This window comes from Lissotriton helveticus, chromosome 1_1 (genome assembly GCF_964261635.1).
Source record: "Lissotriton helveticus chromosome 1_1, aLisHel1.1, whole genome shotgun sequence".
Lineage (NCBI taxonomy): Eukaryota > Metazoa > Chordata > Amphibia > Caudata > Salamandridae > Lissotriton > Lissotriton helveticus.
Window position 1 is genome coordinate 909,017,016 of NC_136057.1, and position 288,358 is coordinate 909,305,373.

Below are 288,358 nucleotides of genomic sequence, written 5' to 3' on the forward strand. Positions count from 1 at the left end.
TATCTCTTCAAATGAGACCTACATCAAGTGCCTGGATACCCTTGCGGGTGACAAGCAGTGCTCTACAAATAAAGTTTGATTGATTGATTGATGTGAGCCTCTATGTACCAATGGTCTTTCCCAGGATCTGTATTAATATTAGCACATATATATTTAGCCATGTTGTGTGTGCTTGTTTTCCTGAACATATACACTTTTATACCTGTGTGAGAGTTTACTACAGTTGTGGCTTCTTCATCAGTGGTGAGTGGGTTTTTGAACATCCGAGAAACTAAGCCAGAGACCTACAGTGTTTCTTCTCTCTCACCTCACTATCCCTCATTTCCCTTCATGGGATCCCATTTTTTTGGGTTTGCTCATTTCTCAAACTACAGATCTCTTTTGGTGGACCTTCACCAGGGCCCGTACTCAAAACCTAAGTGACGACTCAAGGCCCCAGAAAGAATATGGACTCAGATGCTAATCTTCTCCACGGTATTAATGAGGTACTTTGGGGGGGCGATTTTATATAAAGCGAATTCGACCCAAAGGTATCAGAGCGCTTTACATAAGCACAAATTGCATTACGGACAGTCAAATTGATTTTGTTAGGCACAGGGAGATTAAGTGATTTCCCCAGAATCACAGGATGTTGGTTGTCTCTGCCAAGACTCGAACCTGGTTCCCCAGCCTTGAGGTTGACCGCTCCAACCGTTAGGCCACATCCTCTCTCAATCAGATCAAAAACATTTTAGGGTATTTACACACGGGCAAACTTTTTTGTTGCCCAAAATAAACAAATTGAATAAAGGTCAAGATAATTCTGGAATGGCAGTCCCTGGTACCGCTCAGTTAGGAAGTACTACAGGAATCAGAGAGATAACAGCAGCCATTAATACAGGGCTTAGAGTATATAATTAGGCTATCCTATTTTGTTTTAGGTTTGAACCTACAGTAACTGACAAAAACACACCTAAAGGGAAAACAAACTCATCCGTGTAAACATATAAACCCTGATAAACACCAGCATAACAACAAACTAAAATAGCATTCAAAGAAAGTAAAGTGAGAGCGATATTTGTTTCTTCCTCAAGGGGCCAATATAATGTCACTTGGTTATACATACTAGGTAGCAGCCAGAAAAAAACTGGTCTAAGATTATGCTGCTTGATTATTGTTGTTTAGGGATGTCACCAATGTTTCCTCTAATTATTTTTTGTGCTGTGTGCAATAGAGTGTCTATGTGCACACTTTTCTGAGCTGTGTGGGAAACTGAGTCATAACAGGAGTGACCGTTCTACCTCTAAAAAAGGTGAAAGGCAACGCCTCTCTTTCATTTTTGGATAACATGGGAGGAGGGGTGCAGGGCCTAAAGTTTGCTTTTTAAATATGTGCTATGATGCGGCCATCATTGGCAGCATCATAGCTCGCTTTTTTTTGTTGATATGGCAAGTGCAGGGGCAACATGGACAGCAAGAGGAAAGGGGGAGGGAGCAAGCAAGAATACAGAGAGTGGTAAGGGACCGGCAAGATCACAGACAGCATTTGGGGACAAGCATGTAACAGCATGACGAGTGGGAGGTAGCAAGCAACAACACAGAGAGGTGGAGGAAAGTGGGAGGGAACCAGCTACAACACGGATAACAGTGGGAAGAGAAAGCAATTAGACAGACAGCAAAAAGGGGAAAAGTACATGAGGGAGCCAGATGTAAAAGACCCACTCTGGTAGAGTGCTTAAACCTATTAAAAAAGGTAGCACTGAATAAAATGAGCAGTGGAAGGATGCAAGTATTGCATCAATACTCCAGGGGAGAGACAAACAAACGAAGAGGAAGGAAACTTATGGCAGCCAACCAATAAGATTCAAGCAAAGTTGAGTGACAACGAAGCCAACCAATGGTAAGTAATATGTGGCCTCCAAGCCACTGTATAAAAAACAAGAGATCTTGTATACGCTGTCATAGGCAAAGCCTAAATAACGGGTAACATTTTGTAGTGCACATTTAAAGCCGGCCAAGGTTCTTGGACCTGGGTTGCACTATATAAAATTGTAGGAAGTAAATTGTTTCCTGGTGTGTTAGCTAAAATGGATCAACCCATATAAACCGAGAGCACAACTCCTAGACTGCACATGGCTGTTAAATGAAAATCCAACTTTCAGCATATTAATGGGATTGAAAACGGTGGACATTTAAGAAAGGGCTAACAAGAACAAGGGCCAGATATACAAAGGCATTTTGTGTTCACAAAAGGGCTGATTTGCAATATCAGACTGTTTGGACCTTCAAAAATACTTTTTGGTATGTAGCAAATCCAAATTTCAATACAGTTGTGGAAATGTAAAACCTAATTCTTTAGTTTTTTAATTAAGCTGTGCCTCATCCATTTTCACCCCTGCTCTGTTTTCAGCCTGGCTCTATCCTTGACAACACACCTGCATAAATATTAGGTAACAAATCTTAATTAAGACATTGTAGGCTGCATAAACATGCAAAGTCAGCACAAAAGAACATCTGATGCCTGCACTGGGTTCTTTAAACAATGGTAAAGCCTTAGATAAAGTTAGTACAGATAGCCTACCTTGTTGTGCAGCCTCGGGACGCGACAGGTACACAAGGCACCAAGGTTGCTGATTCTTACAGTTTGTCTCATTTGTGTGTTCTTCCCAGGGCTCTATTTACTACTGGGCGTCTGTTGCTTGTGATCTTTGCTATAAAAACCCATGTAACCATCGTTCAGTGTGCTTCTCTCCTTGAGTATCTCTATGGTGTTCGTCGGATGGAGACCCCTTCATGAATGCTTAATAAATGACCTATGGTTTGAACTTCGCTCCAGTGTCGAATCCTCCTTACTTGTTCAGAACCTGTGGCTTAGTGGTGACCGTGCACCAGCAGATTAATAATAATCTGCTCCACAAATTGGCGCCCAGCGAGGGGGCCCCATCAAAGGCTTGCAGTCGGACCAGGGGAGGAGGTTGGGTCGGTAATATGAACTTCACTGAGGGGCACCCCACCTGAAGAGACTAGTGTTTCTCATGGACCAAGGTGATTTTTCAGCTCTCTGACTCTGATCTGCCTGGCAGCTGCTGGCCTTGACTGGGGCCTTCGGCTGGTGATTTCTTTGGATCAGGGAGGACCGACAGGTGGGAGTCGAAGACGACGCATAAGTAAATCTGTAATGAACCGGTTCATTTGGTTAGGATTTGTTTTCCTTGGCATTTGTTTGGTATCTGTTGAAATCTGGCTCTGTTTTGGGACTTGCTATTTGTTTTGACTTTCTTACAGGTAATGTGAGAATTTTTTTCTCTCTCTTTTTACAAGTTTTCTTTATCTTATATAACATCCCTGTGTTTAGCACTCTTTTGAAGTTTTGTTGTTGCTGCTGTGATAAGCAGAGCATTTTGGAAGCAAGTCAGCCTGCGCCACCAGAAGTTACGACGAATTTTGAGATGTACATCAAATATGGTACTTGTCCCATCATGTATAGTACATTATGGACCAAATAGACAAAAGGGTATCCCCCGTTGAGACGGCCACTAGAGGGAACCATGGACCCTCACAAACTCAAGTATTTAGAGAAACAATTGTTTTTAAAGGAAGATAGGCCATCTATGTTTGACAGTTTGCATATGTGGAGGAAAGAAGTGAAGGAGCGGCAGCTCAAGGCAGAGAAGGTACAAAGGAAACCGGAAAGGAAGATAGAGTATCAGAAGTATAAGGAATTGAAGGTTAAGGAAGTTCAGGAGAAAAAGGAATATTTAGACAGAAAGCATAGATTATCAACATCTAAGGAATATATGGTTAGACCAACAGTAGCAGTTCAGGTCCACCATAATAAGACCAAATCCGGCTCCCCCCTGGATACCTGCCCACTGAAAATCATCAAGCAGTGACCCTTCTACCTCCTCTGCTACAAATAATGAATCTAGCTATGAGAGACTGTATCTTCCCCTCGGAGTGGAAGAGTGCAGTTGTGAAACCTCTGCTAAAGAAGGCCTCTCTTGATCCGGAGGTCCTAAAAAACTTCCGTCCAATCTCGCTGCTTCCAGCCCCTGCGAAGATGCTTGAGGCACATCTAAACAAGCATCTCGCTGCCTTTGTGGAAGGCTCGGGCTGTCTGGACTTTTCCCAGCACGGATTCAGGAGGGAACATAGCACCGAGTCGGCCCTCACCATCGTGCTCGATAAGATCCGCACGACAGTGGATGGGGGCCAGACCACCCTCCTGGTCCTATTAGACCTAACTGCGGCCTTTGATACCCTCTCCCCCGCAGTACTTACATCTCGTCTGAGGGAAGTGGGGGTGAGGGACGCAGCTCTAGATCTACTGACCTCCTTCCTTGACGGAAGGGAACAAAGAGTCAAGCTGGGGGAGTTCCTATCTCCATCCCGACCTGTGCGGTGTGGGGTCCCACAAGGGTCGGCTCTCAGTCCGACCCTATTCAACATCTACGTGACCCCACTAGCCAGACTAATAAGATCTTTCGGGATGGAGGTAGTCTCTTACGCGGATGACACCCAAATCCTCGTCTCTCTTCCCCATTCAGATGTACAAACTGCCTCCAAGTTTAGATCTTGCATGGAGGCGGTTGGTCAGTGGATGATCAAGAATTCACTCAAGCTGAATGGGGAGAAGACTGAGGTGATGGTGTTTGGAGGGAAAGAGAACATCTGGTCAGCCAGCTGGTGGCCTGACTCGCTAGGAGTGTGTCCTTCCCCCACAACATCTGCTAAGAACCTTGGGGTGATGATAGACCCTGCCCTGGATATGGGCAGACAGGTGAGTAGAACCATCTCCACCTGCTGGGGCCTAATTCACACCCTACGAAGGATTAGGAAATACCTCTCTTTGCAGTCCAGAAAGCAAATAGCTGTCGCACTCATTGGCTCACGTCTGGACTACTGTAATGCGCTGTATGCGGGGCTAAACAGGAGCCTCCTGCAGCGCTTACAGGTAGTTCAGAATGCCACAGCCAGATTTGTTCTGGATGTTCCCAGACGCTCCGCGGCCACGTCGGCCAGGAAAGCGCTGCACTGGCTACCGGTAGAACACCGAGTACGGTTTAAGGCTTTATGCATGATCTATAGAGCCATTGCAAAAAAGAGTGACACGGGAGTTGGCTCCATCATTTCCCACTACATTCCTGGAAGGAACTTGCGTTCCTCCGGGAAATTGCTCCTGACAGTCCCCCGCATTCGAAGAGCCAAGTGGGGTGTCAGGGCCTTCTCCTCCCTGGCCCCCAAATGGTGGAACGATCTTCCTCTGGATCTCAGGTCTCTACCTTCCCTTCAGAAATTCCGAAGTGCCCTTAAAACTCGCCTCTTCCTGCAAGCCTATGTGTAAGGATGTATGTTTCAATTCTGATGGTATTGTTAGGCGCCTTGATACCTGCGGGTTATTGTTTTGCGCGTTATAAATTTTTATCAATCAATCAATCAATCAATCACCAAGAAGATGTGGATTCAGACATTGATGGATTACTAATCGAACGACCACCGCCCCCATGTGTACCTTTACCAGCTCTTCCCCATAGACCACCAAATGTCGTTCCCCCTATACCCCTGGCTCCCCATCCTTTGCCTGCGGTTGTCCAGCTCCCTATTTTCCAACCAGTACGGTACATTCCTTACCCTCTCTAATCCAGGCCACTGCGCCCCCAACCCAGGCCTCCGCGCCTCACCTCTGACCACTGCCCCTGAAATGACTGATGATTCTGCACCTCCTGTATCTGTCCTGACCCCTCGGGTTCTTCGTTCTACTGTACCCCGGTTTCGTCAGGATGTAATGAGATTGATGGTATTAAATTGGTTGAGTGATCTAGAAATGGAAGCAGAGGAAATGATAGATCAGATACAGGATTTCTCTGAGGGTGAGCTTCTTTGTCTCATAAATAAGCTTTCTCATCAACTTATGGTTCAATGAGAGATGATTACAGGACACAATGGCCCAGATGATGTTAGAGCTATTAATCAACAATGTCAGATAGGGACATTCCCTGTCAATAGAATTAATACTGCCATAGCAACGATAATTGGATACCAAAATGAACTCTCTTCCTCTCCCCGAATAAGACCTATGAGGGAAGCTGAGCCACGGTTCATTCCTGGAAGAGGGAATGCAGATAATGATGACCCAAATAGTGCTGATGCTAGAGCCCATTTTTTGTATAATTGGATATATACGCCCTGGAAAAGGACGGATGTACTTACTTTGAAAAGCTTCCTTACCAGACATACGTGAAAATTCCTAGAGGATTTTATGATGATGTACAGGCAGCCATTGATTCTTGTATCACGACTTTACCAGATATTGATATGTTTTTGGTATGATCTTGCCACCAGATATGTGGCGACTTACCCGGAAACAGGATCATGTTGTTGATTTGGGAGGAGATTGGGCTGCCATAATAGTAGCTGATAAGGATAGGAAACCTGGTCAGAATCCTAGTCAGCTCATACTGGATCTGCCTGGTAACATACTTACTTACTTCCGGCCAGGAAAATAGATTGGGCACTCCTTACTGCTTGTAAACAAAAACAGGGAGAGGCCGTCCTTGATTTCTTTACTCGCTTTGAGGAAGTATTCCTTGATTTTAGTGGGCAAGATACATCTACACCTACGGGTGCACATTTATTTTTGGAACGATTTGTGGGAAATTTACTTCCTGAGATATAGGTTCGCTTAAAGAATTCTGAGAGTACATGGGCTTCAGTGTCTCCGAAGGCTATATTAAATATGGCAATGTATTATCAGAATCAGGTGACCACTGAGCAAGAACAAAAAGAAGTAAAATTAAAATAATTAAAAACTAAGGTAATGATGGTTCAGGCCTATGGACCTCAAGGTCGAGGCTGTGGTCAAAATTATGGTCAACATTACAGACAAGCACCTCCAGTAGGGCCACCGCATAGACAAACTCCACTATGACTGGATCAATATGCTTTTTGCAAGGAGAAAGGACATCAGCGTTCTGAATGTCCTGTTTTAGCTGCTGGTGGGAGAGGAAGGGGACAAGTGATTAGTAATTGGGGGGCTTCAGCCCCCCGACAGCAGCCACAGCTGGTTCAAGCTCCAGAGAGAAATAGGTCAGGCAATTATTTTGATCAACAAAATAATCAATATTCTATGGAGGACTGGGAATCAGAGGAAACTGTGGGAACACATTTTGCCTAGGACAGCGTAGGACACGGAGGACCAGTTGAGATACCAGTAGATCAGTCAGGGCCCTATATAACAGCAACCCTACTTGGGCAGGATCAGAAATTTGTTGTGGTTACAGGGGCAACACGTAGTGTGATTTCTCAGAAACTGGTTCCTGGGACACCCTTGTCTGGCCAAATGATCACATCGATAGGGTTTGATGGAACACCAACTCCTAGCCCTGTGTCCCAAAAACTACCTTTACAGGTTGAGAATTTCACCATACAGCCCCCTTTTTACTTCCCCCACATGCTCCAGATAATCTGATGGGACTTGATCTTTTGAAATATTTCCATGCTACTATACATTGTTCCCCATCTGGAGTACGTGTCATTTTTGGGGAAAAGACATTGCCCACACAATACAATTTTTTTTTCATGTTCCAATCTTGATTCTGTCCCTTCATGTGTTTGGGCTACTGCTGACACAGATGTGGGAAGAATGGACATTTCCCCAGTACATATACAGGTCCGAGAGGATGCTTCCTTACCAAGGGTCCTGCAATATAAATATCAAAAGAAGGTGAGGATGCATTGATATCTATCATTGACGACATGATACGTACAGGAGTTGTTGAGGAAGTGTCCTTTAATGTATGCAATAGCCCAATTTTCCCCATTCTAAAACGGGGCGATAGAACAGGGGATAAGATTTACAGATTTGTGATTGATTTGAGAGAAGTTAACAAAATAGTGATTCCTCAATATCCTGTTGTCTCTGATATCACGACTTTGTTGACATTAATCCCACATACAGACATTGTACTTTCCATTATTGTCCTAAAAAATGCCTTTTTCTCTATTCCTATACATGAAGACAGTAGATATCTTGTTTGATTTTCATTACGGGGCCGCTCATCTAGATTTTGTAGGGCTCCACAAGGCCCTAGCATTTACAATCGGGCAACTAAGCGACAGTTGGATGAACTTCTTTTGCCACCAGGAGTTACACTTGTGCAATATGTCGATGACATTTTGTTAGCCGCAGACACAGTTGAGCATTGTAAAGAGGCCACTTTCTCTCTGTTGCATCACGTTGCTGTTAAGGGACATAAAGTCTCTAAGAATAAGCTGCAATATTGTCAGTCTGAGGTCACTTATTTAGGTCACCTTTTGTATAAGGAAAGCCGCGCTTTGATTAAAGACAGGATTCAAACTATCCTAAACATTCCTATTCCAAGTACTCAAAAAGAAGTCAGGGCACTTATTGGTATTATTTCCTACTGTAGACAGAGGACCCCAAACGTCTCACTTATTATCAAACCTCTTTTGTCCCTTGTTACTAAAGACATTCCCTCTCCTCTACCATGGACATCTGAATGTCAGGAAGAATGTCCGCAGCTTTGTGCATCCCTTTGTTCTGCTCCAGTGTTAGGCACTCCAGACTATGCAAAACCTTTCATATTATATGTACACGAGAGAGAAGGATGTGCATTGTCAGTTTTGACACAGCCATATGGTACTAAATATCATCCCTGTGCCTATTTCTCTGCTGTATTAGAACCAGTCGCCCGAGGAATTCCAGGTTGTCTAAGAGTGGTTGCCGCCACAGTGATTTCTATACGCCAATCTGAGGGAATAGTGTTGAGTAACAAGCTTATGGTCATGGTACCACATTCTGTGGATGCACTACTGTATCAAACTTGACTAGCGCTATGTTCACAGGCTACGAACTTACGCCTTTGGCACCTCATATCACACTTCAGAGATGTTTGACATTGAACCCAGCCACATTGTTACCTTTGCCAGCTGAACAAGCTCATGATTTGCACAACTGTATTTTTCTCACAGAAGAACAGACTAAGGGAAGAATAGATCTAAAGGATACACCTTTATTAGACCATGAGGGAGAACTATGGGTGGAAGGTTCTTATTTAAGATTACCTGATGGCACCACCTCTACAACCTATGCCATAACTACATTACAGACTGTGGTAGAAACAGGCCGTATGCCACAAAAATCTGCCCAGGCAGCTAAACTTATTGCACTTTTAAAGGCTTGTGAACTCAGTCAGGGATTAAGAGTGAATATTTATATGGACAGCCAGTATGCATTTGGTGTGGCACACAACTTTGGCAAGCTCGGGAAGAAATGGGGATTCCTAACCTCCCATGGTTCTAAAATACAAAATGGCGAATTGGTAAATAGTCTTCTTACTGCCTTGACATTGTTATTGTTAAAGAGTGTAGCCATTATCAACTGTAGTGCCCACAAGAAAGTTACAGATAAGGTGGGACAAGGAAATGCTTTTGCGGACAAAGTTGCACGAGAAACTGCATGTGCATTCATGAGTACAATGTATGTGTTACGATCCCAAGCTGAAAGATGGGAAAACATGTATACAGAGATTAAGGACATACAGCAGTCAGCCACTGAACAAGAAAGGACAGAATGGCAAAAGGAAGGAGAGTTAGATGATGAGGGATGTTGGAGGTCAAAAGATATGTCAAAATGGAAATTGCCCTATGACTATGTATTGCCTTTTCTGACTATGGCTCATGGGCCTGCTCACGTTAGTTGCAAAAACATAATTTCCCAATTAGATCCAGTCTGGGATAGTCCACTCATTTGGAAAATGGCTGAGCATTTGGTCAAAAATTGTATGATCTGTTTACAGCACAATCCTGGGAAAGGAGTTTCAACCCCTACTGGTGGATTTTCTCCACCTCAGGTTCCTTTTGAGCACTCCAAATGGACTACATACAATTAGAGCACTGTAACAACTTAAAGTATTTACTAGTTGTGGTTTGTTCCTTCAGTAACTGGGTAGAAGCCTATCCCACTAAAGACAACACAGCCTTGGCAACAGCCAAAATCTTGTTAAAGGAGTTTTTCACCCGTTTTGGGGTTTGTAGAGTCCTATCGAGCGATAATGGCCCCCACTTTACTGGCCAGATAATAGAGTACCTAATGAAGGGTTTAGGGGTAAAGCAGAAGTTTCATGCTGCTAATTATCCTCATGAATACCAATGAAGGGTCTGGCTCTTAAGCAGCAAGGCTGAGCACTCGTAAACAAAACCCCAAAAACAACTGCCAATACTGCTATTGTTTGCTGCACTAAATTATAAATGATGTAAGAACTGGCCATCAATACATCATAAAGCTCATTAATCACTTTTTATTTACTGTAATCTTATTTCATTTTTTAGAAAAGGACTTTGACAATTTTTAACTATATACACAATACATATTACAAAACCCCACAAATTTACTGTAAACAATCCCACATTATACGACACAATCACATCAGACTCTCTTCTTCAAACATACTTCATTCATACACATGCACTATGATACATCAGTGTACAATAAACCAAACAAAAAATTAGCATGAAAGAAAAACTTCTTCCTAAAATATACAGTTATATGCACTTATCACATTCAATGGACTTGTCAAATTGCACAAATCCTTTTGCTACATATGATAGCCCTTAATGAGCAGAGAATTGTTTGGTTTATCCTAAGGTCAAACCCCTCTGCTTCACGGGGCTCTCATCAGGACCAAACTTCACTCTTCGTGATGTATATTGAAAGATGCCACCTAATGGCACAAGTGGAAAATGATGGATGTGAGCCACTTCTTTTTGGCGAATATCCTAATGGTTAGAAGTGTGGCCAAATCGTGCTGTGATTGTGGAAATGCTTCCTGGTTCCCTCTGGAGACAGATAGCAATCAAGAAACAGGAGACAGCGATTGTTGAACAACAGATTTTTTTCAATCCACGAGCGAACAACCCACAATTCTAACCATTAGGATATTCGCCAAAAAGAAGTAGCTCACATCCATCATTTTCCACTTGAATGTGATAAGTGCATATAACTGTGAAGTAAACAATAGCAGTATTGGCAATTGTTTTTGGGTTTTTGCTAATTATCCTCAGGCAGTGGGTTTGGTAGAAATTTACAATGCCACGTTGAAACTAAAATTAGCAAAAATACAAGCAACAACTGCCCTTAATTGGAAAGATGCCCTACCCTTAGCCTTGTTATCTGTTCGTTTCATCCCACATAGTAAGATTGGACTTTCTCCCTACGAGATTGTCTTTGGTAGACCTATGAATGTTTGGGAACCCCCAAGGCCAAATACGATTAAAATGAAATACAGTGGAGTGGTGTGGCTCACTGGTTAGAGGCGGCAGACCCGGAAGCAGAGAACAGCCCGGGACCAGGGTTCAATTCCCGACGCGGCAGGGTCGTGGCAGGGTCAGCGGACTCGATAATTCTCGCCTCGGTGCCTACTCTAACCAGGGATCACACTCGGCAACTCTGGGCATTAGCTTGCCTCATCTCTACAACGGCCCCCCACATTCGCCGGGGATGCCTGGTTTCACCTTGGAGATACCCAGTAGGGACCATCTCACAGGGATAGCCAGGACAGGTTCCCCAGCGGTCTACAGCGCCACGACGCCTCAGGGCAGCTGTGCGCTTTACAAGACACATACATACATACATACCCTGTTTTGAGTGATTATCTTAAAAACTTGACTAAAAAACTGTCTCGGATTCATCAGCAGGTGCGTAAAGCTATTCCAGACAAATCAGAGGGTCTGGCCCATGGTCTTCAACCTGGAGAGTATGAGCTTATAAAGAACTTTCAGCGTTCTAAGAATTTGGAGCCTCGCTGGAAGAATCCGGAGCAGGTACTACTTACGACTCAACCTGCTGTCCGTGTCACCAACAGACGCCACTGGATCAATGCAGGGCACTGCAAGCGAATCCCAGTAAATGTTCTACTGCCAGAAGGCAGAAACGATCTGAAAGATATCTTACAGACTCAGAAAAGTCTTGCTCCTCTGAATGAAGATACTTTGTTTCCTGATCAAACTACACCTTCAGCAACATGGTACGATTTATGACCAAGGAACGTGAAGGAGCAGATAGAGATACCGGTGGACCGGGTTCAATTAGTGGAACAGTTCTGCTGTGACACGGTAGGATCACAGAATCGCCTGTTTAGAAGGGGTTGTGATATGTGATCAGTGTTGCCTGGATCTCTCTCCAACCTGTGGTTGTATTGATACCGGGAAAGAGAGATGCAGAAATTGGGATCTAAGTTGCAGTTGTGAAACAAAGACAAGATTCTGTGTATGGTGACTCTGATCATACTATTGAAAATGTTGGCAGCAGTTTTTTGGACAATGGAAAAAGTGATTCTGGCTCAAACCCTATTGCTCGCTACTACTCTTGTCCCCACAGAACATTTTTACAATACTCTTCCCTACCATGAGAAAAAACATTGAATGTCCTACCTCAATAACACTTTCATACAAATGCTACATCATACCAACAACGCTACAAACACTGCCAACTGCTGGGTATGTGGAATGATGCCAGCTCATCAGAACAAGGGAGGAACGCCTTTTATTCCCTTGCCATTCTCACATAATGCTCCTGTAGAGCCTGGTTTGCATTGTTGTGGGCTTCTGAAATTAGTCAAAAGGTTTCTGCTGATGTAGGAATACTCAAAGCCCAATTAAAGAGGGTCTGTTACCCTGATGAAGAAGGAGATCCCCAAGCCAAAGGAACTGTATAGGAAATGGAGGAGTATAGCAGAGGGAATTCCTCCACCAGATATGCTTTCCCCAACATCCGAACAGCCAAGGGTAATGGGCCTCCTATTCTCGCTGTAACCAGAGCCCGAGCAGAACTTTGTGTGAGCAGTATTGGCAGTATTCCTGTGGGAAAAAGTGACTGTACCACTGTTTTGAAATTACTGTAATGAACAATAGCACTTTCCTATCTTCTCATAACACTTACTTCATTTGTGGAAACAAGGGTTACTATCATCTACCAGTCAGTTGGTCTGGCATCTGTTGTGTGTCCTTTTTGCTTCCTCCTGTGTTCCTAGCACCTGCCTCCTATCATAAAGACCAGAAATGGTGTAATGACATTTTTTAAATAGATTCAAAAGGACAATAAATAGTGATGAAGTAGATCAGACTGATACAGCCTTGCAGCAGTACGTTGATTGTAATTTGGGACTCTTTTTCTTTGCTGGTGCAGCCCTAAACAGTAGAACGATTAGACTCCTGACCCGAGTGGTAGACAGCAATTTCTCTAGGAAATATTATAGAGGAGCTCCAAATTAGAAGGATTGTAACTCTTCAAAATAGAATGGTGCTTGATGTAGTGCTCGCCGACCATGGTGGAGCATGTCGCATCATCGGTAATAGCTGCTGTGTGTTCATACCTGACCCCTTCTGTCTATAACGCCATTTCCAAATTACATAAAATAGCCGCAGAAATACACCAAGACCAAGGAACATGGTCTTGGTCCGAGTGGTTACAGAGACTTATTTTCACGTGGGGTTGGAAATTATTAATGGGAATATTACTTATAGGAGCCATTAAACCTTAAACCTTCCACAGTCAATGTCCATGAATTAAATAGAGAAATGATGATGCATACTGAAATTCATGAACTGATGAATATTAACCCCTTCCATGCTGCCGCGATTCTGCTCCTGTGCTGAAGATTTCAGCGCGGGTACGGTCATGACGGCCCAGAGCCGTCATCAGCACAAGAGCACTGTAGTGCATGACGGTTGGGGGCCGTTATCAGCATGCAAGGGGTTAATGTACACGATTAATACGTGTACCTCTTAGAATGGATTCAGCACCGCTGAAAAGGAAGGAATATGGAAATGTAAAGTCTAATTCTTTTGTTTTTTAATTAAGCTGTGCCTCATCCATTTTCACCCCTACCCTGTTTTCAGCCTGGCTCTATCCTTGACACCATTCGTGCATAACATGGGGTATGCGGGAATGGTTCTTACTAGTCCCAATAAAAAACCCGTGTTGGTAAGATACGATGTTTAAGCGGTATATCTTGGTTCTCCGCTATCCCTCACACGTGTTCGCATAATATTTCAAAGTGAACCGCTAAGAAAACAGACTATGACTACGAGTCTGTCTACAGCCCTTCCGCTAACAACATATACTGGATCCCGGAAGAACAACCTGCTTCCGGGACCAGAATCGACAGAGTCAGAACAAGCAGTCTGATGGAGTGACACAGGTAGCAGGGGAAACTTCGAAAACCGTAACGTACCTTTTATTTTCCAAAAACGTCATCTGAATTACGGCTTGTTGTTGTAGTGTGCCTCCCTGACCCGGCTGGTTCCCGTTGAGGTTTAATATAACCACAAGATAAGGTACGTACAAGCTATGAATGTTTGTGTGAAAATGAATACTACCGTTTGTATGAGAACAATATCACTTTACAATGTTGGTTAATATTCGGCCACTTAGTGAGTTAATTATTGATAAATCGAGAGCTCGAGAGAACCGAATGGCTCAAAAACAAATTACCAGTGCCGCAGCCTGATTATCTCCAAGATAACAAATGAAAAATTAATTTAAGGGTCGTATCAACTACTGAATTTGGCCCTCAATGTAAAACACGCCAACCATGAGAGAGTCGATCCAGTCTGGATCTAGGACAGTCAGTTTCAAAGTATTGCCATTTTTTAGTTGCAAAGCCATTGTGCAATTTATGAGTTCCTGGTTATTTTAAAACCAGTTATCTAGTCTTAAGTGTATTTCCCATACCCTTCCCTTTGTCTAGTATGTCTTTTTGATTTTACAGGTACTTTTTGACCTCGTCAAGGAACAGCGCAACGACATGTTCTTCTGAGTGTATTTATTTTTTCACTTATAGAGACGTGAGAGGTCTCTATTCACTTAAGCACTGTGGTCCTGATGAAAGCCCCATCGACCTTTTGGCAACTTCAGGGCTGAAACATGTCGACCTACACCACGTAATTAATGTGAAAGAGTCATAATCGCGCTTATTCACTCACCTTGATTTTAAATTGGCCTCTAGTGACTAGAATCATTAAAACATTTGTCTGGCATAGAGAGCTATTTTTATTACCATTTCCCCACATCACATCACAATCACGATTTCTGATCACTACTGTTTTAACAAGGGTATTGCCTCCCGGTTGCAGGTTGCATAAACCACTAAACCCCATGATTATGCGAACACGTGTGAGGGATAGCGGAGAACCAAGATATACCGCTTAAACATCGTATCTTACCAACACATGTATGAGGGTTTTTTATTGGGACTAGTAAGAACCATTCCCGCCTACCCCATGTTATGCAGGACAAGTGATCCTTTCTTCTTGATCAGAAGCATTATCATTATAGGGAACTGATTGGATCACGTAACCCTATCCTCCCCCACCATTGATTTCGACCATTCGTGCATAAACATTAGGTAACTAATCTAAATTGAGACATTGTAGGCTGTGTAAACATGCAAAGTCAGCACAAAAGAACAGCTGATGCCAGCACTGGGTTCTTTAAACAATTTTTTTTTTTTTTTTAGAGAGTTTTATATAGCGCGAACTTGAACCGAACCGAATCAGTTATCAGAGCGCTTTACATAGCACCAGTTACGTTACATGAGGACACACTTTCATTTTTTTTTTTAGGCACGGGGAGATTAAGTGCTTTGCCCAGAATCACAGGGTGTTTTTGGCGTCGTTACCGAGACTCGAACCAAGTTCCCCAGGTCCGAGGTCGAGCGCCTTAGCCGTTAGGCCAACCCCTCTCCCAACCCCTCTCCCAAACAATGGTAATGTAATGTAATGGGGTTTTATAGAGCGCACTTCTGCCCCGAGGCCTCGTAGCGCTTAGGACGGGTGGGTGAAGCAACTGTGATGCACGTTAATGGAAAAGAAGGGTCTTCAGCTGTTTGCGGAACTTGAGTAGATCTGGTTCACTGCGTAGGGTGAGGGGCAAGGAGTTCCAGCGGGAGGCGGCATTCCAAGAAAACGAGTGCCCCCACCTCGCTCGTTTGATTTTGCGAGTTACTGCCAGGCAGGTACCTCCAGATCGTAAGGTTCTTTGCGGATGGTAAGGAGAGACTAGGGAACAGACTAGTGCTGGACCAGTGCGCCACATAGCTTTGTGGGCTAAGCACATTGCCTTAAATTCGATCCTGGCCTGTATTGGCAGCCAGTGGTGTGTTTTCAGGGCGGCTGACCCTGAATGTCTGCGGGAAAGTCCAAGCAAAAGGCGAGCTGCAGAATTCTAAGTGACCTGCAGTTTTTTAATGGTACTTTCCAGGGTGCCTAGGTACAAGGAGCTTCCATAATCAAGGCGGGACAAGATGATAGCCTGCACCATGATCCTCCGGGCCTGAAAAGGGAGGAGCGGCAGGATTTTCCTCAGCATCCTCATCAGCCCGAAGCATGTTGCCGAGAGCTTGGTGGCTTGATGGTTGAACCCTAGGGTGTTATCAAGCCATACTCCAAGGCTTTTAGTCTGATTTTTGGGTTCTGGCATGGTGCCCAAACAGGTTGGCCAGTCGACAACTGATCCGGGAGAAGGGGACTTCCCCAGGAACATCAGTTCCGTTTTCTCCCCATTCAGTTTCAGATGGGAAAGTGCCATCCAATTGGCTACAGCTTCTAAGCAGCTGCCCAGAGTGCTCGACGAGCCCTTGGGAGGGTTAAGGCCAACCACCAGTTGGGTGTCGTCTGCGTAGGTGACAATTTCAATGCCAAACGGGTGCACAATATCTGCGAGGGGTTCCATATAGACATTAAAAAGAATTGGACTTAAAGAGGAGCCCTGCGGGACCCCGCAGTTGAGGGGCCATGGCTTAGATTGAATGGCACCCTCCAAGACCTGAAACACCTGGTGTTCTAGGTAGGATTGCACCCAGGAGAGGGCTAGCCTCGTTATTCCCAGCCGCCAGACACAAGCTAGCAAGATGTTGTGATCCACTGTGTCAAAGGTGGCACTCAGGTCTAGCAAAATAATTGCTGTGGTGCCGCTTTGATCCATGTCTCTCCAGGCTGATTCTGTCACTGCCAGAAGGGCAACTTCCATTCCGAGCTTCGGACGAAAGCCTGTTTGAGAATCATGGAGTAAATTGTGAGACTCCAGATGGTTGACCAGAGAGAGATTGATGTGCTTCTCTAACAGTTTGCCCAGCCACGGCAGGAGGGAGATCGGGCGGTAGTTAGCCATAGTTGCAGGGTCTAGAGTGGGTTTTTTCAATAGGGCTCTAACCTGTGCACACTTCCATGCCAATGGCACTGATCCTGAGGCAATGGAAGCATTTAGTAAACTCTGAATCGCAGGTCTAATTATATCAGCGACTGGTAGCAGATGACGGGGAGGGGCTGGGTCAGTGGGAGAGCCAGATGACACTTTTAACATTAAGGTATGCAATGACTCCTCGTCAAGCAAAGGGAATTTCGTAAGAGGGCAGTGAGTGGTTACAGTGATGTCCTCGGCCTGCGGAGGATTAGATACACTCTTAGAGGGGTCGAAGGAGAGAGAGAAATAAGCTCAATTTTTTGATGGAAGTACTCCGCCTGTTTATCACAGCGGTTTTGGGCCTCTTTGGGGTCGGGGAAATTTTGAGGGATCTTAACAAGTGTTTTCGCAATCTGGAAGATTTCCCTTGGGGAATTGGCTGCAGTCCTTATCTTCTGCTCATAAAAGGAGGATTGCGCCGTTTTCATTTCCACCTTATACCTCCTGATCGCTTCACTATAGTTTGTTCGACTTTATACTTCTGGAGCCTTTCTCCATTCCCTCTCTAATTTCCTGCATTTTTGTTTCAGCTCTCATAATTTAGGGGTGAACCATGGTGCTTTTTTAGCCTTGATTTTTTTATGTGAGATTTTTAGAGGGGCTACCGAATCCAGCGAGGTCTGGATCCAAAAGTTGAAGTTCCTATTGGAAATCTCTGGGTCTTTGCCCAGCACCGGGAGTGCGGCGGACAGGGAGCGGGCCCATTGGTTGGTGGGGAGATTCGACCAATTCCTCCCCATCAGCGGAGCTACGGTAGGAGCCGGAGAAGGAGTCACAGTTTCCCAGGTAAGAGGCACAAGCAGATGATCGGTCCAAGGGAGGGAAGTTGGAGAGCCCACATGGAGCTTGTGAGTGTTGCTAAGTACCGCATCTAGCAGATGACCCCTCACATGTGTGGATTCGGAGCTCTTCAGTGTGAATTGGAGGGCTTCTAGATTGAACAGTAGCGCCGTCGCTTGGTGGCCGTCCGGATCATCGAGGTGAATTTTGAGGTCACCAAGCACTGTAAAATTTATTTTCCGGGTATAAAGCTAACTCAGCCACGTAGGCGGGGAGGAAATCAAGAAATTGTCCCATCTGTGCGGGAGGCCGATAGAGTAGTAAACCAGAGAAGGTTTGTGTAGATGAAAACTCCAGTGCGAAACTCATACTTTCACAGTTGGGCACCTCGGCAGAGCGGGAGCGACATTTGAAGCAGTCCCTGAAGATTATCCCTAGTCCCCCACCTCTTCCTGACTTCCTGTCAACTCTACGTAGTAAGTATCCAGGCTGTAAGAGCTGGGTGATGGCAGGATCTGCCTCATCTCATAGCCAGGTTTCGGTTAGGAAGATGGCGTCGGGGTTCAAACTTTCAAGTAGCAGAGACATTTCTATTGAATGCTTTGTCAGGGAGCGACAATTTGGAAGGAACATTTTTATAGGTGGCCGGGGGTCGGGACTCGTTAAAGTAAAATCACAATGCGAGCAATGTGTGACCTCGTTGTCTAGGCACATAGCATGAAGGCACGGAGCATTGGTGAATACTTTTAGGTTCCGCAAAGTCTGTGAGTCATTTTTCAGATGGGTGCTCTCATTTTTGTTAAAACGAGCGTGGGCAATTGAGTAATATTTACAAATACAGTTTTAAAAATCTTACATCATTCTTAAAATCAGTGCAAATCTTGCCGCTTTTCAACACACACACAGCTAACAGTGTTCTCAGCCGAGATACACCAAGTCCGATGTGCGCGCGCGAGGGGCTCAGTTTAAATGCAGTGGGGAGCTCCAGAACTAGAGCGCTACCCCGAGCGGAAGTGAGGATCTGCTCCCGGAGGCTCTCTGCACAAACGGCAGCTGCCGCGACGGACCGGGGCCTGGGAGGGTGAGGGAGCAACCAGTAGCAAGTCAGCAAGTGAGTAATATTTACAAATACAGTTTTAAAAATCTTACATCATTTTTAAAATCAGTGCAAATCTTGCTGCGTTTACACACACACACACAGCTAACAGTGTTCTCAGCCGAGATACACCGCGTCCGATGTGCGCGCGCGAGGGGCTCAGTTTAAATGCAGTGGGGAGCTCCAGAACTAGAGCGCTACCCCGAGCGGAAGTGAGGATCTGCTCCCGGAGGCCCTCCGCACAAACGGCAGCTTCTGCGACGGACCGGGGCCTGGGAGGGTGAGGCAGCAACCAGTAGCAAGTCAGCAAGTGAGTAATATTTACAAATACAGTTTTAAAAATCTTACATAATTTTTAAAATCAGTGCAAATCTTGCAGCGTTTCCACACACACACAGCTAACAGTGTTCTCAGCCGAGATACACCGCCTTAGATAAAGTTTTTTTCAGATAGCCTATCTTGTTGTGCAGCCTCAGGACGCGACAGTTAAACAAGGCACCAAGGTTGTTGATTCTTACCGATTGTCTCATTTGTGTTCTTCCCAGAGCTCTAGTTACCACGGGGCGTCTCTTGCTTGTGATCTTTGCTATACAAAACCCATGTAACCATCGTTCAGTGTGCTCTCTCCTTGAGTATCTCTATGGTGCTCGTCGGATGGAGACCAATTCATGAATGCTTAATAAATGACCTATGGTTTGAACTTCGCTCCAGTGTCGAATCCTCCTTACTTGTTCAGAACCCATGGCAAAGTGGTGACCCTGCACCAGCAGATTAATAATAGTCTGCTCCACACAGTAACACGTTATCAAATCGCAATTTGGGTTTGCCAATAAATACCAAATCAGTATTAGTAAATGGTATATTTAGGGCGTCCCTTTTAAATACCAATTTCGAATAAGATGAAATATTTATGCGGCCAAAATCAGGTTCAAAACATTAATATTTTACTGACTACGCAAATGTCACGGTAACCTTTTGTTAATGTTGAGAAAAACATTTCTAAGAGTATGTGGTGGTCCCCTCCCTACTCTTTAAAAAATATGTTCTTTTAACTTGGGGCTGCATTTATTTAAAAGCAATCACAGTCATGGTGATCTGCTGACCCAAGCAGGCCACTCTCCCTGCGATGGCTGTGAATCATAGTTGGTCTCATTTTGACCTACTTTATTAGTATTCATGAGGTAGGATGAATTGTGACCCACTGCAATTTGGCATTTTGTGAAACAACCTATTAATACATAGGTCGGTTCGCAAAATGTCACAATGGTTGCAAAAATACTGGTTGCAAAGTGCGACCAGTATTTTTTGACCAGTGCTTCATACATGTGGACCAGGATATTTAGTAAAAGTACTTTCTTGGTGTAAATTAACTGCCACCACTTGTGCTTAGTGCAGCGCTTCACAAACCTTTTAGAACCACAGCCCACTTTTTAGCACAACAAACTCTCGCAGCGCACCTAGCTTTAATGGATATGAGGCGAGCGATTTTTTTAATGTAACTAAAGGATGGTGTGTTAGCGCATTTTCATTTACATTGAAATGCTCACTAAATTTACACAGACATACAGTTTTAAACTGTTTTGCACATACATGATAATATGTGTAAATTGGGGATCAGTGAATATTTATTATTTGAGGGTCTTGATTTGTTACGGTTCTATTAAAATCGGTTTCAGTCACACTTCAGAATTATTCAGAAATGTGCTTTATTTTTGTTTTCATAGATGCTGAATGTATACAGTTTATTTACAGGTATTCACATGCTTGCTTTGTTCTACAAAAAAAACCATCCTAAAGCCTTCTCATTTTTCACACTTCACCCCATTAAGATTGGCGCATAATTCACTTTGCTATTCTTTCTCCTCACTGTATAGTGAGAGGAGATTAAGAACACCTGTTCTGTGTATAAAAATAAAATAAGCAGCAAACATAACCGGACACTTGACCTATGTGTTCGTAGCGTGCAGCAACCTTGACAAAATAAACACAGAATTCAAAGGCATCTTTATACAGCCTGTACGTATCACCATAAATCAAGTTTCAGGAAACACTGGGCTAGAGCTAAAATTAAAATAGTGCCTGTAAACTGTATGTAGAAAGGTAGAAACTGAGTATAGTCTCTGCCAAATAAGTAACTCTTTGTAATGTGTCAATACCTTTGATTTACTGTGTTTTCCCTAAATAAATTCCAGTCTTTTATGTAGCACAACAGAAAAAGGTCACAACATTTGGAGGCAGACCACAGTAGTCAACCTCCAAAGGTATCAAATATAGTCCATTCTGCTGTGCTTTAACTCAAGCCAGCCAGTTTCCCCTGCCAGGAGTTGTCCTGCTTATTGCGGGTGCCCATATCTTTGTTAGTTTTCAGACGCCGATAAGAGCTCTCCTTCTGATCAGCAGAAGACCCTTTGTAATGCGCGCTCTGAAGGGTCCCCTGCGCTGCAATAAATGACAATGTGCGCGACCGCCCAGGCGCACACTCTAGAGGAAACAGTGGATGTCATAAAAATATTGTTTCCTCTAGTTTTGTGTGCTTGGATTAAAGGTGTAGGGTTTAGAAGAATGTTTTAGGTCTGATCTAATTATTTTATACAATGTAAATAATCTGGGAATATTACATTCATATTTGATCTTTTGGTAGTGTTAAATTCTTTCACTAATAGGAGACATGTTTGGCTCAAAAGAATCCTGGCCAATATGTACTATCTTCTTAAACACAAGCCCCCGGTAATATCGAGGGGAGATGGAGCGGACAGACCTCGACCAGACCTCGAACACATCCCCCACCCGGCCTAAATGGCAGCCCCAGCTCCTTCTCTGGTTTGTTTTTTTACTCCCCCCGCCCCTTCTTTTACCTCTATCCACTAGTTGGGACATGCTCTTCCACTACTTGACTATGTTACTGTAGCCTATGTATCTATTCAAAACAGTTTTTCCTGTACGCTGAGACCTGAGCAACATGGCTGATGCCTGGTGGAGCTTCTAGACAGCTATTGAGGAGATTTGCCTTGGTTTTCACCCTCTACCGTCACCCACGTAGCCAGAGATTGGGCACAGTTTTTCCTCTTCTTCCTGCGATGGCTCCTTTGTCCCCTCCTTTCCTACAAATTCTCTCCACTTCGTTGTTTATTTACTGTACCTTACTACGCTATTGCAACTGATGTAACTTGTAACGCAATGTTCCTCTGGTAAAGTGCTCCGATACCTCCGGGTCTAGCCAGCGCTATATAAAACTTTTTAGACGTGTTTCGAAATGCAACGATCATCTAGTAAAGCGCTCTGATACCTCCGGGTCTAGCCAGTCCTATTTAAACTTCTCACATCAAATAAACTCAAAACTGGTTTTCTTGAACACTGAGACCTGATCAATATGGCTGATGCCCGGTGAAGCTGCTAGACACCTACTGAGGAGATTGGCCCTGGTTTCCCCCTCGACCGTCACCTACTAGCCGGACATTGGGAACAGTTCCTCCTCGTCTCCCCGCTTTGACGCCTTCCTCCCCTCCCTCCTACTAATTCTCGCAACATTGTGTTTTTGTACTGTACCTTACTATGCTCTTTTAACTGATGTAACTTTTTAAGCAATGATCCTAAATGTAAAGCGCTCTGATACTCTCTTGGGTCACGTTCGCGCTATATAAAACTTTATAACTAAAAATAAATCAATAAATTAGGTGTACGGCGAGATACGCACCTTGAGGCAAGTGTGACTACAGGGGTCCCTGAACCCTCCGCCTATGGGGCATTAAAGATCCTACGTTGGGGTATTTCAGACCTACAATGTTAGGTTAGAGGCAGACAGAGGTCACCCTAACAAAGAAACAATATCTTCTTTCATATTATAAAACCAGGAGCCCTACTTTTGTCCTGAAGAAAGCAGCAGACTCATCAAAGCCGGAGGCAGAAACATGTTGACGACGATAACTGTGGTGATGGGGTAATAGCTCCCATAATCCCTATATTCCAGTATTTTAATACCAAGTAATACACCCTACAATTACATGTGATTTGGGGTACTACATTGTTTTTTAATTCACTATTCTTGTGGGCCCCACTTTAACAATTAGAAGTGCCTCCCTGTCTTCAGGTGTAGGCCCGCTCTCTATCAAACCGGGTTTTTAGAGAGAGAGGGCTGCCTATGATGAAGCATGACACCTGATGGTGTGTGAGGACAGCCCCTCACAATTTTTGAAATGCCCAACACTGCTACAATAGAGTGCTTATAGGGACACGGTAATGCAATATAAGTGACTACAACTTTGGGGTAGCTTCTACAGTGTGTACACAATATGTACCATCACCTTTATCCACAGAGACAAAATGGGTAAAATACTTTTATACATCAGCCCCCTTTTCTAAGATGTCAGTATTGATAGCTAGGTCAACTGACAAACACCCAGGCTTTATATAAACAATGCAAAGTGTAGTGATATGTACCGGTGAAAAGAGTGCTGTCACCATGCACCTGGGATAGGGGTGAACACATGACAAGACTTTCCACATTTCAACTAAATTCAGACCTTCAAGGTGCCCCATTGCTATATGTGATACCTTCAGCGAATCCTGCTTTTTACCTACTTTACTTCTGGGATTTTGGGCCCATAGTTACAATGTTTTTCCCAGTAGATCTGCATTCATTTTCTATTTACAACCTACATCTAATGTTCATAATTATCACCTTGTTTACATCCAATGTAATACAATAGAGCAATCTTGGATCAACAGGTGCAATACAAGTTCAATAATATTGTGTACCAAAACACTAGGGAATGCATGAGTCAGATTAGCGCCTTGCAGGATCTTGGTTTCATGACAGACAAGCTTAACAAGTGGCATGCCCACTTCCTGTAAAAGACCACAGAAAAGACAATGTGAAATAAAGGAAAATAAATACAATTATTTCCATGTCACTCCTAGGCACATTGCCCCACATACAGATTTTGTTTGGGTACCCAGGAATCCTGATTCCCAAAAATAATGTTAGCCCTAGCTATCGGAGTTTTCCTCCATGTTTTCCAAAGAACTACCCCACATTGTGTATTGTGTGCCTCTCTCATCTGTGTTGTAGGAGCCAGAGAGTGTATCACTTTCTGCATATGCCCATTTTCAAAACTCCCCTACTCAATGCCGGATAAATGGGGCAAACGCTGTATTCCAGGACATGGCATGCACCTCATCACCAACACCAGGGCCAAAACTATAAATTTACACCTATGTTTAGTTTTCATTGAGCCAACCGTCAACCCCAAAAGGCACAATGTTATCTCTTTCTGTGTTAATCTCCCCGTTAATTCAATTAATCATTTGAATACTTCATCTAAACACTGCAATATCACAGGACAATACCATACCATATATATAAAATCTGCATCTTCTTCCCCAAATGTGGACATACAGTTGACAATCCCAGATTAATACAGCTTATGCATTTTGGAGTCAGCTTGTGTATGTAATTAAACTGGGTGTATTTTAGCCCGGAGTTTTGGGAAATCAAATTCACACTACTTAAACATGTTCCCTTAGTTACAATGTTAACAGCAACATATCAAGCCCCAGAATAAAACATGACATCTGTTAAGAGGTCAAGACGGACTTAAAATGAGAAATTTGCCATTGGGACATGTGACAGCTATGAATGTCCACACAACAGCAGCACCATCTTAGTGTAGCCAGACAGAGAGTGCGGAAAGACAGTGGCGAGCATGCTTAATGCAAGACTACAAATTGATCTGATGTAATTCAACATTTTAAAGCTTTCACAGGTTACAATGTCATTTGACACGCTCACTAATTACAGACTGCTTGGGCTTAGATAGATGGAATAAAATACCCTGGCTAACATATATTAGCAATTTCTTCAGAGACTTGGACTGTTCTTCCTACTTTCAAGATCCCTCCTGTTTAGTCGACATCAGTAGGAAAGATTTAAAAAAGTTATGCTTAACTCACTTGAGAGAACTACGTCTATCTCAGGAAATTAATAAGCCCTCCAACGTCCAAATTTTGACAGTACAGACCGCCCCGGGTATCCAACCATACCTAACCTACCATCTCACCTCATATGAAAAGTACCTATTAACGAGGTTCCGTTTTGATTCTTTTTTTCGCATTGTTACATTTCCTAAAAAACATGACTGGTCTCTCATTATTATAAAGTGCCCGTGTGACGGAATATCCCCACAATCAACAATGCACGTCACTCTCTTTTGCAGATATTATGTCTTTGCCCGTAAGCGTTGGATTGTGCCGCTCTTATGCACATTAGGTATGAGATCCTGTCGTCCGGCCTATTTGGCTTTGAAATGTTTGGACTCAGAATATGCCGCAAAATGTGTAGCCTGTTTTTTAAAATCCTGTTTAAAATATCGTTCTAATCTTGATTGATTAATTATATTACATTAATTTCTTTTTTCCAAACTGACTTGTTATCTACACGTACTAACCATGGAAATGTTAATTTTAATCAGCTGTTTTATTTTTCCGTCTTTGTTTACTTTTTAATTAATAATATTGAGATGTTTTATATGTTCTGTTTTTGCACTTTTTATGGTTTCCAAAGTTTTGTAACCGAATAAAAGTTTTATGACTGACTGACACAGGTTACGATGCTTTTGGCAGGGTTGACCACCCCTACAATGTCATAATATTCAGTAAGGAGTCAGTAAATAACCCCAGCTGTGTCCAGGAATTTGTTTATCAAAACATTTAAATATCACAACCGTAATGTTTTAGAATCCACTAATAGTCCTGTAAACCAAACAGAGTACTGATAGAATGAGATAATGAGAGGAGAGGGTAATGGGATTTGAGTGTGAGTAAGAGTGCAATGCACAGACTTTCTATGCTTAAAACAATCTAATATAAGTCCTTTGGATACACTGCCAATGGTATACTACATACCCTGCATTACTTCTCCTTTAAATTAAATATGTGTTTTATAACAATCACTGCAAAAACAAAATGTTTTGAAAACTCTGAAAAAAACATTTCAGGATTTAGGTAGCTGACTAAACACTAATAAGCACCGATTTCAAACGGTATGGAAAACACTGAGAAAACACCATTGAAATCAGCAAAAAATAAGCACTGAAAATAGGACAGCCTAGAGATAATCCAGCACCTGGAAAGAGTACTCTGGAGAAATATCCCAGATATCCACAGCTTTTCCAAGCTTTTATGGCTGAGTGCTGTCTCCATTTTTCAAATAGACATCAAGCCTTCCCTAAAGATATGGCAAAAGTGACATTTGTTTTATCATATTTAAGTAAAGAAGGCCTTATTTGGGGGATGCCCATGATTAACAAGGACAGTCCCGTGCTATGCAATTTCCAAACCTTTGTGAATAGCTTCACCAAGATGTTTGATGGATGCCAACCCTCAAAATAAAATAGTTACATAAATCAATCTCTTCCAGCAGTTTAAAGCAAAAGCCAGTTGGATCAATGAGGCAGCAGCTGCTGCATTTTACAATGGCTTGCAAGAGGAATTGAAAAATGCTTTGCCACTAGTTGTGAATCATACTACAGATTGTGATGCGTTAATTTATTTAACACTACTGGTTAAGAATCAGTAGCGATCCTGAAGAATAGAAAGGAAGGTTGTACGATTCAAACACACTGGAAAGAACATAGATGGGAAGAGCCAGAGAACAACCAATGCAGACCTGCTCAGTACTTGGAACTTTGGCACCACAGGAGAGGGAACTAAAAGAAAAAGAAAGACTCTACTTTGTGGCAATGGCAGTCACTTTATATTAAACTGATCTTTGTTGCTTCTAAAGGCCAAACGCCATACAAGCCTTTCTACTCTTAATTATTTGCTGTAAAGGGAACTCATTTCATCTTCCACTTACAATCAGAACTCATTGGGGGTGCGTTGAAGATAACAACATCTGCATATTTTATTGACAAGGTTGTTTGAATAAAAAGGAGAGCCACTTCTTAAAAACACCTTAGCAAAAGCTATTATTGGGATTGATTGAACCATTTGTATCTGTAGATGTACTGTGGGAAACAAACCCTTTAGTAATTGCTATGGAAAATGGTCATGTTGAATCATTAACATTTGATGTAATCACTCTATAGATTTTCCTGTAGTACTTGGAACTATATAGTTATAAAACACACAATTCTGAAATCAACTGGCAAGAAGAATACACCGTCATGGGATCAGAATATTGCAAACAACGTTGTAGGTTACAAACTGAAGTACACTTTAAATCAACCCTTGACACGATTTGCTATTCAAGAACTATCAGAGGATCAAATCTACCAATTGCATATCAGGATTTTCAATATGTGTTTAGCAAGAAGGGCACAAATGAATCGCCCCCTCATTGCATATAGGGCTGTGCTAATGATCTCTAAACAAGGTCTGAAATTCTGTATGGATGAATTTAACCTTTATTATTATTATTATTATTAAGAGTTCTTATATAGCGCTCGATTACCCGTAGGCATCTCGGCGCTTGCCTTGGGAACCCGTCCTGGCTTTTTCCTGTGAGATACCCGTACTGGGCATCCCCAAGGTGAAAGCCAGGCATCCCGCCGCGGGGGGCCGTAGTGGAGATTAAGCAAGTTAATGCCCAGAGCTGCAGAGTGTGAACCCGTGACTCGAGTAGGCACCGAAACGAGAATTATCAAGTCCGTGGATATTTGGGCTCAAGACCCTGCCGCGTCGGGAATTGAACCCTGGTCCCGGGTCTGACCTCTGCTTCAGGGTCTGCCTCCTCTAACCAGTGAGCCACACTTCTCCACAACCTCCAAGGAAGATCTGGTGTAAAAGCAATGTCTTTAACAAAATGTATCAATCAAAATGAAAGGCCACTGTTCCTGAGAGAAGACAGAGAGAGTAATTTTAAAGAGATAAGAGGGGAAGTCAAGGTGACTTTTACTTGGTACCCTCACACATCCCAAAGGATGTCATGATATCATAGGGCGGTACTCCTCATTCAGCCGGCCGGCCCACTTTGGCGGAGATCTTTTTGTTATTATGCCATATGATGAGTGCGAGGTAGTGCTTGTGAAGTAATGAGTGAGTTAAAAGTGGCTAGAGGGTACCTGTTGAGATCAGATGCGAGTGTGTAGGTGAGGTATACCAGGTCGACATGCTTCGGGCTTATAATGGTCTCAGGAGATGATCCCTAGCGCTTCATCAAGACCAAAGAAAAGGGAGGATAGAGTGTTTACATATTGGAGATTGCCTCTTCAAATGAAGGAGTGCCACCAGTGGGATCCTGGAGGTGGTCCAACCTAAAACTACAAAAGGGAGAGGGGAAGGGGGAGCAAACAGACAGTATATAAATTAGTTAGTCATGTCTTTGGTGTATAAGTCATGGTACACCAAGATGGTCCCTGCAGGGTGGACTATATTAATATCACTGGCCTTAACGAAATGTAGCCAAAGGATTTTTTTTCACCATATGGTTTATCTCGCAGTGGCTCCTATATATTTGTACCAAAACCGAAAAATGAATATAAATCGTGCATAGACTAGAGCAGCAGTTCTTAACCTGCGGTCCGGTGAAACCTTGGGGTCCACAACGCCTACTCAGAGGGAACGCACCTGCTTAGAAAGTTAACTATAATTAAAAGATTAAAACATGTATATAAATAAAGAAGTAAAATATAAAATGTAAAATGTTCTGTAAATGTGAAATTTGAAATTGAGGGATTAAAATTAAGTTGGTATCCTCAGATTGATTTGTGGGAGCATTACAACTGCATCTAACAAAATATAGTATTGACGATCAGTGGCCTCAATTGAACTTAGAAAAGTGCCAACCTTCCCATTAAAATAAAAATGATGATTTTCTATATTTGTTTGTGAATTAAATGAATTATTTCATTATTGGTGTATTTGTTTGATGAATGCTTATTTCCATGCAACTGTGTATTTTGCAGTTCAAATCATCTCAATTGCTTAGGCCAGGATCCATGGATTTCAGTAATGACTCATTGGGGGTCCATGGATCCCAAAAATGATTCACTGGGGGTCCTTGGATTTCAGTAATGATTAAGTGGGAGTCTACAGAAGTCAAAAGGTTAAGAACCACTGGACGAGAGTTAAATGTGATTACCACCTTTAACCAATATCCCTGCCTCTCATTGTGGTCTTACTAGATCAAGTAAATACTGCCAAAGTATTTTCCACTTTAGACTTCTGGCAGGCCTACAACTTGGCCCATAGCAAAGAGGGGAATGAGTGGAAGACAGCATTCAACACCAAATAAGGGTATTATTAAGCCCTTGTGATGTTGTTTGGCCTCTGCAAAGCCTCTGTTGCCTTTCAGCATTTCGTGAACGATATATTTAAAGACATTTTGGAGACCTTTGTAGTAATTTATCTCAGCTACATTCTGGGCTTGTAACAGAACTTACAAGATCACAGACAAGATATTCGAGAAGAATGTCTGCCATTAAGAGAAAACTCTAGTAACACACTATATGGGTTTGCCCAAAGGACCCCAATATACCTGGGCAAAAAATAATGTAAACAGAAAGGTTGTAAACTTTAGAAACAGATTAAAGAGCAAGTGATTTTCACAGTGAGTACTCCAATTATTCACTGGTATGTTTGTCTGTTTATCACAGACCATGATTTATTCATTTACTTATAAACAAGCTTAATAATCCTCACTCTTGATACTCAACCCTGGAATGTACATATAAATTGACATATTGCAGTACACATACATGAGAATAACAAATATTGTAACCAAAATCATAGAAAGAGGACAATCAATTGCCTTATTAGTACATACAACAAAATACTTGAGATAAGAAAATGACAACTAGAATCTTTCTTCAGTCTTCCAGTTGCTTTAAACATGCACAGCTGACTCCCTAATTAAGTGCAAATCCCACATAGGAGGTAGTCCTTAAGTGAGTTGACACACGGAGGACGAGCTTGACCTCCATTTCTTTGACTCCTCCAAAGGATAGTGTTGACGAGTTTAGGCCATTTTAAATGTGGGCCTCTTCAGGACATTGGAAGACCAGTAGTACTGGATGCCTGCAGCGGAAACTGCAAGAAAACTTGTGTTGGTGCTGGCTTTGCTGAACCCGGATAGAAACACCTCTTGGTTACTTTAAGGGGTGGGGATGGGAGTGGGAATGCTCAGAACACTACGACATACGTCTATGCTTGGAGGCTAAATTAATGTCTGCCATGAGGAGCAGTAGGGCACCGTCACCCTGAAGTAGAGTAATCCAGAGGCTAGAATTTGAAACTGTGTGTACTAATATACAGGTCACTGGGGAGAACATCATGTGAAGGGCGCTGTGCGCGTACCGTGGGGACGTTTTTGGATATGCTCTGGATCTATGTGCTGAGTTACCGGTCAGGTCCGCATCTGCTGAGACGGCCAGGTCGCATCAGGAAGGCAGTCTTTCCCCACAAAATCTTTCTGTACAATCGCTACGCTTCATGGTTGGTATTAATAACTTTGAAAATTAGGTCACTCAGACATCTTGAAGCATTGAAACGTACAGACCATATTTGAGCTTTTCCTCTTTAATGTCTATCTCCTATATTTTAGTAAGGCATCATAAGGCAGTGAGGTGGGTGATCCCTGTAGTTACCCTATTGTAAAGGGACATTGTCCTTCCTTTCACCTGCTTGGCTCCCCACACTACTGCCTTATGACCTTATTTTTTTAAGTTGGCATTACCAACCTCATATAATAGGGATTCTATAGAAACTTTTGGTCTGGAGGAAAGCCTGCTGGCACTTGGTGGCACTAGAATGAGGCTGAAACAAACCCACTAAACATCCCACGGTTTTTATCCTCATCACAGGACCTTGATAGTAAAAATGATTAATTAGGATCCTGAAGGTGATTTTAATTTTCAATTGTTATCCGTTAACAAAAGAGCTCCCTTTACAAACTGCGTTGAGCCCATCCACTCACACTAGGTGTAGTGGGAGAGGTTCTTATGAAGAAGCATGCCACTGGTGGTACCTGTGGGTGAAGATCCTACTAATATATCCAAGAGATGCCAGGATCGCACTAATTTATTTGGGTGTGGACCCTCCACCATCTTGAGGTATATTGAGACCAGGCCACTGACCTCTTAGACTCTAAGAGATCACGATTTGAAAGGTTAACCCTCGCTTGTGCAATTATTTGCTACTATAAGTAAGTAATTTTACCGGACATTGAATTCCAAGCTTTACTAGTTTGCTAGGAAGAATAATTTCTTCATTGCCACATTTTCCTATTGTTAGAGAGTTTAAGGTAGCATGAAGAAACTGAATGTAGAGCACAAGCAGGGTGGTAATAGGAAAAGAAACCATGGATAAAGGCAGACCCTTTGGTATGAAAGACTTTGTGGCAAACTTGAAATTGGATCGTTTGGCTTTTGGTAGCTAATGCATTTTTCGTAGATAGTGTGACATAGGAATGTATCGTGGAAGATTAAATAACAGGCAAATGGTCATGTTCTCAATCAGCTGGAGTCTGTGGCTCTGATATAGTAATAGACAAAGTTTCAGAGATTTGCAGTAGTCAAGTGTGAGACCACCACTGTTTGAGTAATCAAAAAATTAGCGCAGGGAGGAAAAACTGAAAGATCTTAAAGTAATAAAAACAGATAGCAGATTCTGTGTAAACTTGTGAAAGGAAGAGCTGTACTTTTTAAATGGCGCATTCAAGTTTTGCATGATGTAATAGGGCAAAGGACCAGATGATGAATGAGCCACTTTCATTTGATGCCGTTCATCCAGTCTCAAAAAACCAAACAAGCTGCCAGTACTGATGGAGATTTCAAACCACTGAATGGATGGTGCAAGGATATTCAAACCAAGCACCCATATGCTTATTAATAGCCTTTATTTTCAGTATTCAAAACTTTTCATAAAACATATAGGGGATATATACATACATATGATACAAAACAAATAAATACATAGTACACACTACTCTTTTCAATCACTAACAATCCTGTTATTCACCACACCACACCACACCACACATCACACACCACAAAGTCCTTACTTTGTGGTGTGTGGTGATTGTTTGACTGGAGTTGGAATGTTTGTGGCTGTATGTTTGAATAACAGGATTGTTAGTGATTGAAAAGAGTAGAGTGTACTATGTATTTATTTGTTTTGTATCATATGTATGTATATATCACCTATAAGTTTTATAAATTAAAAGTTTTGAATACTGAAAATAAAGGCTATTTATAAGCATATGGGTGCTTGGTTTGAATATCCTTACACCATCCATTCAGTGGTTTGAAATGTTCATCAGTACTGACAGCTTGTTTGTTTTTTTGGTTTAGTGGACTCTGCCTTGCTGATTAGAGTCAGGCCCTTTTTTGTTATATAGTTCATCCAGTCTCAGCTGCCAGCATGGAAGGTCTAATTTGAAATTCAGATGGAGAATAACTTTGGCATGAGAGACCGAGGAATCCAATTGGCCTAGCCAAGGGCAACATAAACGACTAAGGGTAGAACACTGGGGAGCCTGGCAATTAAGAGTCTTAGAGGAGGACTTAAAGGAATCAGCAGGTGCCTGAGAATAGCAATCTAAAAAACATATAAGCCAAGACAAGGATCTCACTCATGAAGCCTGGGAATCAGTACAACGTGAGACCTGTTATTAAAGGTAGCTGCAGACTCAGGAGTATTAGTCCAGCAGAAACTCCCTGATGTAAAGTCATTCTCAGTTCTTTCTGGACAGGCATGTGATGCCCTGCAACCCAAGTGAGATGGGTCTAAAACCAGTCGGGCATAAAATTGGAGATTTGCATTTTTAGTCCCAACACAACCTTTGCTGCGTAGAGGAGAAGGATTGGGGTAAGTGCTTGGCAGAGGAAGTATTTTCGGAAGAGGTACTTCTCCCTTTTACATATAGAGTTAATAAGGCATAGTTCGGGATGACACATGATGCTGCCAGAAGCATGATAGAGGCACTACATGGATCAGGCGGAGAGCAAAATGTACCTACTAACATAATTTTATTAAGGTTGAAGAATTAGACAGTTACTGGCCAGTTCTACAATAGAGTTTTAGGTGGTCAGAGTTAGACTTTCAGTACCAAATGAAGTCAATAATCAGAATTTTATTGATGAAAATTAAGCAAAGGGATCACAGGGTTCTAATAATGAACTAAACAATTTTGCTGCAAGCGGTAGGGTGGAAACATTTCGTCCCATTTCTAAGATTTGCTTTGGGGGATGATTAGCTGTATTAAGAGGAGTGGATTTCTTCTGTACTGTTCCTATTTGACTCCAGTTTTAAATCCCTTAATAGCAGATAAATACCATGGTTGAACACCTAGTGAGTACCCTGCAGATTCTGCACTTTCCTTTGGAGGTGGTAAGTGCCTCAGTGTATCATGTCCAGATGGTCTGGATCAGTGTGCAGTATAAAGTATGAGAGCAGCAAATCAATCGAGTATAGATTTGATCCAATTATAAAAATTGTCAGCACTAGTATTAGAGGTCAAGGGCAGGAACATGTTACTAATTAAGAAACCAAGAAATGCATATTATGCTTGGACATTTTACACTTCAAACGAACTCTGGGGGAGTTAGCATGCATATTTACATGCAAAATACAAATAAAATATGATATCCCTCTGTTCTGGCAATCAGACTGTTAAATAGCCCAGTCGTGCAATGAAGTCAAATGATGATAATACATGATCTACCGTATGTCCTGCGGCGTGTAAGGGATTAGTAATATTCTGGGTTAGGGCATGAGCATAAATGTTGCCAAATACTTTTAGGCAAAGCAAAATTTGCCCAAGCCAGGTAAATTTTCCGTGGCCATCAAAACGGTGTACATAGCCTGTGGACCTGCAGAGCGGCAAAATACACATGAGTCACACTAGCCCACCCCTCAGCTATTTCACAGGAAGGGTAAGCATGCAGACTCCTCCACACTTTCTGGAGACTCTAGCAGAGGGGGTTTTAGGAGTAGACCCCAACATGGGTCTACACCTTTGAGAAACGTAAATACAACAATGGTGTAGTAATACATCTTTACTATCCACTCACTAGCTTATTTAATAAGAACTACATAGCAATGACAGTTTTAATAATTAGCACAGGTGAATATTACAAGACTAAATGCAAATAAACACCTAACAATCTTACAACGTACCTGCTGCTGGTCTTAAGAAATGTACTCTTACCACAAAATACATGCATCTGCTTTCTCTCCCTAATCTGTTAAGAACCTGGAGTTGTCTGGCATCCAAGTCCATAGGCATATCGCTCAGGTATCTTTCAGCGTGCCTCCTGGTATGGAGCAATTCTCTCTAGCATATAGCTAAAGAACAAGAGCTTCCAAGGCATGCATGGAAACACAAGTGAAAAATGCAGATGTCTAACAGTGAGTTTATATTTGTGTGAATTACACACATATAAAGCCCAATGCAGGCCTACAAATAGTATTACTAAATAAAAGCATCACTGATATTAACTCACATATATGTATCATCTATGTAAAGTGATACAGGGACGTATCATGAATCTAAACCCTTTCATAATCATAAAGACACAATGATAAAACCCATGTCATGGTATCCTACAGGGAGCAAGGGCCACACATCATAAACCATCACTTAAGGGCACAATCCGAAAAAGATTATCACCAGATGCTCCTCAGTAGAGTACACACCGGCCCAATGCCATTTGTATCCGTCCTCTTGCACACATTAGTACGCCATCATGGTTAGCGCACCAGCTTTCTCCAATATGACCAGCTATATTAAATAGCATGAAGATTGGCCGTAGGCCATTCCGAGCTACCTGCAACCTGCACTTTATTTGTTGTCGTATCGCTTCTTAATGGATGTTAGCAGTTCGATTATTATTACCTGTTGTACGTGACATGCTTCTCTCGGTGGACGCCAATTGTATCCTTCCTCTTGCACACATTAGTATGCTACCTTGGTTAGGTCCAGCTTTCTCCCATACGACAGGTGTATAAACTGACTGGGAAGCTGCATGGCTGTGCAGTAGACATAAGCAGCATAGGAGCCAGCATAGGAGCCAGCAGGCGAGGCATAGGCAAGCCCAACTGTGCCTACTGCTCGCCCGGCAGGTTGGCCCCAGGTGTTCTCTCATACACTTGATAGGGGCTCCTTGCCTATAGACCTCAGGGTAAGTTTAAGACTCTAGTAGACCCTATGATGTCCAATAAACAATGCACCTGTCCCATTTGTTTTATGACTTGTAACCATACCTCTTTATATGTTAAGTAATCTGTATCCTCCTTAGCCTTAACGGACACCAAGAGCCAAAAGCCACTAAACATGTTCTTAATCAATGCCAGATCCATTCCAAAACATAACTTGTAAATACATGACTGTATCCCTGATAATATATGCCTGATGCCATCTTTCTGACAGAAACCTGGTTAAGAGACAGTTCGGCCCCTGACTTCGCAGAGAACACATCGGCCGGCTCCTGCATAGTTCACTTTAATCGGAAAGAATGTGAAGTTGCCATTATTTTTCAAACAAACTTACACTTGCATGAGCATTACCTTTACCAATAGCAACAAGCATAGGCATAACCAATGGGCCTCACTTTTGGGACCTTCTAAGTGTTAAGCCAGAGCTACTGGCATTGCCAATGTCTTTAAGCTATGTTGTAGAGCAGTGTGGTGCTGTGCAGCATGTTTGCCTGTGCTCTACTTTGCCACCTAAAGAAGTTTTCTTGGGCAACTGCGAGAAGTAGTCGTTTGTATTCCTGTCCACTATGGAAAAAAGGCCATTGCCTGGGACGTCACACATTATAAGCTGTGATCTCAAGTGTCCCAGTTCACTTTTGTTGGTTTGCATTGTGGGACTTGTATTCGATTTTTGTCTTCAAGGTCTGGAATTAGCCAGGACTTTATGATTTTACTAAAATTATACGTAGAATATACCTATGGGGGTATTTAGCCAGCTTTCTTCATCTACTAGTCTGTTATTGTGTTTCTCACATTTTGCTCCTGCGCACTACAGCATACAGCATGGAGCACTGGTTCAGCCATTGGCTAATGTCGTTGTGAGTGATGGCATTCTGTCTTTTCACATGGTGCACATCCACACAAAGTAGTGTCCTGAAGTGCCACAGACCATTATGGAAATGTGTGCTTTTTGTGAACAAAAACGTTTTTGCTTTTAACCTACTTCCCTAAAAATGTTTTGCAGCTTCAACCACAGTTTAGCAAAAACTATGATAAAACAAGCACTGACAAAGCCAAAAGACTAGTGGCCAATTCCAAACACACGGTTTTACCATGCTTGTTTTTTTTTATGCGGACTGCAAGTCCAGAAGGCAAACTCAAAACCTGGGCTGAATGGGCTATCCACGGATGGAGCTGGAGAACAGTTGATCTATGCAGAGTACAGGGCAAGAGACATGACTGAGTAGGCAATAGCAGAAGCAGGACAAATAAAACAGAATGGACTTGATGCCTAGACATTATGACATTTTCACAGGCAACCTTCGGGTTTGGACGGCAATACTGAGCAATCTAATAGAATCCTTAGTCACAGGCAGCAATAAACAATCTATGGTCTTAGTGTTGCAGGTAAACAATTGAAACCGCAAGGCAGGCCAGACTAAAACACAAACTATAACCAGTGAAATAAACCCAGATCCTTGTAACAGGGGTGAATGTTTGCATTGTTCAGCATCCGTCTATTATTTGTTTCTTTTTGCATTTGTCGCCCTAAGTGGGAAGGGTATGCCCAGACGTGTATCCGATGTTTACTTCACCACTGGATTCAAGCCAGCCTAGGTGATGCCCCGAAACCGGTCCTATGATGCTTGCTTCCAGTCCAGGGAGGACCTGGCTTGGCAGTTCGGGTTGGACCGTTCCCATGAGGAACAGGGTCAAGACTGATTTGCGTATGGCTGGGTCCTAACTGGGGGTGGCATGGTGAGCAAAAGAATGATGGATTAAACCCAGATCCTTGTGACTCAGGGTGAATGTTTGCACTGTTCAGCATTAGGTCCGTCGTTTGTTTCTTTTGCATCCAGATGTTGGATGGCATGTGTACTGTCTGAATGTTGGGATTCAATTGGTCAAATAATAAATACAGCTATTAAAAAAGCATGCATTGGAGGATAATACAGACATAAAGACAGGCCTTTGGAAAATGTATGTGACTGTAAAAGGTCCAGTTATCTCATCGTCAGCAAGGAATAGGAAATATCAGACTGGAAAAATCATCAAGGAAAGCTTGGGCAGTTTTCTGTAATTTCGAGTATATACAGTAAAATCTGACCCAAAAAAAGTCAGTACTTATGGTGGATTTTCCCTCAAATGCCAGGTGTCCCAAGTGTATACCTACTGAGATGGATATTGTAAGAGACATAGGGCCAGATGTAGGAAGCGTAATTCCGGTCGGTAACGGCCGAAATTACCGAATTTCGGCTGTTACCGACCGGAATTAGGCTACTGAGATGTAGGTGCCCATATTGCTAATTCGGTCATTTACCGATTCGGTATTTTAAGGAATCGGTAAATTACCGAATTAGCAATGTAGGAAGCACTCAAATGAGTGCTTTCCCCTTTTCGGGATTCGTTATTTACCACCAACTACAAGTTGGTGGTAAATAAAGAAAAAAAAACAAAAAGCAATTTTATGCAAATTGCTTCAGTGCCATGTTGCAGACATACATGCCCTTAGGGCATGTATGTCTGCAACATATGCACCCATACACAATTGAGGGGTGCAACAGGGTGTCAAAGTGACACCCTGCCACCCTTCAATGTTTCCCCCATTACCGAATCGGTATTTACCGATTCGGTAATTGACTTTCATTCCTATGGGCCTCCAGGCCCATAGGAATGAATGGCAATTACCGAATTGGTAAATACCGATTCGGTAATTACCGAAACTTATCGATTCGGTAATTTTTTCGGTAAAATTACCTACATCCCATTTGCCTGTTCTTAAATACCGAATCGGTATGATTCGGTATTTAAGAATCGGTAAACTGGGATTACCTACATCTGGCTCCTAATGTGGTAAGAGCTCCTACTACACACAAAATGAGTTTACTGAGGGAGGCACTACAACAGTGTCAGGGAGCATTTTCATTTGTTCTTTTGCAGTTTTTATTTTTTTTTGGCAGTTTTATATAGCGCGAACTAGAACCGAACCGAATCAGTTATCAGAGCGCTTTACATAGCACCAGTTACGTTACATGAGGACACATTTTCATTTTAGGATTTTAGGCACGGGGAGATTAAGTGATTTGCCCAGAATCACAGTTTTGTTGAAAAACATCTTTGTGTCTGCAACCATTCCCTCGGGGTTCCTTTGTTAAAGCAGCAAAGCTGTGAACTTTGGCAATGTGAGACATTCACAGTTTTGCGAAAGGGACACACCTGCACGGTAATATTCCAGTAATACGGCTTACTGACCAGCACTTAGACCCCTATGCCAACTGCAGCTGCGCACAGGTAGTGGTAGTGGCATGTAGAAGTGGGCGACTCAAACAATTAACGGGGCAAGCCGAGCCAGGGATCTGACATGGTTCTTAAAGCCCGTACCCGCACAGAGCTCGTAAAATGGTCTGCCATCTAAATCACACAACAAACATCATCAATAAAAGTCTCTTCAAAATTCAGAAAACTGCATTCTTTTAACACGTGGAAGCTTTGTAATGATTATAAAGTTGAAAATGTGGGTAGTGCGTGGTCTTTGATTAATGTCCCTTATCCCTGAAAGTGTATGAAATTCCCACCCAACAATTAAAGCTTCAACATGCCCTTGCACCACTTAGTCCAGAAGTTGCACTTTGTATTATCACACTCTTGGGCTGTGCTTGGTTACCCCGAGTTTTCAATGCATTTGAAGCAATGGTGCAGTATTGGAGAGGCTGCCCCTCATACACCCTCCCACCCCCACCATGTGTTCCTGCACGACGTTCTTTGCTGCTGGCAGGCGGGCTGTGTATGAGAGAAATGCAACATTCTTTGAGCGGTAGGAGGGGGGCTTCAGACATTTGGCTTGCTGGGTACTCATCCTGTTAGTCAGTGGGTTTTAAGTGCACCAGATATGAGTCACCCAAGCTAGAAAGTGTGAGGGGGAAAGCAGCTGAGCCATGGTACCGAGCAGTGAGTGCCGCGCACAGCTGCAGACATGTTGATCTGAGCAAAAAGGACAAAACAAAGAGCAACTGATAAGGGATAGGTTTACTTCACAAGTTAGTGATGTGGCGTAACATGAATAGCTGCCGACTTTAGGACTGGAAAACCGGGTTCAAGCCTCGGCATTGGCAAAAAACATGCAGATCGAAACAAATAAAATGAACACCTTCGCTGAGGCGGCTATTCCGCCGCAGCGCTAACGGTCGCGGGGGGGGGGGGCGCGGCTCACCTGCGCGGGTGATAGAACCGTTCCGTCACGGCTCGCGGGTGAGCTGTGCTTGTGACGGAACGGTTCCGTCACGGCCCGCCCGCTTAATGAAACGCACCGCGCAGGCGTGAAATCAGCGCCGCGCAGGCGCGGCGAGCGGGCCGTGACGGAACTATTCCGTCATGAGCACAGCCCACCCGAGGGGCGTGACGGAACGGTTCCGTCAATAGCGTCGTAGTGGTTAAACTCATAACAAATAAAATTAACCTGTTGCATGCTCGTGTCAGCCATTGGCCGACGCGAGCATTACTTCCTGGGTGCTGCGCACGACCAACGACCGACGCAGCCCAGCCCACTGTGTCGAACGCACGCACCGTGGCAGAATTTCCGCCGTGGTAAACGGGTTAAACAATGGCGAATCTAAACCAAGTAGGAACAGAAACACAATTACAAATGCTGATCCTATGACAAATGCCGATCCTACTACAGCAATGATTGAACTCCCTTCTGAACTTGTACAGAATTGGATGAACAAACAGAGCGGGAGCAATTCAAAGAAAACAAGCGGAGCACAAAGTAAACAAAACACTTAACACGAGAAGAGGCAGGCCAACAAAATGCGGATGTATGACATTACAACGCATGCTTTTACATCGCATGCCTTTACAACGCGGTTTTTACAACGCAACCCTTTACAACGCATAGCGCTTTGGGGTGCTGGATAGTGAATAGTTTAATTTACTATTCCAACTCCAGTCCCCGTGGACACTAGGGAAGGTGTTGGATAGTAAACCCTATCCTAGAGCGCCCCCCAGCGCAATGCGTTATAATGATTTGCGTTGTAAAAGTTGCGTCGTAAAGGCACTGCGTGGTAAAAGTTGCGTTGTAAAGGATCTTTCCCAAAAAATGTAGCCAAAATAACATGAAGAGTTAGAGCGCATGTAATAGGGGTCGCCCTCATGGGAAGATACAAAAGTCCAAAAGGAGGGACTGCTGAGCGTATACACCAAACAAAAGCTGGTATTTACGAAGGACAGTAAGAGGAACCAATGAAAAATATGGGCAGTGGTTGAACCCCATATTGCAGATACAGCATGTCTTGAAGAGAAGGCACAGGCGCAGTCTAGGCAAGACCTAAAAAAAAACAGGGCATGTTTTTTTAAGCTGAAAGTAACACCATGTTTTTTAAGCTAAAATTGATGGTAAACAACATAATTTCAAGGTCGCTGATACATAGAACCCCGGGATATACCAATGACCTCGCAAAAGACTTGCAGGATTGCTCACTCCTTACCTTATAAATGCTTCCAACTTCACAATACTTGGAGACTTTTGCCACATTGATGTAGCTGCTGCCGCACCAGCAAAGCAATTTTTGGAAGATTTTTCTTTCCTAAATCTTATGCATGTGGTAATTCAGCCTACCCATCTGGCTGGTCATGTACTGGATCTTACCTCCTCAAATACAGAGAATTTTTCATGTGAAACCCCATTGCCTATAGCATGGTCAGGTTACTTGGCAGTCCAGTTTTTCCACACAAATATATAGGCATACTAGGATACAGTCAATAAACCGCTCCGTATTATGAATAGTTCTTGCCATCAGATCAAGGACTGAGTTAATTGAGCAATTAGCAGATAGAGGCCCCATTCTGTCAGCCGGTGTGGAGGTAGATAACGAATTCCATCAGAATTTAATATCTTCAACCTTAGATTTCTAACTTCCCATCAAAAATTCTAAAAACATCTCTAGTAAACCTCGAGCCCCATGGTTCACTCTGGATTTAATAACCCTAAAAAAGGCAATATCGCAAACTTGAAAGAAAGTGGTGTAATACACAGGATGAATTTGATAAAAAACATTATTAAATCTCTACAAAGTTACCATAATGCAATTAAGATAGTAATGTTATTCTATCAAGATCGCAAAACACACTAAAAAGGAGTTATTTGCTATAGTAAAAACCATGAAACATCCATTTGCGATGACTCAGAGGACTGAATATTCTGAAACTCGCCACATCAATGACCCTTTTAATGCTTCTAGCAAACCCTACATTGGCCGCTCCTTGGACAAAGTCCAGCGACGTCTTGGAGAGCTTTCCACGATCTCAGAGGCAGACATAGTTACCCTCCTAACCAAGTGTAATTCAGACTCGCCCAATGATTCTTGTCCACCATCTATTCTTACACTAGCCGCTCTGATACTTATACCCACTCACAGCACATTGCATAATTCTTCCGTTCTGGCTGCCATTCTTCCTAACTCTTGAAAATTTGCAGTGGTGTCTCCAATTTTGAAGAAGCCCAATGCAGATCTCAGCCACTGTGCAAACTACAGACCCATTTCCTTACTCCATCCTCCTACTAAGATGTGAGAAGCACACCTTAATTTTCAGCTCCCAGTTTTTTTTTTAAGTGTAACAAAATCTTACATTAGACCGATCTTGGATGCGGGGGCACAGCCCATCTCATTCTACTACATCTATCTGTAGCCTTCTACCCATATCCCACACTATTCTTAACTTATCAAGTGTTTAGTGGAGATTGGATTTGAGGGAGCAAACACGTTTCCCTGCCCACTGTAAAGCATACAGGAAACTACTGTGTTCCAGTGTTGAGCTCCCTAGGACACTGTAAGTGATCTGGCACTGGGGCTGGGGTCCCCTGGGCCGCTTTAATGCCTGGGGAGGGGTGTTGTGCGGCCTCCTCCCCTTTTTTTAATACATTTCATCCTGAAGGATGTGGTGGGATTCTTAAGCTCAGGGATGGGGGCCACGGCTGTGCGCGTCATGGGGTTGGCAGCCTGTTGAGGTTTGACCACATGGCCTCGTGACAGGCCAAGACGTGTGGCCAACTCCCAACTGCGTACAGCCAAAGGGATGTGTGCAGCATGGGGTTGACTGCCTGCTGGGGATTTGGCCACAGGGCCTGGTGGCAGGTCAAGCCCTGTGGTCAACCCCCCCCGCTGCGCACAGTGAAGGGCGTGTGCAGCGTGGGGCTGGCTGCCTGCTGTGGGTATGGTTACAAGGCCCGGTGGCAGGCCAAGACTTGTAGCTAACCCCACCGCTGTGCCTGGCCAAAGGAAGTGTGCAGTGTGGGGTTGGCTGTCTGTTGTGGGTTGGCGACAGGGCCTGGTGGCAGGCCAAGGCCTGGGACCAACCGACTGCTGCGCACGGCCGAAGGATGGGTGCAGCATGGAGTTAGCTGGCTGCTGGGGGTTGGCCACAATGCCTGGCAGCAGGCCAAGCCCAGTGGTCAATCCCCTGTTGTGCACAGTCAAAGGCCAGGTGAGGTTGGCTTTATTTATGGTGATAAAATGTTACTTTATGTTTCTAAAAAAAAACTAGAAACTCACTGAAATAACAAAGGTCAAAGTGACGTTATTGTTAGGTGAATATCTCAGTGACAACATTAAAGTTTTGAACTAAAATAAAACACAGAAATTCACCAGTTATAATTAGAAGAGCTAACTATAACCTTCGCCCCCGCCATGCACTGCTTATGACCTCACATATTACATTACTCATGACATGTTCTATGACATCATTTATGAAATCACTGATGACATCTCAAATCAAAACGATCTGTTCTTCGGATGGATCTTACCTTCAGTGGTGGCTGGCATCTACGGGGAGGAAGGGGGCGGACACACGCAAGCAAATATATATATTTTTAAAAACACTTACCTTAACTGACATCCTCCGACTTCATCAGCTCCGGACCTCTTCTCAAACGGATGCTGCAGTGCAGGCACCAATCCTGGTGCTGCTCTCACTTCTCTCTTCTATCCCAGGTTTTTTCTGAGCAATATATTTCTGGTGCAAAAGAAGGACAAGCAATTTTGGCACATGAATTCAACTTTTGGCATGTATATCTCCATTTAACAGTGAAGGGAATCTATGTCAGTCCACGGAGGCTCAAATTATGCTTCTCTATTCTTTACTGAACAAACAGCAGCAAAGGGTTAAACTTTAAGCAGCATAACCTGGAAGTACAGGTCTGCACCAATCATATTACAGTAGTGTGAATAAATGTCCACAATGACGTAGTTACTTCCTCTTTCTTTGCTGCTGCAGCAGCGAGATACGTGTTTCTTTATTTCTTGTTTATTATTGTGCTTTATTAACGGTTTAATTGACTGTTTTTCATATATAATTATAGCGCGCTTTGTATCTTCTGAATACTGACATTCTATTTTTAGTGAGGTTTGGGGCTTTCATGCCTTTTAGCCAGCGCGTTCGTTTTTTCTTTCCTTTTGAAGTTCTTTGAGGTCGCGCTGCACTTTTACTCATTCTCTCGGCAAGCGCGACCTCTTCTACGGAGTCTGAGGCTTCGGTGCCCCTCCGTACATTGTTAAAGTTGTGGGCTGTGGCGAGGGAGCAGAGCTGCGCACTTCGGTGCGCGAGGGAATCAGGCTCGTGCAGACCCACATTCTAGACATTCTTGACAGTCTACGCATCTGCACCTGTGTTGCCTGACTGATATTCCCTGCTCTGAGAACGCTTGAAATTTATTAAGACCCAGGTATTTTTTCTCAGTAAAACCTTCAGGAGGTCTTATTTGCCCTTGGGTTACTCCCCCCTCTGAATCTCCTTCACACCACTTGTAGATTATTATGGCGTATTATGCCGAAGAGGAAGACAAGTGGGTTGAATACAACGAATATGAGGAATATCAGGAGCCTTATGAACATCATTTGGAGGACCACCCTGTTGAAGCCCAGGATTCCCACGTCCAGGGTTTGTTGAGTAAGGCGCTTATTCAGGCCTTAACGCCCCTATCGAAACCCCAGAAGTCCTCTGGCAAACGAAAGTCTAAGTCCTCTAGTAAACAATCTTCATCCACGTAGGCTTCGGCTGAAGCTCTGCTTAATGTGGCGAAAAGTGTTTTAATGGACCATGGTTCCTTAGCGAGCAGGGATACGCAAGGAGAGTCTTCTCCTGCTACCAAGGATTCAACAGATTACGATGAATCAGTGCAGCCCAAGAAGAAGGTCAAAAAGATTTATTTTATGATGCACAGGAAGAGGTGACACCCAAGAATTTACTTTTTCATCCTCAGAATTTAATCCATCCTAGGTTTACTGAGTGGGTTCCCTGTATGGAAGTGGCGCACTATGTTCAATCTCATTTAAGACAAAGTTTTGAGAGTCAGGTCAGGGCCACCTTGTGCTCTGAATGTCCCCGACCGTCGTTGTTGGGTAAGGTGGCGGATACGCCAGATTTGGATCCTAATATGGCCACCTTTATGCGCAAATTTTGCAAAGATCCCAAGAAAGGACTAGATCGGGCCTGGAAAGGGTGCCAAGACAAATTATTAGATGTCTCGGGTCCGCTGACTAAAATATTAGATGCCGCAGTTACTGCGAAGGATAAAGGTGTTCCCCTGGAGTATTCTAAGATATTGGAATGGGCGCAACGCGCCATGTGTTTTCTTGGCAATGCCAATGTGGCGTTATATACAGAGAGACGAAGATCCTTTCTCATGCGGATAGACCCCCAACTGGCTGAGATTGCTACTACCGAACCGGGTTCCTTAGGCAATGGTATGCTGTCTGGCGATGACTTCGTCAAAAAGATGGGAAAATATGTGGCAACTTTTTCAGCCTTGGATAAGGCGCAGGCCAATATCAAGCGTGTTTTCCACTCAGGTGTTTTTAACAGGGCCAGCCGCTCTAGAGGTGCAGACCAACGGGGCAGAGGAGGTTCCCAAAGGTCGAAATTCTATCCAACCCGTAACAGAGGTGAGAGAGGTCGTTGACAACGTGGAAACTACAGAGGCCAGCAGTTCCAGTCTGGAGATTCCTCTTATTCAGGTACCCATTTTACATTGCAGGGATCATATGGTGGGAGGTCGTATTGCACAGTTCCTTCCCAGGTGGGAGGCCCTGTCTCCCGACCCATGGATAGGTCAGACCGTTCGAGGTTTTCATCTCGAATTTTATGCGACCCCCACGCAATTGGTGGCTCCCAGACCTTTAAGTTTTTCCCCCCATAGAGATGAGTTTCATCGATGAGGAAGTTCAGTCTTTGTGAGTACAATCTTCTTAGTGCCCAAGAAAGATCTTGGGTTTCGTCTGGTTCTGAACTTGAAAGAGTTCAATGTGGGAGTAGTATACCGTCATTTCAAGATGGAAGGTATTCATCTCTTGAGGGACATGTTGTTAAGCCAGGATTGGATGGTTCGACTGGATCTAAAAGATGCCTATCTGGCGGTCGCCATTTTTCCGCCTCACAGGCGCTTCCTCCAATTCCAATGGCGCAGTCAGGGGTTTGAGTTTTCGGCCATGCCCTTCGGTCTCTCGTCCGCTCCATGGTGTTTCACGAAACTCATGGGACCGGTTGTTCAATGGTTACGGGAGAGAGGAGTCAGACTCATAATTTATCTGGACGATATTATGATCATGGGTCAGTCGGTAGAGGTGGTGCACCTCCATCTGTCTTGGACTATCCAACTCCTCCAAGAGTTGGGATTTCTCCTCAATGTTCCCAAATCTCTTCTCATTCCTTCGCAAGTGATCAAATTTTTAGGTTTTCAAGTAAATTCCTTGACATCTCAACTGCTTTTGCCTCTCAAGAAGAGAACAGCGATCAAGAAAGAGTTGAGGAGAGCGCTTGCCTCTCAGACTATATCATTGAGGGCGTTAGCCCGCCTTGTGGGATTGTTGGTGGCGTCCATTCAGGCGATTTTTCCCGGTCCCTTGCATTACAGGGCCTTACAGAGGTTAAAGATTCTGCATCTCTGCAGAGGCTTACATTATGCAGAGCAAATTACAATCTCACGGGAGGCTCGTCTGGAAATGAATTGGTGGTTAGAGCACATGGACGCTTGGAATGGCAAGGCCATCTTTGCGGCGACTCCGGATGCCATCATAGAGTCCGACGCCAGCCGGTGGGGCTGGGGTGCTCGTTGTGGGACACTGGAGACGGGGGGTCAGTGGTCCCAGGAGGAGTTGCGACTCCATATCTATTGCCTAGAACTATTGGCAGGGTCCTTTGCGATTCGAACTCTGTCTCCTCAGAGAGCAAGTTGTTGTATTCTTCTGCGTCTGGACAATGTGTCCGCAGTACGTTATATCAATCGCCTGGGCGGTACCAGATCCCGACTTCTAGCGCAAATTGTCAAGGATTTCTGGCACTACTGCCTGGATCACCACATTTCAGTGACGGTGGAATACATTCCAGGTTTGTCGAATGTGGTGGCAGACTGGAATTCCAGATTTCTGAGGGACTCCAGCGATTGGAGACTTCACCCCAGTGTGTTTCAAGCATTGAATTCCAAATGGGGTCCGTGTGTTCTGGATCTTTTTGCGTCCAGACTCAACAGACAACTTCCCCTGTTTTACAGTTGGCGTCCGGATCCATTAGCGATCAGCTAGGACGCCTTCCTTCAATCGTGGACGACGGGCATTCTATATGCCTTTCCACCCTTCGTCATGCTTCCGAGGTTGTTAGCTCAGACATGCAGGCAGGGGGCGGAAATACTCTTGGTATCCCCATGTTGGAAAGCACAAGCGTGGTTTCCGGTGGCAATGAGCTTATCGTGCGCCCCTCCGGTTCGGATCCGGTCATTCCCAGACTTGTTGACGGATCCAGTGGGCCTTCGAAATCCTGCAAGGTCAGTTATCCCTCATGGCGTGGAAACTTTCCGGCGACGTTGGCAAGTGCCGGGAGTTTCGCAAGACACTCTTTTTCCTCTCCCAGTCTTGGGCACCTTCAACGCACAAACATTATGAATCCGCTTGGCGACGATGGGTGCGTTGGTGTGGTGAACGGCAGAGTGATCCCTTGGGATCTAGTATCTCTGTGATTGTAAATTTTTTATCCGATTTGGCAAAATCAGGCATGGCCTATAGGACAGTAAACAATTTTAGATCAGCCATTTCGGCAGGACATCCTCACGTGGATGGTAGACCAGTAGGGGAACATCCCTTGGTTTGTAAAGTAGTACGCGGTATTAGGTTGGTAAATCCTCCTCAACCTAGATATCAGTCGTTATGGGGTGTTTCCATAGTTCTGCAATACTTGAAAACATGGCCAGCTAATGACGGGCTGTCCCGTAAACAATTGTCTGCCAAGCTGACGCTTTTATTATGCCTTATTTCTTGCAGACGTGTGTCGGACGTACGTGCTCTGGATTTAACAGGTAGAGTGTTTACTCCGTCTGGAGTTTCTTTCACACTTTCCCGTCGTACTAAGACTAATTCTAAATGTATTACTTATCCTGCCTTTCCTCACCATAGCAAACTCTGTGTTGTGCAATGTTTAAAGGTCTATCAAGATTGTACCAGAGAGTTCAGAAATGATGTGGTGATGGAGCAAGGATTCGCACGTACAGCGCCTTGCTTGAACTCATGAACCTCGAATAACGTTAATAATGTAACCAACATGTTTGTTTCACAAAATTGGCATATTTTCACTTTACACGGGGTGTCCCAGTGACGCTTGCCTATGTGTTTTCTAATCGTAATACGCTTGCTACTAAGATGGCTGCTGCTACGCAGGAATTTCTTCTGCGCATGCGTCGGTCATACCCATGTGACATGACGTACTCGCAGTCTTGGTGGGAAACGCTTTGCACTTGCGCATTAGAGCTAATATGGCTGCTTTGTGTTCTCACATGCCTGAAGCTTGCATCGCTGCTTTTGCTATGCTGTTTGTCTGCCTTAATTCCTAAAGCTATAGTTATTATGAAGTAATGGGAATATTATAGGGATTCATGGTATACAGTGTATTAATTTTTTCTGTGTTCTAAAACTGTTTCTTTTCTATTTCATGGTACATTACAAAATCTGGCCTGTTTCCCTTTGCCGCGCTCCATCTTGCTTGAAACTGAGTCTGCGCGAGATCTGCGAGTCTCTACAGCAGTGACCTTTGAATCCGTGCCAGATGGGTATTCCAGCCAAGATGTGCATGGGAAGACGGCCTCTTACCTAGCCGAAATTACTGGACTGTACCATTTTTTTTTAACATTGTATACAAATCTAAATTCACCATTGTTAGGTGTAAGGAATAGGTCATGTGAACCAGAAGTTCGGTAGGCTGAGGTTCTGTAATTCTCGAGACTGACTTCATTTCATATTGTGCCACCATTTTGTGTTGCCCTCACGTAGGCCTGTGAAGGTAGCCTGGCGAACAAAGTGGCCTGGCCTTCTTAGTCCATGTATACATTAACCAGGGTTCTTTCTGACTCTGGAATGAACTGTAAGAAACTGACCTCTTCACCTGAAACTGACCTCGCAAAGCCAATTTCCCTGATCGATCTTTGTCTGAGATTGCCATTCAATGTTCAGGACATCGTTAACTTTTAGTTTCCTTGCACATGTTTTATCTTGTTCAGCATCTATTACTGTTTCCTTTATGTTCTGACATTACATGGGTTATGCTTTCAATTATAGGTTTGTCCGGCTTTTGGAGATTGAATTTGGGACATTCCTAATGAGTAACTTTTGGGTTGGGATACTGTACATGTAATCGTGCCATGCCCTACAGTGCCATCTAAATCAGATTAACCTTTGTGAACTATGTAATTATAATGTTTTGCTCATATCCTGCTAAAACCCCAAAGGCTACTCACCTGCTGACTCTCCAGATTTTCCATTTGTTTAGGAATGTAATTGGTACAACTCCCTTACATGCCTGGGGCAGGATAAACAGTATATAAGACGTGAAGTAAGACCATTCTAGCAGACTGCCTCATTCAGTTGCTAAGGCTTCTGTGTGACGTAGTCTCACTCATTTGAGTTTAATAAAAATGTTCTCTTTATATTCCAGCTTCTGTGTCAGATTCTACTTTTCTATTAGTGAGACCCCTGAGAATGAAGATTTGAGTTTCTTCAAGGCGTGCCCAGAAAATGTAAATTATGGGCTTGAGAAAGTCAAATCCTAGATGGTGTGATGACCTGTCCTCTCTTTGTCCAATCGAAATTGGGGATCCTTACACTTGCAACATGTGGGGGGTGGAACACTGACCCGAAAACAGTATAACTAGCCTAGGTTTAGCTAGAGAAATTGTCCGACTTGTCCGAATAGCTGACCTGTCACTGACCCAACGCACTCAATAGCTGATCGAGAAACAGAGGTGCTGCGGAGCACTCTGTCAGACAGACTCACAGACCCATTCGGGGTTTTGAGAACCTTAAAGTGCTGGCGAAGCACTTTGCTGGGGAAATCAAGAACCCAATCGGGGTTTTGACTGATAGCTGCAGAGAAGGTGTAGCGCAGGCGTTGCAACTGAACTGCGGGTGCTGGTCTCAACTTTGGTGGTCCTGTCCCGATCCTAATCTGGTTTACCTGTCCTGGGTTTCCATTCTGCACCTGCTGGCCTACTGGCGACTGCATTCCTTGGGGTTTCTTCTGTCCTTGACTGACCCGTGGCCAGGGTTGGTCTCCACACTGTTCTAGGTAAATATAAATCTGTGAGGGAAACACACTTGCGTCCTCTCTCTCTTACCCTTTACTGAAATCTTGCTAAAAACGTAATTGTATATGTTCCCTTTCTTTACCCTTCCCTTGTGACAAATTACTGAAGTCGTGAAAGTACCTTTATTAGCATGTTCCATTTTCCCTTACCTTATAGGTTGGATACAAAAGTGCTGTCTCTGAATAAATAGATGTTCCTTCTCTTTACCTTCCCTTTACTGAACCAAAGAAGTCATTCCTAAATTATTAGTGTGTTCCAATTTTTACCTTTCCCTTAGTTGTATGGATAGTCCAATTATCGTCAATTCACATTGAGTTCCTTTTTCTCTTATCTACTCATCAACAGTGATAACATTGACATTCTAGCATGCTCCTTATGTTCTATCCTTTAGAAAAACCTTTCTAAATAAAGATTCTGTGATTTCATTATAGTACGTTCCCTGTTTCACCTTCCCTTTAGACTTCTAAATGGTAGGCCTTCTTTTAGTCTTACATGGATATACACTTTTTATGATCTTGGTTATTGATAGTTTACTCACTGTGAATTTTCTGCTTTCTGAAATGTTATAGTATTTTTGACTGCTTATCTTTTTCAGCTAGCTCCCTGATCCATTGTGATCATAGGTGCCCGTGACGAGGATTGGTAAGTCGGGTACATTGGAAAGAAATAGGAAAGAACTGGGTTACTGGTAGTAGTGTGTAGGTTACCCGATTAATGAATATGGCAAATTGAATCTATGGGCCCAAATGTGCATATGATAAAAAATATTATAGTTGAGTAACCTGCGCGCTCTATCAGTGGCAGGTCAATTGTTGATATCGCTTCAGAGACCTTTCCGCCCAGTCTCTTCCGCTACTCTAACCAGGTGGATTACTTGGTTATTGACCCAAGCGGGAATGGATTCTTCCGTTTTTGGTGCTCATTCTGTGAGGAGGTCCATGGCCTCCAAAGCCCTAGTTACAGGGTCCAGGTTACAAGATATTATGACTGCGGCGGACTGGACCTCCGAGTCCACTTTTAAGACCTTTTACCACAAACCTATTGTGTAGTGGAGCAACTTTAAACTAGCATCATTTGAGCCTCCGTGGACTGACATACAATGAAAATTTTTCTAGCTAACGCGACAAATAATTTTCAATTCTATTAAGGACACGGAGGCGAGAATTATTTGATATTTGATATTTATGGTATTTATAGAGCGCAAACAATCATCCCCAGAGGGATATCACGGCGCTATACTGACAGTAGTGAATAGGTGACGGCTAACAGAGTGGGGATTGTCTTTAGTCAAATTTTGGGAAGAGAAAAGTTTTTAGTTGATTCCTGAAGGACAAATAGCATTCTATTAGTCTGAGTTCCTGCGGCAGTTTGTTCCAATTATTTGCCGCCAGGTGGGAGAACGCCCGTCCACCCATCCTAGCTGTTTTCACACGAGTGTTGTTTGCTCTCGCAGCCGTGCAGGAACGCAGGTTCCTCGTTGGAGCATAGAATCTGATTTTATTCTTTAGGATACTAGGGCCCGTATTGTGCAGTGCTTTATGCGTTATGCACATTAACTTGAAGATAGCTCTCTGTCTCATTGGTAGCCAGTGAAGCTCACGCAGGCAGCTTTTAGCTGAATCGTACTTCCTTTTTTTACAGATTGCCTTTGCTGCAGCGTTCTGTACAACTTGAAGTTTCGTAAACAGATAGTCCGCCATTCCCATAAACAGGGAGTTGCCATAGTCCAGCCTACTCATTAATAAAGACTGGACAAGTATCTTCCTGCATTCTATGGGGACCCATGTGAAAACTCGCCGGAGCATCTTGAGTATTGCAAAGCCCTTACCGCAAATTATGGATACATGGGTTTTCATACTCAACATATGATCTAGAGTCACACCTAAATTTTTGGCCGTTGGTGCTGGGATAGGGGCGGTGCCCAGAGTTGTGGGCCACCAGCTGTTGTCACATAGGTGTGTCTGTCTACCGAACAGCAGAATCTCAGATTTTTCAGCGTTTAGTTTGAGACAATGGCTATGCATCCAGTAGGCTAGATCAGTCAGACAGTTCAGTAGCCTATTTTTAGGGTCGTTTTCTTCATCTAGTGATATCATTAGTTGGGTGTCGTCTGCATAGGAGCAAATCCCAACACCCCACTTTCTCCCGATATCAGCTAGTGAGGAGACAAATATATTGAATAAAGTTGGGCTCATTGAGGCCCCTTGTGGGACCCCATACTTAATGTCCAGGGGAGGAGAAACAAAATCACCCATTCGTACTGATTGTGTTCTATCTTGTATGAAAGACTGCAAACACCCTAGTGCCTTATCCCGGATACCCTTGGCTGCTAGGATCTCCAGGAGTCGGTGGTGTGGGACGGTGTCAAACGCCGCCGAGAGGTCTAGCAGAATCAAGGCGACTGTCTTTCCCTGATCTACCTTTGTTCTGATGTTGTCTGACACTGCCAGGAGTGTTGTCTCAGTACAATTGTTAGCCCGGAATCCTGTCTGGGAACTATCCTATAGATCATGCGTCTCTAAGAATTTGGAGAGCTGTCGATTGACCAATTTCTCCATCACTTTAGACAGGTAGGGAAGTTGGGAGATGGGCCGATAGCTTGCTAGGTTATGAATATCAGAGCCAGCTTTTTTCAGTAGGGGAGTAACCATGGCGTTTTTCCAATGCTTCGGGAATTCGGCAGAGTTCAGAGATAAGTTAAAAACTTTGGTTACAACTGGGCAAATAATTGATGTTAATTGGGAGAAAATATGAGGCGGGCATGGGTCCAGTGGGGAGCCTGATTTTACTTCCAGCATAGCTTTGCCCACTTCCTCCTCTGAAAAAGGGCTGAATCTAGAACAGCTAGCCAGACCTGGAGATGTTACACAAGGTTGTGATTGCTTTGATTCGAATTTGGAAAAAGAAGCATAAATCGTCTCAATTTTTCCACAGAAGTAATCATTGATTTTGTTGCAGCCTTCCTGTGAGGGGGTAAGATCCACAGGATGGATTATTTTATATGTTACATATCTTCATAATGGTTATAATGCTATTTGCTTGCATATTTCACTGCTAATGTTTGACTTCTTATTTTTTCCCACCCGAATTGTTCATTTATGACTGTTATGTTCAATCTGACGTGGGTATTATGGCTATGTTTCTTGTTTCAGGCGACCAAGGAAAACAATCCTGAAGTGTGCGTTGTTCTGAAGAAGTTTTGGATCGGCCTTCTATGTTGAAGAAGATGGGTCGCTGACGTGGTTCGACGTCACGTTTGGGTTCAGTCCTTTTCAGTTTATAGACATTTGCAAAGAAAGAGGAATTAACTACGTCATTGTGGACATTGATTCACACTACTGTAATATGATTGGTGCAGACCTGGAGCGGGTTGTACTTCCAGGTTATGCTGTTTAAAGTTTAACCCTTTGCTGCTGTTTGTCTAGTAAAGAATAGAGAAGCATAATTCTCGCCTCCCTGTCCTGAATAGAATTGAAAATTCTTTGTCGCGTTAGCTAGAAAAATTTTCAGCCATCTCCTGAGAGATAACCTTTTTCCAGGAGAATTGATAGTTCGAACTCAAGGACACCTATCTAATATTTTATTAGTCCCCATTTTTTTGTCCCCACAGAAGATTCCTTCAGTTTCTCTGAAAGGAACAGAGTTTGCTACACTACCATCGGCTAGTCATCGGCTCTGTGGTGCTTTACAAAACTCCATTGCCCAGTTGTTAAATACCAGCGGATGAAAGACATTAGACTTGTAATATATCCAGACAGTATATTACTGATGGATCACTCTGGGGTCATCTGCATCATCATTTGACCACAACTATTTACTACTACAGGATTTGGGTTTTGTAATAAACCAAAGCAAATCAGAACCGACCCAAAGCCAATCCCTGGATGTTCTGGTTTTATCATAGATTTGCTGTATGTCATGCTAAGCCTACCAGAGAAAAAGTTGATGAGAATAAAGAAGGAGCTTTGGATGGTCTTGATTATAGACAGGCTCTCTAGCAAACTTCTGGAGAGACTAGTGGGACTCTTATCGTTGTTGATCCAGGTGATCTTCCCAGGCCAACTTCACTATAAGGTCCTTCAAAGACTCAAAGTGATTAATCTCAGGAAATTAATGACTTACTCTCAAAGGATTTCATTGTCGCAAGAAGCCAGAAAAGAAACTGAACTGTGGTTGAATCACATGGACACATGAAACGGGAGAGCAATCTTCATTCCCTCTCCAGGTCTGATCAGAGAATTTCATGCTATCCAGTGGGGCTGATGCAGAAACATCTCGCTGGGTGGCAGACAGTCTAAAGTAGTATTCCGAACGAATATAAACTGTTTGGAACTCTTTACAGGTTAATTTGCTATCACATCTATGGAAAAAAGCAGTGTCCTGCTGCATACTTCTGAAGAATGACAATATGTCTCCAGTGAGATACATCAATTGCTTGGGAGGCACCAAGTCACAAAACCTCTTGGAGTTGGTGAATTATTTTTGGCCCTTAACGCCTCGAGAAACTGATTTAGGAGACAACAGAGTACCTATCAGGCAGACAGAATCACATTGCAAGAGGGCTTTGAGTGGGCCGGGTCCCTCTGGTTCCCAAATCTAGGAGTAATTTAAAACTGACATTGAAAAGGGTCCCTTTTGGGCCCTATATTTACGTCCTTACCTTTTCATGCAAAAACACTGCTGGATTTCTGAACAATGAGTGTGAAAAACGTTAAAGTAATCCATGTCTTCGCTACTCATATTTAACATGCTTTACTTTATCCTGCATCGCTATGAGTGTTTGCTTTTCTGGAATGTTGTCTTGGGATCTACCAATAGCCTTATCTATATTTCCGGGAATGCTGGACAAGTTGATCAATGATACTTCTGGAAGCTCATAGAATGAAGGATTTCAGGGGGAAACATCCTTTACAACGCAACTTTTACCACGCAGTGCTTTTACATCGCAATTTTTACAACGCAAACCATTACAACGCATTGCGCTGGGGGGCGCTCTAGGATAGGGAATAGATTTAATTTACTATCCAACACCTTCCCTAGTGTCCACGGGGACTGGAGTTGGAATAGTAAATTAAACTATTCACTATCCAGCACCCCAAAGCGCTACGCGTTGTAAAGGTTTGCGTTGTAATACTTGTAACGTCATACATCCATTTCAGGAGATGATGGAAGAACAATGGACTTTTAGAAGACACTGCAGAGTTCAGGTGTGCACCACTGCGGAGAGCACCATGAACAGTGGGGTGAAAATGGTCATGTTGGTGTTCGGAGAAACACTTGGATATATTTAGGGGCTAGATTTATCCACATCCTTCATTTTCTCTCGGACAGGACCAATTCTGGATTGGCTTATACAACAATCAATACCTCCAGATCTGCTATATCAGCAGGACATGTCCAGGTCATCAATGCAGCAGTAAGAACATCTCTGAGTGTATAAAGCAATGAAAGGCATTAGGCTCTCAAAACCCCACAACCTAAGTATTCTACCTTGTGGGGTGTGAAGGAAGTTCAGAAAACGCTCCTCTTCTGGCAAGACAACAAATTCCTCTACAGGAAAGAATTATAAGCAAAACTAGCTATGCTATTGTGGAAGATTACGTGAGAAAGGGCATCAGACATCAGGGCTCTGAATTTTTCCAGTAGGATGTTCATCCTGGATGGCGTAATCTTCACTTTAACCAGGACGATAAAAACCAACACCAGGTTCGTATGTTACCCGGTCTTTCCGGAAAAGCCTTAAATATGCATGGTCAGATGCAGTAAGGCACATGAGGAGGACATGACAGCAGAGGTAATACTACTGGGAGAAAACAATTGCTTGTTGCATTAAAGAAACCATTCAAGGAAGTGAGATCTCCATCGATTGGCATGTGGATAAAATGAATTATGCGAGAGGCAGAAATGGACACAATATGGATCGGAGCGTATTCAACCAGAGGGGCTTTGGCTTCCAAATCGATTGCAGTTGGAGGGAGATTAGAGGATAGCATGAACGCAGCTGACTGGAAGTCTGACTCTACCTTTAAGTACTCTACTCTAAACTCATTTAGGAAGCAGCATCTTTGGTGGTAAACTAGCTTTAAACATGTATAATCCTCGCCTCCAGGACAGACATAGAATATAAAATGCCCTAGCTATCAAGAAGTAAAGTTTCTATTAAGGACAAAGAGGGCAGGATTAGCCAACCTAGTAGCATTTCAGAGAAAATCCTCTTCTCATAAAACGTTTACAGTAAGTAAACATTCTCAATTAGTTAAACAAATTATAATGCCTCTTTAAATTACACGTTGGTTAAGAAATAGTGAATATACAGTTTATCTATTACAATACGATGTATAAATTCTTAAAAGTGTGTCAAGTCCAAGTAGTTTACTAAGTAATTAGCGATGGGATAATGGCGGTTTCGCACTCTGTTGCTTCAATCCCAAAGTTTTCTAACACACTTAGCTTTTCACATTCATTAAAAGAATGAACTGTGAAATGATTTATAATCCTCACCTCTATGTCCTTAACCCCTTCGACGCTCATGACGAGCTGGGCTCGTCATGGCGTAGCCTCCTCGCACGCTCATGACGAGCCCAGCTCGTCATGTAAAGTGCGAATCCCTAAAACCCAGCGTACGGGCGGAATTCCGCCCGCACGCATGCGGTTAACAGAAGTGAACCTTTCCTTCTCAATAACTAGGACATTTTATATTTAAAAGTGCTCAGTTTACTGACCTTGGACGGATGGGAGGGATTTAATCAATCCATTCAATTTGATGATTGTAACACATTACTTAGAAAGGTACATCGGGCTTTATAAGCGACCCTTGACCCTACCTGGTAGGTAGCGCCCCCTCTGCACAGCACTGCATGTGTGTCCCTGCCCCAGTTGCTGCTACTGAGGAAGTTCGAGGCCCTCCTCCACCCGCAGGCTACCACCTGAGCCTCATCCCTGGTGGCCAGTGGTAGGCCGTTGTTCATTTTTCCCCCAGTTATTGTATTGTAGTGTAGTGTATTGTTTTTATTGTTGTCACTGCATTTTCTGTATTGTCGTTGTCTTCATTGCTGTGCCTGTGATTGCTGTTCCCCGTCTTTCCCCGCTGCCTGTACTTGATCTGTGCTGTTTTTTTCCCTCTGTTCCCCTCGGCCCGTTTTTGCCTTCTGTTTCCTAGCAGCCCTGTAGTTCTGTGCCCTCTTGCCTTCTGTTCCACTCGTGTCCCCCTCGTTTTTTTTTAGCCTTTTTGCCTTCTGTAACACCTGCTTTTGAGCCCTTTGCCTTCTGTGCCACTCACTTCCCCGTTTCCTTTGCCTTCTGTAACACCCGTTTTCCCACTCAATCTTGTGCCCTTCCCTCGGTTCCCTTCGTCATCCCTCTCCTCCGCTGCCGCTGTGTCCCCTGCGGCCCGTCCCCTGACTGCCCATTCGCTGCACCCGCCTCCCGCCTCCCAGCTACTCCTCTCTCCCAACTCCCCAAATATGCTGGCCCCTGCAATGCCGAACACATGCACTTCTAGATCCACACAGACCCCAATTCCACCCTCCGAAGCACCCTCGTCTACCAACCCCCCGGACCCTGCCCCCAGTTCAGCGGCTCCATCGCCGACTTCATCAGCACACACGCCCTGACCTCCACCGACTACCTCCTCCTCGGAGACCTGAACTTCCAACTTGAGAACAACAATGACAACAACTCCACAACCCTAATCGATAAGCTCACCAACCTCGGACTGGAGCAACTCGTCACAACGCCCACCCACTCCGCCGGCCACACACGAGACCCCGTCTTCTCCTCAAGCCTGCATGTCTCCGTCAGCCACACCACCGAACTCCTCTGGACCGACCACTGATGCATCCATTTCACCTTCCAGAAACCCAACACACACCACCGCACCCAACAGATCCCCCGCGCTGCTGGAGCAAAATCACCGAAGACTAACTACATGCAAACCTCGCCCTCAGCCCACCCACCGAACCCTCCAACACCAACGACGCTGCCCACAGCCTCAAACGCTGGATCGAGGACTGCGCCAACATCCTCGCCCCGCTGAAGAAACCCCCCCACAGAGACACCAGCAAGAAGGCCAGTGGTTCACCCAGAAACCCTAGCCTCCAAGCAACCCTGCCGGAAACTAGAGAAGAAATGGCACAGCAAACAAACTCTGGACAACCGCGCAGCACACAAGAACACCATCGGCAACCACCACCACCTCATCAGGACTGCCAAGAGAACCTCGTTCAAAGACCGCCTCGACAACAACGCACACAATAGCAAGGAGCTCTTCAACATCGTGAAGGAACTCTCCAACCCCAGCTCCAACACCAATGACATCCCAAGCCCCGTGCGACTTCCTCGCCACCTTCTTCCACCGCAAGATAGCAGACATACCTGACAACTTCAATACCCAGACAGCCCCAACAGACAGCAACACAACAGACCGCCGCACACCATCGACCACGACCCCCTGCTAGCCTGGGCCAGCGTGAGCACTGATGACATCATCAAGACCATGAGTACAATCCACTCCGGCTCCCCGTCAAATGCCTTCCTCGCACCACTTCAACAAAGCGAGCAGCTCCATCGCACCCCACCTGCGCAACGCCATTAATCTCTCACTCGAGACCGTGACCTTCCCAGAGAGCTGGAAACACGCCGAGATCAACGCCCTACTGAAAAAGAGACCTCAAGAACTTCCGGCCCATCTCTCTGCTCCCCTTCCCGGCCAAGGTCATTGAGACAATCGTCAACAGACAGCTAACACGATACCTCGAAGAAAACAGAATCCTGGACCCTTCCGAGTCAGGGTTCCGCAGCAACCACAGCACCGAGACTGCCCTCATCGCTGCCACGACGACCTCATTGTGATTTATTCCTATAGGTTCTGAATCGATCCCCCTATTCCTGACCCTATTCTGGTTAAACAAACCAACAAGTTAACTAGCAGTCAGCCCATGAGGCAGAAAACCCCCATGATGCAGATACCGTTATCTGACGCAGTCACACTACGGCACAGGAACGTGTTATCTGATTAGGTCATAACGCTTGCGATCTAATTAGACAAGCGATATTCCTCCAGCCCCTGATAAGGCATACGGAGTTCTCATAACAAATCAAACCTATGACAACCTGGGCAAAACCCTGCGGCCATTGTTTTGATTTCACCGAGAACTTCAGCAAAAGAATGTGCTAACGAGCAAGTCGTATGACATCCTTATTGACATATCTATGTCCATCCTTACGTCAATCTCGGCACCTTAAAGGTATAAATATTACTGATATTGCCCTATGCAACACACGCGGTGGTGACGAGACGGAGCAGCCATACTTGCCGAAGCCCAGAGCAGAGCAGACCCCGCTGGCGCAGCCCCGCCTTCCTGACGCGCTGAAATCGAGCAGCTGCCCATTTCTCCTGCCGAGAAATCCAGCACCGGCGCTTCCGTGTAGCCCTCGCAGGCAGCCTGGAATATCGAGACCAGAGAGAGAGATACCATCCCTCATTCATCCTAACTTCCAGGTACAGAACTGAATAACCCCTCACAGAGAATTCTTTAGTTATTCACTTGGCAAAAACAAACTTAACTTAAACTGTAACTTTCTATTCCCGCCCACGTATTAGGCTTAGGTCAGGTACACGGGGTAGGCATATTTAGAAACACCAGTTGAGTACGTTTAGTCAAATGTATATGTGTATGTAATATATTTTATTCATTTTAAACCTTCATATGGCTTAGAAACCATATCAATGTTTTTACAGTATTATTTCATACTATTGCTTTTAATGTATGCACTTTACTTAACTATAAGTATTGCAATAATATCGATCCATTTCTCTTGTACGAGAAAAGAGACTGATCAATAAATAACACCTTTTATTGAACACGCCCGTCTCTTCCTTTTCTCTACATTCTGATGAGACTAAGAATGCACGTACTGACTGAGTAAAATAAATTGCCTTTTGTTCACACGACTCTCGAGATACACTCTTGATTAGGGGAGAGCAAAGTTGTCATGTTCTATGGTTGTCAGAAACTAAATCCCTTCTTGTCTAATCAGGGAAGTTAATTCCTTCCTGAACATTCGAGAAAGTTTCTAGTGAACTCTGAGCTAGCTGGCAAACCCAAAACTTTAAGTCTAATATCGACAGTAGTAGACCTAGTTAACGTCTGGTCTAGGCCTTACTATTGAAGGTATTATTCCAATGCGCAGAGCCTATTGGGATAATAGGAACTACACTACATGGCGCCCAACGCGTTTGGAAAGGGCGATAAAACTAACGTAAGACATTTAAAGTAACTCAGTCGTGCTTTCTCAATCAGACCCCTTTTTTCCCATTATACTCCAAAGACGTCTGGAGTGGGTAAAAGGTTATATCCGCCAGACCTCGCAGGAGGGAACTCCTATGTATGGTTCTTGGTATAGTCAACGTTGAAGGATACACTGTTCCAAAATATTGTAAATCTAATCTTTGTTTCCATAAGAAACCTGATCTGCAAACAAAAGAAATAACCATCCTGTCGGTAAAATGGTAGACAGTGATGAAGAAAGAGAGGCAGTTAGATTAGCAACTGAACTCGCAGCAGCTGATGCTACCATGCAAGACGCAGACCCGGATATAATACTCATCCCGGTCATTAAAAGGAAATCTATAACGTTAAAACTTATAGAAAATGGACTGACACCTAGAGGTGGTACAGTCATATTTGTAATTGAGGCACACGAATATCGGCAGACAGAGGTATACTATTCATGGATAAACTTTCCAGCAGCAAATCCTGTAACAAAGTACTTCCACTATTACAAAATAGAGGAACCTCCTGAAACGTACACTCCTTTCGAGGAGGTGGAAGTACCACTCAAATTTCAAGAGCATTTGCTCTTATTTGATGGCGCCCTAAAACATAATAATCACATCACCAGGCTCGGTCCTTTAGGTAGACCAGGAGCAACGTGGCCGGTCCTAGCCGGATACACACCACATCTAGACTTCGACGGGATGTCTGCAGCTAACCTGTTAACACATCTAAAACAATTAATAAAAATACATAGACAATTAGTCCAGTATGTGATGCGGACTTCTACAATTCAGCCAGCAATTAAAATTCCACAGCTGACCCCTCACCAGGGGAACACAAATAAAATTACACCACAGAACATCCAGTCCTGCCTAGGTAAAGTACCGGCTAAACGGGAACAAATACCATTCTGGTTAGCACAGAAAATCACCCAAATAGAGGCGGTGTTTCCTGACACCACCCCATTAGAAAAACACAGGATTCTGACTATCTGTCTTCCAATGGGAATCGCACCACACATTGAGGACTGTGACACTTGGGGTACAGTCTTTGCTTCCATCTACACAAAAACGCACGGTGTTCCATCCATTTCGGTAATACCAGATGTGCTAAAACAAATTCAAGATGAATATGGTCCAGAACCCGCTTTAACTCTTGGTATGAAATTACTAAAAGACTTCAAGCAGGTCTCAGCTATATTATTAGCCAACATAAAGGGAGAAGCAGCAAACGTGGCGATCCGCCAGAGGTTAAAGGAGACAGATATAGCAGACCAACCAGCTGAAATTGCCAGAATCATAGAAAAATCCTATGAGGAACTAGGTAGAGATAGTTTAGGTGGAATACCAGTAAAACCACAACTGATTGAAAGTCCTGAAAAAATATTTTTTAATAATAATTCAACATCACAGAAAAAGAGCTGGGATGGAAACAAACAATCCAATCCCAAAGAAAAGAAATTCCAGTCCAGAGGAAGGTCTCCTAGGCAAAGAGAGAAATCTCCGAACCAAAGACACAGGTCACCCCAGAGTGACCCCTCTGGGAAAAGATATAACCTTAGAAACAGGGATAATATAAAAAAGCCTGATAGATATCAAGACATTGATACACGTCCCTCTCAATCTTTTCAGACTTCCTCGCAGAAATCGGAAAGAAGAGGACGATCAGAACAAAGAGAAGAGCACGCCAAGTCCAAAGACAAGGAACCTGCTCAGCTAAAAAAGAAATTACAATTTCCAAAGAAGAAGGTAGCCAGCATTAAAATAGTTAACAATGCCGAGAATTCTGAGGACACAACTGAAAAACGGGGAATGGGCTCAGACAATGCTAGACAGCGCAGCAGAAGTGAGCATAGCTCGCAAAGTCCTTATGAATCATCTGGAGACAGTGGACACGAATGAATATCTTCAAGTGGAAACTGCAGACACCAGAGTTAGCAAACCTCACAAAATATACGAAATAACATTGCGTATAGAGGGGGATAAGACTAGAAAAATAAGGGGACTATTTTGGGATAATCTCTCCAAGGGCTATGATATCCTTCTAGCTGAAAAAGACTGGCCACCAGAGTTTGTCAGGGATTGCCCTCATGGCGAAGAAGTAATTATGCCTGCCTTCTCAAATCATATCCCAATTCATAAAAAATACACACTTGCTAGAAAGTGGGCAGTGGCTCTAGCTCCTGCTTTATATAAAAATCACGTGGGATGGGATGAGGACTCTCCTCCTCACAAAATCCAGTTAAAATCACAACCTACTGCACAAAGGCAGTATCCAATTAAGCAAGAAGCTAAAAAACAGGTAAAAGAAATACTAGATCAGCTAGAATACCAGGGGGTGATTGAAACTTGCACCTCACAAATGAACAACCCTTTGTTTCCGGTCTCCAAACCAGACAATTCATATCGTCTAGTTTTGGATTACCGACACCTTAACACATGTTGCAAAACTTTTGCAGTGCAAAATTCGCATAGTGCTGCACTAATGAATAACATAGTGCGCAAAAAATACAAAACAACCTTAGACATCTCTAATGGATTCTTTTGTCAAAACATAGCACCAGAGAGCAGATATTTGTCTGCGTTCTCAAGAAATGGCACTCAAAAACAATTCTGTCGGTTAGCCCAGGGGTACAAGAACAGCCCGGGAGTATTCTCAGCGAGAGTAACAGAATTACTACAAATATATGATGATGAAGCATTATCTTATGTCGACGACATTTACTTAACAGATGATGACTTGGAGACTCACTTGAAGAGAGTGAACACCATAATACTTGGGTTCGCAGCAGAGGGTTACAAATTCAACTTTAAAAAATCCAGAATTGCCCATCTGACAGTCCTGTTCTTAGGATATGAATTATCAAGTGAAGGAAAAAGCCTGGCCGACAATTTCCTAGAGAAATGTGCCGTAATCCAAGCACCTAGAACACTAAAAAACCTACAGTCGATTCTAGGCTTCCTAAATTTCGGAAGAACATACATTGCAAATTACGCAGAAAGGGTCAAACCCCTATATGATCTGATAAAACCAGATTTTAAAAGATCCAATTGGACTCAAATACACACAGAAATTTTGAGATCCTTACAAACAGACAAGCTAATTAAAACAAAATTAGAAACACGTGATAACACACGCAATCTTGTGATTCGAGTCATCCCAGGGAGATGCGGATTCACATACCTGACCTCTAATGAGGGAGAAAAGGTACCAATTGCATTCAAATCACACTTGTACACAGAAGCTGAAAAGAAGTTCAGCATTAAAGAAAAAATTGTTCTTGCTGTTCAAACCGCAATAGCTAGAGAAAAAGATCAAGCTGACGGTAGACATGTCACAGTCAGAACAGCAGAATCAGCCTTTGAGGCACTAACAACACCGTGTAATTTACCAACAACAACACTGAATCCGGAATGGATACAATGGGTGAACTCAATTACAACGGACAAAGTATACTACTACTTTGATCCAGAACTAGAAGAATTAAAAAATCTAGAATATGAAGAAACATACCCTCTGCCAATCGACATTCTGCCTTTACGACATTACGCCTGTGTAATTTATACAGACGGACATGCTCAACCCCCCGTTTGGGGAGAACAGGCATACAACCCCACATGTGGGATTACAAAAGAAGTGTGGCGCGGAGGTAAACTAAAACCTCTATTAACAAAAACACACTCAGTAGAAACTAATTCAGAACAACAAACTGAAATACTAGCATTAAAAATGGCGCTAGATAATGCGGATCGCGAATTCCCGACACTTATAGTGTCAGATTCATATTACTGCGTCAAATCATATAACAAGGATTTGCAGACATGGATTCAAAACGGTTACAAAGATGACACAGATGCACCAATAAAGCAGAAACTGCTCTGGGAACAAATAGCTCTTTTACAAAAAGAGCTACCAAAGACTCACGTGACACACTCACTGAGTCATCAGCGTGATGGCGTTCACGTTGCAGGGAATTCATTGGCTGAGACAGCCAGAGCGGCAGCCACTAAATCGGCTCCCGTAGTTCGAAAAAAGCGTACATTAAAATACATTGACGGTGAAACAGTGCTGGCGGTGAAAACGTCATCAAAAGGCGACTGCTCAGCGCTACCGATCAACTATCCACTCAATTATACATACATAATCGATGCAAACTCCGTCCCTTTTGCTCGAATCCCTGGAGTGGGGGATAGAGTGATTCCAAACATGGACAGGAGAAACTTGTTAATCGCAGACGCACATAGGGGCGAGGGTCTCAGACACCTCAAACTAAAAGATTCTCTGGAAGAATTACAATCACGGTACTGGTGGCCAGGCATGAGCCTGCGTCACACCATGTTTGTAAAAAACTGCCCAAACTGCAACAGAGATCGCAGTGGGGAGAGAAACAGTTTAATACCTCGTCGTTTTACTCCAGAAAAAATCAAGAGTAAAAAGGAAGGCTTGCGATTAACATATACAGGCTAGTTTCCACTTATAATGTAGACCACCAGCACTCGGCTGACGTCTGGACTGTTATACAAAGATTTGCGAGTCTAAATGGCATATACGCTAAGAGCATGCTACGTTTGACCATTGTTTTCACTCTAGCCCTCCAGCCTGATGGGAAACATGGCCAAATGAGCATAGCACAGCGGGAATCTTCTCACTTCCTTCCTGAGGGATACGGGATGGTGTAAAGAAAAAACCAAGGCATAAAGCAATCTATAACGGAAAGGATATTAGGTTCGGGAGCTGGGTGGGTCAAACATCTAATAAGTGTCCAACGTAGTCTAAATAACTTGCCAAGAAATTCTCTGAAGGGATTCAGTGCGTACGAATTATTATTTGGAACTAGGATGTTGATCTCTGACATTGATAGTCAGACTTCAGTGGTGAAAGAAAAAAGCTTTGATATCAAAGACCGTTTGGCTATTTTGCAGGACTTAAACAAAACAAGAAAAGACCTGAGCAACATAAAGTTGAAACAACAGCCAACAACCACTGAAGAACCACCACCTGTCCCAGCAAGACCTGTTTGGATTCCAAAAGTCGGGGATCTAGTCAGGGAAAAGATCGCGGTAAAGAAGGAATTTGGGCCTTCTTACAGAAAAGCAGTTCCTGTCTTGTCTATCAACGGGACAAGATCAGTTGTACTACCGCCACTTGCTGGTAAAAAGGAGAACCGAGTTGTATCCATCGACCTGGTAAAACCACAATCATGTGGCCGATAACAAACAGTAGGCCAAGTGGACTCCCAATAAGTAGCCGAACACCAAGGTTTGCTACCAGTACAGAGGTCCTAACGAAGAGGCTCATCACATTCGAAACGCCTACAGAAGAACAACAAGGACTATGCAACAATGCAATAGAACTCAGACCTCTGAAAACCCAAATAAAAACATTTAGCAGAGACACACCAATCTATAATGAAGTACCAAGCGAAAATGCAAGAAACAGTAATCCTGAAGCAATTGGAACAATTGACAGAACTGCATCCGGCTACTTCATAAACTTCGATGATTCCTCTGAGGGCTTCAGTGAATCAAAGACACAGCCATCATCAAAAACCTTTAAAGATAAAGCAAAAGAACTTTTGAAACTACTAAAAGAAACATATCTGATTTCTCCATGGATCGAATTTTGGGTGGGTTTTGGTGCATTTATCCTCATACTTTGGCTCATCATGGTACTTACTTTGGGACGCTTCATTGAGGGAAAATATGCTAAAATGGACACAGCAAGTCAGAAAATCAACTTGATCCTCAAACCACACACATCTTCACACGTCGAGAAAAGAGAACTTTCTTCAGTCAACTTCACAGCCAATCCGATACCGGGTGGGGTAGCCTGGGACAACACTGACTATGAAATTTATGGTCCGGTCGAAATCCTGAAATATCCACACCAAATTAAGATCTCATTGAGTGACTTTGCAAAACCAAGCTCATTTGCTGATGATTGGGACTTCGAAAGCATTAATAATATGATGTCTGACTTAGTAATGTCTGCTAAATTTACCAAACATGATTATTTGCAGGGTTCTACAAATTATGATAGTATGTACTGTTATAACCACTATGGTAACCATTTTTTACATAGATCTGCACAACCTAGAAATGTTTTAAATTATAATCAATGGGAACATTGTGCAACCCCTCCAAAAGGAAGCTCAAGAACCTTCTATGACAAATATTCATACTTTTCAGGTTTTAACACAAGTAATGCTGAAGCATTTTATTTCAAATTTTCAAACAAGACAGGAACTAAGACCATGATAACAAACACAAAATTGATATATTCAGACTCATTCTTTGAACAAATGAATACTTTTGGTTTTGATTATTGGGACAAAAATGTTGAATTGAAAAGTGTTTGGGGCACAAAAGAATGGCAAGTACAGGGTATAGAATCTTTGTTTAGAGCCTGCATGATCCCAGAACAAATGATATTTTTAAACGACACTGTTCAACAAACTACCTGTCTTGGCCTAGCCAAAATCAAAGACTTAAATAAACTGTCTATTCCAAAACCAACAATGTACAGCAATACCTCTACAGATGAGGAGAGAGACGTAAATTATGTATTAAACCAAAACAAAACACATCCTGATTGGAAACAGTGGTTGATCTGGCCCACAGATACTAATAACTGTCAAGACAGATTCCTGAACAAAACACAGGGGTTCAAAATGACCAGGCCAGACCCTAGATATCCTCAAAGACATCACCCAGGGATAATAACCACCTACAGTGTGGGCAAATTATGCCTTCAATGGCTACAAACTTCCACACTGACAGAAATAAAGCAACACCTAACTTTACTTACTGATGGTGCTGACTTGCGTGATTTCATTATGGGACCGCGCAAACAGCGTCAAAAACGTTTCATAGCAGCCTCTGTATATGCAGCATACAATGAGGCCTGGAAGGTTACTCAAATTGAAACAGCAGAGAGAATACGGGAAATTGACCGTATTAATTTGGAAAAATCACTTTCTGTAGTGGACAATGGGTTAATGACTGTCCTCCAGAATTTTATCTTTGGACAGCATTGTGTCTTCAGCAATCGACATATTATCGCAAGACTTACTGTTATTACAACACGGTCAGTCTCAATTGCGTTCTATTGTACAGCTTGGCTGGACGTTACAAAATCTGCGTTCAGGCTATGTGCCTTGGCGTTTAATCAACACAACGTCACTATTCCAAATCTTTAACCTTACTGATAGACAAGTCAGTATGGCACAAAAGGGTGCTGATTATACAATCTTGAGCATTGAAAAACTCGAAAGATTACCAGTGACAATGTCAGAACGACCTGTCAGTGAATGGATAATACATGGGATAATAAATATTCCAATCTCAACCTTCAGGTTTCAATACTGCCAAAAATATATACAGGCTGGCATGTACGAGAAATTGGGAAAGGGTTACATTAAAACAACATGGAACCTGCCCTATTCACATGCATGTGTCAGTAATAAAGGACAGAAAGTGTTTCTTAGTGGCAATAATTGTGCGATGTCACTAAGCGGCACGCTTCTGTGTAACGGAATTAGTTTGCATGGAGCCTGTGAAGGGAATTCATACAACCTTTCATGTCACCAGCAAGGCGCACCTGCAACAGAGATAGAACCATTCTTTCAAAGACTCTACAATGGGAGTTACATTCTAATTGTAGATCGCAGATGTTGTAGTCTTATGCCCGGGACTCCTTATCTCGTAACTACGACTGCGAAGGTCAAGTGCTGTGGACGCTCATTGTTCCCCAGCTCCTTTCCAGACAGGGAGGCAAGGGCATGGCCCAATTTGAAAATTACTTCTATTCGAATAGATACTTTAAGCAGAATGAAAACAGTGCTTCTTCAGACGCCTACAAGGCTCACGTCATCAAAAGAAACCTATGATCTACAAGTCGCAAGGACGACTGCAGAGATACATTCATTGTTATCAACTAATTCCCCCATACATTTCGCAGAAATCCTGAATGAAATCTTAAATATTTCTGATACCAATGGGGTCTCAAAGGTATTTAAGACAGTATTTTCGATGGCATTAACACCATTCAAAGCCATACTGGGTATTTTTCCAGATTTCGTCCATTCGATTTTTGGCGGACTTCCCCTGATCTTGGGACTAATTGGAGGAATCCTATTCTTAGTCCTTATTTTTCGTTATGGCAACCCATGTCACAGACAAAACTCTTGCGACAAGGGAAGAAACAATCCTAGCCATTGGATACCGGGACCGGATATCAAAAATCCTGCGACTCTCCCGGCTTAGAGACCTGAACATGACTTGGTTTCTATCATTTCGACCAATGTGGCAAAGGTGTGTTTTACCTGTATTAAGGTGTCTGCTATGCGGAGAAGAATGCGTGTTAGACACCTGTCTGACGCTACAATCGGATGCGCCAATGGATGCAGAAACATTGTTGAGCCCGATCAAGGTTCACGCTTTGTGCTGCCCTCAAAGGCTACCAATCCTGATGACGGCATTCGTGGAAGCTTCACCACTACGATTGAGGGGTAGTGAAGTTCAAGATGAAAGCAGCATCGAACAGGTACGACCTTCTGTCAGCAATGCGAATCAGAATGTCAATGGAGACAATCATGCGCACGAATACATGGTTACACCTTTTTCCGAGTTAGTGGAACTTTCCCAGGAAGCTGTTGACAGCTTTTTCGAAAGCCTAAATGATATGATGTTCTCACCAGAGCAGAAATAGAGACTTTTGAGCAAGTTCGCACACGGCGTTCCCTGAATTCGGCCTTCAACTTTAAAAATAAAGTCACATGAACAATTTCACCTCCAGTTCACGGACAGCAATTTTCAACAGCCCCAAAATATTTTTGCATATTTTTCGGGACACTATCTTCTGCTTAAAGTTAGAACTATTCTTAGAGAACTAAGGTTTCTAAATTTTAGATAGCTTATAGACATTAGCTGCCCGCTGGTATGTTCATAAATATTTTATTCTGTGATGGAATGGTCTCGAACTTTTTTTCTGTATTAAGAGCCATTTCATGTGTAAATTATCATATACCAAATAGCAATAATGTATACAAATGCGTGATTACTTTGGCATTGTTCTACAGCTTGAGTGCATACAATACATATGATTGCAATTCTTCCGTATATTTGAAAAATTTCAAAATGCATTTATGTATTTTGGGGTGGTAAGGTATACACTATACTCTATAGTATGTTTTACTATGCATAGATTAGTAAATATGTCCATAGTTAGCGTGGAGTGGGTGTGATGTATTCCTATAGGTTCTGAATCGATCGCCCTATTCCTGACCCTATTCTGGTTAAACAAACCAACAAGTTAACTAGCAGTCAGCCCATGAGGCAGAAAACCCCCATGATGCAGATACCGTTATCTGACGCAGTCACACTACGGCACAGGAACGTGTTATCTGATTAGGTCATAACGCTTGCGATCTAATTAGACAAGCGATATTCCTCCAGCCCCTGATAAGGCATACGGAGTTCTCATATCAAATCAAACCTATGACAACCTGGGCAAAACCCTGCGGCCATTGTTTTGATTTCACCGAGAACTTCAGCAAAAGAATGTGCTAACGAGCAAGTCGTATGACATCCTTATTGACGTATCTATGTCCATCCTTACGTCAATCTCGGCACCTTAAAGGTATAAATATTACCGATATTGCCCTATGCAACACACGCGGTGGTGACGAGACGGAGCAGCCATACTTGCCGAAGCCCAGAGCAGAGCAGACCCCGCTGGCGCAGCCCCGCCTTCCTGACGCGCTGAAATCGAGCAGCTGCCCATTTCTCCTGCCGAGAAATCCAGCACCGGCGCTTCCGGGTAGCCCTCGCAGGCAGCCTGGAATATCGAGACCAGAGAGAGAGATACCATCCCTCATTCATCCTAACTTCCAGGTACAGAACTGAATAACCCCTCACAGAGAATTCTTTAGTTATTCACTTGGCAAAAACAAACTTAACTTAAACTGTAACTTTCTATTCCCGCCCACGTATTAGGCTTAGGTCAGGTACACGGGGTAGGCATATTTAGAAACACCAGTTGAGTACGTTTAGTCAAATGTATATGTGTATGTAATATATTTTATTCATTTTAAACCTTCATATGGCTTAGAAACCATATCAATGTTTTTACAGTATTATTTCATACTATTGCTTTTAATGTATGCACTTTACTTAACTATAAGTATTGCAATAATATCGATCCATTTCTCTTGTACGAGAAAAGAGACTGATCAATAAATAACACCTTTTATTGAACACGCCCGTCTCTTCCTTTTCTCTACATTCTGATGAGACTAAGAATGCACGTACTGACTGAGTAAAATAAATTGCCTTTTGTTCACATGACTCTCGAGATACACTCTTGATTAGGGGAGAGCAAAGTTGTTATGTTCTATGGTTGTCAGAAACTAAATCCCTTCTTGTCTAATCAGGGAAGTTAATTCCTTCCTGAACATTCGAGAAAGTTTCTAGTGAACTCTGAGCTAGCTGGCAAACCCAAAACTTTAAGTCTAATATCGACAGTAGTAGACCTAGTTAACGTCTGGTCTAGGCCTTACTATTGAAGGTATTATTCCAATGCGCAGAGCCTATTGGGATAATAGGAACTACACTACATCATGACCCTGCTTGACAACGCCGAGACCGCAGCACTCAACTTCCTAGACCTCTCCGCGGCCTTTGACACTGTCTGCCACCGCACACTACGCACATGCCTCCACGCCGCAGGGATCCGAGCCAAGGCTCTGGAATGGACCACCTCCTTCCTCTCCGGCAGAACCCAGAGCGTCAGCCTTCCCCCTTTCCAGTCCAAAGCCTCCGAGATAATCTGCGGCGTACCCAAAGGATCCTCCCTCAGCCCGACACTGTTCAACATTTACATGGCCCCGCTCGCAAACGTCGCCGGACAGCACAAACTCAACATAATCTCCTATGCTGACGACACTCAACTGATCCTCTCCCTCACCAAGGATCCAATCACCGCCAAAGCCTACCTCCACAAAGGAATGAAGGCCGTCACTGACAGGATGAAGACCAGCCGTCTGAAGCTGAACTCTGACAAAACGGAGGTTCTCATCCTTGGCACCAACCCTTCAGCCTGGGACGACTCCAGGTGGCCGACGGCACTGGGAGCAGCCCCGACACCCACCGACACTGCACGCAACCTGGGAATCATCCTCGACTCAACGCTCTCAGTGACCAAGCAGGTCAACGCCGTATCCTCCTCCTTTTTCAACACCCTCCGCATACTACGCAAGATCTACAGATGGATCCCAACAGACACAAGAAAGACAGTCACTCAGGCCCTTGTCAGCAGCAGACTCGACTACGGAAACGCTCTCTACGCAGGAGCCCCGACCAAGCTCATCAAACGACTACAACGCATCCAAAACAACTCGGCACGACTGATCCTCGACGTACCACGCCACGGACACATCACCCCCCACCTGAGGGACCTGTACTGGCTCCCCGTCAGCAAGAGGATATCCTTCAAGCTCCTCATCCACGCACACAAGGCACTCCACAAGACCGGCCCAGCCTACCTCAACAGACTGCTCTCCTTCTACATCCCCAACCGCTGAATATTCACCAGTCCACGCCAACAACAGATGCACATGTATTTAGAGCAGTACGCGAAAACCTGGTTAGCATGACTTTTTAAAATATGAAATTTTAAAAATTAGAGAGATATTCGAATGATTGACGATTAAACATATTAACGTGGTTGCGAATGTACAACGAGAAGAACGGTTATGGCATTTCACATTAATATTAAACAGGCCCCTCGGGTTGGCATCTAGATTATTTGCTGTGCTGTCCTCGGGCGGAAGGAAATCTAAATAATAGTTCCACACGATTGAGCTTGAGAAACAAAATGGATTATGTGCTAGATATTAGGGCATTTGGCTCCCTCTAGTGATTATTTCCGGAATGGCACATGGAAGTACAGTAAAACAACCTGAAACGGCACTGTGAGCATCGAATGTCCGAATGGGCTGGAGCGGACATTGTGGATATTTATGAACAAATGACAAGAATGGTGTAAACTTAAAACAAGTTCGGCCCGATCATTATATCTAAACCCAACAACAATACAAGAGATTTGTAGTGGGAATGATGGGTAATTCATCGATGTTTTTCCATAATGTATATACAATAATGTATTCCGTAGGTACCATCATTTAGTGGAAACATTCAGTAGATGCTTCGTTTTGAACTAGACTGAAACATTCAACAAAAAAATGACAATCCTATCTAAACAATTAGATCATTCACCACCATGGTGTTTTCTGAACAAACATGGTGCGCGTGCGAGTCCAGGGCGATTTAATTCTCTGACTCAGTAAAACCTCTACTCAATTGCCCCCAAAAAATAAAAATTCTCAGCAGACCAAAACGCCCGCCCTTGAAAAGGTTCAGGAGATAACCATGCTCCTGATGGTGAAGGACGCCGTGAAAGTCTTTCAATTGCGTGGTTCCGGTCTGGTGTGACTGTGAATGTGAGAGTGAGTGTGAAGTGAGTGTGAGAGAAAGCAGTGGCAGGTCACTTTTCAATTGCCTATTGTTGTATTTGGGTGTTTACACAGGCGAAAAGGTTTGTCCTCATGAGTACCAGTTTAACGTATGAAAAGAACAAAACTATCGGAAAAACTATCGGAGACTTTCTGATGTCTGTGAGTAAACTGTAGTGAGCTAACAACGATTTCAATAAACACAAGCACATACCTGAGCCCATGTGAAAGTACCTTGTTAAGGTCAAAGAGACAGAAAAGCTTTCCGTCAAGTTGCTTGTGTTTATCCTCTGGGTATGTCTTGCACTTTCTTTTAATAATATTTCATACACAAATACACAGGATATTACCCCTACCATCGATAGGTGGCGGAAATCGTAGCCGAAAATATGAACTTCCTACAAATAAAGCAAATCAATTTCTTTATCTAACTGAAGACATGCTGCTTTGAATACATATTCTTTTTTCAAACGTGTAACTTACTTCAATTGTGTAAAGATTAAAAGCAGACTAAGAAAAATTGGAGACTATTTATTACAGACAAGCAACTGATTGCAAATGATTTATTCCAATTTTCAAAGCATGTAACAAAGCTCTTTACATGTAGAGAAATTAGCAGCAGTTGCCCAGCACATTTTAGCCTTTCGATCCAGGCTTAAGAGTTGCAAAGGCTTTGGCATTCTTAAGGGAATGTGATATTTCGTTGAGAAATGAAATGAAATGAGAGTCTCTCTCAGACTTCTTGGACTCGAAAATCACCACAATAGTAAAATGTGGCTCCGGCCGGGTTAGAAAGTAAGTGCTTTGTACTTTATCATCGTAAAAATGCACGACCTTATCCAACGTGTTGAGGTCCGCGCTTCTATCAGTCATGATCATGATCACATTCGGCCAGTGCATCACTGGCCGGTCACCAGGCAGGGACACCACCGCTGGGTACTGGTCCACCCCCTTGGGAGCTTCCCTGTAGGAATCCGGATGGTGGTAGCCATGCCCCTGGAAGTTCACCGAGCCACGGTTGTCAAAGATGAGGGAAACATTGATGGCATCGTACTTCCTGATGAAACTCGAGATTTTTCCAAAGTAGTCTGGGTTGGTTTTGGCAGTCAGAGTTTTCATTTCTGTTGTCTGCCGGCTGAGCGCGTCGTGGAAGTAGAAACTGAACTTGGCCAGGAGGTTATTTTTGAGCTTCATCAGCCAGAGGAAAAGATGTGGAGGCTGGACAGCCTTCTGGGACTGCCCCCCAAACAAGTGCTTCTTGGTCTCCCTTTGTTTCTCAAAGATTTGGCCCCAGGTCTGCAGTTTGGAGTGAGCGCTGTGCAAATTGACGAGGGACGGAAGAAATTTCCACTCTGAGATCTGAGCTTGGGCCTTCAAGAGGTGTGTTAGAACATCTACCTCGAGCTGAAAACTGCTCTCCAGAGGGGAGAGGATGGGATGATGGAATCTAGGAAGTAAAAACAAAGCATCAGTCAAATAGATGGATCATGCATCAGTGCTACAGCTCAGCAAGAACTTTACCACAAGCATCACAAAACAACCTGAATCTGGTCAAACTTAAGAACAGTTAAGAAAGGTATCAGCAATGCAATGTTTGTACAACCTTTTTTTGACTTATCCAGGCTGTATGCTACTATTTGAAAACAGTAAATGTATTGTACAGGATTAGGAGGGGAGCAGAGCATCGGGTAGAGAAGTCTTTATAATAGGCCACAGTAGAGATAGATTTTAACTCCTTTTTAGGTCTCGACTATTCTATCCCGCAGGGACAAATAGACGAGAGTATAGTAGGCAAAACAAGCTCTGAAACCATTGCGGATTTAGTACAGTTCATGTGGTGCACTCGTGTGAAACGCGCGTCCACATCAAACCCATCAGCCTCGCTCCCACAGGCATCTGAAGCTTCCCCAGCGTGCGCTCGGCCTCAGGCATTCACCCCAGCGTGCGCTCGGCCTCACTTCTCCTCCCCCCTAATTCACCCCTGCTGTTTCACTTTCACGGCCGCAAGGCCGTGCTCTAGCTCATTATGCCGAGAGCTTCACTTCAAAGGGATCCGCTCCCCCGCCCCCTGCTTCATACTTCAAAGGAATGCGCCCCCTCCCCCTGGCCGCTTTTAATTTCATTTCGCGGCCCCTTTTCATTTCATTTCGCGGCCGCGGTTTAATCGTTTTTTCCCCATTTCGTTTCTTATTTTCTCCAATTCCTCAGTTTGGCCCATTTCCTCAAGTTAATAATATTTATCGCTGTCCTGCGAGCCCATTCCCCAGTCGATACAATGTATCACTGTGCTATGTAGTTCTTGCACATTTTTATTCTCGCTGTACACATTATTGTTGGCAGGCAGTGGACACCCCTTTCCACGCTAGTTTATTGATACTAGTGAGCTGATTTTGGTTCATGCAATAGGTGTCATTACAATGGCACGTCACGCCCCTTCGTTGGGCTCCATAGAGCTTTCACCCATTGTATCAGGATCCACAGTGACCTGCGCTGCCACACGCATCTTCCTTGATAAGATTAATGACAGTTCCTGTATTTACAAAATCAGACTAGCACACTGGGGGGAAGAGCAAACCCTACCCAGCCCATTCACATCTCTGCCTCGCTCACAGGTACAGGATGTGTTCACGGGGCGCAGCATGTCAAACACCGAAGTAAACTTCAGCCTTGAACACCACGCAGCACCGATACTTCAAGCGCCTGGAGAGAACTCTCCGTGGGGTGTGCGCTATAAAAGCTGATATTCGTTATTTTGTAACCCTTTTTGTGTTTTTTTTAATTTACTTTTCCACACAGGGAATGCTAAATAAAAGCAAACAACAAAATGGTACCAAATTGCGAGGCATATGGGTGCATGTGACGTTGCAGCAGTTGTAGTGTTATGATGTATGTGGGCATGTATCTGATTAGGCAAGGAAGCACGTTCACAGAATTTTGCTTTTTTCCGATGCTAATTAACACTGGCAAAAAAGCACTGGCAAAACCAACAGGTGAGAGAAGAGACCTATAGGATTTTCCAATGGTGGTTTTAAATTGGGGCCTACATCATCTGTAAGTGTCATTGCAGTTTGACTTTTATCAACTTCACGCAATTATGAAGATTATTTCTATTATTGTGTGATTTGAATACTTCTGTCCATTTTTGGAGACGTGTATCTCATCGTTAAACATATCCGCCGCCTGTTCCCTTTCTCGTAGCACGTCGGCTGCCATTTTCAATTTGTGAGCTGTGTGTAAATTGTGCAATTTAGTCAACTGGGGAATGCGCGTTACAAACCAGTGCCCACTAATTCCTCTTCGTTGACAGCAGTACCACCACAGCATCACTCCGCACCACAACAGCACCACTCAGCACCACCAAAGCACCACCACAGCATCACTCAGCGCCACCACAGCATCACTCAGCACCACCACAGCATCACTCAGCACCACCACAGCACCACTCAGCACCACCACAGCATCACTCAGCGCCACCCCAGCATCAGTCAGCGCCACCCCAGCATCACTCAGCACCACCACATTATCACTCAGCACCACCACATTATCACTCAGCACCACCACATTATCACTCAGCACCACCACATTATCACTCAGCACCACCACAGCACCACTCAGCACCACCACAGCACCACCAAGCACCACCACATTATCACTCAGCACCACCACATTATCACTAAGCACCACCACATTATCACTCAGCACCACCACAGCACCCCTCAGCACCACCACAGCACCCCTCAGCACCACCACAGCATCACTCAGCACCACCACATTATCACTCAGCACCACCACATTATCACTCAGCACCACCACATTATCACTCAGCACCACCACAGCACCACTCAGCACCACCACATCACTCAGCACCACAGCACCACTCAGCACCACTCAGCACCACCACATTATCACTCAGCACCACCACATTATCACTCAGCACCACCACATTATCACTCAGCACCACCACATTATCACTCAGCACCACAACAGCACCACCATAGCATCACTCAGCAGTACCACAGCACCACTTAGCATCACTACAGCACCACTCAGCACCACCACAGCATCACTCAGCACCACCACAGCATCACTCAGCACCACCACAGCATCACTCAGCACCACCACAGCATCACTCAGCACCACCACAGCATCACTCAGCACCACCACAGCATCACTCAGCACCACCACAGCATCACTCAGCACCACCACAGCACCACCCAGCACCACCACAGCACCACCACAGCACTACCCATCACTCAGCACCACCCCAGTATCACTCAGCACCACCACAGCATCACTCAGCACCACCACAGCACCCCTCAGCACCACCACAGCACCCCTCAGCACCACCACAGCATCACTCAGCACCACCACATTATCACTCAGCACCACCACATTATCACTCAGCACCACCACATTATCACTCAGCACCACCACAGCACCACTCAGCACCACCACATCACTCAGCACCACAGCACCACTCAGCACCACTCAGCACCACCACATTATCACTCAGCACCACCACATTATCACTCAGCACCACCACATTATCACTCAGCACCACCACATTATCACTCAGCACCACAACAGCACCACCATAGCATCACTCAGCAGTACCACAGCACCACTTAGCATCACTACAGCACCACTCAGCACCACCACAGCATCACTCAGCACCACCACAGCATCACTCAGCACCACCACAGCATCACTCAGCACCACCACAGCATCACTCAGCACCACCACAGCATCACTCAGCACCACCACAGCATCACTCAGCACCACCACAGCATCACTCAGCACCACCACAGCACCACCCAGCACCACCACAGCACCACCACAGCACTACCCATCACTCAGCACCACCCCAGTATCACTCAGCACCACCCCAGTATCACTCAGCACCACCACTCAGCACCACCACAGCATCACTCAGCAGCATCACTCAGCACCACAGCAGCATCACTCAGCACCACCACAGCATCACTCAGCACCACCACAGCATCACTCAGCACCACCACAGCATCACTCAGCACCACCACAGCATCACTCAGCACCACCACAGCATCACTCAGCACCACCACAGCATCACTCAGCACCACCACAGCATCACTCAGCACCACCACAGCATCACTCAGCATCACTCAGCACCACCACAGCACCACCACAGCACCACCACAGCACCACCACAGCACCACTCAGCACCACTCAGCACCACCACAGCATCACTCAGCACCACCACAGCATCACTCAGCACCACCACAGCATCACTCAGCACCAGCATCACTCAGCGCCACTCCAGTATCACTCAGCACTACCCCAGTATCACTCAGCACCACCACAGCACCACTCAGCACCAGCATCACTCAGCGCCACCCCAGTATCACTCAGCACCACCACAGCACCACTCAGCACCACCACAGCATCACTCAGCACCACCACAGCACTACTCAGCACCACCACAGCATCCCTCAGCACCACCACAGCATCACGCAGCACCACCACAGCACCACTCAGCACCACCACAGCACCACTCAGCACCACCACAGCACCACCACAGCACCACCACATTATCACTCAGCACCACCACATTATCACTCAGCACCACCACATTATCACTCAGCACCACCACAGCACCACTCAGCACCACAACAGCACCACTCAGCACCACCACATTATCACTCAGCACCACCACATTATCACTCAGCACCACCACAGCGCCACCCCAGTATCACTCAGCACCACCACAGCACCACTCAGCACCACCACAGCATCACTCAGCACCACCACAGCATCACTCAGCACCACCACAGCATCCCTCAGCACCACCACAGCATCACGCAGCACCACCACAGCACCACTCAGCACCACCACAGCACCACTCAGCACCACCACAGCACCACTAAGCACCACCACAGCACCACTCAGCACCACTCAGCACCACCACAGCACCACCACATTATCACTCAGCACCACCACATTATCACTCAGCACCACCACATTATCACTCAGCACCACCACATTATCACTCAGCACCACCACATTATCACTCAGCACCACCACAGCACCACTCAGCAGCACCACAGCACCACTCAGCAGCACCACATTATCACTCAGCACCACCACATTATCACTCAGCACCACCACATTATCACTCAGCACCACCCCAGCACCACTCAGCATCACTCAGCACCACCACAGCATCACTCAGCACCACCACAGCATCACCACATTATCACTCAGCACCACCATAGCACCACTCAGCACCACCACAGCATCACTCAGCACCACCACAGCATCACTCAGCACCACCACATTATCACTCAGCACCACCACATTATCACTCAGCACCACCACAGCACCACTCAGCACCACCACAGCACCACTCAGCATCACTCAGCACCACTCAGCACCACCACAGCATCACTCAGCACCACCACAGCACCACCATAGCATCACTCAGCACCACCATAGCATCACTCAACACCAACACAGCATCACTCGGGGCCTTCACAGCATCACTCAGGGCCTTCACAGCATCACTCAGGGCCTTCACAGCATCACTCAGGGCCTTCACAGCATCACCCAGGGCCTTCACAGCATCACCCAGGGCCTTCACAGCATCACTCAGGGCCTTCACAGCATCACTTAGGGCCTTCACAGCATCACTCAGGGCCTCCACAGCATCACTCAGGGGCACCACAACATCACTATGCGCTACCACAGCATCACTGAACGCCATAGCATCACTCGTCGCCACCACAACATCACTCCGTGCCATCACAGCATCAATCTGTGCAACAATTCAACAACAACTAGGTCAAATATGTTCTCTCAATGTTTCAAGCTTTATTACAAATGTCACAAAAAGATGTTAATATTTCACTTCTGTTCTTGGATTTTTGTCACAATAAAATACACTAAACATAATCTTCACAAAAGTTATTTACAAAAGTTTAAGCTATTGCCATTATAAATAACAATCACTTTCATTTAAGTATTAATTATTTAAAAATATTAAAAGCCATTGTTATTTGTAATATCAATACATCTAAGTCACGTAAATACAAAACATGTTGCATTACAAATGCTATAGGTGTCACATTTGCGAAAGTTATAACTATTGGCATTGTAAATGACAAAGCTATTAATTTAGCTATTTTCAAAACCAACACATAAATAAAAATATTTTCATTCACAAGACCAATCGCTCAAACTTTCCTAATGCGAGCCCTATTCCATTGCAAATGCTTGTTATATGCATATGACTACTCTATTCATGAACGGACCTTGGGTCTAGAAATTCTTAATTCATGCGAGTGAGCAAACGAGTTTAGGGAGAGTAAACCGCCAAAGAAGTTCCCCACCATGAGAGGCGACAGTGCAGTTGGCACTCATGCGCCCCTATATCAGCAAGGATTAAACAGAGAGGGAAATATACATGTCATCTGCTTCTCTAAGAGACAGAGAAATAGAGCTCTTTAGGGCCAGCCCTCCTAGGCCGAGTCGCCACTCCGACTAAGCCCTGGTGACACATAGAATGAGTCCAGCCAGAATGCTGTAGTATTGGACTTGACCTTCCTGATTTAAGGCTCCAGTTGGTTCCAAAGTTCTATATGTAAAACCAAAGGGGATGATGGACGGAGTGTTGAACATTGCAAGCACTCATCACAAGTAAACTGATCTGGCTGTAATCCATCATCATTCTTTAGCTCACTCCGCCACCCCAGTTCAGACACGGCCATATGCAAATAAGTCTGACCCTGAGCCTCATGCGAACAGTCCAGCCCGAACTGCCAAGCCATGTCTTCCCTGGACTGGAAACAAGCATCTTGGGACCGGTTTCTGGCTAATCAGCCAGGCTAGCTTGAATCCAGTGGCAAAGTGAGCAAGGGACCCACGTCTGGTGCCTTTTTTTTTTTTTTTACAGGCATCCATTAAAATTGTGTTTAAATGTAAGTGGAAACATACTGATGAAGTCGATGTGCTCACTAAACCTTTTTATGACTGCTACTAGGCGAAGTAACAATTTGTTTATAAGGAACTGGTGCACGTGCTCCTACTTTTTTGGGGTTTGTAAAGGTGTGATCTGTTCCCAGTTACTCCCTCCACAAACATTGGTCTGCCTTGCCTTTATACTCTTTAAACGACAGACTGCGAAGTCTTGGAAGCGCCTGCAGGCCATGCCGTTCATTGTTGACAATCTGCTTTACTGAAATGGGCACACGTGGAGAGAGACGTCCTCGCACTGATGCGCACCAGGAAGTGGGAGCCTACAGATGGAGGGTGCTGGAAAACCTACATCCAGACTATAGAGGCGAAGAATGACACCCGTTCACCCTAACCTCTACCCTAATTCTTAATGATCTCCCCAAAGGCATATTGGACAAGCACCTATGATATGAGAGGGGCGGTTCGTGTCCCTCCCTAGGTTCCACATCTTAGATAGGTACCAAGCTCCATTAACTGCTTCCCCTGTCGTTCCTGCATTGTTCCCACACGGAGCCTGCCTTTCCCAGACGATAGCAACAAGTCTCACTAAACCGATGATGGCCCTCCATTTTGTGAGCTCCCCTCCCAGTTCACCTGACTCCTCGTAAGATGACGGTCCCCCTACCAACTGAAAGAATTAAAGTATTGATCGTTTACTTGGCTCATCGACAGAAATGATGGTCTCTCTATAGGCAGTGTAAATGATAACAAGGAAGGATTCCCTGCCTCCTTACCGGTTAGGAACCCTGGATACTAATAGAGTGGCCATCTTTCAGTGGTTATGTTGAGACCTGTAGACAGTAACTGAAAGCAAGGAAGGACTCCCCGACGCCTAACCCGATAGGAACCCTGGATACTAATAGATTGGCCACACACAATCTGTCCCCAACAGACATTTCCAATTTATTGGCCAGCTACAATACTTCTAACCCCCACCTTCTCTTCTCCAGCCAACACTAATCATTGCACTATACCAGCCAGCTGGCTCATACCAAACACTAGCCATTTTCAGGACAGGCACCAACATACAGGAAAATCACCCCTATTGCTTCCAAAAGCCCCAACACCCCCTTCACCAAAAAAGTTCTATCAGAGCTGCACAGTTTACTTCACAACTGTAGAACTGCAACTAAAAGCAAGCTGGAAATGTCAGACACCATCAATCAATTCAATCTTGATATACTTTTCCTCACTAAGACATGGTTCAATGACACCTCCCATACTACTTTCGATCTTCTGCTCCCCACAGATTATTCCATAATCAGAAATGATAGAGAAGGTAAAGTTGGGGGAGGCATCGCAGTTGTCTTCAGAAACGCCCATCAATTCACAGAATTTTCCAGCAGCTCTTTACGCACCTTCGAATGCCTTTCTCTGGAACTTAAAAGTACAGCACAGCTCCTCTTTCAGGTTTCATGTCATTTATCACCAGCCAGGTGACTGCTCTGCCTTTACGGAGGAAATCACTGACTTTGCTAGTGACCAATACTCACAAAGCGACAAATTGATCTTTCTTGCAGAATCTAAATCTTCACTGGGGCATTTTGGAAGATTCAGGTGCCAACCAGCTTGCCACATTTTTCACAGGAAATGATCTTTTACAACATAGCACAAAACCAACACACTCGAAGGACTCCACGCGTAAACTTATTATTTCCAAAGAAGCTATGCGAACACCTGTTGATCCTGACCACTTCCTCCCCCCCTTTTTACTGCACCTCATTCTGTAGGGACTACTACCTGGTTCTGCAACACCAAAAACATGGACCTTGACACACACTGCAACACAGCTAGGAGGGCACTTCCAGTCTTTGGCCCAAACTCGGACGTCATTGATTTGACCACCCAATGGCTCACCAGTCTTTCAGTCGTGATTGACAAAGTAGCTCCACTACAATGCAAAAAGAAAAGGCTCACTCCTTCTGCACCTTGGTTCAATAAATCCCGCTATGAAGGAAGAAAGAACTTGAGGTACCTGGAGAAGCAATGGAGACAATCCCCTTCCACCATTAATCCCTCTAATATACGTTGCGCAAGATCGTGCTATCACAAACACATCTTTAGTGAAAATGCAAATCACTTCAAAACCTTCCTCGCCTCCGCCAAGAACAGATTTAAAAAGCTATTTGAACTTATCAAAACTACCAGCAATTCCTCTTCAACCAACAAATTTGACGACCCTCCCAAGAAAGCAGCAGAATTTGCCCCATTCTTCGATGAAAAAGTGAAATCGCTTGTTGACCGTGTCATTCACCCCCCCCCCCCCCCCCCCCAGAGGACTGCAAATCCAAAGTCTCCTGGCAGAGCTTTGATGTCTACACCTTAGATGCCCTCCTCACGAGCATTCTGAAAACAAAACCTTCAAACCATTCTATCAACAGCATCCCTAGCAACATTGCCTCAGACTTCTACACCTTCACGCTCCCCTACTAGACCAATCTGGTTAACCTCTTCCTCAACTAAGGCTCTCTTTCTGTTGCCCTCAAACAGGGCAGGTTACCTCACTTCTAAAGAAACCCTCTGCTGATGTGAGTGACTGTAACAATTTCCACCCCATCATCAACCGTCCTTTTTCTTACTAAAATTAGCAAAAGATGTGTAGCGAAGCAACTTTCCCATAAAGGACAACAACCTTCTTGACAAATTTCAATCTCGCTTCACTCACGGATGCAGCACTGAAACAGCCCTGCTACAAGTTATCGACGATGCCCTGCGTGTACTTGACTTAGGCAAGCTACGTCTCCTGATCCTTCTGGACCTAACCGCAGCCTTTGACATGGTTCGGCACAACACTCCTTTGAACACATTAAATTAAAGAATGGGTTTTGAAGGCACAGTGCTCAAATGGTTTGAATCATACCTCACGGGCAAATCACAGATGATCAAAATAGCAAACAGTCTCTTTACATCAAAGGCTGTGGAACAAGGCGTCCCTTTAGGCTCGATCCTTGCGCCCACCCTGTTCAATCTTTACATGGAACCACTGGGAAATCCGGAATCCATCATCACCTCTATGCTGATGACACACAAATCTGACTAAAGGTGTCCTCTGCACACAACATTTCAATCCTCAACACCACCTTCAACTCCATCCAAGAGTGGATGTCAACTCATCATCTAATTCTGAATCCCCCAGAATGTGGGGGGCGCTAGAGAGTGGATGCAGCGGGCGACCCCTAATTTGAAGCAGTGAGCCAATGCTGATAACTTACGGTGCTGCCACAAAAAATAACATGACGGCCGCTGTTCGTGGTTGAGAGCCGCGCTCGCTTGCCGCTGCGGGCCCTGTGTGGCTGGACGGGGTTGCGCGAGCCCTGGAGGGGCTGTCTGCTCAAGAACTGACCGTGGGGGAGGCGGAGGAGCAGTGGCTGTCTGTGTGATCATGCGAGAGATTGCTGCTTTGAGGCCTATCGGGACGTGCTGACGCCGCCGGACCGAAGGGACGCTGGGCCTGTGATGGCGCTGCTCACCTGGACGCTGGGGCCGCAGTGAGCAATATTGTTGTGGCTGAGCAAGCAGGCCCTTGATGTTTCGGATCAGCAGTGAGTTCTTCTTCGGCTATTGTGGCTGTGATACCGGGCCTAGGTGCTGCTCCAAATTTACCCTGTCGCTGTGGCCTGGGATGGCGGGCCTCCCCTTACGAACTGGCTCACCTTATTGGATTGGCGCTGTAGTTGCGCTGAATTTCGACAGGCGCCTGGCTGCATGACTTGCGAGCTCTCGGCTCACAGGGCCTGATTGCTCCCCACTGTGTGGTGACTCCCTGGATGACATCTCGCTGCTGACTGGCACGCAGTGAGAGTGGGGGGTGATCTGTGTACCGGCCATCTGGTCATCTGGGCTGCTGTTGCTGCCGGGGAGGCTGGACAAGTGCATCTGGGTTGCAGCGGATTTCATTTCTAAAACTGGTGTATATTAGCGGACTGCTCTGGAGGCGGCGAGTCCTGTGGTTGCGCCATTTATTGTAGCGGCCTGGGGCTGTGGATGCCTGTGAAGATATAGCGACGTATCCGTAGTCTGTGTGGTGGAGCAGTTTGTATCTGTATCCTATAGGCACCAGTGCAAATAAGAGGCTAACTCCACTGTGTGGTGTCTTATACCTGACTGGGTGGTTGAGAGTGGCAACTGCTATTGCTAGAAGTGAGCTGGGCACAATGGGAAAACCGATAAGACACAATCCCGCCTCACATTTGAAATGCGCAAACCAGAGAGATCGCAGACCACACACACTTTGGACTCCGAGGCTCCATCAGACAATGCCCGGACTCTGGAATCTACACTCCTTGCAATGCAGCATAGCCAACAGTCAATTGATGGAAAGATTGATGCATTAAAGTTACATATGGATCATATGGCTGCAAAGCTTGACAAGCAAGGCACCAGGTTGGGCGACGTTGAGAAGCGTGTTTCTACGCTGAAGACGACCTGCACACTGTCTCCAACAAAACCTTGAATATGGAAAAAGTGCTGGCAGCTATGCAAGCGAAGAAGGAAGACTTGGAGGCAAGATCCAGGAGAAACAACCTGAGAATCACAGGTCTGCCGGAGTCGACCAATACTAGGAAGATGGAGGTCTACGTGGAAGGGATGCTCAAAGATATTTTTGCTGTGGACAATTTGTTGCATATGCTGATCGTAGAGCGTGCACACCGATCTCTGGCAGCTCACACAATCCCTGGAGCCCGCCGGGACCTATAATTGTGCGGCTGCTAAACTACAGAGATCGGAACACTATCCTCAGATTGGCATGAGAAAAAGGTACAATTAACTTTCAGAGGAATGTGTTGGCTTTGTTCCTGGATTTTACCACGGCTGTTCAGGCAGCGAGAAGGGAGTTTGCGCAGTCAAAAAGTTGCTGTTGGCGGAAGGAATCCGGTATGCTATGCTCTATCCTGCATGCCTGAGGATTGGACAGGAGGGGACTTTCAAGATTTTCAACAACCCGAATGCCGCCATGGAACATGCTAAATCACAGAAAAAGCGTTGCCGTGAAACCGTTAGTGATCTAGATGAGGAGGAACAGTGAGTTTCTAGATGGACCTGCAAAACTGTGAATGTATGGTTGCAGCCTGAAGGTCGCCACCGGACTGCTTTGGTGGTCGTTGTGAGGTGGGATGTTCGCTGAAGCCGGTCAACACCATGTGAAATATTTTTCCTGTGAGGGCTTCATCCTGGTCACACGATTTGTTGATCATGTGAGCACTGTAAAAAAAGGTGGAGATGACCGAAGCCTCACAGGCACTGAACATTGACTGAGCTGACACGTTCGGCCACCTCCCCAAGCACTGGGGGGCTGTATGCACTCTAGTGATCCCTAATAGGTGTACCCCGACTATTTCTCTGGGTTATGTTTTTGTTGTGGGGCTTGTTTGTATTTCATTGGGATGCCTTTAGCAAGTTGGGGGTGTTGAAGTGGGTGAGGGGACCGGGAGGAAGCAGTGCAACTTGGCAGACACGGTGTAGTGTAGATGCAGTTTATTTGGTAGCCTCATGGTCCTTTCTAGGATGTATACAAAGTGGGATCTTGCAAGGTATGATGGTTCAATGCATGTCCGGGTGGTAATATTAAGTTAATAACATGGAATGTACGTGGGCTTAACAACTACAAAAAGATTCGTAATCTGTTAGCATTTCTAAATAGGCAGGATGTGCAGGTTGTGTTTCTTCAGGAGACGCATCTCACTAAACATACGGAACAAAATATGGGGGGAGTCGTTGGGCTGTGTTGCAGCATCGTATTCCTCCTATTCTAGAGGAGTGTTGGTTCTAGTCAAGAAAGGTACTCCTTTCACTTTAATTAAGTCTGAAGTCGATTAGCAGGGGAGGGTGCTTCTGGGCAAAATGGGTGGCACGGCTGTGCTATTTGTTAATACCTATGGTCCTCACATCGAAGATCCGGCATTTTTCCAATGACGTCTGGAGGTGCATCTCCTCCTTCCCTCCCTCTGTAGTAATATGGGGCAGTAACCTAAATGTGTGCCTGGATCCTAGGCTCAACTGCTCTGTGGATGTGGTGGGCCGGGGGAAACAGGCTGCTCCTGTGCTGGTTGAGCTGATGGAGGCCGAGGATCCCGAAATCTGGCTAGGAGAGAGAGTACATTTGTGTCCACGGTACATGGTTCCTGGTCCAGGTTGGACTATTGGTTGGTCTCCAAAGAGGTGTGCCCCTGGACTGTCTCTCGCAAACACTTGGCAAAAACGCTCTCCGATCATTACCCTGTACTGTTAGAGCTCAGTGTCCCTGTTTGTGTTAGGCTGCCGTTTTAGTGGCGGTTACGGCAATCTTACCTACTAGACCCAGTGTTCAGAGTCACAATTGGAGCTGCTATCTCTAACTTTTTCACGGAGAATGAAGGCTCGGTTGATAGTGCTGGCCCTCTTTGGGAGACCGTTAAAGTTACACTTAGAGGGGAATGTATTGGGGCACAGGCTGGTGTATTGAAGGCTCTTCGGAATAGAATAAGTGGCCTAGCTGCGAAGATTAGTGCGATGGAGCGTAAATATGAACAATGTCCTCTGCCCGCTATTCTGGCTCAAATTAGGGAATTGGTAACTGAACAGAATCAGATAGCAGACCAGGAGGTACTACACAGGTCTAGGAGATGTAAGGCGTGCTACTATGGAGAGGGTGTTAGACCTAGTCGATCATTAGCCATTAATGTTCGCTTCCTAAAGGACAGGAACATATCGTTGAGATGGTGGATGAGGACTCCATTGCTCGTCACTCCATCACAGAGATTAGTACCGTGTTTATCGACTTTTACACCAATTTGTATGGGAACAAGCCATCACCTAGCGAGGAAGAAGTCTCCAGCTATCTGCAAGATATTGCACTAGGGTGGCTCTCTAATGGCCAGCGTGAATAATTAACTCAGCCCTTCAATGTAGAGGATGTCAAAGAAGCTATAATGGCCCTCCCGACCTGTAAGGCGTCGGGTCTAGATGGGCTGCCTAGTGAATTCTACAAGACATATATTGAGGTACTGGCATGCTCTTTCTGGAGGTCTTTGCTGAGGCCTATGAATCTGGTATGCTACCCCCCACCCAAAGGGAAGCTCTGATTGTCACACTTCTAAAGCCGGACAAAGTTGCAAATAAGTGTGAGTCGTGTAGGCCACTGTCCCTAATAAATACTGACACCAACATTTTGGCAAAAATAATTGCTAATAGACTACAACCCCCGATCCCAAATTTGATCCTCCCGGACCAGTCGGAATTTGTTCCCAAGCGACCGACCGTACATAACTTAAGGACCATCCTCGCTGTGATGCACCACTTGGACCCCGAGCTCCCAGCTGTGGCAGTGCTTTTGGATGCGGCGAAAGCCTTCAATTCGTTTCAATGGGGATACTTATTTGTTGTCCTGCAGAGAATGGGAATGCCACCAGGCAGGGCTGTCCCCTCTCCCCAATGCTCTTTTCATTGGTGCTTGAGCCGTAAGCATGTAAGATCTGACAAAAGCAATCCGAGGCTGCTCTGGGTTTCCGGCAGCGTCCGCTGGCCATTTCGCTTTATGAGGATGATATGATGTTATATGTCCATGAGCCAGCCACGCATCTGGCATCCATACTATACGAGTATGTTCTGTTTGAGAGACACTCTGGGTTGGGAATAAACTGGGCAAAGTCTACTGTCTTCCCACTGACGGACTGCACCCAGGAGACGGTCCTGGAGTATCTTCTCACCTGGTCAGCGGATCCTGTGAAGTACTTTGGGATCTGGGTGCACAGGGACCCTGACACGGTGCTCAGAATGAACGATGGACGGGTCATTACCAACATTACAGAACAAGTCTCCTGGTGGACTTGCCTACCACTGCAATCGGCTGGTAGAATTGCTGTACTGAAGATGACTATTCTTCCCAAACTCCTCTATTTATTTGTGAATATTCCAATAACACTGAATGTAGCATTTTTCAAAACCTTGCAGTCTTGCCTGCTGGCATTGGTGTGGGCTGGCAAGCAGCTTAGATGCAGCTGGAACACTCTGGCGCTGCCGTTTGAGCGTGGGGTGTTTGAACCCCCTGATTTGCGTTTATATTTCCTGTGCGTGAAGGCGCAATTCACATATTATTGGCATTATCTACAACGATACCTGCCGCATTTGGCGGTGGAGGTGGACACTGCATTTGCAACTCCGTTAGCCGCTATGGTCCTGCATGGAGTCGAAGGTGGCACCAGGAAGGAGCTTAATCCTTTCAGGTGTACTGTCTGGGGTAGAGGGCCCTTGCTGTTCATACAGGGAGGGAATATCTGTATGTGCCATACATGCCGATTGCTGCGCACCGGGGCATTTCTGCGGCACACGAGCGAGGGGCCTTCAGTGCATACTCTAGACCCCGAGTTTCCGCAGGAGCAGAGAGTGCTGAAAGTGCTGCAAGTGTTCTTATTGGGGGGGGGGGATAGTAAGGATTGATTAACAGATTATATAATGCTTCTCAAAGCAACAAGGAACTTGATGTCCCCATGTCCTGGGAAAACTGGGAATCTTGCTGTAAGCTGACAGGGCGCCTGCCTGCCAATTGTAATCTCCATTTTAAGTACCTGCATCAGATGTATTACACCCATGCGCAACTGTTGAAATTTGAATTGCTGGAGGATGCGAGATGTACTAGATTTGGGCAGGATGGGGCCAATTTTATGCACCTGGTGTGGGGTTGTGTTGCCATACACAGCTTTTGGCAGCATGTTGTGAAAGTACTCTCTGACATGACACTGGATAGGACTAAATGTACGCCAGAACTATCTCTTCTAGGGCAGTTGAAGAAGGCTGAAGTGGGCTCCCTAGCACACTGCTTGATGTATCTTGCAGTATAATAAATACAGTTAAAAAAATAATAATTCTGAATCCCTCCAAAACAGAATTTTTTTCTTCTCGCTAGCTTAAACTCTCCTCCTCCTGTTCAGTTATGGATGGACAATATAAACATACTTAACAACAAACCTACCATCATTGACAGCGCCAAATCCCTAGGCGTCATCCTAAACAATAGACATAACCTACATTCCCAGATTAACACCATTGCCAAGAACGCACGCTACCACTGCGCCTTTCTCTTGGGGGTGGGAGGACAGGGGGGTGGGGTGGCATTTAATTCCTGAGCAAGACCTGAAAACTCTGGTCCAATCATTGGTTCTCCCCAGATTGGACTACTGCAAGTCTCTCCTTGCTGGCCTCCCCAAAACCCACCTTTCCATCCTCAATTCAGCAACACGTTTCGTCTATGGGGTCTAAGAAAATGATAATGTTACACCTATACTGGCTTCCCACTGAACCTAGGTCAATTTATAAGACTGCCTGCATCACCCATAAAGCCATACACACTTCCACCTCTTGGTTCCTGGCGAACAAACTCAAAATATCAGGAGGCTCCAGACCTTCACGCAATGCTTAAAACATACTGCTCGAACCTTCTACTTTCAAGAGGGATTGATTTATCACACAATCTTGCTCAGGTAATGAGACTAAAATTTGGAACTTGCTACCTCCAATCCTTCGGACCACCGCCTCTTTCCGGACTTTCAGAACAGGCCTTAAAACTCTTCTCTTCTAAAGACACTTCTAGGAGTATCTGTGGGCACCACTACCGTGGGATTGATGTCATGGCTCCTTCGAGTTACGACTGTACCAATGCCCGCAACTCCACCTATCATATACTCGATTATGCTCTTGGGGGAAACAAGACACTTACATCTTATGATAACTCCACTGTTTATGTTAAAGTTTGACAATTTTGTCAGTACCTGGGACCGAGCCCCTGGTGGTGCAGCCTCTCAAAACATTGGGGTCGGAGTTGCTGGAGTTACTAAGACCGCAGGAACCTCCTCCCCTTGGTGGGTGGCCAGGGAAGCCCATAGCGGTCCTGAACAGACCCTGCACAGCAAGCCAGAAGGATTCGACCTGCGTGGTGCTCAGGCAATTAACCTGAAAATTCCAGTCAATACAAATGAGAAACCAGTGACATCTTCAAGGGTAGTATCAAAAGAGTATAAATCTTTGTACCAAGAAGACAAGGAAATAATCATTAACACTTGTGTTACCGGACCCCAAACTTGCACAGCCCAGATTCCAGCCAAGCTCTTTTCATCAAAGTGACTTGGTTCATGACCGGTGAAGCGGTTTCCTCGGCACAAGGAGGTTTTTTTCTGGTGGATTATTGCTGCTTAAATCATCCATAAGCTAAGAGACCCAAATGTAATACCGTTTACTTTTAATCCAATAAGACCCACTACACTTTTCCATACAAAAATGCATATCATTCTTCCGCACACAAAAATACCTACTGACATAACTAACCATGCACAGCTTATAATTATTTGATACCCTTGCAAACCCACCAGAAATCATACAGCAGGGAGGACCAATACATTCTTCCTGGAAGACATTGTTATTAGGTCTACATGAGAGAATATAGTTCAAAAAAAAGTTTTGAATCACCCGATTCCTGTAGCCTTAGAATCACAGAAGTAAGTTTTTGATGCTGTAACATGTTCTCTCCACGGCTACAAAATATACTTATCAGTCAGCAGACTTGTGTCATAGGCCTAGCCCATGCTTTTGCTGCAAGCCTCAACCAAATAAATGTTTCACAAGCCTAAGTTTCTAATGGTTAAAAAAATATCTAACTAGTCACCCTTTAAAGTATAGTTGCTAAAGTTACAGACCCGTCGCCAACAATAAGGGCTGGACGGCCAGATGTACGGCGTTTTTTGCTGTCGCAGAGGGGCATTTTGCCCTTTTGCGGCTGCAAAAAACAGTAGCACAATATACCAACCTTATTTTGCGGGTCACTAATGTAATAGCGACTCGCAAAATAGGGTTAGAGACTTGCTATTAGGAAGGAGCGTTTCAAGGGCGTCGCTTCCTAATAGCGATTCTAAACCGTATGCAAGAATGTTTTGCAATCGCATTTGCGGTCGCAATACACTTGCAGTTTACCACCCTCTTTAAGAGGGTGGTAAACCATTCGCAAACGGGAAGGGGTCCCCAGGGGACCCTTTCTCTTTGTGAATGGTTACGCAAACATTTTTTAAGGACAGGCAGTGGTCCAAGGTACCATTACCTGCCCTTAAAAAATTAATCAAAAAGTTTCATTTTTTTTTATGCAGCCTGTTTTCCTTTAAGGAAAACGAGCTGCATTAAAAAAAACTGGTCCAAGGTACCATTACCTGCCCTTAAAAAATGAATCAAAAAGTTTCATTTTTTTTTTATGCAGCCTGTTTTCCTTTAAGGAAAACGAGCTGCTTAAAAAAAAAAACTTCTTTATTGACAAAGCAGTCCCACCAGACATGGTGGTCTGCATGCCACCATCCCTGGAAGAGCCAGCCATTCCCAATGGGGTCGCAAATTGCGACAGCCTCATTACTATGCATGAGGCATGCGATTTGCGACCCCATTGGGAATCGCAAACAGTGTCTCGGACACTGTTGTACATTGATGTTTACGACTCGCAAATTGCAACTCGCAATTTAATGCAATTTGCGAGTCGCAAACATCAATGGTCGGACATCTGACCCATAGTTAGAGTTTATAGTGCAACAATATACATTTCCCTACCCAATGCTCACCTTCTTTCTATTCCCTGTTTTGTGTGAAAAGTACACACAACGCATCCTTTTTTGTTTTGCACTGCAAATAAGCATTTTATTGTATATTTCTATGTTAAAATACCAACATCAAAACTACGGGCTTTGCCAAATGCTTATTGAAATATGGCATCCTCCCCTCCCCCCCACTTGCCCACCCCCCCTGCACCCCTTCAATCTTCAGGATATGCCACAAGGCTACTTCAGTTTTTGAACTGTTGATTTTATACCATAGATTGTGCCAAGTGTTTTAATAGTCCGAATGACTTCGGATTCAGCAGTCTTAGCTCAGATCAAAAGCAATCAGCATATTGTTGCACGTTAGCAGTTAATGGTCAAACTCAAAACATGGCCTTTCTGTGTCTCGTTTTAAAAATTTAGTGCTTAAAACAAATAGTAATGGAGACGGAAGGTCATCTTTCTTTATACCACACTTTAGACAAAATTAACAAGTTGTTCTTTTAAAATCACAGAACTTTTAGGATTAACATTAAAGCTTTTATTGATATTAATCCTAGTATTAGGAAAACCAAATCTATAAAAGACTGCCCAAAGGAATTCCTTTTGGAATGGATGTGAGGCATTTTCTGGAAAAGTATGAGGACATGTCAATAGAAGCCAGAATGGCAGTAAAATTGTGACTAAATGACAAATTAAGATGTAAACGTTGCTGGTCTATGCGTATTCGATTTCCTATCACATGGGTAACTATTAAATACAATTCCAATATGGTAATCTACATTCATAATTCCAGTACTTTGCTCTGTTTACAAACACGAGTGATATTAGCTTCTTGCCAGAATATTGGGAAGTGCCCACCTAGAAGAAGTGAAGTGCTTCAGAATCTGAAGAGTCACCATTATTAAACAAGTCCCCGCCGGGCCGCCGCGCTGCCTGCGACGACCCGGAAGCGGTTGGGCAGCCGGCGAATCCCATCGCGGCCCCAACCGGAAGTCCCGCCCCATCGCGGAGAGAGCGAGAGAGAGCCACGAAGTCTCCGGAGTCAGTCCCGGTCCCGAGATGGGGGACCGGGTGAAGAGCGGCCGGGCGCATGGGGAAGGCGGGGCTCTCATGTGGTGAGAGAGCCCCGCAAAGCGCTACCGCCGCCCGAGAGGCAGAACCGCCGCCGAGCACCGCCAGACCAGGTGAGTGTGTTGAGGGAGAGGAGGGGTGAGTGGGGGTGGGGTGTACGCGTGTGTGTCTGTTTGAGTGTGTCTGTGCGTGCGTCTGTCTGTCTGTGTGCGCGTGTGTCTGTTTAAGGGAGGGTGCGTGTGTGTATGCAGTGTGTGTATGTGCGCATGCGTGAGTGTAGAGTGTTTGCGCAAGGGAATGAGGCAGGAGAGGGGCACGGCGCCGTGCGCGCTCACGAGGTCAAAACTGAGCAGATCTGCGCTCGTGCACCCTCTCCTGTCCACATTCCCAAAAACGGGTAGCAATAGTTGTCGAAGCACACTGCAATCAATGCTTACGCATTGAAGCAGGTCGTGCTTCGACCTAAAAAATGCACCGCTAGCCTTATAGGGCCTGGAGCTTTACGACGTTTCAGCTGCTGTAAAGCTCGAATGATTATGGGTCTGATAAAACAGAGGTATGTTAGACCCAGACTCCAATACCCGGAAGATCGCCTTCCTTTCTGCCTATTATGTCAAAGACCATTAGCATTCTCTAATTTATTATACGTTTCTTAATCATTATTTAAGATCTGATTCCAACTTTAATTTGCTCTATTCGGTCTCTTTGTATGCCCTTTACATACAGAAGTAATATGAGGACTTTTTACCTCTTGCGACAGGCATCAACCCCAATCGACACCGTCCCCTGGAAGCTTCTTTTCCCCATACTATTCAAGGGAATATTGGAACCATTTGCTAACTATTTTTATAGTGATATTTGGGGATTTTAATTCAGACTTTATTATTGTGCTCCTAATCAATCCAGTACTTGACCACACACCAGAATGATTACATAACTGGCAGCAGCTAGACAGGATTTTGACGCAAGGTGATATCTCTGTAGGTCTCGAGGACTGTAATTAATTCATCATAAAAGGTAGAAGGGAGACCAGGCAAGTTGCGCTATAAAAAAAGAATGCATCACCAGTTTCACAGAACAAGCACATATGACATTATTTGATGAAAATAAATAGTTTACCAAAATGTATTATTATAAGCATGTGTTGCTAAAAATATACTTTGGCACAATGCATTTAATACTTGATGTGATGACGTTCAGGGTACTTTTTACGTATTGTATTACACAGGTAGACATAAATGGAGTTAAATCTCCATTTTAAAATCGAGACTTTAGGACAGGGCATAATAGAAGCTCGAGTAAAGGCAGAAAACTGTTGTATTCCAGTAAATCATTTATTTAATGTATTAATAAACCGGACACTGTTTATTGGATGGAAAGAATATTCTTTTATAATAGAGAAAGGGGGATTGCAAATATGGGAGTATGAATAAGTGATTTTCCGAAGCTCTAGCCACATTCTTTAACTAGTTTATTTTTACTTTTGAGGTTTTACTTTTAATAGATCCAAATAAATATATAAATTAAAAACTCCATAAATAATTTACCGCGAGCTGTACTTTTGCAGGATGGTTTCCAAAATGTTCACCAGTTCCTCGGAGTTAATAAACTTTTGGCTGCTGACAGCGTACATTTTCTCATAGAAATCTGCAATTTCCATTCGGGCTTGGATGAAAAAGCAGAGCTGTTCAGCCAAGTGAGAAAGTAGCTCTTCAAAGTGGGGTGCTGTTCCTCCAACTGCATTACGACCAGTCACCACCACCTTCTTCAGCTCATTGTACAGCGATGTGTAGATTGTCCGGATTGAATCCTTTCGGCTGAAGAATGACTGACCACCTACAAATGCAGAGAAACAGGCTTAAGAAACTAAAAAATCTGAACAAAGACAAGATGGTAACGTATAGACTCTCAAAATGTTGTTTCAAACGTTTTTTTCTTGCCGACTTAAATAGACAGTACAATAATTTCCATTTGTATTTTCCAGTAAAACATTTTTTTGCATTTTCCTACAATATGTTTTATGAAGGTGAGAAAACCAGTGTAGAATTCTCATTAACAACTCACATTCCCTAATAGAAGTACGCACATTTCCCTTTGTGTATTAGGGAGGATAGTGTAATGTACCAAACACAAAATCCAGGTGATTGTAACACTCGAACATCAAATCCGCATACATACACATTTATAGATAAGGTTAATAGGGTTATTATAAATAAAGTCTATCCTCAATCCCTCCCCACCCTCCAATAAGAATACACATATGTACATGTATATTAATTGAACGCTAGATGGACAGAAAGAAAGAAAATAGGCGCTCTACGCTTCAAGTACAAAAAAAGAGCAATAAAGAAAGGGGCAACAGTTTTTACAAATTTAAAATTAAAATAAACTTTGCATAATCTATTTTCGTTGAAAAAAAATAAAGATTAAAGTGACATTATAGTTAGGTGTTGAAATGATTTTACAAAGTAACGTTTATACACAAACAAAGAAGAAAAAAAACCTGGATTTCACCAGTTGTATTGTTAGACCTGTCAGCCTTAGGGTGGTCTTCCCCATTTTGTTTCGCTTTTGCCTCATTTTCCCACCTACTTTTTGTTGGCCTTAAGCAATGGGAAGGTGCCCAGAGACCTATCAATGCTAAGGTGCAGGTGCTATCTTCCCCCAACATGGGTGCCACTGACCCCTGCTACTGCAGCGTGGTCGTTATAGGCGCACTCTAGTAGCCAGGAGCTGGCTGGAACCCTTAAACATTGTTGCAGTACCAGCCTGCCAGCCTGCCCATAGCTAGAGTGAGGAAGCTCCTGGAACCTTCCAGAATAGGGGAGTGGACACCAACTGCCACTGCCAACTGCCAACTGACGCTATAAAAGGAAAGGGAGGGAAACTTTCTAGTCAGTTGGGGCATCACTGACCTGGGGGACCCCACGCAGGAGACTTGGGTGGTAGGGCCTAGTCAGGAACCTATGCCACTGGGGATGACAGGGTTTAGGCGCTGCCCACCAAGCTGTGTGAGGAACACTGAACTAGCCCACAGATCTGGCCCAGCGGGAGGGGAACCCAGGGACCACCTGAAGTGATCTGCTGAGGAAACTTGACAAGCCTTCAACTCAAACCCCCCCCCCCTCTCTTCAAGTAACTTCTAACAAGGGCGTAGGAACCAGCTAGCGCCAAGAAGACCTTCTGACTGCCCACAGGACTGGTGGGGAATCAACCAGGTATTGGCGCTGTGTCACCCCCTGCGCTCCCTGACTTCACCTGGGTCACCTCTGCTGTTTTGCCACTGTCGTGTGGCCTGTCCTGGGCTATCTGACCTGCAACTCTGTCTGATTCCCCTATCCAGCGCTTTCCTACAGTCCCCCTGAGGAGCGCTGTGAACTGTTGACTGGCAAGCGCTGTGCCCCCTGAGAATGCGCTACTGCGTGGAGACCCTCTGTGGGCCCAAAGAGAGCTGCCCGAGGCGCGATCGTGAATTGCCCCCAAAGCGCTACGAGGACCAAGCACTTTAGCTACAAGGCGCTTCTCAGCTGTGCCCCCCCCTCTTTTCGCGCTTTCCACCGAGTGCGCCCCTGAACTTACTGCTTCAGCCCAGGGGCCCCCTGAGCCTCACCGACATTGCCGCGGCCCGGCGCGTTCCCCGAGACGCCAACGCCGCCTTCTGCATCCCCTCGGCGGCCCCCGGGCCAGGAGAGGGCCGCCGTGAAATCTGGTCAGGCCGCAGTAGGCCTCGCTAGGCCTGAAGCCTGGATCTGGCATCACGTGACGGGGCGCCCGTGTTGATTCCACCCCGCCGTGTGCTGATGGACTCCCTGTGCTGTGCCCCGCGAGCCGCTCTGGTATTGGCGGTCGATGGGCGCCTGGGCCGCCCATTGGTTCCCAGTCCCTGCAAGCACTGAGGGAGGACCGGGACCGGCTCTGACACCTGCGCCGGGGGCTCGCGAAGAGTACCGGAGCCCCCGCCTGTCCCCGAATTCACCGGAGAGCGCAGTAGTGAGAGCGCGCCTCCGGGTATCAACCCCAGCGTGCTGAACCTCCGCAAGGGCACGAGAAGGGGCCGAAGAAGAAAGGTATACCCCCGGGAAAGCTCCAAGACCGCCCTGCCCGTGGGAGACTGCAGTCGGGCCCCGTTGGCCCCGATAAGTACTGTGGACTGGGCAGGAGCCCTGTGTCGTTTGAGGAGCCCTCCAGGGGGCTTTTGTGACTATCCCTAGGGAAAAGTTAACCCCTTAGTAGGGGAAAGGTTATTCTGTTATAGTGGCCTGATTGTTATTGGAATTGTCATGCTTAGCTCCTGAGAGTAATGTCCTGCCTATTCTGACCAGAAGAAACGCTAATTTTGCCGGCAGGAAAGGTTATTAGTGCCTGTTGTCCATCCAATGAACTGTTGGAGTTTACCTAAAAGAAACGCTTATTTCTAATTATTGAACTGCTTTATTCCAGCCTTGTGAGATGCACTACATTTGCTGATAACTGGCTTATCTTTGCAGCTAGGAAATGTTTACCCCCCCATTCATTGACACGCCGATTCCTGCAGCGACGAAGTGACTGTTGCTGAGTAATGACTAGGAGCAAGGCTGTTACCAGGCCTACCGTTATTTAATATTTAATATTTATTTATTTAAGTATTCATGGCCAAGAAATGGAAAGCATGTGTTTTTAAGGGAAAGCAATGAGTTAATGCTGCGGTGATTTTTGACTGACCTGATTTTGAACCCAGATAAAACTTATTTATTTGAAACACGCATTCTGGTGTGGACTCAGTCTTTGCGTGCACTTATTGTCTCAGTTGATGTGCGTGTTCTATAGTCACTTAACACCTAAGCTTCGGGTGCCTGCCTGCTCGGTCCATGCTACCCCCCGGGGACCTGGCGAACCCAGTTCCTACATGTATAACACATATTTAATTACTTCTGTGGTAAAGTGCCTCTTTTTGCGTAGTTACCGTCACAATGTTTGTGGACTGATGCTGCTGGTTTTTGATCTGTTAACTGGGGCACTGCTGTCCAGTCCCCCGTTTATGTACTCTGACCCCTAAAACATGGTAAAATTGGCTAATTTCTAATTGCTATACTTAACTTCCAAGTATAGCCATCGAATATGGTGCAGGAAATAAACAATTGGACTGTAAAATTTAAGTGTCCCCCGTGGACTTTAACACATATTGTCCCATGCACTTGGCTGATCTAGGAAATATGGCTTCAGGCTTACCTGTGTAGGCTTAGCCTTGCTTAGCCTTACAGCTATAAATAAACCTTTTTCACAAGAAAGCCTACTTTGAAACATTAAACAGGTCACCCCGAAGTGGGCCTCATAGCCCACAAGGCAGGGTGCTTAGTATTTAAACAGGAATTTAATGTTGCATGTATTTGTAGTGACAAGTCCTCCATAAGCTAGTTTCATTGTGAAGTACTTTAACTGTCCCATGTGTAAAACTCAAGTTCAGAATAAAATCATAACTCTGCTATTTCTGGTTTGAAACAAGCTACTAGAATAATTTGCACACTATTTTTAATGTTTATTAAAAATCCACATTAGTGGTGAAGTTGGATTTTTAATAGGTATTTAGGAAAAGTGGCTTTTATAAAGTTAAGCTTCATCTGTCTGAACCTGTAACAGGTTAATTAGCATTATCTTGTTGGTAGATGGCCCTGCAGGTGCTTCCCCTTGTTCAAGTGTAAACTCCTCCCAGAGCAGAAATCATGGCTAAGGAATTTGACAGGAATACCTGGGTGTGAGGTGTGTGACACATGAGCTCAGGAAGGGAAGTTGGGGAGAGTTCAGGAAATTCATTAACCTGAAAGGGATCAAGATACGGCCTGCCCGTTCATAGTTAAGAGTAAAGGCAGTTCTAGAGAAGAGAGGCCTTTTGTTTCCTGAGCTCTGTGGAGCCAGCTTGACACCAGTTCAGCTGAAAGGCGAGCAGGTCACAAAACCAATTTGGTGTAGCTTAGGAAGAAGGGAGGCTGCTCATTTCCCTAAACACAGCCCAGCTGGCACCCCAGCCACCTCCAAGGGCAGAAAGGTTGCACCATCTTGGATTTTAATTAGAATTGTACAACAGTGCGAACGTTTTGCAGTAGGGCAAACAGGATGTACTGTAAAAGTAGGAATATTTGAACTTGTGAACTTTTTCCTCATTGGTTAGGGAGTGTCCATGAGACACCCCCACCCACTTGATAGTGAATCCTATTAAAGGTGGCACCTCACCCACTCCTTAAGAGAACACCCTCTGAAGTTGTGGATGAACAGACAACTAGACTTGCTCATAGGAGCGGTCTGTGGAGACATGAAGGGCTGGACCTGCTCCCACTTGTACCCATGACTAAGTAGTGGACTCTAAGGGTTGTGTGGCTAGAGGGACACAACAAGCTATAATAGGCCTTTTTTCCTGAAGTGCCCAGACGGCGTCTGCTGGAGTGAGTCCTGGCCCCCAAGTGCCGACAATGAGGTCCTGGTAGGCTTAGACATGACCAAAAAGGAAGTGCTCCAGAAAGTCTGAAAAGGGCACACTTTTGGACTTCTGTTCTTGAACAGACTTCATCGGATACAGCCACAAGCTTGCCCTACTGGAGGATTTCAAGCTCCATTAAAAGAAAAAGGCTAAAGTCTGAAGGTCGTAATCTTGACCAGGCAAAGGTGCGAAAAGTATTTGCTTGATGCAAGGACTTTGGTGACTCCAAAATTTGATTTTCTACCAATAAGAGCTTTTATTGCCGAAACCAACTGCTCCAGTGGGACTGAGGTCCAACAGCTATGTCTGATACAGCCTGCAACCTTGCACCACTAGAGGATTTCAGAGTTTACGTCAGATGGTAAAATCTTTGACTGGGATGGCCCATGTAATGTCTCTCATCCATGCTCCATAGTGGTCAGTCTGAAACCACGAGCAGGTCCCAGTCAACAGTGACTACTGATTGGTCTCTACTTCTCTGAGCACTTTTGCCCTTAAATCTTTGGTTCCTGTGTCTGGATTTTTATTGTACAAGTATATTTTTGTTCTTTAAAAATTTCTATTTTTAGAAACTGCTTGTGGGATTGTTAGTACTCTAGGTTTTGACACTCTCTTGTTACCACTAAATACTGTACACATTTGTATCTGCTCTGTGCCATAGCTATCAGGGGGTTTACATTATTGAAACTGTGTATTACTTTATATGTTTGTTTCCTGTTCCTTATGGTGGACTCAGACCCATCTCAATTAATAAGCAGTTGTATTGTATTACATTTCCAGATATTAAAAAAGGTACCAAATTAATAAATAGTTAAAATTAAATAGTTGTAATGATAATACTAATAAAGGATGGAGACAATATAGTTGTGTTAGAAGGTGGTTCTGACACTAGGGTCCGCCCGGATTTTTCGCTTTTTTGAGCACCTAATTGTTGAACTTTTACTGTCAGGGAGCCTCATAATCTGGAACTCATCCACAGTGAACTCATAATGAAGGAGACTGCATGGAGATTTTACTGGTGTCCCCCTGGCTTGACTAGGCCGCTGTGCAGCAGCTGGAGTATAGGGCATCGGGCTGGTTACATGTGTACATGCGTGTGCACACGCGTAGGGGCTGCACAGGGGAGATTCCTAGCGTGCATAGTCTAGGAGCAGGTACAAACTGAAGGGTGTGGCAGGACTTATGCAGAATTGGGTGGCGACATGGAATAGGTTTTATACACTGGAAAGAAACATGCCAGGGCAAGTCAGTGTGTTTTACTGTGTTTTCACTTCCTTATTCCCCTATGGGGATGTGGGGTCCATGGCTAGAATGACTTCCACAAGGCCTACAGATTTCAGACACGCACTAAAGTCCATTGTAGTGTAGGTGAAAATAAGTATTCTGCACAGTCCAAAGTCAAATTTGTACTGCTTTTGGGTCGTCAAGAAATGTCATATTTCTCCGAGTCCCTGGCTGGGGTCTGGCCCTGGCAGGTTAGATTAATGCGCTTTCTTCTCTGAGCGAAGATCTGCCCTCCAAGGAAGGGAGATAGGTGGAGTTCCAAGCCAATCCATCAACCGCTGTCGCTGGGTGCCAGGCACCCAGCAGAACTACAGTAAATGCAGTGAAGGGAGTAGGAGTTGGGTTTCAGAGGCCACGTGGCCAGAGACACTGGACGACGCCATGTTTGAACAACCCAGAGGCTGGACAAGAAGGAGGGAGCAGGGGCAGGGAAGTGATGTGTCGCTGTTTGATAGGACACATAGAGACTTCCTGCCAGCCCCCTACTCAACTTTTAAAAAGTACTTGCACAGGAAGAGAAGCTCTCTCTGGGGTGTGGTCTGCGTAGGCGAAAGGTGCTGGAGCCTGGCAATGGGCAGTTGGAAGGAGGTACCCCCTGACTGTCACCCAGGGCCCTAACAGCGTCAGAAGAAGATCCCAGGACCGGTGCGCAGAAGCAGGGGCCTCTGCGCAGGGAGAAGAGAGGCGCATGGAGCCAGTGAAGACCGCTCCCTGCAGAATGCCCGCTCTTGGAGACCCGGAGGGCGAAGCAGAGTGTTCCCAGTGGCTGGGGGATGCCACCAGGAGCAAGAAGAGCCGAAAATGGGACCCCCAGGGGCTGAGATATGGCCCCCGGAAGGTAGGCGACCTTTGACCCCTAAAGCCCGACGATGAAGCGCGTAGGGCTTTGCCGCCGGTCTTTGAGATGACCCCGGGGTGGGTCAGGTCCCGGGGCTGCCCCAAGGAGAAGTTAAGCTGGGGAGCGCCGTTGCGCTCCTCGTGAAGGTGCCCTGCATGGGGGCCAGAAGCCCACCCTGGCCCCCACCGTCGCGCCCCCCCCGCGAGGAGGATGGCCGGGGAGGGCCGTCGCGCTCCCCGTGACAATGCCCCACAGGGTGCCAGGAGCTCACCCTGGCCCCCCGACGAAAATGGCGATGGGGCGCGCCGTCGCAGAACTTCATTGAGATGAGGAGGGGCCCAGGACCCCATCCCCCGAGGTGCCAGGATGCGGGGGAGCACCGTCGCGCCCCCCTCCCCCCGAATATGTCCGGGGGCCTGGGACCCCATCTTTGGGCCTCGAAGTAATGGAGGGGGCCCGGGACCCCATCCCCGGGCCCAGAGGCTGGAGGGAGGCGGGGGGAGTGCCATCGCACTCCCCCGAAGACTTGCCAGTCCGGCGGCAGCCACCGCATCTGCCCGCCGGAGCGGGCGGACTCGAAGAGCAGCTCTGGCTCCCGGGGCTGCACACAAGAGTGCCGTCCGTGCGGGAGCCAGCCAAGTGCCAAGGTTGCGGAGGGCGAAGGAGGAGGAGGAGGAGGAGGAGGAGGAGAAGCGGTGCCTGGGGCCCGGTTGGGACCGGGCCCAGAAGACTGCATAAGCGGCCGGGGGTGGGCTCCCCGAGCCGTCTTACTCACCTGAGGGTCCGGGTGGGATAGGGCCCTCCAACAGGCAGCCAAAGTGGCCGGAGGCACAGATCGAGGCTCTCCCCGTCTCAGCGGGAGAGCTGCTGCTATAATATTCACAAATAGGAGCACAGCCTACCCATAATGCCTTGCAGGCCAGATCAAAACAGCGTCTTCTTTGCTTGTGGTGGCACCAGGAGGACGGGGTCACCACCACATGAAGGTGCAGGTGCTGGGGGAGCTGCTGGAGAAGCGCAGTCTCCCCACTGCACAAAGAGAAAAGGCTCACCATAAGTGTCTTAGGGATTGGAAAGAACAACCCCTCAAAGGCTCAGCCTGCATTGATCACCTTCTGGGCTGGAACTTTTGTTCTTAAGCTGAGGGTGAATTGAAAAGTGCTTAATGGAGTGAAGGGCTGAAGTGGTGGATATCTGGAAGAAGGCATCCCTGGAGGTGAAGAGGTGTAATTGCACCACAAATGCTTTTACTCATGTTATTCTTTATAGAGGGACTGAAGGTCATGTGTCTAATGTGAAGTACATGGTGAAGGTGGAGTCATAAGCAAAGTGGATTTAAGTGGCTAGACATTCCTGCTAGGGTGTCTGACTGTATTTACTTAAACCTGTGATTTTATCTGTGATGCCTTTAGGGGTTGTAATTGCAATGCATTCTAATGATATCGAAATGTTATGAGTACTGTCACTCTAAAGGGATGCTTAAACATGTATTCTTGCTGCTTCGCTTAGGTGAAGAACCCAGACTGTTAGCCCTAAAGATATAGAGGTGCATACCTTATGGTCAGTAGGAAATGCTCGGTCAGGGTTGTGTGTGTCAGGGTTACCTATTTTAAATACTGGTTGAAGTACTGGGGTGGGTCGCTACTGGAATGGTGCCAATGCGCAGGGCCCTTGCTCCAGGTTAAGATCCACTAACTGCATTGGGGGCAAGATGATGTGCATACATGGGAGTGGTGGTACTAGATCCCACCCCCCCCTTGCGGGAGGGGTGGAGATGTTATGCAATGTCACAAAGTAATTCCAACAGCTTATGTATATTTGTAAATTGGTGCTTAGTATTGAGTAGTGTGTGTGTTTAATAAATGTACTCTTACTTTTATAAAGCAAAGTACAGACTGGACAATCAATTATTGAGTGTTATTTCTGCGCACTTGCAAATGGCGATTACTAGCCGACACCACCTCCCTTGAGTAAGCCTCAGACTGCTCTGCAACGTTACCCTCTGAGAGTCAGGCGCTACAATTGGGTGTTTGGTTCCCAGTGAAGGACAAATGTAGTCATGTTATTTGTGCAGACCTCACAGATGCTGCCTCGTTTTCCAACAAGTTGTAAAAACAATATTATACTTACTTACCTAGTGAGGTAGTCCAACATGCTCTGTTGCTCTGTCCTCCTCCTACGAGCCCTTGCAAAACCCTGCTCCTACGTGCGGGCCGCGACTCTGATTTGGCTAATCTGGATCTTGAGCAGCGACAGCGGCTTCTAAGGTTCCAGCGCCTAGCACCCAGGCAGGGTCAGATACCGATACGAAGACGTGGTGCTGGAGACGGGGAGGGAAAGGATTCTCTGACCACTACGGGTGGCGGTAGTGCTTCGGTGACAGCAATAAGCCGCGGGCCCCTTGTGCTGCACGGAGGCAGGTCAGTGTTAGGCCGGCACCGCTTGTGCTCGCTCTGGTGCCCACTTGCCCACCGCCTCTCGATTGAAACTCACTGAGCTCGGGAATGTGAACACACTCTCCTACCTCCCCCAACTGCCTCCCCTTGCGTTCCTTACTGATTGCGGTCCCCTTGCACTTTTGGCCCCCGTATATTAAAAGAGATTTGTTGCCGCCTTCGCTGACTTTCTCCAGCCAGTCATCCAAGACAAGACAATTACACACAGCTTTTCCCTCAGGCAAGTGGGCTCAGAGGGTGTGCATCAAACACCCCTGGAAGAGGTAAGTGAGGAGGGTGAAAGCAACCACACACATCCATACGGGCATTCATATGGGCTCCACACATGGTGCTTTTGAGGAACTCACAATTGCAGCCAGCACTCCTATCTGCCTAATGAGCCCAGTTGACTGCCCCTTTAGTAGCTTATGGTAAATACAGGGCAGAGCGCCAAAAAACAAACTATGTGGTGGAAGCAAGACACAACATTATCTTAAACTCAACAAAGGCACCACATTTCAACACTCTTCGGCATACCGCTCCCATCAGGGGATCTATTGCCCTCTTCATGGAATTCCTTGGGAAAACTCTGCGTTATCCTCACTTCAGAACTACAAATTATTCACAATACAGAGCTTCACAATTTTACCACCACTATAAAGCAATGATGTCAAAATGAGAAAGATCAGGCTTTAGAGATGGGAAAGGAAGCACATAAAAGATGGTCTCCCACCAAACAGGCAGCTCACCTTATGTCGAAGAATTAAGACAAAAATACCTCACAATGCGTCAGCACAGCAACACTACTCTGACTGTACTCCGCTTCTCATCAGGTCAACCGCGTATTCTCGCTCTGTGTCATCACAGCCGCTCTTTCTGCCATCTAACAACCACACTGACTAACAACCACTAACAACGGACGCCTTCCTAAGTCCAGGATACTCAAACCCATCTAGCAAAATCGGCGGAGCCTCAGAGCCTGAGGCAAGGAGAACCTACTATGTCAGAGAAACAGAGTTTACAGATTGTGGTAACGAAGACAGGAAACAGCTGAGTTTAGGTCATGTTTATTCAATCTTCAGCTGAACACCCAAGCAGAGACACGGATACAGTCCCAGTCAGACCTCTAGTCAACTGTCGCTTGTGGAACATTCATGAAGTCAGCTAGTCCACATAGAACACCAGGGATCTAGAACTCCAATAAGACACTTAACAATAAGCAGAGGTAAATACAACTGAGAATACTACATAGGTTTTCCTTTTAGAAAGAAAAAGAACAAAACGTAAGGGGAAAGAAAAGAAGAAAAGGGAATATTGAGGAGGAGGGAAAAAGCTAAAAGAAAAGAAGAAAAAAAGAAATATTGAGGAGAAGAGAAAAGGCACAGGAAAAAAACATTGATTAAAAAACATTATACTCTAAATCAACATTAGACTCTATATCTATAAGGAATTTGTTTTACACGTGAACTGCGCCTTAAGACCAATTGTCCCGTACAATCTTCACCACCTTCACCAACTGAACTGTTGCATAGATTGTCAGACAAAGAACTTTTCACTAGGCGATTCTTATTCCACCAATGCCCATTAATGAGTTTCACAGCGTTTCCTCTAACCTCACTCACTTCAACAGGAGAACTGAATTTTGAATGACCCTTTTTAACATGTGTGGGTTTCTTGATAGAAACAAAATCTCCAGGACGTATATCAACAACTTTAACATTTTTGCTTTTATCAAAATATATTTTTTGTTTACTCTGCACAGATTCTACTTGAGATCTAACATCTTCCTCATTCCACTGTTTCCCTTTTATCCATTTACTCATCCACCCAGGACAAGACAAAGTGGAAGCTCTTCGTCCACGCAACAATTCAAAGGGTGAAACACCCGTGGTAGAATGGGGTGTAGTCCGATAGAACCAAAGCATGCTCCTAACAGAACTGCTAACTACACATTTATTCTTGAGAGCCCATTGAATACATTCCCCCAAGACCCTGTTCATCCGCTCAACAAGACCATTTGTTTGCGGATGATACAAAGAACTTTTCAAATGTTTAATACTGCATTTGTTCAAATAATCCTCAAGCTCAGAGGAAACAAATTGTGTCCCAATGTCGGTGACCAAAAACTCTGGGAACCCTTCCTTTAAAAACACATGACACAGGATATCAACCACAGTTTTTGAACTCACCTCTCTTACAAATTTTATTTCTGGCCATTTAGAATAATAATCCATAAGGACCAAGGCAAATTTAGAGGAAGAATCAAGTGCATGAAAGGGCCCAACAATGTCCAAACCTATCTTAATCTAAGGAGCAGGAGGGGCAATTCTATGGGTGACAAAAGGTGGAGTACGCACCTTTACAATTTTATCACAACTTGAGCAGATAACACAATACTTTACAAAATCATCAATCTCTTTGTCCATATTAGGCCACCAAAATGTGAGGCGCACCCTTCTTTTTGTTAAAGTGGCCCCTAAATGTCCTTCATGTGCACATTTTATTAACCTCTCTCTTAAAGCAAGTGGAGGGACCAACTTATCACTTCTTAACACTAATCCACTCTCAATCGTAAGCTCATCCGCTACCTGAAGAAAAGTCTTGAATTCAAAGTCAAGATTTCTTTCCTTAGGCCAACCATTTTTGATAAAAGAAATAACTTTCTGCAAGGACGCATCGACAAGTAAAGCTTGCTGCCACTCATTTTCAGACAGCACACAACTGGGGAAGATCTATGGCGGTTACGAGATATTCATCCTTATCTTCTTCATCCATATCAGTACACTTATCAATCACATCCGAAGAACGAGAAAGAAAGTCAGCACACCCATTTTTGCTGCCTGGAATGGATGCTTGTTTCCAGTCCAGGGAAGACATGGCTTGGCAGTTCGGGCTGGACTGTTCCCATGAGGCACAGGGTCAGACTGATTTGCTCAAACGCTCCGTCCATCATCCCCTTTTGTATCGCTTTGTTCGCCCTAAGTGTGGCAGGGGATGCTCAGACGTGAGTCCCTTGCTCACTTGGCCACTGGATTCAAGATAGCCTGGCTGATGAGGATTATGAATCCGAAACCGGTCCCAGGATGCTTGTTTCCGGTCCAAGGAAGACATGGCTTGGCAGTTCGGGCTGGACTGTTCCCATGAGGCACAGGGTCAGACTGATTTGCATATAGCCATGTCTGAGCTGGGGTGGCCGAGTGAGCTAAAGAATGGTGATGGATTAAACCCAGATCAGTTGACTGGGGGTGAGTGTTTGATTTGCTCAAACGCTCCGTCCATCATCCCCTTTTGTATCGCTTTGTTCGCCCTAAGTGTGGCAGGGTATGCTTAGACGTGAGTCCCTTGCTCACTTGGCCACTGGATTCAAGATAGCCTGGCTGATGAGGATTATGAATCCGAAACCGGTCCCAGGATGCTTGTTTCCGGTCCAGGGAAGACATGGCTTGGCAGTTCGGGCTGGACTGTTCCCATGAGCCACAGGGTCAGACTTATTTGCATATAGCCATGTCTGAACTGGGGTGGCCGAGTGAGCTAAAGAATGGTGATGGATTAAACCCAGATCAGTTGACTAGGGGTGAGTGTTTGATTTGCTCAAACGCTCCGTCCATCATCCCCTTTTGTATCGCTTTGGAATGTATTCAGCAACAAAATCAAATTGTAGCAACTTTGAAGATAACCGTGCAATTCTGGGCGTAAACCCCCTCACATTTTTCCCACTAAGGATAAAAACCAAAAGCTTATGATCAGTTTTAAGACAATTTCCTTCCCCAAAGAAAATGTCAAAACTTCATTATAGCCCACCAGCAAGCCAGCAATTCTTTTTCGATGACTGAATATTTCATCTCAGTAGATGACAAGACTCCTGAGGCAAAACCTATTGTGTTTAACTGTCCATCTTTATTTTGGCAGAGAACAGCCCCCAACCCAACATTACTTGCGTCTACTGTAAGAGTGCACATTAGTGAGGCATCAAAATGTTTTAAAATAGAAGGAGAGCTAAGTTGCAGTTTCACCCACTCAAAGACGTCTTGACATTCCTTGTTCCAATCAAATGCAATACCTCTCATCAACATTCGTGTTAGTGGTCTGAGTCTGGTTGCAAAATCTTGTATAAACCTCGAGTAGAATTCACATAATCCTAAAAACGATTTCAAACTACTCTTATCTGAAGGAGCTTTAGCTTTGACAATAGATTCCACCAAACTGGTTTTCGAAGAATCCCTTTTTGGTTGACTAAGTGTCCTAAATAGTCAACTTCATTTGTTGCAAATACACACTTGTCTCTACGCAACACAACCCCCATGTTTTGGAACCTAGATAGAACTTATTTAAGTATGACGTCATGAGAGCTTCTGTCAGGGGCATGTATAAGTACATCGTCTTGGAAAATAGACAGACCATCAATGCCCTTCAACATGTTCATCATTACTCGTTGGAAAACGGATGCCGCAGAGGCGAGTCCAAACGGCATACGCACATACTGGAAGGTGCCAGATGGAGATACAAAAGCGGTGAGAGATCTGGATTCAGGTGTTAACTCAATTTGGTGATACGCAGATGCCAATTCTAATTTAGAAAACACTTTAGCATCTTTCAAACTGGACAACAACTCATTTATGTTGGGTAGGGGAAATGAATCGACCCATATCTCTTTATTGAGACAACGAAGGTCCACGCAGACACTAAGCACACCGTTCTGTTTCCTAGCAACAACCAATGGAGACAACCACAAGGACGACTCCACTGGTTCAATGATACCCTTATCACGCAACATTTCAAGTTCCTTTTCTAGATCTTGCCTAATACTAAAAGGAACGTTTGAGTTTGTGCTTCACTGGACAGGCATCCTGCTTTAAAATAATTTTATGTTGGAAATAATTTATTCCTCCCAACTCCCCAGAGAACACATGTGGGTAATCATTGATTAAGTTTTCCAATTCAGGACTGTCTCTTACTGCAACTACTTGGTTTTTTTTGTGCCCGGTCTGAGTACCATTCCAAACAATCCTTGGTGAAACCACCCTAAGATGTTCAACCCATTATGTGCCATATAAATCTTCCCAAATATTTTCCTACCCATAAACTCCCAAATTTCTTCTATGTAACCAGAAAGACTTATTTCACGTCCCTCATATGAAACTGGTTTACGATCTGGGGAAAGGAGGACCCTATTAGGCCATGTGGCATGATAGAGATCAAGAGTGATCATGGTAATACGTGCACCAGAATTCACCAACAGATTAAGTACACGATCACCAACTTGTATATTATCATAAGGATCAACGCACAAGTCTGGATCACCAGTAATAACACCATCATCTTTGACAACTACAACCATATTGCTCAGATTTGTAGTCACAAATTCCTCCTCACCCCGTAATGTATCCTCATCAACCACACATTTTACAGGAGTAGATTTTTGGATGAATTTGTTTTTACCTGTTTGACAGACCTTGGCAAAATGCCCTATCCTGTTACAGTTTTTGCATGTTACAAATTTTGCAGGACATTTCCCATTTGGACCATGTGGTTTGTAACCACATCTAAAACAAATATTTGTTCTCGAGAAAAATGAGATCTGTTTGTCATATGACTGTTGTCCCTCAGGTGCTCTGTTGTATGTACCTCTAGTTTCTTTTACTTTAACTGTCGTAATCGTCTCATTTTTCTTTTCTTCCAATTCTTTTACAGAGATCTGTGATGTTTCTATACTTTTTGATACCCTTATCGTTTCTTCTAGAGTAGGGTTGCCCAACGTCAATAGTTTTTGTTTAATGGATTTATCCATACATTTAGTAATGAATTGATCTCGGACAAGCTGGTCCGCAAAATTTTCAAATTGACAGTCTGAAGCGAGACTCCTCAAAGCCGTTATAAAATTGTCCACATCCTCTCCAGTGTTCTGTGTGCGAAGAAAAAACTTATGTCGAAGCACCACAAGACTAGGCTGAACATCAAATCTTGTTTGTAGTTTTTTTATCGTTTCCCGATATTCATCAAGTACCTCACCTTCAGTAAGCACAGGATCTGGAAGGTGTTTAAATATCTCTCTTCCCTCAAAACCTAGTGAATGTAATAAAATGTACTTCTTGCGTTCAGCACGAAATCTCATGGCACCAATTGCGCCAATGTACGTTTCGAAACCATCAAACCACTTCCGCCACTTTATTGGTGGGTCTCCTGGCGTTTCCAAAAATGGTGCAGGAGGTGAAACCGCTTGCATTACCATAATGCCAAAAACTTAAGTAAAATAAGATTATTTTTTTTAAGAGAAAAATTGAAACAAAAAAAAATAAAGAAAAATAAAATCCAATCATGAAGTGTACATATTAACATATACCATCCATTAAAATAGCAGACAAAAGTATTCCAATGAGTGTCCACTAGGTGGCAGTATTTCCCTAGTCTTAAGCTTGAAAAATGGCTAAATAGAAAATAAGTGTTGAAAAAGTACTTGGAAGTGTGGAAATAGATGTCTCTTATGACATTACACAGTAAATGTTCTTTCCATTCAGAGGAAAATATGTATGACGACCACAAGGCCTTTGTGACGTTTCAATGCGCTCCTTAACGTTCTCTTCGTGTGGAAGGAACCCTTTATGACGTATCTTTAGCTTTCCTTTTGTGCGTTTCAAGGGTGGAACGCAGACGTGCTTGGGTTCACAAACGTAGGCGTGCTGAGGAAAAACGTCACACGCACGCTTTTCGCGGTTTTTTTCAGTTGCTGGAACGCATGTCTGAGCTATGCGTTCCAGCGCCGATGACTGGATGCACCGATGATTGTGCAAAGATAATTCCCCGTGCTCCGCTCACAACTCGTAAAAAAAAAATAGAGGTAAGTTAAATCAAACCCCAACAGCATGCGCGGCTTACCGCTAGTGTGGGAGAGTCTTTGCTTCTTCAAGCGCTGAGAATTTTCCGTTTGACACCCGATGTGACTTTCGTGTTTATATGTCCGTTCACAGCTTTGCTGACACAACTTTAAAAGCCGATTTTTCACACCAAGCTGCTTGTTCTCAAAGTTGTATCGACGAGTGTAGAGTTGTTCATTTCCGAATTTCTTATGATAAGTTTGTGGGTTCTTGTGGGTTGTTCAGCATCGTCGCCAAAAAGATGTGGTAACGAAGACAGGAAACGGCTGAGTTTAGTTCATGTTTATTCAATCTTCAGCTGAACACCCAAGCAGAGACACGGATACAGTCCCAGTCAGATCTCTAGTCAACTGTCGCTTGTGGAACATTCATGAAGTCAGCTAGTCCACATAGAACACCAGGGATCTAGAACTCCAATAAGACACTTAACAATAAGCAGAGGTAAATACAACTGAGAATACTACACAGATTTACGCACTAAAGAGCCATGGATTGATCATTCTTGAAATGAGACGGAAATTAACAGATCGTTGGATACAAAAAACATTCTTCTAATTGGTACGAGCTTACGGCAGCACTAAATGGAATGATCTCAGCCTTCACCAGACAAAGCCTGATAATGGAAAAGCAGTTAACTGACACACTGGCCTTGAGCTCTTACGTGAAAAGGATAGATGGAAAACTCCAGGGTCTGAATGCATTAATAAGTAAAGCCCATGCAACTGTATCCCCTCCATAACCAATATTATGTTTGAACTGGTTCCAAGAAATCACATCTAAAGTGGAAAATGCCCCTGCCAGCAATCGCATCTAAAGTGGAAAAGGTCCCTGCCATCTTGATGTCTATAAGTAACATTCTTAAAGCAATGAAGCCTATTTTGGCACCTAATCAGTCGTATAGCTACTAGAGTAAAAACAACACAGGCACTCAAACCAATATAGTCATTACCATGATTGATGTGCATAGCAAGCCTTCAGAGGCACTCATCCATGCTGCCAGGAATGTACAGGCAGGAAAAGAAGGCCCATTTGGCAAACCGACTGGAGAACAAAAAAAATCCACAACCTTGCTCTCCCTTACTCCAGATGCACATCAATACAGATCCTAGTTCTGATAACGTGCAATCCAGCAACAGTTTCTCAGCAATGTGAGTCCACTCATGTACAACAAACAAAGAAGCAGAGCAAGCCTTTTTTGGAGGATGCAGAGTCAATCCTAAATCTCAGTTCTTCGCAATCAATTTCTAGTTCTGGTCCTAACATTAAAGACGTCTTTACATCAGGGCTGTCCAAACAGAATCGTCAAAGATTAAGGGCACTGAATACAAAGAATAATAGCATGGTCTAGCCCATCGGAATTGAGAAGAAATTATATCATTTGTTAATGAAAAAACAAGTTGTAGTTACAACACATACCAGACCATCTCCTTTGAATAATAAAATCTTTGGCCAGTCGACATCAGCTGTTATCCATCATACCAACTGGGCTGGGCTCCAACAAGATTGCCACCATGGCAGCTCAAGAAATGCGTTACTTACCTGTAACAGCAGTTATCCAGTATTGGTGTCTTTCATGGATTCACATGCCTGAATCATTCCCCGTCGTCGAGACGGGAGCCTCCGGTACATAAAAAAGTAATGTCCTATAGACATACATAGAGAAAATAGGCCTAAGGGCCTCCCCTTAGTAGCCTTTCTTAGTCCTTATGTAAAAAGGACCATACTCTCCTAGTCAGCCAATCAGCTCCGACCTCCCTCTAGAACCTTCCTGGGAGGAGCCTCAGTCCCTCAGATTTTCGTACGCACCCAGCTAGGTAGGCGTAATGTTGTCAGAGAGGGATGTGAGTCCTTCCCGGGGAGGCGGGAGGGTTGCATGTGAATCCATGAAAGACACCAATACTGGATAACTGCTGTTACAGGTAAGTAACGCATTTCTTATCCAGTATTAGGGGTGTCTTTCATGGATTCACATGCCTGAATCAGAATAGTTAGCAATCAGATATGCACATTTGTGATGTAAATCAGTTCTGCAGTCATGTTAGACAATGCATATATCATCACATATAGTATCACAAGAGCAAGGAATGTGCATACCTGGATGGCGGGACGTAGGAAGGCTCACCTCACTGAAAGAGATGGCGAAGCACCGCTTGACCCACTGCCATATCCTTCTGAAGTTCGATATCCAGGCAGTAGTGGCTGGAGAAAGTGTGCGGTGACTTCCAGGTCGCCGCTCTGCCAATGTCCAAGATTGGCACCCCCGCGAAGAGTGCTGCTGACGTGGACATCGCCCTGGTGGAATGTGCAGTGACCTGATCAGTCAAAGGCCGTCCGGCCTGGTCATGGCAGAATGCAATCGTTGATGAGATCCATCTTGAGATGCTTTGTTTCGTGAGGGACAGGCCCATTCTTGGTCTGCTGTATGCCACGAACAGTTGTGAAGAGTTTCTGAAAGTCTTAGACTTATCTAGGTAGAACCTGAGACATCTTTGAGATCTAAAGAATGTAGAGCCCTTCCTGCTGCGGTTGAAGGGTTCGCAAAGAAAGTTTGAAGGATTATTGGCTCATTGAGATGAAAGTCTGAAGGCACCTTTGGAATGAATTTTGGGTTCGGTGTCAGCACCATGCTAGCATTCCTGAACTGCATGTATGGTTCCTGAATGGACAGAGCTTGGAGCTCGCTCACTCTTCTGGATAGAAAACCGCCTGTAGCCCACTGACTCTTAGTGGAGATTTTTCACGAGACATACTTTGGGTCAGCTCCGTGTACTGGTTGAACGGATGTTTCATGAGCTTGGTAAAAACCACATTGAGATGCCAGGAGGTGGCAACATCCTTACTGGCGGGAAAGATCTATATAAACGTTTCAGAACTTGCTTAATCAACCCGCTTGACCAGAGCGATGGGCTCGTTTGAATTCTTTTATAACGAGATAGCACTGTTAAGTGTACTGTAATGGATAGATAAGGCAATATTTGCACCAGTGATGTGGAGAAAAGCATATTTCCGCGGTCGACACCGCAGACACAAAGCGCTTCCCTTTCCGGGAATATGTTCATGTGCTATCCGCACTTGCTCTGGCAAGAATGTCTACAGTCCTGTGGATTATTCCGATTGTGGAACCCTGAACTCAGGGGTCAGGCGACCAACCAGAGAGACTTCAGACCCTGATGTCGAACTGCATTATCGATCATAGTAAGCAGAGATAGATACTGCCGCCGGTGGATCGCGGCTACAGGGATAGGTGGTGGAGTTCTGTGAACCAATGTCGCCTCGGCCCAATTGGGTCTATTAAAATCAGAATACAAGGCTCCACCAACCTTGTCTTGAGGACAATGGGAGCATCGGGAATGGTGGAAAGGCCTACGCAAAGACATTGCGCCATGCGGTTGGAGATGCATTCCCTAGCCAATTACCGAAGTGTGGGCATTCGGCTTTCATTCACGTCGCAATTAGATCCATTTGCGGCGTGTTTTATCTGGAGAAGATGTGGCCAATGATTTGTTGGTCCAGCTCCCTGTTACAATGGTTTCTGCCTGCTGAACGCATCGGTGAGCCCATTGTTCGTCTTATTCTTGGTAGGCAAGCTTAAAGGCCCAGGAAGACCGTCAGCAGTTCAGGCAGATTGATATGTAGTGTCTTCTCCATAGGAGACTACCTTCTGCATTTTGTGACGACGTGAGGAACCGCCGGAAGTAGGAGTGACAAGCCTTGAGACAGTTTTTGAGAGGATATTCCTCATTGTAGGACTCCGGCCATGTGAGGATTCCCTTTTATGTGGCAAGATGACCCTGTAGATTGTAACCACTGCTTCGATAGCGCCTCTTGTAGAGGTCTCGTTCGTAGTTGAGAGCGAGGAATCAGGAGGATACACTATCACTCTCTGATGGGAAAACCTTTGCTGACCGTGTGGCCAGGGTTATACCTAGGAAACTGATGTACCTAGGAAACTGATGTAGTGAGAAGGTTTCAGGACCGATTTTTCCTGATTGAGGATGAGATCCAAGCATCGAAAACTGAAAGCAGGCGTTGGGAGACCTGGACACGTCTTTTAAGGATGAAGCCTTGAGCAGGTAGTCCTTCAGAAACCGAAAGACTTGGTGTCCTAGTTATGTCGCTCCCAGGGAACTGTATTTCGTGAATATGTGTGGTGCAGACTTGAGCTCGAAAGGCAGAACGCGAAACCGTAAATGTCTGCCCACTACTGCAAATCGTAAGTACTTTTAGCGATTCCTGTGAAGTGGGATATGGAAGTAAACGTCCTGTTTGCTGGACCTCATGGATTACCATGCGAAACAACTGCCTCTTTTAGGAGGGTGTTGAAGTCTCTGAAGCCCAAGGTTGGTCTCCTCCTCTTATCTTTTTTCTGGATTTAAAAAGGAAGCGGGAACAAAAAACCCCTTTTCCCTTATGAGGAGGAGGTACTCTCGCTATAGCTCCTTTGAGGAGGAGGAACTCTCGCTATAGCTCCTTTCTACAGCATAATCCAGACGTAGATGCAGCTGTATATCTTGATATCTCCGCTGCCCGTTCCATGAGAAGACAATTTCTCAGAAGATGGGTGCTTGTTTTGCTATTGTCGGCGACTGAAGGCATTGTGGTCTACTCTGGCCTGAAGAGCAGGAAGATTGGAATTGATAATTAAGACAATTTCTCAGAAGATGGGTGCTTGTTTTGCTATTGTCGGCGACTGAAGGCATTGTGGTCTACTCTGGCCTGAAGAGCAGGAAGATTGGAATTGATAATTTCCTTTGAGGGAAGACCTTCTTCTTCCTCCATTTGTACTAAAGGACAGGTTCATATACCGAGGAGTGTCCAAAGCTCTCGCATTGTCTGTTTCGTTAACTTTTCGTGCCAATAGTGACTGGCCTTCATCTGGCCTGTCCAGAAACGTTGTTTGCACCTCAGGACGGAAAGGGCCCTCCTTGGATCCGCAAGACTGCTGGTCCAGCCACTTGCGGAACCCTGTCATAGCGATATTCCTCGCGCAGTCTATGGTTTAACGCCAATGCACCGCCTCTAGCGGAATCCACCTAACTTCCTCTTCGGATGAGTCTGGTAATTCCGGCTGGTATGGGGCCAGTGTGCCCACAATTTTTCCATGCTAGCGTACCAAGAGCGCTAGAACGTTCACAGAGGAAAACCTGTTCGTAAGGTTGTCCACTCTTAGACCTTCCTTATCAGGAGGAGGTGACAACGGGGCCGAAGGATCCCCGGAGTTTTTCTAGGCCGCCTGTGGCACTACGGAGTCCGGCTTAGAAAGTTCCTGTTAAGCACGCCGGTGCTGTATCTGGCGCCTTATACTTCTTCTCCAACGGAGGGATCACCAGTGATAAAGAGGAGGGGTACTACCGGACCCTTACCTCTTCTGACTATAGGTAATGGATAACCCGTATTGACCTTACTGCCTTCTTGTAGGGTTCTTTGAAGACGTACAAGAAGCAGGCCTGTTCTTGAGAGGTCATGGAGATCTTAAAACGTTGAGCAGCTCTCCATACCACCTTAGAAGAGATTCCAGAAGTGGTGGAGTTCCTTCTTCGTCGATGAATCCGTCGACGAGGTTGCCGTCATAGACTATGCCATCGTAGACGCGCAGTCATAGATGACCATACCCCCTTAAAAGAGATTACAGACTTGGTGGATTTCCTCCTTCGTTGACGAGTTCGTTGACAAGATCTCCGTCAGAGAGTATGCCGTCGTAGACGAGCAGTCATAGATGAGGCCGTCGTAGACTACTCGTAGACAAGGCCGTCGACGTCGTCGTAGACTAGCCTCCGTAGCTGAGTCCGTCGTAGATGAGGTCATCCTAGACTAGACCATCCTAGACGAGGTTATCGTAGACGAGTCCCTCGTAGACTAGGCCATCGTAGAAGAGGCCCACGTAGACGAGGCCCGCGTAAAGGAGGCCATCTTAGGCTAGGCCATCTTAGAGAAGGCCCTGGTCGACCAGACAGGCTGTCATAGACGATGTCGTCAATGACTATGCCGCCGTAGACGAGTCCTCGAAGATAGCCTACGTAGATGAGGCTATCGTCGATACCGTAGACAGGGCGTCGTAGGCGAGCAGTCGACTCCTTAGACTAGCCCTTGTAGACGAGGCCGTCATAGACTAGGCCGTCGTAGACTAGGACATCGTGGACTAGGCCATCGAGCACTAGGCCTTCGTAGACGACTAGGCCATCGATCATTAGGCCTCCATAGAGTAGGCCAGTAGACTAGGCCATCGTAGACTATAGATTAGGCCATTGTAGACTAGGTCCTCGTAGACTAGGCCCTGTAGACTAGGCCCTGTAGACGCTGTAGACAGGCCGCCGTAGACAGGCTGCCGTAGACAGGCTGTCATAGACGCGCCCACGAAAATGCGCCTTTGTAGATGAGGCCATCATCGTAGATGAGGCCATCATCGAAACCGTAGACAGGCCGTAGATATGCCGAGTAGTCTTCGTAGATGAAGCCATCATTGATACCGTAGACAGGCCTTCGTTCCGAGAGGCTGTCGTCGATGGTTGCGTCGCCGACGTCGATGGTCTCGTCGTCGACGGTCTCGTCGTCGTCGGCGACGGTCTTGACGTCGACGGTCTTGACGTCGACGGTCTTGACGTCGACTGCCTCGTCGTCGACGGTCCTCGTCGTCGACGGTCCTCGTCGTCGACGGTCCTCGTCTTCGACGGTCCTCGTCTTCGACGGTCCTCGTCTTCGACGGTCCTCGTCTTCGACGGTCCTCGCCGTCTTCGACGGTCCTCGCCGTCTTCGACGGTCCTCGTCTTCGACGGTCCTCGTCTTCGACGGTCCTCGTCTTCGACGGTCCTCGTCTTCGACGGTCCTCGTCTTCGACGGTCCTCGCCGTCGACGGTCCTCGCCATCGTCGACGGTCCTCGCCATCGTCGACGGTCCTCGTCGTCGACGGTCCTCGCCGTCGTCGACGGTCCTCGCCGTCGTCGACGTCGACGGTGTCAAAGTCGACGTCCATGGTGTCGTCGACGGTCTCGTCGTCGACGTCGATGTCCTCGTCGTCGACGCTCTCGGCGCTCCAATCGTCGACGTCTATGGTCTCGTCGTCGACGACGCTGTCGTCGTCGTCGACGCTCTCATTGTAATGATGATGGTTTTGACATCGATGGCTTCTTAGGCTGTACCTCAGGAGGTATAGACGACGCCTTTCTGAACGATCCTATGACCAGAGGAGGGGATATAGACGGCTCATACGTCGTCTATTTTGTCCGATATTTCTCCAAAGCAAGTCCTTTACTCTCCTTTCCCACAGAGTGGGGAGATCCTTGAAGGACTGCGCCCGGAAGACCCCTGAGCGGTCTTTTTTGGGGCCTTCTCAGGATGGTACCCTGAGGAATGAGTCTGAGGAGATTCTCTATTGAGGTCTCCTGGACTTTGAGGGCAACACCTCATCGCAGTAACTGGAGAAAATAAATAACCTCCTTTCTGGCCTTAACCATATTAACAGCCTCTGTTCACGACCCTTCAAAAGTCACTTGAAAAAGTAACATACCTTGTAGCCTTTGGTCTGTGAGTGTGAGGAACCGAGCAGAGCCACCTCTTGGAACAAGAAGTGCAGGCTCCAAACAGAATTCTTCCGTTCTTTCCCTTGTTAGACCTTCTTTAAAGAAAGTATTTGAAGATAAAGAATGTATTTGAAGATATCCATAGTAGAAAAGCCAAATTAAGTGAAAAAAACACAGAATCTGAGCAGAGCTCAGAGGAGACTCCCTTAGCACAACGTGCGGTAGAAAATATGAGGGACTGAGGCTCCTCCCAGGAAGGTTCTAGAGGGAGGTCGGAGCTGATTGGCTGACTAGGAGAGTTTGGTCCTTTTTACATAAGGACTAAGAAAGGCTACTAAGGGGAGGCCCTTAGGCCTATTTTCTCTATGTATGTCTATAGGACATTACTTTTTTATGTACCGGAGGCTCCCGTCTCGACGACGGGGAATGATTCAGGCATGTGAATCCATGAAAGACACCCCTAATACTGGATAACATTCTTTACATCAGTCACAACACCTGCCAACAGGCAATAATCCAGGACCAACTCTGCCATTGGCCAGATCAACATTAGGCAACCACAGGAAGACACACAAAACTAGAACTGCAGGTAGCCAGGCCCTTCCAACCAATTTCCCATTTTGCGCTCAGATGATCATTGCTGGCCTGTACAGCACTAACGCAGACACCATATAAGTGGTACCAGCTTATCCTAAGCATGCAAACACCTGACAAAGTTAACCATTGCCAGTAATGGGGGATAGCCCTGTTTGGTCTAATCCTGCGTTTATTGAAAAGATCACCACCAGGGGAAGAAGTAACAATGCCCCAGGACCAAACAGTTTAAGCCCCAGGACCAAACGGTTTGCCCAAAGGAATCTTCAACACAAATCCTCAATTCTGGAGAGGCGGAATGAACAGTGTTTTTGACATTGTTTTGCTAACCAAGCTGATCCCCCCTGTCCTGGCAGGGCTCTTATATGGTCCCTATCCATAAAAAAGGGGAGCTGGGATGATCCAGCGAACTATCGATTGATAGACCTGCTCAATGTAGACGCTAAGACTTTTGTCTTATTAGTCCTTCCAGATCTCCGGGATCGGGCTTCTCAAGCAAACATAATTCCATGGTTCCAGACAGGATTCTGCAAAAACACAGTGACCACGGATAACTTCCCAGCACTGGCCTTCCAAAACCACTCAAAACTAACCAATAAGCATGCTCTACATGCCTGCTTTATAGAAAATAAAAAAGCTTTTGATAGCATTGATTGGTCAAGGCTGTGGCAGAAACTAAGGTTCCCGTGTCTCCTGACAAAAATACTTAATGCCATTATTGCACTTTACTCGAAAAATTGGGTGCAAGTTTAACTAAGTGAGGAAGGCACCTTATCTAGCGGAATTCCTATTAAAGGGCTAAAACAAGAATGTGTTTCATCACCTATCCTCTTCTGACATATCACCCACTCTCACAAATCCAAAATCGTGCCTCCGAGACTTAACAATCAACCGTTATCGGTCATATATTATGCAGATGATACAGTTCTGTTAAACTTTTCGGCAAGCCTCACTTAATATCCTGGTTGTATACTGCACCAAAGGGTAGAAATAAACCTAGAAAAATCTAAAACAGTTACCTTTAGAAGGCTACCTAGTAGCCCTCTTGATCGTGGAAATTTGGAACCACATCATCAAGACAAATGCATATAAAGATCTTGAAATTGAGTTTCAGGCCTCAGGCATCTCCCGTCATCACAAGGAAACCCTGCAAAAACGAGCAGCAGGGATTGCCACCAGGCTGTTAAAAGCTGCGTCGACTCTCACTGGCCCTTCATTACTGCCTTTATTGCAAGTTATAAAAGCCAAGTTCCTGCCCTCGCTCGTACATGGCCTGGAAGCTTTTCCTGACAAATTTGGGCACTGGCTAAATCAGCAGCAATCAAAGTTATTCCAACAAATCTTCTGGCTGCTTAATTCCTCCAGGGAATGTCAGATTCTATTACCAAATATCGGCACAGGGGGTCACTCTATTAAAACTGTGGTTCAAACTAAAATAAGCAAATGCTGGCACTTTCAAATTTATCTAAGCCAACTAATATTCAAATTATCTTCATCACCTTCGCATAAGGCAACTTGGACAATTCTGACCGAACTACAAGTGACATCGCCTTGGTCACTGAAGATCTCATATCATTCATTTAGAAGCCTTCTACTCAAGACCATAACATTTTTTTTTTTTTAATCAGTAAAAAAATAATGACTTTTCCATTCTAAAATGGAAGTCTCACAACCGGTTTGTAGTAGTCACCTATGATGAGTGGACTCCGCAACTTTGTCTGTAACACCCTTTATAAAAATCCTATAAATTAAGGTTTTTGAGATTGAGAATGAGTATATTTGATGTAGGGGGAGTAGCCCAAAGATTGAAATTTACTTGGATGTGGGAAATGCTGCTGCTTCTGCCCTTACCCGAAGGACCCACTGGCCCACGAATTGTGAGGGAAAAGCAATTTGGACTTAAGCCATTATTTTGAGAACTGAACACTTGCTCATGTCAGGATACAATCGATCGCTGTTTTCAGGGGCAGGGACTGCAGGCTTATAGCACATTTTGTGAAATTTATGGACACGGAGGCCATAATAAGCACTTTACTATCGAACCAGGTAATCACTGAAACATAGCATATCTTGGGCTTCTGATAAAACATATTTGGTCATATCCTCATGCTAATATTTTTAGAACCTGCGTCTAAGTTTACAACTCCGACTTATGCTTGGCGTATCTGAAATGTCTGTTTTAGATGCTCGACCTCTATGTGCTTTAAAGATTTGAATGGTTTCAATCAGCTATCAAATAAAGATATTTATTATTATTAACTGGACGATGTAGGGGTGGCAATGTAGTGATATGTAAATGTAAAGATGTACAGTTTATGGATTAATTTATTTGTATTTTTTGTAAAGTGCCGCAAGCGACCTCTAGAAAGTCACAGATCGCTTAAGGAAGGGATGCAAGGAAGATGAAAACTGGGCCACTCCAGATGAATATGACACTCAAAAGAGCAAACGAGAGTAACAGCTCAACTCCTCGTAAGCTGATCAGCAATGCTTTAGCCTTGAGAGCGCCAAGTTGTAGAGTTTCTCTTAAGAGGTGGCACCTAACTGGTCTTAGGCATCCAATTATGATTTAGCGGCATACAAGTGATTCTACAATTGCAGCTAAGAATGATAGTGCTCAGAAGGTACAATTAAGTAGCGAAAAAAATCACATTGGGAAGTGCCCGTTCTGGGGGTGCAGCTGTTAAGATACTCAGACAGTAGATGTCACAGATCAGGTCCGGGTCCTGGAATCATATGAGGGGATGCCTTAAGAAGGAGTGGGACTATGTCCCGACCATGTGACTGAAAAATGAAGATTGCAAAAAGAACAATTGATGGACAGAATGCAGAACAATGTCATACATTTACCCCAGTACAGAGATCTGGGCCTAAATCCATCGTTTGTTTGCTTGCCATGCCATTCCAGTTTGAACCCAGCCATATCCAAATCTGTCTTGACTCTGTGCCCCAAAGGGAACAGTCCAGCCCGAACTGCAAGGGCAGGTCCTCCCTAGACTGGAAACAAGCATCCTTGGACCGGTTTCGGGGTTTCACCCCTCATCAGCCAGGATAGCTTGACTCTAGTGGCATGGAGAGCAAGGCATGTCACTTAGAACTATAACTAAATACAAATACACTGGTCTACTGTAAAGAACAGAAAGGGCATTCACTTATGACACATCCTAAAAAGGGAAATGTATAGCATCAAGATTTCAGCATTTATTATCAGTTTTGGCAACAATGACCGATTTTTGTGCAAAGAATCAACATATATAATAAGCATCAATAACATATTTATGCAGCACACAAAATATTAACTGTTCCTCTGTGCTACCTGTACACAGATGAATAAAAGGTAGGTGGAAATAGTAGTTTGCCCACAACTGCATGACGTACAAAGTGACTATATGCCATTACTCGCACTTTCTGAATGCTGAAGCGGTCAACAATAACGAGTGAACTGTGTTTTGTGACTAAAAACAAGATGAGCTGTTCTAAAGGTCAAAGAAGCTTTTAGATATACATTAAAACAGTGCTGTGAAGGAAACAAACCGTTTGTTCTTGAAGTTTCAGTTTTAGGGACACCCACTTATAAGACACTAATAGGTCATACTGATTTATTTATGGAATTCTGGTTTCTGACTTCTTTCCCTAAATGGAACATGAATCTGGAGAGTGAACATATAATTCTCAGTGGAGGTTTATTCAATGTGTTGTAGGAGTATATCCACCACAGGGGTTGTTTATGTCAAAATATCTGTGCTTTACGACCATAAAAGAAACAAAATATATTTAAAAAACCTGTACATAAGTGATGAAATGAAATACCGTATTTAATAGAGCGCACAACTACTTAAACTAGAGTGTCCTGGCGCATAGACAGCAAAGGGAGAGAAAGTGGAAGGAACCAGTTATTGATTAAAGAGCCACGTTTTTAGATTTTTTTCTAAATGAAAGTAGGTCAATGTTTAGCCTCAAAGACTCTGGGAGGCTATTCCACCGTTTTGCGCCCAGGAAGCAAAAAGATCTACCTCCAGTGCATATTTTGGGCACAATGGCCAGGTTTGCATTGGAAGAGCGTAGGGGTCTAGATGTGGAATAATGGTTTGCTCGTTTGATTAAGTAGCCAGCTCCATCCTTGTGGTACACGTTAAAGAAGATGGTCATAGGTGTCCCCATCGAGCTTTACAAGTTGCGGCCTGACAAAATGGCGCCGTATCTTCGTGATATGTTACTGGAATCGCGAGACATCGGCTCCCTCCCCCGTGATCAGCGACTTGCGACCATTGTGGTGATTCAAAAGGAAGGGAAGCCGCGGGATCGCTGTGCATCTTATAGGCCTATTTCGCTTCTAAATGTGGAGCCCAAGATCCTCGCAAAGTTGCTGGCAAACCGCTTGATAAAAGTAATCAGTGACCTGATCCATCCGGATCAATCTGGTTTCATTCCACATCGTAATACAGCATTGAACTTGCGGCGCTTGCATGGCGTTCTCGCGAGAGCAGCGTCACTGCGTGAACCGGCCATCTTGGCTTCCTTGGACGCTACGATGGCCTTTGATACAGTGGAATGGCCGTATCTTTGGGCTGCCCTTGCAAAGTTTGGTTTTGGTCCTGGTTTCATTGGCTGGGTGAAACTTTTGTATGAGGAACCATTGGCTCAGATTGTGGTGAATGGTTGGGTTTCTAAGTCCTTTGTTCTTGGGAGGGGCACGCGGCAGGGATGTCCGTTGTCCCCGCTTCTTTTTGCCTTCGCCTTGGAACCTCTGGCTGCCTGGCTGCGGTGGGAGCCATCGATGAGGGGTATTCAGTGGGCCCCAGACTTTGAGGATTGAATATCACTCTATGCAGACGACATCTTGTTGTATCTCACGTCGCCTCGAAAGTCGTTGATTGTACTGTTTGATGTGCTGAACTCGTTCGGGAGGAACTCCGGCCTTGTGATTAATTGGACCAAGTCCTGTGTCTACGTACTCTCGGGTGACACTCCCTCTTTGCCACGCGGTTGCCCCATACAGGTGACGCAGATGGGATTGAAGTATCTGGGGGTCTATTACATGAGACCCCGGGGTCCGTTACGATCGTAATCTGCTTCCTCCGCTCCAACGGTTAAAATCTGACGTTGTGGCCTGACGCAGACTGCCACTATCCCCCCTCGGGCGTGCAGCTCTTTTCAAAATGATATCCTTGCTGCGGTTTTTATACGCGCTTCAGAACACGTTTGATGTCATTCCGGTGAGCTATTTCCGTGAGGTGGAGAGTTTGCAGAGGCGTTTGATATGGGATGGGCGTTCGCGTATCGCCCTCGCCAAGCTGACGCTTCCCTGGTATGACGGCGGTATCGCACTTCCGGATATTAGGCGATACTATTGGGCCTCTCAGCTGGGAGCGATTAATCATGGGATGTACGGTCCTGCGTTAAATCCTGCGTTTGAGATGGATAAGTGGCTGCTACCGGGTGGAGATTATAACAGGGCGCTTTATTCCAAATCTGCTGGAGGGAAACTTTCGGGACCCACTAAGATAGCGGTGCGAGTGTGGCAATGTGCGAATGCGGCAATGGGATGGAGGGATCGACTGACCCGGGCGACTCCGCTCCATGCGTCTGAAAGACTGGGCAGCCTGTGGAAGACGAAAGGTTTTGAGAAGTGGGATATGATCGGTATTTGCAGGGGGAGTGATCTCTGGGCCAAGGGTAGGATTAAGACCTTTGAGGAGTTGAAGGTAGAATATGAGCTGAGTGACAAGGAGTTCTTTCGTTATGTACAGATTCGCCACGCGTTGAGTTCGGTTTTTCCTGAAGGTATTGTTATCCCGGAATCGTCCCCACTCGAAGATCAGGTGCTTGACGGATATGTTCCCGACAGCACTATTTCTTTGATATATAAGAAATTGATTAACGATCGAGTTGACCTGTTGGCGCAACTCAGAGAGGTCTGGACCAGTGACGGTCTAAAGTTGGATGACGAGGACTGGCAATCTGTGATATCCTCACCTAAGGAGGTCGTGATTCCGGCCCTGCATCGGATTTATGTGACCGGCCCTCGCCTGATTCGTATGGGTTATTCTGTGGATGGGTTGTGTAAGCGTGGATGCGGTTTAATTGGTACTTTCCTCCACATAAGTTGGGAGTGTCCAGAAGTGGTAGTGTTTTGGAATCGAGTGCATGCTGTGATGGAGGAGGTCACGGGTGTAGCGCTATTGCCTGAAGCCAGGCGTTGTTTGTTGAATGTTTGGGAACTGACTGATTATGATGTGGCGCAGACTCAGTGGGCGACCCTTGGGAATATGGTTGCCAAGAGAGATATTGCGCAGTTGTGGGGTTCCCAGAGACCGCCCACGGTCTCGGCATGGAAGAAGAACATGGACTGGTGTATGTTTAGGGAGAAGACGGTGTATGTGGCACGCGGCAGACCTAAGAAGTGGAGTAAAATCTGGGGCCATATGTACACCTCCCCTCGCTGATATTCTAGATGTTCCTCTCTCCCCCTGACCCGACATTGCTAGTGTTGTTGAAGCCTCAATGTATCATGACTCTGATTTCCCCCCTGTCCCCCCTCACACTGATTTGTATTAAATTGTAATGCACTTTCCTTCCTCCTTGAACACATATCCAGCTGTAATGCCTTTAATTGCCTTGTTTGTTTATTTTTTATCAATAATAAAAAGAGTTAATAAAAAAAAAAAAGAAGATGGTCATAGCTTTTAAGTTTATTTGCTCTTTTATGAGGAGCCAATGTAGAAATTTGAGAATTGGAGTCATGCTAGATCTGGGTTTTGATCTTAGGATGGCTCTGGCTGCCGCGTTTTGCACAACTTGCAGGCGCTGGGTCTAGGATTTGGGGAGACCGAGGTACAGGCAGTTGACATAGTCAAGTTTAGATGTCACTAAAGCCTGCATCACAATCCTTCTACTCTCCAGTGATAGTAGTGGCAGAAATGTATTTCGCATTCGGAGTGTATCGAAGCATGCACCAGTGAGATTTAAGATCTCAAAGCGCATCGAGAGTGTGTGGTCAATGACAATTCCTAAATTTTTTGCTTTCTCTTTTTCTGTGGGCAGGGACGGCAGATCCTTGGGCCACCAGGAGCTCCAATCGAGCGTTTCCGGTTTTCCAAAGAAAGCAACTTCCTTTTTGTCCGGCTTACACTTAAACTGATTGACCTTAAGCCAACTGAAGACCTTCGTGAGGCAGGACTTAATCTTAGGGCCATCAAAGTCGAAGCCTTCATCACAAGAGAAGATAAGCTGGGTGTCATCAGAGTAAGAAACTATTTTGGCGCCCTCATCCTCTACCAAGGATGCCAGGGGAGAAAGATAAATATTAGAGAGGATAGGGCTGAGAATGAAACCCCTGAGGGACGCCAATATTGATGGCCGGAACCGAAGAAGAGAACGGTGAGAGCCAGATGTCCTGGTATCTATTCCCCAAATAAGAGGACAGCCAGGTGAGGGGAGTCCCACCCAGGCCGAAGTTTTAAAGTCTGTTTTATAGCCTCTCATGTGGGACCGTATCGAAGGCCGCTGACAGATCAAGCAGGATCAGAACGGCCTTGCTTCTCTCGTCTAACTTGCCCCTAATGAACTGTCACTTCCAGCAGAGCGGATTCCATGCTAAAAGTTGCCCTAAAGCCGGACTGAGATTCACGAAGAAGCTTCCCCTCTTCAATATGTTTTTGCAGGGCTTCATTTACATGCTTCTCTAAAATTTTGGAGAGGCCCGGAAGAAGGGAAATCGTCCTATAATTGGCAGGATCCATTGGATCTGCGTAGTCTTTTTTTTACCAATGAAAGAATCTTTGCGTGCTTCCATAGTTTGGGCATAGTGCCTATAGAAAGAGAGGTATTAAAGAGCTGGTGTACAGTCGGGTTAATCGCGGAGGCTACTAGGAACAGAATGTTAGCTGGACAGGGATCTGTAGGGGAACCCGACTTAATACTTTGGAGGAGGGCTAATCAGTCTTCCAACTGAAGCTCCGGAAAAGCATGTAAGGGGGGGCTCGAAGATGAGGAATTTACTGTTTACCCTATGGTAGAGGTTAAGCTCTGCCTCTGAGATGTTAGAGAAAGCTTGTTGGATCAAACAAGATTTTTTTCATGAAAAAAATTGAGCAATCTGCTTAGACCATTCTTCTGTAAGTGGCCCTACATTGGAGCTGGCTATCGGCGAGATGAAGGATTTAGCTATCATAAAAATGCCCTAACTCTTATTTTGGGGGCTTTCAATCTTGGTTTGGAAGAAGTTTATTTTTGCTCTTTTCACTAAAGTATGTGGTAAGTTTTTAAGTAGTCTTTATAAACCTTCCTGTCCTCAGGGTGGTAGGAGGTAGGATGCCTCAGACTCTGCTGAAGTGCCTTCTGAAACTTTGTTAATCTACATAATCAAAATCCCACAACAACGTGAAAATAAAGGTCAATGTATAGCTGCTATTTGAATTGTGCAGATTACCTAATGGCAACCCTCAAACATCAGTACTGGGGGTGGCTAAGCGCCCAACGAGTATGGCGGCGTTTGTGTGAGACTCCAGGGACCGGTGAAGGAGAGACGCGCTTCCAGATACGCTAGCGCGACAACGAATGAAGAAATTAGTTTGTGATGTGTTGCTCGCTCCCAGGCGGACTTTGTTTGCCGACTTTACCAACAGTAAAGAGGCTTAGTTTTGTGATAAACATCTTGCCGCTAAACTGTTTTGACAGCAGACGCCATTTTGTAAGAGCCCACTGCGCTGCAGATAATCTCCTTCGTACCACAGAGGCAAAAAAGGTACTTTTGTTATTTGTGCAACACTACAAGGTATCTGCGAGCTCCTCAACACCTACTACAAGCAAAGACTGAAGGTGGTGAAGCACCCTCATTTTACCTTACCCCAATGGCATTCTATGGTAATAAGGGTGTAGCCGCCATTTTGTTATAACATATTGCGCGGCAGACAATCTCCTGCTTACTACCGAGACAAAAAAGGTACTTTTATTATTTGAGCAACTCTACAAGGCATCTACGAGCTCCTCAACAACTATTATTAGAAAAGATTGAAGGTCATGGGGGCGCTAGAGGGCGCACGGCAAGATGGCTGCTCTGCCTGACTGAGCCACTATCCGCCTAATATCCGCTGCATCTCATGGTCTATATGCCTGCTGTGGGACGGAGAGGTCATCTGAATGCCTGCTGACCGAGCGAGTGCTGTCTGCGCCCTTCTGGATGCCCTACTCTGTATGCCCTGCTCTGTGGCACTCTATTGCTCTGCCCATGAGGCTCCTGGTAATGGCGGCTGCGGGTCTGTAATGGTGTTCCTTGGCGCTGGAGGCTGGATGTGTGGCAACCTACAGTGACTGCCCTTCACCCGGGGGCTTTGCTCGTACCGTCGGAGGCATTTGCGGCTGGGCGGTGGGTATCCCGCCGGGAGAGAGATATTGGAGTGACGTCTTGCCTGGGCGCGCTGCCGAGCACCGATCCGCTGGGTGAGCGGAGGCGGAGGACGGTGCTCGGGTGAAATTGGTCCGGCGTCTGCGGAGTCTGCAGCGATGTCTGCAGCGACATCCTGGTTCGGACTGGTGCGCACGCCTGGGACCCGGAGCGCTCACTGGCGCTGGTGGCGGTGAGTGGGGACGGGGCCTGGTGTCGGCCGGGGCCTGTGCTGGGCTGTCCCTGCGAGCTGCGGCCGGTGCTGGCTCACGGAGAGCGGCTCCTGCGGTGCACTATAAGCTGCCGGGGATATCTGCTGGCTGTTTCCCACGTAGTGCTGGACTCGTGAGGCCTGATCCAACTTTCACGCCATATCTGCGTAGGACCCGGGTTGGGCCGCAAATCCCGTGTCTCATTTTTATTTATTTTTTTAAACAAATTTTTTTGGGTTTTGTTCCACACATCATACAAAATCAAGTACATTTCCCATGTTTTCCTAAGCTCACAATATAAACTCCCCTAGCTACTTTTCCGGTAGTGGGCTAGGATGTGATCCAGTCAATGTATATAATACCCCATTAAAGGCTAAGCCCCGACGTGCTCTGTCCTACTCTACTAACAACCTCCCCTATATTCCCTCCCACCTCCCTGGATCCCCATCATCGATGTCTGCATTTGGTTCTAGTCGTATTAATCTGTGTGCACAGGAATGATCAGGTGTTGTTCTGTGTAATGTGCCTGTCATGTCTCGGGGGATAGTCTCCAATCATTTTGCTATTCCTCTCCTTCTTCTTGTGTCCCATAGTCACGCAGTGCTTGCACTAATGCATCCCACGCCTGAGCTGTTTCTAGCGCCTTTTCATTACGTTGCCTACGCTGCTGGCCCATTTGAGAAACTCGTTCTTCCATCTAGTACCATTGGGCCCCACTGTCGCCTTCCAGTGTTTTGTGATTTCTCGTTTTGCCAGTATGAGCCCCAGGTCTATAAATTTACTTGTGATCTTGTTCCTGGGGGTACGGGTGAACCAGTGTAGGACACCCACGGCTATATCAAATTCCAAGCCCCGTTCTGTTATCACATTCAGAGTGTCTCCCACTTCCTTCCAGTAAAGCTCTAATCTTGGGCATGTCCATAGCATATGATCCAATTCTACCCCGATCTTCGTACACCTGGGACATGCTGCATCATCTACTTCAAAATATTTCTTGATCTTTCCTGCTGTCAGATATGCTCGGTGGAGGATATAGAAATGCACTAGCTGGAATCTTGCATTCCGTGTGCTCTTCCAGGCCCTCCGCATTATCTGCGCCCACACCGTCTCGGGGATGTCTTTCCCTATGTCTGTTTCCCATTTTCCCTTCAGCGCCTCTAGAGGCGGTAGCCCTTCATTGAGCATTCTGGAGTAGAGGCACGCGACTGCCTTGAAAGCTCCCGCTGCCATCATAGTATATTGACAAGCCGTTGTTCTTGGTTCTATCAGCCCCTCCCTCCAATGTGTCTGTATCGCTCATGTCAATGCTGCATGCAGCAGGAAACCCCCTCTTGGCAAGTCAAACCTTTCTAGGAGTGTTGGGTACGGCAATAGTGCTCTGTCTTCGTATAAGTCCCCCAGCATCTGGACTCCCGCTTCCTCCCAGTCCTATAGCTGCGACCAGTCGCCACCGTGTGGTAGCGCCGTTAGCATCCCTATTGGGATCTCGGGGGCATACGGGTGTAGTACGCCTGCCCTACGTTGTGAACGGTTCCAATACAATCTGATAATTTTTTCCTCCTGCGTTAGATCCCTGAGAACCAGTTTCTGCTGCAGCACTATGAAAGAAAAGACATGGCGAGGTATACCTCGGCCCCTTTTATGCTCCGGTCCTCTAAATTTTCGTGCAATTTCCTGTGTGTAGATCTGCAGTTGAGCTGCCAAGGAGTACAGCTCAAAGTCTGGGACCGCCAGTCCACCCTCCGTTTTAGGTCTTATTAACGCCGTTTGTGCTACCCTTCGCTGTCCCGCCCCCCAAAGAAAGGACACTATCATGGACTTTAGAAGTTTAAAGGTAGTGGCAGACATCCATACTGGCAGTGTCCTAAAGTAATACAGGAGCCTTGGAAGCGCAACTATTTTTAGTAGTGCTATCCGGCCTGCCAGCGACAGTGGGAGAGTAGCCCAAAAGGCCATACTACCTCAAAGCCCTTATCCCACGGCCAATATTACCCTTGAACAAGTCAGCTGTCGTGTGGTAAATGTACACGCCTAAGTATTTCATGCAGTTGGGCTCCCATCGCACCACTCGGGTCGTTGAGGGTCGGGTTTCCCCCCCGTCGCACCGGGAACAAGCATGTCTTGGACCGGTTCACTTTCAAGCCGGATATTTCACCGAAGCTCGTTAGTAATTTTCCGGCTCCCATCAGTGCCTCGTCAGCATCTTCGAGAAAGAGCAGGAGGTCATCTGCATGGGAAACAACCCTTACAACGCAACTATTACAACGCACACCGTTACAACGCACACCATTACAACGCAGGATCCATTACAACGCATGCCTTTACAACGCATGACATTACATAGCAGATGCTATTACAACGCATGCCATTACAACGTAAGTATTGGTAAGTATGTTATTTTTTTAAATCATTTTTTTTAATGTAAATTAAATAAATTAATTTAAGTAATAGTATAGATTTAGTTTTGGGTTATGGGGTACAGGGGTATTTTTAGGTTTCAGGGCTAGGTTTGGGTTTTGGGGTACAGGGGTATTTTTAGGTTTCAAGGCTAGGTTTGGGTTTTGGGGTACAGGGGTATTTTTAGGTTTCAGGGCTAGGTTTGGGTTTTGGGGTACAGGGGTATTTTTAGGTTTCAGGGCTAGGTTTGGGGGTACAGGGGTATTTTTAGGTTTCAGGGCTAGGTTTGGGGGTACAGGGGTATTTTTAGGTTTCAGGGCTAGGTTTGGGTTTTGGGGTACAGGGGTATTTAGGTTTCAGGGCTAGGTTTGGGTTTTGGGGTACATGGGTATTTTTAGGTTTCAGGGCTAGGTTTGGGTTTTGGGGTACAGGGGTATTTTTAGGTTTCAGGGCTAGGTATGAGTTTTGGGGTACAGGGGTATTTTTAGGTTTCAGGGTTAGGTTTGGGTTTTGGGGTACAGGGGTATTTTTAGGTTTCAGGGCTAGGTTTGGGTTTTGGGGTACAGGGGTATTTTTAGGTTTCAGGGCTAGGTTTGGGTTTTGGGATACAGGGGTATTTTTAGGTTTCAGGGCTAGGTTTGGGTTTTGGGGTACAGGGGTATTTTTAGGTTTCAGGGCTAGGTTTGGGTTTTGGGGTACAGGGGTATTTTTAGGTTTCAGGGCTAGGTTTGGGTTTTGGGGTACAGGGGTATTTTTAGGTTTCAGGGCTAGGTTTGGGTTTTGGGGTAAATGGGTATTTTTAGGTTTCAGGGCTAGGTTTGGGTTTTGGGGTACAGGGGTATTTTTAGGTTTCAGGGCTAGGTATGAGTTTTGGGGTACAGGGGTATTTTTAGGTTTCAGGGTTAGGTTTGGGTTTTGGGGTACAGGGGTATTTTTAGGTTTCAGGGCTAGGTTTGGGTTTTGGGGTACAGGGGTATTTTTAGGTTTCAGGGCTAGGTTTGGGTTTTGGGATACAGGGGTATTTTTAGGTTTCAGGGCTAGGTTTGGGTTTTGGGGTACAGGGGTATTTTTAGGTTTCAGGGCTAGGTTTGGGTTTTAGGGTACATGGGTATTTTTAGGTTTCAGGGCAAGGTGTGGGTTTTAGGGTACATGGGTATTTTTAGGTTTCAGGGCTAGATATGGTTTATGGGGTACATGGGTATTTTAAGGGTTCAGGGTAACGGTTATTTTTAGGGTTCAGTTTTTAAATAAATAATTTTAAATATTTAAATAATTAATTTTAATAATTTTATTATTTTTTAATATTAGTTCTTTAATAATAATTGTTCTTTTTAAAATAAACTATTTTTTAAAGTATATAAATTTACAAATTAATTATTAAAAAATAATTTAATTTATTAAATTAATTAAATTTTAATAAATTACATTTTTTTTAAAATAATATACTTACCTATACTTACGTTGTAATGGCATGCGTTGTAATAGCATCTGCTATGTAATGTCATGCGTTGTAAAAGCATTCGTTGTAAATGTATCTGCGTTGTAAAAATTGCGTTGTAACGGTGTGCGTTGTAAAAGTTCGCGATGTAACGTCATACATCCCATCTGCATATAGCGATATATATTGTCGCCCAACCCTGCTTTGCAGTCCCCCATATTGATATCCCGTCCGGATTGATAACGCGAGGGGTTCCACTGCTAAAGCAAACAACAACGGAGACAGTGAGCATTCCTACCTCGTACCTCTTTCCACCGGGTACTGAGACGATATCAGCGTGCCCGTTCTCACTCTGGCTACCGCTGAAGTATATAGCACTGCCGTCCATCTCAGGTAATCCTCTCCCACTCCAAAGCGTCTCAGTACCTTATAAAGATATTCCCATTCAAGGCTGTCGAACGCTTTCTCTATGTCTACCGACAATACCATTGGATGTCGAGCCTCTAAGTGGTCTCCCTCTAGCAATCGCATCAATCGGCGTATATTCACGGTCGTATTTCGCGCTGGTATAAAACCAGCTTGGTCCTCATGAACTAGTGTAGACATGTGTTGTAATAGAGGAGATGCTAGGATGCTGCTTAGTATTTTGTAATCAGTGGTTAGCATCGATAGTGGTCTATACGATGCCGTGTCCCCGCTCTCTCTCCCTGGTTTCAGTAAGGGTATTACCAACGCTTCCCACATAGATTGTGGTAACCGCCCCAATTGTTTTGCTTCCTTATAGACCTCTAATAGTCTAGGTGCTAGAAGGTCAGTGTATGTTCCATAAAATTCTATGGGTAGCCCATCCAGACCCGGGGTTTTGTTGTGTGCCATATTAATTAATTAATTGTGGGTTTCTAAAGCGCTAGAATCGACTCCCGAAGGAGTATCTCTGCGCTATAGACCGCTGGGGAACCCGTCCTGGCTTTCCCTGTGAGATGGTCCCTACTGGGTATCTACAAGGTGAAACCAGGCATCCCCGGCGTTTGTGGGGGGCCGTTGTGGAGATGAGGCAAGCTAATGCCCAGAGTTGCCGAGTGTGATCCCTGGTTAGAGTAGGCACCGAGGCGAGAATTATCAAGTCCGCTGACCCTGGTCCACGACCCTGCCGCGTCGGGAATTGAACCCTGGTCCCGGGCCGTCCTTTGCTTCCGGGTCTGCCGCCTCTAACCAGTGAGCCACACCACTCGCTTCGTATTTCTCCTATCTCTATATCCTTGCCTAGTTCCTTAGCCTGTTCGAGATCCATTTCTGGGAAACAAAGCCCTTCCAGGAAGACATCCATGGCTGGGGTACCGGTCACTAGTTTGCTTTTGTATAAATTTTCATAATAACTCGTAAAGCAATGTAAAATCTCATTCTGGGTGTAAACCTCTTCTCCTTCCGCTGTGTGCATGGTCACTATGGGGAGCCTCTTTTCGTGGGACTAGCAAGCCAAGCCAACATGGTCCCTGCTTTGTTGCCCTCTGCGTGGGACCTCACTGTATATGTTTTATAGTCGAAGCTACACAAGCGCTCTGTTTCCGCTGCTACCGCTTCTTTCAACTCACTAACCCTACCTTGTAGCTCAGGGTGACCAGGTCTTAAGAGTTCTACTTCACAGAGTTTCTTGTCAGCCCTATCCAGGTCATCTAGAAGTACCTTCCGCACCCCTACATGTTTCCCTATACAAAACCCTCTCATGACTACTTGGAAGGCATCCCATTCCGTTTCCCTCGCTGCAGTCGTGCCAGCATTTTCCTCATAGTACTGTGCAATTCCCTCCTCCAGCGCATCATGAAAAAGAGGGTCCTCCAGTGTCTCTGGGCGCAGCCTCCAAGTGGGGACACATGAGGCACCAGGGAGCCACTGCATAGCAATCAATAGAGGATTATGATCCGACACTGTTCTTGATAGGTACTCAGTTCTCACAATCGCTGGCATTAGGACCGGGGAGCACAGCACTGCATCTAACCTCACATGGAGCTCATGCATATGTGAGAAGTAGGAGTAATCTCGATCTTGTGGATGTTGCGTTCGCCAAGCGTCTACCAGGCCCCACCTCGTTTGCCATTCCAATCTGCCTTTGGCAGTGCGGTGTGTCGGAGAGTCTGCCAAGGGGGGGTGTGACCTATGAAGGGAGATGTCCAGCACAGAATTAAAGTCCCCGCCCATAAGTAATGGTCCTACGAGGAAGTGTGCTAGGGACCCGGATAATTTCGTGAGAAAGGTCAACTGATCAACGTTGGGTGCATATACACTGCAGAAGGCAATGTCCTTACCTCGTAACCTTCCCTCTATTGCTACAAACCTCCCCTCTGGGTCTATGACCTGTGTGGATACCTGAAATGAGACCCTGGCTCTAACCCAAATTAGCGCGCCCCTAGCAAACGCAGAATATGTAGTGTTATATACTTGACTCCTCCATCGCCGCTGTAATGCTAGCCCTTCAGCCTTCGTTAAATGTGTTTCCTGAAGTAATGCAACCTGCACTCCTCTACGTACCAGGTAGGCGTGAATCTTGTGGCGTCGCGTCATGGTATGAAGCCCCCTCACATTCCAGGATATACATCTCAAATTAGCTCACTCACCCATTGTCCCACAGTGTCCTGTGCATTCCACACCAACCACTCCCTAGACGCCCTAAGCTTGGCAACACGTCAGCATCGATGATGGACCCTCCCTTCAACACCCCAAAACATCCCCAAACTCCCTTTCCCCCCAGAACAGGACCTCGTAACCTCCATCTAGCTCCCATCCAAACACTCCTGAATACTAACATTTGACTAATCCCACAGTAGTCACTGTGGGTGTGCCTTAAGGGCACCGAGGGAGGGTTGATCACCAACGGGCAGTCGCCCAATCCCTAAACTCTCCGCTGATCCATCGAGCCCCATATGATAAACATCTCAATGACCTCCCATCTCCCATCCACAATCAGCAGCTCCCTCCCAAAGTTCGCAGCAAGCAGTACGCCATGTCCTGTACAACGAGCTCGTACATCTCACCGGGTGCTTCAATCCTTCGTCCAGCATTCCCTCTGCTGTCGCTGGGGTAACCGCAGGCAAGGGCACACTGTCCGTTTCTGAGCGCTCAGTGTCTGAATGGTCATTATCTTTTTCGGACTCCACCTTATCCTGCGATGGGGAGTCCTGTGTTCCTGATAGTGTGGATACCACCTCCAGGACCCCTCGTCGTTCTGCTGTTGTCTCCGACAGTGATGGCCTCCTCAGTCCCCTCTGTCTATTGTGGATCCGTCGCGATTTCCGCGGTGGCAATCCTTCTGAGCCCATTCTTGGTCTTTGTTCATGGACATCCTTACCGGATTTGAATAATTCTAGCCAAGCACAGGAATCGTCTGGAGTATCGAAGAACCTCGTTTTATCATCTACAATTACTCGTAGCCTAGCTGGGAAGAGAAGGGAGTATTGTAGACCCTCAGTTCTTAGTTCTCTCTTAACAGCCAGGAAAGAGGTCCGCCGGCGCTGCGTTTCATATGTGTAATCAGGGAAGATATTAATTTTGCTGTTTTCCATCTGATAGGGACCGTTCATTCGCGCCTTCTGGAGCAGCAGATCTCTGTCCCGGTAATGTAGCAGTCGGGCTACCACCGGGCGCGGGGGACGGCCCTGTTGTGGCGGCTTGGCTGGAAGTCTATGTGCTTGCTCCAGTGTGTAGAAAGTGGATAGACCCTCCGGCGCTACCACCGTCTTGAGCCAGTCTTCGAGATAACGTACCATGTCCTGCCCTTCCACTTTCTCCGGAAGTCCCACTATCCGGATGTTGTTCCGGCGATTGCGTCCTTCGGCATCCTCCGCTCTTCTCTCCAGCGCATCTATGCGGTCTAATACATTGGTCATAGGGGCTTTGAGGTCTTTTTGTGCCAGTTCAAGGGTATGGATCTTGTCCTCTATTATTTTAACCCTGTCGGTCAGTTTGCCATGATCGGCCCTCAGTAGACCCAGTCCTGTGGCCACTTGTGCGATATCTTGCTGCAGCGCCATGCGGGAGTCTGCTATCGCGGTCAGGATTTTGTCCAATTGAAGCTGTGATTGGGGGTCTCGCAGTTGTCCGGGGTCTGATTGCTCCCGCTTATCAGGTGCTTCAGTATCAGGAACTCTGCACAATCTAGCGTCCTCAAGTCTTCACCTTATTGGTTATCCAAGTTGCAATCCAAGTATATCGAGCGCAGGGACCATCAGGATCAACACAGGTGGGCGGCCCCAGGTGGCGATCGTCAAGGCCACAATCACACGGTCATCAACTCCAGCAGTTCAGAGTAGAGCAATCCGTTCTTTGTCGGTACCCTGATTTACAGAGATCAGGACAGCTTTAGCGTCATGTGGCAAGTGCACCGGTTCCCTCCTTGGGCACAGCCGACGGCTGGGCACCAGCACAGAGCCCGCCCTGGACCAAGTGTATTCTAGTTCGTACGCTGTGTGGCCCGTAGCTGCAGCCCAGCAGTCCGCTATCTTTTCCTTCACGTGCCTACAGGTCTACGCCCCTCAGTCGTGCCCCGCTCGCTTATCTCCTGGCCCCCAGGTGTATCCCAGAGATCAGGGGCCCAGGAGGGGGGGGGAGGAAGGGAGCGCTCGTGTGTGTTCTGGAGCATCAATAACACTGTTAGTCTCCTCTCATCCACTCTCTTCTTTTGTTACATCCACTGTCTAGCCCCACTCTGCTCTCTTATGCAGGAGTGATCTCATTAGTGCACTCGCCAGCCTTCACCCCAGCATATTGTTCCTTGCCACCAGGGCCCTCCGAGGCAGTTCTCACCCACCTTCTTTTAGGGGCCGGCCCGCTTCAGGAGCACCTTCATGGGTCCTCGCAGATTCCCCTTCGGATATCCCAGTTGCGGAGTTGCGCCGCTCTGGTATGCTTCCGCTCCTCAGTGCCCCTTCCGCGGCTCCCAATGCCGCTCCTCTGGCCACAATCTGCTCCTTCCGAAATGTGCTTTCCCTTCCCCACCGCCGCAGCTCCGGGGGGATCCAGTGGAGTCGCCGTCTAACGCCCGGTCCTCAGTGTTCCGGGCGCCGTCTCGGCCACTGCCAGCACACGCCTACAACCCGGTATCCTGAGTCTTCCAGCAATGGGCCCCCCCCGGTGCAACGGAGCCCCACCGGGTCCGCCCCCTCAGCAGGTCAATAATGTCTAGTAGGGGTCTGGGGGGGGTCCAGGGAGGCCCCGCACGGCGCCCCACGTTGTCCTCACCTCAAATAGTGCGCCCCAGCTGTGGCCGTACCAGAGAACAGTCTCCGATTCCTCGCGGGGGGGGTCCCGAGGTTCTTTCTTCTCGCACTCAGGGCAGTCCGGGAGGGGGTCCTCAGCTCCCGCCGCCGACGCGCACAGCAGGGCTTAGTGCCCTCGAGACCCGATCTGGGGGACCCCGCCGTCAGCGTGGTATGTTCCAAATGTCCCCCGTGAGCAGCACCGCAGCCTCAGATGAATCTTGGGGGGGGGGGAAGGGTCCGACCGCCCAACCCCCACAGCAACAGTCGGTTCGGCCCCTCAGAAACGGGCCGATTGATCCCATCTTCCGGATGTTATACGCAGCTCCTCCGATCATCAGCCGCCTCGCATATGATGCCCCTCAGCTCCGGCGCTGGAGTCGGGAAGCCCAAGTGCCCACAGGCCTTCCCGCAATCGCGGTCGTTCGGGGTTTCAGCGCGCCGGCTATCCTCGTCGGGTCCCCAGGGTCATTTGAGTGGCACTCTGTGGTTCCGATGTAGGGGAGCCCCTTCCCCCCGCTTTCAAGGGGAAATGGGGGTCTTCAGAGGCAGTATGACAGGATTAATAGGGGCTCGAACACGGAGCCCAGCGCTCAGGCGACCTCTTTCATCGGCGCCAAGCCACGCTGCGCTGCTACACGTGGTGTTTGGGTGGTGGGCAGGTGGGCATATATAACTGAGGTGAAGTCTCCCCATCTTGCACTTTTGCTGCCTAGGGTGCTTTGCGGCAATATAACTCTGTGCTTGAGGACTGTGGTGGCAGTGCGAAGTAACAGGAGAACTGTGGCAATTGCGCTTACCATCATGGGGAGAAATGATAAATCCCAATCGCGCTTGAACTTTGAGCAGCGCAGGGCTCCCAAGACTCAGAAGGCGGCCTCAGACTCTGAGGCTGATGTGCAGGAGGACAGTCATCCCACCTTGGAGAACACGCTGCTGGCCATGCAGCGTACTTTGCAATCTATAGAAGGTGCAATGACCGCGGTGAATCATCGGTTAGACCATATGTTCTCCCAATTGGAGAAGCAGGCCGCGCGGGTGGGTGAGGCTGAGCAGAGGGTCTCTGCGGCTGAAGATGGCCTGGGCACAGTCACGGACAACACACTCAATATGGAAAAGGTACTGGCTCTGATCCAAGCTAAGAATGAGGACTTGGAGGCGCGCTCCCGGCGCAATAATCTACGCATCACTGGCCTGCCAGTATCAACAAACGTTGGGAAAATGGAGACGTATGTTGAGCGCCTTGTCTCGGACATCTTTGGCACAGAACATCTGTCGCCCATGTTTATTGTGGAACCGGCACATTGTGACATAGCTGCTCTGTCCGACATTTGCCCTGCGAATTAGTTATTTATTGCTATGATAGGTAAAGTCTGTTTATGTATATGGACACCGAAAATTTATTCAGTTATGTTTTTTGTGTCTAATATTATCTCAGTTATTTAGGGACTACACTGCACCGTGATAACTTACTACTGGGCAAGCCATCTGTTTGAATGGTGTAGCTTCGAACTGCTATGTACTGGGTTATGTGCACTCATTTCCTCATTGATGGCTTTTAGCATTCTCTCCTTGGTCAAGGGGGGGCTCTACGTCATTTACACTGAACTTCTGGATTAGTGTCCTGCACAAGGTGGATGGCTCCCACGGTTGATGGACATTTAAGGTTGTAGCGTGCTCTGTAGTATGCCCTGTCTATTGTTAGCACTAGGATGCACACGCTATTGGTTCAAATTTCCGGACCCTGCAGCATACTGGGGCTGTGCAGACTCTAGTTCTAAATGCATTGCACTGTACTGAATATTCCTGAGTCCTGGTGGGCATCGTGTTTTGTCGGTTAAGATGGGTTTTTTTTTCACAACAAAGTTTATTGTTATATTATAGAAGATTGCAAAATATTCCACGGTACTCCGAACACCGGAGGAGCCATGAGTATAAAATCAAAATACAGAGATAAGCAATCAATGTAGATATCAACACTAATCAGTTTTGTCGAACAATCCCCCATTCCCCCCACCCCATATAAACTACCCCCCACCCGGGTCCCCCCCTAACCCCGTACACGATGTCAGTCCACATCTGATAAAGTAGTCCGTATGAAAAAGGCAATACACTCCTACCCACGCCCCGGCTCATCGAGCAGCTGTTCACTGATAGCATCCTGGTGCGCCGGCGGCTCCAGCCACAGCCCCCTATAGTCCGCCCACCTCTTCCAAATTTTGAAATGCTTTTTAGGGCAGCCGCGGGCCTCGAACACTAGACGTTCTAGACCCATATAGTAGTCCAAGCCCTGTTTCCAAGCCACTATCGGGGGAGCCCGAGGGTTTTTCCAGGCACGGGCCACATCCCTTTTAGCCACTACTAGGCCCAGGAGTAATAAGTGTCTTTTATAGATGTTGCCTCCTAACCGCTCCAGAACATGTAAGAGACCCAGCTGTGATGTACGGGGGAGTGTCCAACCCAGCACCTCATCCAGACAATCCCAAACTCGCTGCCAGTATCTTTCCAATGCCCCGCAGGACCACACCGTGTGTACAAACGTGCCCACCTCAGACAGTCAGGGGAGGCAATCAGACCAGCCCTATGCAATCGTTCTCTTGTGTAATAGGCCCTGTGCAGGTATTTAAACTGGATGAATCGCAATCGCACTGCGATGGCTGTCTCCCTCGGGGCCGCCAGGGCCTCCCTCCAGCTCTCCTCATCTAACTCTCCTACGTCTCTCTCCCATGCAGACCGCAAGTTATCTAGGGAGGAGGAGCAGTGGGTAACAAGTGATTGATAGATGCAGGATATTTTCCTATCCTCTAGTTCCCCCATGAACAGCTTGGCTTCCAGGGGGCTGAACTCTGGCAGGGACTCCAGTCCCTCCAAGGCAGGGGAGACAACGTGTCTAAACTGCAGGTATTGAAAGAATTGGGTGTTCGGCATATCATATTCGTCCCTCAGAGCCTGGAACGATTTAAGGGTCGTTCCTTTCATGACATGACCCAGAGTCGAGATCCCTATTGCGTCCCAGCCGCGGAACCCCCGCAAGGCCGCCAGAGCCGGCAAACGGCCATTGTGCCACAGCGGAGTCTCCTGCGTCAGGGTATTCCACCATCCCATGCGGCTTAAGGCTCGACGCCACACCTGGAACACCACCTCCGTAACCATCGGAAGCCTCTTCCTCTTTGCCGCTGAGTACAGCAGCTCATGAAGGGTATCGGGGTCCATCAAATACCGTTCCAGGGCGTAGGCCGGGTCGCTGCGGTCACCATACCACCATTCGTTTAACACCAACAAATGGGATGCTTGGTAGTAAGATAGGATATCGGACGATGCCAGGCCGCCACAGTACGTGGACAAGAAGCAGGTGCGAAGAGCCACCCGGACAGCGCCCCCAGCCCAGAGAAAGCGGCCCAGCGCCGAGTTGACCTGGCGAAACCACTGCGGCAAGACAGGGTAAGGGTGGTTTTGTAACTGATAAAGCAGACGAGGGAGGGCCACCATCTTAAATATGGCGGAGCGGCCATAGAGATTGAGGGGCATGCGGGACCATGTCTTCATGTCAGATCGAACCTTGTCCCATACCGGAACGATGTTACGTTCCCACGAGACTCCCGGTATATCCGACAGGAATACCCAGAGGTATTTAAGGCCCCCCCACCGCCTCCTGTAGGGCCGACGCCCAGTCACCCAGTACTGCACCACCTCCCAGGGTCCATAAAGTAGATTTCTGTTCGTTAAGACGAAGCCCCGAGACCTCACCGAATATTCTCATAATTTCAAGAACTCTTGGGCCCGACCTATTAAGGTCAGTGAGAAAAAACAGTACGTCGTCTGCATAAAGAGCGATCCTATCGGATGGCCCAGAGTCCCACTCAAATCCCTTCATCTGCGCATCAATGCGGACCCACGCCGCTAGCGGTTCCATGGCAAGAGCAAATAAATATGGCGAGAGAGGGCAGCCTGGCGGGTACCCCGTCCAATAGGGAAGGCCTCCGAGACCGCACCCGCCACCCTAACCGAAGCCGTTAAGTCAGTATACAACAGCCAAATGTAGGAAAGAAAATGGGGTCCAAGATTTAGCCGTGACAGGAGCGCCTGCAGGTAGACCCAGCTCAGGGAGTCGAACGCTCGATCTATATCCGCTAGCAGTAGCGCCGCTTGGGCTCCGGTAGCTTTCATCATTTCCAGTGCAGCCTGGGCTCGCCTGATATTATGCCTGGTAGCTCTGTGTGGCATAAAGCCAGCCTGGTCTGGGTGGACCATGGTGGTAATGAATGGGAGGAGACGGTTGGCGAGGGCCTTAGCGAGTATCTTTGCCTCGGTATTCAATAACGAGATAGGGCGATAGGATTCGTGGCGGTCTGGGGGTCTCCCCGGTTTGCAAAAGACCACTATCTCAGCGTGCCTCCAGTCCCCCGGCAGGCGGCCAGACTCCCTAGCAGCATCCAGTGCCCTCTTATAGTGAGCCCCTAATTGAGTATGGTATTTCCGGAAGAACTCACACGGGAACCCATTGGGACCGGGGGCCTTCCCTGCGTTCAACTCTCCAAGGGCCGTCCCCAGCTCCTTCGCAGATAGAGGGAGCTCAAGGCTATCACGCTCATCATCGGAGACCCCCCGCGGTGGGAGATCCGCCAGAAACTTGTCAACCTCCTCCGCCGGAAGGGATTCCCTAGGGGAGTATTGAGCTGCATAATAGCGCGCGAAGCTGTCAGCGATCGCCTCAGGGTCCGAAAGGGAGCCACCGGCTCCATCCCGCAGCGCCGGCAGTGTCGGCGCCTGGACTGTGGCACAGTCTATATAGCATTGTGCCCGATTTGTCCCCCCACTGGTAGATTCTGCTCTGTGTCGCTAGCCACACTTGGCGTGATTCCTCAAGTTGCCGGCCGGACACTGCGGATTTTGCTGCACGAGCCTGAACGCCAAAATTCACCGTTCGGGGGCCACTCCATTGATTGAACTGTGGCTACCATTCGTGGACCGAGTGACTATGTCCTTTGATTTACTCGTCCTAATGACGAAATGTTGGGAACTTTGACCTTAGATTTTAAACCTCTTGCTGTCTGCATACAGTGATTTTGATCCACAGCAATTTAACTAAAGCTGTAATTGGATTCTCTAAAAAGCTCAGTTAACATTTTGTCCTGAGGATGACCATGTATTCATACAACGGTCGAAACGCCGTCGACGCTATTGTGGCCACTAATTAAGGAGGACACATTGTTTTGTGTACTGGAGTTCTTATATGTTTCTTTGAACTCTTTTGTTTATGTAACCTCTGTGTGTCTGCCACTTGTTTGGTTTTATATATGTCTTCCTAATGTTTTTTTGCCGTACCAACAACAAATCTGAGCTTTACATATTTTTAAATTTCAATAAATTTTGTATTTTTCTATAATCACTTGTACACTCTTCCACTTTCTGTTCATGGGTCGAATTAATTCTTTTACTGTTGTTAATGTTAGTGTATTCATTTGAACCTTTGTTTGCAGAAATCAAGTTGCAGGGAAGCAGCATCTCGCTGCGCCTGCAGCAACCGTCTAACGTCCTCCTCCTCTCGTGTTTCGGTACAGGTGCTCTCGAGGGTACGCACACGGTCCGCAGCCCTCTCCAGCTCCGCTCCGCGCAACCTACAAGCCCCAGCACACCAGGCTATGTCTACCCCCCGGAGTGTGGGTTTCAAGGCCTCCCAGAGGGTTACGTCATCCACCCCTGACCCTTCATTATCAGACCAATAGTGGGCTATCGCTTCTCGCATCTGGGATTGATACTCGCCCTGCTGAAGGTGCCAGGTGGAGAGGCGCCATCGAAACGGCTGCCGTCTCCTGTCTAGGCGGATGTCTATTACTACGGGAGAGTGATCAGAAAGCCCACGCGGCAATATGGCCGTCGATTCCACTCGTCCCATCATGGTGCAAGGAACAAACAGGTAGTCCAATCGAGAGAAGGAGCCATGGACCGCCGAGACATAGGTATATTCCCTACTATGAGTATGTTGATAGCGCCAAGCATCCGTCCAACCCAAGCTCCGCACCATATCATGCAACCTCGTGGGGGTGGCCAATGGCTGCCCTCCACTCGGTCTATAGCGGTCCACCGCACCATCCATCACATCATTCCAGTCCCCTCCAACTGTCGCCAGGGCATCCGGGATCTCAGACCAGACAGCGAATATCTTCTCCACCAGGGACCACTGCAGCGTGGGGGGAGCATACACACTGCCAAAGACAACCGGTTCACCATCAATCGTTCCCCTAACAAACACGTATCTGCCCGGGGCATCAACCCACTGCGTAGTGTGAATATAGGACACTCTCCGGTGAATCAACACCGCAACACCCCGGGACCCTCTGACAAACCCTGCGTGGTACACCTGTTGATAACCATAGCGCTGCAGGCTGAGGGTCTTGGTACCCAGGAGATGGGTTTCTTGCAATAATAGGACATCTGCCTTCTCCCTCTTCCCCTGCCTCAGCACAGCACCTCTCTTAATTTTATCAAGCATGCCCCGAACATTCCAGCTCACTATCCGCAGTGCCACCTTGGGGAGCTCGGGAGCAGGGCCTCCAGCCGCCATCAATTGAGTACGTGTACAAGCGCCGGGACGTGTGGGAGTGAATCCGCCTATACCACATCAGTCGAACCAGATGGACCATCGTGTAACAATGAACTATCCCCAAGTACCCCAAACACCCGCTTTCCCCTAAAGCCCCACCCCAAACCTGGGCCCAACTCAACTTCTCAAACCCCCACCACCCCCACCCCCTATACCTCAGCAACATTGAAGTATCTGTCGCGGCGTGGGTGAGCCCCAACCCCCAACGGGAGGTCAGTGGCGACCCGCTCCAATGGATCCCCATAGGCCAACCCCACAACCCCAAACTAGCCCCTTAAGGGGGCGATCAACACCCGTGTAAGACCGGACTGCTGGTACCCCGAGGCAAATGTCCGCCCTGCAGTCCCCCCCCCCATCCAACATCCCATATCTGAAGTCAATATCTGTATCCAAGGATGTCGGTGTGACTTAATTACGCCAGTCACCCCGGCCGGACGGCTCAGGGCCACCCGCCGATCTCACCTCACAGCGCCGTGGAATGTCTCTTCTCCATTCACGAGTCCACAGTCTGTGTATCTGGGGGAGCGGTTCCCTCAGCAGCAACCTTCTTGGCAGGAGATCTTTTAGTGGAGCGGGACCTCCAATTGCTTCTGCTACGAGAGCGTCTATGCGTTTGCTTCGGCGCCGTTGAGGAGGACGAGTCGGAATCCCGAGCCGGCGGGGTGTGCGGCCGGACTCGAACCGTCTCATCCGTCCAGTGGAAGACTTCCTCCGGAGAGTTGAAAAACAGAGTGCGGGACTGAAAGATCACCCGCAGACGGGCCGGATAGAGTAGGGCATACTGGATTTTGAGGCCTCTCAGGCGAGCCTTGGCATCCGCGAAGGATTGTCTTTGCCGCTGCACTAGCTTTGTGTAGTCCGGGAATATTAGGATCCGTTGGTTATCACACATGAGGGGTTCTTTCAATCGGGCTTGTTTCAGGATAGTGTCCCGATCATGATAATTAAGCAACTTGGCAATCACCGGTCGTGGTCGCTCCCCGACTGGCGGTTTAGGAGCCAGCGCCCTGTGGGCCCTCTCGATGACGAAACAGCGGGAGAGGGACTCCGGGGTAGCCAGCCCTCCAACCAGCGAGTGAGAAATGCCTCTATGTCCCCTTTTTCGCAATCTTCCGGAAAGCCAACAAAGCGTAGGTTGTTGCGCCGAGCCCGTCCCTGCGCATCCTCCACTCGGCGCGCCAGGCCCTTCTGGATTCCCTCCATGGCAGCAACCCTCTTTTTTAATGTCACAACATCATCCTCCACTCCGGTGATCCGTGTTTCAGCCTCTGTAATACGGGCCACTGCGTTGCGTAAGTCTTGGCGCAATAGAGTTACATCCGCCCCAACTGCCCCTATCTTGGCATGGAGAGTGTCCCTGGACTGGGTGGTGGCCGCCAGAAGCGTTGCATTATCTGGCCCCTGGGATGGGGGGCCCCCGGAGGCTCCGGCTGATCCCCCGGCGCCGGTGAATTTGTCGAGAGTAGCCTGCTTCGAGGTTCCTCTGGTCATGATTGGCGATCGGTGGGGTCGATGTCGCGAAGAAACCACCTCGTGGACCTCACGGCGACACCCCCACCACTAAGGGGGCCCCCTCTCCGTCACTCGTCGTTCCTAGGCCCCAACCTTCACTCCACCGTACACCAGATTCAGGGAAGCCGGTTGCAGACAGGCACTCCGCCAACGCGAGCCACCATCAGCTGTGTCTCTTGATCCCGTAAGGCCCCACAGCACCCCCAGGTCTGATCCGTGGCTTCACTCCAAGCTGTGTGGGGGAAGGCCGGGGCGGCGCACGAGCCCAGAGCCCCCCCTGTCCCTCAGTGTAGTCTGTACAGGGTCGACGAGGCTTCACGCCTTTTCCGCAGCACAGGCAGGGGGGCCCCAGCAGGGCACACCGTGGCCCGATCTGACCACCGAGTCCCAGCAAGTATCAACAGCCCAGCACAGGTTATGTCAGGGACAAGCCACGTGTGTCGCAGAGGCCCAGTCCGCCGCCGCCCGATCGGACCTCTGAGCCCCCAGTATCGGCTCCTCGACTCCAATGGCACCGACTCCCAGCCGCGCACTCACCGCATGGGCCACCCCGTTCCAGGGTGATGCGATGTACAGGCCCTCAGCCCAGTCCAGGCCTAGCCAGTCTCAGCCTCCAGACCTCGGCTCTGGCCTCTAGTACAGCGTCAGGGCCGACGAGGCACACCACGGGCTCCGGAGCTCCATTTGAACCCCCGAGGCAGAGGCGGGCCGCACCAAAGCTCAACTCGGCCAGCTGCCGATGTTCGTCGCGCCCCCGGGGCGCCTCAAAAATCGAGGTCCCGGCTTCTGTGGACGGCGTAGGCCTCTCCGCCTCCGGGGCCAGCTGCTCAGCAATGCCACTTCCGACACGGCCCAAAACTTTCCAGAGCCCGTCGGATACCTTCCGCCACACCTTCCTACCGTTGGAGAAGGTCGGGCGAGGGGGAAAGGCAGGATAAATCAGTCAGGAAAGTGGCGGCGGGACGGAGCTCCGCTATGCCGCGTCCGCCATGTCGGCTGTCGTAGCCACGCCCCTGGTTAAGATGTTTTTGACTTTGAGATGCATTCTAGTCATATGAGCGCTCGGTCACCTCCTATTACATAGGAGTGTACTGGCACGGCGTTCCCCACATATGGGTATTCCCCACTTGTTGGCTACTGTTTTGGGATGGTTAGGGTGGGTTCTCTGGGTGTTGGGATGGCTTTGGCATGGTTGGGGTACTGAAGTGGGTGGTGGGATGGGGCTGGTTGGAGTGGGGTGGGGGGATGGGCAAAGGGATCTGTTGGGGCGGGCACTTCTCCTGATTGGCAGCGAGAATAGTTCATTTGGCTGTGGGTCTTGTTCTACAATGGGCCTCTACAGAGCGTTTGGAAGCAAGGGGTTGGTGAGGGGTTTTGGGGTTGTTCTTGACACAATGATGAAGTTGGTGCGTGAGGGGGGGTTGTTTGTCATATTGGTTTTCGGTGCGGCTATATGGCTTATGTGGATGGTAGATTCTATGGTGCATCTAATGGAGTGACTGCTGATCCGTTTCATGGGATGATGTGTAGGTTTGCAAGTTAATGGAGGGAGTTGGTAAACTTACTTGGATTACATGGAATATCAGGGGGTTAAACAATCAAAAAAAGATTTGACAGGTGCTGGCATATCTGGACCATCACAATGTCCATGTGGCACTCCTCCAGGAGACACATCTCGCTGAACATATGGCACTTTCAGTGGCCAAGAAATGGGCTGGTGCACGTTTTGCATCCTCTTGTTCGTCGTACGCAAGGGGTGTGATGGTGATGGTGTTAATAAAAAAGAATGTTCCATTTGTTGTTACACATGAAGAGACCGATAAAGATGGCCGATATATCATTGTGCAAGGGAAGCTGTGTGGCACTTTGATTACAATTGTGAATGTCTATGGTCCGAATGTCGATGATCCGGAATTTTATAAAATACTTTGGAACAAGGTTTACAAATTGCCGGCATCTGCGATCCTGTGGAGGTGGGGGGATTTTAATGTGGTGCTGGATAAGGACATGGATCGGCATTCAACAAGCAGCCCTTCTGCTAAAAGGGCTGCAGGCGGTACGAGATGGAATGTGTGATCTGGGCCTTACGGATGTTTGGTGGTTGAGGCACCCTGGAATGCGGGAAGGGACTTGCTATTCTTACACACATAACACCTGGTCCCGGCTTGATTTTTGGTTAGCGACTCATGACGTTACTGCCTGGGTCTCTCGGGTATCTCACTTGCTCCGTACTTTGTCTGACCATGCACCTGTTTTACTTGATTTGCAACTGCCTACTTATGCCCGAGCGCCCTTTAGATGGAGACTGCAGCCATCAGCCTTTCTCCACCCCGTTTTTAAAGAAGGTGTACGGACGGCTATTGAGACTTACTTTGATACCAATGTAGGTTCGGTGCAGAGTGCAGGTACGCTTTGGGAGGCGTTTAACGTGACTATTAGAGGGGCTTGTATAGGCCTACAGGCGGGTGTGCTCAAATCTTTGCGAGGTTCCATAGGGAAATTAGAACGTGAGCTGCTGGCTTTGAAGAAGCAATATGCGGAGACACAGGATGCGACCACTTTATCGGCTATACGCTCGCGGGTAACTGAATATAATGACTTGGCTGACCAAGAAGTGAGGCATTTGGCGCGGCGCTGTAAAGCCCGATACTATGGGGAAAGGGGGGAGACCGGGTCGTACGCTAGCCGAGAGGATAACTGAACCCTGGGCCAAATATTGTAATGTGCAGGGAATTCAAGCGGGGGATATGTTAGTATCGGACTCCGCTGGCATTGTTGAGCAATTTGTCACCCATTATAAATAGATGTATGACGATCGGCGGACAGCCACTGAGGGTGAAGTTGCAGAGGATTTAGACGATGTGGCGTTGGTCTGGCTGTCTAAGGGGCAACAGGACTTTTTGGTGCATACGTTGACTGCTGAGGAAATAACGGAGGCCATTTCTGCCTTACCTAATGGTAAGGCTGCGGGAACTGACAGGCTTCCACCTGAATTCTATAAAGAATATGCAGATGTTCTACTCCCGCATCTGGCGGTAATGTATTCTGAGGCGTTCGACCAACAGCGTCTACCTGACTCTCTTAGATAAGCATTGATAGTTGCGTTACTGAAACCGGGCAAACAACTGGATCGGTGCGAGTCATACAGGCCGTTATCACTCCTGAACAAGGACGTCAACATTTTGGCTAAAGTGTTGGCGACACGGTTGCGGTTGTTGTTAAATGTATTGGTTCTTCCGGACCAGTCGGGGTTTGTCCCCACTCACTCCACAGCGCACAATCTGCGGGCACTTTTTGCTGTCATGCATTTGCTGAAACCTGATCTGCCGGCCGCTGCGGTACTATTAGACGCCGCAAAGGCATTCGATTCCATCGCCTGGCCCTATATATTTGCGGTATTACATCGGATAGGGATGCCCTTTTTCTTTACAAATTGGATAAAATTACTTTACACTGATCCAGTAGCCAGGGTGCATGTCAATGGGCATGTCTCGGAGGTGTTCCCGATCCGGAGGGGCACAAGACAGGGCTGTCCCTTATCGCCCCTGATATTTGCCCTTGTATTGGAGCCGCTTGCGTGCGTGCTACGGCAGAGACATGCTGCGTCAGCTTTAAGGTTTTATCAAAGGCCCTTGGCAGTCTCCATGTTAATGTTATGTTAATGTTAGGGAATCTTGTATAGCGCATGGCTACCCCAGCAACGGGGCGTCCCAGCGCTTGCAGACATGCCTGAAACTAGTGCGACAGAGGATGTGCTAGATGGATGCAAACAACCAAGTTTTTATGAGTTTTCGGAATAGCAGATGGTTTCAAGTGGCTCGAGCTTTTAGGGGGATGGATGTATGTCGATGACATGGTCCTGTATGTAAGAGAACCGGCAAAATATTTGGAGCAGGTCATTAGGGAATACATCTGATTTGAATGGTACTCGGGGCTGGCTATCAATTGGGGGAAGTCCATAATCTTTTCGCTTACCCAGTGTACAGTTCCGTTTGTCTTGAATTACCCCTTGGAGTGGGCTACAGATCCAGTGCGATATCTTGGCGTATGGATCATAGTGATCCGCAGGAGGTTATCAGAGCCAACTATGGGGTGGCGGGCTCGAAGATCAGGTAGCTTGATGGATTCATTTACCATTGACATTTGCAGATCGGGTTGCGCTACTTAAAATGGTGGTACTCCCCAAATTTTTATATTTATTTACGAATGTGCCTCTCCATCTTACGAAGAATGTTTTTGGTACACTTCTATCACTGCTGATTACGCTTGTATGGAAACCCCGTGTAAGTTGGGAAACTTTTACTAAACCGTATGCCATGGGTGACTTCTCGGTGCCGGACATGCACTTATACTATCTTTGTGCACAAGCGCAGTTTGCCTATTATTGGCACAGTGCACCGCCATTCACGCCGCACGTGGCGGTTGAGGCAGGCGCAGTGCACCCCTTACCCTTGAAGGCCATGATAGCAAATGCACATAAAGTCTTTGAGCGGGGCGAAGTAGATACCGTTAAATGTACGACTCGGATTTGGGAGGAGCTGGGGAGGCGGGCGCAACGTTTACCTTTGTATGCTTTAGCCATGCCATTGCTACATCACGATGTGATATCGGTCTCAGGTGAGGCTGGTGCACTAAAGGTACTGCAAGCAGATGGGATACATACCATGGGTGATGCCTTTGTGGGTGGGACATTTCTATCGTTGCAGGATTTCTTACAAAAAGCGAGGAATGCGGTTATGTCCACATTCATATATGCTAGACTGAGATCCGCCGTGCGTAGTCTGTATTCTGATTTTCCTAATGAGCCTCCCTTGTTGGGGGCTCTACAGTTGGTATATACGGCGCAAACCACAACCACAAGCGGCTCTATAGTGCGTCCCAACTGGATGAGGGTGTGGCCCTGAACAACTCCAGGGCAAAATGGGACGGATGCCTACCGCAACCACTGACTGATGAGGAGTGGGAAGAGAGCTGTCGCATGACTGGTAGTTTGGCTATAAATGGGAATTTCAAACTTCTTCACTATAAGTATGTACACCAAATGTACTATTTTGCAAATATTCCGTCCTATGTCCCTACCCGGGTGTTTCGAGACCTTGAGGTCCTGCTACGTGACCTGATCTGGAATAAGGGCCGACCGCGAGTTGCATTGACGAAGCTTTATATGACCACTGAAGCGGGAGGACTAGCTGTTCCCAACATGGAGTTATATTACCTAGCGGCGCAAATGCAGTGGGTATCGGGATGGCTAGGTGGTAAAAGCCTGGGAGACACAGCCACGGACACCGTTGTCTGGTCCCAGCTGCAAGTCCACATGCTGTTTCATCCGCTAACCCGGACTCCCCGTCCACCGCAACTACTGCTCGCAGTGGCGCGCAGATGCTTCCTCCGCTGTCTGCGTCTGACCCGAGCGACAATACCATATGCCCCGATACTCCCACTGTTGGGCACCCCGACTACGGCGGGGACCTTGACAGCTGTAAAGCTGGACAATTGGACCACTGTGGGGGTGGAAACACTGGGGGATCTATACTCTGATGGCACCCTTCTCCCCTTCGCCGATCTCGTGGAAAACGCATCTCTTCCTGCTGGCCAGTTCCTATTACACGCCTCCCTCATCCATACGCTGACTGCCGCTTGGGGAGACATATCTGGCGAGTTGCCCACACATCACTTCATACAGTACCTTCACGTCATGAGTAATGGCACACACATAATTCATTGGATAGCACAAGCTCTCCTTCATACGCATCCCACAACCGTGCAACTGAGAGAGAAGTGGGCGACAGACAGAGGAAGGGACTGGACGGACAAAGAGTGGGCTGTGATCCTGGCTGGCCCAGTGAACATCCCCCGCAACCCTCGCTTCAAAATTATACAGCTATACATACTACATCGCGCATATCTCACCCCGGACAAGATAAACAGATATTTTTCAGTCACTGATGCTGCCTGCAGTCGCTGCTCCTTACTAGGAGCGGACCTCCTCCACATGCTCTGGCTCTGTCCTGCCCTCCAACAGTACTGGGAAGGGGTGACCACGCTGCTCAAACATTGCACCAAGGAACAAGTGCCGGAAACGTGGGAGGCCTGTATACTGGGACTGTACAAACGCACACGGCTGAACAAGGTCCAGGCCCGTTATTGGGACCTCGGGCTGATCACGGCCAAGAGACTGCTTACCAAGCGGTGGAAGGCCGATACACCCCCACACATCCGACACTGGAGCCTGTCGCTAGTGAACTGGGCACGAGCGGAGAGCACTGTCCTGCGACGAGAAGAGACAGCGGGGCTTAGGAAATTTCCGATCGCTCAACACTGGGATGACATCCTACAATCCTTCCAGCAGAAATGCGTGGAACAGGGGATCACGTGAAGAGATATAGGCTGCCCCCCCTCCCCTCCCTGTAATGGTCAATACGAAGCACACATACTGCTCCGATCGCTGCCCCCACAGCCACCATACCCTGCCCAACACGAACGGTATAACTAGCTGTTCCGCGATAGCGGGTGGTTTGCCCCTCCCACGCCTACATCCCCGCACACACCACCGTAGCAAGGGGTTCTACCACCGACTACCACACACAAGGCATTACATTATTACATTCGGCGCGCCCTCCTAGTGGTGATCCCTCCTTGTGCACTTGACGTACAGGCAAATTGCCCCCCTACAGTCTCCTACCTACCCACCCGCTGGACCAGCATCGGCACACTGGCACCGCACTTCCCTCCTCGAACACATGGCTAACTCTACCCCCATTCCCCCTCCTCCCTCTATTTTGTATTTCTTGTGTTATTGTTTTGTAGTTTCTTGACATACTGGTCCTATCTCCCTTTGGACCGAGCCCTTGCAAATTGCTCGTTGCACTCACTACACCATGAGGCCTTCGGAAATAGCTGCCATGGCCTGGGTGTTTTTCACCTGAGTGCCAACACAGATATCAGACACTCTCATCAAAGTAGATGAGCTACGTGGATACACGCTTACCAACGCACTTGAACGCTGAGCAGCCTCATTCCTCACTTATATAGCACCACACCCGTTTGACAGACGAACTCAACCGACATTCTTTCTTGCGATTCGCACGTGTCATAGTGGGCTCTGCCTCAACTGCAGACACTGATGAGAGCCAGCTTACCAATGTAGCTTTGAGTTCACATACAAAATGAGAAACACCCCTTAGACCCGTACTTTTAAAACTCCGAATGATTGTATGATTGAGAAGTATTGTAGCACATTGATATACGCTGCCGAACCCCAGGGTTGTCGGCCTTAAAGCTGTGTTCCTCTGATCCGCTTGATGCAATACTCGTTACTCGCAGCTGGCCCAGCTGGGTTGTAAGCTGAATGCTGTGTAACATACATGTTGACTAATAAAGGTCTTTAAAAAACAAAAAAAAACAAAAAAAAGTATGTACACCAAATGTATTACACCCCACCCAACTACATAAATATGGGTTGCGAGAATTGCATAATTGCAGGAGATGCGCGATGGACCATGCAGATTTTATACATTTAGCGTGGGTGTGTCCGACGGTGCAGGCCTTCTGGGTAGCAGTGCTGACAGTGTTGACTGAAATGACCGGGGCCCGAAGTACCGTGTGATGTGAGGGTTTGTTTACTGGGTGTTGGGTCTGTGGTACCGGCTGGAGTCTGGAAATTAGTGGTATTATCTCTGCAGCTAACTAAGCGCAGGGTTGTTATGTGTTAGGATGGCCGGCCTGCACCAACGCTGAAACAATGGTTACAGGATCTTGCGTACTGTCATGATCAATTAACTTGTTACGCAGAGGGGTTGCCGAGTGCGTCCAGGCCTAGGGATGTATGGGGTCCGTATACTGCTTATATGCTGTCGCACCAGATAACTGACTGACCATATGGTATATGATGGGCTGATGCCCTTTATTATGATACCCTGTAATGATGTAACCTCCTGACCTTTACTCTCCCTGATATGTGTTTTTATAATTGATAAAATTGATTCCAATTGTGATGCACTTCATATTGAAGTATTGTGTACGATGTGATCTCTGTCCACATGCAGCTGCTGCACTATGTATTTGTTTACTTTTTGTAAAATTGATAAATAAATATTTAAAAAAGGGAAAAAAAAAAAAAAAGAAGAAGATTGAAGGTCATGAAGCACCCTCATTTTACCTTACCCCGATGGCAGTCTATGGTAATATGGGTGTAACCGTCATTCTGTGGAGCGTTTTTCATGTCTAAAATGAAAACTATTTCACACATGGTATGGAATATTTCTGCCTGTTTGACATTATTCTATGCATTAGCGTTACTTAAAAGCAACCTTTCATATAACTAACAACCTATTTATCTACTTTGATGTTTATACCAATTCCAAGGAAAAAGATTACTCTGTTCTACTTGGGAAACACGTTGCAAAAGATAACTATGAGGATCCTTGTAGATATAAGCTTTTAATCATCTTGAGGAACGAAATGTATTGAATTTCTCTTTATGGTTGCGTAATTCTATTTGAAAGGCTTACCCTTATCTTGAGATTTTTCTTATTTGCTATTTTTCTCAACAACGCCTGCTTTGTTCTGGACAATCTGATTTCGTATCCTGCCTATTCCATAAGTTGATCGGTAGGACGAAGAGAACTCTCTGTATTACCTCAAAGCCCAAACACTCTTTTGTTAAAAACTCTAAACTATTTTCAGAACTTTCCAGATTGGAGGATTCAGGTTTGTTCGAGACAGAAGATGCCAACACAATAATGGATTCCACACCAGCAACGTCAGGAAAATCAAACGTAAAACGTTTGAAGAAGGATCCCCACCTCACCACCTAAACCATCATCTCCAGTTTCAATGGAACTGTTATTACAGGAGATAAGAGCCCTTAGACCTTTCGTTGAGGAAACCAATTCTAAACTACAAATTCTTCCTGACAATATGTCTCTACTCGACACAAGACTCACAACAATGGAACACAATGTTTCCTCCCTTACTGAATCTTCCAAGTGTGTTACTTTCATGCAGACCCAAATATCATCACTTCAAAAGCAGGTTGAGGACCTTGAGAATCGCAACAGAAGAAATAATCTACGCATATATGGTCTGGTGGAAGGAGCCGAGGGTGCGGACCCTATCTGTTTCTTCAATTACCTGAGGATGTTGTGTTAAATATACAACGCGCCCATAGATTAGGTCGAGCTTCCATCAACAACTCCTCCTCACAACGACCAAGAGGAGTCATCCTGTATTTTCTTGAGTACACAGATTTATTGAAAGTACTGTCTGCTGCTAAAGCTATCCAACGTATTTCATGGTCTGGCTCTACGTTGTTTTTTGCACAAGATTACTCTAAAGCCACAGCTGCCAGACAAAGCTTTCCTAAATATGAGGCCTGACCTTCGTTCTATGGATGCAAGATATGGTCTCTATCACCCATGTCTATTCAAAGTTACAACATCTTATGAGGATCCAATTAGTTTACAAAGCTTTATTAATTCGCATAAGACGGTTCATATGGTTTCTTCTGGTTCTCCCTCTTCAAGCATTACATGACTTTCATGAAAAGTACTCTTGACATGTCACTGTTCCTTACACTGCAGGTTTTATGCTGTTATTCGCTTTCTATTGACATATTGGAAGCTTAACTTTGTTCAGTTTTATAGTTTATGGTTGTTTTTGTTAATCTGAATACATGTTGTTTGGGTTACATTATTACATGTTCTTCGTTCTTTATTTATTACAACATTAAATATGATACTTTTTCTTCTCACAGTCATGTTTACGGTATGGCCTGGTTCTCCCCCGGTTCTGTCCAGTCTCCCTAGACAGTTTGTCTGCTCCATTTGGTGCCACCCACCCCTACATCCATATTCCCTTTGTGTAGGTATGATATTTGTTTTGTCTTTGGTTCTCAGTTTTGTACTTCATTTCCCTATTTTTTTCTCCTTGGATGTCTGTATTCTCTCAACTTCTTTCTCCATCCATATACTTAAAATTGTATCTATCATCAAATTCCTGAACTTTCCTTTATTTTTGTCTTTTCACCACTTCTGTACAAATGTTCTCTTTCTTTGCATTGCTCTACCGGTGTCTCTTCTATGGTTCCACTTATCTGTTTTTCCTAATCTTTTTTGGTTTGAGATTTATTCACCCACTCACTTCTTTCTTTTTTATCTCTGCATTCTTACTTATGACTTTATTGAATTGGACTCTTATTTTACCTTTCTCTATCAATCCATTGTTGATACTCCAGGTCACTAAAATTAATCTCTTGGAACGTGAGGGGATAACATTCTTAACTCATATTGCTAGGTGCTGATATTGTTTTCCTGCAAGAAACACATCTTGTGGAGGCTGAATCCTTGAAATTAAAAAAAGGTTGGATAGGGGAAATTGTATTTTCTCAAGGAGATGGTAAACGTAATTGAGTTATGATATTGTGTCGTAAATCTCTTCCAGTTACATTTATTTCGCAAGACACAGACGCGGATGGCAGATGGTGGCTTGTTAAAATGTTGCGGAGGGGTGTTACAGTTTCTTTCCTTAATGTCTATGCCCCTACTGGAGGAGATGTCTGTTTTTGGCCCACAGTAGCTAAACACATTTCCCAATCCAATGAGGACAATTTTGTACTAGCAGAGGACTGTAATGTTAGACCCATTTATAGATAGCAACTCCAAAGTGTCGCTTATCCCTCACAAGCCCCACAAATCCTTTGTTCACATAAACTTCTGGATGCTTGGCGTCTTTGTAATCCGGGTACTAGAGAATACACCTTTTACTCCTCAATGCATTAAACTCAATCAAGGATTGATTATATTTTTGTTTCTCACAATATCTCACAGTCCCTTTCTTACGCTGATATTGATCCTATTCTCTAATCGGATCATGCCCCTGTTTCACTTGGCCTAGATAGATTACCAAAGGTTAATGCTCCTAGAAGGTGGCGATTTAACAATGCGCGCTTCTCTTAGACCCCAAGTTTACTGCCTCCTTCACTGCCTTTTTAACGATTACTTTGCGATAAATCAAAATGAGTCCTTGCCTTTTTCCACTATATGGGAAGCTTTCAAAACCTCAGCCAGGGACTTCATCATTAGCTTTGTTGCAAAGAAACGAAAAATGGCACATAAACTCACCAATGATCTCCTTAACGACATTAAGAAACTGGAGCACTCCTATTATGTTTCTCACTCGCAGGAAAGTCGAACAGCTCTTATAAAGGCCAAACTACAATTTAATAAAAACTCAACGGACGACGCCTCTTTATATCTTTTAAAATCCAGTGCAAAATTCGATGGCGGCGAAAACAAGGCAGGGAAAATATTAGCTAACTATTTAAAAGTTCGGCAGAACAAATTAAATATTGATTCTGTATATGATGATCATTCTGTTTTAAAATTTAGGGACACTGAAATTTTGAACCAGTTTTCTCTCTTTTACCAGTCACTATATACTTCTGAAACACAGCCTTCTGATCACTCACTGTCACAGTTCTTCTCAAATATCCAAAAGCCTCTCCAGGACCCACCGGATTTATCTTCCTTAGAAGCAGAATTAACACAACAAGAACTCCTAAAGGCTCTCCAACAACTTAAAAAAGAAAAGGCACCTGGCCCAGATGGCTTTACTGTTGAGTTCTATATTCATTTCTCTAAACTTCTACTACCCAAATTGCATACCCTACTACACTCTTTTTAGCTCTGCGAACAGTTCCACAGGCTGCTTCTCAGAAGCACACATATGTCTCATTCCCAAAGAAGGTAAAGGCTCTAAATATTGTAAAAAATTACAGACCCATCTCCCTGGTAACATTTGTGAATAGTTGGCCTGGTATATGATGTTCACTATTCTAGTGAGCACCTTGCACCAGTCCAAACAACCCTTATGGTGATGGTTGTAAAGTCAACCTTATAGACCAGCTATCCTAGTGGTAGCATGGACAAAAGCAGTCTTAGGCTAAACTCAAGAGGGCATGTGAAGCCAGCTGTTTTACCATATGTAACCCTTTAAATACCAAATGAAAGGACACCACACAGGTTATATATTCTTAATATATATGTATTTATTTCTAAATCAATCCCCTGAACTCTTTATGAGGACAGAAGCACAAGCGCATAACAAGTAACTTAATATAACATACAATAAGTTGCACAATATGAATAGGCCCTGGTGGCCCGCTAAACCATATACTAAAATAGGGGTATAAGAACCACGTCACGAACAATGGAAAGGCCTAGGGCCTTGGGAATCGCTGGGACTACACTGGACTAACAGTTGTTAGGAAGCAGGAGGCCCACGGGATGCGGGTGCAGTGTCTAAATGCACACGCGTGCACACATAGAAGTCAATGGGTGCGTAAAGTTAGAAAGTTAAAGGTTTGGGAGTCTTCCGACTGGACTAGAAGCTAACCACTTGAAACTAGGACACTAGGAGAGTTAATCTTCACAGGAGCACCGCAGTACTCGTGTTACCTCACCCACAGGAAGCGGGTGCATAGGTCCCAAAATGTGTTGGGTTTCGTCGTGGAGTTCTATGGAGCCTTGGAGAAAAGATGCTGCAGGCGACCAGGAGAGAAGAGTCCGTTTGGATCCAAGGGTGGATCGAGGATGAAGAGTACCTGAAAGCAGAGGGGACAGAGTGTGGGTCACTAGCCAATGACCAGGAAGGAACCAGGCGATGTCGCGAAGCAATCAGGTGATGTAGAGGAGCTTGTCTCCGCTGCCACGTGGACCAGGAGGTGTCGACGACGACCAGGAGCTGGGCACGGGCTGTCCCACGAAGGCTCTCGCTGTTGGTGGTGTCGGTTCTCGATTCGGAGTCAACAGGCCTTGGCAAATGCAACCCACGCAGGAATCGAAGATGGCTTCTGGGTCAGACCAGCAAGGTCTGATGGGCTTCTCCTTTTCAGGGAAGCAAGGGCCAGTCTGGAGCAACCAGACCAGCAGTGTAGATTCAAGGTTTCGTCGTCACAGAGGCCACTAGCCAACGGGCAAGTGACCGGACAGACGCGTCGAGCAGGAAAATGCAGAAGGGCCCCACGCAGAACTCGTGGAGTGTGGAGGGCTGATCTTCGGTGCAGTTGGTGCTCGGGGCTGGGGCTTCTCAATCCCCAATGCACAACTTCGAGGGTGCCTCAGAAGTTGCACGGGAAGCAATTTGCTGGCTTTCCAAGATGGCCGGTCCCACGTCTCTCGTCGCCTCCACGGGTCTCAGCTCTGATGTGACTGTGGATCGGGCTGTTGGAAGTCCGGGTCTTGCAAAGCTCTGTGTTCGGGCTCCGGCGGGAGCGTCGACAAAGCAAACCGTTGATCGCTTGATGGTGCCTGCTTGTGCAGGGTGGTCACTCCTGGACCACAAGGGAGATTCTTCAGTCTTCTATGTCGAGTAGAATGTCGAAGGTCCAGAGTTTCGTTTCAAGTTTCAGTCAGGATAAATCTAAAGTCTTGGGACTCAGCTCCTACCTATATACCAAATTTAGTGGCTGGATTACCTGCTAGGTCCCTCCTATGGGTGGGACCCAGAAAGGGGGTGGTTACACCCCTTTCCCTTTGTCCAGTTTCGCGCCAGAGCTGGGGCTGGATTGCCCCAGCACCGGTTTGAACTGAAATATGCATGGGACACCTTGTGTGCCCCAGGCAGTGTCTCATTTCATTCAGCCCTCCCTGCCCCAATACCATAGCCTGTCTGGGGTGGTGCTCGCACCGCCCTGTGACAGGAAACCTATTGTCCAAGCCTCCCTCGCTGGAAGGACTCCCAGCAGCAGGAGGTCAGACTTGTGTCTGTGGCAGCAGCATCCATTTTGTGATGCTGAGGCTCTGGTTAACTTTAACCGGGATTAATGGAAGTAACATGTCTTCTCCCTCTAGAAGGGTGGAATGCTACCCCCGTCGCCAGAACTGGCGAGGGGGTAGTATTCCAGAGCGTATAACACCTTACACGACATGTTTTGATAAAGCCAAACCAAAGATCGCATTTAACCGCGAGGTTCATAATGCACTTAAGAGTATATGGTATGGCATTGTCCTAGAACAGCTATAAGGACATGGTTCCAAAAGCTGCAGACAGGCTCAGCTCATGCTAGAGCCTCATCTCACATAAAACCAACCACTCTGCCTTCAGGATGGTTAAGGCCTGCCATGACTTATAGGTGCCTATGTGTCTATATATAATAGTAGGTATAGGAATACTACACCTAAGCAAGGGGTGATTACACGACCTTGCCCCAGCTGAGTGATCAGCCAGTGGTGTCAGTTTGGATGGCCAGCCAGGGGTGGCAAAAGATATGCTGCAGCCCCTGGTAGGCCTTGGATGCACCTATGCCCTGGGTACCCAAGGTACACTGTACAGGGACTCACAAGAGTGACCCAATCCCCAATTGGTGATGTACCTAAAGTACATGGTGTGAATTTAGAGAGAGAACAGCGGGGCCAGTGACGCAAAAAGCAAAAAGTGGGGTGACCATAGGAAAGCAGACCCTACTCTCCTACAACACCCATCAAGTTAGTTCGAGATGTGAACAGCTGCGCTTTGTTTGGCTTTCGTCAACAATAGTAGAATCTGATCCTTACTGGTTTGGTTACCGACAGAGGTCACTCATGCTGTGAAATGGATAGTCCGCTAACTAGCATGGAGAATCAAGAAGAACGGTCACTGGCCCTCAGTATCTTCCGCTTTTGTCTCTTTCCAGTGCTCAAATAAGACAAATGATGGGTTACCATGTTCTTGTTGCTGCTGTTTTTCTCACAATGCCAGTGTGTTTCTTCACCCCCCCCCCCTCAGCGAAGAGTCACTTAATATATGGTCTGTTTCGTGGGATCCAGTGGTTTATGCATGGAGTGTGTCTTTGTATTTATATATAGCAGTCTTCACAGGAGAGTGATTGGCTGCTATCCGTTGCGAGATCTGCTTAGCAATTCAAGATTGTTTAGATTGACAGTGGTGAAAGGCCAATGAAGTAATCACTTCTGTGATTGGCAGGGTACTCGCTCAAACTTGGGCGTTGGGAGTCTTTTTTTGTGATGAGCCGGGTGGACACTCAGAGTTGGGTGGAGGACTCTCTTTTGTGGCTGGCCAATATGAGAGCAGTAGGCATTGGATGTGGGCATCACATCTGTTGTTGTTTCAGATGAGTGGTGAGAGCTGGAGAAGTCAATTATTTTTTGAGAAGTCAATTTTTCTTTTTTTTTATGGTTGACTGGCTGGACGGTGTTTGTTAATTGTATTTGTCTCTTCTGTAGTTGACCTTGCTGGGTAGTGGAAATTGATAAAAGGAATAATTTAGTTAGCTGTGCAGACTCGTTTCTTCTGACGTTTGCCTGTTGGGATAGTGAGAATAGACTGGATGCTTCTCCTTTGTGGTTAGCCCGGGTTTCCAGTGAGCTTTGGTTGGAGCTGTATCTTCTGAAATCATCCATGTAGATGGTGGGAATTGATCTGGTGTTGGATGGAGGAGTCTGGTCTGTAGCTGGCCTGGAAAGGAGGTTATCGTTGGTTGATGAAGTCTCCTCTGTAGTTGACCTTAGTTAGTGATCAGAGTTGGTTAAATGAGTCTCTTATGTAGTTGGCTTGGGGTTGGATGAAAGTGTCTTCTGTAGCAGGCATGGATGGAAAGTCGGAGTTGCATGTTAAAGTTTGCTCCATAATTGGCCCGAGTGAGCAGTCAGAGTTGAAAGGAGGAGTCACTTTTGCAGTTGGCCTGCGGTTGGCCATTGGAATTAGATGGAGGCATCGTTTTTGTGGTTCATCGGGGAGATGGGTCGAATTTCTTTTTTTGCTTAGCCTCTCTGGCTGGTGGGATTTGAATGGTGGCATCTAGTCTGTGGTGGGCACAGGTCTGCTGCAGGAATGGAGTCCAGAGCTCTATTAGTCATTTTCTACAGATAATCTTGGAATCGGAGGTAAATTATGTAAATTGCTATAACTCTTCTACTCATTTTCAAATGTTTACTTATTCAGCTATGGATTTTCTACGTTTTAATAGCACAACCATATCTCCAGTTAGAGTATATTCTATTCTCCAAAAATTTTAAATCAAGTTAGTGTAATGAAGATCCAAACATGTAAACCAATAGAGAATAAGTCCAAAAGGTGCACAATGGAAATGTTGTAAATAAACTTGACAATCGAAATCTTGATTGTCACCTGTAATTGAAGATTTCTAAGTAAACTTTTAGCTCCTCATGGCATTAGAGTAAAAAATATGGATTACACCGATGCAACCTCTGCACAATTATTTCAAATATTATCAAGTAGTACAAAATATTGTTGTTTAAATCATTGAAATTATGTGATTTTTGTTTTACAAAAATACGTGGTCTGACCTAAATTCCTGTTCGCTCTCACGCTGGCGATCTTGTTAAATGCATATGCTGTGGTTGGGAGAGGCTCCCAAAACAGTAATTGAGACAGTGTTGCCAGGTAGGAAAAGCCAGGAATGGCTACTTTGTGATTACCGAATTGCTTGTTGCTCATTTTCCTGGAAGCTAAACTTTTTAACCCCTGCATCCTATCACATGATCTGTCTAAATGAATCCTAGCGCCAGAATGTCCTCCCTTCCTCCAGCACCAGTGTGTGGGAAGAGGCTCAGCAGAGCTGCCAAGTTTTCAGTTTGCATATGCACGACATTCCCATATTTTCAGTATATATTTATGTGTGACATTTCAGAGATTTATGTGTGACAGTTAATTAATTGCGAGTAGAAACAGGCATTGGCATAGCCAACAGGTCTCGCCTTTGTGTTTGGTCATCAAGCACAATATCCTTGGTGCAACAACATAAAGTGTTGCATGGCTAAACACTTATAAGGTCCCAAAGGCAAGACCTATTGGCTATGCCAATGCTGGTTTCAATTGGGATTTTTTCTTTTTATGAGAGGGTCAACATCAGACTGAAGCAATCACCGTTTTTTATTGACAGGTGTTCGTACCATCATGTCATCTAGATACACATTTGTGTATTCAAATCTTTTTCCTTACCTCCTCTTTTCCCTTTCTTATCATCGTTCCCATATACCCTTCTTTTTTTCAGACTCACACACGAAATCTAGGCAAGTTTTTAACCTCTTTACACTTCCATCTTTTATGTTTACTTACTGCTGTTCATACAAGATTAAAATGAAAACCTAAGACAGAATGACTATTTATGTTATATTGCTGCCTAGATAAAGTCTGTCCAGAAGTACCTGGTCCGTGGCTACTTGAAAATTACCTTAAAAGTTCTCTTACACTAGGTTGTTCATTAAGTATCTGCAACAAGTTCTTGGAAGACGGCTCAATTTGGTTTATGGACTTTCATCTCTAGTCTGGGATTGCCCGTTGATTATATTGCTATTCAAGTATCATGGGCACCAAGCCTTCTATATCCTGCCATTTTGAAACTTGGATTATAGTAAAGCAAAGAGGAAGTGCGGCAAAAGGAGGTGGGGTGTTACACGAAAATAGTTTGTACTGGGTGGTAGATTTTCTCCAGTCACTTGCTTGTTAACAGGATAAATCTGGCATCTCATCCATCATCTCCTCTGAATATTCCTGGCCTTGGAACATTGCATCTGAAGAAGAAGGCCCTGCTGGAAAAATAATTCAGACTTCGGACTGTTGCTGGAAGAAGAGGACTCACAATGACAAAACCCTTTTGGCACCCAATGACTAGAACTTTTCTCCAATGTCAAGTGTTTGACCTTTAGGTTACCTGCTTCAAGGACACAGGCTGTGCCATAGCTACCATGGATTCAGCAAAAATTATCTCAGAACCGTATTCTGACCTAACCAAAATGGTTGGCAGGTGTGCCCAATACAAAATAAACAACCCCATTTCTGGCAGTATGATTAGCCAGCTAAAAGTTGTAATTAAGAAAGGATGTGTATTTTTTTAAGACAAAATATGCTCCTTTCTATTAATGCCTCAACTGCTACTTGACTTTCACATCAATAAATCTTTCCATATAGCCTATTTTTATAAGCTTATTTCTTAACTGAAGAAGAGCAGCGACATGAAAGCAGAAAATCTGGAAATGCAATCTATAAATATGCTATATTTAATAGGAGCAAAATAATAGGTTTTTTTTTATTACCTAAAAAGTAAAAGTATAATTATAACCGTGCAGTGTTAAAGTCTTGTTCATAATTACATTGGGTAAAACAATTGCACATCAACTGCATAGTTATGAAACTCAACCCCTTGAATTGCTAAATACACAGACCTTAAAGAGGTGGCGGATAACAAGAAACACTGTTGAACTCTGCATGTTAAACTTGCAATTGGAGATTGAACCATACCTACACTCAATTTGAATGTTCTGGTGAAAATGATCAAATAATCTTGGAGCTTCATCCAAGTCCCTCGCGCTTCGTAGCTTCAGAATGATCAATAGTATCAAATGCAGCAAACATATCAAGATGGTCTATCCTGACTTCAATGATCTACGAAGTGAGGGGGTTACATGTTATTAAGAGAGCTGCTATTTAGAATGCTGGTATTGCACATCATGAAAAATGGGTTATGAATTTGTGTTTTGTATTACTGTACGTTTTAGATTTGAGACAGGATATTTTACAGTTTTAATCTTTCTCCTTTTTGTATATCCTGTGTATCATATTTATCGTGTACAAATGAATTATGAACTTGTCCTATGTATTGTCCATTTTGATTGGAGATTGGGTAAATGTGTCTGCTTCATGTACCTTGGCTATAATGTCTGCTACTTTTACGCTCAATAAAAAAAAAATACAACGATGGTCTATCCTGATCTGTCTTAGCCATTATTAGACTCCGACATAAAACTGAGCAGTTGATTTGCACTTTAAGGACGAAATGTACAAAGAAGTTCCTTAAACATCCCTCTTGTCCCAAATGCTTTTCCAAATGAAACGTCTTTTGCTGGAATGGGCAAGTAGGTCGTTATCTATAACTGGCTGGGGGTCTAGAACGTCCAACAAAGCTTTTTCAGTTGGGGCAATATCCAGGATTGTTTTAACCGCATGCGTGCGGCCGCTATTTTTGCGCTGTGCGGCTTTTTGCAAAAAGCCGCGTTACATGACGAGCTGAGCTCGTCATGAGCATGCGAGCGGCGCAACTCATGACGAGCTCAGCTCGTCATGCGCATGGAAGGGGTTAATATAACCAGGAAGTTGCAGAGATAGCTACCAAATTGTTAATAGTGCATTTTCAATAGTAACCGAAGATGTAGTTATGCCCCACCTGTATCCCAGAGGTTTAAAAAAATCAGTCTGCATCTCAGCATCAATTTGTTACAGAGTTAAAAAAAGATAAAAAGGCATGCACAAAAAACAACAAAAAAAAAACCACTTGCAACTCAGTATGTTGGATAGCGGAACAACTGATCAAACAGCAACTTTCTGGGGCAACAGCAGTTAGAAATGTAATATAGAAACAGATCAGTGCTAAGAAATGATATTATATATGTTGTATTTGTCTGAGTCATTTAACATCAACAAGAAAGAAGTGATGAAGATAGTGCCTAGAACTATAAATAACAGTTCTTAAAACACAGTTTAGAACTCCTGGCACCTGCAGGCGACAATTTGCGGGCACAGTAAAAAACTGCTATAGGCCGGGCCTCCCCTTCCAACATTCGTCAGTGTGCAGGCTTTACCAGAAGTACAGTGAGTAGGGCCTCGTCATGTTGACCTTGGTGAGAGCTTATCAATGGATTTACGGTAGAGCAGACACTGGGTGAATAGTAGTGTGCTAGATAATTCAAAAAGCATAAACAGAACTGTTTAATCCTCACACATAAATGCAAAGCTTTCCCTCTTCTATCCCTCCACTATACTTTTACAATCCAAATAACAAACTCACATGTCCTCTCATAACTCACCAATAATCTGTTTTGGGTTCTGGAGTAGCGTGCTACTCGCCGAAAAGCACTTCAACGCCTCGTTGGGGGTAGTAAGCACTATATAAATACAATAACAATTACACATGGTGGCATAAAGACACAAAGGAGAATGACGGCAGAGATGAAACTTTCTAGTGGGTGGCAGAAAGTTATTGGGGGGGCAATAGACATCCTAATAAAGCGAATGTGAAATTGGTGTCAGCAGTGGAAAAGAGACATGGGAAAATGAAGAACAGATTGGGAAGCAAAAGGCTATCATTGGACCCAAGACTACAAGGACTTTAGGGTAAGTTGAGGCGGCATGTGTGGAACTGCTAATATCAGCACTTTGCCATTGCACTTTGAAAAGCTTACTTGCTAAGGGAGACTGTAGGAAAGGGCCCCTTTTTGCATGGTTAGCCCCCCCCCCCCCACTACTTTTTGCCTGGCATCTGTTGCAACCTGACTTGATGTGCCCTGGGTTATTGCCAATTAGGTTCCAAAGGGCCTGTGTTCTTTCCCAAGACTGTACCTTTGTATCCAAAATTGGCACCTCACTGGCCAAGGGTAAGCCCCTTGTAAAGGGTACCAAGGGCACTGTGACTAGGGAAGGCCTCCAAGGACTGTAGCACCTATTGTACCACCCTTAGGGGCACAAACAAGCAATATCTCTCTCTCCTTTTTCTTTCTTTTGGTGCAGAGAAAAGTGAAGAGTTAACATGGCACACATCCCTGTGTGCCATGCCTGCAATCGACTGCCTAAGTCCTCTAGAAGGGTGCACTAGCCATAAGGTGAGGTTACAGAGGCATGAGCCCTGTACCCCTACATTGTCTAAGTCCATTCTTAGACATAGTAAGTGTAGTAAAGCCATAAAAGAGTATATGGTCTGGGAGTTGGTCACTACGAACTCCATAATGGCTTTACTAAAAACTGGGAAGTTTGGTAGCAAGCTTCTCATCACATTAAACCCACACTGATGCCAGTGTGGGATTTATTGTAAAAAGCACTCAGAGGGCATCTTAGAACTGTCCCCTGAAAATCGACCAGCCCTGGTGTGATTCCTGAATGGCTGCCAGCCCTTTGCCACCACCAGACAGGTTTCTAGACCCCTGGGTAGAGAGCCTCCACTCACCGGGTCCAGAAACAAAGCCCATCCTAGGCAGAGATGTCATGCCTCCGCCACCAGGATGGGCTGGGTCCACGAAAGGGGAAGCTTCAAAGGCCGGCCGCCTTTGGAAGCTGTCCCTGCCTTTTGCAGCCCCCAGCAACTGGCTCCCACCGGTTCGGACTCCCACTTTGGGGGTTGGTGGGGGGGGGGGCAATCGGTGGGATATCCAAGCTAGGAAGAGAGGTGTGCCCACCCATGTCAACCCCACCCCTCAGGTGGGGGAGGCGAGGTGAGGCACACATCTCAGTCCCCTTCATATTGAAGAGGAGGGGACTCAGCCAATTAGAAAGAGGCTCATGCCCCCTCCCACTGGAGGGTGGCATAATACGGAGTGTACCTACCCAATGGAAGGGCCTAGTGGTCCCGACCTGCACACCCCTTTAGCGCCCCTAAATCTAATATTTAGGGGCGACCCTGAACTATCCCTCCTCAGATTCGAGGAAGTAAGAAGAAGGACCGACGAGCAGTGCTGACCCAGGGCAAAGAAGAGAACACCAAAGTCCTGTCGAGTCTACAGCTGGACTACAGCAAGAACCCAGGTGAGTCCAGCAGCCATCAACCCCCAGAGCCCGGAGGACCTGCCCTCCGACCTCCCCACAGACAATGTCTCCCGAGAGCACCGGATTTGCTCAAGCAAAGACTCACTTCCAGAATCTGGATTCCGCTGACTCTGCACCCGACGCCCACGGCCCGAGTTAGAATAGCCCAACACAGCAAGGAGCTCTCCCCAGCGATCCCGACTTGGGACCTGGTGATATCCGACCTCCCTCAAGACTCTCGACGATGCCGGCAGCCTCAACCTGATGGGTCCCCCGACTGCGACTGCTAAGGAAACCTGATGCCAGAAGATACCCCTGCACCCAATACCCCACGGCCTTGGGTGGCCAAATCGACCGTGTCCAGGCATCGCCCAAGATCCCAACTTACCTCTCTAAGTCTCCTTCACCATGTCTCTGTGCCCAAGCCTGCAGAATATTTCCAAAACCGAAGGTCTCCATTTGAAACCACAGGGTTCCTGACGTCTGACTTGCACCCTGCACCCCCAGAGCCACTGGTGGTGCAGCTCCTGTGCTGGTCGTTGGCCCCTGCAGTGCTGACCTTAACTCTAGGAGCTTGGTTCCCACAACAGAGTGGCCTGCTCATCAGCAGACTCTAACTGAAGGCCTTCATAGCCTCATCGGCTAACATTGGGCCCCTGCACTCTGCACCCAGCACCCGGCCGCCCCAATGCCACTGTTGGTGCAACTAGAGTGTCCTCCTAGACCTTGGGGAACCTTGGTCCTAACCCCAAAACTCACCCTCGTGAGTAAAGTACTTCCCTCCAAACCAATAACTATTTTTCTCCCATAGGATCCCATGTTATAAGATGATTTTGGGCCTATAAGATGATTTTGGGCCTAAAATTGTTGTAAGTGTGGACTTGCTAATGTATAGAGAGAAGTGAGAAAAGTGAATTCAATTGCAGAGTATAAAAAGTTGTACTTCCCTTGTATGTAGAACTCTTAAATTGTGGTATCTTTTTGCATTTGTCACCGGTATGCCTAGACGAGGGTCCCATGCTCTCCATGCCACTGGAGTCAAGCTATCCTGGCTGATGAGGGGTGAAACCCTGAAACCGGTCCTAGGATGCTTGGTTCCAGTCCAGGGAGGACCTGGCCTGGTAGTTCGGGCTGGACCAGTCCCATTGAGCACAGGGTCAAGACTGATTAGCATATGGCTGGGTTCGAAACTGGAATGGCATGGTGAGCAAAACAACAATGGATTTAGGCCCAGATCTCTGTACTGAGGAGAATGTATGACATGGTTCGGCATTCTGTCCATCAATTGCTCTTTTTGCATCTAGGCATACCACCCCAGTACACAAAGTAATCTAAAGCAACTCAAAAGTATTCTAAACATTCTTACTGTATGATACAAACTGCATTTAAAAGTGATACAAACCTGTGAGAATTGTAATTCCAAGCACAACTGCATTCCCTTGAACAGTCTTGCATTTGAAAATATATTTTACTCACCTGTAGAAAGTCCTGCTTGGTTCTAAAATAAAACCTAAAGATATATTTCTATATTACCTAGTTGGTCTGGATTCTGTCTCTGTGTGCATCAGTCCTTGATTGAGTGAATACAATAAATGCTTAACACACACCTCTGTATAAGCCTAACTGCTCGCCCACACACCTCTGTATACCTCTGGGAACTCCCTGGACTCTGTGCACACAATACCTTACTTTGGAATAGTATATACAGAGCCAGTTTCCTACAGAGACAAGTTGAAGGTATTGGAAAATGTGAGGATGGCATACAACATATATATGAGTTAATGGACTTCCAACTCTTGCTGCGGAAGGTAATTCTGGCCACTCATGCATACAGAAAACCTACAGGATTGCCAACATGAGAGAATTGTGGTTTTCCCAGGAGTAGGGTACTAACTCAATCGAGAATGCGACAGATTAAGATACTATTATTATTATTATTGGGTTTTGTAGAGCGCGTAGTCACCCGTAAGTATCCCAGCGCTAAGATCCGATCTGACCAGAGGGAGGCTCAGGAGGGTGAGGGGGGGGGGGGGGGGGGGAGATCAGGGGAACAAGTTGTCTTGAGCCGTTTCCTAAAACGGAGGTAGTCAGGTTCCATCCTAAGGTCCCGGGGGAGGGAGTTCCATAGACGGCCCGTATTGACGGAGAAACGCCATCCGCCCGTCCGCACCTTCTTCACTCTAGGGATAGTGACCAGGTTTTCATGGTCCGAACGAAGGGCTCTCTGGGCTTTGTAGGGTCTGATGAATTTTTTTAGAATAGGGGGTCCTTTGTCCTGTAAGATTTTGTGTGACAGGCAAAGAGCCTTGAAAGCCACTCTCTCTCTCACTGGAAGCCAGTGGAGCTGCCTCAGGGCTGGCTTGGCGGAGGATCTCATCGGGGTGTTAGTGAGAATCCTTGCTGCAGCGTTCTGGATTCTCTGCAGTTTGTTGAAAGTTGCCTCGGGGGCACCCAGATAAATGGCGTTACTAAAATCCAGCCTTGATATGATAAGGCCTTGGATTATTAGTTTCTGGGAAATGGGAGGAAGCAGGGGCAGAATTTTTCTGATAGCTTTAAGGAGCCCAAAGCAGGTCCCGGCAATTTTTGTGGCTTGTGTCGCAAAGGTTAGATCTTTATCAATCCATATTCCCAGACTCTTAACCTCAGACTTGGGAGTAGGGAGTACTCCCAAAGCCGGGGGCCAGATGTTCTGCGGGAGAGAGAGCCCTTTCTGGCCAAGGAGGAGAATGTCCGTCTTTGAACCATTGAGTTTCAAAGATGACCTATTCATCCAACCTTGAATTTCTACCAGACAGTTGTAAAGGTCTGATGGTTCCTGGTTCGGGTGGGATAGGGACACCACTAATTGTGTATCATCAGCGTAGCTGATGATCCTCACCCCGAAAGGTGTAACAACCTCCTCCAACGGCGACATATAGATATTGAATAATGTCGGGCTTAATGATGAGCCCTGGGGCACACCACAGATACTGTGTAGGGAACTACTAAATTTGAGAACACAAGCATCACTAAGGCTCCGGGACAAGCTGAAAATATAAGGAGGAAAATCTTACTAATTTCCATATGTTGAGGAAGCTACATCCTTTTTAGAGGTGGGGTGAAAGAGGTCTCTTTTACAGGTTATATTTTTGCTAATAGACACCGCTTGTTTCCATTTGTTAGTAATGTTCTCTGTTAGCCATGTTTGGGATAGCAAAATTAGTAATTTATGTATTGTTTGCTGTTCCTGTTTAAGGGTGTTTTCTCACTTGCCATCCTTCTGTATTCATACCTCCCCTCTCAACTTGTCCCATCCCTTATAATGACCCTGTCAGTAGAATCATCTTAGATATTTACAACCTGATGTGCAGCACAGAATAATGTAATTTAATACTGATGGGGCTCTTGGCCAGCAAATCTGGAATGTGGAGGTTTTTTTGCTATTAGAGTGTGCTGATGTGTTCCTTTTTACATAGTCTGCTATGAGGAACTTTCATTAAAAATCAATTCAAGTTTTTATTTTTATTTTTAAAAGTGAAGCATCTGAATCATTGCTACTGAAGCTCATGGAGTACAATGCGATTAAAATGAAATCTCTTCAGCCAAGAATCTCTTTCTTGCACAATACATTCCAGAATATGTTTACTTGCCATACTCCAAGCTTGGTACAAGGGCCGCCAGAAATTTCTACGCTAACTTCCAAATTACCTTGTACAGTGCATTCAACAAAGGAAAACAATGTATTGAGTCACTATGGTTCTGAGATGTCCTCGAAACTTGATGCAAGATTCTATGGAAAAAGGACGGCACCTCGAGATGACTGCAGGTAAACAAGCACTACACTCTTTACAAGAAACCTAATTGTCTATCAAAAATTGAGGAATTAGTATCACAAATAAAACAGTTAATCCTGGTAAATGTCAGCGCAATGTATTTGAGATACTAAACTATGGTTTTCTGCAGGTGCTACAACGAAGAGGAAATTTATGAACCAATAATTCAACATTGATGGGGATTGTATCTCATTTGAACACCTTTTCATAATCATAAATAGAATTATTAATAGGCAACTTAATTAAGGGGGGTTTTCGCCAAGGGTCCTGGCTGACATCAAATAGACAAGCAGAGCGAAGGTCGAGTGGTCAATAATGTCACTCAGAACCCAGAAGCTAAAATATTCCCATAATTCACTTTGTATGCATCTGCAATGTTATGTGATGTACGACCCCAAAATCATCTACCCCCTCATTTCAACTGCTATGCAGAGGGAGGGGAGTAATGGGGGAGCTATACATGGCCTATCCTACCCAATTGAAATGTGCAAAAATATCTTACCTGCCATCCTTAAACTCCCACCACCTTCCCAGCCTCCCTTCCCCCTCCTGCAGCTGTGCTCTCTGCTTTCAGTCAAAACAGATAAGCAGCCCTATGCGAACAGGTTCTCAGAAAGCCTCATCAGCCAGGCTTGGAAGGCCTTTACGACGCAGGAGATAAAGAGCTTTGATAGCAACTATTGCTACATCTTAGCAGTGAGTTACCAGATTTAGAATCTGGTGTGAACAATACAGACTTCCTATGGAAGTGATGCATAACGTATCGAAATATATATGGGTAACAGTGAATTATGGGGATGTTTTTCACCGAGGAGATCTGAGTAACATCCAATAGATAACGAGACCGGTGTGCAAGTGGTTTAATATTTAATGTAGAATTAGGAGATGAAAGACATCTCCATATTCACTTTTTACCCATCTACAATTTTATGTTCTGTATGGCCCCCAAAATCATCTGCCACAGCTTTCAACTGCTATGCAGGGGCAGCGGAGTAATGGGACAGCCATACACAGGCACACAATGCACATAGGCTAAAAAGCCTTTATCCCCCCTGCCCCCTGCCCTATGCCCATCTCCCCCACCCCCATCGCATCTCTCAGCCTGGGCTGCTGCAGCTTGAGCTGTTGTGCATTGGCTGGGCAGTGTCTGGAGTCTTACCTCTGCCACACCAGAGTTTGGCACAGGTCTTTAAAATAACATTTCCATGCATTTTGTGCACTGGTTAACAAGGCTTTGTTTTTTTCACCTATTCTAGCCTATTCCTTACATTTTTTTTAAAAATGTTTTTATTATATTCATTCAAAAGTGGCAATAATGACAGTATGCAGAAAATCACGTAGTATAGTTAGGGTACTTCGGTCCAGATACATTGTTGTTATAAATTCAATAGTAATTTGTACATTCGGTAATAGTCCCTTCGGCAGTTCAGTCCCTACCAGACCCCCCACCCCACCCCTAATCCTCATCTGAGCTTTCCACATCAGACTCTGGTAGTGGGTCACAGATGTCACCCGAAAAGTGTTCCAGGCCGCCCAAACTTTAGTCCATTTTCGGGGGCTTCCCCGATTAGCGCACACTGTGACCATAGCCAGATCCATATCTCTGCACCAGGCCGTTAACGAGGGCAGCTCCACTGCGCCCCATTTCTGCGCAATATTTCGTTTTGCAACCATCAGTCCCAACGTGACCCAAGTTTGACCATGGCGTGTGAGATCATTGGGTTCCCATATGTTAAGTAAGCATCTGCGCGGTTCTGGTAGAAGTGACGTCTCCAAGGCCTGTGATATTGTGCGCAATACCTGTTGCCAGTATTCTGCTATTGCCGAACACTCCCATATTGTATGCAGAAACGAACCCTCTTCCCCGCACCCTCTAAGACAATATGGATGTTGTGCCCTTTGTCGTCTATGCAAGGTGGTTCTGGTATAGTATATTCGATGCAGGATCTTAAGCTGTACTAAGCGAAGCCTCGCGGGGATTCCCACCTCCTTAGGCGATGCCAGGGCTTCCTGCCACTCGGAGTCATCTATGTCACCCACGTCCGTTACCCATTTGTCCCGCAGAGAGACCGTCGGGTCTGGGAGATTGTTGATTAGCTTCTTGTATGTGAGGGATGTGGCGCGTTTCTGCATGTGGTCAGTAAGTAGCTGGTCTTCCACCGGGGCGGCCTCGGGGACCGCAGTATCTGGCAGGATCACCGCTAACAACGCATGTCGTATTTGCACGTACCTGTAGGTCTCTGTCGGGCCCAAGTCATATTGCCACTGAAGTTGGGCAAATGGTATTACAGTCCCTCTGTCCCACAAATCCCCCACTGTGGAGATGCCTATGTTGTCCCATTGTGGAAAACCCTTGCTGTTTCGTAGCTGTCCTAGTTTTTTTGTGTCCCAGAGTGGGGTAAGTTTCGTTATAACCCCCCCTCCATCCCACCCGTGTCTCCGCTGTGTGCCACAACGTGGCTGTATGTCGTGTGGGCCCATCTAGTTTCAGTGTTAGCCCTTTGTTGTAAAGGATCGCAAGTATGTTATTCTCGCCCAGTTGGGGTCTATCCACCCTATATGCTGGGTCATCTTCAGGCGCGTGGATCCATTGGTTAATGACCTTAAGGTGTGCCGCCCAGTAGTACAACTGTATGTCAGGGAGTGCTATCCCGCCATCGTACCAACTTTTATGTAGTTTTGCCTGTGCTATGCGAGCTGGTCGGTGGCCCCAGAGAAGTACTGACACTTGTGCAGCTATTTGCTTAAAGTACCGGGACGAGACCGGAAAGGGCGTATTGTCAAGGGCGTAAAGAAACCGGGGTAGGGCCATCATCTTATACAACACCGCCTTACCTAGGAGTGTGAGGGGCAGAGACGCCTAATGTATCACGTCTCTCCGTAAGCGCTCCAGAAGGGGTGCCAGATTTCTGGAGAAGAATTCTGTTGCGTCCTGTGTAATATGTATTCCTAAGTACTTAAAGGAGTCTCTAACAACTACAAGTGGGCAATCGGTAGAGAGTTGTGGTGCGGGTCCCTTCAGTATATATAGGACCGACTTGGACCAATTTATTGCGTATCCTGACACTTTCCCGAAGCTATCGCAGAGGTCAAGGAGTTCTGGTATTGAGTGTTTTGGATCTGTGAGGTACACTAGTATGTCGTCAGCATATAAAGAGAGACGGTCTTCCTACCCCTCCCTCCACCGAATACCTTTTAGCAATGGGGCCTCCCTGATCAGCGTAGCCAGAGGCTCCAGTACCAGCGCGAATAGGAGTGGAGACAGGGGGCAGCCCTGGCGCGTCCCTCTTGCCAACGGTATCTCACCCGATATGTGTCCGTTAGCCGTAACACGAGCCAGAGGTCCCGTGTATAGGAGCCGCACCCACGCACAAAATTTACGTCCAAATCCCAGACGTGGAAGGACCGCAAAGAGATACTGCCATTCTACCATATCAAAGGCCATTTTTGCATCGAGGGATAATATCACCGCTGGTTCCGACAGTGATGGAGCCTTTGCCAGCACGCCATGTAGGCTGAGGGCCGTATTCCTATTTGGCATAAAGCCCGATTGGTCTGGATGTATTAAGTGTGGTAAATGGGTCATCAACCTGTTGGCTAACAGGTTAGCCAAAATCTTGGCTACCGCATTCAGCAGAGAGATAGGGCAGTAGGAGGTGCATTCAGACGGGGGCTTACCAGGAGTGTCATGTCTCACACTCAACGCTCTGTAGATATTTTGACTCTGGCTACTGCATTGAGCCCTTTACTCCACTGTACATTAACAGCAGACGTCACCGATCGAAGAGTCTGTCCTCAGTATCTCTTCACCGAGTACCGGTAACGTAAACGTCACTCGGACGCATTTTCCCCTTTTTAATATCCTCGCAGTTATGCCGCGTTCTCTTGCCAGCTGCTGCGGCCTTGCAGAGACAGTCGGCGGATCATCCCGGATTCATTCCCTGATAAGGTAACTCCGCGGCTGTAGGTCCTTGCAGCCGCCCCTTTTAATTATGTGTGACATCGCGCATACAGGCGTTTGTGCAACACGGGGCCCTGATTTATTTTTAGACTGATCACGCTGCCTTGATGTTTTTCAGCAACCACTCGTCTGATGAACGTATTGAATACCTTCTTGTTTGACCCCGATTCCTTCAAGGTAAATACGTTTTTTAATGTTAAATCCTCCCCTCTTTGTGACTAAATTACTCGAATACCTTGGGAGACTTACAGTTCCCATTTTCTCCCTTAGCAATACAGTGACTACGCAACTGACCCAGCCACGACTTCACTAGCGTGACTAATATCCTGACACGACCAGTGGGTAAGGAATTTTGTATATTAGAAATTATGTCACCCTCCCTGTAATTGTGAAACACCCTGACTCCAACTCTCCCCTTTTCATAGATGTGAGACTAGGCCCCACATCTTATAAGGTTGCCCCACCCAGTCCTGATGAAGATCCGCACAGCCAAGGCTCTAACTACCTGAGGGCTTTAAGACGGATCGAAACGTCGCGAATACCCCGCCCAGCTATGGGCCTGGACCCTCTAGCCCGCACGTGCTATACAAACGATACATTCTATGTACATCAAACACTTTTGAAAAACGGCATATGAATTGACTTTGGCCAGGCTTCATAGGACGGTGAATTACAACCGGTCCTTGTGTGTATAAATTATATATTTGCTCTCTCCTATGTCACTGAATGTGAGTTCCCTTTCTTACCACATCTTCACTTGAGCACTTCTGTAAGATTCGGTATTTACCGATTCTGTAAATACCGAATCGGTATTTCCCATTGATTCCTATGGGCTTTGAAGCCCATAGGAATCAAAGGGAAATACCAATTCGGTATTTACCGAATCGGTACATACCGAATCCTGGCAGGAGGAACGGGGTGTCACTTTGACACCCTGTAGCACCCCAAGTGCAGGCTTGTGTGCCATGTGGCACACAGACATGCCCTAAGGGCATGTCTGTGTGTCACATGGCATAGGTGTACATGCGCATGTACACCTGAAATCAGTATTTTACCACTGTTGACGTGGGTGAAGGGACGACCGTGACACTGGCTGTAGGGTTTAAGGAAGGTTTTATTTTTAATCCTCTCAATGGTTTGGTGACAAACGTCTTTCTAGTCCTGAAAGTTAGTCTCTCCCGGGCGAATGCACTGGGGTCCGTGGCGCTGCTCGTCTGAGGGTCCGGCTTGGGTAGCTGGTTCTTCTCCTCGGGCACCAGGGGTCTCGCCACATGCAATAGAGAAGACCAACAGGGCGGAAAGCCGTTAGGACACAATCCTCAACTGGGTTTGCACCAGGGGGCCCAGGGGGTGACGGGATAACACCGCGTGATACTAATGTACAAAGGGGCGTGCTTCGTGTGGTTGGAGTCGGGAGGGAAGGACAAGGAGGGTAGGGAAAAGGACAAGGGGTAGGATGCAGCAAGAGCGGTATGCGCGGTGACTTTTAGGCGCTAGTGGTACGCTTGCCTATCCAGCTCGCCAAACGCCGCCGTACCTGTGTCAGCCACACTCCTCCCTCGGGAGTGTGGCACGGCGATCCGCAGGGTCGTTGGCCTCCTGGCTCTCCTCGTGGTTCTGTTTCGTCTTGGGCTTCTCCGACAACGATGCTCCGGGTTCCGTCTGCTCTCCCGTCCCGATTCTCCGTCTCCGCTGGTTCCGCCTCCCTCCTTGGGGTGTCTCCACACACTGTATACCGGACTTCCTCTCTTTTGACCAATGCGGTCTCCGTGACGTCATGAGGGGCCGGGACTTCCCCCTCGTATGGTGACGCCCACTTAAAGGGCCCATCGTCCTCGCGCTCGCCGTCAGAGGCATATCCGTGTTCCCACTCGGGGCTCTGTGGAGAAGCCGGAAACGAGACGTCAGTATGGGGCGGGCGCCACCATTCCCGTCGGGTAAGGACGCCGTCCTTACAACCACCCAATAGGATTGGGTGGTAAATACCGACTCCTAAAGGGCCTGTGGCACTCTGTGAAGTGCCACCTACATCTTGATTTACAGAATCAGTAAATTTACAGATTCTGTATATTTACCGAATCGGTAAATTTACCGATTCTGTAAATCAGATGCCCCCTACATCTCAAAAGCCAAATACCGGTCGGTAACGGCCGAAATCGGCCGTTACCGACCGGTATTTGGCTACCTACATCTGGCCCATGGTGATTTCAATTTCAGGTAGTTGCACATGGTTTTTAGGTCGAGCTAGAATACGCATGCTTGCATGCGTCCAGCTCGACAACTATAGCCGTCCGTCTCCTGGGAATCTGAGACAGGGGTCGGGCACGAGTGTCGACTTCACCTCGTGGGCGCGCAAGCCCAGGCCGGCGCCGTGCCCATCCCCTGCCTCAGATTCCCTGCAAACACACACACACGCAGGCAGGCACACAGACACACACGCGCACACACGCGCACACACACTTCCTGGGAACTCATTGCCCAACACACCCGGAACCCACGGTCACCCTTCACCGAGGCAGAGAGGCGCTGCCACTTACAATCCCTACCGGTGAACAGACCCGTCACGACAGCCTTGCCTGCTCCGGGCCTACCCACAAGCACCCGGAAGAGGCTGACAGGAGGACCCTCCACCCCCCACACCCTGGAAACTACCAGAGAGCCCCATGCCTCCCCCCGAGCCCAGCTCCAGGACCTGACCGATTGTCCCCACTGCCGTCCCGGCCCCCACACTCACCTCGGTGCCCTCCGCGGACCCTCGGCTGCTCCGCCCGGACATGGGTGAAAGGAACGAGAGGGCTGCGAGCTCCGGCACAGGCTCACCGCGCCTGCGCACACTGACAGCTCCCGCAGGCCGGCATGAGCTAAAGAAGGGACTGCGGAAGTATAACAGGGCACGTACGTCAGGCAGGGGACGCTCACTACGCCTGCGCACAGACAGGTTGACACCGTGAGCCAGGCAGGGCTCGCTCGCTGCGCCTGCACACAGCAACAGTGCCTCTGCCCGGCATGAGCTAAAGAAGGGACTGAGGAAGCAGAGCAGACAGTAGAGCCAGTGAAGAGGGGGGTGCTTCCTCGCCCGATTCCCAGAGTACGACGGCCGCGGGACAGTTATTGCTGTGCTGGACACTGGCGTGGACCCTGGAGTGCTGGGTATGCAGGTAACAGAATGTGCATGAAACGCAGGGACGAGACGCGCTTTCGCCACCCTGCACGCGATCAATGCTGTGGGGTGACATGGTTCATTAAACGCATTCTTGTAGATATGACCTCTAACGAGCATCTTCCATTTCACTTTTCACCATTACAGATGCAAAATCGTATGAACATTGGGAGCAACGTAATAGAGTATAGGCGGCAGGTAGTGTATGGATAGAAATGTATTCTATACCTTGGATCATGAGGATAATTCGGTGCTGTTGTGCTGTTCGGAAATTGTGTGACTTCATGAATTTCTCACCCTAGTTGACACCGCAATTAATTTGTGCATATATGCACTGTTGTACCAGAGCGTAATCTGTGTGCCCTGCATTCCATGACGATTACCCAACCGTGAGGTACAGTGTGTAGTTTTATCAACGACAGAGTGTCTGCATAAATGAAGTCATCAGTTGAGTCGAGTTTTCCAAAATATCGTTTGCTTCTGCATGTAGTTTGTAGTTCCTATTTAAAGTGTGTGTGATATCGGACTACTATTCGGATTTTATGAACGGTAAGATATTTGCGTGCATGGAAAAACTACCTTGTAGCTCGAATGTGGCACGTGCCTCTTGGTTTCTGGTGATAGGTTAGTGATGTCTACGGTTTTCTGTGCATTATATAGTTATGCTCCATAGCTCATAAAAAGGTCGGTAGGAGTGTTTTTTTCTGATTTCGATCTCTTGGGAGCTGCCATGCTGTTTGTCCTTTCTGTTTGGCCTGGGGCTAGTAGAGCTTGTCGCTCAAATGCTTTTGCTTTTATGTATGTTGGTACCTAATTGTATGTCCAGTTAATTATGTATCTGTTGCCCTGGGCTGAGAGAAGAAATGAGATGCTTTTATAGTCGAAGTGAGTATTCATGTGTGCCAGCAAGTTTCATATGGTATGTGTGTGAAAACTCAATGCTAGTTTGCATGAAACTAGGCATGAGCTGAAACATAGTATGGTCATGAAACTCTGAATCAGGGTAGGCGGATACAAGGATCTGTGTGAGACATACACTTAGCACACCCCGAAAAATCATGGGCTTTAGCTATAAGTAAGGACTGTCAATAGATGCCTTTTCTAATTTCTCTTGGTGATTCCGCAGACTTTCTATATTTTCTGCCCCGTGCGTGAGGTGCATCATCAGAGCTGTGTGAATAATAACAGCTGTGAGCCCCCGCGTGAGGTGCATCATCAGAGCTGTGTGAATAATAACAGCTTTGAACCCCTGCGTGAGGTGCATCATCAGAGCTGTGTGAATAATAACAGCTGTGAGCCCCATGCCTGAGGTGCATCATCAGGGCTGTGTGAATAATAACTGTCAGCCCCGTGCCTGAGGTGCATCATCAGAGCTGTGTGAATAATAACAGCTGTGAGCCCCGTGCTGAGGTGCAGCATCAGAGCTGTGTGAATAATAACTGCGTCAGCCCCGTGCCTGAGGTGCATCATCAGAGCTGTGTGAATAATAACAGCTGTGAGCCCCGTGCTGAGGTGCATCATCAGAGCTGTGTGAATAATAACTGCGTCAGCCCCGTGCTCAGGTGCATCATCAGAGCTGTGTGAATAATAACTGCGTCAGCCCCGTGCTCAGGTGCATCATCAGAGCTGTGTGAATAATAACAGCTGTGAGCCCGTATCTGAGGTGCATCATCAGAGCTGTGTGAATAATAACTGCGTCAGCCCCGTGCGTGAGGTGCATCATCAGAGCTGTGTGAATAATAACAGCTGTGAGCAACAGCATACTCTTGCACACACTCTCACTGCTCACCAATTCAAAGTTTGCTAAAAATTGTATGCAACGCATTGTCATACACAATGTCAATAACTCAAACTTTAATGCTGCGAGACCTATTGCATTGTAAATGCTTGTTGCTTTTGTTCTTGCTTCACAAATGATGTATTGAGTACCAAAGAGCTGCTACATCTAATTCTAATAGCTCTGAAAATAGTTTATGAATATACCTACAAGGAAGTTGATTTATCTCTTTCAGAGTACAGGTCAAGGACCATTGTTTTTTGTATTAAACTATACCCAGGTCCCTGACCACGATTGGGCTACCCCATTTTTGTAATCGGAACTAGAGATGGACACCAGTGCAGGGCTGAAGTCCTCCAAGTCACTCCCACGACAGGTTTGCATAGCGCTTACTACATCAGCTAGTCGTCAGAGCGCTTCGTATACATGTTCGGGCAGCTATCGGGTCTAATGTACATGTATATTTAGATTTGCACATCTCCGTATGCGCGGCGTGGAATCATGTTTTGGGCCATCGGGTAAGTAGGAAGTTGCACTGCGGTGCATTACACGGCTGGGACAGTGTTCTGTTTCTGTTAGTGCTGTATGCTAAATTTGTTGGCGTTATGGGTACAACCAGGGAGGTGCCCCTGTCTTGGGGTGCTGTTGTGGTAGTCATATCAGTGTTACTGTATTTATGAGATGCTGAGGCTATTCCCACATGATTAAAAATGTGCCACATAATTCCCCCTCCCCCCGCTGCCCTGTTTACAAACTTCAATAAAATACTTACTAGTTAGAATGCATTAAAAGCACTGCCACGTGTCAAACTCTGAAGTGGTATGCTGTTTAGCCACTATAGTGTTCAAATTGACTTCATAGTGAATCAGTGTGGGACAAAATATGCTGCACATTGACTCTCCATGTTACTCCACACTGACAGCAGACCGGCATCCGATCTCATGCCAGCGGGAACGGAACACACATCAGAGTTGTCCTGGGATGTTTCTTGTTGTCTGAAAACTGCAGTCTGCTCGCTTTGCCCTCTACAAACCTGGGGGCGGGGTGGACAGGCGTGCACATAACAGAGGCAGGGTTACCTCCCTTACACTCCATTATGTCCTGGAGCTGTGGGCACAGCACACCAAACAACAAACAAATGGACAACCACCATCCAATAAGAACAGAGAAACACACCGCCCTTGGCTCTGGAGACAGTGCTGTTTGTGCGGAAGGGGCACAGAAATTGCAATTGTGTGTTGCACAATTTTTTATTATGCACGTAGCAGCAAACACCTGGGTAGGGCAGATGCATGAGAGCATTTGTCCAAGGTTTATCAAGAGCTCAAGTATTTAAAAGTACTTAAAGATGTGATAAATGCCCCAGATCACACAGGGTGTGCCTGCAGGGATGCCGTAATTAAGCCCAGTTATCAGGTTTTACAGTATGCAGTTCAGCCACTGGATGGGGGGTAGGATTTGTAAAGTGTGCCCAGGATCACACAGTGTGGTCATGCAGCGTTTTTATGGTCTACTGGACCAATAAAACAAACAAGCATTTACAATGCAATAGGTCTCGGGTTAATTAAGTTTGAGCTAATGGCATTGCTTAATATTGCAACACCAATAGCACCAAAAGTCTATAAATTGTAGGCCAAAAAAATTTGTATTTATTTTTGTAGCAGTGGTGGCATGCTGCGCTTTAGATGAATATGTTTGAAAGTAAAGTGCGCCATACTGCGATTGCTACAATAGTTATTTGTGGATGCGTTAACAATTGATGTGTGCACTGATGGCTGGTGGTGTGTGTGCCTGGTGGAAGTGTGCACTGACGGCTGGTGGTGTGTGTGCCTGGTGGAAGCGTGTACTGACGGTTGGTGGTGTGTGTACCTGGTTAAAGTGTGCACTGACGGCTGGTGGTGTGTGTCTGATGAAAGCGTGCACTGACAGCTGGTGGTGTTTGGGCCCGGTAAAAGCGTGCACTGATGGCTGGTGGTGTTTGTGCCTAGTGAAAGCGTGCACTGACGGCTGATGGTGCATGTGCCTGGTGAAAGTGTGCACTGACAGTGTGGTTGTGTGTGTGGTTGTGTTTGTGTGTGGCTGTGTGTGTGTCTGTGTGTGTGTGTGTCTGTGTCTGTGTCTGTGTGTGTGTGTGTCTGTGTCTGTGTCTGTGTGTGTCTGTGTCTGTGTGTGTGTGTATGGCTGTGTGTGTGTGTGGCTGTGTGTGTGTGTGTGGCTGTGTGTGTGTGTGTGTGGCTGTGTGTGTGTGGCTGTGTGTGTGTGGCTGTGTGTGTGTGTGGCTGTGTGTGTGTGTGGCTGTGTGTGTGTGTGTGGCTGTGTGTGTGTGTGTGGCTGTGTGTGTGTGTGTGGCTGTGTGTGTGTGTGGCTGTGTGTGTGTGTGTGGCTGTGTGTGTGTGGCTGTGTGTGTGTGGCTGTGTGTGTGTGGCTGTGTGTGTGGCTGTGTGTGTGTGGCTGTGTGTGTGTGGCTGTGTGTGTGTGGCTGTGTGTGTGTGGCTGTGTGTGTGTGGCTGTGTGTGTGTGGCTGTGTGTGTGTGGCTGTGTGTGTGTGGCTGTGTGTGTGTGGCTGTGTGTGTGTGGCTGTGTGTGTGTGGCTGTGTGTGTGTGGCTGTGTGTGTGTGGCTGTGTGTGTGTGGCTGTGTGTATGCGGCTGTGTGTATGCGGCTGTGTGTATGCGGCTGTGTGTATGCGGCTGTGTGTATGCGGCTGTGTGTATGCGGCTGTGTGTATGCGGCTGTGTGTATGCGGCTGTGTGTATGCGGCTGTGTGTATGCGGCTGTGTGTATGCGGCTGTGTGTATGCGGCTGTGTGTGTGCGGCTGTGTGTGTGTGGCTGTGTGTGTGTGTGTGTGTGCGTGCCTGTGTGTGTGTGTGGCTGTGTGTGTGCGGCTGTGTGTGTGTGGCTGTGTGTGTGTGGGGCTGTGTGCGTGTGGGGCTGTGCGTGTGTGGCTGTGCGTGTGTGGCTGTGCGTGTGTGGCTGTGCGTGTGTGGCTGTGCGTGTGTGGCTGTGCGTGTGTGGCTGTGCGTGTGTGGCTGTGCGTGTTGAGACTACGTCCTCTCCTGATTTTTCCATGTCTGATGCTTCCTTACTATAAGGCCAGATTGGAGAGAAAACCCACAGCTGTTGTACTTGGCCCTCGAGCTAATATAATTCAACAAATGGGACGGCAAGGGCATCACATAGGGAGAGAAGAAAACCCCGCAATGGATTAGAGGTGCTGTGTATTATACAGGGGGTTTCAGACAACACAGCAAAAGAAGCGATGTAAGAGGAAATGAATATTACGTGTGTTATCACATACACGTAAGAGTTCAAACAGGTGCCCCATATGCTATAAAGCCATTGAGGTGCTGACCCCATCTTAAATGCCCCTGTGTACCACTAAAGCAGAAACTGCGTAAAGGTCCTTACTGCCATCAAACTAAATAAGACTCATCAATGCAACCCTTACAATAAGGGATTTTAGAATATAAATTAAGAGCATAAGATAATTAGCACCTTCCCTTACATTAAAAGAATTCAAAAGGCAGTATTCCAAATCGTATGGGGGCTGTAAGTGTGGAGACATGTTATGAATGCTGATTATAGTGGGGTTAATGAAGAGGCGTTTTAAGTTTCCATATCAAACTCAATGAAAATATGACAAAAGTGTGCGCGCCGTTGTTACAAAAACGCGTTCAGCGAGCCTGTGCAAGGAACTGCTTCTTGTTAGGTCACCCTGATTCACCCACCAACCAGCAACAACATGTACATGCGACTAACACAGCATGAAAAGGCAGCAGCGAATCCTGACACAACCTGATTTGGTGCTGGTTGTCCCTAGGGGTAAAGGATGTAGAAGCATCACATGCTCAGTACAGGTCCCTCTCTTGGGATGCGCGTTGGGTAGGAGGAGGGTGAAAGGACAGGAGGAGGAAGTTTCAGGTCATCACCAACTGACAAGACGACGAAAGAGAAAAGAAAAATCCAAGCAAGGAATGGGAGGGGGCTGCTCCACCCTAGGAGGGCCTTAGACAGCAGCTGAGGGAATGAAGACAGGATGGGCAGACAGGCAGACTTTAACAGCAAAATGTACTTATTTACAGTACGCTTGCTTCAGGATGAGGGGGGACACATTAAAGCAAAGACTTGCAGTAAACCAGAGATCATTCAAAGAGAGGTACGGTTCAGAGCAAAGGTGATGAGCATTTTGGTGGCACTGCACAGAGAGGAGTGGCGCACAGGGAACGTGTGCATTAAACAGTAAGTGGTAATTTGTAGGGAGGGACAGAGCATTTGGAAGGTGTACTGGGACGTAAACAGGGAAGAATAATGGCATGGGACTACAATACACAGTGAGGAGAAACAATACACTGGGAGAGACACGGAACAGCGATAATGCACTGCTTAGGGTGGGGACATACAGATTGAGTGGGTACGGGGAAGTGGAAAGGAGACGAGTGCATAGGCTGGGGGCAGCAAAGGAGGTCAGTGGAGAGGGGAAGATAAAGGTCTGAAAGGAAGGGCAGTGGAAGTGAAAAGGGATACTGCACTGAGGAAGTGGATGTGAAACGTACAACAGAGGGAAGTGGATGTGCTGTGCATAAGGAAGTGAATGTGAAGAGCATGAGGATGTGCGTATGCGGTCCACTCTCAGACTGTCAAGAGCACTTATGGGTCGCAGCAAAACACCCACCCCACCGTAGCAATATTTACAACGCTGAGCTCCAACCGACCTTAACGCCACAGCCCGCACAACTTATGATGGATGGGGAAGGGGGCGGCTGGACGCAGAAATGGTATCGTAAAATGCCTGTCACCTCCTTCCGTTCCCCGTGCCACTGACTGTGTACTCACCCATGGTGTCCCCCCGGGTGGAGGGCGGCGGTTCCCGGTGTGCAGAGAGGGCAGCAGAGAATGGCAGCGGCTGGGGAGGAGAAGGAGGCGGTGTGTGATTACTCCAGGCTCTGCTGCTGCCTCTGCTGCGGGGCGCGCGCAGCCGTGGACGGCGGCTGCGTGCGAGCACTGGCACGCGCTCCCATCATCAGCGGAGGGCGAGAAGCTCCAGTGACAGGGCGAGGAGAGCGCGCACGTACGGCCGCGTGAGAGGCAGGGGCGGCACGCGACTGGGGCAAGCCTGGTGTGTGCAGTTGAGAAAGGGTGCCCCTCCTTAGGCGCTTGGTGACTTGTTGGGGGCCTGTAGACTGTGCACCTGCCTGTCCTTGTGCAGGACAGTCTGCCCAGTGCTCACCCTCATTTGGCGAACGTCACCATATTTAAACAAGGGAGCGCGAAGACACGCAGAGACGAGGTAGGGGGTGTGTGTGTGTAAGCGCCGGGGGTTTCTGTGTGTATGTGTGTGTGTGTGTGTGTGTGTGTGCGTGCGTGCGTGTGTGTATGCGCGGCGGCGGGGAGGGGGTTCTGTCTGTGTGTGTGTGTGTGTGTGTGTGTGTATGCGCGGCGGGGGGTCTGTATGTGTGTGTGTGCGTGCGTGCGTGTGAGTCTGCTTCTAAGGAGCCATGGGAGACAGGAAGCACGCGTGACCTGATCCGGTTACGCGCGCATGCACATCACTTGTCGCCTGTCTCCCTTGACTCCTTGAAAGCAGAAATGATTGCAATAGAGTCTCGGAGCGGCGATCGCTTCGCAGTCCGAGACCTAAAAATGGCCAGTATACCAGTCAAATTGCCCTCCAGTAACCCCAGGCAAAGCAGACACTCCCTCCAGTAGATCATGAAGCACACCCAGCTGCCTCCCATTCTGGATGCATCCATTCCAACTTAACACTGCACTCCCTTAATGTGCAGTGTTAGTGCTTCTTTACAGGCATGTCATATTTAATGTGCAATGTTAGGGCTTATTTGCAGGCATGTCAAATGTATGTGATTTAATGTGCAGTACTAATACTTTTTCATTTGCATCGCCAAGAACTCAAACTTTCTCTAATGCGAGACCTATTGCATTGCAAATGCTTGTTGTATTGGTTGGGGCATCAAAATACCAGGGGTGCTGGTAGAAATCCGATCAGCTAACAACCCTATTCAGGAGACTGAAAGTTTGTTGCAGGATCACCACATTATTTATTTCCACCACCCCTGATTGATGCCATAATAGTATAGTTTAGCTTATAAGTGTACTCTGAAGAATCCCCATCTGAAAACCTACGACAACTCACTCCTCATGCTCAGTGCTCACCCTGCAATCACAGTGATCACACTGCACTCACACAGTTCACCATGCACTCATGCCATTCACTTTTCTCCTACTCTGAACTCACACGAGCACACTGCTCACCATGCACGGTCATGGCTTTCCACTCACTTGTCACTTTCACCACACACTCAGTAATCACACTGCATTCACATCATTCATCTTCCTCCTAACCAGCATTCACACAAGCACAGCGCTCACCCTGCACTCACAGCGACCATGCTGCACTCATGATCCTTTGGCATGAACTCATGCCATTCTCCCTCCACTTACCGTGGGGTCACATGAGCACACCGCTCACCCAGCACTCACCGTGATCACACTGTACTCCCACAACTCACCATTTTCACCCTGCACTTACACGAGCACACTACTCACCCATCACTTGCACAGCTCAGTTTGCAATCTCACTCAAATAAGCACATTTCTCACCATGCAATCATTCCTCCCACTCTGCTCTTTCACCCACACCCAAACTTATGTAACATCACTCACCCTGCAGTCACATGGGCACAGCATTCGCCCTGCACTCACAGCACACAAACAGGCACAGCACTCACCCTGGAGTCACACCACTAACCCTGGAGTTACACAGACAAACCTCTGAGCCTGCATTCATGCATGCACTCTGTTCATCCTGGCTGCACACAGGAACAATAGTCTGCCGGAACTCATAGGGACACACCACTCGCTCTGCATTAACTCCCGTCACCACGCACTCACTGTTCACTCTCACAGATCACTCTTCACTCTCGCTGCTCACTCACAGGCACACCATGCACCCTGCATTTACACCGCTCACACCACCCTGCACCCACTTCTCTTACTCTGCACGCACTCACATGTGCCCTTCTCTCACACTGCATTCTTGCAGCTCACCCGACACTCGCATTGGCACATTTTTCACCTTACACTCGCACCACTCATGCTGCATTCACTCACACTATTCACCATCACCCAGTACTTACAAGAGCACAGATCTTACTCTGCACATATAAAAATTATACAACACTCAGAATATACATATATTTCTACAAAAGGCACCCATGGAATACCTGACCTTTCCAAAGTACTAGATGTCTACTTAATTCCATCTGCAACAATGGGGCTGGTGCAAGAGGGAAGAGTGGACTGAGTGAACTGAGAATGTGGAATGGCACAATAAGGGAGACTTGGGCTGAGGATTTTGGGTATGGTGCTGGACTGAGGAACGTGTCACACCTTCAGCCATTCCTGGCTTTCCATTCACCACAATGCTTCATTCCGAGACAGTTTTGTGTGTGTTTTGTTACATTGAATGTTGGGTCTCAAAAACCCCAAAAGGCAAAGTGTTACTGGATAAAATATGGTTGCCGAACTCATAAAGCATTTCATAAGATCGGTGTTAGAATGTGAATTAGTTAATTTCCAATACTTTAACTGCTTCATCCACATGTGAAACCAAATACATGTCCCATACAGCTATTTTAAGGATGTGCAGTATTCATTTACAGTATACATGTAACAAACGTTGACAAGGCAATATATTATTGTTTTTGAACAGCATGTAGAGAATATGTTTTATTAAGCTTCACTGAAACGCAAGGCAGGTACAGCAGCAGACCAAGCTTTTCTAACACAATAAAAGAAGATTGACTAATGGAAGTGTGAGTGGCAATGTGTCTGTGTGTGAGTGTGACAGAGTACAAATGTACGAAAGATTGCAAGAGATATATTGAGAATGTGTGTTTGAGAGTATGTATGTTATGCGTGCAAGTGTGCTGCTGGTCTGGCAGACTGGAGGCTATTCTTGCCTTACGAACAAGGGCACTAATAACATATGGATACCTATGGCAAACTGCAGGCACTGACATGCCTCTATTAAAACACCATCATTGGCTGTGGGGACTCGAACTGTCTAACGGAGAAAGTTGCTACCCCAGTCATACCCAGCGGCAAGGAAACAGAACACGCGCCACCACACCTGGCTTAAGGCCCCGAAATAATGCATTTAATTCTTAGCATATGGATGGATCCTTAGCAAAATGTTGCAACTGATATTTGAGATAACTCTTGTCATAATATTTTCTGTACTCATTTCATAGCGGAAGTCGACAGCAAAATACTGACCCTTGCATAACGGATAGAAAATTTTAGAGGTACCACTGTGGCTGAAGTATCCATGGTATATTGCTGGTGCACTCATATTGAATGTACTCCTTGGCATAAGGGGTATACCCATGAAAAAATTATGATCTTGGTATAGTGGAAGTAACTTCTGACTTAAGACATTTGACAACAAGCATTTGCAATGCAATAGGTCTCGCATTAACACAAGTTTGAGCTAGTGACATTGTAAATGACAATGACTTTTATTTATGTTTTGGGTTTTAAAACATAAATAAAAGGCATTGCCATAGCTTAAACTCTCGCAAATGCAAGACATTGGGTATTAGTAGTGGTGGTGGTAGTAGTATTGGTGGTGGTATGGATGGCGGTGGTGGTGGTAGTATTGATAGTGGTGGTGGTATTGATGATGGTGGTGGTGGTAGTGACGGTATTGGTGGTGGTGGGATTGGTGGCGGTGGGATTGGTGGCGGTGGTAGTATTTGTATTTGTGGTGGTGGTAATGGTGTTGGTAATGGTGGTGGTATTGGTATTGGATTGGTGGTAGTGGCATTGCTACTGGTGGTAGTGGTATTGGTGGTGGTAGTTGTGGTATTGGTAGAGGTATTGGTGGTGGTGGTAGAGGTATTGGTGGTGGTGGTGGTGGTGGTATTGGCGACAGTGGTGCTATTGGTGGCGGTGGTAGTTTTGGTAGTGGTATTGATGTTTATGGTAGTGTTATTGGTGGTATTCATATTGGTGATGGTGGTATTGGTGGTGGTGGTATTGGTTGTGGTGAAGGTGGTAGTAATGGTGGTGGCGGTATTGGTGGTAGTACTGGTGGTAGTGGTAGGGTTATTGGTGGTGGTGGTAAAGGTGGTGGTGGTATTGGTAGTGGGGGTGGTGGTATTGGTAGTGGGGGTGGTAGTCATATTGGTGGTGGTCGTATTAGTGGTATTGGTGGTATTAGTATGGGCGGTGGTGGTAATGGATTGGTGGTGGTGGCAGAGGTGGTGATGCTATTGGTGGTGGTGGTATTGGCAGTGGTTGTTTTAGCGGGGGTGGTATTGGTGGTGGAGGTATTGGATTGGTGGTGGTAATGGATTGGTGGTGGTACTGGTTGGTATTGGTGGTGGTATTGGTACTGGTGCTGGTGCTAGTACTAGTGGTGGTATTGGTGGTATTTGTGGTGGTGGAGGTGTTATTTGTGGTAGTGGTAGTGCTGGTGGTGTTAGTGGTGATGCTATTGGTGGTGGTGTTATTGGTGGTGGTGGTAGTGGTATTTGTGGTGGTGGTATTGGTGGTGGTGGTAGTAGTGGTGGTGGTAGTAGTAGTGGTAGTAGTAGTAGTGGTGGTATTAGTGGTGGTGGTGGTATTGGTGGTGGTAATAGTGGTGGTGGTGGTATTGGTATTTGAGGTGCTATTGACTGTTTTGGTTTGGTGGTGGTATTAGTGGTGATATTGGTGGTGGTGGTGATATTGGTAATAGTGGTATTATTGGTGGTGGTAGTGGTATTTGTGGTGGTAGTGGTGGTGGTGGTGATGGTAGTAGTAGTGGTGGGGTTATTGGTGGTGGTATTAGTGGTGGTGCTATTGGTTTTGGCAGTGGTATTGGTTTTGGCGGTGGTATTGGTATTTGTGGTGGTGGTATGGTATTGGAGTATTGGATTGGTGGTGGTATAGGTGGCAGTGGTGTTGACATTGGCTGTGGTATTTGCGGTGGTGGTATGGAATCGGTGGTGGTATTGATGGTGGTATTGGTGATGGTGGTGGTATTGATGATGGTGGTGGTGGTATTGATGGAGATGGTGGTATTGGTGGTGGTGGTGGTATTAATGGCGGTGGTATTGGCGGTGGTTGTGGTATTGGTGGTGGTGGTATTGTTACTAGAACAGGTTTTTAAAAACAACTCGTCGTTTGGCTTTAGTACAGATGACATTAACACAGATGTGCTATTATCAGCTTCAGCCCATTAGCACAGGATTATGTGCTATCTGGAATTCACATTCAAGTCAGAATAAAGTTTATTTAGACCATTGATCTTTAAACCACATAGAATACACATTATGTATTTTTTAGATTCCTAAAATCATTACAAAAACAACATCTCATTCCATTAAGAACTATGAATTTTCATATCCTTGATCATAGTTATATTAAAAAAAAATTCATACAGATTAAAAAAAAAACATTCAAATATCCAATGAGAGAATCGACTGCACTAAAACCTGTTTTAAAATGTTACCAAGGAGGAGGAGCTTCGCGGGCATCCATGATGGTCGCGTGAGCACAGAGCTCCCGAGACCCGCGCCGCCCTTCGCAAATATCCTGCTAATATCCTGTTTCTGAAGATGGGCTTTTGAAGGCGATCTTTGGCTGACCCCAATATTCCTTTCAAAATTGAAATCGGACGTCGGGAGCCACTTTTACATCGGCTCGTACTTCTACGGCCTGCCCCGGGACGGGGCCGGGGGCTCTGCTGATCTTCAGGCCGAGGAGTAGTTGAACAACAACGGCCAGAGGGGTCTTTCCCCAGGCGGCCTCACATCAACTTTCAGTTTCACTTTCCTACTCCGGGCTCTGATTGACTGGCATTCTTTTTGATCTACTCCGGATCTGGCTGCTTTCGCTCTACTGCTGTGTGCCTTCTTCCGTGAGGGTCTGGCTTCCAGCCCTATTGGCATTTTCTCTCCTTTGGCCCCATTTCGTGTACTTTTGGCCTCATCGTGATCGGCCATTTTCACCAGGTCTCGAGGGCCCCTCCGGGGCTCTGTTTTCAAGATGGCCACCAAACCGGACACTGAGAAGCGCAAGACAAAAACGCCTCTCCGTGGGGGACTAACTCAATCTAATGTGATGGATCGCTACACCATCCTAAGGGATCCCCCAGCAGCACTGGCCATACTCCTGAAGACCCCACGGTGGACCTTGCTGCGCCCACAGAGGTATCGCTTCAAGACGTCATGAGCGCCATCACCAGTATGAAAGCCTCCATGGGACAGCAGTACGAGGCCCTCGCCTCCAAGATCGATACGGTGACTGTCGATGTCACGCTGATTAGAGCGGACCTGGGGAAGACCAATGAAAGGGTCAAGGCTTTGGATTTGAAGACCTCCAGCCTGACGACTGATGTCACGGAGGTACAGACTGAGATCGGCAACTTGCGTTCGTCACAGGACTTGGTGGCCCGTCGGCTTGAGGAGTTTGAAAATAGGGCCCGGCGTAATAACGTACGCATTATAGGTGTTCCGGAAAATCCTGAAGACGCTGCCACCGACACCTTGGTGGAAGACCTGGTCCTGAATCACCTCGCCCCCGCCGGTCTCAGTAAATTCTTCGCTGTTGAACGGGCCTATCGCTTTCCGGGTGGGAAGCCGAAACCGGGTGCCCCCCCCGAGACCCATTATTGCCACACTCTTCCATTTTCGGGACAGGGACGCTATCCTTCGAGCTTCTCGTGAGAGCGGCCCTGTGAAATTCGACAACACCACTGTGAAATTCTATCCCGACTTTACTCCATTGGTTCAGCGGCAGAGAATGGGGTTTCGGGGAGTGAAGCGGAGACTGTGTGATTTAGACCTTAAATATGCCATGTTGTTTCCAGCAAAACTACGAATCGAATATGAGGAACGAACGTTTTTCTTTGATCGTCCGGACAATGTCAGTGACTGGCTTGATTCCCTGCCCAAAAGAGGTGATCGAACTGAGCACCCCGGTGGTGCCGACGGTGGCTCGCCGGAGCGAGAGTGACATTATGGTTCCCGACGTCTGAACTTTCCGCCTATTTGTCAGCTGAGTTTGAATAATTGTCCTTTTGTTCTATTCCGGATCGGCCCGAGGGTGGTGGGGGTGTAAGGGGTCTCTTCCTCCTCCTGGGTTTCTTTGTGTAGATTAGTTTAATGATAGGGCGACAGGCACACTGCAAGTTGGGGTGGCTTCGGAGTCGTACGCAGGGGTGCAGGGTGGGGGGCGTTGTAACGGGTTCAAGTTGGGGGGTGGTGGGGGGGTGTTCGTATGTTTATCTTTTTGTTCACAAGGCATTGCATTGTTTTTCGTCCATTCCAATCATTGGGTCCTGTGAGGGGTGTGCTCTGTCTCTTCTACGGGGATGGGGGGTAGTGAGTTGAGACTGCTATCCTGGAATGTCAATGGTTTGGGAGACAGGATAAAACGTGGGGTTGTGCTGCAGTTTCTTAGACGCCATTCCCCCGATATTGTTCTTTTGCAAGAAACGCATTTAATTGGTAACGCATGTCAAGCTATGAATAGACGTGGATACCGACTGGTCGCTCACTCTGGATTCACTTCCGCTCCAGAGGAGTGGGTATTCTCATCCGGTCCTCCCTCCCCTTTGAAATTGATGCTGTAATACTCGATGACAGGGGGCGCTATGCTGCGCTCACTGGTAGATGGGAGGGTAAGACGCTTTCCATACTCACACTGTACGTCCCTCCGGGCCTGCAGACGTCCACTTTTGCTGACCTTGGACGGCTCCTATTGGGTCTTCCTGAGGGTCTTCTGATCCTGGGTGGTGACTTTAACTCCGTGGTCTCTGGCACTTTGGATCGCCACCCCCCTAGAGATTTGACTAGGTCTCAATTGTGGCTTGCCGACTTGCTTGACACTTTTGGCCTTATAGATAGTTGGAGGTTGATGCACCCTACGCAGCTACAATATACCATTCACTCGGGGGCCCATGGTAGTCTTTCCAGGTTAGATTATTTCTTAATGCCAGCAGGGCAATTACCCTCTATCAAAGAGATTCGTCAGCTCCCATGGAGCATTTCTGATCACTCCCCCCTGTGGCTTTGTGTCGAGGCTGGGGTGGGTGGTGAGGGTAGAGTGGCTCCTATAAACCCCTGGTATCTTCGCAATCCTAAAACCCGCTCTGCACTGCTGAAATCCATTGACCATTACTTCGATGAAAATGTGGGGTCTGTTTCTTCCTCTGTCTCACTGTGGGAGGCCTTCAAGACTGTCATTCGTGGACATTCATTGTCTTTGATTGCTGCTTTTAAGAAGGCTAAATGTGAGGAACTTGTACGCATCGAAACTGAAATAACTGTGCTTGGAAATGCCTTTGAAGGTGCTGTTACTCGTTCTAAATTGCATTCCCTCAGTTTGAAACAAGCTGAATATAGGGCCCTTGTGACTGACGCGGTGAAAGCGATGAATAGAGAGCAACAGGGCAGGATGTATGACTTGGGCGACAAGGCCGGTAAACTGATTGCGTGGCTGGACAAGAAAGAGAGAGAGTGAATCGTGTCGTCCCTGTGATTGAAAGGCCGGATGGTGACTGTGTTACTGACCCAGCTGGTATTGTTGAGTGCTTTGCTGATCATTTCCAAACCGTGTACGCCTCGGTCAGTGATAGGGATGAGGAGGATTCCCAATTGTTGTTGCGAGCCCTATTGGATGAGTCTTTTACTATAGATGAAGTCGCTGTTGCCATACGTTCCCTTCGCTCCAGCAAGGCACTGGGTCCTAACGGTTTGCCCATTGAACTATATAAGCTACAACCCGACAAAATGGCGCCCTATTTAAGGAATATGTTCCTTGAGGCTTTCGAATCTGGTTCTCTCCCCGTTGATCAGCGACTAGCTACCATCGTTGTAATTCACAAGGAGGGTAAGCCGTGCGATCGCTGTGCCTCGTATCGGCCCACTTCACTACTTAATGCCGAACCGAAGATACTGGCGAAATTGCTAGCCAATCGGTTGATCACGGTAATTAGCGACTTGATCCATCCGGATAAATCAGGCTTCATTCCACACCGGAATACCGCCCTTAATCTTCGGAGACTTCACGGAGTTCTCGCGAGAGCTGGGACCCTAACTGAGCCGGCCATTTTGGCCTCCTTGGACGCCACTATGGCTTTTGACACTATAGAATGGCCTTATCTCTGGGCGGCTCTCTCCAAATTTGGGTTTGGTCCGACATTCATCGCCTGGGTGAAGCTTCTTTATTAAAAGCCTCTCGCCCAGGTGGTTGTTAACGGTAAGGTCTCCGGTGTCTTTACGCTTGGGCGTGGCACCCGGCAGGGTTGCCCGCTGTCCCTGTTGCTTTTTGCCCTTGCTTTGGAGCCGCTGGCGGAGTGGCTCCGTTGGGAGCCTTCCATGAAAGGCATTAGGTGGACTCCCGACTTTGAAGACCGAATCTCGCTATACGCGGATGACATCCTCTTATATCTTACATCCCCCCAGAAATCCCTTAATGTGCTTTTTGATGTTCTGACCTCCTTCGGGAAGAACTCAGGTCTCATTATTAATTGGACTAAATCATGCGTTTATGTTCTGTCCGGTGAGTTTCCCCCTCTGCCTCGTAGATTCCCGATTCAAATCGCTGACACTGGCTTTAAATATTTGGGGATTTATGTTTCCTTGGATCCCGCAGTTCGCTATGAACACAATTTGCTACCCCCTCTTCACCGGCTCAAGCTTGACGCTGCACGGTGGAGGCAGTTGCCTTTGTCGCCACTGGGTCGAGCAGGCTCTTTTCAAAATGACGTCGCTGCCCAGATTTTTGTATGCACTCCAAAACTTTTTTGACCCCATTCCATCCGGCTATTTCCGTGAAGTGGAACACCTGCAGAGGCGGCTTATCTGGGACGGGCGTGCGCGAATTTCTCTGTCTAAGCTCACGCTTCCGTGGTATGATGGAGGCATTGCCCTGCCGGATATTAAGCGCTACTATTGGGCTTCTCAGTTAAGTGCTGTTAACCACGCAACCTACGCTCCTGGTCCTGCCCCGGCCTTTGCCATGGACAAGTACCTCTTGCCAGGTGGGAATTTTAATAGAGCGCTATATTCCAAGGGGCTTCATAGGACATTGACCGGGCCCACGAAAATCGCTGTAAAAGTGTGGCATGATGCAAATGCGTCCTTGGGATGGTGTGATAAGTTGACGCGCGCAACCCCATTGTATGCTTCCGAAGGTTTGGGCAATCTGTGGCAGACGAAAGGCTTTGATAAATGGGACATGATTGGTCTGAGTAAAGTAGGTGACCTCTGGACTAAGGGCAGTGTGAAGTCCTTCGAGGTGCTCAAGACGGAATATGAGCTTGGAGACGGGGAATTCTTTAGATATGCTCAGGTACGTCATGCTCTGCTGTCAGTTTTTGCTGTGGGAACTGCTATTCCCGAATCCTCGCCTCTCGAGGATCGTATCCTGGATGGCCACGTCTCTGATAGTACAATCTCATTGATTTATAAAAAACTTATCAACACTAGAATTGACTTGCTTGCACACCTCAGGGCTTTGTGGACTGCCGACGGATTGGAACTGGACGACGAGGACTGGCAGTCTGCTTTGTCCTCGCCTAAAGAGGTTGCCATACCCGCCCGCCTTCGGTTTGTCCAATTAAAGATCCTTCACCGTGTGTATGTCACTGGTCCGAGTCTAGTTCGAATGGGTTATTCGTTGGATGGGTTGTGTAAGCGTGGCTGCGGCGTGATTGGCACCTTCCTTCACATTCTGTGGGAATGTTCCGAAGTGGCTGGTTTTTGGTCCCGAGTGCATGCGATCATGGAAAATGTCACGGGGGTCCCGCTTCTACCTGAGGCCCGGCGCTGCCTCTTGAATGTATGGGAACCTAACGATTATAATGCTTCTCAGATCTGCTGGGCGACCCTCTGCAACATGGTTGCTAAGAGGGATATTGCACAGCTATGGGGCTCCCACAGACCGCCCACTGTACTGGCGTGGAAGGAGAACATGGACTGGTGCATGTTTAGGGAAAAAACAGTATACTTGTCCCGGGGCAGGCCCAGAAAGTGGAACAGAATTTGGTCACAGTGGAATGCTGATCGTGGAAATATATGTACTCCCCCACATGACTCTACCCCTGATGTTTCCTTGTCCCCCTAATTGGCATTCCTAGTGTTTTGTATTGACTGTATATATTGTACTGTTTCCTCGCTGCCCCCCCTCCCCGCTATTGCTTTTAGCTATACTGTACGTTTTGAACTGTTCGGAGCTGCTCCCGCATGGACTCAAGATGACCATCACTTTATTTCTGCCTTGTGTTTTCTGTTTTACTGTTTGTTGTTAATTTCAATAAAATAAAAAAAAAAATAAAAAAATGTTACCAAGGATAAAACTTGAATCTCTAATCCTCATTACTCAATCTAACTCTCCATTCCCTATTCCATGCACAACCTTTTAACAGCCTGGATAAACTTTGCCACAGCTATGGCGATATCAAGGTGATGCATGTCCATGAGGAGCTCAATTGCTTGCAGACTATATTTTATGACATAAAAATTGTTTTCGCTGGACTACTAATTTTTGACAATCCATTATTATATGCAAGCAATTACATTTCCTGCATGTACATCTGCTATCTGGACCCATCAATTCTTTTTTTATTTTGTCGTTTGACCGAGCTGGATTGATCCCAATTCCCACCCTTAATAGGTCCATTCTAAACCCCAGGTTTGGTAGGGTGTCTAAATAGGGATACCAATTTTCTTTCCTCCAGCTATTTATCATGAGTTGCACAGACTCTTTTTTTGACAGATACTTCATATCATTCAGTCTAGACAATTCCTTCCCTAGGATTTTAAGCTCACTTTTTGATTCAGCAATATGCAGGGACTGTGGGTCCATTTTCACGTTTAACTTATCACAGATAGAATACAGTTTCTTTCTTATTCCTTTAGCCCATCTAAGTTCACTCTGATGAATCTCCTCCAAACCCCCTCGTGACACTGTCATCTCTTCTCCTGTTCCCAGCGGTTTCCAGAATCTTAGAAAAACCACTTGTACCTGGACATCCCACGAGGTCACATCTAGCTCTAATCTAATTGACTGTATCATTGATGAGCTAGGTAATGACAACAGTGCTTTTAAACATTTCCCTTCCTTGCTGTTCCAGGTACTTTTCCCTCCTAAACATAAGATTTCTGCACCATACTGCATTGGTGGGGGATCATTGCATTGAAGGCCTTCAGCAGAGGTCTATGGGACATGGCACCATAGCTACGATTGAAATTTTTCAGCCCGCAAACTGAAGCTAGGACTTTAACTTTCTGGGCCTACAGGTGGGTAGTCCATTTTAGAGACTTGTCAAACCATATTTCAAGGTATTTATACAGTCAGTCAGTCAAACAAAACTTTATTTCGTTTGTTACAACCATAAAAGTACAATTTACCCCTTATCCTAGTCATGCAGGTAAAATATAACAGCGGTATCATAAAACGTTATTACACATCAAAATACATATAATTTAGCTTCCTTTTTAAAAAGGGAGTATTATAACTAAATTATTAAAGTAACGTAATTCATACATATACATCAAATCTTTCACATGCAGCGAGTGGTACTATAATCCCTTAATAGATCTACCTTACTTTGTACACTTGAGGAACACCTTAATTTTCTTCATATATTTCCCCAGGGTGCAGGCTATATCTAAATTCCCCATTTCCACCAAAAGGTTAACAGCTTGCATCCTGTTCGTAATATTATAATTTTTAAAAATCGGACATAAAAACTCCTTACGTATATCTAAAAACATCATACAATCTAATAAAATGTGTAGGATATCGCAGGCGGTACCTAATATACCGGTACATTTACCATTGCATCCTATCATAAAATTTCGAACCCCGTTGTTCGCGTAACATGGGTTGATCCCAATTCGTATTTTTAAAACTTCCCGCCTTAAGCTGTAGCTTGGTAGCCGGTCTACATAAGGGAAATGCTGATCAGTCTCCCAGGCCAATGTCATGTGGGCCACCGAGGATTTTTGTAGTAGGTATTCCCGATCATATATACGGGACATATCGGCCCTAAAAGCCTTAATTCTTTCTTACCTATTGTCATTTGATCTTGCAGCGGACCTATCGTCAGATCGAGCACCCCATAAGCCTTACTTATTGATACTCTGGTCTCTTTTGCCCATGGTAACTCGCTAGTGGCAATTTCCTCTCTGGCCCATTGGGAAATTTTAAGAAGCTCTCCTGCTCCCAATCTCTGCCAGAAACGTATAAGGGCCATACAGGCAGATATAGCCCAGGAGGTAATACCCAGCTCTAGTCTTGCTGCCTGTACCATGGATGATGCAGGCAGCAAGAATAAGCTTTTTAGTATATTCCCCTCCTCTTTATCCCAGGAGGTCTTACCACTTAGGTAAAGGACCTCAGCTCCATATAAAAATTGCGGGGGCACCATTGCGTGGTAGGCTTTTATGACCGGCCTGTCTGACATTTCTCCGTAGGTACTATTAAATCTTTTTAGGCCTTTCACAGAAGCCAGTGCTCTCATTTTTAAAGCTTGCAGGTGTGTGTGCCATTTCAGGGTGCCAGTAAACCACATTCCCTGATATCTATAATCTGTTACCCTCTCAAGCAAAACTGTGCCGAGGTACCATGAGAACTTCGTATTCCTCCTTCCAAAACATACAATTTTTGTCTTCTCCATGTTTACTACTATTTTTTTAGTTGTACAGTATTCTTTAAACCTATTTAATTTTCTCTGAAGACCGATCTCCGTCTGATCCATAATCACCAAATCATCGGAATATAGAAGGCACGATATTTGGTTTCCTCTCAATTTCAGGTTCGCCCCTCTAACCTCTCTTAATTTTTGGGGTAGATCAGCTAAAAACAGGGAGAACAATAGGGGGGCCAGTACACACCCCTGCCTTAAACCATTTTCAATTGGGATTCTCTCTGTCAGTCCTCCATCCTCATCCAAAATTATCTGCGCCCAGTTTTCAGTATGCAGTGCTTGGATTAGGGCTAACAAGTCGCTCTGTATTTCGTACCCTACCAATGTTGACCACAGCTGTTCCCTGTCCACCAGATCGAAAGCTGCACGGAAGTCCACGAAACAGCAGAATAAATTACCCCTCTGATCGATCGACTTCCGTGCGATGGACCATAGAGAAAAACAGTGGTCAACCGTTAAATGGCCTTCTTTAAACCCTCCCTGCTCAGGCGGTACTATCTGTTTATCATCCACCCAATCGTTTAGTAAACCTAAGATTACTTTGGAGAAAACTTTTTCACCTATGTCTAGGAGGTTTATTAGGCGATAGTTTTTAGGGGAGTTTACGTCGCCTTTTTTATGTATTGGTCTTACGATAGCCCCTTTCCAACTATCCGGAAAATATCAGTGTTTAAAATACTTTGGAACATATTGGAAAAGAACACCGCCCACCATTCTATGTTTGTTTCTATAATAACAGCTGGTAAATTGTCTGGGCCCGAAGCTCGTGTTAAATTTAACCTAGTTATTATACCTCTAATTTGATCAGGGGAAAAGTACTCTTTTATTTCTTCCCTTATTCCAGTCCAAACTTTGGGTATTATTTCCTCCCTCCTTGTACATTTACCGTAAATTTCCTCTAGGTAGCTCACCCACTTGTCCTCTGGCACAGAGCACTGTAAGGTCCCTAGGACTTTCCCCGTGCATTCTTGTATTAATTTCCAGAAGCCTTTCACATTTTTTTCCTCAATTACCTCTAGTAGGTTCCCCCAACATTTATCCTTAAAAGCCCTTTTTTTGTCTCTAATAATTGCCTTGTATTTTATTTTTGATTTCCTAAGTTCTAATGCTACTTCGTCACTATAGTTGCCTCTAAGGCGTCTCTCCTGTTTTCTAATACCGGCCTTTACTTTCCGGCATTCATCATCAAACCAATGATTATTATTGTTAGGCTGTAATTTCTCATTATTTACTGGCTTATATTTACCGCGCTTCAATTTTATCCTGAGGCATTCCACCAGTTGCCCTATTATATCCTCGTACCAGGATATGCCCTCTCCTGGTGCTTGGTCATCTAAAATGACAGTCAACTGGTGGGCTCTCAGTTTCTTTGAATATTCATCAGTAATTCGCGTGGTTAGACGCTTGGGGTATTCCATCTCTACTGGTAACACTTTTTGTCTATGTGGGGTACTGTTTACCTGGAGTTCTACCTGCAATGGATAATGTTCGCTACCCTCCACCCTGAGTATTTTAAACTGCTTGATTAAGTAGAAATTCCAGGCCTGTATACAAACGTAGTCTATAGGGCACATTTGTTGCCCTACTTTAAATGTACGATGCGCGGGCTGGTCAGTTTCCTTTCTTCCATTCACGCAGACCAGCCCCATGGCCCCCAACAATTGCCCGAGCCCATCATCTTGGGATGAGATGTCGCATCTGGGGAATTGTGCAAATTCTATATTATATACTCCTAGCAGATCCCTCATCCGAGAATCTGTTTTTTAGGGTTTAATCTATGATTGAAGTCCCCCAGTATCATAAACACATCTCTTGGGTAACAATCACATAAATCCTCCAAATCCGTTTTTAAACATTCCAGGTCAGCCTTATACTCATTTGTTTTCCCTTTCTGAACATACACATTTATAATACATAGATTCTTGCCCCCTAACATATTATTCAGGGTTCGCACTCTACTACCCAATGCCCAGTTACACTTAAGATCAAGTGGTTCAATGTCTTTAACAATCCTTGTTGAGACCAACGTCAACTGAACACCAGATGGGCTACCTACTATATTCTTTTTTGCTGGTTTTACATGGTGAGTGAAACCTTCGATTGCAGGGGTTTTGTCGCACAGCCAAGTTTCCTGAAGGCATACAATATAATTTTTCCTCAAGAGGTTTTTAAAGTCTTCCTGTAGCCATATTCTATTGTATCCGTTTACATTCCACGACAGAATAGATAGGCTGTGAGACGACCCTACTTCCTAATCAATGTTGCTCATATAACCATCTTCCTCACCGTTCATGTATGCCAACTCTCTATATCTATTCCCAGCAAGGACATCTTCAACATCCCACCTCTGATCTTTTGGTATTATTGTAATTTCAAGGGCATCTTTCTTACCTCTGCCCAAGCTGATCATTTTTATTTGTCTTTCACCCAATGCTGCATGGTTCTTGAGGAATGATTTCCCTAGTTTGTCCAACAACACTTCCTACCTTTTTAGGGCTCGCCTGCTGATGCGCATAGCGCATAGCTGGCGAAGCTCTATAGTGGCCTATCCAGGGTTTAACCAAGCACGATTCGACTGGCGATTCCTTGCAGTGCATGTGCTTTTTAGGTCATTGCGCAAGCGCAAGCCCTAAAAAGCGCGTGCACAATGCCACCAGCCGCCTGCCTGCCTGCCTCGCATTACCATATCAAAGGCATCCCAGCCTCCCTCAAGCTTCTCAGCGTGCGCTCTGCCTCAGGCCGGCATTTCTCCTCCCCTAATTATTCACGGCCGGCCGGCCGTACTTTCAGTCTCCTTTTATGCTCTTTGATGCTTGTTTTAATTAACTTTCAACTTAAGCGCTACATAAAATACTCAAAATCAAGGAATAAAATTACTACTGTCATTCATGGGAAGAGACAGCAATATTAATATAGAATAGCTGACGTAGTATCAGATTTTACACATTTTAAGTAACCAGCTCAATTGCATCCAAAAACGGTTAAAATTTCAACTTCATAATTAAAACATAAAGGTGCCGTCTAGTGTTTACAATTATTAACATTTAATGCTGGTTGCGCCACTAAAATATTACTTTGCAATAAAGTAACAAATGAGCCAGGCAGTGTCCTCTTCCCGTTGGTTCCTCTATTCACTTTCCGTTCGAAGCTGCAAACATGGAGTACTGTTTGCTGAGAGTGAGACTGGACTCTTGACTGTGACAGCAGGAGGCCTATTTGGAAAAAAAATGCCCTATCGCAGATTGTTAAAGACTTTGCTTCTCAGTGCCACTCCAGCCTGCAGTAAATAATATCATTGCGCTGTTCGGTGAACCCTTCGGAGGTGTCGGTGTGTGTGTGCAATCTCTGTGTAAAACTCCTACACAGCTGGAATTTGCTTTAAGTAAACTGATTTCTTCGAGTTAGGGGGTAAACAAAAGATACAGTACATAGTCTGTAGCCATGGGCAGCATTCCTATATGCCACAGTTGCATGTCGATCTCTCGACAATGAGCTGAGCTCGTAAAAAAAACACTGCAAAGTCTCTTTGCACACCGGTCATAAAAACAAAGCCCTTTCCACTGCCCTTCCACCACCTACAGGGCACGGAGAGGCACACAGTCCAGTCCAACAGAGCAGAAAACAGCACTGGAGGTGCCTTCACTAGGACACCATGGGTACCGGCTGATAGCAGCCTCTTGCAGGCTGTTACTGGCCAGTTCCAAGCAGCTTCCACCTCTCTCTCTCTCTAAAGGCTTGCAGAAATCCCGTACCCTGCCCCGGGAGCTGACAGAGGGCGTAGTATAAAATTGTGCACCAGTTGCAGGGTACAGGAGTAACTGGAGTCTCGAACCTGGAGTTACTGTCAGTCCCTTCCTCGGGCACTCAACCTCTGGGGCTCCAACAACATCATGGCCCCTGTGCAACTGGAGACCAGCGGCATCCTCCACTCCTCTGCCACCTCCTCTGGGTTCCGTCATGGCTGCTGGAAGCACCGGCTACAGGATGAGCACCCTAATAGATTTTCTCCTGCAAACAACTTACCAAGATATTACGGTGCTTTCTGATCTGTAAGTATTTTAGAACCCAAGTTCTATATCTCCAGATGCCACTGCACCATTTTATTTTATTTCTTTGTTACACATTTTCCCATTCTGTACCATACTCGTTTTACCTTTCCACTTAACTCGGCTTGCCCCGCCGGGAAGCACGTTTAGCCTACCATTACTTAAATTTGACTGAAGTCTATCAATCTGATGTCAAACAATCATGACAAAGTAAAGAGCAGCAACTGAATAAAAGAGCTTTACACGGTTGCACAAATACAAACAAAAACATATCTAGTTACTCCCAATTTTGGCAAGTAAAAGTAATGGGGTGTGGTACTAAGAGTTAAAGTTAGTTGCTCACTAGGGTATGCTGGCTTTTAAAATTCTGGTCTTCTGGTTCCGAAGTGGACATGTTAGAGACTTTAGTGAGGCTTTATTCTACAATTAACCCCTGGAGTTATTGGTGGTGTTTGCAGTCAGGTATCACAGACCAGCTTTTTAAACGTTAATTAACCTATGCTCACTATTGGCCTAGTTTCTAAAACGAACAATGGAATAGGCCGATGGCTGCAGAATTTGCTGGTGGGATGGCAATGGGAAACTTTAATACACGCCATAAAACAACGCCACCAAGGGACAGATGTATTTAGTTGAATTCACCAAGTCTCATAGGTGGCCTTATATGCTCAGTCATGCCATGTGTACAACAGCTCTACTCACTTCTCTAAGTGATAAAAGCCCCAATACAAAATGTATTTAGGCAACGCAGAGGAAACCAAGACAGATTTGGTTATTGTGCCAATATAATGCTTCAAGGTAAATGACAGCAGAATTGCATTTAGCTTTCAATTGTGTCTCCCCCGTTCGCCCTTTCCTCTCATCCCCTTTGTCTCTGTGCATCGCTCTTCTGTCTCTGTTCCCCTGCAGACGTTTCTTCCGCCCCCTTAGCTCACTCTCTCCCGCTCACCCTCACTTACCCTCTCACCCTCACACACCCTCACACCCACACACCCTAACCCCCTCACTTACCCTCTCACCCTAACACACCCTCCCTCACTTACCCTCTCACCCTCCCTCACTTACCTTCTCACCCTCACACACCCTCTCACCCTCACACACACCCTCACACTCACACACCCTCTCACCCTCACACACACCCTCACACTCACTTACCCTCTCACCCTCACACACCCTCACACCCACTTACCCTCTCACCCTCACACACCCTCACACCCACTTACCCTCACACACCCTCACACCCTCCCTCACTTACCCTCTCACCCTCACACACCCTCTCACCCTCCCTCCCATCCCCTCACCCTCCCTCCCATCCCCTCACACCCCCTCACCCTCACCCACCCTCTCACCCTTACACACCCTCTCACCCTCACACACCCTCTCACCCTCACACACCCTCTCACCCTCTCTCACCCTCACTCACACACCCTCACTCACACACACACCCTCACTCACACACACACCCTCACTCACACACACACCCTCACTCACACACACACCCTCACTCACACACACACCCTCACTCACACACACACCCTCACTCACACACACACCCTCACTCACACACACACCCTCACTCACACACACACCCTCACTCTCACACACACCCTCACTCTCACACACACCCTCACCCTCACACCCCCTCACCCTCACACCCCCTCATCCTCACACCCCCTCACCCTCACACCCCCTCATCCTCACACCCCCTCATCCTCACACCCCCTCATCCTCACACCCCCTCATCCTCACACCCCCTCATCCTCACACCCCCTCATCCTCACCCTCACACACTCTCATCCTCACCCTCACACACCCTCATCCTCACCCTCACACACCCTCATCCTCACCCTCACACACAGCATTACTCAGCGCAACCACAGCATCACTCAGCGCAACCACAGCATCACTGGTTCAAATATGTTCTTTCAATGTTTCAAACTGTTTTCAAGCTTTCACGCTTTATTACAAATCCCAAAAAGATGTTAATATTTCACTTCTGTTCTTGGATTTTCGTCACAATAAAAAACACTGAACATAATCTTCACAAAAGTTATTTACAAAAATTTAAGCTATTGCCATTACAAAATAAATAGATTATTTAAGTATTAATTATTTTAAAAAATTAAAAGCCATTGTTATTTGTAATATCAATACATCTAAGTCACGTAAATACAAAACATGTTGCATTACAAATGCTATAGGTGTCACATTTGCGAAAGTTATAACTATTGGCATAGTAAATGACAAATCTATTAATTTAGCTATTTTAAAAAATAACACATAAATAAAAAAAAATCATTTATAAGACCAATGGCTCAAACTTTCCTAATGCGAGCCCTATTGCATTTCCAATGCTTGTTAATATTCTAATTCCTTCCCAGAGCATCTCAGTCTCCACCTTTTCTATTGCATCTTTTATTAGTGCCGAGTGGAGTAGGACCATAGTTATTTCCTCCCCCTTACTATTAACCGTAAATCCAACTTCTTTTAAATCTGCAGTACTAACACATCTTAGGCTGGGACACTTTGCAAAAGAGGAGAGGAGCTGGGAACGATTCAAGGGGTTTAATTTCTTAATTCTTTTTCTCCTCTTTTCCTGACCTACTGGCTCTACAAATATCCAAGTGTCTGCAGATAATTCTAGATGCCGTTGTTGGGAATTTCCAACTGTCATTTCTACCATGTATGCCTACTTCTTCTCTGCCTCTTATTCTGGCACCCTTCCCATGAGTTGGGTTAGTAGGCCCTGCACCTGGGGACGTATCCATCTCCCATGCTGCTGCTGCACTCTCCTTTGCTCCTGGGTAATTCCTCATGATAACCTTTTCACTTTTTCCCATACTATTCCTTGTTTTCCGCCTGGGTTGTTTCTCGGATCTACTGCTACTTACTCCTGCATCTGCGAAGCTTAGCTTTTTAGTATATCGCCTTACTACCGTATCCATTATCTTATGTACCGGGGCAACCCCCCCCCCCATACTCCTGTTGCTTCATCGGATGGCAATTAACTGGGACCTTTTTCCCTTTCCTTCGCTGTATTGTATTTTGCTTTCTATACCTCTTTTCCCCATACCTTTTTATAATCATTGGGCAATAGGATATATATTCTGTAGGTACCTCCTCTAAAGGGCTACTCACACTTTCCACTTCTTCCCCCCTATTCACTTTATTTTCCTCCTGGGCATCTACTGGTCTTACTAGTGAGGGCATCAAGTTTTTAATCTGTGCCAGCTCCCCGATTATATCTTTAAATTGGTCGCCTTGTTTTTTCAAAATATCATTATTTAGGACTGAAACCTCTAAGATGCCCTGCAAGGTTTTCTGGAGCATTAGCATAACCTCAAGCATGGATAGGCTGGAGGAGCCTGTCACCTCGAAACTATGTAGGGGCACTCCTGTTACATCAAATCCAATTGCATTTGAATTTTCTAATCTTTCATGTCCATTAAGGCTGGTTTTCCTCCCAACAATGTTTCCTTCACCCGAGGAATTGCTACAGTTTATTCTTTCTTCATTCAACACCTCTGCTCCTATGGCCTGGGTGAATATCGACTGAAACATCCTTGGTGATGAGGACAAGCGAGGTTCCATTGGTATCTCATCAATATTAAAATCAGACTGATTCAAGGCTTCCATGCTTATTGCTGCCGAGTCCTCGATGGTTTGCGGTGACTTCGATACACTTATCTCCTTATCTACTGTCTCTTTCCCTTTAAAATGTTTACCAATAAAATCCTTAATCGATTTTGATACCGCCGACCCCCCTTTTGCGCCTACTGATTTAGAGATTGTCTGCGCTAGCAATGGGGTTGAGCTCGGGGAAGGAGTTGCTCCATTGGTTGTTACTCTACTGCCAGTAGGCGTTGCCAAATCTTTATTTGCGTCGTCCGGATCAGTCACTTCCACCGTCCCAGATTTATTTTCCCGATTTTTTAAGGTTTTTCTGGGCTTTGCGTGGTTTAGATTTTCCTAAGGCCATTGCCTTTGGTTTTCTTTTCTTAGTTTCTACTTTCCGGCGTACTCACAAATTGCGATAGGGATTTCCTTCACCTTATTGGCATTCACTGCTCAAAGGGTGCACAACAACCCTCACTCCTTCTGTCCCTATGTATTTCCGCAAATTATTTTAAAAACCAAGAGAAAAACAAAAGGGGTAAATTTGTCTCTTTCACTCTTTCACTCTATCACTTACCTCGGTTTCTATATGCCCGCACTCTTTCCTCCACCTCTCCACTCTGTTTCCGGGTTGGGTACTCAGCCAGCTATATACAAATTGACTACTGCAGGCTTCGGTGGCTGAATTCTCCCCTCCACAAGTCCATACATAAGATGCTTTTATCCTTCAATTAAAAGCTTTTGTCCTTCTTGTATAGTGCCTGTCTCCTACCGCTTATCATGTGTTTATGATTTAGCTTGTTATCTAGCAGCCGCAGTCCTATGATGCGATTCTTTCCTGCGCTTCCCGCGCTTCTCGCGCTGCAGACTGTTCGGCTCTCACTCAGCCGCAGGGGGTGCGGGCGCCACGCCCTCTCAAACCCCCCCCCCCCTCTGGGCACCGCTCGTCGCGGCTCCTGCACTTGCCGCTCTTGCTCCGGGTCCGTGCACCGTCTTTCTTTGGGCAGCGGTGGTGGCGGCGGTAAAAACGGCTTGCAAACACACTCACGAACCCGACCACAGTCTCACTGATCCCTGGAGTCGGTGTGACGTTGGACGTGCAGGGAGGTTCAGACGAGTGCTCAGAATCGGGCAGAAACAGAGGAATGAGTCTCTAATCCGGTATAGGTAAAAGGTATTTATACTGGTTGACAATCTCTAATATTGTTTGCCCCAAAGCCCATTTAAACTTTTGATTTCTCTTCCCGACGCACAGAAGTTTTGTTTTATCCATATTCACTATAAGGAGTTTAGATGCACAATATGTATTGAATGCATTTAGCGGTCTTTGCAGACCCAACTCAGTTTGGTCTAATATTACTAAGTTGTCTGCGTACAATAAACAGGATACATGCGTCCCATTGACTTTTGGACTTGCACTTCTATCGATCATCATAGAAGATGGCAGGTCTGCAAGAAAGATTGAAAAAAGAAGTGGGGCAAATACGCAACCCTGTCTGAGGTCATTATTTATAGCTATTTCCGGAGTCAAACCCCCTATTGTATCTTTAATGACCTGTGCCCAGTCCTGTCTATACAACTCTCGAATTATTGCTAGGAGATCCTCCGGAATATTATAACTTCTTAGCTTCTTCCAAAGGCACTCCCTATCCACAAGGTCGAATGATGCACGGAAATCAACAAAACAGCAGTATAATCTACCCTGCTATTCCATGGATTTCCGTGCTAATGCCCATAAGGCAAAACAATGATCTATCGTTGAGTGCCCCTCTTTGAAGCCTCCTTGTTCGACCGGTACGATCAAATGTAAATCCACCCGGTCCTTTTATCTGCCAAGTATTATTTTCAAGAATACTTTCACTCCAATATCTAACAGATTAATTATTCTATAGTTCTTAGGATCATTCCTATCACCTTTCTTGTGCAGAGGCCTAATAACGGCTCCCCTCCAGGATTTAGGAATAATTCCTGCATCTAAAACAGCTAAAAACATCTAAGGGAGAAATTGTGCCCACCAGTTTAGCAGAGTTTAAATTATCACAGCAGGTAGATTTCTGGCCGGACGGCTCGAGTTACATTTAACTTCCAGATAGTTTATTTCACTTTTTCAACAGAGAAGGATGAAATTAGCTCTTTTGCCACCCTTCCTTCAGTGACACCTCCCTTACTTATTACTGGCACATGACTAGCCATATATAATTGGCCTAAATACTCCTCCCAGGCTGCCTCGTCGACTACACAACTCAGGGTTCATGGGGTCCGACCTGAGGCGTCCTGGATCAACTTCCAGAACCCTTTCACATTTTTTGTTTCTATTGTTTCCAGTAAGTTTTCCCAACATTTTTCTTTAAAAATTCTCTTCTTAGTTCTTACAAGTATTTTATATTCTTTCTTTAGTTTATTTAGTTTAGTTAAACCCCCCTGATCATACCTTAGCCGTAGGGACCTTTCTACTCTCATTATCCTTTTTTTTTTTCCATACACACAGGATGGAACAAACTTGCTTGCTTTCTGAGAGTTGAGCTTATATTTTTAGCATCCGTTTCCTTCCTTTTCAGGTCAACTCTAAGACATTGTACAATCTGGTTAATTTTATCCTCAAACCATGAGACCTTCTGATCAGTAACTTCCTCCAAGGTTACATTCTGTTGGAAGCTCGCTAATGTCGCTAGACATTCATCTGTTAATTTTGTGGTCAGATGTTTTGTATATGACAGTCTGCGGAAGGACTCTTTCACAAAATGTTAAAGACCCCAGTTAATTCATAATAAATGGCATTATGGTTGCTTTCCTCTCGCTAGAATACCATGATTTTTTTTACCCTATCAAAGTTCCATGCGTTCACGAACACATAATCTGTGGGGCAGAGTTGATTACCTTTTCTAAATGTCTGCTTTGCTGGACGATCAGATTCTACCCTACCATTTAAAGTAATTAACCCCTTGGAACCCAAGAATTTCCCTAAGGCTTCATCTTGTTTAGTCATAGTACATGTGGCGAACAGTGCTGGCATTAAATCAAAGTTTTTACGAATTCTTTAAGCCAAGGATCTAAATTTTTAGGGTTTAGTTTGTGGTTGAAACCCCCTGTGATAATTAACAGATAATTTCCAAATTTACATGACTTAATTCGCTAATCATTTCTAAATCCAATTTACGTGGGTGGTTGAAACAGACATGAGATAATGCCGGGTTAAAGTGATTGAAAGCGGGTGCCCGTGTCAAGGGGGCGGCTGTGCTGCTTAAAAAAAAGTGGTTTCAGCTTAAGCAGCGCATGTCCGGCCTGCAGTAAGAGAAACTCAAAGTAAATAGTGCTTACAGACTAAATACCAGGTCCTGTGTAACAACGGAAGTAAAAGGGTCAGTCGCCATGGGAGGTTACGAATGAAGACAAGGCCGTACTAAGGAGGAACTGACAAGCCTATTAACAAATCCGAAGGCAGCATTCACGAAAGACAATGACACAAGCCAATGAAGAATATGGGAGGAGAGTGAGTGCAGCTTCTCTCCTATACTCTACTACAGCAGTCTCACAGAGAGGGCAGTGCATGCACGCTGCTGCTAGGCTCCACCTAAAAATGAGATCTTCGCCTAGGAAAGGCCAAGCTTCCCTGGTACCCCATGAAAGTGCTGGAATATTTCAGGAATGCCCTATAAGGATCTGCAGCGTTTCAGCAAATTTGACCCCAAAAGTTTCACAAAATTCTCAAGGGATAAGTACTCTCCTTTAACCTCTTCAGCGCGACACAAATTCCTGCGCTGTGCTGAACGTTCCATTGGGCTTATGGACTCATGACGGAACGGTTCCGTCATGAGCATCAAAGGGGTTAAATCATCTACAAGAAATATGTTAACTTGTTTTGCTTGCTGGAATTTGAGGGATGAAGTATCGCACCCCACCACTTACAGAGATATTCTTTTTCCTATCATGGCTATGAGGCAATTCCCTGAAATGCTAGTAGCAGAACTGGCTTTAGGGCAGTGAGACCAGTGCAGCTGTACCTGGCGTTGACTTTGGTGAGGGGGAGCGGGGCGCTTTGTTTAAAACTTATTTTGGTTTAAAAGCACATGAACTTCCTTGTGCATCAGGCAGTTTTAATACAAAAATAAAAATGTCAAGATAGCTCTGGTGAACAATGTTCATACTGGTGAGAGTTCGGTATGTTGTCAAGTGGCAGTTTTGGCTCATTGTAAAGTAGCACAGAGGGTTAATATGCCTGGTGTAAAGAACATGTACCATGCAGATCACAGAACGGAGTATGAGTAAACTATGAGTAGCACTATAAAAAATGAAATGTACGTCAGAAAGAGGCTATGAAGAGATGAGGTGCAGTGTTGGAGAGTGGTAGTGAGGGAATTCATGGAGGACGTGGTTATGGGGGAGAAGAGCGCTAAAAAATGACTATTGTAACGGCTGCTACCAGTGCTCAAGCAGGCCTCGGCTAGGAGTCTTAGCCCCACCTGGAGTTCGGTTCTAGTTGCGCCCCTGGTCATAAATAAGATGGACTCTCCTTCCTATCCCAAATGGAAAAAAACGAAATACTTTCCCTGTCATACTCAACCTACCCCCATCACCATCACTGCCTTCCTTCCCCCTCCTGCAGCTGTGCTTTCCGCTTTCAATAAAAGCAGACAATCAGGACTGCGCTGACAAGGCTCTTTGGACTTTATGACGAAGTAACAGTGGATAAAGAGTTTTGTTAACAACTGCTGCTATGTCACAGCACTGAGTTACCAGATTTAGAATGTGGTATACACGATGAAGGCGTTCTATGGAAGACATGAAAAACCAAATGAATTACAAATGAACATAACACAAATGTTCTACTTCACTGTGAGTGTCAGAATTCATTATAACTCATATTTCCTTGTTTAACCCACAAATGCATCACTGTTACCACATAGCCTTACCACACCAGCAAAATCTCACTCAATGTTGGAGAAACAAATGTTTCCGTATCAAAACTCAAGGCTCACCAATAGACACTTTGCAATCGGGCCACAAATTATGTGGATTACTTTGGCCTGCAGCAAATCACCCAAGCCGAACCTCTTCAAGAACCCTACCAGATACAACAGTCACTGACTGACTTTCTGAGCCTCGTCTTCAAACTAATTAGGTTACAATGTGCGACATAAGATCACATAAGTAAACAATGTTAAAGATTAGGAAATTACCTAGTTTCTGGCCAAGAAAAGTCATGCTGTGATATGCCTTTTCAGCTGCTGCAAGATGGGCCAAAGCCGCCAGCAGTGAGGACCAGCTGACCCCAGCTGCCTTGTTCCCCTCCTTTTCCTTTTCCACATTGTCCTTGGCTTTGTCATAGGAGAAGATTCCGAGATGGGAGAAAAATGTCTCCAGGACAGCCTGCTCCACAGGAACAGGAGGATTCATGGCCAGTGTAGTAATGCAATCACTCATCATGATCTCTGGCTCCTCGTCGCTATCGTCATAGTAATACTCCTCCTCCACAACCTGCTCCTGGAGGGAAGCAGCACCCGTTTCTTCCGGCCAAAGCATCCAGAGGGAAAGGCACAATGCCTAGATACCGGGGCACTCTGTCCAGTTCCTCTTCTCAGGACCAACCAGGCATGGCTCCAGCAAGTCACGGGGCAATGCTTTGACACAAGAAAAGAATGCATTACTTGATGTCTCAATCTTTCAAATTCAATACAGTAATGCACACATTCGTCGACGGAGGAATGCTTGTGACAGGCAACGCAGACTATTGCGAGACAATATGCGGCCCTCGTTGTTCACCCATGCTTAATACGCAAATCTCTGTTACGAGAGTGTAGATCGAGAAGCTCTACGCAGCATATGTAAAATATGGTCAAAGTACCGCATACTGCTAACTTAAACATTGCGCAGTTGACGTCATACACCCCATTTTCAATTACAATGTTAAACAATATCCAGCAGTAGGCTCTCATTCCGATGTTAGAGATTCCCACAATCAGGTAAGAGGAACCCAAACCTGGGCGAGACTAAACGAACTAGACTCATTGACTTGGCCGTTTCACAAGCTTGCCTTCTTACCCGCCCCTGGCATCCATTTAATTTCTTCGCCGTTATAACCATCACAACACCCACTCATCCACATAATCGAAACAGAAAATACACCCCACTCGTCTAAATAATCTTATGAGCGGTATCCTGCAGAAACCAAAAGTTCTGAATCAGGCGTGTTCAAGAACTGAAATCTTACCTCCCGACTATGGACCTCAAACACAGACCTCCCTTCATTTCGCTTCTGACGCCAACCTCTCTACACATTGCAGGCAATGAAAGCAGTGTTTTTTTTAATTAAACGAATTGACAGGCTAAAGTGGGGGGGGAGGGGGTGGAATCTTTGCGACACTACTTCCTGGTAAGCTCTGCGATTGGTTAAAAATACTCCACCCGACAAAAGACTCCATGCCTACCACTCCCCACAACAAGCATTGGAAATGCAATAGGTCTCGCATTTGCTTGATTTCAAGCTTTTGGCATTGAAAATGTTAATGTTTTTTACCCAGGTGTTATGGATGTATTAGGTGGTGTGGTGGAATTATGCGGATTAGATAGAAATGCATAGTTGTGGAGGAGCATGAAGCATAAGGAAGGAGACTGAGTAGGTGAAGAGCAGCATGAGGCAAAAGAAAGGAGAGTAAGAAGAGCAGAATGAGGCAGAAGGAAGGAGAGTGAGGACAGCAGCATGAGGCACAAGGAAGGAGGATGAGAATAGCAGCGCGAGGCAGAAGGAAGGAGGATGAAAAGAGCAGCGTGAGGCACAAGGAGAGAGAATAAGAAGAGCAGCATTAGGCGGAGGAGAGGAGAGGGAGAAGGAGAAGTGCAGAGTGAAGCAGAAGGAAGGAGAATGAGAAGAGCAGAATGAGGCAGAAGGAAGGAGAATGAGAAGAGCAGTGTGAGGCAGTAGGAAGGAGAATGAGAAGAGCAGCGTGAGGCAGTAGGAAGGAGAATGAGAAGAGCAGCATGAGGCAGAAGGAAGGAGAATGAGAAGAGCAGCATGAGGCAGAAGGAAGGAGAATGAGAAGAGCAGCATGAGGCAGAAGGAAGGAGAATGAGAAGAGCAGCATGAGGCAGAAGGAAGGAGGATAAGAAGAGCAGCGTGAGGCACAAGGAGGGAGAATAAGAAGATCAGCGTGAGCCGCAAGGAAGGAGAGGGAGGATGAGAAGAGTAGTGTGAGGCACAAGGAAGGAGAGTGAGGAGGAGTGCAGCGTGAGGCACAAGGAAGGAGAGTGAGGAGGAGAGCAGCGTGAGGCAGCAGGAAGGAGTGAGAAGAGCAGCGTGAGGCACAAGGAAGGAGAATAAGAAGAGTAGCGTGAGGCACAAGGAAGGAGAGTGAGGAGGAGAGCAGCGTGAGGCACAAGGAAGGAGTGAGGAGAAAAGAAGCATGAGGCACAAGGAAGGAGAGTGAGGAAAAGAGCAGCGTGAGGCAAAACGAAGGAGAATGAGAAGAGCAGCGTGACACAGAGGGAAGGAGAATGAGAAGAGCAGCGTGAGGCAGAAGGAAGGAGAATGCGGAGAGCAGTGTGAGGCACAAGGAAGGAGGATGAGAAGAGCAGAGTTAGGCACTAGTAAGGTGAATGAGGAGAGCAGCGTGAGGCACAAGGAAGGAGAATGAGAAGGGCAGCGCGAGGCACAAGGAAGGAGGATGAGAAGAGCAGTGACACAAAGAAGGAGAATGAGAAGAGCAGTGTGAGGCACACAGAAGGAGAATGAGACGAGCAGCGAAAGGGAAAAGGAAGGAGAGTGAGGAGGATAAGAGCAGCGTGGGGCACGAGGAAGGAGAGTGAGAAGGAGAAGAGCTGTGTGAGGCACAAGGAAGAAGGGTGAGGAGGAAAAGAGCAGTGCGAGGCACAAGGAAGGAGAGTGAGGAGAAGAGCAGCATGAGGCACAAGCTAGGAGAGAGGAAGAGAAGAGCAGTATGATGCACAAGGAAGGAAAGTGAGGAGAAGAGCAGTGTAAGGCACAAGGAAGGAGTGAGGATATGAGCTGCGTGAAGGCATAAGGAAGGAGAGCGAGGAGGAGAGGAACAGCATGAGGTACTGGTAAGGACAGTGAAGAGAAGAGCAGCAGGAGGTAGAAGGAAGAGCAATTAGAGAAATGCAGCATTATACACAAGGGGCAGAGTAGAAAGAGCCCGGTATAAGCGCAAGAAAGCACAATAAACAGTCAAAGATGATCAGACCAAATGCATGAGGTACTAGTAAGGACAGTGAACAGAAGAGCAGCAGGAGGTAGAAGGTAGAAGAGCAATGAGAGAAATGCAGCATTATACACAAGGAGCAGAGTATAAAGAGCCCGATATAAGCGCAAGAAAGCACAACAAACAGCTAAAGATGATCAGACCATATACTTGAGAAGGGGATAGAAGGAGTGAACATTCAATGCAGGATGTGGGTGGTGGTGGTAATTATGCCAGATAAGAACGAGAAAGGCTGAATATTATGCAGCAGCACACTGGACCAGTGAACAAGGGAAGAGGCAATGGCACTCAAGAAAGGAGCTTGTTGGTGCTAAAAATGAGATACTAACTGATGGAAGGGATTATCAAAGAGCGAGCAGAAGTTTGGAAAGGAGGAGGTAGCAAGTTAGAAAACCAAAACTGGAGTAGAGTTGCCAGGACAACGGAAAAGCAACTGTTTGACTGTGTTCTGCACAAATAACGAACAGTGAAATGCGCAGACAGAATGACATCCATTTTAAAAGAAACATGGCTCTCAGGCTTAAATTGATGCCTAGTAAACAAGTTAGTAAACACTTCAGCATGTCATATGAAAATTGTTTAAAGAAATAATAGCCCAATATCAATGTTTACAGTGTAATCTAGTGTATAACTACATTATGCACGTTGTTCATGATGTCCAACAAAATAGATCATTGATTGTATACGGTATCGTGCATAGGGTAATATTTATGGCTCAGTGTTAAGGCTGTAAAGTTTGTGATCTGAAATGCAGCCAACTGGAGTGACAGTTTCCGGTGATCGCACGGGTGGAAGCCTCTACATCAGCATACAGGCATTTTTTTTACTTTACTTGTTCTCTGTTTTCTTCCAACAGCACATTTAACATATACTCTGTAGGTTAAACGTGTCATCCCTGAGACCATATCAATGGTGGGAACGTGAGGAAAAGCAGCACTTGGTTACTAACACAGTTAAAAATAAATGTCACCTGCAGCACGCATGTGCAAATGATGAGTGGGCTAAAGCTAAAGCTGGAAAGATTTGCGGCCCCATTTCATTTACAAGTTTCAAACGGATGTAGTAGGCTAATTCCGGGAGCATGAGGAAAAGGGGCACTGTAGAGGCTTTTACAAGCAATCCAACCTCAGGGAGTTCTTTCCTACAGACCCCTTTGTTTGATAAAAGAAGCTGCGTTTGATACATCAGTTTGCTATGCTTCTGTGTTTGTAGGCAATAATTCAAATTTAGTGATATTTTGCTGCTATTCTTTTCATTTCACAGTTAGTTTGCTTTTTTTAAGCGGTTCACCAATGTTACTTGTCTGATAATGTCCCAGATGTGGTGATATTTGTAAAAGAAACGGTCCGTGGCCTGAAAGTGCCCACCTAGTTCAGCTAGTTCACCCTGCAGTAGAGACCCGTAATAGGAAGAGCAAAGGTGCAAGTAAAGTAATTTTATTAATGCAAAAGATGCGTGAACATGTGCACGCATTTCTTTTCTAGACAAAATGACGCCGTGCTGGTAATCGTAGGATTTGGCACAACACAATAAATGTAGTATCACTGCATCGTTCCCCTGCTTTTTGGTCTCCTCACTTGGATCCTTTCTCTCTGCCCAAAGAATACTAATACTTGCTTGTCGTGCACCTGGAGCAGAAGCTCCAGAAGGCAAGTGAATGTGTTTTCGGTGCAGGGAGCCTTATTGACTAGGAGCGACACTGAAAACCACTTTAGGGAAGGCAATAAAAACTTCTGCCGACGTGGAGAATCCATCCGGTAAAAAAAAAAAAAAAAGCATTAAAAATGCAATAGGTCTCGTCTTTTATTAAGTTAAAACCATTTGCTTTGCTATACAATACCATTAGGAAAGCAAATGGCTTTAACTTAATCAAAGGCGAGACCTATTGCTTTTTCAATGCTTGTTCTCTTTGTAACAAAAATGAATGAATGGAACAAAACCACATTTGACAAAAAGTCAGAACAGGACTGAAAGCATGCTTTCTCAAATGTCTGGTGTAAATCCATTCAGCCATTTGAGAGATAAGTATATAAAGAGGGGCTTGGTTAGACATGAAGAGGTTAAAAAGTTAGGTATATCTGCAACATTGGAGTGCAGATATGCCCTTATTGGCCACTTTAAAGGGAACAAGTAAATCCAGATTGGCTGGCCACAACATGAATAGGTCAACCACTGAAGGACTCGGGAACATGGTCCCTGCATCCTGAAAGTGCCTAAAAAAAATCAAATAAAGAGGTATGGTGCACACTCTGATGCCAGGGCATGTGGGGAGTCCCAGAGGAGTCCCCCTTGATTTGCTGTTGGTGGTGTTATAGTTATTTTACCAATTCTGGTGAGTACTCAGGTGATTTTACCCAGTGAAAAATGCTGACCTCTGCTAGGATGTGAAGAACCATACTTGATAGAAAACGATTTTTTCCAAAAATGTTCGAAGAGTTTATGGAAGGTTCCCTAGAAGCTCAAATAAAAAGCATTTTTTTTAAATAAAGTTCACACTATCCTCCTCAGCCATGTGAGGATAAAGTCTGACATTCTGAGAAAAAGACATGTACATCCACTGTGGCAGCAGCCTGTCAGATGAATCCCCAGGGATCTTCTGCAGCTTTAACAGTGTTTAAATGATCAACTAGATCGCTAACATTCTGTACTTATGACAAAAGTGTGGCAGACCTGAACGCCATCTTAATGGAATCAAAGCTTTAAAGCTGTTAACATTTCCTTTAAAAATTAACGAAATTAGGTGGTAGATAATGTCATAAATATTATGGTTAGTACTCTAGATAACTAAAAAGAGGACATATTTTCTATTGGTTCCCAAATATCCACACCATCGAGGTCAGTAAAAAATCCTGACAAGCAGACTGAAATATATACTTTCAAGAAGAGTAGCAGAACGTCAGGTACCTCCCTAGTGATCAACTGCAGCTTCACAGCAGAATTATAATAAAACAACACGACTGCTAGCATTTTATTTTTAATACAAAAGTGAGGCGCTCCTTAATGCTGTTTTGTTAGAGTAGGAGTTGTTGAATTTAAAGCTTTCCCAAGAAGCAGACTAAAGTAAAAGATCACTGAAATATTAATGCACCAGAGAATTCAAAATGTGAGGGGGTATCGGTATTTGATAACTTGCGCCATAATGCATTTTTAAAGGGGCTAAAAACTGTTCAAAAGAGAAATGTCTGCATAAGAACCGCATCAAATTTCCACATTGTTTACTCAGCCTACCCATTTTCTCAGTTACTTTACAGCTCCCCAATTTAAAAATAGTAAAAGTTTGTTACAGTGAAGTTAAATTTAGATTAGAGACAAAGACATTAACTTAACCAAACTCTCCACATGTAGCCAGACTTCACACCTACCCCTCCATGAGCACCTAACATCATAATAAATTCAACAACCAGCTCCTCGCAAGTGACCGCCTCCCCCTGCTCTCATTCTTTGGGTGAATGCAAGTAAAAAGACAATGACATCCAACAAAAGTGCTTAAGTTCTGAAATATCCAATTTGTTTTGCATCTTTCGGCAGCTTACAGGCAAGCCTATAAGAATCGAACCACTGATTTTGATTAATGTAGTTGTCCTCGTTCACAAAGCATATAGCACAGGGTCATCATAATTGGTTGATTTCCTTACTAATTTCGACAATGTTGTTATTTAAATATAATTAATGGTGTCATTTAACATGTCAAGAGAGATGTAATATGTAAGGTCATAAGCAGTGCAAAATGGGGCACAAGTTATAGTTAGTTCACTAAACCATAACTGGTGTGTCATTTGTTTTTAGATTTTTTTGAAGATAACACGTCTCACTCCTTCACGAATCGATGACATGACTTAAACTGTTATATATGTGTGCGCGCGCACACACACACACACACACACATCTATATGCATACACACATTATATATATGTATTCAATGAAAAAAACAAAAAGGTTACAGGGAGTTATAGTTAGGAAATCAAATTTTCTAAAAACACAAATTCACTGGAAGAAAAAAACAAAGGATAAAGGGACGTTCTAGTTAGGCTCAGGTTTCACACGTACAAAACTACAGAAATTCAGCAGTTATAGTTACCCAATCCTACTATAACTTAAGCCCCCACAATGCACTGCTTATGACCTCACATATTACATCATGTTTGACATGGTCAGTGGCATCACTGGTTAAATCTCAAATGACATCACTGGTTACATCATCCAGTGAGTGTGTTTCATAAAAGTTTCTGAGACTTAAAGATATGTACTAAACTACTGCACAAGTTAAATTACTATTCTTTCTATACTACTACTGAGTGATACTATTTCTAACATATGTGATCTGAGCGGATGTGTACCTGTCTGTATCAGTGTATGAGGGGGTGTCCGAGTGGCTGTACGGGTGCGTGAGTAGCTGTATGGATGTCAGTGGGTATGTGAGGGGCAGCATAGCGCTGTCACTGGGTATGCAAGTTGCTGTATGGGTCTGTGAATGGGTTTGCAAGTGGTTTTCTGGGTGTGTGAATGGCTCTGTGAGTGGTTGTATGGGTGTACAGTGGGTGTGAGTGGTTATATGGGTGAGTGGCTATTGGTAGGTGGGTGTGTGAGGGGCTGTTTGAATGGGTTTATGGGTAAGTGAGTGGGTGAGTTGCAGTCAGTGTCTGTGCAAGTGTCTGTATGAGTGAGCGGTCATATGGATGTGTGACTATGTAAGTAAGTTGTGTGAGAGTGAACGGGTGTGTGAGTGGCTGTGCAGGCGAATAAGAGGGTGAGTGGGTAGCTGTATGGGCGAGTGGCTGTGTGGGTGTATGAGAGGTTGTATGGGGTGCAAGTAGGTGTGTGAGTGGTTTTGGGGATGAGGAGTAGCCCACTTTGTCTAGGTCTGCATGGAAAGTTTTTGAGTAATCTGTTAAGCAGGGGGCCTAGAAAAATGGATGGGCCAACAAATGTGCTTTTCCCATGCATTTCCTTAGAGTTAGGACCTAGTTTCCATGAAGAAGCGTTTTTGACTTGATTATAACTTTGGTGCCGTCTGGCAAATCTTCACTTGAGCATGTGCTTGATTTTATTTGCTTCACTGTTTAAAGTGGTAATAAGCCTTACTTTGTTGGGGGCTCATCCTTCTCACTCCCCTTCTCGATATGGTGGCAGGCTCCGGTCAATTTGCCTGCTTTCTCACTAGCAGTTTTGAAAATCTTACTGGAATAACCCCTGGTTTTGAACCTGTGGGTCATTCTACTCTCTTCTTCTTGGTAGGCCTGCGTAATACTGCAATTGAGTTTTGCCCGCAGGAACTCTCCAAATGGGATACTCCATTTGAGTTTCTTTGGGTGGGGGCTGCGCACATGAAACACTATTATTCACTGTGCTTTTGCAGAAGGGACTAGTGTGTAAGGCCTTATCAATGATCTTAACACATACATCCAGAAAATCCAGCTTCCTGTAATGTATCTTATGTACGGAAGACAAATTAAGGTTGTGGTTGGAGATGTGTGTTGGAAATTGGCTCCCTGTGAGGCACCTTTCCCCAACAGGAAAATTGAGAGGGTGTAATGTTAGGGTCAGAGCTGCCGAATTTGGAACTATGGAAATAGGTTCACGTCCCTGCCGCAGCTCAACATCCTGTGATTCTGGGAAAATGACTTAATTGACCAAGGCCTAAAATAAAAATAAATGTGATCTTCTGTAATGTTACTTGTGCTCATAGAGGGGAGAGTCACGCTATATGATAAATAACCTTCCGTTTGCTTCTGTTTTAAGAGTTGGCAAAGGCTGGAACATAATAATTAAAGAGGAATCTTTATACAATAATAAAAACGTCTGTATTCCTTTATTACATGGCCTTGGTTTAGTTTTAACTATCGATCACGGATCATTAAAGCAGCCTTTTGACCACATTTTAAACTGCAGTCACCTGATGTTTACTGTTTGAAGTACATATCGTTCAGAGGAGAAATTACGAGCTTTAGGAGAATTTCTTCATTCTCGCACCGGCCAGGACATTAAAATACCGTTAATGCCGGTTAAAAAACTGCCAGGCGGCAAACAAACATATCAGGAGTAATGGCCTTTTGGGACACTTTATTTCACATCGCCCACCCAGCCTTAACGTAGTGCTTTTAGTTTTCACCTATATTTCTGGCTCTATGAGCTTTAAAATACATCCTTTATCAAACATATCTCTAAACATTAGCCCAATGAGACTAGCCCGATGCTGGTCCATAAAAAGGCGTTATCTGGGAATATGTTCCACTTTTTTGGGTGTGCCCACCAGGCCGATTTGTGATCCCAAACCGACCCTGGTTTAAGGTCACATTTTACCAATGGGAATTATAAGCACGGTGAGATCTATTGCCCAAAATGCATTGCTTTTATCTATGTGTGCAAGTGTAGGAGTAGTAATCGCTGACAAATAACTATAATGCATCCTTTTTATCGGATACGTCCTTGTAGTGGATCCGGTTTACAGATAACATTTTAAGTGAGTCGTTTACTTCCATTCTGTTTAAAAGCTAGCCAGTCACCCCAGACATTCAAATTATATGAAAAGGGAGTTTATAGCTAGAGTACAAAAATAAATGGCACATGCCTCAGTGATCATCTGATGAACACACTGCTCGCGTGTCAGCCAACTACAGGCAACCTCCAGAATAATGACTGTACGTTATCAATTAGTAAGACCCCTTGTGTAGCCTGGACACTAACTACATTGTATGGCACGTTGAAAAGCGTCCTCGCTACGATCTGCAGATAACGTCTGTAAAGCTCTTGATCTTCTTACAGAACCTTAATCTGTGCCCATAAAGTTCGACACCTTCTGCGATGCTGTCCCTTTTGCCATTATAAATCCTCCAGAGCTGCCTGCCGTTTTATAGACCCGATGGTCCCCTCTTCCCACAGACTGCAATTCAAGAGACCTGGTGTTATCTTCTCACGTTGCTATTGTTGGCTCCTTATCGCATGGATTAGTTGTTTCCCTTTAAAGAGCTGATGGGAGCTCCTGTCCTAGTTGCTTTTAAAAGACTGCTCTTCAAATACACGCGCTGCCCATGCACATTTCCTGTTCATACTGTTGCGTCGGCAGCACGCATTTAGAACACTACCAACCTGCATCTTGTAATCCTGCAGCTTTGCTAACACACACCCTTCTTATTCATGGAGGTTAAACTGCGCAAGTTCATGGTCCTGTCCTCTCTTATTTCATCCCCTAAAACGGTAGGCATTTTACACACACACATCTCTTGAGTGGTGTATCCGAGTAAAAGGTCAACAAAATGCTCTCACCTGCTTTGGCCCCTCTGCACAGACCAGAAAGGAACCTCATCCCACTCATGTGACTGACCGCAGCAGAACTACAGCTGCGGCCGCGGTGCGGCATGCAGTAACTCTGCACATGCGCCATCCCCGCCTCCCAGCTCACCAAGACAACGAATTGCCTGCCCAGCGCAACGTAACATTGGACAATGAAACGAAACGACTATGCTCGTGGCGGCCATGTTTGAAAAGGTTCAGACCTGTAAATGTCCTACATACGGACACACAAAAAAACTATTAAAGATCATAAAAACATACAAAGCATACTTAAACTGGTAGTTCTATGTATTATTGTACCGTTCTCCCTTACCAATGCTTACTTTAGTATGTTCGTACCATTCGGGAGGTCGAAAATACGTGTATTGTCCATCCTCTGTTTCTATTCGACATAGCTCTTAGCGAGAGGAAGCTGTGCATGACTGTTAAGGTTAAACATTATTTTGACTCTATCCAAAGGCGCAATTACACATAATACACGTTCTCACGTAAAACAAGTTGTACTCAATACTTCGAGAGTGTTTTTCTTAGCAAGTACAATAAATCAGAACTATTCAATGTGTCGTTACAGAGCCATGCTGTTGTTTATAGTTTTACAGTTCAACTCTTAATAAAATATCTACAATTATGTAAATCTTACTACAAAATTCTGGGGGGGTTTGTTTTGTCTCTTTTCTACTTAGGGTAAAAGACCGCCTGTAGAGTAGCGCTCTAGCGTATGCACGTCGCGTGGCGACGTGACGTGCCGGCGGCCATATTTAGGCCTGCACGCGCATCCTCACACAGAGGCGCGAACGCCGGAGAACGGACACTTTGGCTCGGCGCGCTTTAAGCTGCATATGTTCAGAAATAAATAGCGTGCCTCACCAACCCTGTATCCTGTGGTTATTCAGCACCCCCCCACATCATTACAATGGCGACGAGGGCGGGATGAGGAACAAAGGACCACTGGAAAGGAAAAATATATAAATTACATATAAAAGAAGAACAAAAGACAACAGGTCAGAGGAGGCAGATTAGCTGAACCAGGGCACCACGGAAGACAGCCAAGCGCCAACCGACAAGTAAGCTACCATACACGGACAAGCAGCATTAGGGAGCGCGGCAGAGCCCACAGCCCCACTGGCACCGAAATAGCACTGGAAAAGAAGCGCGCTGAAGGCAAAAGCAACCAGACACCCACCCACCCCCACTATCAAGGGCATCAGCGCGGGCTACCTCAGGGAATAGCGAAGGGGCTGACACAGAGAGCCCCCAAGTACAAACCGAGACACAGGAGGGGAACAGTGCACCAGGAAGTCCCAGTAGCCACAGTGACACGCCACCCACAGAAAGGCGCGAAAGGATGTGCGCACAAGCGGCGTCCGCGACAGCCCCCATGCAATTCTTACCCAAACCAGGGGAACCCCTCATGAAGTGGGAAGATTGGAGAGACTACATTGACAACTTCATAGAAGTGCTTGAGGACGAAAATGATGAAAAGTTCACCAGCAAGAGGAAGAAGCGGATACTGTTACATAATCTAGGCCCGGAGGGGCTCAGGATTTTAAAAAATCTGGTACCCAAACAACGCGGGAGCACAGACGACGACGTGTATGCTCATGCCATCGATGACCTAAATGAACACTATAAGCCAGCGGTGTGTGTATCGATCGACAGGTTCAACTTCCAGCAGAGGAAGCAACGACCAGGGGAATCAGTGGAAGAGTACGTGGCGGCACTAAGAAAACTAGCGGCCACGTGTAAATATGACACATTCCAAGATGAGTTTATCAAGGATCGTATTGTGATGCACACCACGAGCACAGCCGTGCAGGATAAGCTGTGGGCCAGCGGCAACGTCACGCTAAAGGAGGTAATGGTAATAGTCAAGAGGGCAGAATTGGCGCGAAGGTGCGCAGAGGCGGCGAAGAGAGAGACGGTGGCAAGCTCAATGGTTAACAGGGTAGAAGACGAAGAGCCCCGCAAAGAACACAGAAACAAAGGATCCTCATCGGAGGGACCACACAAGTGGCAAGGCAACCCAGGACCTCCGGGGAAACAGACGGGTAACAATAAGAAAGCCTGTTATAGATGCGGGAGCTGGTCCCACGAAGCACATGACAGGAAGTGCCCGGCGTTCCGCGCCAAATGTATGTACTGTGGAATCGTAGGGCACTACGAAAAAGTATGCCGCAGAAAATCTTCCAGGAGCATGGTGAAATACATCGACCAAGAACAAGAGGACCGGGAAGAGAATGCGGAGGAAGATGATGACACCGTACTCTGCATCTACGACCAAGTGTTAAGCGTAGACAACAAAAGATCAACCAAGCCTGTGCTGGACATGACGATCGGAGGAGTGGCAATAAGTATAGTGGCGGATACCGGATCGCCCTACACCATAGTCCAGAGAGCGGTGTGGAACGAAACATTCAAGCCACACTTGGGCCCAGACCTGGAACGACTAGACATCCGGCCAGTCACTTACAATGGAGACCGCATACCCATGGTAGGATTCAGGCCATTAAAGTTTGAATTCAGAGGACGCAGCGCAAATTGTAAGCTGTACATATCAGAAAGGGGACCATCGGTGCTGGGATGGCTAGACCAGGGCGACCTGGGCATCAAATTGGATCCAGGAGGGAAAGAGCAGATACTACTTACGGAACCCGAAGTCTGGCCAGACCTGGACAAGTGGAAGAGAGAGAACCCCAAAGTATTCGGAGGCATGGTGGGAAAGCTAGAAAAATTCGCCCACAAAATAGTACTCAAGGAAGAAGCCATACCGGTGTCTCATAAGGTGAGAAACGTACCCCTGGCAGTGAGAGAGGCAGTGCAAGAAGAACTGCAGGAACTAGAAAGGAAGGGGATCATCGAACCGATCACGTGCGCTGAGTGGCTGGCGCCACTGGTGGTCGTCATGAAGCCCAGCGGGAAGGTCAGGCTATGTGTAGACCTGCGTGAATTGAACAAAAACATCGTCGTGGAGAAGTTCCCCTTGCCAAGGATCGAGGAGATGTTGGCCAAAACGCGAGGGATCAAGTAATACTCAACCATAGACTTGACCTCAGCATATCACCAAATCGCCTTACACCCGGAGAGCAGAAAATTGACATCATTCATTACCCCCTTCGGGTGCTACCAATTCCGGCGTATGCCGTTCAGACTCGCATCGGCGGCGGCGGCGGTGTTCCAGAAACTGATGCACCAACTGTTCAAAAACATGGATGGCATCCAGTACTTCCAGGATGACATCCTGGTGATGGGGCGAGACAAGTTAGACCATGATGCAAAACTAACTAAAGTACTGAAAGTCTTGGAGACTAAAGGACTCACGGCGGAGTGGGCAAAGTGCCGGTTGGGCATGGAATCTGTGACCTACCTAGGGCACGAAATCGGAGTGCAGGGCATCACACCAAAGACTGAAAACGTAAAAGCGATTTGTGAAGCGCCACCACCCACCAGTAAAGAGGATGTCAGGTCATTCCTAGGAATGGCAGAATACTACAGTAAATTCGTGCAGCATTTCGCAACAAAGACACACCACATGAGAAAGCTGACAAGAGAGAGCTCGGTGTTTTGCTGGACGGAGGAAACCCAAAGAGAATTCAAGGACACCAAGAAAGATGTGCTGGGAGCTATACCACTGAAAGGATATGACCCTCAGGGCAGAACAGTACTCACGACAGACGCCAGCGACAAGGGATTGGGCGCGGTGTTAATGCAGGACCGAGGGCAAGGAGTGATGGAAACCCTCAGTTTTGCCTCTCGCACACTGAGCGACACGGAAAGGAAATACAGCGTCATCGAAAAGGAGATGCTGGCAGTCGTATGGGCAACAACAAGGTTCAGACAATTCCTGTGGGGCACACGATTCCAGCTAAAGACGGACCACAAACCTTTGGTTAAAGTACTAACGTCCAGCGGGCATGCGAGTCCCACTCCCAGGATATCGAAAATTACATTGAAACTACTGGAATTTAGATATGATGTAGAATACATCCCAAGCAGTCAGAACAAGGTGGCAGACTACTTAAGCAGAGCGGCAGCCATGGAACCTGGAGAGGAGGACGAGTCAGGTGGAGAAGAAATGGTAGCCCTGATGGACGACCAGGAAAGAGTTATCAGCAATCAGGAGTGGAGTGCAGCCTACAGTGAAGACCACACCATGCAGGAGGTGAAAACATGCATCACAAAGGGCTGGCCAGATAAACGACACACCGACGAGAACCTAAGACCGTACTACGAGGTCAGGGAAGAGTTGTCAATGGACGATCAAGGAGTGTATGTTTACAGGGGAGACAAGGTCATACCCCCAAAATAGTTCATAAGTGACCGTCCATATCATTATAAAAAGTGCAGCATGTGACAATAGTGAATAGTGCTCATGTGACATACAAAATATGTACAATAGTGTTTCCAGTTATAGACAATTTATACACATATATACAGGTTTCACTTTCAAAAGAGGCCATCCATTAATACAATTTTACAGAATCCCATTTGCTACTAGTCAATTCTATTGGGTTTCTGAGGTATTGGGGCCAATCAGAAAGATGTCGACGTTTCGACCCTTCGCGTGCCGAGGTGATTGTGGTCGCAGCGGGTCTTTATCAAGACAGATGTAGCACGACAGTCCTGGAGTTCGAGTAGTAATGAGTCACCCGGGCTGGATTGAAGTCTTTAAATCCGAAATGCTGGTAAAGAGTGTCCAAACGATACACACCTGTATTCGGGAACGCTGCAATCAGTCAGCTTGACTGATTGCAGCGTTCCCGAATACAGGCGTGTATCGTTTACCAGCATTTCGGATTTAAAGACTTACGCCAAACACTACAACAAGCTTAAGAACGTGAAGGACACTGGGCTAGAAGAAGGCGAGTGGATGCGAGTCAAGTTGGCAACGTTGCAAAGGAAGGGGGACAGTAAGTACAGCAAACCACTGCAGGTGAAGGAGGTATATGACAGAGCAGCCTTGTTGAGCGACGGCAATGTATGGTCTCAGGACCGCATGGCGAGGTGCAACAAAGTACTACAGTGGAGTCAAGATGGAGTGGAGCTAGAAGGTGTGGAGGAACCCTACGTGGAACAGGAACAAGGTGATGAGAAACTGGACATGAGTAGAAGAGAAGCTGGTGTGGAGCATGGCGAGAATAGCAGCATGAGAACGGTGAAGGAAGTGAACACGAGGAGATCAGGAGAGAGCGCGGCCGCGCTGAGCAACGAAGGAGGTGGTGCAGAGACTCATGAGAGAGAGACCATGTCTACCCCGGTAAGACTGACCCGGAGTGGAAGAACAGTGGTGAGACCAGCCCGGTTTCAGGACTTTGATATGAGCGGACTGTAAGTTAAAAGTTTCATTGTTGGGAAAAAAAGGAGATATGTAGAGTAGCGCTCTAGCGTATGCACGTCGCGTGGTGACGTGACGTGCCGGCGGCCATGTTTAGGGCTGCGCGCGCATCCTCACACGGAGGCGCGAACGCCGGAGAACGGACACTTTGGCTCGGCGCTCCTTAAGCTGCATATGTTCAGAAATAAATAGCGTGCCTCACCAACCCTGTATCCTGTGGTTATTCAGCACCCCCCCACATCATTACACCGCCCCTAAATATTTCAAACATGGCCACATGGGGCGGCACATGAAAGCGTCTTCTTAACTTTGTCATGCCTTCAAGAGCTGGAGGTGCATCCCGCCTCCCCTTCACACCATGTACGCGCGTGAAAGGCATTTTCTGATACTGTCGCCCTCTAGCCCCTCCGAGGAAAGGTCGGATAGCGGGCAGGAAGGCAGAACACTTCGATTGCGTCATAGGGCACCAGCATGGCTCTTCCAGGAAAGAAAGTGTTGTAAGGTAAGAAACGCCTTGATCGACATCTGCAGGAGGCCGGTTGTGAACGCAATTATTTTTGTCGCTCCGTAGAAATTGCCCACTCGCCTTATTCCACTCAGTGACGGGAACAAGGAGGGTCCATCAAATGCCTCCTTCCAGCAAGGAGAAGGAGGCAACAATGAGAGAAAAACCGCAGGGACCAAAAAAAAAAAAGGGGCGGGAACAGCTACCGAATCCCTCCCCTCCAGGACTCCGTGACCTGCCTCCTGGTTGCCATAGCAACGTTTCTGGAAATCGGCTTGCGACACCAGAAGTCAGGTCACGGAGTCCTGAAAAGGAGGGCGTACAGGCGGACAAATCATCAAAACAGGGACATTGTCCAATGGCAGGCCTCCATTTCGCGAGGCCGGCCAATGGCAGAAGGGGCGTGGTTTCATGCCCCTTCTTGTTTACAAAACTCTCGCCTGCAGCAGCGCATGCGCTGCAACGCAGGCTTCGACCTAATAAACCGCCATGCTGCTTTTCCAGAAAAGAACGCCCACTGCCCTGGAAGACGTGACCCTGCCACAAATGAGCGTGCGCTGCAGGTTTGAGGATGATGCCTATTTCCTGTAGAGAAAAGATCTCGTGGCGTCCCTGGAAACGACGCAGATCCATGTGGCAACGTGAGCGAGTGTCACCTGCGAGTCTAGTAACCGTGATGGCAAACTGCAGATGAAAATTATACATGTAAACCCCCCCCTCAATTGAGGTGGGAGACTACCGATTTCAAGTCTAGCCTCCCTCCTCCCGATTCCTGCATGCAGAATCCTATTCGAAGTTTTGTAACACAGAAATTAAATGTTGAAACCTGTCACACAGGCTCCAATCTCCCACTCCCAAGAATTACTGACATTAAAGGTTAATTCTTGGTGGGGGAGATTAGAGCATGTGACAGGCCTCGACATTTTATTTACATAGCGCAAACAAAAACAGAGCTTAGAACTCTGTTTTTGTTTGCCAGTGTTTAAGAACTCTGTTTTTGTTTGCACTGTTGTTAAACTGCCAACATTGAAATGCTGATGGTCTATACCTATAGACCAATGCAGGCAGATTGCCTCTGCTCCAGTATGTCTGTGAGGAAAATACAATCTCCCGATTTTTTTTTTTTAACCTACCACTTGCCTGCTCTAAAATGTTGGCATGTAGGATATTATCTGTATTTATTTGTAATGTGACGGTTCTGTTTTTGCTTACTTGAGAGTCAGAGGTCGTTTAGGCAAGTTAAAAGCACTCTTTAAAGTGATTTCAAATATTTGCTGCAGGTGATTTTCATAATTTTTTGTACCAGCCGGGACATTAGAGTACAGTTCATGCCGGTATAAAACAGGCCAGGTGGCAATCCTAGCATCAACTTTACACTTCGTTGCCGAGGGAATCTAGTCATGTACATATACATAGATCAAGTAGAAGAGATGGGCAGGGCAACAAATTAACAGTCAGAGCCGAGCCAAGGAGCTGCTTCGGTTCTTAGAGCATATGCACAAACCGAACCCTGAAAATGTTTATAATAAACATCACATAAAATATGAAGTCTCTTCAAAATAAAAACAAGCATTTACAATGCAACGGTTTCGCCTTTGCAAAAGTTAGAGCTATTGGCATTGTAAATGACAAAATTGTTATTTATGTGTTGGTTTTGAAAACAGATAAATAAATGGCATTGTAATTTACAATGCCAATAGCTTAATCTCTCGCAAATGCGATACCTATTGCATTTGCACCCCCACACACACACAGAGCCACACACAGAGCCACGCACACACACACACAGAGCCACACACACACAGCCACACACACAGAGAGCCACACACACACACACACACATACACACACAGAGCCACACACATACACACACAGAGCCACACACATACACACACACAGAGCCACACACACAGAGCCACACACACACAGAGCCACACACACAGAGCGCCAAACACACACACAGAGCACCAAACACACACACAGAGCACCAAACACACACACACAGCGCCCCACACACACAGCGCCACACACACACACACACAGCGCCACACACACACAGCGCCACACACACACACAGCGCCACACACACACACAGTGCCACACACACACAGTGCCACACACAGCGCCACACACACACACACACAACGCCACACACACAGCGACACATACACACACACAGCGACACATACACACACACTGCAAACACACACAGAGCGCCGGGTGTGAGGGTGAGGGGATGTGAGGGTGAGTGAGGGTGTGTGAGGGTGAGGGTCGGTGAGGGGGTGTGAGGGTGAGGGGGTGTGAGGGTAAGGGAGGGTAAGGGTGAGGGGGTGAGGGTGTGTGAGGGTGAGCATCGCAACCCATTTTGTTTTCTATTGCTTATTTATATAATGCTTTGAAGAACCGCAAGGGTGCCTCGTTAGAGATGGAAAAGAGGATTGTAGAGAGAAAGTAAAGGGAGGTGGTAGGATAGTGGGGGTATTGATCATGAAGGGTTTGTAAGCGATGCAGCTAGTTTTGAAGAGGGCACAGGCCGTCAAGAGGAGCGAATGAAGTTACATCAGTTGGGGGGTGGGGACTGCATTGCTGATCTGGTCACATTTCTTCCGGGCCACAGTGAGATGTGTTGTATTGTGTGCAAGTGCAGAGTCTGGGGAGCCATGGGCTAGGGAGTTACCACTATCCAATGTGAGAGTACAAAGACTTGAACTGCATTTCTCTAAGTTATTTTCTGTAAAAAACAATTTCATTTTCTTTAGTAGAGAGAGCTGGTACCGGGCAGTCTTTGCTGTTTTTTTTTTTTAGGGGGGGGGGGGGGTAGATGAGTTTCTGGAGAGCAGTGTTGGTGTCCCAGGTGAATCTAAGTGACTTGGCATTCGATGAAAGTTGGAGCTGAAAGCCATCAAGGTTAATGACACAGAGCCAAGTTTGTACTACTTCTTGCTTGCTGTTCTTGGCCAAAAACAGGAATTCTAGTTTGGTTGCTTTGAGCTTCAGATAGGAGCTGAACATCCAGGTCTCGATGAAGTGCAGGCTGTGTCTGAGGAATTAGATGTCTGGAGTAAAGAAGATTTTCAGGCAGAGTTGTCTCACATTGGTATACTGGCGAATCTTGTAGCTGTTACCGATGAGTAGAATCCTAAGAGGCTCTATGAAGGGGCTGAAGATGACAGGAGACAGTATGGAAACCTGAGTGTCTCCGCAGGTGATAGGATCTTTTGGGACCTAACAGTGCACTGGGCTAAAACACTTAGTTTGATCTTTTGGGACCTAACAGTGCACTGGGCTAAAACACTTAGTTTGATCTTTTGGGACCTAACAGTGCACTGGGCTAAAACACTAAGGGGCTCATTAGGATGGCGGACGGAAGAGCCACCGCGGCCCTGGAGTAGGCGGAAAAAGCCTTTTCCGTGTCCGCCTGCCGCGGATACTCCGTCCGCCATATCAGGATAGGAAAACGTGTCAAATTTCCGTCCGCGACGGAAAAGCACGCACCGCCGCCGAACTACACACGAGACCGTGGCGGACGGAACACATCCGGAGCCCCGCCGTACGTACTGACGTCGAAGACCGTCCCCCAAATCAAGATGGCGGAAAATACACATAAAACCGCAGCGGAAAAACAACCTGTCTGAACACGGCGGAATCCCCACTGCGAAGATAGGTGACATAGCAGAGATACCCACCGCAAGCTGACCACCACCATGGACCCAGCGCTACACGCTTTCCCGATGCTCTTCGCGATCCACCACGTCCTAGTCATGGCCCACCATGGACGACGACGCAGGTAAGGCACAAACCATTGGCTGTCTGCAGGGGAATACCAGTAAGGGACGTGACGTAGGGAGGGGGAGTGTCATGTCACCGAAACCACTGATGAGAAGCAAATACGAATACACATTAGTAGTACGCAAGCAGGAATGACAACGACAGACCACGAGACTTGATAGACTACCTTTATTGTACAAAATAGGGGTATAATCACAGTGTATGCGTGAGCATGGGCAAAGTGGGCACCAGAGCAGCTACATCATTGGCAGTCAACGAGAGGGCAGAATGCAGTATCAGAGCATCAACAGGGCATTGTGCAGTACAGAGCAGGTACATCATAGGCAGTAAACGAGAGGGCAGAATGCAGTATCAGAGCATCAACAGGGCATTGTGCAGTACAGAGCAGGTACATCATAGGCAGTAAACGAGAGGGCAGAATGCAGTATCAGAGCATCAACAGGGCATTGTGCAGTACAGAGCAGGTACATCATAGGCAGTAAACGAGAGGGCAGAATGCAGTATCAGAGCATCAACAGGGCATTGTGGAGTACAGAGCAGGTACATCATAGGCAGTAAACGAGAGGGCAGCATGCAGTATCAGAGCATCAACAGGGCATTGTGCAGTACAGAGCAGGTACATCAGAGCAGGTAACGAGAGGGCAGCATGCAGTATCAGAGCATCAACAGGGCATTGTGCAGTACAGAGCAGGTACATCAGAGCAGGTAACGAGAGGGCAGCATGCAGTATCAGAGCATCAACAGGGCATTGTGGAGTACAGAGCAGGTACATCATAGGCAGTAAACGAGAGGGCAGCATGCAGTATCAGAGCATCAACAGGGCATTGTGCAGTACAGAGCAGGTACATCAGAGCAGGTAACGAGAGGGCAGCATGCAGTATCAGAGCATCAACAGGGCATTGTGCAGTACAGAGCAGGTACATCAGAGCAGGTAACGAGAGGGCAGCATGCAGTATCAGAGCATCAACAGGGCATTGTGCAGTACAGAGCAGGTACATCAGAGGCAGCACGTGAGAGGGGCTAAGTGCATCAACAGTCCATTGCACAGAACAGGTCCATCAGAGGCAGCACGTGAGAGGGGCTAAGTGCATCAACAGTCCATTGCACAGAACAGGCCCATCAGAGGCAGCACGTGAGAGGGGCTAAGTGCATCAACAGTCCATTGCACAGAACAGGCCCATCAGAGGCAGCACGTGAGAGGGGCAGTATGCAGTATCAGAGCAACAACAGGGCATTGTGCAGTACAGAGCAGGTACATCAGAGGCAGCACGTGAGAGGGGCTAAGTGCATCAACAGTCCATTGCACAGAACAGGCCCATCAGAGGCAGCACGTGAGAGGGGCTAAGTGCATCAACAGTCCATTGCACAGAACAGATCCATCAGAGGCAGCACGTGAGAGGGGCAGTATGCAGTATCAGAGCAACAACAGGGCATTGTGCAGTACAGAGCAGGTACATCATAGGCAGTAAACGAGAGGGCAGAATGCAGTATCAGAGCATCAACAGGGCATTGTGCAGTACAGAGCAGGTACATCATAGGCAGTAAACGAGAGGGCAGCATGCAGTATCAGAGCATCAACAGGGCATTGTGCAGTACAGAGCAGGTACATCAGAGGCTGCACAACTACGTGTCCCTACCAACCCGTCACAGGGACCACAAGAGTGCCACGCAGTTCTCAATGGACACACCATGTGAAGTAACATTTGAGTGAAGTGTACAGCACCTCACATCACAGAATCAGGGGGACTGCGTGAACTACCTGCCTCGGACACACTGGCAGCACCAGCAACAGGAGTGTGAGACACAGCCACAGCCCGAGTGACACACACATGGGCCACGGACCCAGACACACTGGCAGCACCAGCAACAGGAGTGTGAGACACAGCCACAGCCCGAGTGACACACACATGGGCCACGGACCCAGACACACTGGCAGCACCAGCAACAGGAGTGTGAGACACAGCCACAGCCCGAGTGACACACACATGGGCCACGGACCCAGACACACTGGCAGCACCAGCAACAGGAGTGTGAGACACAGCCACAGCCCGAGTGACACACACATGGGCCACGGACCCAGACACACTGGCAGCACCAGCAACAGGAGTGTGAGACACAGCCACAGATGTAGTCACTGACACGTGAGCCACTGACCCAGACAGACTGCCAGCACCAGAAACAGGAGTGTGCAACACAGCCACAGATCTCCTAACTGACACGTGAGCCATAGACCCAGATACCCTGCCAGGATCTGCAACAGGAGAGGGCACAACTGACACTGTGCCACCATCTGATACATGAGAGTCAACTGCACCAGCGCCACTGGGACAACTGAAATGATGAGCCACAGGGCTGTATGGGCCAGGAGGCAGGGTGGGCCTGGGAGCTGGGGATAGCTGACCTAGAGCCAAATCGGGGTTGGCAGGTGTCAATGGTGTGTGTCTGCGTTTCTTAGGGAGGTGTGAGTGCACCCTGGACAGGACTGGACTGCCAAGTGGTGGGGACTCCAAAGAATCACCACCCAGCATAGGTGGAGCAACTGCTGCCGGGGATCTGGTTTCTGGGGACGTGCTGGAGCCTGCTTGTCGTTTGCTCTGTGCCTGCCGCCTGGACTCGGAATGATGTGTAATGGGGGATGCAACAACAGGGGACACCCACCTCTGCTTCTGACTGGCCTGGATGGGAGTGGAGGTATGGGGGGACTCCGCCGCGGAGACATCAGTTTGGCGTTTAGTAGAAAACATCAGCCTCAGTGCAGCCAGGGGTGAAGTATGCCTGTCCTTGATAGCGCCATTGTCCATGCTAGATGCCTTGTCCGTAGGATGTGCCTTATCCTTAGGTGGAGTGTTGTCTCTGGATGTAGCCTGTGCCCTGCTCGCCGCCCTGTTCCTGCCAGCAGGCTTGTCGTCTGTGGTGCACCTGTCTCCAGCAGACACCTGCTCTCTGTGTGTGTCCCTGCCCTTGGGAGTGGTCCTATCCACTGCTGTGGGCCTGCTCTTGGGAGTCTCCCTGCTCTTAGTAGGTGCCTTAGTCTTCTCACTGTCCTTGGGAGTGTCCCTTACCTCTGCTGTGGGCCTGCTCTTGGGAGTCTCCCTGCTCTTAGTAGGTGCCTTAGTCTTCTCACTGTCCTTGGGAGTGTCCCTTACCTCTGCTGTGGGCCTGCTCTTGGGAGTCTCCCTGCTCTTAGTAGGTGCCTTAGTCTTCTCACTGTCCTTGGGAGTGTCCCTTACCTCTGCTGTGGGCCTGCTCTTGGGAGTCTCCCTGCTCTTAGTAGGTGCCTTAGTCTTCTCACTGTCCTTGGGAGTGTCCCTTACCTCTGCTGTGGGCCTGCTCTTGGGAGTCTCCCTGCTCTTAGTAGGTGCCTTAGTCTTCTGACTGGCCTTGTCCAAGGAACAGTCCATGGACATGTGAGTATCCCTTGCCTTGGGAGTACCTTTCGTGTTGAATGGCTGTGTAGCTCCGGAAGGCATGTCCCCCAACAACACTTGTGGATCCTGTGTGTGTACTCCAGTGCATCTGACGTCGTCTACGTGAACAGATTTAGCTGATCTAGGGGATGGGGTCTGTGCCCTGCGTGCCCTGACGTGCTGTCTGACGCTGCTTCTAGTGCAATAACCTGTATTTGAGTCCTGCTCAGAATAATCACTACCCCCTGAGACATCCAGCGGTGTAGATGGGGAAACAGAAGTAGCACCCTGTTCGTTCGACTGTACTATTGCAGACGACACACTGCTTGCCAATGACTGCACTGTCCTGTGTAGACCTGCAAGATCGCCATGCATCCCTTCCATGAATGCCACCACCTGCCCCAACTTCCTATCATGGTCCTGGAAAGCATTTGTCATATTGGTCTGCCCCACACACAGCTGTCGCAGCAGATCAACGGCCTCAGCACACAGTGCATTTTGGCTCACCGTGGCAGGGGCAGCGGTGCCTGCACCGAACGCCACTCTGCTCCCCCTACTCCTCCGGCCACGAACAGTACATGGTGCAGTTGGCGGAAGTGTGGGCCCTGTGTGCTGTCTTCCGACAGAAGGTGATGAGTGCCCACTCCCAGTCTGTGACAACAGTGCAGGCTCACCAAGAGTGTCCGACGAGGAGGACGATGGTGTCTCCACATGCGAGTCCTCAGGGACGGTCCTGTCCCCCTCTCCGGCGCTGGCCTCCTCCGTGTCAGTCTGCGTGTGTGCGAAGTCTGAGCCGGACTCATTTCCTCGGCTACTCTCCACCGTCTGTGGCTGAGTGTCCTCTGTCAAAGCTGAAATGCACAGAAAAGATGTGTGAGTCATGGGCACACTCACGTACAGAAGGAACAGGATAGCCAAATCACATAGCAGACAAAGGTTTAGGAGCCCTCATCCTGCACATGGCCCACCCCTACCAGTCATCCTCACATTTTCTGCCATGGGGCCATGGACCACTAGGGGATGTGCTTTAACACTCAACTACTAAGCAAGTGGCGTGTCAACATGGCGGACCTGGATGTCAAATGAGTACCACCCAATGGGACCAAAATGGCATCACAGGCATACATACGCAACACGGAACTCAATAGTGTGTCTGTGCACCAATACATGCATAGCACTCACAAGTTTCCTACACAGACAGTATGCTCACCGCTAGTTTGCTGTTGATCGGCACTCAGACGTTCGGCCAGTTCAGGATGCGTCACTGCAATGATACGGTGCATGAGAGGGGTCATGGAGCGTCGGGCCAGACGGGGCGTCCTTGGAATCAGGCCCAGTGTTACTTCCGCTACATTCTTGCTCAGCCTGGAAATGTCGTCCCAGCGTTTGTGGCAGTGTGTATGTCGTCTGTTGCACACCCCCAATGCCCGTACTTCCCGTGCTATGCTCCTCCACAGGTCCTTGCGAAGGTGCAGCTTGACCTACCATGATGGGAGACAAAAGGGTTTAAGTCAGTGGACAGGTGGCCTGTCACACACATAGGGGCAAGACGTTACTGTCAGCAGCCATGCACAATCAGGAACATATGTCTAGCCCACACTACACAGCTAAGATAGAAATAGGCCTGATCATTTGGCCCCCTCATGCACACCAACATGTCCCACACTGCACTTACCACCCGTCCCGGTGCGCCGTAGAGGCGTCCATAGTTGCGGAGTACACCGTCCACGAGGACATCAAGCTCCGCGGCGGTGAAGGGTCGAGACCGGATCTCTTTGCCTCTCGACATGGCAAGATCACGGAGTATGGCACTAGAGCAGCAGTCGGTGGTCAGCTCAGCAGCAGCAGCAGGTCGAGGTGATGGTCACAGGCAGCAGTCGGTGGTCAGCTCAGCAGCAGCAGCAGGTCGAGGTGATGGTCACAGGCAGCAGTCGGTGGTCAGCTCAGCAGCAGCAGCAGGTCGAGGTGATGGTCACAGGCAGCAGTCGGTGGTCAGCTCAGCAGCAGCAGCAGGTCGAGGTGATGGTCACAGGCAGCACTGGTCCCCAGGGTAGGAAGTTTCATTTTGGCCAACACACATATATAGGGCCCTCAGCACGTGTCAGTGGCATACGTCGCCAGCAATTGGTCAGCCCTGGAAGCGTGATCGTGAAATGGGCCAATGACTGGCCCTGTTGTTGCGGTGCACAGCTTCCGCTACTTGCGATTGGCCGTATGCGGCCAGCGTCCCTCTTCCCATTGGCTGCATGTGCAGGGACCATCACGGGCACACATCGGCAACCGCACGTGCAAGCCTCAGGCACGGATGCTTCAGTTGCAACAATGTACTATCACTGGCGCCTCCATGGCGGTGCACGTACACAGCGGGGGAGGTGCAGGCCTATACACCCTGTAGATGTACTCAATGGACATGCCAGTTCATGACCTCCCTTACAGTCACCTTGCATCATCCACCGTACACCGGCCGGAGCGGCCGGGCCATGAACAACCGCCGTGCCCGGCCATGAGCAACCGCCATGCCCGGCCATGAGCAACCGCCGTGCCCGGCCATGAGCAACCGCCGTGCCGGCCATGGAAACCACGGCCGTTGCACGGACCGCCAGGGAACGCCGGTAGTGGAAGGGCCGTGCAATGGCGGTGGTTGCCATGGCCGGCACAGCGGTCCTGGGCAGGGCAGGGCCGGCCGGCCGGCCGGCCGGTGAAGGCTGGATATTGCAATGGCACTGTAAGGGGGGGCATGACCTGCCATGTGCATTGACATCAGCTAATGGATGTGTTGGCCTGCACGTCCCCCGCCGATCACGTGCCCCGCCATGTTGGGGCCAGTGATACAACATTGTTGCAAATCGACCATCCGTCCCGGAACCTTGCACATGCACTTGCCGGTGTGTGGGCGTGACGGTCTGTGCACGTGCAGACAATGTGAATGTCGAAGGCGGCCCGCGTATGCCCAGACGTAAACAGCGGATGCAGTGCACCGCCATGGCGTGGTCAATGTTTGCATCTTAGCCGATGATGCACCTTGTACCATTGTCTGCAGCTGCCTGCTCACGGTTGTGTGCGTGATTGCGTGGCTACACATGTCATGCTCCATCCCATGTGTGTCCATACCATGGCCATCGGTGAGCCACAAGTGTCCATCACGTGTGCATGTCCACATCGGGTAGTACCCTACACAAGTTTGTCGTACCTCACATGTACACAGTAGATCCCGTATGTATGGGCACCTATGAATCAGTTGTCAGTGAGTGGTATGTGTCAGATGATGACTATGGTGGGGGTTCTGTTGTGTACTGTACATGTGTGTTGCCTATTGTGTCCCCATGCATGTGATGTCCGTATGCCCACCATTCCTGGTGTTGCCATTGGTGCATCATGAAATGGGGGGGTGGGGAGGTGTTTAATTTAGTATGTGTGCATGTACTTGCATGTGTGCATGTGATGTTGGGCCTACACATGTGGGTCATGTCACATGTCTGGTTGGCAGTGATGTTGAGGTGAGACACTGTGCATTGCACATGTTGCTAAACATCATGTTGCTAGTGGATGCACATTGTTGCTACGTCAATCCATGTTGTCCTGACAATCAGAGGAGTCACACATATGACAAGCATACACTGGATACTACATGTTGGTAGAGGGCGTTGACATGTGATTGAGTTGCACACACATGCGTTGTATGTGAATTGACTTCCATTCCATCTACTCCCACACAGGAGGGCTCCAAATGTCCTTCGCCCATACACTGTGCTGGAGGATATGGTGGACGAGGAGGTGATCCGGAAATTCAGGCTGGATCGCCGTCGATTGTTGGAACTTGCGACCCTATTGTCTCCTCACCTGCAGCCGCGAAGAACCTATCCAGGTTCCATGACACCCACGCAAAAGGTGATGGCGGCACTCCATTTCTTTGCAACAGGCACATTCCAGTACACAGTTGGAGATGCCGGGGGAATGTCACAGGCCATGTTCAGCACGGTACTCCGGGATGTACTGACAGCCATGATGCTGTACAAGCATGACTATATACATTTCCCTCAGGCGGCGGAGTTGGCAGCGGTCAAAGCTGACTTCTATGCCCTGGGTCGTATACCACACGTTGTGGGTTCCATTGATGGCACGCATATCGCTACCATTGCACCACGGGCACGTGAGCAGGTGTATAGGAATCGGAAACACTTCCATTCCCTGAACGTGCAGGTGGTGTGCCAGGCCGACAACATCATCTCACATGTGTGTGCAAGATTCCCTGGCTCTGCACATGACGCCCACATCATGCGGAGCAGCATGGTCCCCCAACTGATGGCTAATCTGCGTCCGGCACAAGCGTGGCTTGTTGGTGAGTATGCTGTGGTGACAGGAGTGATATCTGTGTGGCATGGTGTGCCCCACAATGCAGGTTGTGATGTTTCTCTCTCTCTCTCTTCCACCAACACAGGCGACTCGGCTTACCCAAACAGGCCTTGGCTGCTCAGTCCCATACGCAATCCCACTACAGCTGGAGAAATGAGATACAATGATGCCCATGGTAGGACACGTCGAGTGGTAGAACGGACATTTGGCCTGCTCAAGTCTAGGTTTCGGTGCCTGGATAAGACTGGAGGGGCCCTGCCTTACTCACCAGGCAAAGTATGCAAGATCGTGATAGCGTGCTGCATGCTCCACAACCTGGCTGTGCGCTATAACATTGAACTGCTCTTGGACCCTGATGAACTGCAAGTTCCTTGCCCTCCCGACCCACCCATGTCAACTGATGAGGATAGTGGTGAGGAGGAAGGTGTGGACCAGAGGCGCCAGATCATTGATCGCTACTTCCCTTGATTGTGAGTGTGCTCCTCTTGTGCTGCTTGGGTATGCCCTGTGAATGTGTGCTGGTGTTGTGGCATAGTGGTGTGCTTCATCTCTGTGTTCTGCTATGTGATGCATGCATGTGTGTGTGTGTGTGTGCTAAATTGTGGCCAATGCACGTCTCCATGATGTGTGTCGTCTCATCCATTACTGTTGTGATGTGTGTGGGTTGTTAAATGTTGCACTGCAGTGTGTTCTGATGAGTGTGATCATGTTTCCTGACGTGTCTTTGCGGTTTCTATTTTCCCTAGGTCACTCCCGCAGCGCCATGATTCTGTACCAGTTGGATACCTGTACCTAGTAACATCTGTTTCTGATGCATTCATGTGAATAAACATGGAGGCAACACATGATTGAGTGAGTAAGTGGCTTTTATTTACTAATTGTGCATGGGTGTAGGTGCATATTTACAAATGAGTGAAGGGGTGGGGGAGTGAGAGTAGAAGGTTATGGCAGATGAAATGTCCGTGCTGACACCACATAGGGTGGTGTCTGCCTAGTACAGCAGGCCTGTGGCAGGTGGGACCGGATAGTTGGCAGGGTGAATGGCATGCTCAGGTACTGGTACAGTCATTTTCGGTTCCTCTTGGAGCGTGTGCCAGCTGCTTCCACACTGCTCTCGCCCACTTCCAGCCTCGGACGGCCCCTCCGTCTTTGTGCCGCTACGGAGTCAGCTGGTTGCGCTGGGGCATCGGGTACCACATCCGCCGCAGGTGGCGGTGGCGGTGGCGGTGGCGGTGGCGTTGTTTGTGGGCTGGTGTTAGCGGATGTACATGGCATCCGCATGTTGGTTGTCCTGGTAAAGATGTCCACTAGTTGGCCAAGCCGCCTCTCAATGGCCCCCAACATTGCAGTGTTGTCTACAAAGTCCTGGTGGGCCCGGTCTGCCTGTGCCTGACCACGTTGATAGCTCACCTCCACCCTGCCCAGTGCTTCCAATGACTGTTGCACAGGATTGGGTGTGTTGGTATCCTCGTGTCGTCTTTGGCGTATGCTCCTGCCTGCCGGATCTGGCCTTGCATCTCTGCCTTGCCTCACACTCTCCCTGCGTGGCTGGGATGGCGCTGGCACGGCGTTGGCCGTTGGGTTGGGCAGGGTGGCAGGGGCAGGAGTGGTGGTAGTAGTGGTGGTGGTGGAGGTGGTGCTGGTGGTGGCTGTGCAGGTCACAGTGGCCGGTGTTGTAACAATGGCAGAGGCCGTAGTCGTTGGTGTAGGTGTGACCTGGGAGCCAGATGGCCCTGGCTGCCTGCTTGTGCCGGGATCATCCTCTGCCCCGGAGGTGGCTGCCCAATCGTCCCCTGAGACTTCTGTGAGTGGCGAGTCTGGAGGGCGGGTGTTGCTTCCAGCTGTCAGATTAGGATGACCTGCAAAACCAAAATGTGAGGATGAGTAATGTGGACTTGACAGGTTGTTTTCATTTTGTTGCCGATTCTGTCTGCACTGGTACTCACCCCACCCACCACCGCCATCCCTATGGACATGGGGGCCTGTTGGGAGTTGTAGTTACATCCCCTCACACCCACCACCACCGCCATCCCTATGGACATGGGGGCCTGTTGGGAGTTGTAGTTCCATCCCCTCACACCCACCACCACCCACCACCACCACCACCACCGCCATCCCTATGGACATGGGGGCCTGTTGGGAGTTGTAGTTACATCCCCTCACACCCACCACCACCGCCATCCCTATGGACATGGGGGCCTGTTGGGAGTTGTAGTTACATCCCCTCACACCCACCACCACCACCACCACCGCCATCCCTATGGACATGGGGGCCTGTTGGAGTCATTTCGACGTTGGTGAGTATGTGGACTGCATGCATGGGTTGGGGTCTGGGAGATGTGTCTTCACAGTTGTGTGAGGCACACCATGTACTTGTGCTCGTGGTGCTTGGTTTGTACTTACCAGCCTCTTCTCCCTCAGGAAGTCCATCAAGGCTCTCAGGGTGGATGATGGTCATCACCTTGTCCTCCCACTCGGTGTAGGGTAAGGGCTCCGGGGGGGTTCCACCGCCTGTGTGATTTGCCCGGAGATAGTTCTTGGCTCGTATGGATTTAACTCGGGTCTTTAGATCATGCCACCGCCTCTGTATGTCCTGCTTCGTCCTCGGGACGCTCCCGGAGGCATTCACCCTGGTGACTATCCGGTCCCACATGCTGTTTCTCCTGGCTATGCTGGTCTGCTGCACTAGGGCCCCGAATAAGTGGGGTTCCACACGGATAATCTCATCTACCCTAACCTTTAACTCGGTGTCAGTGAATTTTGGTTTTTTTTTTGGTGCCATGGTGTGTGGTGCTCGGGGTGTGGGTTTGCGTGGATGGGGAGGTGCAGGTGTGTGGTGTGTAGGAATGGTGTGGTGGGTCTTTGTGTGGTGGGTGTGTTTGGGTGTGGGTTGTGTGAATGATATATGTCTTTGGTGTCAGTTCAGTGGTGTATCCTGCTAGCAGCTATGCAGTGATGCAGAGGAGTTGTGGAGTGGGTGGGAGTTCTTTTATGGTGTGTGTCTAGGCCGTGTCTGAATGGTTATTGGCAGTCAGGTGCTAGGTGGGAGTGTTGCCAGGTGTGGATTGTGTGGTGCTTGGCGGTGGATCATTGTGTGTTGTGATTGGTTTGGATGTTTTCGGTGGGTGGCCGTTTTTTTTCGTGTGTTTGGTGATAACTTCCGTGGCAATGTATGGCATTGGTTTGACAGTAGGGATGTTGTTTGTGTTGTCGTTCCGCTGTGGAGCACGGATTCTCTGTGCATTGGTACCGCTGCGGACGTGGATGGCGGTGACTACCGGGGTACTTGCGGAGTTATCCTAATTGCGGACACGGACATTGCGCAGGTATCGCGGGGGTAGTGGATGTATTCGCGGTCATGTGCGTACGCGGCGGTCGGTGTTCTTTCTGTTCCGTCCGCCTGCCGCGGACTCAGGTGTACTCCGACCGCCGCGGACGGGGATTGGTGTGCTCCGTACGCCGCGGTCGGCGTTTTTTGCATGTTTTATCCTAATTGCTGTTGCGGATTTTCCGCGGACAGGTCCGGAGTATCTTGCCACCTTCCGCGGCGGACGGTACACGTTTCCGTCCGCCATCCTAATCGACCCCTAAGTTTGATCTTTTATGATGTTTATAAAATGTTATACTTTTATTTTTTCATTAATATAGTAATGTTACACCTCGGGGGTGAATCAAAGCTATCAATGTATCTTTAATGAGGGGGTATCAATGTGGTTTATGATTGTTACCATTTAACATGAAAGTACATAATAAAGTAGGTGTGGTGACAATTGTAACAAACTAACGGAATGAAGCAGTCAAATCTATAAAAGAAAAAATAGCTCAGAACTAAATTCCTCCCGCAGCAAAAATCAAGTTGTAGATGCTTTGAATTTCAGTAGGGCTGACTATAACATGGTCAATAAAAAGAGTAGTGTTCAGTAAACGTGAAAGTGGTCTCTGGAAACAGGAAAGCCTTCCATTTGAATGCTGCACTATACGAATGATCCCCCATTGAGGAAAGATGTCTCCTTATGTAGCGTGAGGAGCTACAGGACAATAATTATTTGCCACCTCACAAAAAGTGTCACCCAGTGCAAACGACTTAATCTCCGTGAGCCAATGTTACTTATCAACAGGCTGAACCTTAAAAACTGGACATTTCTGTTCAACCTGAGTACACCTACAAGTGATTACGTTTACACAGATGCCATGCAGAAAGTTTTCACATAATACACAACTACAACCTTTAAGCCAGCCTGGGCTGCAAATTGTCATGGCTTGCAAGAGTTTTACACTTGTTACACCATGATATATGGGAGCTATCTCCCAATGATAAAATTAACTAAAACATGCTCTACGGATCCATCAGCCCAAATAAAGTAATTTTTGTTAAGTTTTATGAGAAACCTCAACACTGCTTAGATTCGTGCATTTGGGTAACTAAGAAACTATGCCATGACTCAATATGTATAATATTGTTTTTCTTTGACTGATTTCACCATTACTTATGTTATAAAGTGTTCCGATACACTCGGGTCTGGCTAGCGCTATATAAAACTCTTAAATATAAATATAAATATATATATATATATATATATATATATATATATATATATATATATATAGCGAAAACGCCATTCACCATATTTCCTCTCCAAGGGAAGGAATAACGAGAGTAAGCCCAATTTTTTGTGCAATTTTCCGGTGATTATTTATTCAGTTTTACACCAGCCATCCGCCATAACGCGTTTCACCTCCAAAAACGAGGCTTGATCACATGATATATATATAGATAGATAGATGTTGTCAACAGACTAATTCGAAGTACTCCCAGACCGATCTAGTTTGCAAGGTTAATTGGAATAGGCCATAAATCAGTAATGTAGACAAATGTAAGAAGTTAAGACCAAAGCCTACATTGAGCTGCACATGATGACTAATGGGGAAAATGTCCTGTCATTTAGAATGTGGCATTCATTTACATCACACGCCTTAAATTAACGATGGGAAAACCAGAAGTGCTTTTAGGTTGAACTAATCGATAGGAAATGGCCTGGTGATATGACGCACAAGTACATTACTGACATGAAAAACCTATAAATGAGATTAGTCTAATCAGTATATGAAACGGATGTGACACACGGGCAAAACAATTCGAGTCATCTCAGCTACGTGGAAACGGCGCAGCTGTCATCGTACTTCTCGCGCATTGCTGGTTTCCCCAAGTTTATCTGATCACTGTTCCATCACAGCCCACGAAACGTTCACCCGCCGAAGAAGTATTTTTTTTCCACTTACAATCATAACACGTCTTTTTTTCTGCTTAACTAATTCACGAAGGTCACGGCAAAAAAAGTAAATGTAAACGTTAACCAGAAGTTCGCCATGCACAAGTAATATATTAGACATTATCCTGAAATCTTCACCATGATGCTGAGCTAGAGCCAGACAGACAAGAAAAAAAGAAATACATCCAGAATCTAGACACCCACGCAACAAGCGAGGTGTGCAGTGTATTAAGACAAAGGATGCCTTTTCAATCAATCCAGCGAAGCATGAACCTAGAGTGTCCCCACAGCCCAGTTAAGCAGCGCCAAAGCGCTGAGGTCGCCGCGTGATTCCCGGCCAGTCACATTACCGAGGGCTGGCTCCTGAGGCCGTCAGCCGGGTGTCCTGCTCCTTTTATTCAGAAATGTCCCAACAGCTCGAGGATCCGACGTGCCTGAAGCGGGGATGTTGCCTGTGAGCGGACCTTCAGTAGAGAAGGCTCTTTTGTTCCACCCGGGGAGGGAAAGGAGAAAGTGTTGCAGAGAGGGGGCCCCGCCCACCGAGACACAGATACCAGAGAGGAGGGAGTGGAGGAAGCACGTTTACCAGCCCCTCCCCTGCCAATCTGGAGCTCTGGACAGGTGTGCAACTTCACACCACCCACCGAATCGCGGGATTAGACTCCTACTTCGTGGCGAGGCTCACGGAACAGAAACTAGACCCGTCCAGCCTTCTCCTCTCCAAGCCTCTGTCCTTACGTACGAGATGACTCCCTCAATCTTGATTTCTCTGCTATTTCTGGTGCCAGAAAGCTCAAAGCATGAAGCTTGTACATTTCATTCTCTACCAAGAGTTACTTTTCATGGTAGACCGAGTAATTAATGATATTCTGACTAAGCCCATCTTCCATCCGTGTCCAGGCTCTTTGAGCCTTTTCGGGACTTTGCTAAAAAGCAAGACGACTTTTAGCCATCCCTCTTTGCGCTGTCGCCAACATATCGACAGCCTTTCGAAAATGTGGTTTCAAGCGCAGGGGGAACTTCCTTGAACTGGACACAAGAGACTGGTTGTTAAGGGTCTGAGGAATTGTTCCAAAAATAAGAAAAACGTGTTATCCATACCAGAAAAGACTGGAGGGTAGGCAGAATGAGGGGATGCGGTGCCAACATGGAACAAGTCAGGTCCCGGGCCGGCCAGCCAATCACAGCGCGGCCCGGGAAATGACGTCACGGGGTGTCCCGGGCCGGCACCCAATGACAGCGCGGCCCAGGACAAAGGGGCGGGACTTAAAAAAAGCCCGAGAAACGCCCCCGAATCGCGTTTTCTCGAGAAAGCGTGATTGACAGCCTCTGTCTCCCAATGGCTAGCCTCCATTTATGGAGCTAGCCAATGGGAGACAGAGGCGGAACCAAAGTCGATATGTAGGATCATGAGGTTTCGCCGTGGGCGGAGCAACTGCTACGCAGTTGCAACGCCCAGGGCGAAACCTAAAAAAAGCCTTTCTTTACATGTCTAAGCGTTGACGTTAATAAGTCACATTATAGCTCTGCAGTGAAAAGTACTTAACATGAACCATTAGTCAACAAAGAGACAAGATAGTTGTCGGCTAAACCCTGTACTTGGTCCGGATTATTATAGAACAATATTAAAGCCTATTGAATGAAACATAATATATTTTTGTACAACTGGTATTATGAACTCACATATTTGAAAGAGCGTTCAAGCGCAATGATGACAAAAAAAGAGTTTTGGAGAAATAAATATTTGCCTAAAATCACACAATTTAAGCGTAGAAGCAATGATTTATCTACATTTTCTTTATTCACTTTGTGCAAATCCACCAGTAAATGAGTATCTATTTGTATTTCCTTATGCTAAGGCTTTGTTTTTACCACTCTGCATTTTTCTATATAGCACAAACTTAGAGTACTTTATACGAGCACCAGTTACATTCATTGTTTATTAGGATGGAGAGATTAAGTGATTTGCCCAGAATCACAGGATGTTGATCCAAGGCTGAGACTTAAACATGGCTTTCAAGTTTCAAAGTCAGCAGCTTTGGCTGTAAGGCAACATCCTGGGTGAAGAGAGAGAGGCAGGTAGAAGCTACATGAAAATTCAGCTGATTATGGGCTTGAGCTTACAGCCGACCTTGAGCTGGGCCAGAGCCAGGCTTCAGGCTCAAGCTTGGCTTCAGCCTTCAGTGGCTCGCCCAGCTCTAAGATCAGGGCATGTGCCTTTCACTGACCTGGTGACCAGCAAGGCATCATGTGGCCTCCTGTAAGCGACAGGGCTACATTGGTTGCTGAATAATATCTCTTCTGACATTTCTGAAGTTCCACAGGCAGGCAGCAGCTGCAATGACCGAGGAGGAAACTTATTTAATAAAAAAAATGTTTTTATTTTTATTTATTAGTTTTGCAGAAAAGAAACAGATACACAGTGCGGCAGAGACATGTGGACAGAAACCATATCATACACAGTACTTCAATATGAAGTGCATCACAGCCATAATCTATTGTACATATGTAAATAACATAAACCAGGGAGAAAAAAGTAGAGGTTACATCATTACATGGTATCTCAGTACATGGCATCAATTCCATAATTAATTGCATGTTCAGTCATCCAGCGGGTGCGTCAGCATATAAGCAGTGTACGGGCCCCATACATCCCGGGGCCTAGATGCCGTCGGCAATTTCTCTGCATAGCAAGTTAGTTGATAATGACAGTATGCTAGGTCCCGCAACCAGAGTTTCAGCATTGGTGCCGGTCGGCCATCCCAACAGATAGCAACTCTGCGTTTAGCTAATTGCAGAGATAGGACCACAAATATCCAGACGCCCGCCGGAACCTTAAAAACAACACCCAGTAAACACACCTTCACATCACATGGCGTCTGAACCCCGGTCATTTCTATCAACACTGTCAGGACTGCTACCAAGAAGTCCTGTACCTTCGGGCATACCCACGCCAAATGAGAGAAATCTGCATGTTCCACCCCATGATGGAGCAAGGATTCGCACATAAAGCGACTTGCTTGTAATCATGAACCTCGAATACCCTTAATGAACTAAATCAACCTGTTTGTCTTATTAATTTCCCCTTTATTCTTACATTTGGGTGTCCCAGAGACGCTTGCCTATGTGTTTACTAAACCTAATACGCTTGCAACCAAAAATGGCTGCTGCTATGCGGGAATTTCTTCTACGCATGCGTCGGTCATAACCATGTGACCTGACGTACTCGCAGTTCTGGGGGGAAACCTTTGCACTTGCGCAGTAGCAATAAGATGGCTGCTTTGTGTTCTCACATGCCCGAAGCTTGCACTGCAGCTTTTGCTATGCTGTTTCGTTTGCATTAATCCTAATGCTATAGTTATTATAAACTAATGGGAGTAATATAGGGATTCATGGTATACAGTGCATTCATTTTTTCTGTGTTCTAAAACTGTTTCCATTTACTTTTCATGTATTGTAATCCTTGGGCCTGAGGGATGGCAATACTCCATGCTGAACTGCCTTTCTGCGCATGACAGTCTTTCACCAGAGGATGAACTCTGTGACATTGAACGTGCGCCAACCCAGAGGTCTCAGCCAAGATGTGCCTGGGAAGATGCACCTTCGCCTAGTAGAAGAAGCCGAATTGTACTAAATGTAATGCATTGTAATGTTTGTTAAATTCACCATTGTTATGTGTGGGGAACATGTCATGGGAACCCGAAATTCAATGGGCGGGTATGAAAGATTCAAATGAGGGGCTTGAGAAAGTCAAATCCTAGGAGGTGTGATGACCTGTCCTTTCTTTGGACTAAACGAAATTGGGGATTCTTACACTTGCAACACTTGGGGGGTGGAACACTGACCCGAAAACAGTATAACTAGCCTAGGTTTAGCTAGAGAAATTGTCCGACTTGTCCGAATAGATGACCTGTCACTGACCCAACGCACTCAATAGCTGATCGAGAAACAGAGGTGCTGCGGAGCACTCTGTCAGACTGACTCACAGACCCATTCGGGGTTTTGAGAACCTTAAGTGCTGGCGAAGCACTTTGCTGGGGAATTCGAGAACCCAATCGGGGTTTTGACTGATAGCTGCAGAGAAGGGGTAGTGCAGGCGTTGCAACTGAACTGCGGGTGCTGGTCTCAACTTTGGTGGTCCTGTCCTGATCCTAATCTGGTTTTCCTGTCTTGGGTCTTCATTCTGCACCTGCTGGCCTACTGGCGACTGCATTCCATGGGGTTCCTTCTGTCCTTAACTGACCCGTGGCCAGGGTTGGTCTCCACACCGTGCTAGGTAAAAATAAATCTGTGAGGGAAACACATCTGCGTCCTTTCTCCTTTCTCCTTTACTGAAATCTTGCTAAAATTGTAATTGTATATGTTCCTTTTCTTACCTTCCCTTTTTATAATTACTGAAATCGTGAAAGTGCCTTCTATTAGCATGTTCCATTTTTTCCCTACCTTATAGGTTGGATATTAAAGTACTGTCTCTGAATAAATAGATGTTCCTTTTTCTTTACCTTCCCTTTACTGAACCCGAAAAGTCATTTCTGAATTATTAGCATGTTCCCTTTTCTTACCCATCCTGTAGGAAACTATAAACTATAACAGTTTAGTATGCTCCACATGTTCCCGTCCTTTAGAACCACCTTCCTAAATAAAACTTCTACGAGTTTATTATAGGATGTTCCCTGTTCTTACCTTCCCTTTAGACTTCTAAATGGTTGGCCTTATTTTGTTCCTACATGGATATACACTTTTTATGATCTTGGTTATTAATAGTTTACTCGCTGTGAATTTCTTGCTTTCTGATCTTGATGAAGAATATATAAAGGTTTTCAAAACTTCCTGAGTCTGTGGTTATTATAAAGAGTGCAAATATAATAAATGTCATTGTGGTTTGGTGAACTACTTATCTTTTGCAGCTGGCTCCCTGATCCATTGTGATCATAGGTACTCGTGACGAGGATTGGTAAGTCGGGTACATTTGGAATAAATAGGAATGAACTAGGTTACTGGTAGTAGAGTGTAGGTTACCCGATTAATAAAATGGTGAATTGAATTTATGGGCCCAAATGTGCATTTGGTAAAATTATTATAGTCGGGTGACCTGCGCGCTCTATCAGTAATTTTCTGGTAGCAGAGCTATGGTTAGGGGCTAGTTAAAGGTAGGTAGGACTAGTTAAGAAAGGGAGATAGGTACACTGCTGCTAAAACTGTGAAAATGTTACTGCTGCTAAAAGTATTGGTCGATCAAATGAAAAATTGTTATTGCTTAGAAATGTTATGAAATGTTTTAAAAAAAATTCTCTGATATGTTGTTGTATTGATTTATGTACTAAAACACTCGTTAGTGATTGTTACATGTTTGTCTGGAATCCCCGGGGGCAGAATAGCGGATGGTGAGGAGAATCCACCTCGCGGTGAGGTCAGTTGCTCGAGGAAAATTGGTGCAGGTTAGGCAGAACTGGAAGCACTAATTAGGGTTTTCTGTATAAATGTATGAATAAATGATAGCAAAGAGTTCGCTGGCAAAACTTCTATTGTGATATCACCTGGTAAGGGTCACACGGAAGGAGTAGCAGGTTCGTCTAAACTTGATTGATAGCAAAGGGGTTCGTTGGTGAAACTTTTGGCTTAGTATATATTCCAGAGTGGATGAGTCGAAGGAGTGGCAGGTTCTCTAATGCTTGTGTGAAGGATAGGCAGAAGGGTTCTATCCGCAGTATTTGAAAAGTAAACGGAAGAGATTTACCTGCAGTGAAACAAATCTTTTCTTTCTAGACACTTGAGTACAGTGGCGAATGTGTTTGCGTTGTGAATTAAATAGAGCACTTGCACTTTAAAAGAATAGAGATCGAAGTTTTCCTTACCTTGTGAAGGAGGGAGTCAGTTGCGGAGCTGCGCTGACGTCACTCAGTGACGCGCTGGTATTGGTCGAGACAGCGGGCGTGTAGCTGAGACAGCATTGTAAGGGAGGGGTGAGCACAGGAGCGTGGGAACTCGTTTATGAGAAACGTCGCGCACCCATTGGTTGAAATTGTTTGAATACGCGCATTTGGTTGGTTGCAGAAAAATAAAAGACGAATTTGTATTGGAAGTGATTTTGTAAACAGAGTAGTTTTTGAAAAAGTATATGTGGTATCCAACTCATCCCCAGACTCGACCTGATCCAAGATATCAAGGTTTTGTGAGAGATCAGTGGAAAGGTCGTAGACTACACACTATGTATGGAAGCAAGAGAAAAATGACATTAGTAGACAAAGTAAAGAATTATTTCAAGAAAGATAAGCCCATCAAAACTAGAGAAGGAGTTATTATTCCACCACCTAATACTCCCGCATCATTTATGATGTTTGACAGAGGCTACCATGCTTGCGTATGGTTGGAAAATTGGGTGGAATATACTAAAGATGACGGAATTTTAGCATTTCCCCTGAAAGGTACATTCAATGGCAGGATTCTGTTCAATCTGAGACCCCGAATGAATGATTTACATCCCAGACCCAGATTAACGCAATATGAGGTATTAGAAGAATGGGAAATAGAGGCTTTTGAGCGAGACAGACCCAGAATGGACAAAGGGTTAGCTACATTTTACCCGAAGGTACCAAAAGAGACCCGAGACAAGAGAATGAAAGACTGGAGACATGACATGATGGTAGAAGGACTGTACCCTGTAATAACAGTAGAAGAGCCCATGGGAGGGAAAAGGACAGAGAAGACAAAGCATTTAATGACTAGTGGAGATTCAGACGATGATTATCTGGAGGATTTATTAATGAAAAATCCACCATCTTATAATGAAGGTCCAAGATCCTTAAGTGCGAGAGACACATGTTTAAGGCCTCCTTATCAGGAGAAGTCGAGACCCTTAAGTACGGGAAATCCATTCCTGAAACCTAATTATGGTGAGGGACCGAGTATGACACACCCAACTGCCCCGAGTTTTAGTCCTCCATTAGTTCCGCAGATAGTACATGAAACCACCATGGAAAAAGTACTGCAGGATAGAGAACGAGAGGCTTTAGTTAAATAAAGAACAGAATTAATTCAGAAAATCTCCCAACTGAATACCAGTCCTGAAGCTCTGACAATTCCAGTAACTATTGGACCAGTTGTTCCTTTATACGGGGATAAGCAGGGGAGTCCAAAGGCTCCAATCATAACTCCATCTGTAGTACAGCCGAGAAAAGAGCCCTTAATAGTAGATGATCAGGCAAGTGAATGTGAATCTGTGATTTCCTTTATGGATTTACCGATAAGGGAGCCAGAAGGGAGCTCACAGAGAAAGAACACTCCTTTTAGTTCAAGAGAGGTTCAAATTGAATCATCGTCAGGTACTAGAAGTGCCACGGTAGTGACTCCTGAAGAAATCGAAAGATGGTCCAGAGAATTAGAGAAACCGAATCCTCAGCCAAAACCATTAGATATATACAAACTAAGAATAGAATTGGAGGAACTAATGTTTGGGAATGTGGGTTTGGACAGACTGAACACCCTTAGTGAAGAGGAATTGTTATTCATTTGCAAAAGTATCACCCGTAATACCCGAGTGTTCCATGAGAAATTATTGGACACTGCGGCTAGTATGGGAATAGATATTGGTAAATCTAAAGTGTTGCAAAAACCCTACAGAGCAGAGCTCTCAGACAAAGATTTGGAAAACATGAATGTGTCAGGGAAAAAGGTACGGATCAGAGAATTGTTAAACCTGTTACAAAAATGGGGAGAATTAGAAAAATGGAAAGCCAGGTGGGCAAAGAAAAAAGAGAAAATTAGATCCAAACAGATGGCTTCTGAGTATGTCTTAAAAGAAGCAGACAAGGTAGAAAAAGTATATCCTATGCGAGAAGTGCCAGGTGGAGGATATGTACATGTTCCATGGTCCCGACAGGATATTGTGTCCTTTACAAATGACTTCCCAAAATGACGAGAAAAACCTGTAGACTGGTACAGACAGGTCGAGAGATTTGTGAAAGTGCAAAAATGTCTCCTGAAAGATCTAGATGGTTTCTTTGACATTGTAGTTCCTGTAGATTTGTGGACAGAATGTAAAATTGCTGTTGATTGGCCTAGTGAGGAATTCCCGAGGGACCCGAAGACAGGGGCTCCTTCAGGGGATGTCATGAAAAAATACAACCAGGTAATGTTGTATCTAAAAGGAAAAGTGCCTGCAAAAGAAACTGATTGGACCAGAATAGATAGAACCACCCAGAATCGAGATGAAACTGTGCACTCTTACTATGAACGACTGTTACAGGTGTTCAAGACGTACAGTGGACTGGATAACATTGAGATGAAAGACATGACCCACTTCATTTATAGATTTGTGGTAGGGTTAAGGCCTGAGATTTCACAGTGGATCAAAGACAATAAAATCTGCTGGCAGTCAAAGCCAATTGAAGAAGTCCTAAAGTATGCTAAATATTGCGAAGATGAGCTGGCAGATAAACGGAAAGAGCTAAAGGAAAAGGTCATGTGGGCACAGGTAAAACTAGCAGAGCACCAGGAACAGCAGCTAAGTAAAATGAATAATAATCAGAATCAAGCCCAGAGTAAAAATGAGCCGAGAAGAGGCACGCAAGAAGTTTCCCTGTCACGGGTGCGGAAAGATAGGTCATTGGAGAGACGAGTGTAAGGCTGTGCAGAATGGTAATGTGCAAATTAATGATTCACATCCACAGATGCAGAATGAAACACCTCGGAAGACCCAGCAGCAGGTAAAACAGAATCAGTTGCCTCGTGCACCTAGGCTAAATTATAGGAGCAAAGCACAACACAGTGAAAACACTGAAAGTTGGGAAGGAAGGGAAGATAGAAATGCAGCAACTTCACAATTTCTGTTAAATGACACATTTCTCTGTGACGACACCTCCTGATGGTGCCTGAGGGGGGAGGACGAGGAGTGCGTGCTTGGCGCCTCCTTGCCGGTGGACCAGTCAGGGCCATACATTGAAGGAAAGGTTGAAGGAAATGACGTCACTTTTCTATTGGACACTGGTGCTACCCGTTCTACTGTGAGAACAGCAGACTTTCCAAACCTACCCCTCTCGGGAGAAGTGATCCAAGTAGTGGGCGTTTCTAATCAGTTAATTAGTACCCCAGTTACAGAACCCATGGAAATTAAAATTGGGAATTTTTTCCAATATCTTTTTTTTATTTAACAGTAAGACAAAAGTAGGCAATACAAACATCAGGTGTTTCGCGATGAAAGACAGAATAAGGGCCAGGCGGGGGAAATAAACAAACAATAATCACTGTAGGAAATAAAGGACCCAGCACGGGTACATAGAACGGAAGCAGGAAATAAGCAATCTGTGAATCAAGCAAAGCGATCCCACCCACACGACCCATCCATAATGACACAGGATAAATAAGTCAGCAAAAACACCCAGACAATAGAGGATCCGTGAAAGATATACATCCCATCTCTCGTAAAAGAAAAAGGGAAAAGAAAAGGGGCCATAGAACATAAAAAGGGCAAAATAAAAACCCCCACCCCGAACCCCCCACCCTGCACCCCTGCAATGGCTACGGCCTAACCCCACTAGCAGCGTGCCTGTCGCCCCAGAACTACCCTAAAGGAAGGGGAAAGAAAAGCGGAGGAGGAGAAAGCAAACATACTCCCGGTCTCCCGCACCCCCCGCCAACAGCGACCACCCGGATACATGTTAAAATCAATATTCAGCAAGTATACAAACCGGTAAAGGAAGGATAAACAACAGCCACCCAATTCCCATCACGTTACAGATACAACCCCAGAATCACGAAAATCTCTTATATCGGAACCCAGCGATAAAGTTCAGCCCTGGCCAGTACGGTCCGTCAGAAGAGTCTTTGCCATTCGAGCCGCCATTTTGTTGGAAAAAGCAAAGCGTCCACAAAAGTTCTGTTCAGCACAAGAGGATCGAAGTCAGGATAAAAGTTCACGGCTTGAACTAGGAAAGGTGTCCAAAGACAGCGAATATCCAAAACCATCAACAAGTAACTCGTAGCCACATGGAAGACCGTCTGTAGATGTGTTAGGTGGCAGCAGGGTCAGGCCAAAGACGCTAGCGAGAAGCACGGGCTGGCTAGCCGGTAATAGGGGACCGTCAGGAGTCATAAATTCCGGGGTACGCACAGGGACCTCGACCTTTGAGACACAATGCACCGCTGGTATCATCTCCAGCTGGAAACCAAACGAGGCGTCGTCCTCAGCTTCCAGGATACCGTCCACTTTCACCATCAGTGTCCGGAACACAGCGACTGTGTGCGAACGGAGCGCCCCAATGGCGGCCACAACGGCCCGTAGAGATGGCGCGCCCTCCGTCCGCTCCATCCCCTCTCAGTAGGAGACAGAGCCGGACTCGAACCCCGGAGGCCGGCTGCTCCGGAGTCACGGGCCACGCAAATCCGATCACAAGTAACGGGCGCTCCTCGTCGTGCAGAACACACCGGTGCCGCCAGAGAGGACCCCAGCCCGTCGACCCCGAGGGGGCAACAAGGTCTCCGGGCACCGGGCCCCCACCACGGCAGTCGGCGTGACACGATGGCGTGTCCCGGGCGTGGGTCGTTCAAAGGATCGACAGGAAAATCAACAATTCAGGCACTCTTCGGGAGACCGGGCTCAGTCCAGGTCTCACGGCCGATGTTGTTCAACTCTGACTCGGGTAGTCCAAAAATCGAGGCCCCGGCTTCCACACGGTGGTAGGCCGAGAAATGGAACACGGCGTATCTTCGTCAGCCGATAAGATAGAAATCTCGGGATTGTATCCTTGGAAGCTGTAGACCTTCATAAACAAGAAAATCAGGGGTAAGGTCAGGATGAAAGACAGGATAAGCGAGCTGCTGGCGGAGGTCGGTGGAGCCGGGAGCTTATGCAGCCATCTTGGTTCGTAGCGTAGCTCCTCCTCAAAAATTGGGAATTTTAAAGAGATGCATAGATTTGTTGTTTGTGATTCCAGTCCTGTAAACCTACTAGGACGAGATTTGTTGTGCAAAATGAACTGTACTATCTTTTGCACTCCAAATGGCGTTGAAATCCAGACCCCAGACGAAGATGGAATTTACAAATTAATGTTAGCAAGACCTGACACAGAAATTAAAAGACTGACAGTACAGGACTTACCTGAGGAACTCCAAGAGACAGTGAAACCGGAAGTATGGGATTTCACTGGAAAAGATGTAGGATTAATGGCAAATGTTGACCCAATTAAAATAGCCATAAAAGAAGATGCAGTCTACCCAAATACTAAACAGTGTAAAATGAGTGCAGAAGTAAAAGCAGGAGTTGCTATTGAAATCAAACGATTGCTAGAAGCAGGCATATTGCAAGAAGTGTTGAGCAGTCCTTGTAACTCAACAATAATTGGCATTAAGAAACCTAGTGGTAAGTACAGGGTCGTGTAGGAGCTGTGCAAGCTTAATAAAATTGTTGTTCCTTGACCCCTGTTGTGCCAAACCCTGCAGTAATTTTATACCAAATACCGTGGAATGCTGGATGGTTTACCGTCATTGACTTATGTCATGCATTCTTTTCAATCCCATTACATCCAGACAGCAAATTTATTTTCTCATTTGAATTCGACAGACATGTCTACGTCTGGAATTGTGTCCCTCAGGGGTACACAGAAAGCCCTTCGATTTTTAATCAGATTCTGAAAAAGTGCCTTGAAACTCTAATATTGCCCGGAAAATCAGTCCTGGTGCAATACATAGACGACCTCTTGGTGGCGTTTAAAAGTCGAAAAGACTGTGTGACTGACACAATTGCCTTGCTGAACCATTTAGGTGAAGGAGGACATAAAGTATCACCAGACAAACTACAGTTCCGTACCTCATCTGTAAAAATATCTGGGGCACCAGATAGAGAGAGGTATCAGGAAAGTTACCACAGACAGAATCAGAATAATTCGTAGCATGGAATTGCCCAATACCCAAAAAGAAATCAGAATGTTCCTTGGAGTTGTAGGATACTGTAGCCAGTGGATTGTGGGATTTCCAGTAACTGTGTATGTTCCGCATTCTGTTGTAATTTTGCTGACAAGAACAAAAACTCAGAATCTCTCTCCTAGTCGGCTGACTAAGTATGAGAGAATCCTTGTAGGTGCCGGAAACATGACAATTGCTAGATGTAATATTCTGAATCCAGCTACCTTACTGCCTAGTTCATTCGCAGCAGAAGTGAGGGAGGAAACTGAACATGATTGCATTGATTTGACCGAGTTTAGAACAAAACCACGCCCGACATAAAAGAAAACCCTCTGATTAATGAAGATTATGAGCTGTTTGTAGATGGCTCCTGCATGAGACATGAGGAAGGAGGCCTAAGCGCCGCCTACTCAGTGTGTACATTAGGAGGTCCAGTGGAAGCATCCTATTTACATGGAGTCAAGTCTGCACAAATAGCTGAATTGGTTGCATTGACAAAAGCCTGTACATTTGGGAGAAACTCAAAAATAACCATATATACTGATAGTCAGTATGGTTATGGGGTTGTGCATAACTTTGGCCAATTGTGGATGCAAAGGGAGTTCCTGACTTCTTCAGGCATCCCTATCAGAAATGGAAAATACGTACAGGATTTACTGGAATCAATCCAGTTACCAAAAGAATTGGCTGTGGTCAAGTGTGCTGCTCACAAATCTGGCGATGACAAAGTGACAGCAGGTAATCGGTATGCTGACCAGTTAGCCCAACATTATGCAAGATACCGAATAGCAATCAATATAAAGGTTGGGAGAAACGGAAACAGCTGCCAACTTATGATTCTAGAAGGAGTGAATACATGGGAGGAAGTGAGAGACTTACAGGACACAGCAGAGCCACAAGAAAAACAAAGGTGGAGAAACTTTGGTTGTCAGAGAAGGGCAGAAGATGGTGTCATTGTTTACTTGGATGGTATGCCTGTGTTGCCAGACTGTCTGCTTGCTCCTATGGCTAGGCTGATACATGGAGACACACATTTAGGCAGAGACGCCATGATTCGCATGTTTCGCCAGACCTGGTTCAATTCGAAATTCAGAAACGTAGCAGAGGCACTCTGCCAGAGGTGCTTGGTTTGTCATTAATTTAACCCAGGAAAGAAAACTGTAGTGTTACCAGGAAAGATTGGAAAGGCAGAAGGCCCTTTTATTAGACTACAACTTGACTTCATTCAGTTGCCCCCTTGTCGAGGAATGAAATACCTACTTGTCATTGTCTGCCTGTTTTCAAAATGGGTGGAAGCCTACCCTGCCCGTAGAAATGACAGCATCACGGTAGCCAAATTATTGCTTAGGGAACTAATACCTAGGTACGGATTCCCAGTCAGGATTGAATCAGACAGGGGAGGGCATTTTCAGAGAGAAATAATAAAACAAATCTGTGAAGCATTCAAAATCACGCAAAAACTGCCCTGTGCATATCGACCAGAGGCTTCTGGAGTGGTAGAACAGATAAATGGCCCAATCAAATCAAGATTGAGAAACATGTGTGAATACACTCAAATGGAATGGCCTGATGCGTTGCCACTTGTGTTGATGGGACTCAGAAGTATTCCAGACCGGAACACGGGCTTGAGTCCCCACGAAATACTGATGGGAAGAGCAATGCGGCAAGCATGGGTACCAGGATACAAACTGATAAGCATATCTGATGATTTGGTACTAGAGTACTGTAAAGAACTGGCTGACCAAGTGCGTTCTATCTCTCACCAGGTTGGGGGAGACGCCGTCGCCAGGCCAACGACTCCAGCACATGACCTGAATCCAGGTGACTGGGTCGTAATAAAGAAACATACTCGGAAAAGTTGCCTTGCACCAAGGTGGGGAAAGCCAGGACAGGTGATCCTGGTTACCACCACAGCTGTAAAGTGTGCAGGAGTACCTCGCTGGATCCATAACAGCCATACGAAGAAAGTGACTGAACCTGAAGAAACTGAAGCAGAAGGTTGTGCAGCTGAGGGGTCCCAAGATATCGGTCCTGAAGTAGCTGATGAAGACCAACCGAGCTCCAGTCAAGAAGATTGGGTCCCAATAGTCGACCTGACTATAGATCCTGTGAGAACCAGAAGACAGATTTATCTAGATAGACAGTGGGATAGTGAGGACGAGACAGGTGAAGAAGAAGGTACTCAGATCATTGAAATCCAAGTCAAATCTGATTCTGAGGAGGACCAGATAGGAAGAGAACAGGTAATTGACACTCCACTAAGAACTCCTGAGCCAGAAGAGGGACAGATAGAAATTAGGGCGGAGGTTCAAGCAGAAGAAAATCAAGGGTTCGAAGTGCTTGAACAGGATCAGATAGGACTAGACAATTGTGTTCAGGAAGAAGAAATAGAAACAGATCAATGCCAAAATCAGCATATACCTGAACAAGGCCAGTTTAGTAACCAGGCAGAAGAAACTGATGAAAGACCTGGACCTCGTCAGTTAGGGAGAAATACTGAAGACGAACTTGATCCAAATGTGCCACAACTGAACGAAAATAAAAGAGTGTTTGAAGAAAATCAAGATACAGTGCCAGTTAAAAGACTCAGAAAAGGTGACTCAGTACCTAGATTTGTGAAAAGACTGAGATTGATATTAAAGACAGTAAACGAAGAATCTGAACAAGTAAATGAGGTCTCGAGTCAAACTGACCCAGTAGTGACAAAGGCAAAGAGAAGAAGTGCTCGTATAAAGAAATTGAACAACAAGTACCCGAGTCCAGAGTGGACTTATTTTGTGTTGGAGGAATTTGAGAATTTGGAAATAAGTGACGAAAGGGATGAAGAATTGATTACTGACCAGACCAGTGAAGAAGCGAAACCCACTTGAAGAGTTACCTCGAGTAAGCAAGCTCTGCAAAGTTACAAAGAGGGGTTGAAGCTTCTTTTGAGTCAAAATGTCTGATTCTTCTGTGAATGGGAGACCGAGACGAAGTTGTTTAAAAACATGCTGCGAAGTATGTTTATGTAGTGTAGCAATAGTACTGATACTTTGGATAGGACTAACAATAGCTATTCCTTCTATGATGAGTAAAAACCCAAGTCTATTCCCAAATAATAACCTACCAGACGATACTGTAGAATCACACACTAGAAATACACCACAAAGAGTAGATACACTAGACAGATGTCAAGGATTCCTGACATGCGAGAGGAGGAAACGGTAACCAGCGGAAACGGACTACATCTCCCAGGATGCTTAGCGGTTGAGAGGTTATGTAAATCGGAGAGCCGTTACATAACTCAAGGAAACCACGCCCTTATGTAATCGGGAGAGCCGTTACATAACTCAAGGAAACCACGCCCTTATGTAATCGGGAGAAACGTTACATAAACTCAAGGAAGACACGCCCTATAAAGGGAGGAACCTGGAGGTACAACGCTGTCGGATATTGTGTTTTCACCGACGTACCTGCTTCGTGAAGGGCAGCGTTCCGGAGTGGTGCTCCAGACAGACAAGAACGGAGGTAGGTTGAGTCGTTACTCCCTGGGCCGTGTCTTGTCCAACTGCAACCTGTTACTGACCCGGAAGCTCTACCGGACAACCATTGAGCTCCGCTCTGACTCGGCTGAGTCAAGGCGCTTGGGTGTTTGAGCTGGTAGGAGTCGTAGCTCCCAGCCAGACACGAGATACAAGGACTACCAGCTGTAACGCACACCAGGAGGTGTTTGCCGCGTTACAGGCTTGGGCGTCCATAGGATCGATCGAGCTGCTGCTCTCGGTTCTGTCCCCTTGTTGTGATTTGGGTATCGGTGACGCATCACCCGGAGGTGACTCCGCGTCCCGGTGCAGTCCGAGGAAGAGGTTGAGCGGCTGCTCCCTTCAGGTAGAGACCCCGGCTGGGTGTTTCCCTGTCTCCTCGTTTCCCCCCCCCATCACTCTTCGAGCCCCGCACAGCATACCGAGTGGCATTGCCGGCCATTTCGTTTCCTGTCCTCTGTTGGCATACGCCGGGATCGGTGTATTTGCAGAGGACGGTGAAGACCATCATCCGTGCTGTGGGCTGGTAACGTAGATGGACTGGAGACCTCCAGTGACTATATCTTTTGGTTACTCTTTGTATTCTTTGAGCCTTTATTAAAGTATCTAAGCATACACAAGTGGTTGCGTCCTCATTAACGTGTTGTTTACCGATCCTGAGACGTTCAGGACGTTACAAAATATCCGACCATTCTCTACACTAACTGTCTCCTGGTCGATAAACAGACATGGCAACCCTTGATGATGTGCTGGCTGCATTGGCGGCCGTGCAAGTTGAATTGGCAGCATCTAGACAAGAAACAGCCGATGTTAAGGCCAGACTGGATGCTATACAGTTGGACCCGCTCACGCCCAGCTCCTCCCTCACGAACCAAAACCCTGCGGTAGTAGTGGAAATGCCGGTCGCCGTACCCTTGGCAGCACCAGAAAGATACAATGGGGACCCCAACACAGTGCAGGTATTCCTCACTCAAGTGGCACTGCATCTGTCGTGCAAACCGAAGGCGTTCCCCACGAGTCAGTCTCGGGTGGCTTTCCTTATTTCTTACTTGGCTGGAAACGCGGCACAGTGGGCCGTACCTCTGGTGAGCAGGGACGACCCCATCTTGTGTGATTGGGGTGCTTTCCGCGAAGAATTCCTGAAGGTTTTTGACCGAAGGGCTGACTCGTACACGGCGGACCGGGAAATGCTTGAGTTAAGACAGGGATCCAACGACCTGGTACAATATCTCAACGCGTTCCGTAGGTTGGTTGCGGAAACCAAGTGGCCTGTTGCTAAACAAACGGCGCTCTTCCATCAAGGGCTGTGCGATGAGCTCAAGGACGCCGTGGCTCATATTGACCCTCAACCCAAGACATGTGAAGGCCTTATCAACCTCGTCTTACGGTTGGACCATAGGCTAAGCGAAAGAAAGGGGAGAAAAGGAAAGGCCCTTCCATCGTATGCGACGGTGGGAAGTCCTGAAACATCCACCACAGCCAAGGGGGAACCCATGGACATTGGCGCTATACGAGCGAGTCTCACAGCCACAGAGAAAGAATCACGCCGTAAACAAGGATTGTGCCTATATTGTGGCAAAAAAGGCCACTACGTACGTGAATGCCCTGCCAAGCCGAAGACGTCACGTTATCGGACCAACCGGTCGGTAACAGCCGTAGTGGACGTACCGGCGGAAAACTAGAGGACTCCCAGACCAATGAAGGGGCATCTCGGAGTCACTCATCCATCCCTTCTCTTTCCAACTCGGTCACCAAAGGGCAACGACACCTGTTTCTCACAGTGCACGTGGGAGTGCACGACCAGTGGATACCCGTTGTGGCCATGGTGGATTCAGGGGCCACGGGCATGTTTATGGACTACAAAGAGGCATGCAGGCTAGGACTAGTGCTTATTCCCAAAGCAGTACCCGAAGACGTCTATGCAGTGGACGGAAGGCGATTGGTGACAGGGCCCATCGGGCAGCACACGGGGGCCATCCCGGTGAAATATGGGAGGAACCATTTGGAAAACATTGATTTTAACATCATCCGAGCACCCCAATACGGGGTCATATTGGGATTGCCGTGGCTACAGAAACACAACCCCTCGGTGGATTGGCCAACGCATCGCATCGAAATGACGTCACCATATTGCACCCTGCATTGTGGCATACGACCGGAACCCATTGACGCAGGAAATAGCGGGAGTCAGACGGTGGCTACAGCGGCAGAGAAAGACGTGGCTCTCCCCCAAGCTTATCACAGTTTCGAGGACGTGTTTGATGAGGTGAAGGCCGAAGTGCTACCGCCACATAGACAGTTTGACTGCCAGATCGACCTGGTGCCGGGGGCCAGCGTTCCCAGTGGCAGGCTGTATGCCCTGACAGAGCCTGAAAACGTGCATCTCCGGGGGTATCTGGATAAACTCCTCAAACTAGGATTCATCCGTCCGTCCAAATCTCCGGCCGCCTCGCCGCTCTTCTTCATCCCGAAGGCCAATGGGGAGCTGAGGGCCTGTGTGGACTTTAGGGCGTTAAATGCGATAACAATAAAAAACAGGTACCCCTTACCCCTCATCAGTGTACTTCTGGAACAAGTCAAGAAAGCACGTATCTACACCAAGTTGGATCTGAAAGGGGCATACCATCTGGTGCGCATGAGAGACGGAGACGAGTGGAAGACCGCCTTTAAGACCAGGTTCGGCCTATTTGAGTACCTCGTCATGCCGTTCGGACTGTGCAACGCCCCGGCTGCCTTTCAGTACTTTCTGAATGAGGTATTCAGGGAGGTGTTGGATATATACGTGGTTGTATATATCGACGACATCCTCATCTATTCGTCCAGTGTGGAGGAGCACGTACACCACGTCAAAGCAGTGCTCCAAAAACTCAGGGAGAATATGCTGTTTTGTAAACTCAGCAAGTGTGACTTCCACGTCACATCGGTGGAGTTCCTCGGAGTGATGCTGAGTCCGGAGGGTCAGGAGATGGCGGAACGCAAGATCAAGGCAGTTAAAGAGTGGCCGGTGCCTCAAAGCGTGAAAGACGTCCAAAGTTTCATTGGGTTCGCCAACTTTTACAGGCGGTTTATTGATGGATTTTCGGGATTGGTGGCCCCAATCACTCAGCTACTGAGGAAGTCTAAGGAGTTTGTCTGGTCCCCTGAAGCGAACGCAGCATTTGAGGCCCTGAAAAGAGCCTTTGGTAAAGCACCGGTGTTGGCTCACCCCGATCCGGATCTCCCCTACGTGGTGGAAGCGGACGCTTCGGATGTGGCACTGGGGGCTATTCTGTCCCAACGCAACCACGACACAGGGGTGCTTCATCCCGTTGCATACATGTCCCGCAAGCTCAACGACGCCGAACGCAATTACCACATTGCAGAGAAGGAGCTTCTCGCAATCAAGGACGCCTTCACCGAATGGAGGCATTGGTTGATGGGGGCACGACATGTGGTATCGGTGTATACGGACCATAGGAACCTACAGTTCATGACGGCCACAAGACACCTGTCTCCCAGGCAGTTGAGGTGGATGATCTTCTTTGCGGGGTTCAACTTCCGCATCACATATCGGCCTGGGACGGAAAACAGGAAGGCAGACGCCCTGTCACGTCAATCAGCAGTTAAGGAACCATTGCCTGCGAACGAGCATTCCATCATTTCCCCGAGAATGATATTGGGGGTGATCCAGCCGGACACGTTCCTGAGGGGAATAAGGAGAGGGATCAGGTCATTTGCATGGCGGAGGTGGCTCCTCAGTCACAGAGAATGGCAGCTGAAGGACGGGATACCCCTGAAGGGCAGGTGCCTGTTGATACCCACGCCTAGGCTAAGGAAACAAGCATTCATATGGTGCCACGACTCTCCATGCGCAGGTCATTTGGGCTTTGAAAAGACGGTGGCTAGCATGGGACGGCATTTCTGGTGGCCAACCATGAGAGTGGATGTCAGGAGGTGGGGACAGGAGTGTTCTACGTGTGCTACCATGAAGGCCGATCATGGCCGAACCCAAGGGCTCTTACATCCACTTCCGACCCCGGATAGACCATGGGATAGCATATCACTGGACTTCGTGGTGGGCCTACCGGCAGACCAGGGGATGACGGCGATACTGGTGGTGGTGGACTACTTGACAAAAATGGGGCACTTCATCCCCTGCAAGAGAGTCCCTACGGCCGGGGAATTGGCGTCACTACTCCTTAAGAATGTGGTACGACTGCATGGATTACCTGGGGTGATCGTGTCGGACCGGGGGTCACAGTTTACTGCACTATTCTGGAAGACATGGTGCACTGCGTTGCACGTCAAGACCGCCCTGTCCACCAGCTACCACCCACAAACGGACGGCCAAACCGAGCGCCTGAACCAAACGCTCAAACAGTATCTACGGTGTTTTGTGGACCAGGGCAGGGAAGAATGGGTCGACTTACTATGGGTTGCAGAAATAGCCTACAACAACGCCACTCACAGCTCCACACAGTCATCTCCGTTCTATAGCAACTATGGCCACCATCCCAGGTTCTTGCCGTTTCTACATCCGTTCAGAGAGGACAGGATTCCCGCCACAGCGGACAGGGTGGCACACATTAAAGACACGTTGATGCGCTCAAGGGCTGTCCTGATCGAGGCCAAGAGAAGATACAAGGCTGCGGCAGACAGGAAGAGAAGGCCCGGGCCGCTGTACAGCACTGGAGACTACGTCTGGATATCCACAAGGAACATGAGGTTTCGAAAGAACAGTGTGTTCCATCCCAAGTACATGGGCCCCTATCGAATTACCAAGTGTATGGGTCCAGTGAACGTAAAGGTGTGTTTGCCCCAGTCGTTGCGGATACACCCTGTCTTTCATATATCACTGCTCAAACCAGCACCCTCCAAGCCGTCTGGGACACCTAGGCCGGTATGCGTGGAGTCAGAGGTGGAGTATGAGGTGTCGGGCATACTGGCGTCCAAATGGCGCAAGGGGAAGCTGTGGTACCTGGTTGCGTGGAAAGGCTATGGCCCGGAGGAGCAATCATGGGAACCGGCTGAAGGGGTTCATGCTCCGCGCTTGGTTTCCTTGTTCCATCGACGTTTTCCTGCCAGTGCTGGCCCCGTGGGGAGCCGCTGAGAGGGAGGATGTACTGTCAAGGATTCCTGACATGCGAGAGGAGGAAACGGTAACCAGCGGAAACGGACTACATCTCCCAGGATGCTTAGCGGTTGAGAGGTTATGTAAATCGGAGAGCCGTTACATAACTCAAGGAAACCACGCCCTTATGTAATCGGGAGAGCCGTTACATAACTCAAGGAAACCACGCCCTTATGTAATCGGGAGAAACGTTACATAAACTCAAGGAAGACACGCCCTATAAAGGGAGGAACCTGGAGGTACAACGCTGTCGGATATTGTGTTTTCACCGACGTACCTGCTTCGTGAAGGGCAGCGTTCCGGAGTGGTGCTCCAGACAGACAAGAACGGAGGTAGGTTGAGTCGTTACTCCCTGGGCCGTGTCTTGTCCAACTGCAACCTGTTACTGACCCGGAAGCTCTACCGGACAACCATTGAGCTCCGCTCTGACTCGGCTGAGTCAAGGCGCTTGGGTGTTTGAGCTGGTAGGAGTCGTAGCTCCCAGCCAGACACGAGATACAAGGACTACCAGCTGTAACGCACACCAGGAGGTGTTTGCCGCGTTACAGGCTTGGGCGTCCATAGGATCGATCGAGCTGCTGCTCTCGGTTCTGTCCCCTTGTTGTGATTTGGGTATCGGTGACGCATCACCCGGAGGTGACTCCGCGTCCCGGTGCAGTCCGAGGAAGAGGTTGAGCGGCTGCTCCCTTCAGGTAGAGACCCCGGCTGGGTGTTTCCCTGTCTCCTCGTTTCCCCCCCCATCACTCTTCGAGCCCCGCACAGCATACCGAGTGGCATTGCCGGCCATTTCGTTTCCTGTCCTCTGTTGGCATACGCCGGGATCGGTGTATTTGCAGAGGACGGTGAAGACCATCATCCGTGCTGTGGGCTGGTAACGTAGATGGACTGGAGACCTCCAGTGACTATATCTTTTGGTTACTCTTTGTATTCTTTGAGCCTTTATTAAAGTATCTAAGCATACACAAGTGGTTGCGTCCTCATTAACGTGTTGTTTACCGATCCTGAGACGTTCAGGACGTTACAACAGACCACTTAGCCTTAAGCAAACAAAGTTAGATTTAAAAGCACCAGATGAGGAAGGATTACATTTCAATAAGATCAAGAACAAAACTCATTTAAATGTTTTCGCAAACCTGTTAGTACATTATGTAGAAGCTATGGAAATAGATGATTGTTATGTCTGCATGAAGCTGCCCACTTCAGTAGCTGAAGGTGTGACTTACCACCACTTGCCCTTAACCTATGGAATTTCCTGTAGCATTCTAACTAGTTTATTTTGTAGAAGAGGACCTTTACAGTATTAATTTTCAAATGTTGATGTGACATTTTCGGAACTTCCTGTCCGAAGAAACCTGAACCCTGTACATACAACTAGAGATGTAGCAAAATACATGAGTGATTATTTTCTAACTGTAGGTAAAATAAATGTAGATAACACACACAAAGATAACTTGACCTGTTCATTACACGAAAAAGAAAAGGAGTTTTTAAATATGGTAGAGAAAAGAAGAGAAAGTTTCCAAAAGAAAGCCAAAGACAAGAATCAGAAAATTCCTAAATGGGCTGAGAGCATAGGGAGCACCTCTAATGGTGGAGCTAATGCTGCCATGTTGCTGGATTTCGAAAAGAAAGGGAAACTTTGTCTTCATAGGGAAAAGACTAGTTACTATAATAACATATTCATTGGTTCCAGTGAATGCGAACATAATTACAAGGTAATTGGGGGTTGGGGTTTCAAAGATGGGTCAGAGCCTATGTTTCCTGAAATTTATTTTATATGTGGAAATAAGGCTTATTTCAAATTGCCCGACCATTGGTACAGAAGCTGTTACTTTGGTATTGTCTTTCCAAAGATATACCATGTAGGGAAAGTCACTGGAAGCACTGAAAAGACTAATGAATTAGTACGTAGTAAACGAGAAAGTGTTGCTGAAATAGTAGGCGATATTTTTAGTGCAATGATACCTACAGTGGGAGTGGCTCTGAACACACACAAAATTGGCAAATTGTCAACAGTAGTGGATCAGTTATCTACTGACACTGCTGGAGGTTTCCTGATGGTCAATACCAAAGTGGTTGCGATCAGATCTATGGTTTTACAAAATCGACTTGCTCTTGACACCCTATTGGCAAAAGAGGGCGGAGTCTGCCGAATGTTGAAAGCGCAACATTGTTGCACTTACATACCTGACAAAAGTGTGGAGATCAAAGGGTATGTGAGGAACATTACAAATTTGGAAAAAGAGCTCAAACCACTTGAGGTTGACAGTGCATGGAAGAGACTTACTGATGGTCTCTCTGCTGTAGGTCATTGGTTTTCTAACTTAGGTAAAAGTCTTTTGAGTAAAGTACTGATGCCAATTGCGGGAATAGGTTTAGCAGTATTCATCATAATAATCTGCTGCAAATGTCGAAAACACCAAAAGAAATACACTGTGAACAAGAGAGGAGTGAAACGAAATGTGGATGGACTTGAATTAGAAGAACTAAATAATCAGATTTATAAAAGGGTGAAAAATTCTCACCCTAATAAAGAGACTGAGAAAAAGCTGAATAGAATGTTTGAAGAGATTGAATTGGGGAAAATGTGAAAAGTTGGCATTTTGTTCCATTAATTTATGATGATATAAAATATCATCAAAGAGGGGATTGATGGAGCAAGGAATCGCACATAAAGCGACTTGCTTGTAATCATGAACCTCGAATAACCTTAATGAACTAAATCAACCTGTTTGTCTTATTAATTTCCCCTTTATTCTTACATTTGGGTGTCCCAGAGACGCTTGCCTATGTGTTTACTAAACCTAATATGCTTGCAACCTAAAATGGCTGCTGCTACGCGGGAATTTCTTCTGCGCATGCGTCGGTCATACCCATGTGACCTGAGGTACTCGCAGTTCTGGGGGGAAACCTTTGCACTTGCGCAGTAGCAATAAGATGGCTGCTTTGTGTTCTCACATGCCCGAAGCTTACACTGCAGCTTTTGCTATGCTGTTTTGTTTGCATTAATCCTAATGCTATATTATTATAAAGTAATGGGAGTAATATAGGGATTCATGGTATACAGTGCATTCATTTTTTCTGTGCTCTAAAACTGTTTCCATTTACTTTTCATGTATCGTAATCCTTGGGCCTGAGGGATGGGAATACTCCATGTTGAACTGCCTTTCTGCGCATGACAGTCTTTCACCAGAGGATGAACTCTGTGACATTGAACGTGCGCCAACCCAGAGGTCTCAGCCAAGATGTGCCTGGGAAGATGCACCTTCGCCTAGTAGAAGAAGCCGAATTGTACTAAATGTAATACATTGTCATGTTTGTTAAATTCACCATTGTTATGTGTGGGAAACATGTCATGGGAACCCGAAATTCAATTGGCGGGTATGAAAGATTCAAATGAGGGGCTTGAGAAAGTCAAATCCTAGGAGGTGTGATGACCTGTCCTTTCTTTGGACCAATCGAAATTGGGGATTCTTACACTTGCAACATTTGGGGGGTGGAACACTGACCCCAAAACAGTATAACTAGCCTAGGTTTACCTAGAGAAATTGTCCGACTTGTCCGAATAGCTGACCTGTCACTGACCCAACGCACTCAATAGCTGATCGAGAAACAGAGGTGCTGCGGAGCACTCTGTCAGACTGACTCACAGACCCATTTGTGGTTTTGAGAACCTTAAGTGCTGGCGAAGCACTTTGCTGGGGAATTCGAGAACCCAATAGGGGTTTTGACTGATAGCTGCAGAGAAGGGGTAGCGCAGGCGTTGCAACTGAACTGTGGGTGCTGGTCTCAACTTTGGTGGTCCTGTCCTGATCCTAATCTGGTTTTCCTGGTTTGGGTCTCCATTCTGCACCTGCTGGCCTACTGGCGACTGCATTCCTTCGGGTTCCTTCTGTCCTTAACTGACCGGTGGCCAGGGTTGGTCTCCACACCGTGCTAGGTAAATATAAATCTGTGAGGGAAACAAATCTGCGTCCTTTCTCCTTTATCCTTACTGAAATCTTGCTAAAATTGTAATTGCATATGTTCCTTTTCTTACCTTCCCTTTTTATAATTACTGAAATCGTGAAAGTGCCTTCTATTAGCATGTTCCATTTTTTCCCTACCTTATAGGTTGGATATTAAAGTACTGTCTCTGAATAAATAGATGTTCCTTTTTCTTTACCTTCCCTTTACTGAACCCGAAAAGTCATTTCTGAATTATTAGCGTGTTCCTTTTTCTTACCCATCCTGTAGGAAACTATAAACTATAACAGTTTAGTATGCTCCACATGTTCCCGTCCTTTAGAACCACCTTCCTAAATAAAACTTCTACGAATTTATTATAGAATGTTCCCTGTTCTTACCTTCCCTTTAGACTTCTAAATGGTTGGCCTTATTTTGTTCCTACATGGATATACACTTTTTATGATCTTGGTTATTGATAGTTTACTCACTGTGAATTTCTTGCTTTCTGATCTTGATGAAGACTAGATAAAGGTTTTCAAAACTTCCTTGTGGTTTGGTGAACTACTTATCTTTTGCAGCTAGATCCCTGATCCATTGTGATCATAGGTACCCGTGACGAGGATTGGTAAGTCGGGTACATTTGGAATAAATACGAATGAACTAGGTTACTGGTAGTAGAGTGTAGGTTACCCGATTAATAAATATGGTGAATTGAATTTATGGGCCCAAATGTGCATCTGGTAAAATTATTATAGTCGGGTGACCTGCGCGCTCTATCACCCACACCTCCTGCAATTATGCAATTCCCGCAAACCATATTTTTGTAGTTGGGCAGGGGTGTAGTACATTTGATGTATATATTTATAATGAAGGAGTTTGAAATTCCCATTTATCGCAAAACTACCAGTCATTCGACAGCTCTCTTCCCACTCCTCGTCAGTCAGTGGTTGCAATAGACATTCATCCCATTTGGCTCGGGAAGTACTCAGCGCCGCACCCTCATCCAGCTGTGAAGCGCAATATAGTCGCGAAACCAATTTAGTTTTAGTCTGTGCCGTATAGAGCAACTGAAGAGCCCCCAACACGGGAGGTTCATCAGGGAAGGTAGTATACAAACTATGCACGGCCAATCTCAGTCTAGCTTATATGAATGTGGACATCACCTCATTCATCCCGTCTTTTAAAAAGTCCTGCAGCTTTATGAATAACCTGCCCACAAAGGTGTCCCCCATGGTGTGTATCCCAGCAGTTTGCAGCACCCTAAGGGCCCCAGCTTCACCCGAGACCGATATAGCATCATGATATAACAACGGCATAGCCGGAGCATACAGAGGTAAACGTTGCGCCCGCCTCCCCAACTCTTCCCAAGCCCAGGTTGTACATTTAACAGTGTCCACTTCGCCCAGCTCAAAGACTGTATGTGCATTTGCTATCATTGCCTTCAAAGGTAACGGATTCACCGCACCCGCCTCAAACTGCCACATGCGGCGTAAATGGAGGCGTGCTATGCCAATAATAGGCAAACTGCGCTTGTGCACAAAGTTAGTATAAGTGCATATCTGGCACCGAGAAGCCACCCATAGCATACGATTTCGTCAAAGTTTCCCAACTAACACGAGGTTTCTTGCCCCCGATACACGCGTGATTGATAATGATCGAAGTGTACCAAAAAAATTCTTTGTGAGATGGAGAGGCACATTCACGAACAAATATAAAAATTTGGGAAGCACCCCCATTTTAATTAAAGCAACCCGATCTGCAAACGTCAATGGCAAATGAATCCATCGAGTTACCTGATCTTCAAGTTTTGATATCGCCACCCCATAGTTAGCTCTGATAACCTCCTGCGGATCACTGTGGATCCATACACCAAGATATCACACCGGATCCGTAGCCCATTCCAAGGGATAATTCAAGACGAACGGAACCGTGCACTGGGTGAGCGAAAAAATAACGTATTTCCCACAGTTAATAGCCAGACTCGAGTACCATTCAAATTGGATGTATTCCCTTATAACCTGCCCCAAGTTTTTCACTGGTTCCCTCACGTACAGGACCATGTCATCGGCATACATGGAGACTACCAACAGCCTCTGATAAAACCTCAAAGCCGAAGCCACATGCCTCTGTCTTAGCACACACGCAAGCGGTTCTAATGCATGGGCAAAGATCAGGGGCGACAAGGGACATCCTTATCTAGTGCCCCGCCAGATTGAAAACACCTCTTAACACGCACCCTAGCTACGGGATCGGTGTATAGCAATTTTATCCAGTTCGTAAGGAAAAAAGGCACCCCCATCCTATTTAACAAGGCAAACATATAGGGCCACTCAATGGAATCAAACGCCTTGGCGGCGTCTAAGAGAACCGCTGTGGCCGGCAGGTCAGGTTTCAATAAATGCATAACAGCAAAAAGCGCCCTCAGATTGTGTGCCATGGAGCGAGTCGGGACAAAACCCGACTTGTCCGGAAGCACCATTACATTTAACAGCAGTCGCAACCGCGTCGCTAACACTTTTACCAATATTTTGACGTCCGTGTTCATAAGTGACAGCGGCCTGTATGACTCGCACCGATCCGGTGGTTTGCCCGGTTTCAGTAACGCCACTATCAACGCTTCTCTAAGGGAATCGGGTAAACGTTGTTGGTTGAACGCCTCAGAATACATGGCCGCCAGATGAGGGAGCAAGATATCTGCGTATTCTTTATAGAATTCAGACGGTAGACCGTCAGTTCCCGCAGCCTTACCATTGGGTAACGCGGAGATGGCCTCCTGAAGTTCCTCAGCTGTCAATGTATGCATCAAAAAATCCTGTTGACCCTTCGACAACCAGACCAACGCCACATCGTCTAAATACTCCGCAACTTCATCCTCGCTAGCTGTCCGCCGACTATCATAGATTTCCTTGTAATGGGTGACAAATTGCTCCACAATGCCAGCGGTGTCCGATATTACCTCATCTCCCACCGTTATACCCTGTACATTGCAATATTTGGCCCAGGGGGCAGTTATCCTCTCAGCCAGTTCACGGCCCGGCCTCCCCCCCTCACCATAGTAATGGGCTTTGCAGCGCCGTGCCAGATGCCACACTTCCTGGTCCGCCAAATCATTATATTCAGTTACGCGCGACCGTATGGCTGATAAGATGGTCGCATCCTGTGTCTCTGCATATTGCCTCTCCAATCCCCTCAATTCATGCTCCAATTTCCCCATAGAACCCCACAAAGATTTATGCACACCAGCCTGAAGGCCTATACAGGCCCCTCTGATAGTCACCTTAAAAGCCTCCCAGAGAGTACCCATACTCCACACCGAACCTACATTGTTGTCAAAATAATTCTCAATAGCCTTCCGTAAATCATCTCTAAAAACAGGATCTAACAAGGCAGATGGCTGCAACCTCCATCAAAAGGGCGCTGGGGCATAAGTAGGGAGGTGCAGATCAAGGATAACAGGCGCATGATCCAACAAAGTGCGGGGCAAGTGGGACACCCAAGAAATCCAGCCATTAACGTCATGCGTCGCTAGCCAAAAATCCAGCCGAGACCAAGTATTATGTGTGTACGAATAACAGGTCCCCTCCCTCAGTCCAGGATATCGTAATCGCCATACATCCTTAAGGCCTAAGTCACACAGTCCGTCTCGTACCGCCTGCGCAGCCTTCTTAGCAGTAACGCTAATCGCCGAATGCCTATCTATGTCCTTATCCAGCACAACATTAAAATCCCCACCACATAGGATCGCAGACGCCGGCAATGTATAAACCTTGTTCCAGATTATTTTATAAAATTCTGGGTCATCAACATTCGGACCGTAGACATTCACAATCGTGATCAATGTGCCTCACAGTCTTCACTGCACAATAATATACCTGCCCTCTCTATCGGTCTCCTCATGTGTAACTACAAATGGAATATTCTTTTTAATTAACATCATTACACCCCATGCATACGATGAATAAGAAGATGCAAAACGTACACCAGCCCATTTTTTGGCCACTGAGGTTGCCACACGTTCAGTAAGATGTATCTCCTGGAGAAGCGCCACATGTACATTGTGACGGTCTAGATATGCCAGCACTTGCCGAGTTTTTTTCTGATTATTCAACCCCCTGACATTCCATGTAAGCCAAGTAAATTTACCTGCTCCCTCCATTAACTTCCAAGCCAGTACAACATTCGGTGCATGGGATCAGCGGTCAGTCCATTAGATGCACTATAATAGCTACCATCCACACAAGCCGCACAGCCACACTGAAAAACAATGCTACAAATACCCGCCCCAACGTCAGCAGTGTATCGAATAGAACCCCATCTCCCCCCACCAACCCCTTACCCCCAAACACTCTGCACAGGTCCATAAAAAAGCGGGACCCAACACATGTTAAACCACCTGCGCAACCAACCATAGCAAGTGCACTTTCCAAACAAACCCCGTGCCCTTCCCCATACGCGGCCCTAACCAGCCCAATCCCCCCACCCACTTCAGCACCCCAACCATGCCAAAGCCATCCCAACCCCCAACTAATCCACCCCAGCCATCCCAACACAGTAAACAACAGTTGGGGAACACCCATGTGTGGGGAGCGCCGAGCCAATACACTCCTACGGAGCGCTTATGGATCTAGAATGCATCTCAAGCTCCAAACTATCGTGACAGAAATAACGTGATGCCCACCGTGACGCAGGAACATCCAACATATTGCAATATGGTTAAAGCTACATTTAGAACAACCCAGCATGTGCAGGGTCTGACAGTTCAATCTAATAGCACGCACATCCTGTCGCTAACAGTAGATATATCATATAACCAAGCAGGTTACAACAGGAAATGGGCCACCGGCGACGGGAACCCTCAAAGTGTACAAGTCACCCCTCCTGGAGGGCAGTGTGAGTGATGCAGGACCCTTTTGGTCAGCCAAATACCAGGCCCACAGGATAATTTTGAAAGGAAAAAGTTAGGGACCTGCAAATAGGAGGTACGCACCTAGAACCCAGTAGACAATAGTCGAAAGGCTCTACACCAAACAAAATGATTTGCCCAGCAATGCATCACCCCGGCTCATCATAGCTCCTAGAGAACTGTAATTAGAATAAGTACTGCAAGTATAACTGGAGATAAACATGATGTCCATAGTCATAGACAGAGTTTAACCATCATAGCAACAACGCCTAGGTCACAGGGCACATAGCTAATAAAGCAGTTAAAACCCATTGGATCATCAAAGGTCCCCACTACTCTTCGTCTTCAGGCATGACCATAGAGTCTCTCTTTTTCCGCTTCAACTGTTTGGCATGCTCCATAGCGGCTTTGGGGGAGGAGAAGATGTTACTGTCAGCAACTGTCCCTACCCGTAGCCGGGCCGGGTATAACATGGTATAGGGGACCACCTCAGACCTCAGAAACTGTTTGACATTGCTAAATTCTCGTTGGGCCGCCTGTACTGTGACAGTAAAATCAGGGAAAAAGGCCAGAGTGTTACCTTGATGAGCTATTGTACCCTTCTCTCTAGCTAGGTGCAGTATTGTATCGCGGTCTCTATAGTTCAGCACTCTAGCAAATGAGGTACTGGGTTTTTAGGAACCGGTACCGAACCGGTAACCCAGCGGTGCCAGGGGATCAACACACCAAAGACCTCGGGTTCTCCTGAGTCAGACCCACAGAAACTTCAGAGTCTTCTAGGTGAAGTCAAAGATTAGTTTATTGGCTGCAACCAAGGTGACAGGGTCCTAGAAGTACAATGCCAGTATATTCAGGAGACTGCACACTTTCACAAAGTTAGGCTTCTCTTCTTATACATAACATTTGCCCTTTGGCGAAACATTCCTTGGGTGAGCGTTATTTCATTTATGGTTACTGATTACAAAAGAAAGCAGAGTCATGATGACATGTACATATTTCACGTTGTGATGCCCATAACAAATCATCCGGCAAGGCCCAACATTTCATCAGATATCGCTGGACCCCTAATAAAAAATGGTCACCTCCCCACCATAAAATAAGTGAGGAAAAGGAGTGGAGAAAGATGTGAGCGAGATATGGCAGATGTGCGTGCTGAAATGGCTTTATGGCCGGTTGGGCCTAGATACTATCTGGCTCGGCCACTGGGAGGGAACTGACCTAACGAGCTCGGCCTGGGGCAATGGTTCTAACTTGTACTGGGGTCAGGAAGAAGTCGATTAAGGAGTACGTGTCCTTGTGGAATCAAATTCGACTGGATTAAGGCCTATGAAAAGGGCAACATGCAATTAAGGGTTCAGAAGGTAAATGACGATTTCGAGGTGAAATTGTCACTCGAATATACTGAAAATACATGTGCTTGATGTACTCGTCATTTCCGGTCTTTTGATACCAAATTCGTCCTATTTCGACAAAGTTTTTATTCTCGAGTCCGGTACTGTTACGGATCCATATTTTTCAGAACCACAGACCCTCCTTTTGCCCTTACATAGGCAATTAATCTATCCTTATGTTAATCTGAGTCCAGATCTATATTCCTAAAGTCATTGAGATGTTGCTGCAACATCATTCTAGTGCTGAGTTCGTGTCTTGACACAGGCTTCCTTACACATGATGTAGCACAGAGGCCACATATTGCAGGAGCACACTGTATGCATAGACAGAACAGGAAAAGAATGGCTAAGACCATCCCAATGACCATCAGAATTTTCCATCCCCAGGCAGATATCAGTCCCCAGAGCCATCCCATTAATGACCAATCTCCGTTATCCACATGAATAGATTCGGAAATCTTATGTAGTTTGGAGATGGCCCCGTACACTGTTGGAGCATTATCTGGAATGAAAATGCAACAACTGGACTGGATCAATTTGCATACTCCACCCCGGTCCGCAAGTATTACATCTAAAGCGACCCGGTTCTGAAGGGTCATCAGTCGATCCGACTGGAGCTCAGCAGTCAGGTTACTAAGGGCACCGGCAGTCTCGATCACAGTGGATTCAACTACCCTTGTCAATTGCCTTATGTTTCTGCTGTTAACCATGGCTCCCCAGAAAGGCAGAATACCCATTGCAAAGTCACCAAATTCTTGACCCGCAGTGTCTTCTTTACTCAAAACACCTCGGACTGTCCTTGTCCGATGGTAATCCGCCGCTGCTGTGTAGGTGGGAGGTAACAGGAATGAAACAAAACATGAGCCCGAGAAGTCAGGGGGCAACCATGTATAGGCTCTATCGTGACAGATGAAATAAGTACCCTTTGCGGCTAAAAAGGCGGGGGAAGTCTGAGATCCAAAAACATACGTTTCTGTGCAGACACTCTTCCCTAGCTGAGCTCTGGAATTCCTACCAATACCTTGCAGACACAGGTGCCCTTGATGGGGCACGATCCAGATAGGGGACGATCTCTTAGCTTGCTGTTTCTCACTTAGTGTAGTGCCATATCCGGTCACATTCCAACCTACATATGCAAGTATCTCATCGTCGGGGGTATCTTCGTAAGAAGTCACTTCCTTGATCATGTCAACTATACCCTTCACTAGGGCGCTAGTCTTGAGGTTGTCTTTTACAGAACGTAGGGGTTGGATTTCTCGTGCATATATGAACATTGTCCTATATGCCCATACTGACCCATTGCGACTAAATGGCAGGACCAAATAGGGGATACCTCTGTCCGTGGTGTGGGGCATGAGACCACACACCCAACAGTTGGTTGTGTTCATTACAAGTTGGTGTTGGTGTAATAGCTGAACGAAGGAGTTATTAATGAACTCTAATCTCCTATTTGATTCGTGGTCAGGCAAAGAGTGGAAAGAATGAGAGGAAACAGTAGGGGGAGGTATGGGTGATGTAGTAGGCGTGAATGTCATATGAGAAGAGAATAAAAAATAGCTTATCAAAAACACCATTACGCTAAATATCATAAAAATACACATCATTATAAAAATTTTCTTTCTCATTGTTTTCAAAAGTCTCTGCTTAAAGCTCATTTGTCTGGCAGTTCTCTCCACATCAGGAAACTCCATCCTCTCTAAGGTGCTGCCCGCGGCGGTAGGTTGTTTCTGCTAAGGGATGCTTCCGTCAGTCTAGGGTGGCTCCCTTCGACCAACTGGAACCAGCAACCTATTGTTGTCAGCTGCACCCAAAAGTCTTTAGTCAACCGCGACCCTAGCAGCGGAACCCGGATGGCGGTTCAAAAAAAACAAAAATAAGCAAGTTACCTAGATGGGAGAATCTGCATTTTCAAAATAGCATTTTGGAAGGAAAAAATTCATTATTTTATTAGTCCACAGGTTTTTCTCTCGGATCAAAAATAAATCACTTTTCCTTTAGTCTGTTTTTCTCGGTCGGAAATTATAGCGTCTTTTCCCGGGTGCTGTCTGGTCCGGAAATAGTAGCTCAGGTTCCACAGAGTTCAATTGTTCTGATGGCGGCGTAGTTTCTTGAAAAATGTTCTTACTGTCACAATCACGTTTAGCTTCTTTTACGCGTTCATCAATTGTGCGCTTTGAGTCAGTGCCTCCTGTCCGGACCCATTGGTTATGTGGCAGAGGGAAAGGTATTTTCTTACAATGGATCCCGTGGACCCAATTGGCCTTCCCCTCCACCTTAATAGTTGACCTTGTAGACAGGAGGACGAGGTGAGGTCCGGTCCATCTGGGCTGGTCGTTTCTTGTTCTCTGGAAATTCTTGACCAACACCCAGGTGCCGGGGTCAATGGAGTGACCCGGTGTCTCGGAAACCGGAGGCAAGGTGTTGTGGACCTGTTGATATAAAACACGCAATTTAGCCGTCAATTCATACAGATAGTCGAGCAAAATTGGGTGTTGCAGCTCGCTAAACTTCGTGGGCCTAGGCACTCCCCATATGTTGGCTGGCCGACCAAAGACTATTTCATAGGGGCTGAGTTTCATTCGCGAATGCACAGTCATTCTGGTGGATAGGAGTGCTAAGGGTAGAGCGTCGGGCCATTTAAGACTCGTGCTCGCTTGGATTTTGGCCAATTTAAGTTTAAGCGTGCCATTGTAACATTCCACTAATCCAGCTGATTGGGGGTGATTTGCAGCGTGGAACTTCTGACTAATGCCTAGCCCTTCACACACTCGTTTCATCACACAACCCACAAATTCACTTCCGTTGTCCGACCAGACCATTCTAGGCATTCCGAACCTGGGGAAGAACTCTTTCACAAGGGCTTTCGCTGTGGACAAGGCAGTATTGTCCCTTAGGGGATAGGCTTCTACCCATCTTGAGAAGGCGCAAACAACCACGAGCACATATTTTAAGTTGTTGCACCTCTCCATGTGTATGAAATCTAGCTGCAAAACCTCGAACGGATACGTAGGAGGTGCGAAATGACCAGCTGGAGTTGGGGTTCCCCTACCAGGATTGTGTTTCAGACATACCATGCAATTCTTGACAACATTCTCTGCACACTTGGGGATCCCTGAATTCTTCCACACTGGGGCCAATAACTCGCAAATCCCTTTCGCGCTGATATGGGCCATCCCATGAGCCATTGTAACCACTGCAGGCACATACGCATCGGGTAACAACCATCTTTGTTGCTCTGTCGATTCAATCCAACAACCATTTACATCCATTCTCCCTGTACTTTCTTTCCACATGCTTAACTCTTTCTCCGTGGCCTCAGCTTGGATGGACTTCACACTCTCTATTGTGTCTTCACATATTCCAACATCGCCAGTCCATCTTTCTGGGCTCGCAACATACATTCGGCTCATCACATTCCTTGCCGTTTCTTTAGCAGTTTCATCAGCAAATGCATTTCCACGACCAACATCATCGATCACTTTCTTGTGTGCACTACATTTCACAACTGCTACTTTCAGGGGCAACGTCAGTGATTCAAGAAGCTCATTCACCAACTGACCGTGCTGAATCTTAGCTCCATGCGAAGTCAGGAACCCACGTTCTCTCCACAATCGTCCAAAACTGTGAGCCACTCCAAAAGCATACTGACTGTCGGTATAGACAGTCACTTTCATTCCTTTTGATAACACACATGCTCTCGTAAGTGCCACGAGTTCGGCGGCTTGAGCCGAACCATGTGGTATTCGCGCAGTTTCAACGATTGTGTGCAAAGTTGTGACAGCATACGCTGTAGTCACGTTACCGTTTGGGAGTTTAAAGCATGAACCATCCACCCATAATGTACCATCACATTCGGCGAGAGGAGTGTCGGATAGATCAACTCTCCCTTTGGTCTCCTCCTCCGTCCTGAGGAAACAATCGTGCTTTTCTGAAGCATCTGATTCCTCAGCAATTGGTAACAATGTGGCTATGTTCAGGGTACTGCATCTTTTGATGTGCACATGGCTTGCTAGTAGCGTCAATTCGTAACTGGACAGTCGAGCACTAGTTAAGTGCTGTGTCTTGGTCCTATTTAACAATGTGTCTACTGCATGCGGGACCATCACGATTAGTGTATTATTCATTACTAGGCCTGCAGACTGTCGAATAGAAACAGCTGCTGCTGCTGTGGCCCTTAGACAACTTGGCAAAGCTCGTGCTACCGGATCCAAAGTTGACGAAAAATAGGCGCATGGCCGTTGTCTATCTCCGTGTAACTGAGTCAGCACAGACAATGCACAGCCCTCCTTCTCGTGGACATATAATGTGAAGGGCTTACTGTAGTTGGGGTTACCTAACACAGGGGCCGAACATAATGCTGTGCGTAATTCGAGAAAACTTTTCTGACACTCGTCGGACCAAGGAATGGGATTGGGTGTATTTGTACACGTTAGTGCCAATAAGGGTTTGGCTAATAACGAAAAATTTGGAATCCACTGTCTACAGTACGATGTAATACCCAAGAAAGCGCGTACTTCTCTCTGTGTTCTTGGCACATTCAATTTAGCTATTGCCTGAATTCTTTCTGGGGTCAGTTTCCTTCCCTCCTTCGATAAGAGATGACCTAAGTAGGTCACTTCTTGTCGGCAATATTGGAGCTTGGAAAGTGACACCTTGTGATGTAGATCACATAGATGACGCAGTAGTGCCAATGTGGCCAGTGTACATATTTTCTCAGTATCCGCGGCTATGAGCAAATCGTCCACATACTGTACGAGAGTGGAACCTTTGGGCAAAACCATTGCGTCAAGCTGACTTTTCAGAGCTTGACTGTATATTGAGGGGCTCTCACAGTAGCCTTGAGGAGCGCGTTTAAAGCGGAAACTGCGACCACCTAAACTAAAGGAAAAAATATCCCTGCTCTCCTCAGCAATCGGGATACTGAAGAAAGCATTCTTCAGGTCAATCACCGAAAACCATGATGCGGAGGCTGGAATCATAGTCAATAATGTTGTAATGTCGGGGACAACTGGGAATTGTGGCACCACTATCTTATTTACTTCCCTAAGATCAATCACGAATCTATACACAGGTGGCTGAGAAGGGTCAGTTCGTTTTAAAACAGGCAGAACAGGACTATTGCAAACATTGCCTCGTGTTTCTTCAATTACGTCTTTCTCAATCAACTCGTAAACAATCGCTAGCAAAGCTTTTTCGCCCTCATTGGATATTCTGTATTGGGGAATTCGTGGCATTTTGACATTCGACTTCAATGTTACAACGTATGGTGGAATTTCTAAAAGACCCACATCATTCGGACCAGTAGCCCAAAGAATATCTGGAAGAAGTGTCAATTCTGTTGGAAGCGTATTTCTCGACAAATACATGGGAGAAACCACTTTCTTACCTAAAGTCAGTTGTACTCCTGAGGGAGAACAGTACAAAGTCGCATACAATCTTTTTAGCAAATCTAATCCTAGCAAATTTTCACCACAACCTGTTGTCAAAATAAGGGGTGCTTCGAATTCACAAGGACCAACAGAAAGAGATAAAGGGTCAGAAATCGGATTTCTAACCGGGGCGCCAGAAAAACCTACGGAAACGTTCATTTCGCCAGACAAAGGTGCGCCAGGGAGTTTGGAGTGCATAATAGAACTCTTTGTAGCACCAGTATCCAACAGAAAAGGTTCTGACACACCCGATGTAATCACCTCAACGTAAGGTCCACTCTGATCTACTGGAACTGAAACAACTCCCTCTCTTCGTCTAAGGCTGTCCTAGCAATCGTTATTCTCCCACTGCTCATTTTCTGTGTAATACTCATCGACGTAGTATTGAGCTGTCCTGTCAGATACGTTATTTTGCTGGTCAAACCTGTTCATAGAGTTTTGTGGTGGAAGGGGACGTGCGTCCTGAGGGGTGTTTCCACGCCCTCTACCTCTAGGCGCTTGCTGACTACCACGACCTCGTATACCAGAAAACTCGTTCGTACGTTGCGGCAGGGCAGGACAGTCATACTTGTAATGACCTTCTTGTTTGCAGTATAAACACTGATTGGGACCTACGCGGTTTTCATTGTAATCGAATCTCTGCAAGTTTCTCTGCGGTTGCTGAAAAGTGGTCCGGTAGTGATTCGGACCATTATTATTCTTATTACCACCACCACGTGGAGGATATGCTTGCTGTAGCAAAACCTTCGTTTTGAGTTCTCTAGTTTTCTTCTCTACTTTATCTTTCTCATCCTTGTCTCTATTCTCATAGTATTGTGCGGTAGCTAATATCTGGGCTGAAGATGAGACTGCCCAAGAGCTTTCTGAATCTTTCAATTTTCTACACAAGTCTGGAAGCAGATTGTGCACAAATTTATCGACGAACAATCTCTGACCACCTTCTGTAGTCATATCTTGACCGCTGTGGTCAATGAATGTTTCTTCAAATCTGGTGAAGAAATCTGACACAGTTTCTTCTTTCTTTTGCTTGCATGCAGATAACTTATCCCAATTTACACGTATCGCAGGCATTATTGTCTTCATGTAATCTACTATCCTACCAGGTAATTCCGCTATCAGGGGCTCAGGCTTGGCACCACCAACTTGTCGTGCATCTGCAACAGTAATATTAGCCCACGTGTCACCTAATTCCTGGTCATGATCTTCATGACGAATTTTTCCCCATAAAGGCTGTGGAACGACGTTCCCGAATAACATATCGATATCGGCTAAATTCATAATGCATGATCCAGCAGTTTGCGACAATTCTTTATAGTACCCTGCAGGATTTTTACGCGGATCTGGTAGTGTTTGTTTGAGTGCTAAAACTTCAGCTCGCTTCCATGGAACATGTACCCATACTCGGTGAAAGTGGGGCAGGACAGGTGGGACAGCTGTCGCGTCACCCTCTCTCCATTGTGGGGGTACTTCTCTCATAGGGTATTGGCGTGCCTTTTTCCTACTAGATGCACTAGATTCTGATGGTGACCCAGAACTACTCCCCTTACTTCGATGTGATAATAGCATTTCAACTGCTTCTTCCACATCGGGACCTACAATCATACCCAGACTAAAATGAAACCTTATACGACACATCTCTTGTGGGAGGCAATCCTGATCATTGTCTTCTAAATCTTCGCAAAGAAAAACACACATCTGTTCGAACACATATCTCTGTGTCGCTGTTTCCCATTGATGGAAAACTTCCATGACAGACTGTAAATCATATTTTGCAGTGTCCATGACCCATTTCCGAGCTAAATTATTCAGGGAATCTCTCTCTTGATAATCGGGCAGTTGACTTCGCAACTGTCTTTTTCCTATGTTAGGGGTCGTAGCAGGCGACCCGAAAAGTGGTAAAAGAAGATTAGTAACAGTACTGGCCATTTTCTGCCGAAAGGAAGGTGAAACGGAAGAACAAACAGATGAAAGAACGGGGTGAGGTAAAGCGGATGCAGAGATGACAGAAGAGGTATGAGGAATAATCATAGAAGGGGCATTTGTAGAAAGTACAGTAGGCAAGATCGTAGAAAACACAGGAGCAACAGAATTGGCCGGTGGGCCTAGAGGAGGCTGCACCGAAGAAGTAGGAGCCAGTTGAAGAACAGCTGGTGGGTGCTGTGGAAAAGCCAGAGGCGCAGCTTGTGCAACTAAAGGTTGCGGGGGTGCGGTAGCATTCTGCGCATAGGGCGGTGGCGAGGTTAACAATTGCGACATTAATTGGTCTTTTTCACGCTCTTTTACTGTCCCTTGCTGAAGAGACGGCAAAACTGGATAACATTTATCTATTGCCATTTTACGTTGCCTGTGCAATTGTTCATTTATCTGCTCTTCCTCATTATCTTTAAACTGCACGGCAGCTTGTATTACTGAAAGTCCCTCTTCTCTCTTATTTTTCTTAGCTAATTTAATCTCTTTTTGTTTGGCTTCTTTGCGCCACATGCGGAAAGAGTCAAACATCGCCGGCCGGGCTTTCTTTTTGAAGAGTTTAACTTCAAGGTTGTCTAAGATTTCAGAATCAAAGCTACCATATTGGGGCCATTTTAAAACACCGTCTTTCCTAGTGTATTTAATCCATACCTCGTTGTAAACGATGGGGCCTACCCCATGTTTAACGTATAGCTCGTAAGTCGGAGTTCCAACTGGAGGAACCGGACATGAGTCCTCCAATCGGGAGTCCCTATTATTATTACCAAGACAAAACAAATTCCCGAGTCTAAGACTAGGCATCCTTTCTCTCTAGTCTAGTTCCAAAACTTCAAAGGAGTTATCGATTACGATATTGCTCGTGAAAACACGAATCCTTCGGTTATGGTACTTGCAAGAACCAATAAAAACCTTTATGTATCTCTAAGATATCACAAAGTAAGTCCAACTAAGGACTAGGAGACGCTCCACTTATACTTAACTGAAAATTATCGATGGCTTCACCAGAAGACTCGTCTCAGCGTTTCGCTCTACCGAAAATGTCAAGGGTCCAACATCAGTGCGATAGCCAGGGCAGCAGTCCTTGTAGCCGTCGGGAAGCGGGGAACCTCGCAGTAAAGACCTTCGGACCACGTCGACATGCAGGGGTCGATGAGGTGGTGGGCCCTCCTCCGGAATTTTCACACGAAGCTCCTCACGATCTTCAGGCTGATTGGTACCACTGGAATCGCCCCACGTTGGGCGCCAAATGAGGTACTGGGTTTTTAGGAACCGGTACCGAACCGGTAACCCAGCGGTGCCAGGGGATCAACACACCAAAGACCTCGGGTTCTCCTGAGTCAGACCCACAGAAACTTCAGAGTCTTCTAGGTGAAGTCAAAGATTAGTTTATTGGCTGCAACCAAGGTGACAGGGTCCTAGAAGTACAATGCCAGTATATTCAGGAGACTGCACACTTTCACAAAGTTAGGCTTCTCTTCTTATACATAACATTTGCCCTTTGGCGAAACATTCCTTGGGTGAGCGGTATTTCATTTATGGTTACTGATTACAAAAGAAAGCAGAGTCATGATGACATGTACATATTTCACATTGTGATGCCCATAACAAATCATCCGGCAAGGCCCAACATTTCATCAGATATCGCTGGACCCCTAATAAAAAATGGTCACCTCCCCACCATAAAATAAGTGAGGAAAAGGAGTGGAGAAAGATGTGAGCGAGATATGGCAGGTGTGCGTGCTGAAATGGCTTTATGGCCGGTTGGGCCTAGATACTATCTGGCTCGGCCACTGGGAGGGAACTGACCTAACGAGCTCGGCCTGGGGCAATGGTTCTAACTTGTACTGGGGTCAGGAAGAAGTCGATTAAGGAGTACGTGTCCTTGTGGAATCAAATTCGACTGGATTAAGGCCTATGAAAAGGGCAACATGCAATTAAGGGTTCAGAAGGTAAATGACGATTTCGAGGTGAAATTGTCACTCGAATATACTGAAAATACATGTGCTTGATGTACTCGTCATTTCCGGTCTTTTGATACCAAATTCGTCCTATTTCGACGAAGTTTTTATTCTCGAGTCCGGTACTGTTACGGATCCATATTTTTCAGAACCACACAATGATAGGACGAGGGGGGCCCCCAGAACTGGGCGAGCCGCTAGCGAGCGATGGGCCCGCTCCACAATAAACATGGGCGACAGGTGCTGTGATGAATGGGCTCTCGCCTGTCTCAGCTTGGTGCTCTGGGTCTGTTAATAGTACTACGGCATTAGAAGGAGAACGTAGTACATGGAGTATATAGCTACATTACCTTTTGGGAGGTAGCTGTTTGGTTCATAGTTGGATTGGCTGCAGCAGTTGTTGTTCAATCTGTGCTGCTCTGCATGGTGCTTGGGCGGTGTCCATACTTAATTGCTGTGGAGTCACGCTACTTGCGGATTTTCCTGGCTGACGTGTTGTAAGCTGCCTTAGCGCTGTGCTTGAGGACTGAGGTGGAGACACGCAGTGGCTGGGGGTCTGTGGCACTTGCGCTTGATCACTATGGGGAGGAATGATAAGTCTCAGACGCGCCTGAACTTTGAACAGCGCAGGGCCCCCAAGACACCTCAGAAGGCAGCTTCAGACTCTGAGGCAGATGTACAGGCAGATAATCCTCCCACCTTGGAGAACATGCTGCTGGCCATGCAGCGCACGTTGCAATCCATAGAGGGCGCCATGACTGCAGTGAATCGTCTTTTGGACCATATGTCCTCTCAGTTGGAAAAGCAATCTGCACGGGTGCGTGAGGTGGAGCAGAGGGTCGCGGCGGCTGAGGATGGCTTGAGCACAGTTACGGACAAGACGCTAAATATGGAGAAGGTTCTGGCGCTGATCCAAGCTAAAAATGAGGACTTGGAGGCGCGCTCCAGGCGCAATAATCTGCGCATTACAGGCTTGCCAGAGTCAACGAATGTGGGGAAGCTGGAGACGTATGTTGAGCACCTTGTCTCGGACATTTTTGGCACAGAGCACCTGTCACCCATGTTTATTGTGGAGCGAGCCCATCGCTCGCTAGCGGCTCGCCCAGTTCCGGGGGCCCCCCTCGTCCTATCATTGCTAGAGTGCTGAACTATACCCCGATACAATACTGCACCTAGCTAGAGAGAAGGGTACAATAGTTCATCAAGGTAACACTCTGGCCTTTTCCCCTGATTTTACTGTAATATCGACAGCATGGGAAATTAAAAAACAGGGTGATATTTCTTTAAATAACTATATGTGCCAACATACATTTGTGGTATAATGCTAATATTTGCCAGTGGGTGTACAGGTATGTAATATTTGGCAACTTAAATAGCTAAAACACGACAGATATCAAAGTATGAGTGCGTGTCTATCATTTACATAAATATGGAAATGTACAGTTTTACCACTACATTTATAGGCAAAACACAATATAAATACAGATAATGTATGTATGTATGTATGTATTTGCATACTTGTATAGCGCTGTTCTGTCACCCAGAGGGTATCGTGGCGCTTTGACTCAGCAAGCCGAACCACCGATGCGGAGCTCAGGCTACTCTAGGAAACAAATGAGTTTTCAGCCCTTTTTAGGTTTTGCCTGGCGAAAGCTGCGCTCTGCGCAGCTTTTTCGCGCAGGCGAAAACCTAATGAGAATAGTACGGGAGGCAGGAACGGCCCCCGTCTTTCATTGGCTAGCTCCATAAATGGAGGCTAGCCATTGGAAGACGGGCCTGTCCGTCAATGCCGGACCAGATTCGGGGGCGTTCCCGAGAATTTTTGGCTTTTGGCTACGTCAGCCGAAAGCCTGTTCTCTGGAACGCCCCCGAATCTGGTCCGGCATTGACGGCACCCGGAAGAAGTCCAGGTTCCCGCCCCCCTCCCGCTCTCCGTGTCTCCGGCCCCGTTCCCGCCCCCCTCCCGCTGCCTCTCACGCTCTCCATGTCTCCGGCCCGTTCCCGCCCCCCTCCTGCTCTCCGTGTCTCCGGCCCCGTTCCCGCCCCCCTCCCGCTCTCCGTGTCCCCGGCCCCGTTCCCGCCCCCCTCCCGAAATGAAAAACAGCTAAATCTAAATGCTCTCTATTACTAATAAAACTAGAGGATTGAAACGAGGTCAAAAAAAGAGAGAACGAACTTTGAAGACATGCGATCTTCACGTACGTGTGATAGTGCTGAACTCAATAACATTAGTTACAAAAAATGAACTTTGCAGGAGAGTGAGAACGACTGTGGAAAGTTTGAATAATACCAACGTAAGGAACAGGAAGTGACGAAAAGAGGCCTTATTTAGCATTTCAAAGTAACGGCTGCGCTGATAAGGATTAGCTGATAAATAAAGTGATGTCCCATACACTACATGCTTAATCGGCACATGGTAATGAAAGGTAACCAGGAAGCATGCTTCTGAGGGTGGCTGAATACTGATTCCAGCTAGTGTTCTGCTTCTGACGTCATCCAGCTCCATCATGCGATGCCCCCGGGGATGGCCAACAGATGTAATTAGGAAGTGGGGCATCTTGGCATTTAAGCCTCACTCAGGACAGCCTGGAGTAACACCCCCGTGTCCCTCACACTTGCATTTCTATGGGGAACCGGTCTGGGGCTGCTGGAGCGGCACATGGAGGTGTCTGTGGATACCTGGGGTGTGAGAGGGTCTAATTGCCCTGTTCCCAGCAGGGTGTGAGCCCAGGGGCTTCAAAAGGCCGTGTTGCTTCTGTTCTAGAAACCAAGCTCTTTCTGTGCTCATCTCAGACAATTTAACACCTCAATGGGACACTCTGGCTGTTATAATCAGCTGCTAAATTAGCAAGAGCATGCCAATTGATTTATATAGCTCACACTGCCCCTGACAAGGCGTTGAATCGCTTGATTATGTTTCTTTTTTTCTCACTATAACATTAGAAACCCGTCGGAAGTGCACATGCGGAAATATAATCCATCCATGCCCTAAACAATTTCCCTTTGTTTCTGCCGGGAAACTGCTCTCCCCTCTCCTTGCACCTCCACCAGTTTCAGAGGATTGCTTCGTTTTTTTGTTGTTGCAGTTTTGTATAGCGCCACTTGGACATGAAAGTACTGAAGCGCTTTACAGGAGCACCAGTCGCATTTCACAAGAACACATTAATCTTAGGTGAGTGCAAGGAGATTACGTGATTGGCTCAGAATGGTGAGCTGATGCCAAGAGTGGAATCTGGTTCCCCAGCGGTAAAGTCGGCAGCTCTGGATCTTGCTCCACATCCCAATCTTATCTTACTGCCCACCCCCAGTCCTTCCCCCTTACTGCCCTGTCCTCTCGCAGCCTGCCCTCTCCCAGCCTGCCCTCTCCCAGCCTGCCCTCTCGCAGCCTGCCCTCTCGCAGCCTGT

The 288,358-nt window shown here is 46.4% G+C and overlaps 1 protein-coding gene across 2 annotated transcripts; it reads right to left on the bottom strand.

Moving 5' to 3' along the window:
- Positions 1–73,163: 73,163 nt before the first annotated feature.
- KICS2 (KICSTOR subunit 2) lies at positions 73,164–222,280 on the bottom strand. Of its 2 annotated transcripts, XM_078676107.1 has the most exons (4): positions 222,145–222,280; positions 211,845–212,285; positions 94,801–95,089; positions 73,164–74,094 (listed from the first exon to the last, which is right to left on the bottom strand). In XM_078676107.1, the coding sequence occupies exons 2-4, from the start codon at positions 212,185–212,187 to the stop codon at positions 73,284–73,286; spliced, it is 1,443 nt and encodes a 480-aa protein (XP_078532233.1). In that variant the 5' UTR covers positions 212,188–212,285; positions 222,145–222,280; the 3' UTR covers positions 73,164–73,283. The 2 variants fall into 2 exon arrangements, with proteins under 2 accessions (XP_078532233.1, XP_078532241.1); XM_078676115.1 differs by lacking the exon at positions 211,845–212,285.
- Between the last annotated feature and the right edge of the window lie 66,078 nt (positions 222,281–288,358).

What these genes read in the sequence shown, in the direction of transcription:
- KICS2 (XM_078676107.1), bottom strand. Translation starts at nt 212,187, where the DNA reads ATGCTTTGGCCGGAAGAAACGGGTGCTGCTTCCCTCCAGGAGCAGGTT. An exon ending in TTTTCTTGGCCAGAAACTAG is followed by an intron (nt 95,090 to 211,844) that starts GTAATTTCCTAA and finishes CTGCATTTGTAG; the next exon opens with GTGGTCAGTCATTCTTCAGC. An exon ending in CTGCAAAAGTACAGCTCGCG is followed by an intron (nt 74,095 to 94,800) that starts GTAAATTATTTA and finishes TTTACTTCCTAG; the next exon opens with ATTCCATCATCCCATCCTCT.